This window comes from Mesoplodon bidens (genome assembly GCF_964165515.1).
Source record: "Mesoplodon bidens genome assembly, chromosome: 3".
In the NCBI taxonomy this organism is placed as follows: Eukaryota; Metazoa; Chordata; class Mammalia; order Artiodactyla; family Ziphiidae; genus Mesoplodon; species Mesoplodon bidens.
The window spans coordinates 153,141,692-153,380,389 of NC_138178.1; the positions used below are offsets into that span (position 1 = coordinate 153,141,692).

Sequence of the window (238,698 nt, forward strand, 5' to 3'; positions counted from 1 at the left end):
TTGGCTTATTTTTAGAGCAAAAATGTCATAGTGGAGTTAAATCTGATTCCTTGACCTTGTCTGAATTTGTGCAAGCAATGGGATTACAGGATTATGCTCCAGAAATAACCACCCCTGAAGAGGATGCAGCATTATATTCCACTGAACCATAGGGCAAGCCGTTTCACTTAGCTTGAAAATCTAATTAAATTATGTGGGGGAAGAAGTGTGGTATTTCTGCATTTTCTTTTTCTCTTCATTCAGGATCAGAGTTAGAACTGCTGGCTCCATTCCTAGTTCTGCCACTGACTCACAGCGCCTTCCCTTTATTTGTGTGTCAATTTAGTCCCTTGTTGAAACAAAGATAGCAATATTTCTCTTTCTGGGTAATTGTAAGAATTCCTGATAAATTCTAGTACTTCATCTGGTAGTAGGAACATGATGGAGAGACAGACTAAAAGTAAAGTCACCTGCCAACCCAGATAATCCTCTTCATAAGTGCAGACAAGGAGACAGTTTTATTATTGAATCAGCATAAAATCAGACTGTGATGCACATTACAGGCAGGCCACTAAAGAGATTGCCAAGACAAGGAAATCTCACCCTTCTATATAGCCAGGCAGATATAATCCATTATTTACATGTTAACTGTCTGTATCCAAAGGAAAAATAAAAGTTCTCATATCTTTTTGACAAACTGAAAGTTACTACCTGGAGCCAAGCACTTAGGCTAAACCCCCAGAGTCAGGGAGACAAAGTGCCATCCTTCTAAATGCTCACATTTCAAAGTGGTGGCTCCAAGGGCCCCCTCCCCCAAAAGACAGTCCTGGGATGTAAAACTGGCAGAAAGTTTATTCACCTTTTTAGAAGATTAGCATACAAGAAACAAAATTGAGTTATTTGTAGTGAGGTGGATGGACCTAGAGTCTGTCATACAGAGTGAAGTAAGTCAGAAAGAAAAACAAATACCGTATGCTAACACATATATATGGAATCTAAGGGGGAAAAAAAAGGTCATGAAGAACCTAGGGGTAAGACGGGAATAAAGACACAGACCTACTAGAGCATGGACTTGAGGATATGGGGAGGGGGAAGCATAAGCTGTGACAAAGTGAGAGAGTGGCATGGACATATATACACTACCAAACATAAAATAGATAGCTAGTGGGAAGCAGCCGCATAGCACAGGGAGATCAGCTAGGTGGTTTGTGACCACCTATAGGGGTGGGATAGGGAGGGTGGGAGGGAGGGAGATGCAAGAGGGAAGAGATATGGGAACATATGTATAACTGATTCACTTTGATATAAAGCAGAAACTAACACACCATTGTAAAGCAATTATACTCCAATAAAGATGTTAAAAAAATAAAAAAAATAAAAGGAAATGTGTTATGAAAAAGGAGGGGGGAAGTTCTCATTCCTTTTTGGCATCAGAGAACAAAATTTTAAAAATATTTTTTTAGATTTGTATTTACCTGTTAAAACAACATGGCTTATAGAAGTATATCATTGACCATGGACTAGGGTCTGGGGTTTGTTTACAAGGCGTTTTATGTGGTAACTCCAGACTTTTATAAAATATAATGCAGGCCAGAGTCTACCTGTGACTGGACTGTTCAAAAGAAATTAAAAATACTTCTTGTTGCTTGAATGACTCCGATTCCACTCTAGTTTTATAGACTAACTTCTCTTTCTCTTCCCAGCCACACTTCTTAATCCTAAGAACCACTGTAGGGCTACCATAATCCAGAAGGGCAATGATGTACCCTATCCAGTTCCTTACATCTGAATGAATACTCAAAGGAATCCATTTCTTTTCCTACTGAGAGAAAGAACAGTGCCTCAAATTAGCATTCATCTCACGTGTTAATGTTTGATGATGAACCTAATTTTTTCCCAAGTGGACTAGCAAAATTTTATCTTATACCATTTAACACCATACCATTGAGTCTGCTTGGCTCACAAGCATGCAAAAAAGTAAAATGTAAGTGATTAACCTAAGACCATGGTGGTTTACATGTAGAGTGAATGATTTTGTTCCAAAGCACTTTAGCATTTGGCAAACAATAGTTCTGTTCAGTGACAGAGCATAGTCAGCGCCATGCTTTCTCAACTTTATGGTTACTGCTTTGTTTTCTACTCTATTATAATTGACATAAAGTAATTGCAAAACATAAAGGAAATAAATTTGAACTATAGGAATAAAATCTATATTTTGCAGAATTATTTTTAGCCATTTAATATAAATGCCGGCTTTTTTTTGGGGGGGGGGTGCTGTGTTGGGTCTTCGTTGCTGCACATGGGCTTTCTCTTGTTGCAGCGAGTGGAGGCTACTCTTCCTTGCAGTACGTGGGCTTCTCATTGTGGTGGCTTCTCTTCTTGCAGAGCATGGGCTCTAGGCATGCAGTCTCCAGTAGTTGTAATGCCAGCTATTTTTTAAAATGGTCTTATGGTTTAAAATAGTTTAAAGGGGAACAGCTTTAAATAAGATAGTACCAGAACAGTCATATTTAGCTGAAATAAGCCTAAAATGAGTCATAATTCAATTAAGATTGTTTACCACACATTTTATTTTTCTACTCAAAGTGTGGGACAATCAAGGTGTATCATTTGTCAGTTACATACTGCTACAGGGAAAGAATGTAACTACATAGTGTAGCTACATATTGTAGGAAAAGAATGCTACAGAAGAAGTATGTAACCATTTAATAATGACAATATAACTTCTTGAATTTAGCTTTTAGACAAGAGATAATTTGAATTAACTGAATTGATAATTAGCTGCTGGGGAAGCAGCTTACTTAAGTGTGTCAGGATATGTGGTTTCATTCAGTTGCTTCCAAAAGCCAGACACACCCAAATATACTGATGTAAAGAACCTCTTGTTTTATTCTAGATTTTAAAGAGCCATCAGTACAATTTTCTAACTCCTTACTGCCTAACATATGGCAAACACCATACAGTCACATGACTTCCACTGTCAATTATGATAATCAGGGCATTACCACTGTAGAGGGAGAAAAAAATCCGGATTCCTGAGGTCTCTTCTCTTATTGGGATGAGAAACCCGTGGAAACCTCTGGCTCTTGTTCTTTGGTTAGGGTGATGCCAAATGAATCACAGTATAGATGGGTAAGGTTGTCCTGAAAAGTAGTGCTGTGTGAGAGATACTGGCTAAAGGGAGTTTCCTTGAGTTGCACAGCAGTCAGATCAAACCAGGGGAAAGGCCTGGGGTAGGGAAACAAATAGTGTTACTTTTTTTATGTCTGTTTAATACATCTGATTTTGCTGTTAAACATTTCCTTTAAAGAAAGTTCTCCTCCACTTGGAAATAGGTACTTCATTTTCTATATCAAACTAATTAAAATTCTTAGTTAAATTAAAAATTCATCTGAGTCTATTCAACACGTGGATTTAATTGTACTTATGAGTTTTCACACTTAGAATTCTCTAAGTGCATTTGGGGAGGAATTCATAATTAGAGAATGATTATGACAAATCAACATCCTTTTCAGTATATTTTCCTTGAATTTAGAAAGAAAATACATAAGAGGATCATGGACATTAGGAATGGAAGAGACCTCATTTCTTTTACAATATCCTCTTCAAAAAAAAAAAGATACCCTCTTCAACTGTATAGGGAAAGAAGTAGGAGTTAACATGCAAATAAAAATGGGGCAATGTTAAGTATTAGTCTATAGTGGAATTCAACTTAAAAAGCATTAAGACATAGGGTTTTATAGTATTAAAAAAATCAGGAGTAAGGCAAGGATATCTGCTCTCACCACACTTATTCCACATACCACTAGAAGTTGTAGCCAGTGCAATAACGCAAGAAAAGGAAATAAAAGGCACACAGATTGGAAAGGGAGAACTGAAACTGTTGCTATATATAGATAACATGATTGTCCATGTAGAAAATCCAAAGGAATCTAAAAAAAAAATCTCCTAGAACTAATAAACTAATTCAGCAAGGTCACAGGATATAAAATAAACATAAAATAAATTTTATTTATATATATTAGCAATGAACACTTGGGCAAAAAAAAAACCCTAAAAATGCAGTTCCTTTCACACACACAAAATAGAATACTTAGGTGTAAATCTAACAAAACATGTACAGGACTTGTATATTGAAAACTACGAAATGCTGATGAAATAAAGAAGATATAAATGGAGAGATATACTGTGTACATGGATGGGAAAATTTAACATTATAAAGATGTCAACTCTCCACAAATTGATCTATAGATGTAATAGTAAAACAAAAATTAGTGACAACACCAAATGCTGGTGAGGATGCAGAGAAACTGAATCATACATTGCTAATGATGTAAAAGGATATAATGACTTTGAAAAACAGTTTGGCAGTGTCTTAAAAAAATAAACATGCAACCAGTCATTGCACCCCTGAGCATTTGTCCCAGAGAAATTAAAACTTATGTTTACACAAAAACCTGTACATGAATGTTCAAAGCATCTTTATTCATAATAGCCAAAAACTGGAAACATCCTAGATGTCCTTCAACAGGTGAATGATTAAACAAACTATGGTACATACATGCCATGAAAACATAACTGCCATGAAAACTACTCAGCAATAAAAAAGGAATAAATTATTGATATACACAGCAACTTGGATGAATCTCCAGAGAATTATGCTAAATGAAAAAGGCCAATCCCCAAAGGTTGCATAATATATGATTCCTTTTATATAATATTATTGAAGTGACAAAATCATAGAAGTGGAGAACAGCTCAATGGTTGCCAAGTGGGGGAGGAAGGATCAAGATGAAGGATCCCTAGTTATAGAATTGTTCTGTATCTTGACTGTATCAGTGTCAATATCCTGGTCATGGTATTGTACTATAGTTTTACAATATCTGTGTATAGATATTGTACTATGGTTTGTTCCATTGGGGGAAACTGGATAAATGGGTACATGGGGTTTCTTTGTATTATTTCTTAATAACTGCATGTGAATCAAAATTATCTAAAAAGTTATTTTAAAAGGGAGGGATAGAATTAAAAAGTATAATCTACCAAGAAGATGTAAAAAGTACAGTAAAAGTAAAAGTACAGTAAAAAGAACTTAAGTTCATCAGATAATATGGCTTCAAACTTTATAAAACAAAGATTAGAAATATAAAGAGAATTTGAGAAACTACAATCATAGTAGAAATATTAATATGCCATGCCTCCCATTCTAACAGGTCATCTGATGAAAAAGACCATAGAGCAGCACTTTTCCAACTTTAATGGACATATCACTTGGGAGCTTGTAAAAAGGCAGATTCTGATTCCATACATCTGGGGTGGGGACCCATAATCTGCATTTCTAATCAAACTCCCAGATGATGGCATGGTTATCAGGCAGTTTGAGTGGCAAGGATATGCTGAAGAGGGGAAAAATAAAGTGAAAAAATATATTCTGAATGATAAGACCACCCCTCTCCCTACACACATGCAATTTTCTTTCCCCAAGTTGGGTCCCAAAGACTTAAAGATACCAGTATTCAGGGTTTCCCAAGGAAAAAGCTGATCAAACTACTCTGTAGTAAAGACCACAGTAGAAAACACCGAGTTTCCAAGCAACTTTTTAGTAACCAGGATCTTAAATATGAGCAGACAGGACTTCCTTGGTGGCACAGTGGTTAAGAATCTGCCTGCCAGTGCAGGGGACATGGGTTTGAGCCCTTATCTGGGGAGATCCCACATGCCACAGAGCAACTAAGCCCGTGCACCACAACTACTGAGCCTGTGCTCTAAAGCCCATGAGCCACAGCTACTAAACCCATGTACCTAGAGCCTGTGCTCCTCAACAAGAGAAGCCATTGCAATGAGAAGCCCTGCACCGCAACAGAGAGTAGCCCCCACTCGCCACAACTAGAGAAAGCCTGTGCACAGCAAAGAAGGCTCAACGCAACCAAAATAAATAAATAAATTTATTTTTAAAAAAATATGAGGGCTTCCCTGGTGGCGCAGTGGTTGAGAGTCCGCCTGCCGATGCAGGGGACACGGGTTCGTGCCCCGGTCTGGGAAGATCCCACATGCCGCAGAGCGGCTAGGCCCGTGAGCCATGGCTGCTGAGCCTGCGCGTCCGGAGCCTGTGCTCTGCAGGGGGAGAGGCCACAACAGTGAGAGGCCCGCCTACCGCAAAAAAAAAAAAAAAAAAAAAAAAAAAATATGAGCAGACAATCAAGGTTCTCCATATACTTGAAGAAAGCCTCTAAAATGAATGATAGAGACCAAAATAAATGGTCAAAAAAATCCTGAAGGAAAGACTCCGCAGAGAAGAAAAAACTCTTATCATTTACATTCTCAAAGGGATAAGAGATGGTATTGCATAGGGAAATGACAACAGGATGCTACATAAAAAAGGAATATTTAGAGACTAAAAAAATCTTTGAAAGTCAAAATATAGCAAAATGAAAATATGTTCTAAATATAATAGTAAAAACAGGATAGTTAAGGAAATCTCTCAGAAAGCAGAACAAAAAGGCAAAGATAATGAAAATAGGAGAGCTAAAGAAAATCAGAAGATCAGCCCAGGAGGTCCAACATTTGGCTAATAAAATATTCAGAAGAGAGAACAGAGAAAACAGAGGGAAGGGGAGGAAATTATCAAAGACATAATAGGAGAAAATTAGAGAACTTGACATGCAGATTGAGAAGGACCATTGAATGTTCTGTTTCTTTTATGGGTGGCAATTACATGGATATTTGCTTTACAATAATTCATTAAACTGTATAGTTATGAATTTATGGAATAGGTACTTTCCTGTGTACATATTTTACAATCTTTTTTTTTAAGTTAATGGAAAAAAGGGAGAGGCCCAACAACTGCCCAACACAGTGCATTAAAATACACCCACATCATGATGCATAATAAAATTTCAGGATGCTGAAGTCAACAGATACTATAAGCTTCCAGAGAGAAAAGGAACAGATTTCAGACCAAGCATGAATTGAAGAATTAGAAGGGCACTGTACCTCTCAACAGCAATTTAAAAGCTGAAAGATGATGGAGCAATGCCTTCAAAATTCTGAGGGAAAATTGTCTCTACCCTAGATTCTTTCTTTTTTTTTAAAAAAATCCTTTTTAGGGGCTTCCCTGGTGGAGCAGTGGTTGAGAGTCCGCCTGCCGATGCAGGGGACACGGGTTCGTGCCCTGGTCTGGGAAGATCCCACATGCCGCGGAGCGGCTGGGCCTGTGAGCCATGGCCGTTGAGCCTGCGCGTCCAGAGCCTGTGCTCCGCAACGGGAGAGGCCACGACAGTGAGAGGCCCACATACCGAAAAAAATAAATTAAAAAAAAAATCCTTTTTGTTGCAATGGTGAATTGTTTCATTAATTACTCTTTCTGATCTTTCATTGTTCATGTATAGGAATGCAAGGGATTTCTGTGCATTTATTTTGTATCCTGCAACTTTACCAAATTCATTGATTAGCTCTAGTAGTTTTCTGGTGGCATCTTTAGGATTCTCTATGTATAGTATCATGTCATCTACAAACAGTGACAGTTTTACTTCTTCTTTTCCAATTTGTATTCCTTTTATTTCTTTTTCTTCTGATTACCATGGCTAGGACTTCCAAAACTATGTTGAATAATAGTGGCAAGAGTGGACATCCTTGTTGCTTTGTATTTCTGTGTTGTCCATCGTAACTTCTCCTTTTTCATTGCTAATTTTATTGTTATGAGTCCTCTCCCTCTTCTTTTGATGAGTCTGGCTAAAGGTTTATCAATTTTATCTTCTCAAAGAACCAGCTTTCTGTTTTATTGATATTTGTTATTGTTTTCTTTGTTTCTATTTCATTTATTTCTGCTCTGATCTTTATGATTTCTTTCCTTCTACTAACTTTGGGTTTTTTCTTCTTTCTCTAGTTCCTTTAGGTGTAAGGTTAGATTGTTTATTTCAGATTTTTCATGTTTCTTGAGGTAGGCTAGTATTGCTATAAACTTCCCTCTTAGAACTGCTTTTGCTGCATCCCGTAGGTTTTGGATCATCATGTTTTCATTGTCATTTGTCTCTAGGTATTTTCTGATTTCCTATTTGATTTCTTCAGTGATCTCTTGGTTATTTAGTAACGTATTGTTTAGCCTTGATGTGTTTGTGTTTTTTACGTTTTTTTCCCTGTAATGGATTTCTAATCTCATAGCATTGTGGTGGGAAAAGATGCTTGATATGATTTCAGTTTTCTTAAATTTACTGAGGCTTGATTTGTGACCCAAGATGTGATCTATCCTGGAGAATGCTCTGTGTGCACTTGAGAAGAAAGTGTAATCTGTTGTTTTTGGATGGAATGTCCTATAAATATCAAGTCTATCTGGTCTATTGTGTCATTTAAAGCTTGTGTTTCCTTATTAATTTTCTGTTTGGATGATCTGTCCATTGGTGTAAGTGAGGTGTTAAAGTCCCCCACTATTATTGTGCTATTGTTGATTTCCACTTTTATAGATGTTAGCATTTGCCTTATGTATTGAGGTGCTCCTATGTTGGGTGCATATATATTTATAATTGTTATATCTTCTTCTCAGATTGATCCCTTGATCATTATGCAGTGTCCTTCCTTGTATCTTGTAACATTCTTTATTTTAAAGTCTATTTTATCTGATGAGTATTGCTACTCCAGCTTACTTTTTTTTTTTTTTTTTTTTGCGGTACACGGGCCTCGCACTGTTGTGGGCTCCCCTGTTGCGGAGCACAGGCTCCAGATGCGCAGGCTCAGTGGCCATGGCTCACGGGCCCAGCCGCTCCGTGGCATGTGGGATCTTCCCGGACCGGGGCACGAACCCGTGTCCCCTGCATCGGCAGGTGGACTCTCAACCACTGAGCCACCAGGGAAGCCCCCAGCTTTCTTTTGATTTCCATTTGCATGGAATATCTTTTTCCATCCCCTCACTTTCAGTCTGTATGTGTCTCTAGGTCTGAAGTGGGTCTCTTGTAGACAGCATATAGATGGGTCTTGTTTTTGTATCCATTCAGCAAGCCTGTGTCTTTTGGTTGGAGCATTTAATCCATTCACTTTAAGGTAATTACCGATATGTATGTTCCTATTACCATTTTCTTAATTGTTATGGGTTTGTTTTTGTAGGTCCTTTTCTTCCCTTGTGTTTCCCACTTAGAGAAGTTCCTTTAGCATTTGTTGTAGAGCTGGTTTGGTGGTGCTGAATTCTCTTAGCTTTTGCTTGTCTGTAAAGCTTTTGATTTCTCCTTCGAATCTGAATGAGATCCTTGCTGGGTACAGTAATCTTGTTTGTAGTTTCTTCCCTTTCATCACTTTAAATATATCGTACCACTCCCTTCTGGCTTGTAGAGTTCCTACTGAGAAATCAGCTGTTAACCTTATGGGAGGAGTTCCCTTGTATGTTATTTGTCATTTTTCCCTGTTGCTTTCAAAATTTTTTCTTTGTGTTTAATTTTTGTCAATTTGATTACTATGTGTCTCGGCACGTTTCTCCTTGGGTTTATCCTGCCTGGGACTCTCTGCGCTTTCTGAACTTGGGTGGCTATTTCCTTTCCCATGTTAGGGAAGTTTTCAACTATAATCTCTTCAAAGATTTTCTCGGGTCCTTTCTTTCTCTCTTCTCCTTCTGGGATCCCTATAATGCAAATGTTGTTGCGTTTAATGTTGTCCCAGAGGTCTATTAGGCTGTCTTCATTTCTTTTCATTCTTTTTTCTTTATTCTGTTCCGCAGCAGTGAATTCCACCATTCTGTCTTCCAGGTCACTTATCCATTCTTCTACCTCAGTTATTCTGCTATTGATTCCTTCTAGTGTAGTTTTCATTTCAGTTATTGTATTGTTCATCTCTGTTTGTTTGTTCTTTAATCATTCTAGGTCTTTGTTAAACATTTCTTGCATCTTCTCGATCTTTGACTCCATTCTTTTTCCGAAGTCCTGGATCATCTTCACTATCATTATTCTGAATACTTTTTCTGGAAGGTTGCCTATCTCCACTTTATTTAGTTGTTTTTCTGGGGTTTTATCTTGTTCCTTCATCTGGTACATAGTCCTCTGCCTTTTCATTTTGTCTATCTTTCTGTGAATGTGGTTTTCTTTCCACAGGCTGAAGGATTGTAGTTCTTGCTTCTGCTCTAACCTAGATTCTATACCTGGCTATGTTCTCAATAAAATATTAGGTTAGAATAAAAACATTTTCAGACATAGTTCCTAAAAATTACTTCCTATGCAGGCTTTTCTAAGGAATCTGCTGGAGAAGGACAGATTCCACCATAATGAAGAAGGAAATGAAGCCAGAGGAAGAGGGGTCCAGGAAAAGAGATCCAACATTAAGAGAGAGGCGAAGAGAATCCCAGGATAAGGGAGAAGGAAAATTCCCAAACTGACAGTGTACCACAGGTCATTGGTGATTAATTAGAACACAAAAGATAAGAGGGGGGTAAGATCAAGGATTACTTCCAGGTTCTGGCCTGAACAACTCTGCGAAGGAGCATGTAATGGCAACCTAAGTCCCCAAAGTGGAAAAGATCACCCAGGAACAAAGTGTAGAATGAAAAGAAAAGAAGGCCTAGGACAGAGCCTTGAAAACTCCCAGATTTAAGGATGGGGCAGAAGAGGAGCTGGCAAAGGAAGGATCGGAGGGACAGGAGGAAAATGAAGAGAATGTGAGGGTGTCATGAAAGCTAAGAGAAAAGATTGTTTCAAGAAGGCAGGCATGTTCAATAGCCAAGGAAGAAAAGGATTTAAAAGTGTCCAGTGAATTTAGTGACATGGAAGTCACTGGTAACAAGGGCAACCGTTTGTCCCTATTAGATTATTAAAGATTAAAAAGAATGATCTAATAGTTATCAAGCTATAGTGAAATGGCACTCTCATACACTATTGGTAGAAACATAAGTATCACTTTTTTGATAAGCAATTTAGGAATACCTATCAAACATAAACTATATATAACCTCTGACCCAGAAATTTTACTGGTAGAAGTGTGCAAAGTTTAAGGATGAAATGTTCAAAGCAGCCCTTTGTGCAAAATGTGGGGCAGAGGGAACTACACTGCCATCAAGAGGAAATAGGATGAATAAATGTAGCTAAAGAAATGTATCCAATGGATGCCTGCACAGTGCTCATAAATGAAATAGTTATGATTGTACTAACATAGAATGGTACCTATGATGTAGTAAGTATAATCCCCATGTTTCTAAAATGTATATATAGATACAGATATGCATATACATTATAATGACAATATAAATATACGTTTGTAAATGCATAGGTAGAAAGACAAAAATACAAAAACCATCAGAGGTAAAGTCTATGAAAAGGGATTTGGGGGGCAAAGGAGGGCTCTCACTTTTCCACTAGTTGGATTTTTTTTATAAGAATGTATTCATTTTATACATTTCTAAAGATAACATGAAAGGAAAAAGATAAAAAGCATCTGCTAAGAAAACAGTGTGGGAGAAGTTAGAATGGCCACTCATCTAATACTTTACCTTTTCCGAGACAGGTTCTTGGCATAGGCTTTGCTGACAAAATCTTGTGCTTGAAATTTTTGGAAAGACACTGTGTCTTTCTCACAGGCTTCAAAGTGCTTGGAGAGGAACAGTTCATTCAGAAGCTGCAGCACTTGTGAGTGGGGCATGTCCTTTGCTGTGCAGACATTTATGGCTGCATAGAACACTCCCTCCAACCACTTGATATTGAGGATTATTCCCCCTAAACATCAGTGAGAAAGGAAATACCAGTTAACACCACCAAAAAGGTTTGCAGGGAACCTAGGACAAACCCCAGATGGTGAACAGCCACCTTCTGTCCAAGACAGTTTGGTTATATGAACCTCAAGATAAGCGCTCTTCCTTTCCAGGCCAAGAGCCCTGTGTGTGCCCTTTGTAACACATCGCGTGTTGACCCTACCAGAGGAAGATATGTTAATGTAGGCATTGCTGATGACAAATGCATCTCTAGAAACCTCTAGAATGGTCCTTGCCAATAAGGCAAACTACAAGGTTACAGTAAGGAAAAGCCATTTAGTCCCAGACACTGCATCCTCTGGTTTAAATAGGCTCTCTCCTCTGGTTGTTTCCAATTCATCCTTAAAGGGTCCGATTAATCACACTTCTTAGCTTTCCCTAAAAAGGCTACTTTTTGCCACCAAAGCTGTTCCCATGTAAAACCTAAATAGCTGAGAATGTATCTAGCTTGTACTTACACACACACACACACACACACACACACACACACCCTCAGCACACATGCATGCACACACGCACACACACACACACTCAGGGATTTAATAAGATAGCAACAGGCCAAGAGGAAGGTAATTTTTTAAAGTGCCAAAAATATCGTGAGCCATTACCAGCAGGACTGTAGGGACAGGTAGCCTGAAGAATCACAGGGTCTTGGAGAGCAGCTGAGATTTCCTTATTGGCCCCCCAGATGCTGGCAAGATCTTCAACACACTGATACTGAGGCCGCAAGACATCGGTGTGGTTCAGTAGGAGTTTCAACCTGAAAGTAAAGCCACCAATGCAGGAAGTGCAGGGCCTGGACTGGAATAAAGCACCACGTGACCCACTGAGTTTACATCCAGCCCCAACAACGTAGTCCCCTGCACAGCACTGCTCACAGGCAAATGCAGGTGTGGGTTGGCACTGGGGCACAACATCTTAGATGGATTGTTCACCCATCCACTTAACACTTATTCAGTGTCACCACGAGCCAGGCACTGAGCTAGACACTCGAGGTACAAAAATAATATCTGACACATGCTCCAGATCAATTTTCATGCTGTTGAGTGGTGTACAAGGGGAACACTAATCAGCTTCAAGTAGTTGGAAGTAATGCTCTACTGCAGTTCTAAACATTTGCACATCAAAGAAAAGGTCCCACCCACAAGTGCTGGAAAAGCAGGGAAGACACAATTTCAAAGGCTGGCTGGTCCTTCTGCCAATGAAGCTGCTTCCACCTTATAACTGGGAATGAGCAACTCCAAGAGGTAGGGGCCAGGGTGGAGATGAGGAGACACAGCAGTCCTGCCAATCCTGTGCTCACCCTAACAAGATACCTGGGTAGTGGGACGGCAGCTACAAAGCTGTACACAATGCAGGCTTTTCCAAGGCTGGTTTGAATTTCTACACAGATATTAGACAGCTGAGATGGCAGGCAGCAGAGGAATATCACGTTGGCCCACTCCACCAGAGAAGAGTTATGGTAAAAGCACTGGATTCCCAGTTTCTTGAATTCATCTGGGAGGGAATAAAGGAAGTCAGAAAGATCACAGTACAAAGAACTTTGAACTCAACATCAACTGTGGGGAGAGGATGACAATTAGTTTATCTCAAGTCTTGTCACCACATTAATCAGAAGAGATTCTCTCATGCCTTCTAAAAGCCACGCAGCAAAGCCCTGACCCCATGACTATGGCAGCAGGTGCCACTGCAGCAGTGCTTGAGATTGTCAGATAATTCATCCTTATCTTATGTTTTAGACCAAATGCTAGAATTTTTCAGAGTTTCTTCTTTTAGGAAGAAAAAAAGTCTGAATGAAGCCTTCTCCAATTTACAGAATTCATCGTGTACCAGATAATGTACAAAGTACATATATTATCTAAGGGAATCTCATAAGGACCTTATGAGACAGAGGCTAGTATTATTCCTATATTATAGATGTGGAAACTGAGGCTTCAAGAATTCTGTGACTGGGCCGAAGTTAAACAGCTTAACTGGCTTGAAATGGTGGGAAAGACTGAGAGAGTGGAAGAGTATAGGTCAGAGGATGGGAGGAATTTGGAAAAATATGCTTACAGTTTCAGTAAAGTATACACAATTTAATGTCAATAAGATATTTATAAATGTAGAAAGAAATGTGATAACTCATGTAGTTGCTAAAAATACTTCTTGGTAGTTAATCATTTAATTGTACTTATTGTGATCTGGATCCTCAAAAGTAAAAATGTGAACTCACATATGGTAGTGTTTTAAGTGTTATCAGAGGACAGGATGTTAGACATTGCAGAGGTCAGTTCTTCTCTTAACCACCACAAGTATGTGATAAAGTTGATGCTGAGGTTATCTGGGTACTCAGGTACTTCCAGGTAGGAAGATACACAGGACAAAGAAGAACTTTAGAAAACATGCACATCCACTCTTCTTCTATATGTGGTTCTCAAAAGTGCACAGAAGCTGATGCTGAGCATTTTGAATTCTTGCTTCCTTAATACAACATACAGTGATATTCTATAACTGTAATTTTATTATTAATAAACATATTGCTTCCCAGAAGGATATATGCATTTTATTGAAATGTCATATATACTGGTCCTGTTGATGAGATTTAAGAAATCTGCCTTGAGGGGTTAAGATTTTTTTAGTTTCCTTAATATAGAAGGAACATTTACAAATCAAGAAAAATCATACAGGCATCCCAACAGAAAAATTGAAAAAAGAACTCAAAAATGATGAAATAGCAATAAGCCTATAAAAAATTTTACTTCTTCTAGTGGTCAGTGAAAGACATATTAAAATAAGAAAAATTGTAAAGCCATATTAAAATGGTGATTAAAAAGAAAAGATTCCCAGAATTGACAAGTGTGTAGTAAAATGGGTATTCTTACACACTGTTGATGAAAGTTTATACCTGAACAACATCCTTTGTAGGTCAGTTTGAAAAAATATATTAGAAGTTTCTTTAAAAATTAAATATACCTACCATATGACCCAGCCACCCCATTCCCAAGTGTTTACTCAAGAAAAATTAAAGCATTTCTCCACACCAATATTTGTACACAAATGTTCATAATAGCTTTATTTGTAATAGCCCCAAACTGGAAACAACCTGAATGTCCATCAACAGAGGAGTGAATATATGAACTATGGAATATCCATGCAATAAAACACTACTCAGAAATAAAAAGAATATCAATACATGAAACAACATGGATATATCTCAAAATAATTATGCAGAGTGAAAGAATTCAGACCATTGCAGGGAGGGATAAATTAGGAATTTGGGAGTAATATATATACACTACTATATATAAAATAAACAATAAGGACCTACTGCATAGCACAGGGAACTATACTCAATATTTTGAAAAAACCTATATGGGAAAAGAATCTGAAAAGGAATATATGTATATAGAATATATTCTGTATAATATATTCTATAACTGAATCACTTTGCTGTACATTTGAAACTAACACAACATTATAAATCAACTATACTTCAATTAAAAAATTAATTATAAAAAGAATTCAGACCAAAGAAAAAGTACAAACTGTATGACTCCATTTATACAAAATTCTACAAAATGCAAACTAATCGGTAGTGACAGAAATCAGATCAGTGGGGATTTCCCTGGTGGTGCAGTGGTTGGGAGTCCACCTGCCAATGCAGGGGACACGGGTTTGAGCCCTAGTCTGGGAAGATCCCACATGCTGTGGAGCAACTAAGCCCATGCGCCACAACTACTGAGCCTGTACTCTAGAGCCTGCAAGCCGTAATTACTGAAGCCTGCACGCCTAGAGCCTGTGCTCCGCAACAAGAGAAGCCAATGCAATGAGAAGCCCGCGCACCACAACGAAGAGTAGCCCCCACTCCCTGCAACTAGGGAAAGCCCGTGTGCAGCAACGAAGACCCAACGCAGCTAAAAATAAAATAAATAAACAATTAATTAAAAAAAAAAGAAAGCAGATCAGTGGTTTCCTGAGTGGGTTCTGCAGGGAGGTAGAGAGATTCATTACCTTGATTACGTTGATGGTTTCACAGGAGCATACATGTGTCACAAAACATAAAACTGTACACTTTTACTTTTTAAATTTATTTTAAAAATATTTATTTACTTACTTACTTAGGCTGCGCTGGGTCCTTAGTTGCGGCACGCAGGATCTTTCAGTTGCGGCATGCAGGCTTCTTAGTTGCAGCACACGGACTTCTTAATTGTGGCATGCATGTGGGATGTAGTTCCCAGACCAGGGATTGAACCCAGGACCCCTGCATTGGGAGCTAAATCTTACCCACTGGACCACCACGGAAGTCCCTGTACACTATTTTTTTAAATTATTTATTTATTTATTTATTTTACTATTATTTTTTTTTTTGGCTGCATTGGGTCTTAGTTGCAGCATGTGGGATCTTGGTTGAGGCATGCAGGATCTTTTTCTCGTTGCCGTGTGCGGGCTCTTCATTGCGGTGCTCGGGCTTCTCTCTTGTTGTGGCTGTGGATTTTCTCTCTCTAGTTGTGGCACGCGGACTCCAGAGCATATGGGGTCTGTACTTTGCGGCTTGCGAGCTCTCTTGTTGAGGCGCGTGAGCTCAGCAGCTGTGGCACCCGGGCTTAGTTGCCCCACAGCATGTGGGATCTTAGTTCCCTGACCAGGGATTGAACCCGCGTCCCCTGCTTTGGAAGGCGGATTCTTTACCACTGGACCACCGGGGAAGTCCCCGTGTACACTTTTAAAATGTGCAGTTTAGGACTTCCCCAGTGGTCCAGTGGTTAAGACTCCACACTTCAATGCAAGGGGCACGGGTTCGATCCCTGGTTGGGGAACTAAGATCCCACATGCCTTGTAGCCTGGCCAAGAAATTTTTTTTTAATGCGCAGTTTATTATATACAAAGTATATCTTAATAAAGCTGTACCTGTACTTTGACCTAGTTAATTTTGTTTTTTAAATTATGTACAAGGAAGTCCTACTAAATAAGGCATAGTTATATAAATTATCATACAGTCATACTTAGGAATACTATACAACCTTAAAATCATGAGTTTGAAGACTGTCAAATAATATGAGAATAGGCTCATTATACATTAAGTGAAAAAAGCAGGATACAAAAAGCTTTGTAGAGTGTTAATTACTGATATAATCTGATATAATGAGAGGAAAAAATGGGAAAGAAATGATAACCCTGCTAGGAGAATTATAGGTGGTTATTATTTACTTCCCTATAGAGTAGTTTTCTAAATTTTCTATAACATTCATATATTACTTTACATTAAAAAAATTTTAAGTATAATTTACATACAATGCGACACACAGATCTGAAGTAAATAGTTTGATCAACTTTGACAAATTCATCACCTATGTAACTCACACCTCTCTCAAGATACAGAATATTTCCAACTCCCCAGAAAGTTCCCTTGGGCCTCTTCTCAGTCTCCCCAGAAGCAACCACTGTTCTGATTTCTATCACCATAAGTTAATAAATGGAATCATTATAAAACTTTCAAAAAATTTTTCAGTAAATGTTATTTTAAAAAAATAAGGCCAAATATTTGGAACTGGTAAACACCACTCAGACCCTAACTGGTCCAGTTAGAAAATCTGAATTCCGTTTGGAAAGCTTCTCTATATCAAAGACCCAGAAAGATATCTCGCCACCAAGGGCACAGGGAGGAGAGACGGATATAAATATTTAGGTGGAGAAGAAAGTTGCTTTAAGGAGCAAGTTAAAAAACCATCTTTCTGGGCTTCCCTGGTGGCGCAGTGGTTGAGAGTCCGCCTGCCGATGCAGGGGACATGGGTTTGTGCCCCGGTCCGGGAAGATCCCACATGCCGCGGAGTGGCTGGGCCCATGAGCCGTGGCCGCTGAGCCTGCGCATCTGGAGCCTGTGGTCCGCAACGGGAGAGGCCACAACAGTGAGAGGCCCGCGTACCGCAAAACAAAACAAAACAAAACAAAACAAAAAAAACCCCATCTTTCTGGCTTTTCTCAGGGCCAGCAAGCTGAGAACTCGGCATGCTATATGCGAGGATTCCTCTTTTGAGGGACCCTTTCAAAATGGCCTCGTCACCACCTAGAGAGCATACCCAAGCCCCCCTTCTACCGTGCAGTGCTCCTCACCCAGGGTCTCTGGCCTCCGAGTGGAGATCCTCAGGCTGTCAGGTGGGATGGGGACAAGCTGAAGCAGTGTATGAGCCAGCTGCTTCCCAAGGTGGCCACCTCCAATGATGCCCACCTTTAACGCATCGTCATCAGGAGTGTCTTCACGCAATCCAGTCAAGCGACATCTAGAAGTTTGCTTCTCCTGTAATGATTTTCTGGAGAACGATTCTCTGGAGAATGAACACAGACACACACCCAAGTAAACACAGACCCTTAGTCCTTCTTGACTGTCAACCTCTGACGTTCTCTGGTTTGACTTCCTCACATGCAGCCTGCTGTGACACCTTAAGTACTTCAGAGAGAAGAATTCCAATTATGTCCCACTGATCCAGCTTCACTGATGGAATGAAATGTTCCTCCTGAGTGAATTTTCCAAGAAGTAAAGCATACCTCTTTCAAAGGATCAGAACTTGTTTAAAACATTCTTAAGTGAACATTTTTGGGGTTATATGTATCGTGCATTTCCCTGCCTTCTTAAACACAAGGTCTGACTACTTAACCATTTCTTTGACTCAGGACCATCACTGTGAACAGCCTAATTACAATTACACCTTATCCTGGAACATGGGGAGCCAGTTCCTTCATTGTTTCCTGTGCAGACAGCTGTCAATTTCCATCTCCATCAGGATGAGTGCACCCCTCTCCTACTATACACCTCCTCTTTCTAGTTTGCTATTTCAGTTCTGCACAAACCCAGGAAACCATGTAACTTAGCTTTTTTCCAAACGTAATGATTTATAAAAGTAAATGGTTTATAAGGGAAAACAGACCTAAGAAACTGAGGATTAAGGATCTGAGGCCACTCTTTCTGGAGGTTCACTTGACCCAAGATGAACAAAGTCTGACCTCTGAATAGATAAGGCATTTTTTATGTTGTTATATGGCAATCTTACATTTGTTCTGTATTTCTGTGAAAATTGGAGTCTTAAAGCTCTGGAGTTTCGGTGTAAGCATCACAAGCCCCATTCTATTTAAGGCTTCTCTTTTGGTTAAAAGGAGAGCATTTTCTCTCTGTGCCTGATCCTTCCAAATAGAAGATGCCTCCTGGCAGTTTCCCATATTGGTTTCTCATCACTCATCTTGGAGGCAGCCAATAGGTTTACGCATCCTTATCAGTCAGCCAGTCAGCAAACTTCTTGAGTAGTCTGCCTCCTCGGGTATGTGCTGTATCTATAACATGTTTAATTCAGATCTGGTCCCACCATCTAGGAATTAATCTAATTTTAGAGAAAAGTAAACTGAGAAGCAGACTGAGGGGTTGGGGGGTGGGGACAAATGCTCCAGGAGTGACCTAGAATTACAGAATCCAGGAGCCTAGTCCTAGGTACTTGGCTCTCACACACCTCCTATTTAAGCGTCAGAAGACAGGACTGGACTGAGAGCTTCTTTGAAAATCAGTATTCCTGGTTTCAGGCAAGTCATCTGGCCGTAAGGACCCCCAAATTTCCAGGAAGCTTTCTTGTGAGGAAGCATTCCACTGTTAGCTCAGCCCCAAAAGAAAAAAATGACCCCATTTTCAGCCAATAGCCATGGAATGGCTAGTGATTAGTAGCTGTGGCAGACAAGCTGGTCATCCTGATGAGGGAGTGAATGATAGGATGGATGGATGAACGAATGAATGAATGGATTATTTAATGTCTACTCACCGAAAGGAAATCACCACTAATCTGTGCTTTATTACATAAACACAGCCAAGGGAGCCTGGTGTGCGTTTCCCTGGTGCTTTCAGACCAGCAGTACTCGAGTGTGGGCTGGAAAAGGTAGGAGGACACTCCCCCTGCCAAAGTTATTCTCCAATATAAAAAGTTTAAGTCATCTGGATTCTCTGCAGTGAGACTCTTCTCCATCTGCCTGACCTTGGAGACCCAGCTTACCTCAAATTATGGAGTAGCTTGCAGAAGAAGGTTGCGTGGGCACAGGCCTTGGTCATCAGCCCATGAGAACGGCCCAGCAAATACAGCCAGCTGTGGTCTTCCTCTTGAATCCCATACTCAAACTGCAGTGTCTCAAGGTCCTCTAGCATGTCCATCTCCAAACCAGCATTTCCTGCAACAACAGACACCAATCAACTCAGCTCCTTGTCCGGGAAGAAGAAGGAGTCTACGCAGGAGGGTGTGTGTGCCCAAGTCTCAGGGTCTCCTGACGGTGGCTTCAGCACCTCTCCTCCCGGTTATGAACTGGCAGCTCTCATCCGCTTCTCTGAGTGTGAGTCCTGGAGAATTCCTAAGCACTGACTACCCGTGAGTCAGGAATACTGAATTCATGAAAAACCTGGACAAAATCCATATAGGTTCCAGGCACAGTTTTCAGCAGATGCATTTACATTAACAATGTGTTTCACAGGCACTCTTCTCCCTTCCATTCTCTCCTAGGTTTTAGAAATAGGACTGAACACTTAGACCACACTTCACAGAAATTCTCCCCTTTCACTAAACTCTGTGTTCCCCACAGGGTGGAAAAGAACCCAAACTAAATATCACGGTCCTTCGTCTAAGGCCGGGACATCTAGATTTTAGAAAATGAAGCCAGAGAGGTATAAGCCCAGCCACATGTATCTCTCACCAACCAAACGGAGGAGAAGATAGTTCTGCTCCTCAGTGGTTCTGGTCCTGGAGGGTAAGAACTACATTTTCAGGGAGAATTACCCAAGAACGTTGTCATTATGACTCCTTAGCTACCAGATTACTTCAGTCTTGGAGCCTTAAAGGGGCCAGCCCCACTTAGAGGTTTTCCAGACCTGCAACATGAGGGCAAGAATTCCTTCACTACTTCTTGGAGTACTACACCAGGGCAGTATGGGATCCCCCTTTTCCCAACAGAAGTTTCTAGACTTCTAGGTTTGTTGGTTTTTTTTTTTTTGCAGACTGCAATATCATACAGATCTTAGCACTACTCATCGAGTTATTTTTCAAACCCCTTCTTTTTGTGTTCAAAAAATTAATGAATAAATAAAATAAACAAAATAGATAAATTCTAGGGATCTAATGTACATCATGGTGACTATAGGTAAGAATACTGTATTGTCTACTTGAAATTTGCCAAGAGTAGATCTTAAGTGTTCTCACCACACACACAAAAAAGGTAACTGTGAGGTGATGGACACGTTAATTAACGTGACTGTGGTACTAGTTTCACAGTGTATATCAAATCATTATATTGTTATCACTTAAACATATACAAGGGCTTCCCTGGTGGCGCAGTGGTTGAGAGTCCGCCTGCCGATGCAGGGGACACGGGTTCGTGCCCCGGTCTGGGAAGATCCCACATGCCGCAGAGCGGCTAGGCCCGTGGGCCATGGCTGCTGAGCCTGCGCGTCCGGAGCCTGTGCTCTGCAAGGGGAGAGGCCACAACAGTGAGAGGCCCGTCTACCGCAAAAAAAAAAAAAACAAAAAACAAAAAAACAGTATTTATTTGTCAATTATACCTCAATAAAGCTGGGGAAAATAATATTCAAAACTCTATTTTATAGCAATCTATTTTATAGCAATGGCAAAATTGAGATCAGAATTCAAAACTGTTCCTCTCTAACCTTTTTAAATTAAAAAAATTTTTTTATTGAGGTGAAATTCACAAAACAGTCATTAAAAAGTGAACAATTCAGCATATTCAGTGTTGTTCACCCACTACCTCTAGTTCCAAAACATTTCCAACTCCCACCAAAGGAAACGCTATACCCAATAAGCAGTTACTCCCCATTTCTTCCCCACCCTCCCACTCAGCCCCTGGCAACCACATATCTATTTTTTTATCTCTGTGGAATTACCTTTTCTGGCTATTTCACATGAATGGAATCATACAAAACGTGACCTTTAGTATCTGGCTTCTCTAATCCTTTTTGTAGGAGAGCCGTTAGGTCAATCGCTTTAAAAGCAAAGTCTCCAGCACTTGAAGTGAAGAGCAGACAAGTTTTCAAGTCTAAGAAACCCTTCCTTAGACCGTAACAGTGGGTAGCCCATCTGACTGTTGCAGGTGATGTTTCCTGATCCGAAGGAAAGAGACGCTCAAAACCTTACAGCTCAGCATGACAGCGCAGCACACGTTAACTTGTATAAGCGTGGATTCTAGACCCATCCTTTACTTACGCATTCTCAAAAATGGGGATCTGCTGCTTGTGGCTTTGTAACACATCGAGTTGGCTAGGCTGAACTACATTTTCCAGCATTCCCTTCCCTGTCTGTTTCCAGTTAGGGTGTGCCACCACAGGAGAGGCTTCTGTGCGGATCTGGAGGTGGAAGTGCAGCAGCCGCAGCCGTTTGTGCTTGCGGGGCTGGGCGGGCACTTTTGCTGTCTGCGGGCGGCGCTGTTACTGTGGGGCAGCAGTTGGGCCCGCAACTGCTATACCTTCCCTGGGATCCTCCTGCAGCTTCTCAGACTCCTGGGCCAGGTGTGTGTTCAGCTGTGTGACAAAGGCCACCAGTGAGCTTCCCCTGCAGGTCATCCACTTCCTCAGGTTGGAGGCGGTGAGAACTGGTGGGGGTTCCAGTCCATCCTCATGGGCTCCAGCTCATCCTTGCTCCCCCTCCCCTCACTTTTTATCCATCTTCCCTTCCCCACTGCCTGCCCCCCCCACTACAAGGTCAAAGCCCTGTATTGAATCCCACATGTAGATCAGACAGGTGGACAGACTGGGAGACTATATACTCCTAGTGGCTCTGCTTCTCTAAATGAACCCTCATACACTAGTTAGGTCACCACTGTTTATTTGAAGATCAGACAATAACTTCAGCACAATTTAGCGAATTAAACTCCTCTTTCTTCAATAGCAAGAGGGTTGATCCGGAAAGGAACCAAATATGAGGTTACCTGGAATTGCAAAGGCCATTGCAAAGTACAGGAGCAAAAGATGGAATCTGATCCCCTTAGAGCAGGCTTTCTCCGCACTACTAACATTTGGGGCCGGATAAGTCTTTGTTGTAGGGAGCTGCCTGTGCATTGTAGGATCGTTAGGAGCATCCCAGGCCTCTATCCACTAGATGCCAGGAGCTCCATCCAGTTGTGGCAACAAAAAGTGTCTCCAGGCTTCCCTGGTGGCGCAGCGGTTAAGAATCTGCCTGCCAGTGCAGGGGACACGGGCTCGAGTTCTGGTCTAGGAAGATCCCACATGCCGCGGAGCAACTAAGCCCGTGTGCCACAACTATTGAAGCCCACGCACCTAGCCCGTGCTCCGCAACGAAGACAAGCCACTGCAACGAGAAGCCCGCGCACCGCAACAAAGAGTAACCCCTGCTCGCCGCAACTAGAGAAAACCCGCGCACAGCAACGAAGACCCAACACAGCCAATAAATAAATAGATAGATAAATAATAAATTCTTAAAAAAAAAAAGCATGTCCAGATATTGACACGTCTCCTGGGGGGCAAAATTGCCTCCAGATGAGAACCACATTGCCTTAAAGCCTGCTGTGTGCCTCTGTACGAGCGTCTTCTCTTTCCCCTACCACTTCACCCACTCCACACAGCCACGTGAGCACAGAATCCTACAAGATCTGAGAGAATCGTGCCCTCCCCTCACAGATTAAGACAGTGAGTCCAGAGAGAAGGGGACTCGCCCAGCACCACACAGCTTGTCAGCGGTAGAGCTGGGACGAGAGGCCAGGTCTTTAGCCAGGGGGCAGTGCTCCCTCTGTTAACCACACGGCCCTGCTTTGCCGTAAGCACTGTTACTCCACAACCTGAAGTGTTGACAGGCTGCTGAATGCTGTCACCAAGGCAGATTTGTAGTGGTCCCAAGAGACGGGGCAAATGCTTCACTGTTCTGTACAAAATAACTGGGAGGGAAAGAGAAGGCACCAAGAAAGAAGCAGCTTTATTAGGAGTCTAGGCATGTCTGGGAAACCCAGTTCAGTCACAGAGAAGAAAGGCTAATATTGGTACAGGAACACAGGAAACTGGCATTACAGAATATCCTCTCGAAAACCAACCAAGAAACTAAAACCTCCACCTTAATGCCTAACAGAAAAGCTGCTAAGTTTAGCCCTGGTGAAACTTGGGGAAGGTCCTAGTGAAATAATGAGATTTGTGCAGAAAAGGAGAGCTTGCTCCAGCAATGCTGAATCTGAGCTCCATATAAGGTTAGGGGTCTGGGTGGGAGGGAAAGGTAAGGGGGATGCTCTCATCTCTCACACAAGGCCACCTCGGGGTGCAAGTGAGAGAGGAACCACAGTTTTTGTACAAAGGGAAGACCATGGCAGCAGAGGGACGCTGGCAATCTCTGTCATGAGGCGGAGGACTCTGTACAGTGTGAGGGCGCCTCCAACAGGTCCTGGCAACACTGGCAGCGCTTCCTGAGGCCTCTTGGGAGACAGCCATTCTGGTTCTGTCCTGACTTCCTTCAGAGCAAAACTGCCAATGTCCAGCACCAAGTCCAGGGTCATAATTAGCTGAGGGGAATGGAGTGGCCACCCTATGATACCTGTACCTCTCAGTCGAGGAGACTTCCTTTCTGGAGCAGTTTCCGCAGACCGAGAGAGATCTTGCCCAATATGGGCCCAGTCTAGAAATTATTCCCACCTTCACATGAGCACCAGGTGGAGAGAGTCTCTCATGAGGCAAAGCTTTAGATCTTGCCCCTCAGATGACGGCCCCTGGACAAAAGATCGGTCTGAAGCTGTCGGTGCCCAGGTGCTAGTCTCTGTCCCACGGGTAGCAGGCACTGCCTGCTGACGATGGGCCCAAGCGATGTGATGCTTAACTCTCCCAAGAAGAGCGCTCTCTACTTTCACAGGCAGGAAAGGAAGAAATGAGGCAGGTTTCAAGGGAGCTGATACCACTTAATTCTTCCATCGAATTTGCTGTGAAAAAAACAAACAACGATCAGTTTTTCACTGATCCTTACAGATAGGCAGAGGGAATTCGATAAAACAAGGCCCACAGCTAGGTAATGTAAGGAAAAGAAGGATGGAGGGGGGAGGCTGAGAAAAAAAAATTTTTAATGTGGGTGGGGGGGAGTTCATTTATTTAGAGATGGATTAAATTCCTATTCTGTATCTTACAAGCCTGATTTAGGGCATTTATTCTGGTTATGCCTGCCTGAGGACAAAGATTCACTAGCTGTAGCTTGTGCAAGGTTCCAAAATATCTAACAGGGACCTAAGCTCCACGTTAACAGTAAGCTCAGCAATTTTCTGCTATGAGAGATGAGTCAGCTGTGTTCCCCAAATAGCTAAAATCTATTTCACCCACTTCTTTCTCCCAACAGGAAAGTCACATCCAGCCCCAGGAAACTATGCAGTTTGGATATTCTGAATGTGTAACGTTTCTTTCTGGACTCCCAGTAGTTAGTCCTTCCTGCCTGCTAGGTTTAACAATGATCAGAGGGCTACAATTGTCAGCCAAGGTCCCCACATCACCCTTATGTCATCCCACATCTCAGGAGTGACTTCTGCTGTTCTAACCAGTGCTTTTGACCTGTAGGCCCATAGGAGACCCTTATCAAGAGATCCACAGGCTTGGCTGACAGCAATCCCATCCAGGCCGTGGGAATATAAACTCAGTGCTACTGTATGAACTGTCTACTGACACTGCTGGAGGTGTAAGCTGCAGCTGCTCACCGAGCTGCTGAGAATGGCGTCAATCTTCTCCTCCTCGGCAGATCCTTTATCCACCTTGCTTCTGTACGCCAGCAACTGCTGACGATCCTTCAGGTCCCGGCAAGTCTATCACCAAAACAGACAACAATAGAAACCACCAATCAGCCTTCTCCAGAAGGGCCTTTCTCCTTTTGTCACTCCCGTTTTGAGCTAAGGTTCAAGGAGAAGCCAGGAAGCTACAGTGGGATGACCGTGGGGTCAAGCACCCACTGAACTTCATGCTGAAGAGAAGTCTACAGAGGTTACGTGGCTTGATTCAGTTCTATGAATTCTCCGAGTGCAACGAATTTATAAAAGCAGAGAGAAACCAGTCAGAGGGCTGGGAAAATCATACAGGAGTGCGGGTCTCCAAACTAATTCTTGCCAGACCACTTTATCCACTGAGTTGAAACTGAGAGATGAACCTCAGGATCTAGGACTTGAGACTATAATCTCCCACTTTCCACTGAGGTCTAACTCAGGGTTTTCATTTCTTACGGACTCACATCAATGACGACATCATGACACTTGAACTTGGTGGCTAAGTTCAACTTTGTGTCCACATCTTCCACCAGATTGACATACTCCTGTAATATCTGTGAAAAGAAGTACTTCTGATTAATGATTCCCAGATGTATTAAACCCAGAGCTCTGAAAGGTAGAAAAATATCCTGAAGAAGGAAAAGAGTCAGTATCTGCAGTCTACAATTCCCATCATCAACCACAGGACTAGTTTTGCAGAGGGAAACGAGGTAGACTCTCTGCAGCACCTCCATGCTCCCCCAGGAAAGAAGGGCCCATTCCTCCTTATCCCGGAGCTAGATCCCCATGCCAGCAACAGGTGTGCCCTAGACCTGACCCCGTGCTGTGCCCCCTTGCTCCTTGATGTCCTTTCTCATTAAGTTCTCTTTTTGCGTCATTTGAATAGTATGTCAGTACTCCACCCGGGCTAAACACAGTAGATGTTCCTCAGAGAGGGTAGACTGGGATTACTTCTTAAGGGCAGAGGAGAACTTCCTTCCCCGGCCTTTTCTATGTCAAGGTGCAGTACAGCCATTATGCTGCCTTAAAGATAAGACCAGAGCAGGTCAAGTCTCCCATCGCTGAGCACTAGAGGCTGAAAGTTAGGTTTCCTAGAAGATCCTGTACCCTCTAAGAGCCATTACCTGGACAGGGGCACTGTTCTTGTGCAAAATTTCCACAACCCGATGGAAGCCAATGGGTGCTCTCTTCTTGGTATAGCCCAGCCAGTTCTGAAAAAGGAAGATGGGGCAGCCGTGGGTAGGCCAGACATCTGAGCTAATCTCCCTACGTTTTATGGTCAGACTAGAATAACATGGTGATGAGGAGTGGATGAATGGGAGGGGAGGGAGAGAGAAATGAAGAGAGATGAGGGTTTCAAACAAGTCAAGGAACTCAGGAGGGTGGAAAAGAGTCAGAGGTATGAAATAAGTTCTTAGATCTATAGGCACTAATGCAAAAAAATGTCTGTGAAATATGGCTAAATAAAAGAAGCAATTTACTTAACAATCCTTGCAGTATGAACTTATCTGGGTAGACTGATCCTACCCTTTACAGCTTTATATTCATCTAAATGTTTACTTGTCAGTTCATGAGGAAAGGTCTGGAAAGCCACCCGTCAAGCTTTTCACAGTGCTTTGCCCTGAGAAAGGAACCGGTGGACAGTGAAAGAGGAACTTCACTCTTTACCCTCTACACTGTCATATTGTGTTTGATTTTGACACAGGCATATATTGCTTTGGTAGTTAATGTAGCCAGTTAAACAAAAAACTGTCAAACCCATAATGGAAAAATGGATATTTAAACATAAAACTAAGAGAGACATGACAACCAAATGTAATGTAAGATCCTTGACTGGATCCTGACAGCAAACAAAAACAAACAAAAAACAGCTCTAAAGAGCTAATTTATGTGTATGATAATATTCTTATATTAATGTTACGTTTCTTGAGAATGATAATATTGTGGTTACAAATGAGATAAATGCCTAAGTAATTAAAGGAAAAGTATCCTATCTGCAACTTACTTTCAAATGTTTCAGCAAACGAAAAAAGCATATGGCAAAAGTGTTAACAAATTAGTGAAGCAGCTGAAGACTGTTAACTATTCTTTCAGCTTTTCTTTAGGTTTGAAACTTTGGAAAATAAAAATCTGAAGGAAAAATGTCTACCAGTAACTAGAACTTGAGACTCCCAGGAGGCATGGGATGACAAGATGGTATCTCCAAGGCATCAGCGGCATGGAACAGTCCCAGGGCACCCACCTTTGTGGTAAAGAGGGCATCGACATCATGCCAGGCCCGAAGCTTGGCGCGAGCAGCCAGGGCTGTCAGCACATACTGTTTTTCTGGGATCTAGAAAGCAGAGGCCAGGGGAAATTAAAGAGAAGTAGAAATGCATCAGGGGAGGTGCTTGAGAATTCTGGAAAGATAGGCAAAAATACTCCCTGGTGTTGATTCTGCCTCTTAAAATCCACAAATCTCTCAGGTTTCCAAGACCCAGCACTGCTGCAGGCCATTCAGTTAAAGCCTTCCCTCACTTCCCACAAACTTACTCCATTTTCCCCTTAACCTTGAACGTTAAGGGACTTACTACTGTGCAGGGATAGAAAGCAACATCCACTCCATGCAGTTACTCTGATACTACTTTTACCAAACACTGACTAATTTATATCTACCTTAAATGTCTTCTTCAAGTTGACCGGACTGCTGAATGTGCCCTAGGATGAAAGTGAAGAAGGAATTTTAGTGGTATTTCTCAAATACTACCAATCTCCCCTTTTCTTTTCCACTACATAGACAGTCTACATTTCACTTTGTAACCATTCAAACCCAGAAATTAATTTAAGAGAAAAGCTCCATCAGGTCTAATTGGATATCACCATAACCCAGCTTAAGAGGACTGGATTAATAGGTATGGTGTATTTCCCAACTTTATGCTAATCCTATGATCATTATGATCATGCCCACCTATGGTCATTAAATTTACACCTCTTCAAAAAAAATTTTTTAAGTACCCACAAGTAACTATCCCCCACTGCTCTTCTCTATACTGTGCGAATCCATTTGAAACTATGGACCTTTGAACAGAGACTGCTATGGGAGCAGCACTGCTGCATGCCAGCTCACTGGAAGCCATGCAAACCCTTACAGACCTCTTTTCTCCTCTTGGTTCACCCCTGCTGAGAGCCAGGAAGGCTTCCCAGATGGATTGCCGAGAATTATGCGCACCCATTGTAAATAGGATATGCTGAAGTACTGGCTTTGAAATATGCTCGTCTTGTGCAGTGAGGATGTGTGGGGCCTTTCTTTCACGTTCTGCCTGTACCTCAGCCTCTGTGTAGTGGTAGAAGCAGGAGTAGAAAAGCGTCGTCACTAACGGCATGTTGAGGATAGAAGCTTTGCGGGGGTGCTTCCGGAAGATTTCAGTCTGTCCTGCTGATTCTAGATGTCGATCATTTGCCTGTGGTGGCGTGAGCCAAGTGAAAAAAAGAACAATGTCCATGGAGTAGAGGCAGGAGAGAAGCCTTTACTATTACAGCAGTTGTGCTTCCTACCCTAGGAAAGAGGCAAAGAAGAGAAAACGAAAAGAAATTGCCTAGGATAGCCCAGAGGAGCTTAAAATCCAGAAAATGATGACAGGTCCAAGTTGGATGGAGGAAGACCAGAGAAATAGTGATGAAATGGAGTTCTGGGATAAAGAGGAAATACTTCCAGGTTAATAGCAAGTGAGAAGAAAAAGGATGCCTGAAGACAATGGACAGAGGCTACCACGTAGAGAGAAAGAATGAAAGGCTCTTAGAAAATGTAACAGGAAATGACCTATGTGGGCAGAGCAGAAGTCTCCTAGCTGCTGAATGGCAGTGAGCTTTGGCACTGAAGCAGAAAGTGTAGAGATGAGGAGTCTAACCTCGATAATGATCTGACGTTCCAGGAGCGTGTAATGGTCTTGTATGTGTGCAGAATCTTCTGCTGAAAACGGCAAACTGGGAGAGGGCCAGAAGGTTAGTACCTCATTCTCTACTCAAACAGAAAACAAACCCAACTAAACCAAATCACCACTGTAAGCATAAAAAACTCATGGGGCTTCATAAATCTAATCTCAGTTCACCTTTAGAGCATCCCTGAAAGGCAGAGAGAGAGAAAGCAGAAAACAGAGGAGACCGTTGGCTGGGATTTTATATTTAAGGTTTTGTCAATTTGAGAGGGAGCCTGAAAGTCCACGAAATATACACAGTCACTGGTGATTCTGCTGAGGAATGAATTAGAATCCCCTCATTGTGGGAGTTGGAATGCTTGATGAACAAGTCACTTAGCTAGTGAGTGAGCCTAGCCAGCTGCCTGTCATCCACATCCCCATGAAGCACAGCGGTTCCTGTCATTGCTTAATGTCAATGCTTAACTCTCCTTAAGGGGCACTTACATCTGTTAGCAATTTTTTTTTTTGAGCAATTTTTATTGGGGTATAGTTGCTTTACCATGTTGTGTTAGTTTCTGCTGTACAGCAAAGTGAATCATGTTAGCCATTTTTTAATGCAGAGTAATAAGGTAAAATCAAGTTACACAGCACGGCAGTATGTTTGTAGATTAGTAAAGATGTCAGAGCTCTACATAATGTCAAGGGTCCCATCTTCAGCACTACATTATATTTTTACACGTGAAGAAGTTGAGGGACAAACAGTGTCTTGCCTAAAAGCTATATGGTAAGTCAATGAGTAAGGCCAGGAATAGAAGCCAGATTTTAAACTCCCAGTTCCCAGACCTTCCTTCAGAAAGTGCTGCCTTATTCCCCTACTCCACTCACTCCAGGAAGAATTCTGAAATTCAGCTACACTCTCCCAGATAAGTGTGATCCCCAGCCAGTTTTTGGAAGAGATAAAGAAGACAGCAAAAGGTTCCAGTTACTTCACTATTCTAACTTCTCTTTGTTTACGAGAGGCCATACGACGTATCACCTCAGTAGCTGATAAAGTTAAAATTACGGATTACATTGAAATAAACAAATTTCTAAATGTGAAACCTGGAAATCATGTCACATGAGGAATGACTAAAACAACTGTGACCACTGAACCTCAAGCAAGGTCTACTAGGTAGACTCCACACCTGTCTTGACAGATACAGGGAAGCAAGTTTTAGCTCAATATAAGGAAGCACTTTCCAATAATGAAGGCTGTCTGACAATAAAATAAGCTACCTCCCTGAGAACTGTGTGCCCCATCACTGGAAGAATAATATGTGGGGCTGGTTTTTACAGGGATTTATATTCTGAATGAAAGCTGGACTCAATCAGTAGTTCTTGGACTGTGGAGTTTCAAGGACCAGTAACACTGAAAATAATATATAAGGTAAAATGTTGCCAACTTTTTCTTTTAATACATAAGGTCACACAAAAAAAATTATAACCCATTTTTCTACCAAAAAGGGGGTGGAGGAAGAGGGGGAAAAAAAATCCCAGAATAAAAGGCAGTCTTTCAAATTAAATAAATATAGCTTTAGGAGAAAACTCTCTACATTGTCCTTATTATTCTCAACTTACCACCTATCAGAGAAAACTCTGTGGGGACTAGTGTTTGGAACCACTGAATGAGATGATCATTAACGATGCTTGTATGACCCATTGTTAGCCTTTCCCTGCAACCATCTATCCATTCTACCCTTTTTTAGTCTCTTCATTGCTCTGTATAAGAGTATTTATAGCTAAAAACATTTCTCCCCCACTTACCCAATGCAGGTCTTAAGAAATTCTTTTCGTTTCTCGGGGTCCTGAATGTTCAAATGCTCTCGATAATGGGTTAGCTACAAAATAGAGAGAGAGGCTTTGAGCTATTTCTTTTCCTCAGAAGGGCAAGGTAGCTCTGTAAGTAGATTTCCCATGCTTAAAAACTAAATTCTCATTACCAGAGATTCCTTTGTGAATAGATGAGGGGGCAGGGGGTGGGGAGGAGGGCAAAGAATGATTCAAAATTATTATCTCTAACTGCATTATCCAATATGTTAGCCACTAGCCACTAGTTTCAAGAAAAAGTTGTTCTTAGGAAATCTTCATATTCTACAGGGATAAACTAAAAGCAGACTATCAGCTTTGCCAATTCCAAAGTTTACAAGGTTGAAAAACTCCAAATTGATATACAACAGCATGCATGATAAATCACCTTCAATTCAAACATAATACAGAATATGAAGAAAATATGAAAGTTTTAGATAAAAATAAGTTATGCAAAACATTTATTTTCACTGATTAATCAAACTTCAAAATAACAAACTTTATAAGAATGCTATTTGAAGAAAATTCCTTATAGTTTAGAACCTACAGAAATTAAAAATGTAAACAAAAAGTTTTTCAAAATGATTACTACAGATTCCTAATCATTTTGAGTAGATTTAGATAAAGGGTTTTTGAGATTTTCCCATGCCTTGAATATTAAGTACAAGTTCCTTTTACAAAATGTTACTGAAAAACATTTTCCTGACTTATATTCTGTTGCGTAAAGAAGGTTAAAAATATATTACCACCAATGTGTGGTTCAGCGACTAAAAGGACAATCCCGACATTGACAGCACTGAGAAATTCTTAACCCTGCACTGTAATGTTCAACTTTTTAAATGATCACTGAAGTCTGAATAATACAATTACATTTTTGGTAAAATTTCAGATTTATTCTTGTGTTCCAGGAGTTTCTTCTCTAATGGTGAAAATCTGCCCCAAATCAATTTTAACACTTAGTCATTGAGGCTTCAGCCAAAATATGTATTGGCTGCACCACCAGCAGCCTGACCTATCTTCCTTCATGACCTGTATCTGGTTTCTTATCCCTCTTTGCTTTCAGTATTATCTTTAGTATTAGAAGCCAAAACCCCAAAGCTCCAACAAACCAAGAATTGAAAACAACTAGAAATTAAGAGACAAATTCCAAATTGACCAGGCCAGTTTTCATTCAGCTATTAAAAAAAAATTATTCATAAGCCCAATCAAAACAGCATATAAAAAGAAACAAAATGGTACATCATTTGGATTGTTTTTAGGCTTCCCAGATGCCTTTCTCTCCTGGATATAATCAGTACCAAAGGAAAGAAAATATTCAATCAGTCTGGGATCTTGGAGGCTGGGTTTTGGCTTAGACTTCTGTTAAAGAGGCCCCCAACTGAAACAAAGGCCACACTTACCGCAAGCTCTTCTGTTCTATCTAGGAACCTGGGAAGAAGCAGAAGGCAGCAGGGCATTTTTATTTATTGATGTGTGGCAGTATAACCTCACAAAATAGGATGACTGCTCTAAAAGAAACACAATTCAAACTCATTTGCCTCTAGACATAAGATAAGCCCTTCTCTTCTTAAACTCTCTACTAATCAGCAACCCCTTGAGAACACATGGTGGATCAGGTATCATCGTTCCCCCATCTACCTAGCTGAGCAAAGAGCAGGGACAAGAAGACACTGCAGGGCACTAACAACTGTAATGTTAACAGATCTGACAGAAAGGCTCAGAGCCTCCGCAAAACCTTAGCCCACAGCAGTCTTCTGGTTTTGTTTTTTTTTTTTAAATACAGCTGAAGAGTTTTTTTTTTTTTTAATAAATGTATTTATTTATTTCTGGCTGCGTTGGGTCTTCGTTGCTGCACGCGGGCTTTCTCTGGTTGTGGCGAGCGGGGGCTACTCTTCATTGCGGTGCACAGGCTTCTCATTGTGGTGGCTTCTCTTGTTGCGGAGCACGGGCTCTAGGCACGCAGGCTTCAGTAGCTGTGGCTTGCAGGCTCCGTAGTTGTGGCTCACGGGATCTAGAGCGCAGGCTCAGTAGTTGTGGCGCACGGGCTTAGTTGCTCCACGGCATATGGGATCTTCCTGGACCAGGGCTCGAACCCGTGTTCACTGCATTGGCAGGCAGATTCTTAACCACTGCGCCACCAGGGAAGCCCTGGGTTTTTTTGTGTTTTTTTGTGTTTGTTTTTTTTTTTTGCGGTACGCGGGCCTCTCACTGTTGTGGCCTCTCCCGTTGCGGAGCACAGGCTCCGGACGCGCAGGCTCAGCGGCCATGGCTCACGGGCCCAGCCGCTCAGCAGCATGTGAGATCCTCCCGGACCGGGGCACGAACCCGCATCCCCTACATCAGCAGGCGGACTCTCAACCACTGCACCACCAGGAAAGCCCCCTGTTTTTTTTTTTTAAAGATGAAAACACTCTTCTCTGTCAGTACAATCTTGGAAACAGTTTGTCTATACTGCCCTCTGTTGTTTTCAGGTACAGCACACAATGTGTTTGGTCTCTCCCCAAAGGTGATAAGGCCTTGGAGAACAAGGACTTGTCTTCTGATTCCTTCTTACCCTGAATGGACCACTATAATTAACATCACTAATTTGGCATAGAGGTGATACTTAATAAAGCCTTGTTGATTAGGAGGGAAAGAAGGAAGGAAAGAAGGAAGGAGGGAGGGAGGAAAGGGTTGGGGGAACAACCTGTCTTGATGAACATGTCTTCTGCAAATTCCTGGCTAACCATCTGTAACCTTGACCCTGCCCAGGTGACCTGCTTTCCCCACCTTAGTCTTCAGGGCAGCTCATCACTGTGCTGAAGCCATGGGGTAAATGAAGTTACCTTGGGCCACATGGCAGCCTAAACAGAGGTTCCAACCCCTTCCCTGATACTGAAGAAAGGACATAAAATAGTCCCTACCAGTTGAAATGAGACAGGGAAGAAACACATGACCGAAGACAGCCGCCCCCAGTAGATATGCCTACCTCTTGCCTCTCTACCTATCAGAATCCTACCTAGTCTCACAGGCCCAACTCAATTCCTAATCACTTCCGTGAGGCTCTCCACAGATATCCTGATTGAAAATTATATTTGCTTCTTCTGCTCTTCCACTGTACTTCTCACTGGCATCACTGGGGACCAAGTAATAAAAGATACCTTTATTCTAGGTCTTTTGTAAGAAAATACTTAATACTACAGACTACGCGTTATGCTGAGTGCTTTACACACACGAACTCTTTTCATCTTCATAATGACCTGTGGGGTGGGTATCATCATCTCCATTTTACAGATGTGAAAACTGATGCTTGGAGAGGTTGAGTAACTTGCTCAAGGTCACGCTATGAACTAAGTGGTGGAGACAATATTCAACGCAGGTGCTTGACTCCAGGGCCTGGTTCTTAACCACCTGTTGCACGGTCACTTTATCACAGGTTGTGGTACATTATTAGTTATCCCATCACGTTTCTTTTTTCTTTCTTTTTTTTTTTTTGGCCGTGCTGTGCGGCTTGCAGGATTTTAATTCCCTAACCCGGACTGAACCCTGGCCAGGGCAGTGAAAGTGCCAAGTCCTAACCACTGGATCGCCAAGGAATTCTCCCATCACGTCTCAATATCCTGTCTGATAAGCATTTCCATAAAAGAGGGGCAGTGTCTTCTCTTTCTTTGTATTATCGCCCAGAGTGCTTTGAACAAAGTACTGAACGAACTTTATCAGTTCTTACCTCAAGAGGTCCAAAAGCAGCTTTTGATCCCCTATCTCCTTAAGGAAGTGAATGAGATGTCTCAGGGCAACCTGCCGCACCTCCAGCTCTCGGAAGAGGATCTCTAGCAGGCAGGAAGGAGTTAAATGGGGAAAGATTAAAGCCTATTACTCAATAGGAAATTGCTCTCCCTACTCACACATTCCAAACATGATCTCCTCAAAATCCGTCAGAAGCTAGGAATGGTTTTCTATGGTGCCCATCCCTATGGCTCAACCCACCAGCAACACATACTCCATGGTCCAGGGCGATGCTTAGCCTTTGTGTTAACTACCAGTTCTCACCAACCCAAACATCAGGCACTGAGCATGGACTTTCACGTCCTCAAACCCACACAGACATCTGTCTGTCCAATAAATGGAGGGGCTTTGTGGTTACTGTAGTTATCACCGTAAAGGAAGAACGACTGCCCTCAGGGTTGTGATGTGTATTCAGAAGTCTCAGGCCACCCCAGCTGTCCCTAAAGTAGACTTGATGCTGGTAAACTGTGGTATGAAAGCCACAATGCCATTCTCCCTTCAAATGTAGTAGACACCTTACTGAGTGAAGATTTCCCTCAAACCACGCTCACCTGTGCTCAATGTCCTCTTCAGGAAGATCAGAACCTAGAGGAACAAGAGAACCAAGAATGAATTATCCTGTGTAACCTTCCAAACACAAGGCCCTGCCTGAGCACCTGGTGTCTAGGAATGAGGCCAGCAACTCATCAGGAATCTCTGCCGGTCTATACAACAGGTTTCTCCGTGTGATAGGAGGACAGGTGATGGACCCAAGGAATGAGCCACGTCTTGGGAGTCCAGCCCCTACTGGTGAGAGGCACCTCCCTCCCTGTGTGAGAAGCTGCTCTCACATCTCTCCTCCGACGCCAAGTGGCCAACCTACTGCTTCTGGGTCATAACCAAGAGTGCCACACACAATGCATATCCTGCCAGCTAAGCCTCAGAACACATACTTCTGAGAATCTTCCACTTCAAGAGGAAACCCAGGGTCTCTACTTGACATTACCAACAAGGACCCACCGTATAGCACAGAAAACTAGACCCAATAGAATCTGAAAAAGAATAGCTACATATATAACTGAATCACTCCACTGTACACCCGAAACTAACACAGCACTGTAAATCAACTCTACTTCAAAGAAATAGATTTAAAAAAAAATCTATCCTGATTAGACTTGCAGAAACTAATGAAAACAATACTTAAACAACAAACAAAACCCACAACTCACCGCAGTAATGACGTTTCCATCATGCATGCTTACTGCTTCTTCTAGGAGTTGTAGCTTGTCCTGTAAGGAGCGGAATCTTTCCAGGGAGCAGACCTGGCAGAGTAAGAACAGAATTGGTGTGCAGGGAAGAAGACAATTTCCTATATTCTTTTGTCACTGGATACTGAAGAATGGGCAAGAATAAACTAAAATGTCCCCAAGGAGAGCTCCTTTGTTTTTACACAACAGCCCCCAGCACTCTATGAGCCAAGAGGTTCCCATCACACCCTCCCTAGTTCAGCCTTATGCCCTAGAAGATGCTGATGTCCTGATGAACTCTGGCCAAAGTCAACAAGGAGAGAGCTCACTTGTTCTCTTTTCCTCTTTTTCTTTAAATCTGGTTTTTCGGTTTGTTTGTTTGGTTGTTTTTTTTCAAACCCTGTGTCAAGGGTCGCCTTTCAGTAGGTCGCAGCGAGGGAGCTGCTCTGCTACGAATGACATGCTGACCCAGAAGCAGGTCGTCTACGAATAGTTTAGGACCAGGTTCCCCAGGAACGTGTGTTGTGTGATGGGCAAGGCGGTGGCCGCCTTTCCAGAAGCACCCCATGTCCTAGGACGAAGGGCTCTCTGCACCGGCCCCCGGCCCCGAAGTGCCGCAGGGTATGCCACGCTACCGGGGACAGTGGGAGACCAGCTATCTGAGGCCAACTTGTTCTCTTTTTAATGAGGCATAATTTACATAGCATAAAATCTACCCTATTTAAGTGTACAGTTCAGTGAGTTTGGCAAGTAAATAATTCCACGTAACTACTACCACAATCAAGATACAGAACATTTCCATCACCCCAGAAAGTTCCCTTGTCCGCTCTGATGTCAATACCCTTCTCCCATCACTACCCCACAACAACCACTGATCTGTTTTGTCACTAAAATTTTGCCTTTTCTAGACTTTCAGAAAATCAGAATCATACAATATGTACTCCTTTGTACCTGGCTTTTCACTCAATATAATGTTTCTGAGATGGACCTATATCTTGTGGTATTAGTAGTTTGCTCCTATTTACTGGTGAGTAGTTTTCCATTGTATGGGCATACCACAATTTTTTAATCCACTTACTTACTGATGGATATTTGAGTTATTTCCACTTTAGGGGCTGTAACAAATAAAGTTACTATGAACATCTGTGTACAAGTCTTTGTATGAACATATTTTCATTCCTCCTGGACTGTAAATGTCTAGTAGTGAAACTAAATGTGTTTAATTTTGTAAGAAACTGTCAGACTACTTTCCAAAGTAGTTTTACTATTCTACCTTCCTGCTTGCACTGTATGAGAGTTCCAGCTGCTCCGCATCCTCCCAATGCGTGGCAAGATCAGTATTTTTAAATTTAGCCATTATAGCGGTTGTATAGTGATATCTCAGTTTTAATTCATGTTTTCTTGATAACTGATAATGTTGAGCATCTTTTCAAGTGCTTATTGGCCATTCATGTATCTTTTTTGTGATATAACTAGTCAAATCTTGAGCCAATTTTTATTTATTTATTTTAAAAGATTTATTTATTTATTATTTATTTATTTGATTTATTTTTGGCTGCGTCAGGTCTTAGTTGTGGCACACGGGATCTTGGTTGAGGTATGCAGGATCTTTCGTTGCCACGTGGGCTCTTCGTTGCGGTGCGTGGGCTTCTCTCTAGTTGTGGCATGTGGGTTTTCTCTCTCTAGTTGTGGTGTGCAGGCTCCAGGGTGTGTGGGCTCTGTAGTTGTGGCACACGAGTTCCAGAGTGTGTGGGCTCTGTAGTTTGCAGAACACAGGCTCTCTAGTTGAGGCACACGAGCTCAGTAGTTGTGCCTCGTGGGCTTAGTTGACCCATGGCATGTGGGATCTTAGTTCCCTGACCAGGGATCAAACCTGCGTCCCCTGCATAGTAAGGCAGATTCTTTGCCACTGGACCACCAGTGAAGTCCCCTTGAGCCAATTTTTAAATTGGATTGTTTGGGACTTCCCTAGTGGCATAGCAGTTAAGAATCTGCCTGCCAACGCAGAGGACATGGGTTTGATCCCTGGTCCAGGAAGATCCCACATGCTGCGGAACAACTAAGCCCGTGTGCCACAACTACTGAAGCCTGTGCACCTAGAGCCCGCCTGCTACAACTGCTGAAGCCCACGCACCTAGAGCCTGTGCTCCACAACAAGGGAAGCCACCACAATGAGAAGCCAGCGCACTGCAACGAAGAGTAGCCCACGTTTGCCGCAACTAGAGGAAGCCTGTGCACAGAGACAAAGACCCAACGCAGCCAAAAAGATTTTTAGAAGTTTAAGAAAAAATAAATTGGATTGTATGTCTTCTTATTACTGAAGATAATTCATTATTTTTATATACATATTCTGGATAAAATCCTTTATGACACATGTATTTTGCAAATATTTTCTCCCAGCTATGGTCTTTTTGTGGTTTCTTTCGTTTGTTTGTTTGTTTGAATTTATTTTATTTAATTTATTTTAGGCTGCATTGGGTCTTCGTTGCTGCGTGAGGGCTTTCTCTAACTGCATCAAGTGGGGGCTACTCTTCGTTGAGGTGTGCAGGCTTCTCATTGCGGTGGTTTCTCTCGATGTGGAGCACGGGCTCTAGGCACGCAGGCTTCAGTAGTTGTGGCTTGCGGGCTCTAGAGTGCAGGCTCAGTAGTTGTGGCACATGGGCTTAGTTGCTCCATGGCATGTGGGATCTTCCCGGACCAGGGCTCGAACCCATGTCCCCTGCATTGGCAGGCGGATTCTTAACCACTGCACCACCAGGGAAGCCCATCTTTTTGTGTTTTTAACAGTGTTTTTTTGTTTTGTTTTGTTTTTGTTTTGTTTTGTCTTTTGCGGTACGCGGGCCTCTCACCACTGCGGCCTCTCCCCCTGCGGAGCACAGGCTCCGGACTCACAGGCCCAGCGGCCATGGCTCACGGGCCCAGCCGCTCCGCAGCACGTGGCATCCTCCCGGACCGGGGCATGAACCCGTGTCCCCTGCATCGGCAGGCGGACTCCCAACCACTGCGCCACCAGGGAAGCCCTAACAGTGTTTTAAAAGAACAAAAGTTCTTAATTTTGGTGAAGTCCATCTTTTCAATTTTTCCCTTTGTTTGATGGTTTATGTGTGCTTAGGTAATAAGTCTTTGCCTAACCCAAGGTCACAAAGATTTTCACCTATATTGTCTTCTAGTTTTATAGTTTTAGCACTTATTCTACATTTAGGTTTATGATCCATTTTGATCCATTAATTATTATGATGTCAATTCTCCCAAAATTGGTATATAGATTCAATGCAATCCCAATCAAAATCCCAGCAGCTCTTTTGTAGACACTAACAAGCTGATAGTAAAATTTATATGGAAATACAAAGAATCTAGAATATCTGAAATAATTTTGGAAGAGAAGAATAAAGCTGAATAACTTATATTACCTGATTTCAAGATTTACTACAAAGCTACAATAATCAAGGCCTTGGTAATGGCATAAGGATAGACAAATAAATCAATCAACTAGAAGAGAGTCCAAAAAGAGACCTACATATATATGGTCAATGCATTTTTGACAAGGGCACCAAAGTAATTCAATGCAGAAAGAATAGTCTTTTCAACAAATACTGCTGGAACAAACGGAGAACCACATGGGAAAAAATGAATGTCAATTTTTACCTCACACCATATACAAAAGTTAACTCACAATGGATCAGACCTAAACATAAAAGATTGTTCTCACTCTTAAAGGCACTACTTTTCACTCTCATCCATCACTCTTTTCCCCCTTCCCCATCAAAGCAACACTAAACCCTGGAGAATCAGAAATTTTGCAGCTGACTTGTCATCTTAGTGGATTGATTTTCCTCCTGAAAACCACTTCATTTAACAAATATAACTGAAGAGAAAGGTCAAGCTGCCCAGCTTCCAAAAAAATCTCACAAGAATTCTCTCCCCAGTGGCCTTACCTTGCCCTTCCGAAGGCGTCGCACTGTGTCACTGGGGCTCCAATCATTGCTGTAATCCTGAAATATTAGCAACGCGTGAATCCCAGGAAGTTAAGGGATCAGAATTATAAGTGTGCCCGCTCCTCATCTCAAACTCATAATCTTAGTCCCTAAAGGGAATATATTTTGTGGAAGGAAATGGATGAAAAAACAAGAACTGGCATGGTCTTGTTCTGAGTTTCTTAAGGAACTAGAACAGAGACAATACAGGCAGGAGGAGTTGGATCATACAGGGAATGGATCAACTAACAAAACCAGCAACGCTATGCCTAAGTGGTTCAGGATTTCAACCCCTAAATGCAGTTTTGGGACTCTAATTAGTGGCTTTGCCAACAGAGGGAAAGAGAGAAACATGTTCCTTTTTTGAACCTTATGATATCATTTCTTCCTTTTGAATCGATTTGCTTTTTTATGTGCTTCATGGGAATATGAGTTCCACCAAGCTTCCAGACCACAGTGATGATCAAAAGTACAACCTAAAAAAAGGCAGCATAATGGGTAAGGAAAGTGTGCCAGGACTGAATCAGAAAATAGAGGTTCTGAGTCCAAGTTCTACCATTTAACTAGCTGTGAGACTCCAGGCAAGTTCTAATGTTTAAAAATCCAGTTTTCTTACCTATAAAAGGGGTTTAAAATCATACCTGCTCAAAGATTTGAGAAAATCAAGCAAGATAACATACATCAAAGTATGTCAAACTGTGTAAAGATATAACACAGTGTAGGATATAACTCACCCTATACTCCCCCTTGGGTCTCCCTAGCTCTGGAGCATAGCTCTTGGCAGGTGTGTCCGACAGAGCTGAAAAAGAACAGGCAACTGATTCAGAAGGGCACCGTCTCCTGCCATTCCCTTCCTCTACTGCTTCCTTCTCAGGAACATTTTTTTTTCATTTGGCCCCCAAGGCATCATTATGGCCCAAAGTAGATCCCATTCCTCCCCCAAAGACAGCAACCCTAGAAGTTACCCTTTGCTCCTATAACCAGAATGGTCTTGACCTCCTTGCTCAGCATCAGAAAATCTTTCTAATAATGATGATGGAGTCAGAAGAAATGTCATCATCTAATTATCACTTGTCCCCATGACTCCCCAGGTTGTACCCCAGATCAGTAACATCTCCCACAGTGATCAAGAGGGTCAATGCCTACCATCAGAGAGGGACTGGAAACTTCCAGGTCTAGTTCTCCCTAAAGGTAAAGTACACATAAGGTCAACAGTTCAAGTCAGAGCCATTCAGACTTGGTTAAGGATTCAGTGCACATAGAACTTTTTTATGCAATATGAGAACTTAAGGCTTAAAAAAGTTTTTATTCAACTTCAGAAATTTGAGGTGCTACAAAAAAAAAGGCACTGAGGAACAGTTTTTAAAATTGTGGTTCAAATATACATAACATAAACTTTACCATTTTTAAGTACACAGTTCAGTGGTACTGAGTACATCCACACTGTACAATCATCACTACTATCCATCTCCAGAAACTTCTCATCATCCCAAACTGAGACTCTGTACCCATTAAACACGAACTCCCATTCCTCCTCACTCTCATCCCCTGGTAACCACTATTCTACTTTCTATCTCTATGAATCTGACTATTCTAGGTATCTCATAGAAATGGAATCATACAGTATATGTCGTTGTATGTCTGGCTTAATTCACTTAGCATAATGTCCTCAAGGTTCATCCATGTTGTAGCATGTATGAGAATTCTTATCCTTTTTAATGCTGCATAATATTCCACTGCATATACATGCCACATTTTGCTTATTCATTCTTCAGTCAATGGACATTTGGGTTGTTTCCATATTGTGGCTATTATGAATAATGGTATTATGAACACTGGTGTATAAATACGTGTTCAAGTCCCTGCTTTGAACTCTTTTTGGTATATACCTATAAGTGGACTGCTGGACCATATGATTGTTCTATGTTGAATTTTTTGAGGAACTACCAAACTGTCTTCCACAGTGGTTGTACCATTTTATACTCCCACCAGCAGTGCACAAGGATTTCCAACAGAAACGCACAGGGGTAGGAAGGAATTTTGACCTAGGCAAATTTCTTCAACTGAATCTGTCTCAGGGTTAATGTCAGTTTTCTTCATCATGTTCTAGAAACCCAGTCCAAGCCCTGTGAATTCCCCTCATCTCTGCCCTTCCTGATCCCCAACTGCCAGCTCTAAAGACTTTTTTTTTTTTTTTTTTGCGATACGCGGGCCTCTCACTGTTGTGGCCTCTCCCGTTGCGGAGCACAGGATCCAGATGCGCAGGCTCAGCGGCCATGGCTCACGGGCCCAGCCACTCCGCGGCACGTGGGAATCTTCCCGGACTGGGGCATGAACCCGTGTCCCCTGCATCGGCAGGCGGACTCAACCACTGCGCCACCAGGGAAGCCCTCTAAAGATTTTTTGTCCCTCAATAATCTTTTTCTTACAGAGTAAATGAAAATTATAGCCTCAGTGGTTTTTAAAAAAAAAAGAAAAGGACTCCCTGTCCCTTTAACCATCACTCTTTACCTCTAAAAAAGCTGCTCAGGGAGTAGGTAGAAGCAGGTTTGGGTAGCTGTGTGTAGGAGGAGAAGCTGTTTCGGTTCTTTAGCTGTTCACGCTCATGGTTTGACCCACTACTACTAGCAGTCTCTTTGATGGACCATGAGATACCTGCAAGATAATAAGATCTAGATCAGTAATTCTCATCCAAAATAATGCCTTGGCATCCAGCATTCCAATAAACTCTAAAAGCTTTTCATTAGAGGCTCTGGTCCCTTGTCAACATGAACTTAAAAAATTGGGAATCAAATAGACCAATCAACAGAAAAAAAGGGGCAAAGGAACTGAATAAATGGATCACAGAAGAGGAAATACAAGTGGCTATTAAACATGTGAAAAGATGCTCAACCTCACTCTTAGTAAGAGAATGACACAACATAAAAGTACACTGAGATACCACTGGCCCCCTATAAGATTGGCAAAGACCCAGAAGTTTGGTAATACCCTGTGTTGCCAAGGCTGTGGTGGAGAAAGGAATACTCTGACACTGCTGGTGTGAGTGCAAACTGGTGCAACCCCTGTGGAAGGCAACTTGGCAATATCTAACCAACACAGATGCAAATACTCTCTGCCAGTAATTCCACTCTAGGAATTGATCTTTCGGATACTCTTATCTGGGCAAAATACAAGGTTATTGACTGCAATATAAACAACAAAAGATTGGAAACAATCTAAAGTTCATCAACAGTGGACTGGTTAAATAAATTATGAGAACGCCATACAATGTATACTATGCTGCTATTTTTAAAAAGGGAGAGGCAGAATGACAAAGCTCTTTATGTCCTGTTATGGAAAGATCTTCAAGCTATACTGTCAAGTGAAAAGAGCAGGGTATAATGTATGCTACCACTGGTGTAAAAAAGGGAGTAAAAATATATATTCCTATATGTATTTCCAAATGCAAAAAGAATCTTTAGATGAATACACAGAAAGCAAACAACAGCAGTTGTATTTTGGGTGGCCAGGGCCTGAGAACTGTGCAGATGCATGACAGTGGGGGAGGGAAACTTTTCACTGTGTGCCTTAAATACTTATTACTTTTAAAATCATGTGACAGTATCTCCCAGTTTAAAAAAAAAACCTTGGACGTCCCTGGTGGCGCAGTGGTTGAGAATCTGCCTGCCAATGCAGGGGACACGGGTTTGAGCCCTGGTCTGGGAAGATCCCACAGGCCGCAGAGCAACTAGGCCCGTGAGCCACAACTACTGAGCCTGCGCGTATGGAGCCTGTGCTCCGCAACAAGAGAGGCCGCAATAGTGAGAGGCCCACGCACCGTGATGAAGGGTGGCCCCCACTTGCCGCAACTAGAGAAAGTCCTCGCACAGAAACGAAGACCCAACACAGCCAAAAAAAAAAATAATTAATTAAAAAAACATCCCCCCAATGAATTAGCAGAGTTAAAAAAAAAAAAAACTTAAAAAATACACTTAAAAGTCAGATGAAGGGACTTCCCTGGTGGTGCAGTGGTAAAGAATCTGCCTGCCGGGCTTCCCTGGTGGTGCAGTGGTTGAGAGTCTGCCTGCCGATGCAGGGGACGCGGGTTTGTGCCCCGGTCTGGGAAGACCCCACATGCCGCGGAGCAGCTGGCCCCATGAGCCATGGCCACTGAGCCTGCGCGTCTGGAGCCTGTGCTCCACAACGGGAGAGGCCACAACAGTGAGAGGCCCACGTACCGCAAAAAAAAAAAAAAAAAAAGAAAAAAAAAAGGAAAAGAATCTGCCTGCCAATGCCAGGGACATGGGTTTGAGCCCTGGTCCGGGAAGATCCCACATGCCGTGAAGCAACTAAGCCTGCGCTCCACAACTACTCAGCCCGCACTTTTAGAGCCTGTGCACCACAACTACTGAGCCTGTGCTGTAGAGCCCGCGAGCCTAGAGCTCGGCAACAAGAAGCCCAAGCACGGCAGTGAGAAGCCCGAGCACCGCCTGCCAGCAGCAACGAAGGCCCAAGGCGGCATGCATAAATAAATAAATAAATAAATAAATGGGGAAAAAAAAAAGTCAGATGGACTCTGCAAAGGTGTTAAGTGGTATTATAGAACAGCTAGGCAGTGAGACTTGGTGGCTAAGGAAATCAGTCCTGCTAGCCAGTTATGAGCATTTCAGTCAGCAGTTCCCAAATATGACTGCATATCAGAAGCATTTGTAGTGCTTATTATCAATTGAGACCCCACCCTACCCCCCAACCACCCCCATTCCTAAGACCTACTGAAGTGGTGCCTCTGGAGTGAAGCCTAGAAATCTAATTTTAACAAGCAGCCCAAGTAAGTCTGAAATAGCCAGCCAAGCATTAGCCCTAGGGTAGCAGGCCTAGATAGCCGTATGGAAACTACTGCTGTATTTCCCCAGTATCTTCTCCTGGGTTAAATTTCCAGATGTATGCTCATCTGAAAATAGTTTAGCCTCATTCCCTTTCCTGACAAGTATTGAGGAGACTTTACTAGTGGTAAGAACCCTGAATAATTAATCCTTCCTAGGGCCTCTTCTACTTACTTCCCACAGGTTCCCCGCTCCAGCTGACTCTCTCCAGGTCATCGTCATCATCATCATCCACGAAGTCTCGAAGGCTATTCACCGCCCGCTTGGATTCCTTTAACTGCAGACAGACATAAGGCAGGGCACTCAGGCAGTCACCACTTCTCACCTCTCTCTCTGACAGCCAAGAAGGCTGAGGAACTGGGACTTGAAGATGGCCAACATTTTCACCCTCTGCAACTGAAAGCCTAGCCTGCTAGACATTTCCCAAGAAAACAATTTGCTTTTTAGCCAACACTGGAGTCCAGTGGCAAAAGGTTAGGAGGAATCAAAACCGCTTTTGAATTCTAATCACACTCCTGGTATTGACTTGCTTTGTAGTGAGGTTATCCATTTCTCCAAAAATGAATCTGCTTCCCCGTTTGTAAAATAGACACAATAAAGACAAACTTCCAATCCAGTTCATCCTTCAAAAATAATAAATTGGGCTTCCCTGTGGCGCAGTGGTTGAGAGTCCGCCTGCCGATGCAGGGGATGCAGGTTTGTGCCCCGGTCCGGGAAGATCCCACATGCCGTGGAGCGGCTGGGCCTGTGAGCCATGGCCGGGCCTGTGCGTCCAGAGCCTGTGCTCCGCAACGGGAGAGGCCACAACAGTGAGAGGCCCACGTACCACAAAAAAATAAATAAATAAAATAATAATAATAATAATAAATTATATCACATGATAAAAGACTTAGGGTTCTTGGAAAAAAAACCTCAAAGAAATGAATCATCTTAAGAATGTAAAGGAAAAAGGGCAGAGAGTTGGTTTTTACAATCCCCCTCTTTTCTCAGGGTTCTTTTCCATGAAGATTTTTCTAAAGATCTGACTGAAAACACTTCTGAGCCTCATGGAGACAGGTTACTGAGGATGCAAGGGGAAGGGTACACAGTGGAAGAGGGTGAGACCTTCAGCAATTGTTCACGGAAACCTACCTGTGACAGCTCATCATCTTCGTCATCAAAGGTGAAAGCCTTGAACTTGGAGCTATTCCAATACTCCTCCTCATCACCCTTTGTCCGATTCATCTGGAGTGAGAGGAAGATAGATATATGTCCCTTTCTGGAGTCCCCTCAAAAGAGCTCCAAAAGCTTTAAGTTCCTAGACTACAAACTCCCCACAGTAATCAGGGATGTATGAAAGTGTCTGGTAAAGCAAATACTGAACATGCCATATAAAATCAGATCCTTGGGTCTCCAATCAAATCATACTTTTGATCCTCTGATTACCCACAAGTAGTCATTCATTCCTAGAGCAGCTACTTTCTTCATGGCACTTTCTCAGGTGTTGTAAGGAATATTTAAAGTGCAAAAAATAGTCCCCCTCTGAAGGATCCTACAACAGAACTCGGGTATTCAGCATAAGTTATGTATAAAGGTAATAGTACAAAGCAGACAAGTGTTAAAAGAATGCATCACGAACTTTGCTGAATATACAATATCAATCAAAGCATGAATAAAACAGATAATAACTGCATTCATGTACTCAACATATATCTATTGAGTGCCATCTCTGAGGCACTGTTCTAGGCTCTGGGAATACTACAGTGAATAAAACTGACATATATCTTGCTCTCATGTGTGCTTGTTAAATGCCTGAAGGCAAGCAAGCAATTAAAGGAAGCTAAATTATCCCCCTTGTATCTTCAAATCATGATTAATTTATTAACAAGTATTGTCCAAAATGTGGGAAATGAGGGCATGGCCAAAAAAGTATATAAAGAATCAGTCAAAACACGACAAGTCCCTCTCATAACTACTCTAAAATTAGATTTCACCCCGAAAAAAAAGTTTTGCCTTAGAATTACAGACTAAACTATCAATGCCAACTGGATTAGAGTGAAAACTGATGTAAGCCAAGAACCAGGTACGGAACCTTCCACAGCACCCAAAATAACTCCAAAGGCTACAAAGTGTCAAATTCTAAAATATCAATTTGCTTTTTCTTTCATCTCAGTAGCACCTTTCTCAATAGAAGGTTAAGAAACACTCATCATGGCAGCCCCATTGAGGCTCCCAATGGTCCTTAACACACTGTGTTTTCAGGGGATCTAGGGATGGCAAAGGTAGGAAGAGAATTTTTTACTATCTGATCCTTTCCCATTGCAGATATCACTAATTGATTTCTACTGAACCCAAATATGGCTTAAAAATCTTTTTGTATATTTAATCCAGGGAGTCAAAACCAAATAAAAAAGCTAGCAGAAACAATAAAATCATCACTTATATTGGAAGAAGCATAGGCTTTGTAGTCAGGCAGACTTGAATTCAAATGTCGCTTCTCCAATTCTGAGCAAACTGGGTAAATACTGTTATTTACTCCTAAGCCTTGGAGAAAGTGATATCCTACCTCACAGGGTTGCAGTGAAGAATAGGAGTCAAGAAACAGCTAACAAAGTGCCGAGTATAAAGTAAATACTAAATGTTAGTTGTTTATAGTATAGGATATCTTCTGCCATCTTTCTATCTCGGCCATCTGCAAAATTTGGGCATAACAACAGAAACCTACCTTTTAAGACTGGTGTGAGGCTTAAACCAGTTAAAACAATACATGTAAAGCACATGTGCTGACAGAAAATTAATGTTCAGTATTAATTTTTATTATTAATAAATCACTATCTTAGAAAAAGCTAGAAGAATATTTCAAAGCATTCCTGAAGCTTAAAAATTTTGATACAAAAATTCTGAGTAGCCATCACAAACACTGAAGGTGTGCATACTGCAGGTAAATGCCTCTGGTACAGATGCCGGTTTATAAAGCACTTTGTAATCCTCAGAACAACCCTGTAACACAGGCTTGGCAGATTCCATTTCACTGATGAGGGAAATGAGACAAAAAAGGATTAATTATCAAAGTATTAAGCTAAAGCTAGCTGCTCCTAGCTAATCCAGGTTTTCTGTCTCCTGGGTCATTTCCACTCTGATTTGCATGGTCCTTTTATCACTCTAGGGAAAACGAGGGCAGGTCATTACTACAGTAAGTAAATAAATGTAAATATCTACGGATAGGCATAGAATGTGTCTAACAAACCCAAAAATCCACCAGAGGATTTCTGGAATCTTCTTTAACCATGCAACAGCAGTGGACACCTGACACTAATCTGTACTTCTAGCGCCAAGTCAGAACACAGATTTACTTAGCAAGTAAAAAGATAATGATTTAATGGTTCTAGAATTTATAAAGCAACCAGGTACAATTTTAAGAGGGACTGAGAAAGCTGCTTCAACATGATTTAAAATATTTCAAAGGCTTGTCCTTGTCACTTGTTTACTGAGATCCCATCATATAGGGTAGTAGATCCGAGGGAAGAACAGGACACGACAAAGAAAGGAAAACGATTCAACCAAAAATATCTATAACCAACACGCTCCCGGCCTTAGGACACCCCAGAAACCAGCTACTGAGAAGTTACATTCGGATTCATTTATCAGTTTTAGAGCCAGGTTAAGAACTGAGACGAGGAAATGTGGGTTAAACTAGGAAGACTCTACGGGCGAACGTCCAGGAAACACGGATCAACCGCAGTGGCCAGAGCCCAGAACCCTGGTACAGTAAATGCTCGTTCAAAATCAGTTGTCCGGGCTTACTCGCGACCCCAACCCCGAGTGGACAGCGGCTCCCAGCCCACGGGTCGCCGGGACTGGAGTAACAGAGTCAGGCCTGGGTGGTCTAGGGACGCCTCAGAGAACAGGGTGAAAGGATATGGATGCGGAGAGGCTTGACTTGGCCAGATATGTGGCCCAAGGGCTTTGGGACACCCTCACCTCTTCCACACCGAGCCCTCCCTGTCAGGTCAGCGTCAGAGTCCTCAGCCGTTGCACCGGCCTTTCTAGACAGGTTATGCGGCATAGAAAAGAGGCGGAAAGGGATAGTCCCGGGGAGAGGCGGTCGGCTGTGGAGACGAGGACCGTGGGGTCAAAAAAGAGGCCGCAGGGCATGCTGGAAGTTGTAGTTCATTCCGCCTCTGTCATCGGGCGCTGTCTGGACGGGCCACAGGGCCCTATTGACTACAACTCCCAGAATCCGCAGCGTACCGTGCTTAAGTCTTTTCCACTACATTGTCCGCGGTTATCCTGCGGGTCAGTCAACAAGACTACGACTCCCATGAGGCTTAGCATGGCCGATTAAGGGTTCAGGGAAACAATGAGAAGTGTCCTTTGTGTCTCCACGGGTGAGGAATGACCGTGTGAGCGGTTGCATTTCGTGTCTTTTAGGCGATAACCCGAAGGAGTTTGAAGGATCTCTAGAACAGACAGAAGTTAAGGTCCGGCGAGGCGGAACGGAAGCACCTGGTGGGAGGGAGGAGGAGCCGGAAGTTAAGGCGGGGAGGGGGCGGGGGCGGGGAGGTGGAGGGAAAAGCAAGCCAGGAGGTTCTGCGGCCGTTTCTAGTAGTTTCCAGGCGCTGCCGGGCGGCTCGGTCCGGGCGGTCCTGAGGCTGTGGCTGTGGCTGCTCGGGAGCTGGTGGCGGCGCGACCGGAGAGCCGATGGCCAAGTGGGGTGAGGGCGACCCACGCTGGATCGTGGAGGAGCGGGCGGACGCCACCAACGTCAACAACTGGCATTGGTGAGGGCCAGCGGGCCAGGCCGCGGGAGCGCTCCGGCCGCCAGGGCTGCAGGGTCCCCGGAACCTCGGCCGGGACAAAGCTGGGGCCAAGGCAGCCCTTCCTGCCCGGAGATGGGCGTGGGTCCTTCCTGTTGCAGGGGTCCGTAGTCCCAGGTCCCTCCACCCTCCGGCCTCCGTTTCATTGGCGGGGGAGGCGGCGGGACGACATGGAGGGCTGCGCCCCAGACGAGGGGGTTCAGATATGAGAACAGAACCCCTTGGCTGCTGCATTCAGCCTGAGCGGGGAGATGATTCCCACTCGTGGCCGCAGGAGTCAGTGAGACCCAAACCGCCGTGGATTGTGTTGGGAGACTGCAGTGTTCGTCTCGGGAGGGTTGGAACTCCTCTATTCCGGCTTACGGGTGGAATTAAAAGTCAGCCATAGGGCACTGCTGCCTCGCTCTAGAAGGCTGAGGTTTAGAACGTGTCCTGCCGGTGCCCAGAGCTCAGTGGTGCTGAAGGCGCCGTGGCCTCTCACCCGGAACTATTAAGTTAGTTGTATTGTAGCTCCAGGGACTGCGCTTGGTTGCCGGGCAATCATGGTTTATAACCCAACCACTCTGAAAAGCCTGCTCTCCTTCATGAAATCCTCTACAAGTAATGTCTTATCTTTTTGAGTCCGGTGAACTTTGTTCATACTGTCTTTACTGTCTTTTTACTTTGTTGCAGCTCTTTTTACTGTTGTTTTCTCTACTAGTTAGAAAGTGGGGAGGTAGATAGTTTTTCTTCTCTATATCTCAGCCTGCCTCCTTTCCTCTTAACACAGAGTGTTTGACTTAATTTTTGTTTGTTTTGAAGTGCTGGACTTATATTGTTTTCATGGCCATTTAGAGGGCATAGAATGTGTAGAGCCTTTATAGCATAGCCTGAATTTGACAGGTCAAAACACTGTGCTAATGAGATCAAGATTATTGGTTTATTCGTTACTGGACCTTTTAGCTCAATACTGCATTCTGTGGCCCCGTTGTGTGCTCCTGACTTCAGCAAGATGTGCACAGTTTTCCACTTGGTCAGACGGGGGCGCCACGTTAAAGTGTCTAATGCTGACCCCAGCACCATCATGCTGAGAAAGGAAAGCAGAATTTTCCATTTAGTTTGAAACCATTCTATTACAGCAACTGTCCTTATTGACAGTATGGGACTCCTGGTCTTCCGTTTAGGAGTCCCATACTGTCAATAAGGGGTAACACGTTTGTGGACATACTGGAGTGGGGCTGAGGGTCTTGTGTTCTTTTCCAGCCTCCTTTAGCCTTGGATGCTCTTGCATAGAGCAAGCAGTTGTACCCTTCATTTGGCTGCTGGTCCATAGCTTTGTTTCTGTTTTGCAGGACAGAGAGAGATGCTTCAAATTGGTCCACAGATAAGCTGAAAACACTGTTCCTGGCAGTACGTGTGCAAAATGAGGAAGGCAAGTGCGAGGTGACTGAAGTGAATAAGCTTGACGGAGAGGCATCTATTAACAATCGCAAAGGCAAACTTATCTTCTTTTATGAGTGGAGCATCAAACTAAACTGGACAGGTAAGTCTATGCTTGGCTTTTAGGACAGAGGTTAACCGCATTTTGATTGACCTGTTCAGGAGCCGGGGAGGACAGTTTTTGAGAGGTTATGAACTTTTTTCAAGGGAGATAGTGCTGTTTTGGAGTCCTATTGAAAAGAGTATTGGATGCTGAAATTCTTCTGCCACTGTGGGACACTATAAATGGGTTTCCTCTCTCTGGGTCTCACAGGTCCCCACTGATGAAGCAGCTGGGCTGCTGAATCTTTGGACCTGGTCTGTGTTGGGACATATAATGTGACATTTCTCAGACTAGCTATTTCTGCCTCTTGGATGATTTTAAAGTGGGGAGGGGGAGTTTTTTGGTTTTCTTTCTTTTTTTTAACTCTCTCCAGTGTGACCCTAACAGTTCAGAGTGCTGTGGTAATGAAGCTTGCATGTGATTATAACTTGGGTCAGTTTTATTCTCTAGCTTAATGTCCCTTTTGTGAAGATATTAACATAGAATTGGGCCCATGTTAGATGGTCCTGACTGTTGGGAGGCTGAATTTTAAAAGACAGTAAAGTTAAAAGGGTACATGTATGGAGCAAAGCATGAAATAAATTTTTGTTTCAATAAACATTTCTCAAGTGAATGTTAATAAAGAGGGGAAATGTATTTATCGTCTGTTTTTTTGTTTTTCAAACTACTAAAGCACAGCAGTCTGGAAGGAACCTTAGGTATCATCTTGCCCAGTCTCCTTTTTATAGATAGAGAAACTGAGGCCTAGAGAAGTAAAGATAAATAAGTGTTTTGTGAGTTAACTTTGAAATACAGTTAGTTCTGCTATAACGTGGCACGTGTGTTTCTAAAAATCACCACACTATGCAGAATCTCGCAACAAAAACCACAGGGCTTGTAGGGAAGATGGGCTTAGGGACGTGACACTATACTCAAAAGTTTTATCAGTGATTTTTTTTAAATTTAGGAATGTAAAAATTGATGGCACAGTTTACACTGTGTTAACTGTTAAATCATAAGAAATACATAAATAACATAAATATGATGCTTTACCTTGACAAAGACCTGAAGTTTGCTTGTGAAAGTGGGCGTCAGAAGCCTTGAGGCATGTGGGTTATTGTGAGGTGGTGGAAGGGGCGTCACCTGAAATCAGAAGGAGCATTATAACACCACTAGTGGATGGCGCGGCTCCTAAACGCACACGGTGAACTGAAGTCACCAGCAGACAGATGTTTGGGATGTGTATTTCGCGTATTCCTATACAGCTCCATTCAGCCGGGTTTGGGTTTCTTTGGGTTCACCTAGTGTTTCTCAAGGATGAAATCACATATAAGCAAACATGAAATTCATGTTATGATCAAATCGTCCCTTAATATATCAATAGTATTGGAACACAATTGTATTTTCAAGACAAGCGTTCTAGCAGAGCTGTCTGTATTGACTGTCAACCAAGTCCTCCTTAGCAGAGTTCATGCTGGTGCCAAATTCACATAGTTCTTGGTCCCACACTGTAATAGCACAGCCTCAAGAAATCTGATGGGGAAAGACATTTCAGGGTTGGGGGCAGTGGCTGCACCTGGCATGGCATTCTCTCAGAATAAAGGAGGTCAGTTCAGTTGTCCAAAAGAAGTGTAAGCAGAATAGTAGTTAGCACTCCAGAGCAGAAGAGGAGGAGAGGAGAGAAGGAGACTGATAACATTGCATTACTTTTGACAGGTACCTCTAAGTCTGGGGTGCAGTACAAGGGCCATGTGGAGATCCCCAATTTGTCTGACGAAAATAGCGTGGATGAAGTGGAGGTTTGTGCTTTCTATTTCCTCATCTGTCTGAGTCTTCCACATCCGCTTATTCTCAGATGAGAAAAATGACCTGTCATTCAAGATTACAGGCCAGGCTTGGCCCCAGCATTCAGAACCCCAGTCTGCAGATGATTTTCTAGGTCTTTGGTGCCATCAGGAGCTCCCAGAACAACTTGTGCTTATTTAATTACTTTGCTTTAGTGAGTAGTGTGGGTTCTAACATTAGCCACCTTTGTCTTGGCAGAGAGACCTCGAGAAGGAACACTCATGGGGATTGTACAAAAACCTCAACCCTCATTTCCTTTGGAAATGTTAGCAGTTATCTGATTGCTCAGCACCGACATTCCACAATGTGGGTGCCTCTCAAGTTATTTACCACCTACTTCTGATCTTTCACTCAGATTAGTGTGAGCCTTGCCAAGGATGAGCCTGACACAAATCTCGTGGCCTTAATGAAGGAAGAAGGGGTGAAACTTCTGAGAGAAGCAATGGGACTTTACATCAGCACCCTCAAAACAGGTATCCCTTGAGTCGTTACGAGTGCCTTGAGAAGATAGCTTTCCACCCGTCAGATGCTAATTAAGGGGATTGACAGGTCTTTCTTTGGCAAATGGATAAAAATTTGGGGGGGAGGAGGCTTATTTCATCTTAAAATCAGTCTGTAAGCTTTAAGTAAGGGAAAGATCTAGAGATATGTTGTCTGATTTGTTGGCTGTTGAGCACTTGAACGTGGCTAGTCCAAATTGAGATGTGCTGTGAGTACAAAAAACGCAATGGATTCTGAAGACTTAGTATTTTTAAAAAAAGTAAAATGTCTCAATAATTTTTTGATACTGATAACATATTGAAATGGTAGTTAGGATATATTAGGTTAAGAGTATTGTTAAAATTAATTTCACCTGTTTGTTGTAACGCTTTAGTGTGGCTACTAGAAAATATAATTCACATTTGAGGTTGAGATTGTATTTCTGTTAGACTTGCTGATCGAAAGACTTGGCAGCCCCAGACGCACCACGTGAGCATAGTCCTGCACTATTTTTGATGCGCATTCTCCAGGGACATTTAGAGGGTTATTTGAATAGTAGTCAGCTCAGCTGTCCCCTAGAATTCTAGTTCTGCTGGTGTGTTCTGATCACCAGAGTGATCAGAGTACATATGATCAGAGTACATATGGCGTCAGAGTACATATGATGATCATCAGAGGGAACCATTATAGAGGTGGAAACCTTTGTTGGTGGGAACCAGTTCTCTGATGGCATAACTAGTTGTGGCTGTCCTACAGAGGTAAGGCAGAGTAGAGAAAGGGGACTAAATATGCAGCTGTGGGTATCTTGGCACACTCTTGAAGTCTTTGGAACTGCCACTGCATTCATTGGCTGCCATCCACAGTAGACCTCACATACAGTTAACAAGTCGTGATGCTTCTAATTGAGTCAGGGGTTTAAAACAATGCCAGTGAACATACTGTGTTCTGTAGCATACACTCAGATACCTGTCTGGCATAGATCAAAGTTAAAGACGCTAAAGTGGATTACTCTTCCCTCCCTTGTCGTGACCTCCATCTGAGTTAAGATGGCCATGTTTGTCAAACTACAATGAAACCCTGAGTCTCAGCTACTAAGAAATAACTTCCAAGAGCTGGGATTTTATCTTTTCAGAGTTCACGCAGGGTATGATCTTGCCTACAATGAATGGAGAGTCAGTAGACCCAGCCGGGCAGCCAGCACTGAAAACTGAGGAGCACAAGGTAACCGGTGTCCCCATGTGCTGGGGCGGGAGGCCATCTGGAAAGGGAGTTAAGGCACTGCCTCCTTCATAAGTCTCTATCTCAGCTCTTTCTCTCCCACCCTAACCTCTGAGCCAGAGCTGGTGCTTTGTAGAGAGTCCACAGAGTGTAGTTGTCTGTCTCCCCATCTTTAACCTGGTGGTCATTCATTTATAACAGACCCCTTAGAGCAAATGGAAGCCATCAGGGACTTCAGAGTCCGACTGTTGTGTTTAACCCGTGAGGAGGTTATGAATGCAGGGTGGTCTTCACCTCTATGCATCTTAAGTATTATGTCTACATTTCATACTTTGATACTAAAGGTGTCATCAAGGTATCAGGGGTTACTTAGATCACTAACTTCACCTAACAGGAAACTGATGGATTTCACTCCATTTGCAGGGTGAGCAAATATTTTTTCTGGAGATGGAACTTGTGTGGTTTGGGTTCAGCACTTGGTTTTCAGCCCTGTTGCCCTTTTGTCAGCACACTGAAGGATATTCTGGGGGTGCTGCTTCCAGCTATTTAAGCATAGAAATTCTGCTTGAGAATCACGTGGGGCTCTTCAGAAATAACCTTATGATTTGGTGTGCCCTTCAGCAGTGGGCTTTTAAATGAGTGTCACTCTTCTTTCACCTAGAGTGGCATTGAGGATTTTCTGGGAAAGTTCCCCTTCTGACTGAAATGCTCGTGCACATAAATTTCCTCTAACTCCCCGGAATAACTAGCCTTGGAGGTGAAAAAGTTTGTGAGAATGAATAGCATTCATTGTAATGGTTTCACCATTACTCTAAACTGACAATTTCACTGCCACTTCCACAGGCTAAGTCGGCTCCTTCAAAAACCCAGGCAAGACCTGTTGGTGTCAAAATCCCCACTTGTAAGATCACCCTTAGAGAAACCTTCCTGACATCACCAGAGGAGCTCTATAGAGTTTTTACCACCCAGGAGGTAAGTATAGTCTTATCCTTCTAGCTCCTGGCATCTGCCGTCCCGAGTGACTGGAGTTGTGGGCACATCCCCGCATTGTGCGGAGGAAGTGCTGAGTGGAACCATGAAGCTTTCCTTGTACACTCAGAGGCAAAGGGAAAACACTTTTGTTCAACCCACTCATCAAAGTGGATTCGTCTTCTTTTTTCTCTTTTATGCTAGTTTTGGGTCATGTAAGTGGGAACCACTGGAATCATTCTCGTTAGAAAAATAAATGGATTTGAAATAATGGCATCCTAGGTTCAGAAAGGGTTACTTGAGTCGAAGCCTGGTCTCTAGTGGAACAGAAAAGAGCCTAAACCTGGTTCTTGGGCAGAGTAGTATCTTTGGAAGTGAGAGCTGAGGCATGCAGGTGTCAGCTGGCATTTCTCCTGGGTCCCACTGAGAGCCACGCATCTTCTTAACCTCCTTTTTCTCTGCAGCTTGTTCAGGCCTTTACCCATGCTCCTGCAATGTTAGAAGCAGACAAAGGTGGCAAGTTTCACCTGGTAGATGGCAATGTCTCTGGAGAATTCACTGATCTGGTGAGTACGTGCTTGCCAGGATATAGCTTTTGTCTGGTCAGAAGAATAACATTTCCCCCTTTTTCAGCTCTGTAGATAAAATTTAAGGCTGTAATCTCTTTGGTTAGTAAAACCGCATTTTGTTTTTCAAAAGAATGCTACGATTGAATTCTCTTGCTCTCATATAAATTTTTCTTTAGTGGGGTAAAATTGCTTCTTCCTGGAAAAATCAAACATGGAGGAGAGGTTAGATGCATTTGTGGCTTACGGCTTTCCGTTTGCAGCACTGAAATTTCACGTGGGCACAGGTGACTGGACCCAACTTAGGAGTAAGAGGAGAGGCTGTGGCTGATGTCAGTGCAGGAGCTACCAACTCTGGTCCACTTTGTCCTCATCAGTAGTACAGCTGCAGATGATGGGCCCATATGAAAGGCAGATGGGTGATGCTTGCTAGGATTGGGTACGTTGCAGTCTATAGTATAGGCTGACCTCTTTGATTATTTTAGATCCCTGAGAAACATATTGTGATGAAGTGGAGGTTTAAATCTTGGCCAGAAGGTAAGTAAGCGTATGTATTTATTGCCATTGCCCCCAGAACTTGTTCTTTTCCCCTTAGCCTCAGACCCACATGGAAACCCTGGATCTGAAACCTCCTTCCCCTTTGCCTTTCCCCAGGGCACTTTGCCACCATCACCTTGACCTTCATTGACAAGAATGGAGAGACTGAGCTGTGTATGGAAGGCCGAGGCGTCCCTGCCCCTGAGGAGGAGAGGACACGGCAGGGCTGGCAGCGGTACTACTTTGAGGGCATCAAACAGACCTTTGGCTACGGCGCACGCTTATTTTAGGACCAGCAGCAGAGGGTACAGCCTGCCGAACACTTCAGTCCAGCCCTCTCCTGACTGGGGCTTGTGACTTACAGGATTGCACCATCCCAACCACTAACTTGGGGCCGGGGCCCCTTCCCTTCATGTATACCTTGGGTTTGTGCATGTTTTCTGCTGGGTGGGAACAGAGGGTGATTTCTCTTTTATGTGTACATACGCTAAATAAACGTAATTTAAAAATCGTGCATGTCTGGAACCTGTGTTGACGGGGTGGCTGGTATTGAGTTCCCTTGAAGGTTTTGAACAAAAAAAAAAACAACCGAGGGGTTTTATCTCCATTCTGCGTAAATGTACGTAATTAAGAGGCCTGAAAAGAGCCTACTTCTCACCAGCAAGCATTCCTGAGCTCATGTCCTTTCATACTGCAGACTGGCAAAAAGGGTCTCTTCCCCTCACTGAGGGAAACGTGGGGTGGAGTTTCCCTGGGGTGAACGGTACCAAGAAACTTTATCGCTGGTCCAGGTGGCATCCTGGGCTTCCCACTCTCCATGGCCTCTTATTCTCTTCCAAGAAGAGGTGATCAACCAGGTGCTGGTTTGAGGTGTGGAAAGAGATTCCCCGCCCTGTGACCAAGGGGAACTGTGGGCTTTGGGTTTCTGTTCACTGAGCTTCTGTTTATTGAGTGGTTACTGTGTACCAGGCACTGTACTAAGCAGTTCCCTTACAGTAGCTTATTTAGCGCCCATAATTTAGCCCCTATGAAACAGATACTACCATCATTTCTGTTTTACAAGAACCTAGTCCTTGGATTTCTTAACGCATATCCCAGACCCTACAACAGATAATTTAGCAGAGTTGGAATTTGGAACAAGGACCATAACGGCAGAGCCAGTGCTCAAGTCCAAACCACTGTCTACTGCCTTGTTGCGTTCATCCCTGAAAAGAAGCAGCTGCATTTCTAGCATGTTAGGCATCCTTCCTGGAATCGGAAATTCCAGGCCTGTTGTTACTCCCAGAAAGAGGAAGAAACGAATATAGAGTATTTTTAAAGACCTGGTTCCATTAAGCAAGTTTACTGAGCACTGACGAAGGGGTTCCAGTGGGGTCCAGATTGCCACGTTGCAGGAAGAGGTAAACTGTACCTTCACAGGGAGGGTCATTTTCCTCGACAAGCCCCGCCCTGGTGACCTCAGTGTGAGTCAGCACCTTCTAATCCAGACACTACCTCCTGCAGTTACAGCTATTTCCTTCATCTGTCCTTGCCTGTTTTATTAGGTGGCAGTGAGGTCTGCAGGCTAATCCAACCAACGTGACTTGGCCAAAATGCAATTAAAGTAGGAAATCAGTACTGATCTGGATAATTTAGATCCCCAATATCCCCCCTTGGCTTGAATTAATCGACAAGTGCTGGGCTGAACTAATTTGCACCTAGTTCGGCATTATATCTGCTTCCTGGGGGTTCGAACAGATACTTTTTGATAAAGTACCTGTGCTCTAGCTTGAATCAAATCAAGGACCCCTTGGGACTTCCCTGGCAGTCCAGTGGTTAAGACTCCGTGCTCCCAATGCAGGGGGCACGGGTTCTATCCCTGGTCAGGGAACTAAGATCCCACGTGCTGCACGGCATGGCCAAAATCAACAAAAACAAACAGCAAATCAAGGACCCCTTCTAACAGAGACCAGTGACGAAAAAGGACCCCTTTCACACCTGGCGGGAGAGTTACCAATTCCAGAATACCTAGGAAAAATCTGAAGTGAAGTTTACAAGTGTCTTAGTAATAACCAAAGCACCAGGCAAAGTTCCTGTTATATGACAGCTCGGTAACATTCATATCCCCAGTACTGATGGCTGTTCCAATTTTCACCACTTCCATTTCACTGAAAACATTTTGGTTAGCCATCGGAGCCTAAAAAGCAGAATGACAGAGCTAAAAACAGAACTTTGGACTTGGGTTTGAATTGTAAATGTGTCACTTCCTAACAAATTGGGCAAATTTCCTCATCTGTAAAAGGGGTAGTATAATAGGTACCTATAAGAGCATTAGAGATGGATGTAGAAGCTCTGGCCCCTGGTGGCATGTTACTTGTTGACTTCTGGGCTCCCAAGCCTGCACATTTTCCCTTGAGAAGGAACTGATCTTTTGAAAATCTAGTTAATTGGCCAAATTGCAAATCCTAGGCCAAGGGTTCTCCTCAACTAAGAACCACCTGAGGGGAGCCTGTCAAACGCAGGAAAGTGGACGCCACCCCTAGGTACTCTTAGTGGGTGTGGGGTGTGGCCTGTGAGCTTACATTTTAATATCCCAGGGGTGGATTTTGAGAAGCACTTCAACATGTTAAGAAAATCTAATTGTAGTAGAGGAGCCAAAGAAGCACATCTGGGTCCTTTTTGTGAGCACTGAGACAAAGGATCTGAAACATCCTGTCTTCCACGAGACGAGGGAGGCCAGCAGGATCTGGCAGGTTTGTACTGTTGGTTGTTTTAAACCCTAGTAAGAATTCAATGTGACCAGTCTTTTTTTTTTTTTTTTTTTTTTTTTGGCTGCGTTGGGTCTTCGTTGCTGTGTGCCGGCTCTCTCTAGTTGCGACAAGTAGCGACTACTACTCATTGCGGTGCGTGGGCTTCTCATTGTGGTGGCTTGTTGCAGAGCACAGGCTCCAGGTGAGCGGGCTTCAGTAGTTGTGGCACACGGGCTCAGTAGTTGTGGCTCGTGGGCTCTAGAGTGCAGGCTCAGTAGTTGTGGCACACGGGCTTAGCTGCTCCACGGCATGTGGGATCTTCCCGGACCAGGGCTTGAACCCGTGTCCCCCGCATTGGCAGGCGGATTCTTAACCACTGGGCCACCAGGGAAGCTCTCAATGTGACCAGTCTTGCCTAGCCTAGAACCTTTTACGAGGTAACCCAGAGGAGGAAAAATGGGGCAAAAACAAACATCCAGGTGGCCGGGGCAGCTAAGTTAGAAACAGCTGTGGTGTTCGTGTTGGATGCGTAGCCACGGATGGCTCCTGGTGTCTGGGATGGGAAGAATAGCCAGGTGAGCCAGGACGGCCTACACTGGACCAGAGCGGGGGAGGGCCCTCTCTGATTTCATGGGCCTCTCCTGGCTCTGATACCAGTGGCTCCTGAAATCCTCCCTTTAACAGGGTCAGTGACCCATCTGTGACTCTTTCTGCTCACACACAGGTGTTCCCTAAGCCGGCAACCACCTGCACAGCATCTCTTTCTCCTTTGTACAGTTTGAATAAACACCATTTTATAGCTGATCAACGCCCCAGCCCCTTCAAGGCTCCTTTCCAGCCCCCTTTTCTTTAGTTTCTCTCACCTGTGGCCTGACATGGTAGCAATTTAGCATGTCACTTGGATTAAGAATGGGGCTGGTTAAGTTCAGTTTGGGTAACAGACAAAGCATTAGGTATAGATTAAATTTAGACAGTGTGTTTAAGTGTCAAGGTAAATTATATTAGAAAGGAGGGGAATTAGCCGTTTCCTGTGAAAACAGACTCTGGGATATCTCTATCTTGTTATTTATTTTTTTAAAGTTTCAGCTAAAACATAATTAAAACATTCCTGTGCTAATCGTATCGAATTCCCCAGACAAGAGACAGGGAAGGGAACTTGGCTCCCACCTAGTGACCCGAGATCCTGGCCTCTCTGACCCTGTAATATTCTAATTGCACCAGAGTGCTGTTACACGGTGATCCTGGACCAGACTAATAAACCTCCCTCTAGGTGTCATGTAATTGGAAATATCTGGCTCTCTGAGTTTCTCCAGGTAGTGGCTCTCAACACACCTTGTCTCATTCTGCTTCCTGATGTGACTCCCCCAAATGCCAGAAGTGACAGTGGAGTGTGTGGTAAGGGTACCAACTAAGATAGGGCTCTCTCATAGGTGTAGTTCTTGGGACAACTCTGCATCGGATCCCCTTGCAGCAAGTTGCTTGGGGAAGTGGGGTCACTTCCTCTGGTGTAAATGCAATTGATCTATCTGGCCAAAGGACTTGGAGTGAATGTGCCCCTAAGGTCCTGCTAGCTCTTCCCTGCCTCCCAGGTAACCCTTTACGAGTTTGAGTAAAGATAACCGAGTAAAGATAACCTAACTGATGTTTAGTCTAAACTAAAATCTGCACCCTGGAGCTCTGCCTGCCCAGCAGGGTTAGGTAATCACAAACGCAGTCCAGGGGAGCTTGGCTTGGACAGTAAGCAAGGGCCCCCTACACCTCTCTGCTCTGCTGGGGCTCCAAATTCTTCATCAGACAGAATTTGAAAATAAAGTGCTTTATTGCTGAGGTTCCCAGAGAGTTGCACGGCAGCTGCCTAGGGGCTAGGACTGAAGTTCCCTACTTTTGGAGGCTTTTATGAAAAGAGACAGTTGGGATATCAGCATTTCAACCCCACAGAAGGCAAGAAAGTGTGGTTGCAGAGGGGAGGGGAGATGGGGTGAGGGGAGGCAGGGAAGAGGCACGAGGTGTGCTGGGAGAGCTGATCATATGCATCTCTTCCCAACTCTGAGCTCAGCGTATTCAGCGACATCACCTTGGGAGCCTGAAGTGGGCCACAGTGGGAACGTTTACACCACAGAAATTGCCCAAATGCTACAAATTGGGGCTGTTCCCCTGCCACCCACCCCGGGAGAGCTGATTTACCAGCCCACCCTGCACATGACCCATCCTTCTGGGCTGGTTCTGAACCCATCCCAAGCCTGGCTGCTGTGCTCATTCAGGGCGCTGTGATCTCCCAGCCCCACACATTCCTACAACCTGGACAGAACAGAGGTGATCTGGACAAAGAAAGGGACCAGAATTCATTGATCCGTTCCGCACCTGGATCCTGCCTTGTCTTGGCTGCCACGGCCTGTCTATCCACTTACGGTCCCACTGATGGCCTTCAGCTCTAGACTAAAGTGGTGTCCAACGAAAGACCACTTGGGGCTGAGGTTAACCCTCCCAGCGGGGGTGGGCAAGCGGGCCACGTGTGACCGCTCAGCGCTAAGGAGGGCTGCTGGCCCAGGGCTGGCTGGCCGCTGGCCCGCGGGCCGGGATGACGAGACTCACCGCAGGCCCCGGGAATCAGGGTGTGTGGAGAGCCAGGCGCACACCTGAGCACAGAGGGAGAGGGAGGACAATGGGCGTCCAGGCTGCGACAGCGCCTCCCAGCGGGCAAGAGGTAAGGCCGCCACAGATGCGCATCGGAGGCAGCCCTGGGGGCCTTGGGAGCTGAGCTCCCTCCTCTCACCCTGGGCCTTATACACGCTTCAACCTTCTCCCCACCCCCACACCGACACCTGGGGTGCTGACCTCCCCACCTCAGGTTCAAAGGCAGAGGGCTCGAGGCACCAGACTGGCCTCACCGGGTCTGGGCCAGGCAGGGTGAGCGGCCTGCGAGGGAAGTTCTCCAGCACAGCAGCCCTCATTAGAACTCCTTGGCCTCCTGCAACTGCGCCAGGTATTCCTCCTCGGGGGGGTTGTCCGTGCAGGCCCGGCCATTGTTCGGGGGCCGCACGGCGTGGTAGCGGCTCCAGTCCCCCTTACACAGGATCCAGGGCAGCGTGTCCACCTTGAAGTGCAGCTCGGGCGAGAAGTCGGTGCTGACGAGGTCGGGCGCGCCGGCGCCCTTGCCTCGGGTCAGCAGACGGCTGCCCGCGTCGTAGCAGCAGTGCTGGGCGGCCAGCGTGCTGCTCTCCCCGGACAGCAGAGAGCGCAGGCAGAAGCGGGCCGTGGGCTGGTACACGTCCAGGCGCTCGCGTGGGCCGCTGGCGTCCCTCCACCGGAAGCTGCGGCCCTGGTGCTCGTCCTGCAGGCTCACGGCGCTGGACACGGCCTCCAGCGGGTACGCACACGGGCAGCTGGGCAGGTCCCGCAGCACCTGGCTCAGGTACTTGGCTAGGAAGTCACTCTTGCAGTTCAGCCACTTCTCACAGCTGTCCACATCTGCAGAGGGCAGGGGAGTGTGGGAAGGGGACTGGTCAGCCCCTGGGGTGGGGGGGACTGGTCAAGGGCCAATGCACGGAGGGGGAAGGCCTAGGCCCCAGCTGGTGCAAAGCTGTGGCTTGGTAGGGCCGTAGGGGCAGGAGGGGAAGGACCCACACCAGAGCGGGGGGCAGTCTGGCCTGGCCGCCGCTGTTGACAGATAAGGGCAACCACACACCACCCAGGCAAGCTGAAGCAACAGGCCGTGGCCGAATGGAGGTCGGCCAAGGGGCTGGAGGAGGGGCCTACAGGCCCTCTGCGGAGCTAGGCCTTGTCCCTTTAGATGCTGGATGGCGGGAAAGATCCTGGGATCGTGGGGAATGAGCTGGGGTGGGTGGGGACAGGGACAGAAGTTTTAGCCTCCTGGTAAGAAAATGTTTCACTGTTTTCACCACTGGCCCATTCTTGTTCTTAACTTTGCCTTTCTCAGGCTCACTCTGTCTTTCTGGGCCCCCTGTGACCCCTCTGTCTATGCTGCCCTCCCCCCCTCTCCCTACCTTGGAAAATGTGGCCTCTGACCCTGGCCACCCAGAACGAACTGCTCCTCCCTCTTTGCTGCAGACCCTTGGGCCCACTTGGCAGTGCTGTACCTAAGTTGGTTGTGTGTGTCTTTCCCCCGAAGACCTGAGCCCCTTGAGGGCAGGGACTGGGCTTGGTCTTCTGGGAATCCCCTGCCCCACACAGGGCCAGGTGCACCCTCCCGGCTCAGTGAGCTTCTGCGGCGTTGAGCACAGGACCCATCTGCAAGGGGGCTGTCGGCAGCTGCCTGCCTCCTTGTGGGGTGCAAGAGACACAGATGTGGAGTGTGCTGGGGAAAGCGCGGCCCGCTCCAAGCTGCCGGAAGGAGCAGTCCTGGAGCTCTAGACCTTGACCTGTTTTTGAGGGCAACTGCTCCCCAGACAGAGCCTGCCAGGAGTCTCCAAGAGTGACCAGGGAGTGGAAGCCAGAATGTCCCCATCCTATCCTGCTGCCAGGGAGCATACGCCCCACTAGATGATCTCCAAGCTCTGGGCTCCCCTCAAGACCTTCTTCCCACCAGGAATATCAGGCTGGGAAAGGCCAATGGGTCTGGCTAGGGGGCTTGGAAATGTTACGGTCCCCTTGTTGGGGAGGCTAACCTTCCACCTGGAAGATGTACTCTCTGCCTCAGTGGCTGGAGGCAAGATTCCTGCCCGTATGGCGAGGCTCCACCCTCCCGAGAGAGGTCTCCCCCAAACCCCCAAGGGCAGGGCCTAGCTCCCCACTGACCTGGGCTGAGCATGTCCGTAGCATTGTGGGCCAGGGGCCGCCACCCCTCACTGGGGAAGCCCAAGGGGTCCTTGTCCTCAGCGCCTTTGGGAAGAGAGGAGGCCAGGCTGGTGGTGCCGCAGGGCACCTCTGTGCTCCCGATGGGAGCCCAGCCCTCACTAGGCTCTCGGTGCCTGCGGCATCTGGGACAGGCCTGGCACGGGGCAGGACCACCGTGTGTGTGAGCTTCCTGCCTCCCCTCTCCCAAGCCCACCCTATACAAGGCTTACACGCCCACATTCCCAGGGGACCAAGTCCAGCGTGTAAGCCGCTCCGTCTGCAGGAGATGGGGCTCGTCTCACCAGGACAGGGGGGCAGGTCGCAGGCACGGGACTCGGTGGCAGTGCAGGCGTAGCCACAGGGCCGAGTCCTCTGCTGGCTGTCGCTGCTGCAGCTCCCACTGCAGGGAGACCAGGGGCTCCATTCCTCTTGAAGCTCAGAGTCTGCGTCAAGGCAGGGAGCCAGGGGTGAGGTAGCAGAGCCCACGGGGTGCCTTGATGCGAATTAGCAGAAGGCACGAGGATACAGCCCGGGCCAGGACGCCCCGAGCGGACGGAGCATGGGCTGAATTTCAGCCCCACTCGTCTGCTCATCTGGGTACCCCTGTGCAGTGAACACCCGGGCAAGTGCAGGAAGTGTCACAACTCCCAGCCACCCACTCTGTGCCCACACGGCAACGAAGAGGTAAAGCCACCTGGAGGCCACCTGACCACTGCTGAGGGGACCTTGGGCAAGTCCCCCGACATCTCTGAGCTACAATTTTTATGTCACTCAAAACCAAGGGTGGAGAGGACTGGGGCTGGCGGCGAGAACTCAGCCTGAAGGGGGCTAATGCGCCACAGCTAGCCAGGAGGGAGTCCGGGAAAACTCTGGAGCTGCCGAAGAGGCAAGAGACTTTTTCTTCCCTTTTTGTTTCCTGGTGCGCGAGGAGAGGGGATTAAGAGCGCTGCTTAAAGGGGCTCCACAGACGGGCGCGAGTCACGACTGAAAGCGCGGAGCCCAGTGACGGGCGTGGGACGCTGGGGCTGCTGCTGCCGCCGCCAAGAGGCCTGTGTGCGAGCGCAGGTCACTGTCCACGCCCCCCTTCCGGGGAGCCTGTGCAGCCCGTCAGTTCCGGGGTCCCGGGATCCAGGGGCGGCTCCCCTGGGAGAACGCACGGCGCGCCTCGGGCTGGTGCAACGTCACGCCGGCCTCTGACGCCGCACGCTCGCCCCGCACTCCGTGCCCCTCCCTCCCCCCCGGCCTGAGTGAGCCAGAGTCCCAGAAGCGGCTGCTACTTTAACCCTGTCCTGTCTGAGCGAAGAACAGACGCCCTCCGGCGACCTACACGCAGAGGCGGGGCCAAATCCAAAGCTGAGACCCTGGAGCTGTGAGAACAAAGAAGAGAAAGGGAAATCTCTCCCAGCAGCCTCAGAAGTAGAGGATTAAAGCTCCACAATCAACTTGATGTACCCTGCATCTGTGGAATACATGAATAGACAACGAATCAGCCCAAATTGAGGAGCCAGGAGTCAGTGCTGTGCCTCTGAGGTGGGAGAGCCAACTTCAGGACACTGGTCCACAAGAGATCTCCCAGCTCCACATAATATCAAACGGCGAAAATCTTCCAGAGATCGCCATCTCAACACCAGCACCCAGCTTCACTCAACGGCCAGCAAGCTACAGTGCTGGACACCCTATGCCAAACAACTAGCAAGACAGGAACACAACGCCACCCATTAGCAGAGAGGCTGCCTAAAATCATAAGAAGTCCACAGACATCCCAAAACACACCACCAGACGTGGACCTGCCCACCAGAAAGACAAGATCCAGCCTCATCCACCAGAACACAGGCACTAGTCCCCTCCACCAGGAAGCCTACACAACCCACTAAACCAACCTTAGCCACTGGGGACAGTCACCAAAAACAATGGGAACTACGAACCTGCAGCCTGCAAAAAGGAGACCCCAAACACAGTAACATAAGCAAAATGAGAAGACAGAAAAACACACAGCAGGAGAAGGAGCAAGATAAAAACCCACCAGACCTAACAAATGAAGAGGTAATAGGCAGTCTACCTGAAAAAGAATTCAGAATAATGATAGTAAAGATGATCCAAAATCTTGGAAATAGAATAGACAAAATGCAAGAAACAGTTAACAAGGTCGTAGAAGAACTAAAGATGAATCAAGCAATGATTAAAAACACAATAAGTGAAACGAAAAATACTCTAGATGCAATCAATAGCAGAATAACTGAGGCAGAAGAATGGATAAGTGACGTGGAAGATAAAATAGTGCAAATAACTACTGCAGAGCAGAAGAAAGAAAAAAGAATGAAAAGAACTGAGGACAGTCTCAGAGACCTCTGGGACAACATTAAATGCACCAACATTCGAATTATAGGGGTTCCAGAAGAAGAAGAGAAAAAGAAAGGGAATGAGAAAATATTTGAAGAGATTATAGTTGAAAACTTCCCTAATATGGGAAAGGAAATAGTCAAGTCCAGGAGGCACAGAGAGTCCCATACAGGATAAATCCAAGGAGAAATACGCCAAGACACATATTAATCAAACTGTCAAAAATTAAATACAAAGAAAACATACTAAAAGCAGCATGGGAAAAACAACAAAAAGCACACAAGGGAATCCCCATAAGGTTAACAGCTGACCTTTCAGCAGAAAGTCTGCAAGCCAGAAGGGACTGGCAGGACATAATTAAAGTGATGAAGGAGGAAAAACCTGCAACCAAGATTACTCTACCCAGCAAGGATCTCATTCATATTTGATGGAGAAATTAAAACCTTTACAGACAAGCAAAAGCTGAGAGAGTTCAGCACCACCAAACCAGCTTTACAACAAATGCTAAAGGAACTTCTCTAGGCAAGAAACACAACAGAAGGAAAATACCTTCATTAACGAACCCAAAACAATTAATAAAATGGGAATAGGAACATACATATCGATAATTACCTTAAATGTAAATGGACTAAATGCTCCCACCAAAAGATACAGATTGGCTGAATGGATACAAAAACAAGACCCATATATATGCTGTCTACAAGAGACCCACTTCAGACCTAGAGACACATACAGACTGAAAGTAAGGGGATGGAAAAAGATATTCCATGCAAATGGAAACCAAAAGAAAGCTGGAGTAGCAATTCTCATATCAGACAAAATAGACTTTAAAATAAAGACTACTAGAAGAGACAAAGAAGGACACTACCTAATGATCAAGGGATTGATCCAAGAAGAAGATATAACAATTGTAAATATTTATGCACCCAACATAGGAGCACCTCAATACATAAGGCAAATACTAACAGCCATAAAAGGGGAAATCGACAGTAACACAATCATAGTAGGGGACTTTAACACCCCACTTTCACCAATGGACAGATCATCCAAAATGAAAATAAATAAGGAAACACAAGGTTTAAATGATACATTAAACAAGATGGACTTAATTGATATTTATAGGACATTCTATCCAAAAACAACAGAATACACATTTTTCTCAAGTGCTCATGGAACATTCTCCAGGATAGATCATATCTTGGGTCACAAATCAAGCCTTGGTAAATTTAAGAAAATGGAAATTGTATCAAGTATCTTTTCCGACCACAATGCTATGAGACTAGATATCAATTACAGGAAAAGATCTGTAAAAAATACAAACACATGGAGGCTAAACAATACACTACTTAATAACGAAGTGAACACTGAAGAAATCAAAGAGGAAATTAAAAATACCTAGAAACAAATGACAGTGGAGACACGATGACCCAAAACCTATGGGATGCAGCAAAAGCAGTTCTAAGAGGGAAGTTTATAGCAATACAATCCCACCTTAAGAAACAGGAAACATCTCGAATAAACAACCTAACCTTGCACCTAAAGCAATTAGAGAAAGAAGAACAAAAACATCCCAAAGTTAGCAGAAGGAAAGAAATCATAAAAATCAGATCAGAAATAAATGAAAAAGAAATGAAGGAAACAATAGCAAAGATCTATAAAACTAAAAGCTGGTTCTTTGAGAAGATAAACAAAATTGATAAACCATTAGCCAGACTCATCAAGAAAAAAAGGGAGAAGACTCAAATCAATAGAATTAGAAATGAAAAAGGAGAAGTAACAACTGACACTGCAGAAATACAAAAGATCATGAGAGATTACTACAAGCAACTCTATGCCAATAAAATGGACAACCTGGAAGAAATGGACAAATTCTTAGAAATGCACAACCTGCCAAGACTGAATCAGGAAGAAATAGAAAATATGAACAGAGCAATCACAAGCACTGAAATTGAAACTGTGATAAAAAAAATCTTCCAACAAACAAAAGCCCAGGACCAGATGGCTTCACAGGCGAATTCTATCAAGCATTTAGAGAAGAGCTAACACCTATCCTTCTCAAACTCTTCCAAAATATAGCAGAGGGAGGAACACTCCCAAACTCATTCTACGAGGCCACCATCACCTTGATACCAAAGCCAGACAAGGATGTCACAAAGAAAGAAAATTACAGGCCAATATCACTGATGAACATAGATGCAAAAATCCCCAACAAAATACTAGCAAACAGAATCCAACAGCACATTAAAAGGATCATACACCATGATCAAGTGGGGTTTATTCCAGGAATGCAAGGATTCTTCAATATATGCAAATCAATCAACGTGACACACCATATTAACAAATTGAAGGAGAAAAACCATATGATAATCTCAATAGATGCAGAGAAAGCTTTCGACAAAATTCAACACCCATTTATGATAAAAACCCTGCAGAAAGTAGGCATAGAGGGAACTTTCCTCAACATCATAAAGGCCATATATGACAAACCCACAGCCAGCATCATCCTCAATGGTGAAAAACTGAAACCATTTCCACTAAGATCAGGAACAAGACAAGGTTGCCCACTCTCACCACTCTTATTCAACATAGTTTTGGAAGTTTTAGCCACAGCAATCAGAGAAGAAAAGGAAATAAAAGGAATCCAAATCGGAAAAGAAGAAGTAAAGCTGTCACTGTTTGCAGATGACATGATACTATATACATAGAGAATCCTAAAGATGCTACCAGAAAACTACTAGACCTAATCAGTGAATTTGGTAAAGTAGCAGGATACAAAATTAATGCACAGAAATCTCTGGCATTCCTATATACTAATGATGAAAAATCTGAAAGTGAAATCAAGGAAACACTCCCATTTACCATTGCAACAAAAAGAATAAAATATCTAGGAATAAACCTACCTAAGGAGACAAAAGACCTGTATGCAGAAAATTATAAGACACTGATGAAAGAAATTAAAGATGATACAAATAGATGGAGACATGTACCATGTTCTTGGATTGGACTCTACTACCCAAAGCAACCTACAGATTCAATGCAATCCCTATCAAACTACCACTGGCATCTTTCACAGAACTAGAACAAACAATTTCACAATTTGTATGGAAACACAAAAGACCCTGAATAGCCAAAGCAATCTTGAGAACGAAAAATGGAGCTGGAGGAATCAGGCTCCCTGACTTCAGACTATACTACAAAGCTACAGTAATCAAGACAGTATGGTACTGGCACAAAAACAGAAAGATCAATGGAACAGGATAGAAAGCCCAGAGATAAACCCACGCACATATGGTCACCTTATCTTTGATAAAGGAGGCAGGAATGTACAGTGGAGAAAGGACAGTCTCTTCAATAAGTGGTGCTGGGAAAACTGGACAGGGACATGTAAAAGTATGAGATTAGATCACTCCCTAACACCATACACAAAAATAAGCTCAAAATGGATTAAAGACCTAAATGTAAGGCCAGACACTATCAAACTCTTAGAGGAAAACATAGGCAGAGCACTCTATGACATAAATCACAGCAAGATCCTTTTTGACCCACCTCCTAGAGAAATGGAAATAAAAACAAAAATAAACAAATGGGACCTAATGAAACTTCAAAGCTTTTGCACAGCAAAGGAAACCATAAACAAGACCAAAAGACAACCCTCAGAATGGGAGAAAATATTTGCAAATGAAGCAACTGACAAAGGATTAATCTCCAAAATTTATAAGCAGCTCATGAAGCTCAATAACAACAAAAAAAACAACCCAATCCAAAAATGGGCAGAAGACCTAAATAGACATTTCTCCAAAGAAGATATACAGACTGCCAACAAACACATGAAAGGATGCTCAACATCTTTACTCATTAGAGAAATGCAAATCAAAACTACAATGAGATATCATCTCACACCAGTCAGAATGGCCATCATCAAAAAATCTAGAAACAATAAATGCTGGAGAGGGTGTGGAAAAAAGGGAAAACTCTTGCACTGCTGGTGGGAATGTGAATTGGTGTAGCCACTATGGAGAACAGTATGGAGGTTCCTTAAAAAACTAAAACTAGAACTACCATATGACCCAGCAATCCCACTACTGGGCATACACCCTGAGAAAACCATAATTCAAAAAGAGTCATGTACCAAAATGTTCATAGCAGCCCTATCTACAATAGCCCAGAGATGGAAACAACCTAAGTGTCCATCATCGGATGAATGGATAAAGAAGATGTGACACATATATACAATGGAATATTACTCAGCCATAAAAAGAAACGAAATTGAGCTATTTGTAATGAGGTGGATGGACCTAGAGTCTGTCATACAGAGTGAAGTAAGTCAGAAAGAGAAAGACAAATACTGTATGCTGACACATATATATGGAATTTAAGAAAAAAAATGTCATGAAGAACATAGGGGTAAGACAGGAATAAAGACACAGACCTACTAGAGAATGGACTTGAGGATATGGGGAGGGGGAAGGGTAAGCTGTGACAAAGTGAAAGAGCGGCATGGACATATATACACTACCAAACATAAGGTAGATAGCTAGTGGGAAGCAGCCACATAGCACAGGGAGATCAGCTCGGTGGTTTGTGACCGCCTGGAGGGGTGGGATAGGGAGGGTGGGAGGGAGACGCAAAAGGGAGGGGATATGGGAACATATGTATATGTATAACTGATTAAATTTGTTATAAAGCAGAAACTAACACACCATTGTTAAGAAATTATACTCCAATAAAGATGTAAAAAAAAAAAAAAAACCAAGGGTGACAATACTTCCCTTGCAATGGGGGTATTAAAGAATGTCCCTGCTCCCCACGTCCTGGTCTGAGGGACCCAAAATGCACCACGACAGCACCCACAGGCCTTTGGCTGTGCGGGCCTGAGACCCAGGGCTCTCTGTGGAACCCCCAAAGTACTGACACACACACCCAGCTCTCTCCTCACTTCCCAGGCAGGCCTGAGCAGGCTGGTACCAAGTGTTTAAGTAAAATCAATGGAAGAAAAGCTGAAAGTCATGAAAATTCTGCCTGTTAGCTTACATGACTTTGGTGAAATGGAAGAAGCCTGCTACAAGTTAGTCTGAACCATCGAAGAGACACCAGGGCTCTGGGGAGAAGTGCTATAACTAACTGTGTGTGAAACATGTCTGTACCCAGGGAAAACTGAAACTGCAATATGCAAAAAAAAATGCCTGTCATGGGGCGGGGGGCAGGCTTTAGGTGATATTTTCTGAATAGTCTACGTTGTTATGTTGCTTTCTAAAAAAAAAGTAATAGCCAATACTTTGTTTACTATGTACTGGCACTTTAAAAGTACTAACTCACGGGCTTCCCTGGTGGCGCAGTGGTTGAGAATCTGCCTGCTAATGCAGGGGACATGGGTTCGAGCCCTGGTCTGGGAAGATCCCACATGCCACAGAGCAACTAGGCCCGTGAGCCACAACTACTGAGCCTGTGCGTCTGGAGCCTGTGCTCCGCAACAAGAGAGGCCGCCATAGTGAAATGCCCGCGCACCGCGATGAAGAGTGGCCCCCGCTTGCCACAACTAGAGAAAGACCTCGCACAGAAACGAAGACCCAACACAGCAAAAATAAATTAATTAATTAATAAACTCCTACCCCCAACATCTTCCTAAAAAAAAAAAAGTACTAACTCACTTACTACTCTCTACACCCAATTCTACGCAGTCAGTGTTGTGCCCATGTCCATTTTAGAGAAGAAGGAACTGAGGTCCAGAGAGGTTAACTTGCCCAAGGTCACTCAGCTGGGAAGCAGCAGACCCAGGGTTCAAGCTCACACAGTCTGAAGGTGAGGTCAGCTGTGAGTGGTGGGATTTATAATATTTCTTAATTCGTTGGAAACAGATATGAATATATATATTATTAACAAATGTCTGTTCTGCTTAGGGGATCTCAGGGCTATTGTGAGGGTCAAATGTTTAAAAAACAAACAAACAAACTTTGCAAGCTATGGGTAATGCTTGGCTGATGATGATGTCTTCACAGGCCTAAGCTCCAGGCCTCTCCAGCTGCCCCTGCCCAGGAAGCTCTCACCCCCATTTCCACTCAGGACCTCCAGGGCCAGGGATGTCAAGATGGGGGAGCTTACCGTAGCTTTCAGGCTCCCGGAAGGCCCGGTCCCCCGGGGACAACCAGCCCTGCTCCCAGCCTCCTGCGGCCCCACTGAACCCATGCTCCTGGTCATCATCATTGTCTTCCTCATCGTTGTCCTCTTGGTCCTCACTCTCACTGTACTCTGGAGGGTAATCCTCCTCTTCCTCTTCCTCCTCTTCCCCTGGGGCTCTGCCCTTGAGACTAGGCCTCCCTTCCTCGCCCTCCAAGTAGCCCCAGAATAGGGGCCAGAAGAGTTCCTTGGCAGGCAGCCAGCTGGGGGCACCCTGGGACCAGCGATTGTTAGGCTCAGCCAGCAGGTCCATCTCCACCTCAGTCTGGGGGTCCTCCACCACTTCGATGGTCACCTGCAGAGGTACAGACACACCCGGCCTATAAGGGAGGGCTCAGAGCCAGACTCCAAAGGCTGGGGAGATGACAAGCCTGGGGGCGGGGGCAGGGGGAGAGGCCCAACCTTTTCTCCAAACCAGCCCATTCTTTTGGTCCACCTTCTTGGTCTCCCCGGGCACATAGGGTCACAGTCTAAGACCTGGCTGTGCATCAGAATCTGCTGGAGATTCCTGAGCCCCTGACCCCACCCGAGACACGCATTTAACTGGTGTGAGGTAGGGCCAGGCATAGTGGTCCTAACATGTGTCAGGGTGGAGACCCACTCATTTAAGAAAAGCTGGGTTTGAATTCTGGCTCCACCAGCCCACAGGCTGCCCAACTGCTGAGGCCACTGACGGCCCTGAATCTCCATTTCCTCATTCTAGGGCCGGAAAATGAGGCCAAATGACAGCAGATCCCCACAACAGTCCTGGGGAGGGCTCTCGCCCACTACATTGTGGACAGGAAATAAATAACGTGAAACCATTTATGTGAAAGTGAACTTTAAAAACATCACTTTTGGCTCTTACAAAGTGATAGGAGGTCACAGAACAAAATTTGGGGAAAAGAACAAGCAAAATATAAAGAAGAAAATGGAAATCACCCATATTCCATCTCTGACAGATTACATTTTGGTGATTAACCTTCCAAGTTTAGATATATAGACACACACACACATACTCACACACACACTTTTAAACAACTTTAGAATGTTGTGTGTTCTATATTTTTGTGATCTTTTTCTCTTTTGGTGAAAGTGTTTTGTAAGCTATAGATGGTACACAAAATGCAGGAATTCTTGTCATTAGGGGTTTGGGACTGACAGTGGAGTGTGTAAACTGGATTCCACCAACCCCTCTAGTTTTCTCTCCCATAAAGCCCCTCTGGTGGGCAGGCCGCCGCCCCCCCAGCCCACCCCGTGCTTTGTCAGGAGCCTGCAGTGAGGGCTGGGCCTGGGGGATGATCAGACCTTCAGCCTTTCTACTAGACCTCTCCCCGTATTCCAGGAATCTCCTGCAGCTCACAAAACGGTCTCTGCTCGTTTGGTCCTCATGACAGCCCTGCCAGGTTGGTGCTGTTTGCCCCTTGCTATGGTCTAAGAAACGGAGGCTCAGAGAGCCACAGTACTTGCTCACGGTCTGGAGCTAGAAAGGGGGGAGCACTTCCACTTCCCACTGCTCCACAGGCAGGGCGGAGGCTGTCACCTTCTCCAACCTGCACAGGACCCCTGCCCTCCAAGCAATACCGGATGGGACGCCTGACCTCAGAGCGGAGCTCTTCAGCCCAGCTTCTCTCCAGGTGTCCACTGGGCCCATGGCCCCCCTGGAGCTCTCACCTGGATATTGGGGTTTGGGGCACTCAAGTCTGTGTTGGCCAATCCCGGCAGCTTCTGCAGCTCCAGCAGCAAGGGAGCGTCCTCCAGGGTCCCGGGCAAGGAGGTCTTGTCCAAGGTCAGGGCCGCTGGCTCAGTGAGAGCCCAGCGTCTGTGTCGGCGCAGCCCTGCCTGGAGGCGGGCTCTGGAGAGCAAAGTGGTCTCCTCTTCTTCTCTAGGAGAGCTGGGGTCTGGGGAGGCCGAGACCTGAGGGAGAGATGGGAGGGAGGGGTGCCTGAGGTCAGCGCCCATGCGAACCCGGAAAAGGCTGGTGGGGGGCGGGAGCAGGGGGAGATTCGGGAGCCCAGGGGGCAGACCAGGTCACAAACTTGCCTTGAGACTGTTCATCCAAACGTGTCTGCTTTAACACCTCAGAGGGTGGACTGCGTCCACAAAGCGCTCAGGCAAATGATGCCAGCATGAGGCATGAGAAGGAGGGTTCAAATCAGGTTTCTACACATGGAAGAAACACAATCCAATCTGCTCATTTCACAGATGAACAAACTGAGGCCCAGAGGGGAAGTGAGGTGTTTAAGGCAGTGGTTCCAAAGTGCAGTTTGCAGACAGTTGCCTCAGAATCCCCCAGGGCCCTTGTCAGAGAACAGACACCCAGGCCCTCCCACGTGAGGGCAGGAAGGCTCAGGAGGGCCGACAGGGGCGTGGGCAGCAGGCCCAGGCCCTTCCCCTCAGCACACTCCCCTGCCACCTGGCCTTCCCAAGCCATCCGTGCGGGGGCTGTATTTCTTGGCATCCCTGACCATAGCAACCTTCCTCCGCCTGCTCACCTGGGGCCTGGCCCCTTTTCCTATTCCAGGCGGCTTGTGTGGCCGTCTGTCTGCCAGTTAATTCCGTCTACCAGCCAGTGCCATGAGGTCCACACTGGGACTGTCCTTGATGCAGCTCAAATAGTAAGTAAAAGCAGATCCTGGCTGTCTCTGACTCTTGCTCTGGCCTTCCCTGCTCAGACAGTGGAGCACTGGGTCAGCACCTACCTCCAGGCTGCAGCCATTGCCCAGGTCTCTACACCAGGGCAGAAAGAGCCCTGTCCAGAGCTGCCTTGTGAGCCTCAGGGGCCAGATGCCTGTGGACCCTGCCTCACCCAGGCCACAGCCTTGAGCCCACCTCCCGCCTCATACCTCGGGCAGTGCGGTACGGCTGAAAAACATGGGTCTGGAGAGTCAGATCAGCTTGGGTTCAAATCCCAGCTCTCCTTCTTACTTGCTCATTCAATTTGATGATTTCCCATCAACAAAATGAGAATAAGAATTCCTACCTGGAAGGACTGTCAGAATTTTATTTATCAAACACTCCACAACATCCACTGTGTGCCAGGCACTATTCTAAACACTTAAATCACTCGTTTAATCCTCCCAACAACCCTCAGAGGTAAGGGCTAGCTGTCATCTCCATTTTGATCATGAAAACTAAGGCACAGAAAAGGCAAGTAACTTGCCTGAGGTCACACAGACATTTACTGTTAGAAGCAGGATTTGAACCAGGCAGCCAGAGCTCACACTCTTAACCATCACGCTCCAACACTGCAGGTGAGAGCGCTGAGGGTCTACTTCACAAATCAGGGGCTGAATCAGTCTTGTTTCTCATGTCTCTCCCCTTTGACCCCCTCCTTCTGTGGTCCCCAGAGGCCTGGCTCTAAGGCTCCTGCACTGGGACTTCCCTGGTGGTCCAGTGGTTAAGACTCCATGCTTCCACGGCAGGGAACACGGGTTTGATCCCTGGTCAAGGAACTAAGATCCCGCATGCCATGTGGCGCAGCCAAAAAAACAAAAAACAGAACCAAAACAAACAAGGCTCCTGCACTAAACACCTGGTCCCAGGGCAGCCGTGGGCCCACCTCAACCGGGGCCCAGAGTCTCTCGATGAATGAAAGTGTTCTGGTCCAGATAGCCAGGACGGATGAGCAGAAGATGGATAGATGAGTAGTGGAACAACCCAACCCCTTCTCTGGCCAATCCTGGAGGCCTGGAGCATCCCCAGGTGCCTCCTTCCTAGCAGTTCCCACCCATAATTCCACGGAAGCCCTAACTGTCCCCGCGACTTTGCTCAGCAGTTCCTCTGTCTGCAGCCTCTGGGCACAGAAACAGGCGGACTTGGGACAGCAGCAGTTCAGGGTCTGCAGCCTTCCTACCTGATTTAGATGCCCCAGCCTCCTGGGCACAAACACCAGGATTCATCTGCGGACATCTGGCAATGACATTTGTAGTTGTCACAGCTGGGGCGGGGAAGGGGGTGCTACTGGCATCTAGTGGGTAGAAACCAGAAATCTTACAATGCATACATAGCACAACCTCACAGCAAGGATTACCCAGCCCAGAATGTCAACAGTGCTGCAGTTAAGAAACCCTGCTCTAGGGTCAGGCTGCCTGGGTCTGAATGCCAGTGGTGACCTGGCTTCTGACCTGTGGGACCCTGGCAGGCGACATGACCTCTGTGAGCGTCCTCATCTGTAAAATGGAAATGGTGATGGGACAGAGCTGGTACCGAGCAGGGATTCAAAGTGTCCGTTTCCAGCCCTCCCCACCCTGGTGCCCAATCGGACCAGACGATGAGCAGAGACCCTAGAAAGCCCTGGCTCAACATCACAGCCACACACACCACCCTTCCTCTCTTGGAGCCTCCTGCCCTGTGTGTCAGCCCCTGGGGAACTCCCCGGAGCGGACGGGGACATCTGATCTTAGTTTGGGTTCCCTGAGAAGCCGACCCTGAGACAAAGATCCAAGGGCAAGTGGTTCCTTTGGAAGGTGATCCCTGGAGACACCAGCAGGCAGTGAGGGAGCAAGTCAGGGAAGGGAGGCAGCTAATAAAGAACGCTCCATGAAGCCAGGGACCACGGTGCACAACTGGAGTGCATCCCACTGGGCGCCTCAGTTATGTCATCAGTCATCGGTTGAGGGAGGCTGGGTGGGGGAGAGGATGGGCACTCCAGGCGCTTCGGGCTGGCCGTGCACAGCTCAGAGCAGGCCCTGGTGCCAGGAAAAGCCCTCAGGCAACTGGAAGTGAGGCCTGCAGGGATGTGGGCAGAGCATTCAGAGCCCTGACGTGTAAGCACTGTCTGAGCGCATCTTCCGTACCGCGCCTGGACCAGGCCCTTTACATACCTTCTGACACTCCAGCTAGGGTGTAAGCTCCGTGCAGGTAGAAATGTTTGTCTGCTTTGTTCACGCTGTATACAGGCACTCAGTAAATCATTTCTGAGTAACTGAGTGAATGCCAGCAATGATGAGGGGTGAGTGTGACTATCTCTGTGTTAACGATGAGGCTGTGGAGGCTCAGAGAGGGTAAGGGATTTCCATAAGGTCTCACAGGTTACACTATGGGAGCTTAGGTTCAGACTCAGCTCTGCCGGATCTCAACGCCCAGGCATCGGTGCACACGCGCCTGCGCAGACAGACACTCAGGCCAATTACCCCTCAAGCGCAACCCCCTCTGCATTCAAAAAGCGCTTCGGCTTTCATCTTCTTGTCTGGCCCCTGAAGGTGGTGGTAACGAGTGCAGCCTGGAGGCCACATCACCTGGGATCAAACCCCAACTTGGACACCTACTGGCTGTATGACCGTGGGCAGGTTACTTAATCTGCCTTAGTTTCTCCTGTAAATTAGGGAAAGGGCCGGCCATCCCTGTCTCATAGGGCTGCTGAGTTAGAACGATGCCTGGCACATGCAGTGAGTGTTACCTAGAGGCGGTGATAGACAGTTCTCAGAGAGAGGGCGGGCAGCACCCCTCTCACCAGCCTGGTGTCGGTTCTTTACACTATATTTGGTCTGAAGACCGCCCCCCTCCACTACTGATGCACATCTCTGGGCGGTGTATTTCCATGACATTCTGAAGCAAATTCTGAGGCTCCGGCCTGTTTAAGAACACCTGCCCTATCCCACGGGACCACCTCCCACACCTTTTATGCTTAAATGTGGAGTTTCACACGTGTACATATACACAGCCCCATTCTTTTGGAGATGGTGTCAGTACCCAGATAAACATGAGATATATAGATATACAAAAAGATATGTCCCCACCATTCATTCTCTCTCTCCCTCTCTCTCTCTCTCTCTCTCTCTCTCTCTCTCTCTCTCTCTCTCACACGCACACACACACACACACACACACACACACACACACGGGCCCACGCATATGCTCCCAGGCTTGGCAGGGCAGCCCTGACCCACGTGTTTCCAGTTAACATAAGAGCCCCCCTACCCACAAACCCTTACTGCATTGCTTGAACATTGCCTGCTAACCTGCTTCAGCTCCCCTCACAGTCCCCCCACTCTCCCTTCTCCCCTCTGCCTCCTCTCAGGGGTCAGAAACTTGTTCCGGATAATGAAATCCAGTTGCCAGGTGCAGTCCAGCATCTCTCCTCCCCGCAACCACTGGCTGAGGCCCAGGTGCATCCCTACAGAGCCCGGGCTGCACACACAGTCACCACGGCTTCCCAGAGGTGCTGGAGCCCCATCATTCAAAGGCAGTTGCTTCTCCAGACAGGCCAGAGGACCACCGGCAGAGGAATGGGGTTGGATGTCACCCTCCTCACTGGTGTGGCGCTGTTCTAACCCAGCCCACCCTGGTCTGGGAGGGAGACCTACCTCAGAGCACACCCTCCAAGCACCAGGGCTGGCTTCATGCTCTGTGACCTGTGCACCTGTACAGCACGCTGCACCGGGTTTACTGCTCTGCTGTTGCCATCTTGAAATGCTTAGAGACCCCACATTTTCATTCTGTACTGGGCCCCATGAGCTATGAAGCCAGTGCTGTCGAGCACCCTGCAGGTACTGACCCAATGAATCCTCACAGCCACGAGGTACCAGCATCACCCTCACTTCCTAGAGGAGGCAGCCAAGGATCCGAGAGGTGAAGGAACTTGCTCAGGGTTACACAGGGGGCTGGCAGACCAGGTTTTGAGGCAGATGATCTGGCTAGAGAGTCTGTGCTCTTAACCCTTGTGCTTTGCCGGCTCCAGGCACGGGCAGCACCTTCTGGTTCATTGCCTGCCACTGTGGGGTGCGGAATGTGTCGAATGAACAAAACACTAGGACAGGATGTTCTGCTTTTCATATCCATCCTTCCCGTTGATCCTCATAACAACCAAGTGAGGTGAGAAGGGCAGGGACGATTAGGAGACTGAGATCCAGTGAGGCTGGGACTTGCCTGGGACCACTGAGCAGCCAAGCCTCCAGGCCTCAGTTCCTGACCTTCCTTCTCTCCCTCAACCACCTTTCCAGTGGTTCCGACCTCTCAGAGCGAGAAGAATGGTCTGGAGGGAGAACAAAGTTCACAGTCAAGGGGCGGGAAGGTGCCCAGCTGCAGGAGGTGGCGGGGGGCAAGGCCACAGGCTCGCATCACACAGACCTGGGTTCCAGTTCCCCTTCTGTCAGTTGCTCACTGATTAGGCCAGAAAGACCCCAACCAAAGAAGGCCAATCTTCAGAAAAATACCTGCTTCTCGGTGCCACCCACCTGGCAGAGGAGACCTTTCAACCCACCATGCCCCTCCTGCAGTCCAGGCCCTGCTGCCCGGTAACTGGCTGGATGATGCACCAGGACTGAAGTGCTGCCTAAGTACCCCTGCCACGTGCATGACGCTGCCCCGGGTTGGGGAGCTCCTTCCTCTGTGTTTAGTCCTTCATCTCAGCCCGCACCCTCACAAAGTACTTCCTCCCATGGCAGCTGAATCCCTGCTGCCGCGGCATGAAACGTGCCCAGCTCTGCCCCGTGGGGGAATCCTTCCTGCGGGACAGTCCTTGAAGCCGAGGAGCTGCCCTCTATCAATTCTTCTCTCTTGCCTAGTTCTAACCTCCATTACCCTCTTGTGGCTGCAAGTCCCCAGCTCCCCTCCGACCTGCCCCAGGGTCTTCCCTTGCTGGCCTAGGAGGTGGTGGGTGCCAGGGTTAGGTGCCCAGGGGCTGGAGAATTAAGCAAAGCTGGGTTTGGATCCTGGCTTAGTTATTGGACCCACTGTTAGTTTCCTTGTCCTTCAAATGAGGACAACAAGACTAGGAACACAAAATGCCCTGTAGCTGTTTGGGTGGTGTTCTGATCCCGACTAGAATAGAAGATACCCAAGGCAGAGCTGTATCATTCTTTGCTTGTCCAGCACCCAACAAATTGCGTGGCCCCAGCCCCTTGTAACGACGAGGCCACCCACGTGGACAGTGCTTTCTCACCCCGCATGCCACCCAACGAAATGGGTTCTCATTCCCACTCGACTGTGGCTCAGCAACAGGCCTGCCCAGAGAGAGGATGGCGTAGTTTGTTCACAATAGTAATGATTTCAACACTTCAGATGAGCAGGCTGGAGCATGACACGCAAAGGTCTCAGTGTAGCTCTGGAAAGACAGACCTGGCTCCCAATCCCAGTGAGGCTTACCATCTCTGTGCCTCGATTTTTTTCATCTGGAAAATGGGAATGATGCCCATGTCAGACATTTGACAATGAAATAACATCACGTTAAGTACTTTGTACTGAGTCTGCCAGGCCCAAGGGATGCTTACTGCCCTGCAGCCATCCTACACCTTTGGATCCAGGGGGGGTTTATGTTCTTCAGCTCCTTCACAAAGCCCTCTGGGCTGGTCAGCGATGTCTGACGCATCACCAAAGCCCTAGAATAGCAGTGTGCACTCTCTCAACATGATTCCTCAGCTCACACCTTTGATGTGTGACTGCTTTAGCACACATCATTCACACTTGGGAAACAATGTTTGAGCTGGATGGGACCATGGAGATGACTTAGCCCCTCATTTCAAATGTCAGGAAATTGTCCAAGGGGAGTCACACACACATGAGTTAATAACCAGCTGGGACCAGAACCCCAGGCCTCGGGCTCCAAGCTCTGTTTTTCCTCCATGCCAGTAATTTGTTTGAAAATGTTTTTGAGGGCTCTGCCAGGCTCTATACCAGGGCTGGGGATGTGACTTTGGCGCTGAAATAACTCATCCTCTGGGCTGGTCTTGGGGGAAGATCTGGCAAACATACTAAAAATAATTACAATCAAAGGGGTAAGTAAAAAAGTATTTATGCCAATTCAGTTAATTTTATTTCCATTGTCATCTCCACTGAGGAAGTGGACTGGCCAGAGGCTGTTCAGTTCCTCTGGATTTGTGTTCAGCTGTGGCTCCCAACAACGGGCAGGAAGAGGGGGTATCCCGCAGGAAATAATGTCTGGCTCTGTTGGGCAGTGGGTGCTACAGGCATCTAGTGGGTAGAGGGCAGAGATGCTGCTAAACATCCTACAATGCTACGACTCACAACAAAGAAGTGTATAACCCCAAGATGATGGTAGTGTGGAGGTTGAGAACCCCTGGTCTACAGGATGTACTCTCAACAGGGGCAAAAATTAGATCTGGGAGGAGGAGGCCAAAAAATCTAAGTATTATTGCAATACAATGGTTTGTAACACTCCAAAGGGCCTTAGTGCATGAATAGAGAGCATATCTGTGGTATTAAAATTTCATGGGGGAGGCACTTAGAACAAATAGAGTCTAAAAATCTCCTTAGGAGGGAGAGCAGTCATGAAAAAAAGATGGACAAACAAGGGTCCACAGAGACACCCCCCACCTAAAATGCAGGGGACGTGCTTTCTTCGCGTTGCCTCTGGAGGGCCTCAGCAGCCTGGGCACTGACAGGGCCCCAAGCTCGGGCTCTGGCTCACTTCACTGCTCTCCTGAACCCGCCTCGGGCCCTGAGTGTCCTCATCTGGAAAATGAGAAGAGCCACTCCGGCCTCCCCCTAGAATTGCTCCGTGAACTGAGAGGCCAGGACCCCCTGCCACACAGGCCTGCTCCTGAGAACCCTGCAACAAGTCTGGCGGGCTTTGTCCCCATGGGGATGAGTCCGCTGTGGTCCAGGAGGGAACGGCTGGACCGTTGACCCCTGGCGACGGGAGACGCGGGTTTTGACAGACGGTGATTTCTCTTCGTGTCTAAACTACTCTTGGTCTCACTCCTCTGTCTTGGCAAAAGCCCACTCACAGCCCCTCCCCACCCCCAGAAAGCGCTCCTCTACCTCTTACCGACCTCTTCTGCTTGTTCAAGTCCCTAATGATATAAAGGTCCCACCCAGAAAGTTGGAGGCCCCCACTTACTACCTCACCTTCTCTCAATTCACACCCCAAAGGACCCAAATCCTTTGAAGATTTGATCGAAGAGGCTGCACCAGGGGCTCACTTGACCGCTGGAACCTCAGCAACACCCGCCCGCCACTCCGCAAAGCGCTGCGGTCCTCGAGCATCCTCCGGACTCCTCTCGGAGCGCGCACCTGAACCGCATGGCTGCAGGAGAGGTTCGCTCAGGGCGAGGCAGCCGCGGGGACGCGGCGGGCGGATGGGAAAGGAAGCCGGGCGGCTGCAGGGTATCTCCGCATCTCACTCAGCACAGAAGTAACGTTTCTCCCCAGGGTGACCTGCTTCACAGCCCGGGGGTGTTTCCCGCAGGTCCGGCGCACCTGGCCACTGCTCGACGCCCGCCGACGTCCGGGCCGGTCCCGCCCCTCGCACTCGGAGGCCGCCACTCGCGTCCCGGTCCTGCTCCCCGCGCGGCCAGAGCTGGGGGCCGGGGGAGCAGGGACCCAGCGCGCCGCAGCCCGCGCCCCGCCGCTCACCTCCGCCAGCCTCACGTGGCTCCAGCCGGGGCCCCGCGGCTTCCGCAGGGGGAGCCCTCGCACCGCGGCCAGCAGCGCGGTCAGCAGTACCACGCAAAGGGGGAGCGCCGCGCGGCCGGGGAGTCGAGGCATCCTCTCCCTGCCGAGGCTGCTCCGCCCGGCGCCTTCGCGCCTCCCGGGCCGCTCCGGCGAGTCTGTTGACGCCGGGCCTCGCCTCCTCCGGGGGCGGGAGTGCTGGGACGGCGGCGCAGGCCCGGCAGCGCCAGCGCTCAGGGCTCGGGAGGGGAGCTCCGGCGGCCGCGGGGGCGCGCGGGGCGGGGGCGCGCGGCTCTCCTCTCTCTCTCTCTCTCCTCTGTCTCTCTCTTCTCTGTCTCTCTCTGCTCTGTCTTCTCCTCTCTCTTTTCTCTCTCTGTCTTCTCTCTCCTCTCTTCTCTCTTTTCTCTGTCTTCTCTCTCCTCTCTCTCTTCTCTCTCTCCTCTCTCTTCTCCTCTCCTCTCTCTTCTCTCTCTCTCCCTCTCTCTCTCCCTGGCCCGGCGTGGGCGCCCCGGCTGCTCTCGGGTCGGCGCTCGGGATGTCCCCCGCCCTCCCCGGAGGGGTGGCCCCTCGCGCTCCCGGACAAGTCTTGGCCCAGCGGGCGGCTCCCTTTGATCTGGCCGCCTCCCCGCCCTGAGTGCCCGCCGCTGTCGCCGGCGCAGCCCCAAGCGAATTCCTGTTCGGGGAAAGTCGCAGCCCGCCTGCCGGCGCTCTCCAGTCCAGCTATGCGACTCCTGCGGGGTCCTGAGGGCGACGCCGGGGCTGACCGACCGCCAGAGCCTCGCGGGCGAGGGACGTGCCGCAGCCCAACGCGGGAGCCTTCAGCTCTTGGGCAAATGTGCACCAAGGTAGGTTGGCTTGGGGAGGAAGGCCTGGAAGTAACTCCCCCAAGGCTCTTCCAGCTCCCCTGCTGGAGGTGGAGACTCGAAAAAACACCTGCCACTCTGCACCCAATTTCCCCCGGGTGTTCAGCACTTGAAGAGCCAGGAGAGAGATGAGACTCAGATGTGAGGATAAAGTCCCAGAAGGACAGCAGCTGGCCGCATTTGAAGGAGTGGTCAGCAGATCCTGCCCTGCCACTGGGTGTCACCTAGTTTCATCCTGGGTAAAACAGTGGGGCCACCCACTCCCTCCAGAGGGACACTTGTGCAGGGATCCTCCCGTGTAGGGCGTGCGGTCATGAAATAAAACCTCAGCTTATGATAATGATCAGGAACTATGAGTGGCAGTGACGATTTTCATGGCCGGGGGCTGTTAGGGACTGTGAGCTCCGTGACACAGGGCAGGTGGGGTGGGGTTTGGACAGGTAGGTGAGGAGCAGTCAGAGGCATTATTAGGAAGATGCCTACCCAGGGGCCATATGGAGGAACACAAAGGCTGCCTGGCTTCTGGGCAGGGACAGCAGATCCCTGGAGGTGCTGGGAAGGATGCCAGCAACCTGGCCATAGGGTAAAATTTGGGATCTGGGTTTAGCCTTAGAAACTCTTAGGAGACTGGGCACATTTCTGAGAAACCATTCCTATCCCTAAGCACTGCCCAGGACTCTGCAGTTTTTTTGGTTTTTTAATAAATTTATTTTTGGCTGCATTGGGTCTTTGTTGCTGTGTGCGGGCTTTTCTCTCGTTGCGTCGAGAGGGGGCTACTCTTTGTTGCGGTGCGTGGGCTTCTCATTGTGGTGGCTTCTCTTGTTGTGGAGCACAGGCTCTAGGCGCATGGTCTTCAGTAGTTCTGGCATGGGGCTCCCCCTCGCCAGCTCTAGAGCGCAGGCTCAGTAGTCGTGGCGCACGGGCTTAGTTGCTCCGCGGCATGTGTAATCTTCCCGGACCAGGGCTCGAACCCGTGTCCCCTGAACTGGCGGGTGGATTCTTAACCGCTGCGCCACCAGCAAAGTCCCAAATGGGTATTTATTTTTTCAATGCTTACAACTTTTCACTGGTTTTCCCCGGTGTGTAAGATAAAGTCACCCGGTGCAGCAGCCTCTACCACCTCCTGGTGAGCCCCACTTCACCACTCTTGCGAGCATCAACCACACTCTTAATTTCAGATCCTCCAATCCTTAGAAAAGTTTCCTCTATCACCTCTGTCTAAACCAGACACTGGTTCCAATCTTATCAGGCTCTTTACCTTTCCTTCATGGCACTTCGCAGTTTCTAACATGACATATATGGTTCATGTGCCTATTTGTTTACAAAAGTAGGAACCATAACTTTTTGTTTGTTGCTGTTATTGGTAATGCTCAGTGCAGTGCCTGGCATGGAAACAGCACTCAGTATTTATTGGTTTAATGAATAGAGGCAGATACAGCTTTCAGAGTATTTTATTGGAGCAAAACAACATATTTCATGGGATGATTCTTAAGTCATCTCAAGTAGTTCCCCTTCAGCTCTTAACAGGCACTCTCAAAATGGATACACCTCCCCCAACCCATCATTTATAGCTTGACAGTCATCCAACAACAACAGCAACGGAAAATCATCTGGGAAAAAAGGGAGACCAGGGAGGGGTGTGGGCAAGGGAGAGAGTGACATTTTAACACAATACTAAATTTTAAAAGGTTTTATTTATATTTCCCCTTCTCTTTCTCAGATTATATGAGCATTACAGGTCTGGAGAAGGGTTATCACAGCACCTCTCGCAAATTCCAGTTTACAGGAATGAAAAAATATGGGCCAACAAAATAAGATCTCGGCTCTCCATAAGCTATTTCTCTTATTCTTATTTTATCTCTTTCCCCCTTCTTAATGTTAGCTACCTTTATCAAGAGAGGGATCATCAAGACTATTGGCATGCTGGCTGACATGGTGATCTCACTAGTATCCTGTGAAGAACCATCAAGGATGCTTTTTATCATTCCAACCATTAACACCACTGAGGTCACAAGACCTACCATCAAGGGTGAAGACAAGTCACCATTCCCCCCTAGTCAGTGATATGTCCCACACTTCCTTCGAAGGCCTGGGCCAAATGACAAAGCTTTGCACAAGAAACTCGGGAACTGTGTTGGAAAAAGCAGACACTGAGTGGGCTTAAGGCTCCTTGTGTATGGAAGGATCCACTGTCCATGCAGACAGCAACAAGGCAGGACACTTGGCACATCAGGGCACTGCTCTAATTTTTACCTTTCATTCATTCAACCTCCCCATAACTGCTCCAAAAGAACAGAGCTTTGGGTGTGCTTCATTAAAAACACAGTAAAGGCAGTTTAAGAGCCACTGAATTCTTTATGGTCAGTTTAATAAACTCATCATACCACAAAAAATCACAGTTTATAAGGCCATTTATCACGTGTACTACACAGTAAACGAGACCTCGCCCACAGCTCCCCGAAGTCAGTCCCAAGGATGACTGGGAACGTGATACCTCAGACTCAGCAGAGACATTAGAATAAACATTTCCAATAAGGGCTCGAGCTAGCCCCTTCGGTTTCCTCCCTAGAAAAGGCTCAGTCTATAGCAAAAGGTGCTTAGAAAACAGAAGTCACTAGAAATGACAAAAGGGGCAACAGCATTTTCTACACATTAAAAGCAAAGGGATCACTGGCTAGTCCTGGCATTTCCTCTGTATGATAAGGGAGGAAGCCAGCCTTCTAACCCAGCTATCTGGGCACATGGCAAGTGGCTAGGAGCCTGAACACTGCATTTCATGTGGATAAAGCTGAAGAGAGAATGGACAAGCTTTTCTTTACGAGGAAGGTGTTTTAATTAACTGGCTTAACGGATTAAGCAAACAGCTGCTCAACAGCCAAGAAGAATCCTTTGATTTTCCTAACTCCCCCTTCATAACTCCTTTGGGCTAAGATGATTTTACCTGTGTGAAGTACTCAACAGTTCTTGACCTTCATGAAAGTGGACAGAGGAAAACCGCAACTTTCCCATTTTTTCTAACCACATGGGTTATAGCAAGTACAGATTAAAACCTATGCTGGCTTACCTAGAACACCAGGAAAGACACCCTGGGAGTTAGGGCACAGCAATTCTTTATACAAGAGAACCAGGAGGGACCTCCCTGGCGGTTCAGTGGTTAAGACGCCGCGCTTCCACTGCAGGGGGCGCGGGTTTGACCCGTGGTCGGGGAACTAGGAGCCTGCATGCCACATGGCACAGCCAAAAAAAAAAAAAAAAAAGAGAGAGAGAGAGAACCAGGAGACAGTCAATTGTATTTAATCTTTTCTAGGTGGTTTTGCCACAAATTCATACAAAACAAGAACCCAAATTCTCTCTCTTCACTGCCTATGACATGACTAGAAGTTCTGTGCTGCTGGCCAATCCAGTATGACAAGGGGCCAGAGATCCTCATCAATTTGGAAAGAGGCACATGGGGGAAGAAATAGGGGCTTGGCCTCTGAAAGGGCATCAGGCAAACACGCAGCCCTTAGTAGTTGTGTCCGGTTATTTCTGTTCACCTTCCATGACTACATGAGGAAGAGGGGTGTCTGACCATCTGAAATCCTCACCTTATCACGAAAGTTTAAGACAGTGACGAGAAGTTCTTCAAACAAGCAAACAGTACTCTGGGCTCTGGAGACCAGAATGTTTTTTTAAAGGGAAAAAATGTTCCAAAGCAAAGCGAAAAGTTTAGTGCTTCAAAGACCCTGCCCCTGAACATTCTCTTTCAGTACTCTAGAACGTACGCCATATTCTACAGTAAGGCTTTTAAAATAAAGGTGGGAGGAGAATCTGCCACTGCCACTTGATCCATTCTTTGGGTGTGATTTTGATGTCCCCTAGTTATAAACTTCCTGGTTTCTGATGTGATCTGCAGAAAAAGGTGGTATAAAACCTGAAATGGATGAAGACAAAGCTAAATAAAAAGAGGGGTGAGAAAAAGTAATAAGGATTAGTCACACCTCTATCGACTAACTCTGATGATCAGCCTTGGTGGTAATGGTTAGCTGATGCCTGTTTGAACCCCATCAGATTCTTGAAGTAGGCTGTGTTAAACCTTGTACTAAACAATACTTATTTGTCCCAGATTTCTACTCATTCCCAGTGACAGTATTTAATACACTTGTGTTTCCCCAAGTGCTTGGTTAAGTAATGATATTTGTGATATGACTGGATCCTAGATTTATATTACAGTTTCAAGAAGAGACAACCAGTGTGTGTAATGTTTTGTCCACTAGAAAGCAGAGGTCCTAGAGAGATCAGAGGAGTTTTCTCGCTTCAAAATAAATCTGTAACTTAACTGCATTTATCCTGAAATAACTGCATAGCAAAGTGATATATATATATATATTTAAATGCCCATATTAACTGACATTTTAAGTTGCAGTGACTACATGCAAGCCAAAATAAAAGACTGGCCATTAAGTTCATTGCTTTAAGTTTGTGACTTCTGCAAACCCTACATCACTAAATAGTAACTGCAGTGCAAAAGCTCTCTGGTTCTAATGGGGTTCTAAGGTGAGGACCTAGATGTGCAGGAAAGGTTAGTAATGTATTTTATTTTACAGGACTAATTACTTAGTTACCACAATCTTTTTTACTTAAACTTGTACATGCTAAATGCAGTCCCTGCATCTCTACTTAGTTCTTTTCACTTTTTTCTATTCTTTAAAAAATTAAAATAAAACCTTGGAATATTTCAAGGGCTTAAGGCTCTCAGATGCTGAGAGTGACCAAAGATAACTTAAGACATGAAAACAAAACTTCACAAACAATAGCATTGCTTACATCCTCCACTACATGTATCTGCACAAAAATACCACAGCTGATGACAAGATGCCCAGGAGAATTTGGACTGAAAATTTTTACCAATAAAAGGAGTGATTTCAAAAACAGAGATGTACAAAACTACTTTCACACAATGTTTTTCCATTCTGTTCCCAGTCCTTCCCCTATAATACTTGATGGCTACTAAAAGACAAGTTGATCTTGGGTATAAAAAAAGTCAAAAGTTCTCTTCACTTAAGCTTTGGTCAACAGAAGAAAGTAAGAACTTTAACATGGTGATTTTCAGATTTGCTCTTTGGTCAAGCAGTATAAAGCTCGCTGAAAGCAATCCCCTTACTTGGTATGAAAACTGTCAAAATAGAGGATCCCAGGTTAGCAAAAAATAAGTGTTCAGAATTTCTCAGGGAAAAAATAAGGGGTAATGGAAGGAGATGGAGCCCCTAAAAGCCCCAGATGCCGGGTTAGAACTGCATTAGGACATCAAGAATAAAAGAGAAATATCACTCAGAGTAATATTTAAATGGGTCATCTTCTAAAAAGGGTAAGTTAATAAACTTTAATCCTTAAATTAGGAACATGACAAATGATTTCTGAGCGGAGATTTACCAACATTCTCCTTTATCAGTTGAAACCCTAATATGGACCCAAACCCAGGCAGAGGCTGTCATAATTTTGAAAAGTAGAAAGCAGTCAGAAGGAAACCACAGACATTCTACAAGGAGCAATCACCCCTTTCCCCACCACCCCTGCCCTCACCCACGCAGGAGGGCGTATCCCTCTGCGGAGCAGCTTTGTACACAGAAGAGTGCGGTGTGAGTCGGCTTCGGCACCGAGGTCTGACCAGGGAGGGGATGTGGGTGCTTTTAAAACCATTTAAACAGGGGGTGGGAGTGTTAGATTCCAGCTTGGGAAGAACCCAGAAACTGGACATGCCCTCAGATGGTGGCCATTACGAAGAAACATTTGATGATGAAAGAAGATATCATCTGGTGACCAGAACAAAATGGAATAAGACCAAGCCTTGGAGGCTCCTGGCCAGGGAGGGATATACAATGACAGGGAGTTTCAGCAATGTTAGTGTTTACTACGTTTCTTAAATGGCTAAACTTAAGACACATTAAAATGCTTTGGTTGATTATGTGACTGGTTAAACAAGGATTCCAAGGCTGGCAACCTCTGAGACCTGGACTGGAAGTAAGTGGAAGGCACTTGCTCCCCAGGAAGGAGGCCAGGTGAGTTCTCGAGGCTGTAGTGCCAGGGCCAGCAGGAGCTCTGGATGGGCCCACGTCTGTGAGGCGGCTGGGAGAGGAAAATGGCCTGCGTGGTTAGCCAGAGACAGGGTAGGGTCAGTGTGATTTCACAAGTAGAATAGTTATAAAATAAAATATTTTTTTAATGGACAAAAAAGCAAAGTGAGTCACCTCTTTTTTTAAAGGTGATGTAGCAAAGGAAGGATGTGAAGCAGTTTTTCACTATTTACAAAATATCATTTAGAGTGGAGGTGGCCACTGTCAGTAGTTGAGGAAATCTCTTGCACAAGAAGTGTGGTTCCTGCAACTGGACTGGAAAGGCCACACACTCCCCTGGGTGAGGGAGAGTTCCTTTAGGGGAGCACCAAAAGGCTCAGTCTTCTGTTTCTTCATATGTAGTCTCGTCAAAGGGCCTGTCCAATAGAGGTACTGACCGATGACGGGAATACTTCAGGTGCAATAGGTCCCCGACTTCATCTATCTCCTTTAAAGCCTAAAATATACAAGACAGAGCAGAGGTTAGTCAGAGCCAGGAGGAGGAAGACACACTTGGTGCTTTATTTTTCTAAAAACAGTCATGGCGAGATTATCCTGTGGTGGGACCATGTCCAATGCATTTACTCTGAGCAGACTAGAGTCTAGCAATGGAAAGAGCTGCTTTTTGAGCAAGGACATCAGGAGGAACACGGAGAACAGGTTGTGAAGAGCAGGGATGCAGAATAAAGGGTATAATTCATCAAAATAGGACATGCTTGGACTTCCCTGGTGACGCAGTGGTTAAGAATCCGCCTGCCAATGCAGGGGACACAGGTTCAAGCCCTGGTCTGGGAAGATCCCACATGCCGCAGAGCAACTAAGCCCGTGTGCCACAACTACTGAGCCTGTGCTCTAGAGCCCAAGAGCCACAAGTACTGAGCTCGTGCGACACAACTACTGAAGCCCGCATGCCTAGAGCTGGTGCTCCACAACAAGGGAAGCCACCACAATGAGAAGCCCACGCACCGCAACAAAGAGTAGCCCCCGCCTGCCGCAACTAGAGAAAGCCCGCGCGCAGCAACGAAGACCCAACGCAACCATAAATAAATAAATAATAAATAAATAAATATTTTTTAAAAAGAGAGCATTTCAATATTTTTTAAAAATATATGACATGCTTGGAAGAAGAAGGAATATGTATCCTGAATTTGCCAGGCTGGCTATAATTTGTCATTTCTCCTTTTACCCACCAGTACTTGCTCTTTCTGTTATCACACTACCAAAAAAGTGACGAGAAGTCTGCATTGGGATGCTTCCTAGATCCAAGATGAAGAGAGTCCCCAAAGTGGGCTGCTGTGCAGACTTAGTAAGAAAAAGTGGAAGCCAGCAAGGAAAGAAACAGAGCCAGCATTTAAACTCAGGTTTGATTTTAAACCCCCAGAACCTACCATTGAGAGATTAGCTTGTCTTTCCATCAAAACTCTATCGCAGTATAACTTTCTTTTCTATAAAACTTGCTCTTTTATTTTTTAAATATGTTTCTTATAAAAATTAAAACACTAAGGCAAGTGATGAAAAGTCTCTTCCTGATTGCAATACTAGCCCTACCTGGTAATCTGTGTATGGTTTATTTGTTTTTTTTTTTTGTTTTTTTTTTATTTATTTTTATTTTTGGCTGTGTTGGGTCTTCGTTTCTGTGCAAGGACTTTCTCTAGTTGTGGCAAGTGGGGGCCACTCTTCATCATGGTGCGCGGGCCTCTCACTGTCGTGGCCTCTCTTGTTGCGGAGCACAGGCTCCAGACGCGCAGGCTCAGTAGTTGTGGCTCACGGGCCCAGTTGCTCCGTGGCATGTGGGATCTTCCCAGACCAGGGCTCGAACCCGTGCCCCCTGCATTGGCAGGCAGATTCTCAACCACTGCGCCACCAGGGAAGCCCGGTTTATTTGTTTTTTGTTTGTTTGTTTTTTTGTTTTTTGTTTTTTTTTTTTTTTGCGGTACGTGGGCCTTTCACCGCTGCGGCCTCTCCCGCTGTGGCCTCTCCCGCTGTGGAGCACAGGCTCTGGATGCGCAGGCTCAGGGGCCATGGCTCATGGGCCCAGCTGCTCCGCGGCACGTGGGATCCTCCCGGACCGGGGCACGAACGCTCGCCCCCTGCATTGGCAGGCGGACTCTCAACCACTGCGCCACCAGGGAAGCCCTGTGTATGGCTTCTTATATGTACTTAAAAACAAACAAACAAACAAAACCCAACTCCTGGTTGAAGTATGCATACATACAGCAAAGTACACAAATCATAGTTCACACAGTTAACTTTCCAAAAAGCAGCACACAGAGAGTCAGAATAGAGAATGACAATATAAGAAAGGGGTATGTCTTCAGAATTTCTTAGAAAATATTTAATGGAAGGACAAGGAAATTCCAAGCCCCAGATACCTCTCAGAGAAATCCATGGAAGATAGCAAAAATTTTGGAATCCTAGATCCTAAGGCTTTCTAATAAAAGCACCTGGCTCAGGTCACAGAATGCATTTTCAGATCATGGCAGCTCTCCAGCCCTGTTATTCACTCCCCAAGCACATGTGGATGTTGCCTAGTGGGTCTAATAGGCCTCAGCTCTGGAGACAATGGCTCTATCTAGGACACCATCTCATTAGACTAAGAAGGGGTAATGTGGGCAGTAGAAGCCCTATTGCCTAAGTGTGACTCTCCAAATTTCCATCACATCATATAAATCTTCTGTGTACTCTCATGGCTGTAATTCCATATGAAAATGTACATCTTCTAGTTCAGAAAAGGGAATCAGTTGATTATCAGTAAATAGACACATATACCTGTTGCTAAATTTAACTTTTAAACAATCAGTGTTTGTAGAGAGGAAAAAGAAACACCAATAAATAGTATTCCTTATTTATTCTAGCATAAGAAAACAATACTCTTCACTCCAAATGTGAAAACTATAAAAAGCAAATAAGAGCTGGACTTCAATATGCTATCAGAACAGTGGTGCCTTTGAGAAGAGGTTTAATTAAAAGTTCCGTATGGAAACAAGTTAAGATTGAATTTCAGCTGAGCAAACCCATTACCTGTTTATTCCCCTGACCTCTGATACAGGATTTATTAATTTAAAACAATACATGACGTACTAAGATCACAAAGCAAAGGATATTCAGAAGAACATGATATTTTCCATCAATTAAAAAAGAAAATGAATAGAGACAGAAAAAAAGCCACAGTAGCCCAAAGGGATCTAGATAACAAGATTATGACTGATACCATACCAAATATCTCAGATGAATGGGTTTTATTTATATAAAAGGTAAAATTATGCGACTTCCCTGGTAGTCCAGTGGTTAAGACTCTGTGCTTCCAATGCAGGGTGCCCAAGTTCAATCCCTGGACGGGGAACTAGATCCCACATGCCACACCTAAAAGAGCCCACATGCTGCAGCTAAACATCCCGTACGCCGCAACAAAGATGCTGTGTGCCGCAACTAAAGACTCGGTGCAGCCAAATAAATATTAAAAAGGAAAAAAAAGAGATAAAATTGTAACTAGAAACTGCTGGTCACGGTGTGGGGTTACCTGGTTAGATTAGGAATAATGAAGCATTACAAGTACCAACTGTTGACAAATAGTCTACACTTACACTGAACCTCCAGATCACAGGGTAAGATGGGTTCTTAGGGAAAAAACATGTTAATTTAGGGTTGAGTATGGCCCTTGAATAAGAGAATATTCTAGGATAGTTGTGCATCCCTGAGCTAATAAGCTTGCTCTTCTTCTTTTAAAAAAATAATAGCTTTATTGAGATACAATTCACATGCCAAAAAATTCACCTTTTTAAAAGTTTACAATTCACTGCTTCTGAGTATATTCACAGAGCTGTACAACTTTCATCACTATCTAATTTTAAAGCATTATCACCTCAAAAAATAAACCCCATACTCATATCCTCATTCCTCCTTTCCCAGCAACCAGCAATCTCTTTTCTGACCCAATGAATTTGTTTATTTCAGACATTTCATATAAATGTGGTCTTCTGTGTCTTCTTTCACTTAGCATAATGTTTTCAAGGCTCATCCATGTTGTAAGGGTACGAATTCATTCATTTGCATGTGGTTATCCAGCTGTCCAGAACCACTGGTTGAAGAGACTATACTTTCCCCATTAACTAGTCTTAGCCCCTTGTTGAAAATCAATTAGCCATAGATGTTTGGGTTTATTTCTTGACTCTTAATTCTATTCCATTGGTCTATAAGTCTATCTTTATGCTAGTACTCTGCTGTTTCAATTACTGTAGCTTTTTTTTTTTTGCGGTACGCGGGCCTCTCACTGTTGTGGCCTCTCCCGTTGCGGAGCACAGGCTCCGGACGCACAGGCTCAGCGGCCATGGCTCACGGGCCTAGCTGCTCCGTGGCATGTGGGATCTTCCCAGACCGGGGCATGAACCCGTGTCCCCTGCATCGGCAGGTGGACTCTCAACCGCTGCGCCACCAGGGAAGCCCCCCAATTACTGTAGCTTTGAAGTAAGTTTTAAAATCAGGAAATTTGAGTCCCCCAACTTCTATTTTCTTTTTCAACATTGTTTTGGCTATCTGGGGCCCCCTATAATTCCATATGAATTTGATGATCAGCTTTTCTACTTCTGCAAAAAAAAAAAAGCCATTGTAATTTGATAGGGATTGCAATGGATCTACAGATCTTGCTGTACTCCATATTAACAATATTAAATCTTCCAGCCCATGAACATAGGGTATCTTTCCATTTATTTAAATCTTCTTTCATTTCTTTCAGCAATGTTTCATAGCAATATGCAAGTCTTTCACTTCCCCTGGTTAAATTTATTCCTAGGTAGTATATTCTTTTGAATGCTCTCGTAAATGAAATATTAATTACCTTTTCATGGGTTCATTGCCGGTGTATAGAAATACACTAATTTTTGTGTCTTTTACTCTGCAATTTTGCTGAATATATTTATTAGCTCTAGCAGATTAGTTTTTTGTGTGTGAATTGTATAGCATTTTCTATATACAGAATCATGTCATGGGGCCCATTAATAAATGAAAGTTCATTTTTATCTCATAATGTTCATGTTTACTTCCATAAAAAAATCATAAGAAAAAATGACTTCAACAAATCTGTGGTTTCAAAAAATGCACTTTATGCTTAAAAAAAACCTAATTGGAAGGCAAAGTCAAATAATCCTGCAAGTGGATCTTATGAGAAAAATATTAGCACTCTAAACTGGTAAACACGTTTGTTGGCAACAAAAATCTAACAAGATATACTGGTTACATCTAAATTATTTCTCTCTTTTTTAAAAAAATTATTTATTTATTTGGCTGGGCCAGGTCTTTAGTTGTGGCATGCAGGATCTTCATTGCAGCATGTGGGCTCTTAGTTGTGGCATGCTGGATCTAGTTCCCTGACCAGGGATTGAACCCGGGCCCCCTGCATTGGGAGTGTGGAGTCTTCACTGCTGGACCACCAGGGAAGTCCCTAAATAATTTCTTGAATGTGTACAGTTATCAGGAGTAAAAACTGTTAGAAAACACAGTGAATTACTATAGCCATTGCATTTAATGACACAGATATTTTTTAAAAGGTGTGCTGAAACTCCTAAACACCCAAATAAAGTAGAGTGGAAGAAAAGTTGATATTGCTGGGTTAAAAAATAATCAATGAAGAAATTCACCAGTAAGATTTTTGAGTAAAGGGAAAATCTATTGGAAAAAATCCGAAAGGTATAACCAAAATAAAAAAGAAGAAAACAAAGATACAGTATCAATAAACTGAATTCAATTTCAGTGTCAGAAGATTAAGAATATACTCATACTGGTAGAAGTTTTGCTATGAAGAAATAGGGAAGAAAAATCAAAATCTTTAGCAGTTAAGAATATTAAAATGTCAATTAAACTTTTAAAAACATGTATTCATAATATTCTTTAAGATTAGCAGCTCTCCAATGAATTAATATTCTGACATTTCTATCAACTAATTTTATGCAAATATGTTCTAGAGCTCTATAAACTCTCAGAAAGTAATACTTATGTAATGTAAAGTCTGAAATCTTGAAGATGTTGGAGACAAGATGGTGGAATAGAAGGACTTGAGTTCACCCCCTCTCACAAAAACACCAAAATCACAAGTGACTGCTGAACAATCATTGACAAAAAACACTGGAACCTGCTAAAAAAGATATTCTACATCCAAAGACAAAGAAAAGGCCACAGTGAGATGGTAGGATGGGCACATTCACTATATAATCAAATCCCATACCCACCGGGTGGGTGACCCACAAACTGGAAAATAATTACATGGTAGAGGTTCTCCCACAGGAATGAGAGTTCTGAGCCCCACATCAGGCATCCCGGCCTGAGGGTCTGGCATCGGAAGGAGGAGCCCCCAGAGCATTTGGCTTTGAAGGCCAGTGGGGCTTGATTGCAGGAACTCCACAGGACTGAGGGAAACAGAAACTCCACTCTTGGAAGGCACACACAAGGTCTCATGAGAACCAGGACCCAGGGGAAAAAGCAGTGACTACATAGGAGCCAGGGCCAGACCTACATGCTGGTCTCAGAGAGTCGCTTGGGGAGGTGGGGGGGCGGATGTGGCACACTGTGGGGAGAAGGACACTGGTGGTGGAAGTACTGGGGAGTACTCATTGGCATGAGCTCTCTGGGAGTCTGCCATTTTGACACCTAGACCTGGCCCTACCCAACAGCCTGTAGGCTCCAGTGCTGGGATGCCTCAGACCAAACAACCAATATAGCGAGAACACAGCCCCAACCATCAGCAGACAGGCTGCCTAAAGTCTTCCTGGGCCCACAGCCGCCTCTAAACACACCCCTTGACATGGCCCTGTCCACCAGAGGGACAAGACCCAGCTCTACCCACCAGTGGGCAGGCACCAGTCCCTCCCACCAGGAGGCCTGCACAAGCCTCTAGACCAGCCTCACCCACCAGGGGGCCGACACCAGAAGGATGAGGAACTACAACCCTGCAGCCTGTGGAATGGAGACTGCAAACACAGAAAGTTAGACAAAATGAGACGGCAGAGGAATATGTTCCACAGAAGGAACAAGATAAAAACCCCAGAAGAACAACTAAGTCAAGTGGAGATAGGCAATCTACCTGAAAAAGAATGGAGGCACAGACTGAGAAGGTACAAGCAATGTATTACAAAGAGCTAGAAGATATAAAGAACAAACAAACATAGTTGAACAAAACAATAACTGAAATGAAAAATACACTAGGAGGAATCTATAACAGAATGAGGCAGAAGAATGGATAAGTGAGCTGGAAGACAGAATGGTGGAAATCACTGCAGCAGAACAGAATAAAGAAAAAAGAATGAAAAGAAATAAGGACAGTTTCAGAGACCTCTGGAACAACATTAAACACACCAACATTCGCATTACAGGGATCCCAGACAGAGAAGAGAGAGAGATAGGGCCTAAGAAAATACGTGAAGAGATAATAGCTAAAAACTTCCCTAACACGGGGAAAAAACAGTCACCCAACTCCAGGAAGTGCAGAGTCCCATACAGCATAAAACCAAGGAGGAACATGCTGAGACACATATTAGTCAAACTGACAAAAATTAAAGGCAAAGAGAAAATATTAAAAGCAACAAGGGAAAAGCAACAAATAACATACAAGGGAATCTCCATAAGGTTATAAGCTGATTTTTTCACCAGAAACTCTGCAGGGTAGAAGGAAGTGGCACAATGTATTTAAAGTAATGAAAGGGAAAAACCTACAACCAAGAATACTCTACACAGCTAGGCTCTCATTCAGATTTGATGGAGAAATCAAAAGCTTTACAGATAAGCAAAAGCTGACAGAATTCAGCACCACCAAACCAGGTTTTCAACAATTGCGTACGGAACTTCTCTAGGTTGAAAAGAAAAGGCCACAATTAGAAACAAGAAAATTACAAATGGGAAAGCTCACTGGTAAAGGCAAACATACAGTAAAGGTAGGAAATCATCCACACACAAATATGATATCAAAACCAACAATCGTGAGGAGAGTACAAATGCAGGATATTGGCAATGCATTTGAAATTGAGACCAGCAACTTAAAACAATCTTGCATATAGACAGACTGCTATATCAAAACCTCATGGTAACTGCAAATCAAAAATCTACAATAGGGGCTTCCCTGGTGGCACAGTGGTTGAGAATCTGCCTGCCAATGCAGGGGACACGGGTTCGAGCCCTGCTCTGGGAAGATCCCACATGCCGCGGAGCAGCTGGGCCCGTGAGCCACAACTACTGAGCCTGCGCGTCTGGAGCCTGTGCTCTGCAAGAAGAGAGGCCGCGACAGTGAGAGGCCCGCGCACCGCGATGAAGAGTGGCCCCCGCTTGCCACAACTAGAGAAAGCCCTCGCACAGAAATGAAGACCCAACACAGCCTAAAATAAATAAATAAATAAATAAATTTATTAAAAAAAAAAAAAAAAAAAATCTACAATAGGTACACACAAACAAAAAAGAAAGGAATCCAAACACAACACTAAAGATAGTCATCAAATAACAAGAGAACAGAAGAGGAAGGGAAGAAAAAAGACCTATGAAAACAAATCCAAAACAATTAACATAATGGTAATAAAAACATACATATAGATAATTACCTTAAATGTACATGGATTAAATGTTCCAACCAAAAGACACAGACTGGATGAATGGATACAAAAACAATACTCGTATACATGTTGTCTACAAGAGACCCACTTCAGATCTAGGGATGTATACAGAGTGAAAGTGAGGGGATGGAAAAAGATATTCCATACAAATGGAATTCAAAAGAAAGTTGGAGTAGCAATACTCATATCAGACAAAATAGACTTTAAAATAAAGACTGTTACAAGAGACAAAGAAGGACACTACATAATAATCAAGGGATCAAAGAAGATATAACAATTAGAAATATATATGCACCCAACATAGGTGCACCCCAGTATATAAGGCAAATGTTAACAGCCATAAAAGGGGAAGTCAACAATAACAAGATAATAGTGGGGGAACTTTAACACCCCACTTACATCAATGAACAGATCATCCAGACAAAAAATCAATAAGGAAACACAGGCCTTAAATGCACTGGATTTGATGGCCTTAATTGATATTTATAGAGCATTCCACCTGAAAGCAGCAGAATACACATTCTTTTCAGGTGCACATGGAACATTTCTCCAGGATAGATCACATGTTGGATCAGCCTCAAAAGCAAGCCTCAGTAAATTTAAGAAAACTGAAATCAAAGTATCTTTTCCGACCACAATGCTATGCGATTAGAAGTCAATTACAAGAAAAAAAAAACTGTAAAAAACACAAAAAAATTGGAGGCTAAACTATATGCTACTAAACAAGCAATGGATCACTGAAAAAATCAAAGAGGAAATCAAAAAATACTTAGAGACAAATGAAAACATGATGATCCAAAACCTATGGGACACAGCAAAAGCAGTTCTAAGAGGGAACTGTATAGCAATACAAGCTTACCTCAGAAAATAAGAAAAATCCCAAAGAAACAACCTAACCTAACACCTAAAGCAACTAGAGAAAGAACAAACAAAACCCTAAGTTAGTAGAAGAAATCATAAAGATCAGAGCAGAAATAAATGAAATACAGACAAAAAAAATAGAAAAGATCAATGAAACTAAAAGCTGGTTCTTTGAAAAGATAAACAAAATTGATAAACCTTTAGACAGACTCATCAAGAAGAAAGGGAGAGGGCTCAAATCAATAAAATTAGAAATGAGAAGGGAGAAGTTACAACTCACACCACAGAAATACAAAGGACCCTAAGAGACTACTACAAGCAACTATATGCCAATAAAATGACAACCTAAGATAAATGGACAAATTCCTAGAAAGGTACAGTCTCCCGAGACGGATTCAGGAAGAAACAGAAAATATGAACCGACCAATCACAAGTACTGAAATTGAAACTGTGGTTAAAAAACTCCCAACGGGGACTTCTCTGGTGGTCCAGTGTTGAGACTCCGCACTTCCAATGCAGGGGGTGTGGGTTCGATCCCTGGTCGGGGAACTAGGATCTCACATGCCATGCAGCGTGGCCAAAAAATAAATAAAAATAAATAAAAATACTTTGTGTGTGTGTCTGTGTCTGTGTGTGTATAAAAACTCCCAACAAACAGAAGTTCAAGACCAGATGGCTTTGCAGGTGAATTCTATCAAACATTTAGAGAAGAGTTAACACCTATCCTTCTGAAACTATTCCCCAAAACTGCAAAGTAAGGAACACTCCCTAACCCATTCTATAAGGCCACTATCACCCTGATACCAAAACTACACAACAATACCACAATGGAAGAACATTACAGGCCAGTAACACTGATGAACATGGTCGCAAAAATCCTCAACAAAATACTAGCAAACCGAATCAATGATGCATTAAAAGGATCATATACCATGACCAAGTGAGATTTATCCCAGGGATACAACAATTTTTCAATGTCCGCACATCAATCAGTGTGATACACCACATTAACAAACTGAAGAATAAAAACTATATGATCATCTCAATAGATGCAGAATTTTGACAAAATTCAACACCCATTTATGATAAAAGCTCTCCAGAAAGTGAGCACAGAGAGAACCTACTTCTGGGAGTTGCCTGGTGGCCTAGTGGTTAGGATTCAGTGCTGTCACTGCAGTGGCCTGGGCTTGATCCCTGGTTGGGGGACTGAGATCCCATGAGCCACACAGTGCAGCCAAAGGAAGAGGGAACCTACCTCAACACAGTAAAGCCCATATATGACAAACCCACAGCTAACACCATACTCAATGGTGAAAAGTTGCAAGCATTTCCTCTAAGATCAGTAAAAAGACAATGATGTCCACTCTTGCCCCTTTTATTCAACATAGTTTTGGAAGTCCTAGACACAGAAACCAGAGAAGAAAATGAAATAAAAGGAATACAAGTTGGAAAAGAAGTAAAACTGTCACTGTTTGCAGATGACATGATACTATACATAGAAAATCCTAAAGATGTTACCAGAAAACTACTAGAGCTCATCAATGTATTTGGTAAGTTGCAGGATACAAAGTTAATACACAGAAATCTCTTGCATTCCTATACACTAACACCAAAAGATCAGAAAGAGAAATTAAGGAAACAATCCCATTTGCCGTCACATCAAAAAGAATAAAATACCTAGGAATAAACCTACCTACGGAGGCAGAAGACCTGTACTCTGAAAACTATGTGACGCTGATGAAAGAAATCAAAGATGACACAGACAGATGGAAAGATAAACCCATGTTCTTGGATTGGAAGAATCAATATTGTCAAAATGACTATACTACCCAAGGCAATCTACAGATTCAATGCAATCCCTATCAAATCACCAAGAGCATTTTTTGCAGATCTAGAACAAAAAATCTTAAAATTTGTATGGAGACATAAAAGACTCTGAATAGGCAAAGCAATCCTGAGAAAGAAAAATGGACCTGGAGGAATCAGGCTATACTGACTTCAGACTACACGATAAAAGCTACAGTAATCAAAACAGCATGGTATGGGCACAAAGACAGACTTATAGATCAACGGAACAGGATAGAAAGCCCAGAAATAAACCCACGAACCTATGGTCAATTAATCTGTGACAAAGGAGGCAAGGATATACAATGGAGAAAAGACAATCTCTTCAATAAGTGGTGCTGGGAAAACTGGACAGTTACATGTAAAAGAATGAAATCAGAACATTCTCTAACACCATATACAAAAAAACCCTCAAAATGGATTAAAGACCTAAATGTAAGGCCAGATACTATAAAATTCTTAGAGGAAAACATAGGCAGAACACTCTTTGACATAAATTGCAGCAATATTTTTTTGGATCCACCTCCTAGAGTAATGAAAATAAAAACAAAAATAAACAAATGGGATCTAATTAAACTTAAAAGCTTCTGCACAGCAAAGGAAACCATGATCAAACAAAGAGACAGGACTTCCCTGGTGGCACAGTGGTTAAGAATCCACTTGCGAATGCAGGGGACACGGGTTCGATCTCTGGTCTGGGAAGATCCCACATGTGGCGGAGCAACTAAGCCCATGCGCCACAACTACTGAGCCTGCGCTCTAGAACCTGTGAGTCACAACTACCAAGCCCGTGTGCCACAACTACTGAAGCCCATGTGACTTAGAGCCCATGTACTGCAACTACTGAGCCCACGCGCTACAACTACTGAAGCCCGCATGCCTAGAGCCCATGCACTGCAACAAGAGAAGCCACCGCAATGAGAAGCCCATGCACCGCCATGAAGAGTAGACCCCGCTCGCCGCTAAGTAGAGAAAGGCCATGTGCAGCAACAAAGACCCAACGCAGCCAAATAAATAAATAAATAAACAAAGAGCCCAGAGAATGGGAGAAAATATTTGCAAGTGATGCGACTGACAAGGGATTAATTTCCAAAATATACGAATGGCTCGTGCAGCTCAATATCACAAAAACAACCCAATCAAAAAATAGGCAAAGATCTACACAGACAACTCCCCAAAGAAGACAGAGAGAGGGCCAAAAAGCATATGAAAAGATGCTTAACATCACTAATTATTAGAGAAAAGCAAATCAAAACTACAGTGAGGTATCACCTCACACCGGTCAGAATGGCCATCATCAAAAAGTCTACTAACGGGGCTTCCTTGGTGGCGCAGTGGTTAAGAATCCACCTGCCAACGCAAAGGACAAGGTTCGAGCCCTGGTCTGGGAAGATCCCACATGCCACAGAGCAACTAAGCCCATGCGCCACAACTACTGAGCCTGTGCTCTAGAGCCTGTGAGCCACAACTACTGAGCCTGCGTGCCACAACTACTGAAGCCCACGCACCTAGAGCCTGTGCTCCACAATGAAAGAAGCCACCGCAACGAGAAGCCCACGCACTGCAATGAAGAGTAGCCCCTGCTCACCGCAACTAGAGAAAGCCCAGGTGCATCAATGAAGACCCAATGCAGCCAAAAATAAATTAAAAAAAAAAAAAAGACAGTGGGCCAGACTTGACTAGACATCATGGTACTCTTCACCACTGCACACACTTCAAAAAAAAAAAAGTCTACAAAGTCTACAAACAATAAATGCTAGAGAGGGTGTGGAGAAAAGAACCCTCCTACACTCTTGGTGGGAATGTAAGTTGGTGCAGCCACTGTGGAAAACGGTATGGAGGCTCCTCAGAAAACTAAAACTAGAACTACCATATGATCCAGCAGTCCCACTCCTGGGTATATATCCAGACAAAACTAAAATTAAAGAAGATGCATGCACCCCTATGTTCCTAGCAGCACTATTTACAATAGCCAAGACATGGAAACAACCTAAATGTCCATCAACAGAGGAATGGATAAAGAAGATGTGGTAATAATATATACAATGGAACATCACTCAGCCATAAAAAAGAATGAAATGCTGCCATCTGCAGCAACATGGATGGACCTAGTGATTATCATACTAAGTGAAGTCAGACAGAGAAAGAGAAATATCATATGATAACATTTATATGTGGAAGCTAAAGAAATGATACAAATGAACTTATTTACAAAACAGGAATAGACTCACAGACTTAGAGAACGAACTTATGATTACCAAAGGGGAAAGGTGGGGGTGTGGGATAAATTAGGAGTTTGGGATGAACATATACACACGACTATATATAAAATAGATAACAGGGACCTACTGTATAGCTCAGGGAACTCTACTCACTCCTCTGTAATAACCTATATGGGAAAAGAATCTGAAAAAGAATAGATATATGTATATGTATAAACGGAATCACTGTTGTACACTTGAAACTAACACAACATTGTAAATCAACTATACTCCAATATAAAATAAAAATTTAAAAAAAATCAAGATACTGGTGAGTAGATACCTAAATCAATGAAAGAGAACAGACTTTTCAGAAATGAATTTACACAATATATTCAACTGATTTTTGACAAAGTTGTTAAGGAAAACACATGGAGGAATGATAGCCTTTTTTCAAAAAATGATGCTGAATATGAATAATAGCCTAAAAGACCTCTAAAAACTTGATAATATGAAAATAAAAGATAAACAATGAAACTTGGACATAAACTTGTACAGATACTTTATCACAGAAGATACACAGATGGCAACTGAGCACATTAAAAATAAAGGTTCAACAACATTTGTGATTAGGGAAGTACAATCTAAAGTCATCATGTTATCCAATATACATATTAGAGGGACTAGAATTTAAAAGTATAATGGACGCAGCTTCGATCCCTGGTCCAGGTACTAAGATCCCACATGCTGCAGAGCAACTAAGCTCAGATGCCACAACTAGAGAGAAGCCTGTGCACTGCAGCGGAGGATCCCGCATGCCGTAACGAAGATCCCGCGTGCCGCAACTAAGACCTGACGTGGCTAAAAATAAAATAAATATTTTTTAAAAATTAAAAAGCCAATCCTAATTCAGAGAGAAATAAGAAAAACATTAGAAATATTGATATTGATATGAAGGTGTGTTTTTCTAAAATATGTGGGATTCCACTGACGTGGTGTTCGTTGGAAAATCCATATCCAAATCAAAAAGTTAGAAAATAATAGCAAAATAAACCAACAGAAGGATAAGAAAAAATTCGAAAGGGAAAAATACACTAGAGATTCTAAAAAAGAAAAATTAAATAAAAAATGCTAAAAAAAAGTCTGAAGTCTCAGGTGTGAAATAAGAGCGTATTAAGAGAATATCAAGAGATGAGAACATATTAAGAGATCATAAATGATTACATTCAGTAATAATTATGAGCTCCTACTATGTGCCTGGCACTGTGGTAGGTCCTGGGGATACAGAATGAGAAAAATAGACTTAGTCCCTCCTAAAGATTTATCTAATGGTAAAGATTGCCATTAAATAATTACAGGTGTAAAGACTTTCCTAGGGGAGAGTCCTAGGATTTCCAGAAATATCTAGCCAAGAGGGTTTGGGAAAACCCTTGAGCAAGTTTCTTTTAAGTGGAGATGTGAAGAATGAGTAGCAGTCAGCCAGGCAAAGGGGAGAGAAAGGTCAAGAGAGAAAGTGCCACAGACAGAACACCGCACAAGAAAGCTCAGAGGAGAAACAGCTAGAGTAGAAAGAGAATGTAGAGCTGTAGAGATCATAATGAGAGAGAGTGGAACAAGATGAAGCCAGAAAACTCCCTAGAGCCCTGATCATGCAGGGTCTGGTGGGTGATGCTAACAGTTTTGTAATTTTTTGTAAATAGCAATGCATTAAAGCAGCATTGTGCACTCCCTCCTCTACTTCACCAGTAAATACCTCAGGTGCTCAAAGAACATCAGGACCAACAGATGATTAATTTCATCTGATATACAGGCCTTCTTAGTATAAGGTATATTTATATCAAAGTGAAAATGTCTACTTACAGTATCAAGCATTTCTTTGGTATGAGCTGCTGACAGGCAAAACCTGGCTCTGGACTCAATGATTGGGGTGGCAGGAAATCCTACCACAACTACACCGATATTCCGCTTTAGCATCTCCCGTCCAAAGGCGCTGCAGAGGGAAAACAAGAAAAGAAACCAGGAAGAATAATAAAGCACACAGTACAAAGGCCCGAATGATGTAAACTCTTGGGTGATACAGGCACTAGACAGTTCTATTAGGAATTTCTTCTAACTTCTATGAAAGTTAAAATTGACAGTTTACAAAGACTTCTTTTATTCAGTCCTAACGTGGTTTTCTCCCAAATGGTTTCCTTCAGAAAGGTGAAAGAATATCGTTGGCACAGACCAACTTTTTTTTTTTTTTTTTTTTTTTTTTTTTTTCTTTTTGTGGTATGCGGGCCTCTCACTGTTGTGGCCTCTCCCGTTGCGGAGCACAGGCTCCGGACGCGCAGGCCCAGCGGCCACGGCTCACGGGCCCAGCCGCTCCGCGGCATATGGGATCCTCCCAGACCGGGGCACGAACCCGTATCCCCTGCATCGGCAGGCGGACTCTCAACCACTGCGCCACCAGGGAGGCCCCAGACCAACTTTTAATAGGGCTTGCCTAAAGTAATTTGCAACTGTAGCCTTAAGGTGTCACTGACATGTAACAGTGGTTCAGAGGTTTCAAAATGAACTTGAGTTTAAAACCTGGTCCTTGAAATGTTAGGCTTGGCAGTTTAAAAAATTCTTAAGATTAAGGATGCAAAGGATCTGGACATCTTTCTGCTGGCAGAAAGGCCAAGCACTAGCCTTCCAGACCAGGCATTTTTTGGATAGACTTAAGTGTTGAGTTGCCTCTGTAATTCAGGGTTTCCTTTGGTGTTTGTGAGGCCAGCTCATCCCCAGCCTTCAGATGACCACCCAGACCACACAGTTCTTGTTTAACCCCCTATCCCAAGCCAAACTTGTGGCATGTGACCTTACTCTACATCTGTATCTTGCCTAATTAACACAATTCTAACTTTCATGTAAATTTTGTTATTTACTAAATTATGTTATTCTTTGTCCTTTTCTCTTGTTGACCTACCTTATTCCTTTTTGACTTTTCCCTTAGCTGTTTAAAGCATTTGTTTGAGAATAAAAAATTCCACTCACTTTAGTAGTAGCACCAGCTTTCCCCACTCCTAGTAATAGTACATCCTCTTCAATGTATTTCCTTTGTGTCAGGCCAAGTCCTGCATCTTTAGCACATGCTCCCCAACTGTCTAGTGCTTTATTCCAATTCTGCCTTACTCTCTCTAAATCTTAATTATAATGTACATAGTCAGTTCCACCTGTATAGAATAAATTAGACACAGTCCTCTCTAAAGAAAGGGTTCTAGACTAAGTCAATCCTCCAGAACAGGTAACTTTTTGAGTTTATTTATGATGATAATTCCATTTAAAGAAGAATGAGGGAAATCCTACACCTCTGCTTCGGTGTAGGATGCCCTCATTTCCTCCATCTCCTCTGAAGGCAATAATGCCAACTGCCCATATGACTTCCTACTGGAAACTAAACTCCTCTTTTTCCCTCAATGAGCACCCTTTCCCAATATCCTCCCTTCACTAACTTTGGAATCACCATACTTCCAGGTTCCTGATTTAATTCTCCCTCCTATATTCACTTTAATCAACATTTATTGAGTGCCAGGGGCTGTGGTGGGCTCTGGGGATTCAAAGATGAATAAAAATATTTGCTCCTTTAATGAGTTCCATTAAACCTGAGAAATGATCCTTACTCAATTTTATATTTACAATCCAGTCAAAACTCACAAATCTGAAAAGATGTGCCTTTTTTACTGAACCTATAAAAGCAGATGACTCCTTTATTTTATTTTTAAAATTAATTAATTTATTTATTTATTTATTTATTTTTTATGGCTGTGTTGGGACTTTGTTGCTGCGCACGGGCTTTCTCTAGTTGCGGCAAGCGGGGGCTACTCTTCGTTGCGGTGCGCGGGCTCAGTACGTGGGCTTCAGTAGTTGTGGCACACGGGCTCAGCAGCTGTGGCTCGTGGGCTCTAGAGCGCAGGCTCAGTAGTTGTGGCGCACGGGCTTAGTTGCTCCGTGGCATGTGGGATATTCCTGGACCAGGGCTCGAACCCGTGTCCTGCATTGGCAGGCAGATTCTTAACCACTGCACCACCAGGGAAGTCTGACTCCTTTATTTTATATCTTTGGTGCAATTTTGCACATAATTATTTTGCAAATAATTAGATTTGTCCACTTCATATCTGCTTTTCATATATATTTTGGTTTCGGTATACATCTGTACTTCTCAAATACATTGAAAGCTATTCCAGGGCAAAGATTTCCATTATACACGCCTTGCACAAGCCAGAGAGGCTGGTGTAAAGTCCACACCTGACCTCATGGCTCACTGTTCCCCCTTGGGCACTGCACTTCAGCTCCACTCACCTCCTGCTAGTCTTCCATCAGCTAGGTATGTTCCTGCATTGTGGCCTTTGCACAGAAGCTTCTTCCTCCAAGTGGCTAACCTGCTCAGCTAGTTCAAGCTCAGATGTCATCTTCCCTTACCCCTGAGGCTCTCCAGGGTGACCATCCCATCTAATACTGTAATCTGCCCACCCACAGTGCACTCTCAAACCCCATATCCTGCTCTGTTTTTTCCTATAGCCCTTAACACCTTCTGACATATTACATAATTTCCTTATTTATTACGTTTGTCTGACTCTTGCCCCAGTAGAGCATAAACTCCACAAGGACATGGATTTTTCTGTGTTTTGTTCACTGATCTATCTCAATCCCCCAGAAGAGTGCATTAAACTCAAATGTTTGTTTAAGGAAAGACTAACAAGTTAACATATTTTACAAATTGGAATCCACTTGTTTAATCTACAGCAGATCTAGCAAACAAAGATTAACATAATGAGGCCAAGACAATTTTACCTAACAAAATATATAAGCCTGGTCTCACATCATGGTAAACTTTAAGTCTAATAAGAGGGCAATCTGTAATCTGCAAAAAGGTACCCAATTTTGGCTGGCATGTAGAGCATCAGAGGCACCACTGGAGAATCTTCATTTCCATAGATGATGAAGCCCATATTTTTCAGACGTCTCCTGAAATATCTGACGTTTTCAGCTAACTGCTGTATACACTCTTTGCCTGGAAAATAATGGGGAGGGAAACAAAATAATACTAAGAAAGAAGAAGTGGAAAAAGACAGCAATCTCCTCCATCTCTATTCTATCAATCAATTCTACGTTTTGTTTCTTCCCTTCCCATATAAAATATTTTTGCACAGTAAACTGTATGGAATATAAGTAGAAACAAATATATCTTGTGTTTGTATTCTGTCATAGTAGTGTTGATAGCAGATTTTATAGTAATGTACAAAATGAAGTTTAATGACCAGTATTTCCAAGGCACATTAGCATCTCTAAACATTTTCATTGATACCACCTCATTTAACACTCTACCACCCCTTTACAGTAGGTTGGATAATTATTATTTTCATTTTATATATTAGGAGACTCACAAAGGTTGTGACTGGCCTACAGTTACACAATAATGAGTGGCAAAGTTGACTAGAAGCTAGGCCTCTCAACTTCAATATTCATTCCAAAAACTGTGCTGCAAATAATTTTACACATAAGACCAGAGACAGAACCATCCAGAACCCCATATTTTCCTCTTAAGAGTTTATGTTACCATTTCCCTAAAACGTCTACCAGACAGCAATAGCATACACATATAATAATGTAAAAATCATATTTTTAATACTACTTTGTTCATCTTCCCTAAAACACAAATGGATTAAGACATGAATTTCTCTAACTGCTGACTGACTAAATATTTGGCCTGGTTTTGACTTTATGGTAGGTCAATCTATGAACAGATGTCCAAAAACAATCATTCTGTTACAGACAGCAAGACATAAATTCAAAAGATCAGCTTGCAAAGGGCTAAGAACTATTTTATGGTTTTCTAAATCACAAATACTCACAAATAAGAAAAGGTTGCAGTCATTTTCACATATATTAGAAAGCCAGCAAATTCATATTTTAAAAAATACAACCATATAGCTCAAAGGTAAGTTAATCAATTGCAAATACAGATGACTAACAAATGTCCTTAGAATCAAAACACTAACATATCCATCATTGATGGGAAACTACTCTACATAAGTTTGCTATAAATAACCCCAAATTAATACTCTATATGTAAATAATTTCAAGTTGACCAGAGAAGCACATACAAGCTTAGATTAGTTTAGTGTGAACACTGAAGAACATCACTTAAGTTATGACATACATCTTACACATATTAAAGCAGACATTAAGGTATGTTAAGTGTATGTTGACAACTGATGAGCCACGTACTCTAATTTTCCCCTAGAAATACCAACACATGCTTACTCTACATTTAGAATAAGAGACTTCCACTTCCAGCCATGATAAAGTATAGGAACCAGATTTTCTTTCCTGTTTGTAAACAACAGAAAGCTGGACAGAGTATATTACAAAATGGTTTTCAGACATTGGGCCCCAGGCAGTGGAGGACTGTGCTGCTGGAGAGAAGGGAAAACAGAAGTGAATCTCTGGATTGTCCCCATACCACCTGGAGACAGGTCCCGGACTGCTCCAGGAGTGGGGACCTAGTCTTGTCAGTCGAAGACATTGGATTTTGGAGTTGGGGAGGCTAAGGTGGCTAGAATTTACTGGACACACAACAGGGGAGGAGGAAGGTGCACAGAGAGACCTTTGGGGGTCTACAGAAGAGCATTCGGCAAAGTGCTGATCTGAACACGTATGACAAGAAACTATGAGGGGCTGGAGAAAGCTCCAACAGAAAGCAGCAGACTGAACAATTCCCAGCACTCATACAGTTGGGAATAGCTTCTATTTTCACCAACCAAAATGGAAAAACCTCAGAATCACACTAGTAGTGGAGCTAAATTAGCCCTAGACTAAAAGTTGCTCTGGCCCACCCTAACACCCCTTAAAAGCAAGTCTTAAAAGGATCCAATTGATTCCAAGAACAAAGTCCAACATTATTACCTAAATGAATACAAAATGCAGCCCCTGGTAATGTAAAATTCACAATGTGTGACGTATAATAAAAAATTCTAGGCATTCAAAGAAACAGGAAAATATGACCCACCAACTAGGAGAAAGGTCTATCAATAGAAACAGACCAGAAATGACAGAATATTAGCAGACAAGGATACAAGAATGCTATTATAAATATACTCCATACATTCAGAAAAGTAGAGGAAACATGAGGAAGAGAGAAAGAAAATACATAAAAAGGGAACAACTGATACAAGCAAAAATGATGAATCTCAAAAGGATTATGTTAAATGAAATAAGTCAGACACAAAAGACTATACTGTTGTGAATTTATTTATAGGAAATTCTTAAAAAGACATAATTACAATGATAGAAAACAGATTAGTGGTTGCCAGGGAATGGAGAGAGGACTGACAGCAGAGCGGTATGAAGGGGACTTTTCAGGGGTGACAAAAACATTTTATTCTTCAGTTATGGTATGGTTACATGACTGTATACATTTGTCAAAACTCATGGAATTACACACTTAAAATTGGTGAATTTTATTGTATATAAATGATATTAAAGATTTTTAGAAACTGAGTGACACGTCTGCTAATTTAGTGTACATTAATTTTTCCTGCACCACTTATTATTTTACAACTTGTTACCTTTTTCTTTTTTTGTTTTGTTTTGTTTTGTTTTTGCGGTATGCGGGCCTCTCACTGTTGTGGCCTCTCCCGTTGTGGATCACAGGCTCCGGACGCGCAGGCTCAGTGGCCATGGCTCACGGGCCCAGCTGCTCCGCAGCATGTGGGATCTTCCCAGACCGGGGCGCGAACCCGTGTCCCCTGCATCGGCAGGAGAACTCTCAACCACTGCGCCACCAGCGAAGCCCTGTCTTATCACAAAGTAACTACCTTTTGTTAAAATATTTTTTTCTTATTCCAAGATTACCAAGAAAAATTATCAAGGAAAAGAAGAAATGCTAAGAGATTTAGACCTTACCTTTTCCACCTATGGCTATATCATTCTAAGCAAGTTCTCTGTAACACAAGCAAGTGGAAATCTCAGTCTCACCATTCATTGTCATCTGTTCCTTGACAAGAAGAGTCCCAAAAGAAAACCCATCTAAAATAACATTCTTAGGCAAAACTGGAAGATACTGAGAACAGGCATTTAAGATTCCCAACTTATATATCCTTATTATTGCTGAATAGTATTCCTTACCAAAGATATACCACAATTTGTTTACCCATTTATGTGTTAATGGGCATTAGAGTTGAGATTACCAACTTTCATTTTGGCAGTTATAAAGTTCAGATTTAAAAGAATTCTCTCCGAGGGACTTCCCTGGCAGTCCAGTGGTTAAGACCCTGTGCTGTCAATGCAGGGGGCACAGGTTTGATCCCTGGTCAGAGAACTAAGATCCCACATGCCACGTGGTGCAGCCAAAAAATTAAAAAAAAAAAAAGAATTCTCTCCTAAATAGAGGATGTGGATAAAAGGGACCCTTGTACACTGCTGGTGGGAATGTAAATTGGTGCAGACACTATGGAAAACAGTATGGAGGTTCCTTAAAAAACTATTGATAAAAATAGAACTACCATATAATCCAGCAATTCCACCTCTGGGTATATATCTGGAAAAAAAGAAAACACTCATTCTAAAAGATATATGCATCCCAATGTTCACAGCAGCACTATTTACAGTAGCCAAGACATGAAAGCAACCCAAGTGTCCATCAACAGATGACTGGATTAAGAAGATATGGAATATATATACAATGGAATATTACTCAGCCATAAGAAAGAATGAAATAATGCCATTTGCAGCAACAGGGATGGACCTAGAGAATATTATGCTTATTTAAATAGGTCAGACGGACAAAGACAAATACTATATGGTACCACTTATATGGGCATATATCTGGAAAAGACGAAAACTCTAATTCTAAAAGATACATGCACCCCAGTATTCACAGCACTATTTACAACAGCCAAGACATTGAAGCAACCTAAATGTCCATCGACAGATGAATGGACAAAGATGAGTGTGTGCACGTGTGTGTGTGTATACACACACACACAGTGGAATATTACTCAGCCATTAAAAAAAGAACTAATGCCATTTGCAGCACCATTGATGGAGATTATCATACTAAGTTCAGACAGAGAAAGACAAATATCATATGATATCACTTATATGTGGAATCTAAAAAAATGATACAAATGAACTTATCTACAAAACAGAAATAGACTTACAGACTTAGAAAACAAACTTATGGTTACCGAAGGAGAGAGGGAAGGGGGGAGGGACAAATTAAAAGTATGGGATTAACAGATATAAACTACTATACATAAAATAGATAAGCAAAAGAATTTACGGTATAGCACAGGGAATTATACCCATTATCTTATAATAACCTATAATGGAATATAATCTGCAAAAATAATGAATCACTGTGCTATACTCCTGAAACTAACACAATATTGTAAATCAACTATACTTCAATAAAAAAAATTCTCTCCTAAATATTTATTTAAGCATCCTAGTCATGCCCAAATAAGGGAAGAATTACTATAATTAGCAACTAACAGCTCAGTTTCATTTGATTCTAACTGCTTTAGGTGGATATGGTAAAAGACTTTAGGTGGATATGGTAAAAGACTGACACTTAATCCACATATAATTTATAGTTGGCCCTCCATAGCTGAGGTCTGCAGATTCAACCAACCAGGGACCACGTAGTACTGCAGCATTTACTGTTGAAAAATATCTACATGTAAGTGGACCTGGGCAGTTTAAACCTCTGTTGTTCACAGGTAAACTGTATTTATACTTTATACACAAAGAAACAGGCCCATAAATGTTAAACTACTTTCTCTAAGGCCTTTCATTCAGTAGGAAGAAGATCAAGGTTCTGACTCCCATTTAGCCCTTTTTCTTCTACACCACAGCAAGAAATTACGTACTTTTCAAACTTTAAAGTGTTTAACCCTTTATTGGGTAACAATATCTGTGTTTTACTTTTTAAACGCACTTACTAGCAAATGAATAGGATAGGGATGAATGGGTGAAGGAGCCTAAGACACAGGGCAAGTGGAAAGTAGTTCTTCCAATAAACCCATCTGGAATAGCAAACTGCAATCATCACTGGTGAGGAAGGAATAAAGACTGAGGGGAAGAATCAAGACCAGTGCTGGAGAAAGAAGCAAACTAAATTAGAAATAGTGGTCATAGTGAATCCCAGAAATTAAGTGGTCTGTTTATCCAACAAAACTACTAGGCTGAACCATGAAACTGCCAATATTTGACTATTTTTGACCTTAAAAAGGCGATTTCTTCTGATTCAACCTAATAATTTCAAAGATAATAATAGGACAAGCAGCCAAGTTAAGTTACTTATAAATTAGTAAGCTTTTGCAGTTATACATATTGGGGAAGTTGTTGTCCCTTATTCCCGAGGTGACACTGAATTTTAAAGGCAACACTGTTACCCATTTTGAATTAAATATCATATAAAATACCAGTTAATATTAATACAAGAAGCATGGTACTTAAGTCTAATCTGCTAGCTCAGTTCTAAAGAGTTTTCTTACTGCAGAGCTGCAGCAAGTATCTGGTCTAACACAAATTTAAAAACAAAGAAAGGTTAGCCTTGTTAAAAATAAAAGATACTGGGCTTTCCTGGTGGCGCAGTGGTTAAGAATCTGCCTGCCAATGCAGGGGACACAGGTTCGAGCCCTAGCCCGGGAAGATCCCACATGCCGCGGAGCAACTAAGCCCGTGCACCAGAATTACTGCGCTCTAGAGCCCGCGAGCCACAACTACTGAAGCCTGAGTGCCTAGAGCCCGTGCTCCACAATAAGAGAAGCCACAACAATGAGAAGTCTGCACGCCACAACGAAGAGTAGCCCCCACTCGCCGCAACTAGAGAAAGCCCGCGCACAGCAACGAAGACCCAGTGCAGCCAAAAAAAAATATATATATATATTAAAAAAAAAAGATACTAACTCTTAAACGGTCTTTATCCTTGCCTCAGAGAGAACACAGATGGTAATATAAGAGGTCAGCATTCTTCTCTACTTTTCAAACATAAATCTTTAGTTTTAAGGGTGATAAAAAGCATAAAAGCAATTTAGAGAAAACCTCTGTACTGATTCTCTTGAAGTTCACAAGTAAACCTTACTGTGTTGGCTGTCCTTTTGGAATTCCTTAATACAATTTGTTAGAATGAAGCCATTTTTAGAATCTCTTCAATTAAAACCTACAGCCTGGCATGAAAGAGAGAAAAGTAAACACATATGTGTAGTTAATGTCCCAGAAAATGTAGCAGATAACTTTAACTGGTCATTTTTAAGTCCTCAACTTCTTGTAATAAATTTTATGCTAAGGAGGGAAGTAATGAATATGATGGATCAATAGGTTGTGATGGCATCATTATTTCTTTTAAGGAAATAGAAAGCCTAAAAAGGATGGAAGATGGAGGTAGAAGGGACAGCACAATTATCTGTGTAATGATAACCATTATATATTGATAACTTTAAATCACTTTTACAATACAGAATTACATAGAGAGTTATATTTATTAACCACTGGTAAACAGATTTGCAGTTGTACTAACTGCATTCCAGTCATTTTCAAAAGAAATATTTTTACCAAGTCTTAATCCAGATTTCTCAGGGTTCTCAGGCTTGTAATCTTAGGGTTTGAAGGAACTACTCCGTTATTACTCAAATAAACTTCTGTAAGCCCTCCCAGACAGTTATTAATCAGAACAGATGGTGTTCTATGAGATAAAAATTTTCTGAAGTCTCAGGGCAAGTTAAAAAAAAAAGATAAGATCTATGCACAAAACAAGAAATACAAAAGGCAGCAGATATTTTGTCTTAAATGTCATTAGTGCGAACTACTCAGAACTCAGGCTTCAAAAAATATAGCAAGTACTCACCTGTTTACATAGCAATATAACTTTCAATTTAGCTGATGAGCTTTTATATAACTTATAATCAGCAAAATGAGTTTGAGTCTGAAACTTCAAAAAAAACATTTCCGGTGTTAACCGAAATCTTTCAAAATAAAGGACACAAATATGAATGATGTTCAGTCAGAGTTGATCCCCTAACTCACATTATACTCCATTACACAGCTCCTAATCTTCTTAGATTTCCTGGATATGCTGATATAATCTGCCTTCCTGGGAAAAATAAAATAAAGTTACTGCTATTCTAATTTATACTATCAAAGACATTACATTATGGATATTTCACATAATATCTCTTTAATATTTTATGTCTAAGAATTGAACTTAACTATCAATCTTTCAGTTTACTCATCTGTCCAAAGTCTTATTTTTACTATCTGGAAGGTTACTTTTTCTAATATTTTACTTTGGTTGGACTATACTGCAGAGTGAAAAGGAACATGTTTCACTCCTGTGGCTTTTCTCTTGAAAAGCATCTTCTTTAAAAAATAGAATAAACTCAGACATCCTCAGTGTTAACTCTGCCTATGTTAAACACGTGTCTCCATTGTTATCTAAAACTGGAGCTTATATCTTGAAGACTTCTTATACAAGTCTTTATAGTATCAGGTAACTCAAATCGCATGCAAACTATGTTTTCAAAGGCTATTTCCAAAGTAATTTTGGAAGCTTCTAGTACTGACTCCCTTTAAAGCAAAGAAACTATGTAACATAGTAAGCACAGTGCCAGGCTCAATAAATGCTTCTTCATTTTCCTTTTGCCAGTAAAGCAATTTCTAACCAGGGGAAAATTATATTTAGCTTCAGTTATTATATCTCTAAATATTACCAAGTCAACTACTAACCAGCCTTACTTCCTGATAAAATACTACTTTATAGTCTTCCATAAGTGAATGGACGAACGTGTTGATTTATGTTAATTTAAACGAACTTGGCATTCTCTTGCACTAGTGGTGCTATATCTAAATCCAATATTAGGACAACAGCTCCATCTCCTTCTCAGCTGGAAGTACTCTGGGCTTACGCAAAGGAGGAGTTAGGTGTGCCTTAACTACTGCCGTTATAGCAGCTCCAAGAACTGTAAATAGTTGGCATGGCAGAAAATCTCAGATGCAATCACAATGACACTTTCAAAAGAGACAAGTAAACCTGGGCTATGAAGAAGAATTCAAATTCCTTTCTTGCTCAACACTTAAACCACAACATCTTTCATACACCACATCCCTAACTTCTGAGAAGAACAGACTATTAGTAGACATTCTCACCTCTCCCTTTTGGAAACAGAGGCAACTCTAAGAATTATTTTGCAGCTGAGGAAACTAAACTAACACCCGAAGAGGTTATGTAATTCCAAGTGGAAGAACCAGGATTTGTACTCTTTTGATTCTTCTGGTTTCAGACTGTTGTCTTAACCACTACTCATTGATCCACTTTGGCTTCTATATTAAGTAGAACTGACTAAAAGGAAATATTAGGAACAAAACGCCTAGGAATAAACCTACCTAAGGAGGCAGAAGACCTGTACTCCAAAAACTGTAAGACACTGATGAAATAAACTGAAGATGACACAGACAGATGGAAAGATACACCATGTTCTTGGATTGGAAAAATCAATATTGTCAAAATGACTATACTACCCAAGGCAATCTACAGATTCAATGAAATCACTATCAAACTACCAAGGGCACTCTTTGCAGATCTAGAACAAAAAAAATATTAAAATTTGTACGGAGACACAAAAGACCCTGAATAGCCAAAGCAATCTTGAGAAAGGTAAATGGACCTGGAGGAATCAGGCTCTCTGACTTCAGACTATACTATAAAGCTACAGTAATCAAAACAGTATGGTACTGGCACAAAGACAGACTTACAGAACAATGAAACAGGATAGAAGCCCCAGAAATAAACCCATGCACCTATGCTCAATTAATCTACAACAAAGGAGAAAAGACAAGCTCTTCAATAAGTGGTGCTGGGAAAACTGGACAGCTACATGTAAAAGAATGAAATTAGAACATTCTCTAATACCATACACAAAAATAAACTAAAATGGATTAAACACCTAAAATAAATGTAAAACCAGATACTATAAAACTCTTAGAGTAAAACATAGGCAGAACAGTCTTTGACATAAATCACAGCAATATCTTTTTAGATCCACCACTTAGACTAATGAAAATAAAAACAAAAATAAACAAATGGGACCTAAATAAACTCAAAAGCTTGTACACTTGAAACACTATGTATAACTGCATCACTTTGCTGTATACCTGAAACTAACACAACATTGTAAATCAACTATACTCCAATATAAAATAAAAATTAATTATCTGGCTCTGCTCTCAGGAAAAGATGTGGTGCCCAGAGACTTCCTTTCATCCTGCATTCTTCTTCCCAATTTCCACTGTAAGATTTCTGTCATCCCCCATCTTCCAAAAGGGGCATCCTACAAAATTTTGGTCAACCATTGCCAGTGTTTCTCAATAAGACTGCTATTGGCACTTGGGACATAACAATTCTTCATTGTTAAGGCTGTCCAGTGCCCTGTAGAACATTTAGAATCACTGGCCTCTCGGCAATAAATGTCAATAGCATCTCTCCATAGCCCAGTCAGTGACAATCAAAAATGCCCCAAGACTTTTCCAAATGTGCCTTAGGAAGGCAGCACTGTTGCTGGTTGGTTGAGAACTCCTATTGGTCCTGTTATTTCTTTATAGGAACCATGGATTTCTTTTCTTTTGTATCCTTAAACCTGAGTTGGAGATGCATTAGCTATATGATCTTGGGCATGTTTTTACGTCCCTTAGATTCAATTACCACATTTACTCTAGAGGAAGATTAAACGTGGGGCAATTTGATATATTTAGAGTACAAAACCACACATAGGAAAACCTAATATAAAAATACAAGCTAACTGATTAACAGTATATTAAAAGTAACATATACTTATGGTTAAGTAGGGCCTCTATTCAGTAGGCCCTTTCTTTATATATGTTTGGATTCCTTTCTGGAATTTTACTTCTGTTTCATTCACTGGACTGTTACAAATTATTATAGCTTACATATAATATATAATTGCATGTATAATTTATGTATTTATATATAAGGTATATATAATTACTTGTATTTATAAACTACACATATAGCTTATACATAATAAAATTTACTCCCCTGTTCCTCTACTCTTTGGAGTTTTTCACCTCAATTATTATTATTAATTGAGATATAATTCACATCCTTTAAAATTCATCCTTCTAAAATGTACAATTCAGTAGTTTTTATCTATTCTGGACATTTCTTATAAATGGAATCATATAATATGTGACCTTTTGTACTGGCCTCTTTCACCTAACATAACGTTTTCAAGTTTCATTCATGTTGTAGCATGTATCAGTACTTCATTCCTTTTTATGGCCAAATAATATTCTTTGTACAAATATACCACATTTTGTTTATCTATTCATGAGCTGATGCACATTTGGGTTGTTTTTGATTTTTGGTTATCATGGATAATGCTGCTATAAACATTCCCGTGCCAGTTGTCATATGGACATACGTGTTCAATTCTGTTGGGTATATACCTAACAACAGAATTTCTGGGTCATATGGTAACTATATATTTAACTTTTTGAGGAACTGGAAACTGTTTTCCAAAATGGCTGGGTTATCTTACATTCCTGTCAGTAATATGGGAGTATTCCATTTTATTAGATCCTCACCAACAATGTTATTATCTTTTTTATTTTAGCCATCCTAGTGGGTGTAAAGTGGGATTTTGTGGTTTTCATTTGCATTTTCTTAATGACTAATAGGTTGACCATCTTCTGTGCTTTTTGGCCATCTGTGTATCTTCTTTGGAGAAGTGTCTATGAGAATTCTTTGCCCATTTTTATTTTATTTTATTATTTTTTTAAATGATTGCTTTAATTAATTAATTTATTTATTTTTGGCCATGTTGGGTCTTCGTTGCTGCACGCAGGCTTTCTCTAGTTGCAGTGAGTGGGGGCTACTCTTCGCTGTGGTGTGCAGGCTTCTCATTGCAGTGGCTTCTCTTGTTGCGGTGCATGGGCTCTAGGAGTGCTGGCTTCAGCAGATGTGGCTCACGGGCTCTAGAGCACAGGCTCAGTGGTTGTGGCATACGGGCTTAGCTGCTCCATGGCATGTGGGATCTTCCTGGCCCAGGGTTCAAACCCATGTTCCCTGCATTGGCAGGCGGATTCTTAACCACTGTGCCACCAGGGAAGTCCCGCCCATTTTTAAATTGAGTTGTTTAATTTGACATGTAAAAGTTCTTTATATATTCTGGACACTAGACCCTTATTAGATATATGGTTTGCAAAATTTCCTCCCACTCTGAGGGCTATCTTTTCACTATCTTGCTGGAGTGTCCCTTAAAGAACAAAACCTTTTAATTTTGATTCAGTCCAATTTATCTATTTTTTTCTTTGGTTGCTTGTTCTCTTGGGTGCCATAACTAAGAAACCACTGCCTTATCCACAGTCATGAAAATTTTACATTTTTGTTTTCTTCTAAGAGTTTTATAAATTTAGGGACTTCCTGGCAGTCCAGTGGTTAAGACTCTGTGCTTCCAGTTCAGGGGACACGGGTTTGATCCCTGGCTGGGGAACTAAGATCCCACATGCCACACAGCATGCCCCCCCCACAAAAAAAAAGAGTTTTATAAATTTAGCTCTTACATTTAAGCCTGTGATCCATTTTGGGTTATTTTTGTATATGGTGTGAGGTACGGGTCCAACATCATTCCTTTGCATGTGGATATCCAGTTGTCCGAGAATCATTTTTTTAAAAAGACTATTCTTTCCCCAATGAATTGTCCTGAATACCAACTAAGCATAAATAGAAAAGTTTACTTCTGGATTCTCAGTTCTATTTCACGGTTTATATATCTATACTTATGCCAGGATGACAACTGTCTTGTCACTACAGCTTTGGGACATGTGGGTCCTTCAATTTTGTTTTTTTTCCAAGACTATTTGGCTATTCTGGGTCTCTTGCTTTTCCATATGATTTTTAGGATTAGCTTGCCTATTTCTAAAAACAGGCAGCTGGGACTTTGATAGGTATGTTGTTGAATCTACATACTTGAGGAGTATCACTACCTTAACCATAGTAAGTCTTCCAACCCATGAGCACAGATATCCTGCCATTTATTTAGGTCTTCGTCCTGTTCATTTTTGTATATTTTTTTTCTTGGGTGGAATTACATAAATATTCTCAAAATACTAAGTTGGGTTGGGAAGATAGGGCAAAAGGAGGAAATGAATAAACACATTAAATATAAAACGATATGTTCCTAACTTGGAGTAAGAATAAATAATGTTTCTCTTTTTTCTACTTCCATTTCTAATTTCCCCTAATGGAAATGGAATGTGTTTTTAAAGTAGTTGAAAGGTTACAAGTGTTGGCAAAAATATGGAACAATACATTGCCAGTGAGAAACTATAAACTGGTACTTTGTTAAAAATGGCAATATATGCTCAACCTAAAGATATGCCTACTCTATGACCCAGCAATTTCATTCCTAAGTACATATACCCAACAGAATTATGTATCAAATGGCATGGGTAAGAATGTCACTCTTAATAACAGCCCAAATCAGGAAATAACCCAATTTCCGTCAGCAGAATGAAAAAACTGTGATATATGCAAACAACGGGATACTGGACAGCAATGAAAATGAATTATTGTTTCACCAAAATATATGAATGAATCTCAAAGACATATGATGAATAAAATACACTAAATTCAAAAGAGTGATTGTATGTACTGTATTGTAGGTAAGATTCCATTTACATGAAGTTCAAGAATAGGAAAAACTAATATATAGTGACAGAAGTCAAAATAATGGTTATCTTTGGCAAGGAGGAATGAATTGGGAAGAGGTACAAGATAACCTGGGATACTGAAAATGTTCTACAACATGATCTGGGTAGTGATTAGACAAGTGTGCATTATTCACTAAACTGTATGTCTAAGATTTCTGCACTTCACTGTATCCATATTAATACTTCAAAAAAAATAAAAATAAATTTTAATTACTTGGGAAATAAACTGGAAAGAAAACTGGAATGAGGTTAAATGTCTGATCTCTCTTTTTATAATCTTAAGTATATCTAAGTACTATTTAATAATCACCATTTTACTTAAAAAACAAAACCAAAACAGAACCATCTAGACATTACAGGGGTGGGCTCAAGCATTTTCCCCTTAGCCCTTGTTGTTCAAGACAAATCTAAAAGAAACCCAAACATTTTAGTGCTGGGTGTTCCAGGAATTTGTAAGACAGGGGAAGTGTTATGAAAACAGCACTTTGGAGTTAAAGCCCTTGCCCTGAGGCAGGAAATGAAAGCATAAAGGGATTGGCCCTCCCTTTCTTTCTTTTTAAAAAAAATTATATGGGGACTTCCCTGGTGGCACAGTGGTTAAGAATCTGCCTGCCAATGCAGGGGACACGGGTTCAATCCCTGGTCCGGGGAGATCCCACATGCTGTGGAGCACCTAAGCCTGTGCACCACAACTACTGAGCCTGCACTCTAGAGCCCGTGAGCCACAATTACTGAGCCTGTGTGCCGCAACTACTGAAGCCCAGGGGCCTAGAGCCCCTGCTCCACAAGAGAAGCCACCACAGTGAGAAGCCTGCGCACCACAACAAAGAGTAGCCCCGCTCACCGCAACTAGAGAAAGCCCACGTGCAGCAACGAAGACTCAATGCAGCCAAAAATAAATACATAAGTAAATTTTTAAAAAAATCATATGAATGAATGCACAAATCAGACAATACTGGCCAAAAAATATTTATTTTTCATCTGTGCATCTACTTTCATTCCCATAAAGTTATTTTTTCCTAGGATGTTTTAGTATTAGTTTTTCTTATACATACTTTGTCAACAGAGAGAGGCTGATAAAAGGGTGGCACCAAGTATTACTAACACATCTGGTTCAGACTGCCTACTGTAAGGCTGCCCTTTAGGAGAGCTATGGGACATCTGCATATCCTTTAATAGGGGGAATTGCTAGGATTCCTGACTCCAATTAGTCAGGAAATCAGAGTTCCAAAAATAACTTTTACTTCTTCCAAGAAAGGGCAAGTGGGTTGGCAAGTGAACACTTAGATTTGACACCAACACTAATAAGAATTATTCTGTAATCTCTGAAATTTTGGGGAGCCCAGTGGAAACCAACTGAATTTTGAATCCCTATTATAACGGCTACCTATTTTTATAAAAATAAATATGCACATCTATAAAACTCAACCGAACATGTAAATTTGTTCCGCATCTTATTACTTACTCCATATAAATGATGAACTCTTTCATCACATTCAATATTGTCAATTAAAACAAAAGTGCTCATATTTGAGAAAGATGATCAATTTATATTGGTAAGTCTATCAAGTAAGAGTTTAAAAAAAACCCTGCATGTACAGCAGTTATGTATATGCTTCAGGATTTCTTAGAGAAACTTACATTAAAGAAGCTGAATTTAGGGGTTACTAACATTTTTTAAGCCTCAGGGCAGCCTAACTTTAAGATATAAAACTATTTTTTAAAAAACAGAAATCTTGTACATAAAAATAATTAAATAATAAAGATTTCGTTTATTTCAGTTTACATTTACTAGAGATACAGGAGATAAAAAAGTGGTATGATAGCCATTACACCAAAGGCAAAAATCTCACCAGGAAGACTATACAGAAAGGGGAGAATATATTACATGCTGGGTAAGCACACATTAGACAAATCTATCCTTAGCACCCATCTCTTATGTGCCAGACCCTGCTCTAGGTCCTGGGTAGACTGTATCAAATAAAAGACACAAAAACCCCTGCCTGCTATGAGCTTACATTCCAGTATGGGGGACAGAAAACAAAAAAGATGAACGCCTCACTCAAGCACTCATTCTGCTCAAGTGCTGCCTCCATAAAGAGTCAAGACCCAAAAGCAAAGCACACCTGCATTTCCAAGGACCAAGTAAGCGAGTCTGGTTGGAGCTGAACGAGCCAAGCGGGGAAGAGTGGGACCAGAGGAGGTCAACAAAGGGCCAAATCATAAATTTATTTATTTTACTTATTTATTTTTGGCTGCACTGGGTCTTTGCAGCTGCATGGTCTTCCTCTAGTTGTGGCGAGCGGGGTCTACTCATCCTTGCGGTGCGCTGGCTTCTCACTGTGGTGGCTTCTCTTATTGCAGAGCATGTGCTCTAGGCACGTGGGCTTCAGTAGCTATGGCATGTGGGCTCAGTACTTGTGGCTCACGGGCTCCAGGGCACAGGCTCAGTAGTTGTGGCACACAGGCTTCGTTGCTCCGCGGCATGTGGGATCTTTCTGGACCAGGGCTCGAACCCGTGTCCCCTGCATTGGTAGGCGGATTCTTAACCACTGCACCACCAGGGAAGTCCAGAGGGCCAAATAAGAAGGGCCTCATAGGTCTTCATGTTAAGACTCTGACTTTAAGAAGCAGGAGAAGCCCTCTGAGAGAGTTCTTAAACAAGACTAGCATGACCTCCTATGATTCAACAGGATCACCCTGAGTGATATATTTAGAAGAGAGTCAAAGACAGAAGCAGACAGAGCACTGGAGAGATGACTGTGGTGTGGACTAGGGTGACAGCAATAGGTATAAAAAGTGGAGGGAGGATATATTTTGAAGGTAGACTAAAGTGTTACCAATGCTTAAAGCACATAGAAAATGCTAAATAAACATTTAATGAAAGAATGAATCTTGAAAGGTGGGAGAAACCAATGTGAACTAGAGTACTCAAGAAAGGTATCAGTCATAAAATTTTACTGGTACTCTGCATGGATAGCTCCTATTCCTAATTTTCAGCATTGTTTATTTATCTGAATCCTTCTAAACCATTTTTCGCTCGAATGATCCCTCTACTATAACTGGTTATTAAATCCAGGTGAAAGTAGACAGGAGTCTAAGTCAAATAAATAACAGTGGGGATTACAGTGAAGTAGAGAGGTTCAAAGACATTAAGGAGGCATAATCCACAGGCTCTGGTGATTAAATATATGGAATAAAGAAGGAGAGAAAATATAATAACGATTTCTTCTTCGGACAATTTCATGAATAAAGATGCCATTATCTGAAATAGGGAACACACAAAAAAAAGCAGGTTTGAGGGGAAACAAACGGAAAAGGCTAAAAACTTTAGAGAAACAAAACAATTTTGGGGAACAAGTATTTTTGGAGTCTAAAGGTTTAAAATTAAGTACATCAAGACTACTGCTTCCAGGGATTTCCCTGGTGGTCCAGTGGTTAAGAATCCATTTTCTAATGCAGGGGATGCAGGTTCAAGCCCTGGTCGGGGAACTAAGATCCCACATGCCGTGGGGCAACTAAGCCCGAGCGCCTCAACTACTAAGCATGCAGCCACAGCTAGGGAGACTGGATGCTGCAACTACAGAGCTCACGCACTCTGGAGCCCACGTGCCACAACTAGAGAGGGAAAAACCTGTGTACCAAACTAGGGAGAAGCCTGAGCGCCACAATGAAGAGCCCACACGCCACAACAAAGATCCTGCGTGCCGCAATTAAGGCCCAACACAGCCGAAAATAAAATAAATACCTAAAATTGGTTAGAATGTCATGTATATTTTACCACAATATCATTCACTAGAGGTGAAGTCCTTTTTTTTAAATTTTTTAAGTTTAATTTTATATATTTTTTATACAGCAGGTCATTATTAGTCATCAATTTTATACACATCAGTGTATACATGTCAATCCCAATCGCCCAATTCATCACACCACCACACCCTCCCCCCGACTTTCTCCCCATGGTGTCCATACGTTTGTTCTCTACATCTGCGTCTCAGTTTCTGCCCTGCAAACCAGTTCATCTGTACCATTTTTCTAGGTTCCACATATATGCATTACTATACGATATTTGTTTTTCTCTTTGTGACTTACTTCACTCTATATGACAGTCTCTAGATCCATCCACGTCTCTACAAATGACCCAATTTCGTTCCTTTCTATGGCTGAGTAATATTCCATTCTATATATATGTACCACATCTTCTTTATCCATTCGTCTGTCAATGGGCATTTAGGTTGCTTCCATGACCTGGCTATTGTAAACAGTGCTGCAGTGAACAGTGGAGTGCATGTCTTCTTGAATTATGGTTTTCTCTGGGTATATTCCCAGTAGTGGGATTGCTGGATCATATGGTAATTCTATTTTTCATTTTTTAAGGAACCTCGATACTGTTCTCCATAGTGGCTGTATCAATTTACATTCCCACCAACAGTGCAAGAGGGCTCCCTTTTCTCCACACCCTCTCCAGCATTCGTTGTTTGTAGATTTTCTGATGATGCCCATTCTAACTGGTGTGAGGTGATACCTCATTGTAGTTTTGATTTGCATTTCTCTAATAATTAGTGATGTTGAGCAGCTTTTCATGTACTTCTTGGCCATCTGTATGTCTTCTTTGGAGAAATGGCTATTTAGGTCTTCTGCCCATTTTTGGATTGGGTTGTTTGTTTAAATATTGAGCTGCATGAGCTGTTTATATATTTTGGAGATTAATCCTTTGTCCATTGATTCGTTTGCAAATCTTTTCTCCCATTCTGAAGGTTGTCTTTTCGTCTTGTTTATGGTTTCCTTTGCTATGCAAAAGCTTTGAAGTTTCATTAGGTCCCATTTGTTTGTTCTTGTTTTTATTTCCATTACTCTAGGAGGTGGATCAAAAAAGATTTTGCTGTGATTGATGTCAAAGTGTGTTCTTTCTATGTTTTCCTCTAAGAGTTTTATAGTGTCTGGTCTTACATTTAGGTCTCTAATCCATTTTGAGTTTATTTTTGTGTATGGTATAAGGAAGTGTTCTAGTTTCATTATTTTACATGTAGCTGTCCAGTTTTCCCAGCACCACTTATTGAAGAGACTGTCTTTTCTCCATTGTATATCCTTGCCTCCTTTGTCACAGATTAGATGACCATAGGTGTGTGGGTTTATCTCTGGGCTTTCTATCTTGTTCCATTGATCTATGGTTCTGTTTTTGTGCCAATACCATATTGTCTTGCTTACTGTAGCTTTGTAGTATAGTCTGAAGTCAGGGAGTCTGATTCCTCCAGCTCCGTTTTTTTTCCCTCAAGACTGCTTTGGCTATTTGGGGTCTTAAGTGTCTCCATACAAATTTTAAGATTTTTTGTTCTAGTTCTGTAAAAAATGCCCTTGGTGATTTGATAGGGATAGCATTGAATCTATAGATTGCTTTGGGTAGTATAGTCTTTTTTACATATTGATTCCTCCAATCCAAGAACATGGTATATCTCTCCATCTGTTGGTATCATCTTTTAATTTCTTTCATCAGTGTCTTATAGTTTTCTGCATACAGGTCTTTTGTCTCCCTAAGTAGGTTAATTCCTAGGTGTTTTATTCTTTTTGTTGCAATGGTAAATGAGAGTGTTCCCTTAATTTCTCTTTCAGTATTTCATCATTAGTGTACAGGAATGCAAGAGATTTCTGTGCATTAATTTTGTATCCTGCAACTTTACCAAATTCATTGATTGGCTCTAGTAGTTTTCTAGTAGCATCTTTAAGATTCTCTATGTATAGTATCATGTCATCTGCAAACAGTGACAGTTTTACTTCTTTTCCAATTTGTATACTTTTATTTCTTTTTCTTCTCTGATTGCCATGGCTAGGACTTCCAAAACTGTTGAATAATACTGGTGAGAGTGGACATCCTTGTCTTGTTCCTGATCTTAGAGGAAATGCTTTCAGTTTTTCACCACTGAGAATGATGTTTGCTGTGGGTTTGTCATATATGGCCTTTATTATGTTGAGGTAGGTTGCCTCTATGCCCACTTTCTGGAGAGTTTTTATCATAAGTGGGTGCTGAATTTTGTCAAAAGCTTTTTCTGCATCTATTGAGATGATCATATGGTTTTTATTCTTCAACTTGTTAATATGATTTATCACATTGATTGATTTACATATACTGAAGAATCCTTGCATCCCTGGGATAAATCCCACTTGATCATGGTGTATGATCCTTTGAATGTGCTGTTAGATTCTGTTTGCTAGTATTTTGTTGAGGATTTTTGCATCTATATTCATCAGTGATATTGGTCTGTAATTTTCTTCCTTTATAGTATCTTTGTCTGGTTTTGGTATCAGGGTGATGGTGACCTCATAGAATGAGTTTGGGAGTGTTCCTTCCTCTGCCATTTTTTGGAAGAGTTTGAGAAAGATGGGTGTTAGCTCTTCTCTAAATGTTTGGTAGAATTCACCTGTGAAGCCATCTGGTTCTGGACTTTTGTTTGTTGTAAGATTTTTAATCACAGTTCCAATTTCATTACTTGTGATTGGTCTGTTCATATTTTCTATTTCTTCCTGGTTCAGTCTTGGAAGGTTATACCTTTCTAAGAATTTGTCCATTTCTTCCAGGTTGTCCATTTTATTGGCTAACAGTTGCTTGTAGTAGTCTCTTAATGATGCTTTCTGTTTCTGTGGTGTCCGTTGTAACTTCTCCTTTTTCATTTCTAATTTTATTGATTTGAGCCCTCTCCCTCTTTTTCTTGATGGGTCTGGCTAATGGTTTATCAATTTTGTTTATCTTCTCAAAGAACCAGCTTGTAGTTTTATTGATCTTTGCTATTGTTTTCTTTGTTTCTATTTCTGCTCTGATCTTTATGATTTCTTTCCTTCTGCTAACTTTGGGTATTGTTTGTTCTTCTTTCTCTAGTTCCTTTAGGTGTAAGGTTAGATTGTTTGAGATTTTTCTTGTTTCTTGAGGTAGGCCTGTATAGCTATAAACGTCCCTGTTAGAACTGCTTTTGCTGCATCCCATAGGTTTTGGATCGTCGTGTTTTCATTGTCATTTGTCTCCAGGTATTTTCTGATTTCCTCTTTGATTTCTTCAGTGATCTCTTGGTTATTTAGTAACATATTGTCTAGCCTCCATGTGTTTGTGTTTTTTACGTTTCTTTTGCCCTGTAATGGATTTCTAATCTCATAGCATTATGGTCAGAAAAGATGCTTGATATGATTTCAACTTTTCTTAAATTTACTGTGGCTTGATTTGTGACCCAAGATGTGATCTATCCTGGAGAATGTTCCATGAGCACTTGAGAAGAAAGTGTAATCTGCAGTTTGTGGATGGAATGTCCTATAAATATCTATTAAATCTATCTGGTCTATTATGTCATTTAAAGCTTGTGTTTCCTTATTAATTTTCATTTCGGATGATCTGTCCATTGGTGTAAGTGAGGTGTTCAAGTCCCCCACTATTATTGTGTTACTATCGATTTCCTCTTTTATAGCTGTTAGCAGTTGCCTTATGTATTGAGGTGCTCCTATGTTGGGTGCATATATATTCATAATTGTTATATCTTCTTCTTGGATTGATCCCTTGATCATTACGTAGTGTCCTTCCTTGTCTCTTGTAACATTCTTTATTTTCAAGTCTATTTTATCTGATATGAGTATTGCTATTCCAGCTTTCTTTTGATTTCCATTTGCATGGAATATCTTTTTCCATCCCCTCACTTTCAGTCTGTATGTGTCTCTAGGTCTGAAGTGGGTCTCTTGTAGACAGCATATAGATGGGTCTTGTTTTTGTATCCATTCAGCAAGCCTGTGTCTTTTGGTTGGAGCATTTAATCCATTCACGTTTAAGGTAATTATCAATATGTATGTTCCTATGACCATTTTCTTAATTGTTTTGGGTTTGTTTTTGTAGGTCCTTTTCTTCTCTTTTGTGTTTCCCATTAAGAGAAGTTCCTTTAGCATTTGTTGTAGAGCTGGTTTGGTGGTACTGAATTCTCTTAGCTTTTGCTTGTCTGTAAGGCTTTTGATTTCTCCATTGAATCTGAATGAGATCCTTGCTGGGTAGAGTAATCTTGGTTCTAAGTTCTTCCCTTTCACCACTTTAATTATATCATGCCACTACCTTCTGGCTTCTAGAGTTTCTGCTGAGAAATCAGCTGTTAACATTATGGGAGTTCCCTTGTATGTTATTTGTCATTTTACCCTTGCTGCTTTCAATAATTTTTCTTTGACTTTAATTCTTGCCAATTTGATTACTATGTGTCTCCACGTGTTTCTCCTTGGGTTTATCCTGTATGGGACTCTTTGCGCTTCCTGGACTTGGGTGGCTATTTCCTTTCCCATGTTAGGGAAATTTTTGACTATAATCTCTTCAAAGATTTTCTCGTGTCCTTTCTCTCTCTCTTCTCCTCTGGGACCCCTATAATGCGAATGTTGTTGCGTTTAATGTTGTCCCAGACGTCTCTTAGGCTGTCTTCATTTATTTTCATTCTTTTTTCTTTATTCTGTTCCACAGCAGTGAATTCCACCATTCTGTCTTCCAGGTCACTTATCCGTCCTTCTGCCTCAGTTATTCTGCTATTGATTCCTTCTAGTGTAGTTTTCATTTCAGTTATTGTATTGTTCATCTTTTTTTGTTTGTTCTTTAATTCTTCTAGGTCTTTGTTGAACATTTCTTGCATCTTCTCGATCTCTGCCTCCATTCTTTTCCCGAGGTCCTGGATCATCTTCACTATCATTATTCTGAATTCTTTTTCTGGAAGGTTGCCTATCTCCACTTCATTTAGTTGTTTTTCTGGGCTTTTATCTTGTTCCTTCATCTGGTACATAGTCCTCTGCCTTTTCATTGTCTGTCTTTCTGTGAATGTGGTTTTTGTTCCACAGGCTGCAGGACTGTATTTCTTCTTGCTTCTGCGCTAAAGTCCATTTTTTGATACAATTCACCCATTTGAAGTATACAATTTAACGTTTTTTAGTGTACTTGGAGAGTTTGCAACCATTACAATAATTAATTTTAGAATATTTTCATCACCCCCAAAAGAAACCAGCACCCATTAGCAGTCAGTCATTCCCTATTTCACCTATATCTTTCCAGCCTGTATGTCATATTTAAGGAATACTTAAATACAACTTATATACAACTCTGCTAATGAAAACTCTTCTAGACAATTTGTCTGCAGTTCAGATGAAAATCATGCAAATCAGTAAATACAAGCAACTTGTTTTTTCATTTTCAGTTTGTTTTTGTTATTTTCTACCAGTGTTTATGTATCTCTAATCTTTAAAAACTCCAAAAGAACCAAGAATACTATAAAAGATGAAGGGCAGAAATTTAAAAATTAAATTATGAGAAAATTCCTGGCACGTTTTAAGACACGCCTCTACTTTGTACCTCATTAATTTGCTCTTGTTTACAAGTTCCTGTTTCTGTTCATACACCTTTCATGTGTGGTCTTGTGTCCCCAGAAAAAACTGCAAAGTCTGAGGGTAAATACTATGCTTTTTATCCCTAGTACCTCCCCCAAGAATACACAGCAGACATTCAGGATGAATTTTCTGAGATGTGTTCAAACTAATCTGAATTCCTCAGCAGAATTATCTATATTCAATTACATTAAGGCAAATGAAAATTAAATTTTTGGGAATTCCCTGGCCGTCCAGTGGTTAGGACTTTGCATTTTCACTGCGAAGGGCACGGGTTCAATCCCTGGTCAGGGAAATAAGATCCTGCAAGCCATGTGGCGTGGCAAAAAAGAAGCAAACAAAAATTAAATTAAATGTCTAGTACACAGAAAGCATTCTGGCACTAAACACTCTGTTCAAATCCTGGCCTCACTACCTAGTAACTCTGTGACTTTAGATAAGCAATTTACCTCTCAGTTGCCTCATTTTATAAAAGGAGAATTATGTGTAATACTTTTTCTGAGAATTTAATGAAAAGCACTTAGAATAGTGCTCAGTACATAGTAAACATAATACATGTTCACTATTATATATTTCCCTCCTTGTAGTTTCCGCAAATCTTCTTGGTAACTTGAAACTTTAAAGTTTCAAGTTAAATGATGGGAATTCACTGAATGTCTATGTCATTTCCAAGTAAGATAAAATATTGAAACATGAATTGCTAAACAAATTTAAGTTTACCTACATTTGACCTCTTATTACAGAGACTAAATATGTTTGGGTCTATTAGTAAATACGTGTATCTTGTGCCTCACTGCAAGTCTGTACTATGAAGCAGCATATGTTTCTAGAAATTATAAAAAGTATTTTATAAGTTTGCCCATCTACAGAATGCTAATGTAAAAGGCAGTTCATAATTGTTTAATTTTTAGTTTTTACTAGAAATTAAGGTTTCAAAGGGTTAAAAATTCTAATTAATATATGTTATTAAAACAACTAGGGACTTCCCTGGTGGCGCAGTGGTTAAATGGTTAAGAATATGCCTCCCAATGCAGGGGACACAGGTCCGAGCCCTGGTCCGGGAAGATCCCACATGCTGCGGAGCAAGTAAGCCCATGCGCCACAACTACTGAGCCTGCACTCTACAGCCCACGAGCCACAATTACTGAGCGTGTGTGCCTAGAGCCCATGCTCCGCAACAAGAGAAGCCACTGCAATGAGAAGCCTGCGCACCGCAACGAAGAGTAAGCTGGTGCAAAATTAAAATTTGGTTCCTCCTTATGTTAAAAGGACAAGCTTTTTTTCCCCATTCATCTGCTCTTGATAGTAAAATTATAAAAGACAGATCTTATGTTTTGTCAAAATAATCACTTACGTTCTATGTTGTCTTTATCAGATCTTTTGATTATTTAAGTAAACCTAGTCCTCTCAATATTAAAAGAGCTAAGTTTTGCACAGTACTAAACATATAACCTTCAATAATTGCCTGTGAGGGCTTCCCTGGTGGTGCAGTGGTTGAGAGTCCGCCTGCCGATGCAGGGGACATGGGTTTGTGCCCCGGTCCGGGAAGATCCCACATGCCGCAGAGTGGCTGGGCCCGTGAGCCATGGCCGCTAAGCCTGCATGTCCGGAGCCTGTGCTCCACAGTGGGAGAGGCCACAACAGTGAGAGGCCCGCATACCGCAAAAATAATAATAATAATAATAATAATAATAATAATAATAATAATGGCCTGTGAAACCTTTGTCACTTTGATTAAATGGATAACTAAGCATTGTTCCACAGTGACCTATATCCTATTTGACGAAGTATTTTTAAAACTTTTGATATTTTTGACAAATTTCAAAAATAAAATTTTAAATAAAGTCTTTTTTGACTTAGAACTAACTTTGAAATATTATTTCAAGGCCCCTGAAATATCTCAAAGATTGGCTCTCTCCTTATAAAAAGGGATATGTTAAGCTAACTAGGCTTATTTCATATATTAAATTTCATGGGAAGCATTTCCAAATAAGTAATACTGAAACTTCTTTATTGTATGTCTGTATAGATATATGTTATAAGTATTTCAGAAACTATGTGAAATTCCTAGAAATCTGGTATGTCCTGGAATAATGTTATCAGTCATAATTCTAGTTATCTTAAAATGTTGTATGTCACAGAAATAACCTAATTTCCTTGTCAACTGCACTGTAATCAGATCTCTAACCATGCCGTGGTAAGAATTTATAGAATTCTAGCTTAGAAATTGATGACTTCATAAAACTGTTAACAAAAGATCAAAACCATGAATTAATTCCATGGGACTAAATGAACTGATGAAGATGATTATAATTTTTATGACTTTCTGTTTTAAATATTGTGAGTTCTTTTATGCTTTGTCAGAGTCCCCATTTATGTTGGATCACAAGCTGACAGACCTCTCACAATGTGACTTCCTTATCTTTTGTTATTCGTAGGCACCATTAAACACTGTGTGGCAGGGGAAGTATCCTAGCAGAACTCATCTGCTTTTTGTTCTTGCCAAAATTATGGTGTAAATTCTAACAACCCTAGAATGAAACTGTCCTCCAAAACTGCTAAATAGGCAATTAATATCCTCATTTTCTTCCCTCCCATAAATGACTACTAGTCAAAGCTCTTCTAATTCTGTGGTGTTATTTATGTGCCACTGCTAAAAGTAACACGAATAAAATTATTTGTATATATGTATATTATTTGTATATATGTGTATATATGTGCATGCAAAAGAAATCTGTAGACTATATGCCAAATAACTGACACTGGTTATTCCTGTTTATTTTCTGTGACATATATTTGGGTTTTTGAAAATGAGCATGTATTACTTCTATAAACAAAACAAGAATGAATGAATAGGTAAATACATTTAAATGTAGTATTAAAGGGTTAGGACTCAGCACTTTCACTGTCGTGGGCCCGGGTTCAATCCCTGGTTGGGGAACTAAGATCCTGCAAGCTGCACGGTGCAGCCAAATAAAAAAAAAGGAGTATTAAAATTCTGTATTTGTATCCTTAACAGGCTGATCCCCGAACTGCATATATTCATACAGCAAGAGGACTCAAACAAAATAAAACTATATATAAAAAGAATTCCAAAATCAGAACTTAAATCAGAACATAAAAACACATCTTCATATTTGTACAGATAAACATAAACTCTATATCCATCAGTTTTACTTGTTGGTCTCTTACTTTCATTAATTAGAATCATATAACAAAGTTCCCAAATTAATTCTTTTGTTCTTCTTGGCTGTTACTGATGATCTACTTTCTAGCAAATTGCCAAGGGTATAAACATCATGTATGGAACCAACTAAAAATCAATTAATGAATAGAAACTAAAATATAAAGTTAACTGAACTTAATATTGTAAAACTGTCAACATTCCAAGGGAATCAGAGTTTAGAACTCAAAGTTGGGTCTTCACTGCCAAGCCCAATATGGAGGGAAAAAAGTTGATAGGCTTAGACAGAGTTTATTCACTCATTTACTTCTCCTGAAGCTGAAAAACATTAGAGGCAAATTTCAGTATCCAAAAAAAAGTGGGCTAATCAACTGCGGATATGGTGATGGCTTTTTAAAAAAAATATTTATTTATTTTTATTTATTTATTTACTTGGTTGCACCAGATCTTAGTTGCAGCAGGCAGGCTCCTTAGTTGCAGCCAGCGGGCTCCTTAGTTGCGGCTCAAGGGCTCCTTAGTTACGGCTTGCCAGCTCCTTAGTTGTGGCATGTGAACTCTTAGCTGCGGCATGCATGTGGGATCTAGTTCCCTGACCAGGGATTGAACCCAGGCCCCCTGCATTGGGAGTGCAGTGTCTTAACCACTGCACCACCAGGGAAGTCCCCGTGATGGCTGATTTTATGTAACACCCTGACTAGGCTTCATGGGCCCCAGATATTTAGTCAAACATTACTCTGTATGTGTCTGTGGGGGTGTTTCGAATGAGAGTAACATTTAAATTGGCTGACTGCCCTATGTGGGTGAGCCACATCCAATCAGCTGAAAGCCGAAATAGTACAAAAAGGCCCCCCCCAGGTAAGAAGGAATTCCTCCTGCATGACTGTTAAGGTGGGACATTTTTTTTTTTTCCTCCTGCCTTCATACTTGAACTGAAGCGTCAGCTCCTCCTGGATCTTGAGACTGATGGTATCTGGACTAGATCATTTGGGTCTCCAGTTTGCCTGCTGTAGATCTTGAATCTTGTCAGTCTCTAAAAACTGCATGAGCTGATTCCCTATAACATCTTTCTCTCCCTCTTTCCCTCTACCTCCCTGTAAAAATACTCCACAAGGAAAGTCCAGCAAATGCTTTATGATGATGATTTTAGCACTGATGCCTTAGAAAGCGTAGAACCCTCTCCAAGAGACAGCAATCTATTCATTTGACCAAGTTATTCCAGGTCCAATGGGACTTAGATGATACTTAACAGAAAATTTTCTTGAATAATGGCCATACTTTTACTTAGAAGTTAAGAACAATTTCTAACGGCTGTTAGAGCCACTTACCTTCTACTCTCTTTTCTACTTCTCTCTGCAAATGGCCACAATCCCCGGTACTATCATTTGAAGTATAAGCATAGAATTGGAAAGAATACTAACCCATATAATTACTGTACTTCACTTAAATGGTTTTGGTTATAAAGAAGAGATAAGAACCACTCCCCGCATCAAATATAAAAATGACCAAGTACTTCTTTTATCCTTTATCAACTGCAAAAATAAACAGCTCTCTAGGACCCTGGAACACAGCACCCTGTCACTGACGGGGTGTTGTTCAGGAAAAACTGAATGGGAGACATTACTCAAAATCACATATAGCAGCAAATATCTTAGAATAAAAAGTCTTGTAGCCATGCTCTCTATACATCCCCACAAGAGCAGGCAGGCTTCCTAAATAATTAAAAACTGAACAAGTAGGAGGCATAGCGGAAGTCCCTCCAGCCACAGTGTTGTGTTGTGGGGAAGAGACAGATTTGTAAATCCTAGAGCAAGGTTCTGCCTACCCGAGGCCACTGCTGGGTGGAGACCCTGGGGGAAGCCACTGTCACCATGTCTGACCAGGAGGCAAAACCTTCAACTGAGGACTTGGGGGATAAGAAGGAAGGAGAGAACACTAAACTCAAAGTCATCAGACAGGATAACAGTGAGATTCACTTCAAGGTGAAAATGATGACGCATCACAAGAAACTCAAAGAATCATACTGTCAAAGACAGTGAGTTCCCATGAATTCACTCAGGTTTCTCTTTAAAGGTCAAAGAATTGCTGATAATCACACTCCGAAAGAACTGGGAATGGAGGAAGAAGATGTGATTGAAGTTTATCAGAAACAAATGGGGGCATTCAATGGTTTAGATATTTTTATTTTTTATTCTTCTCCCTTAATCCTTTTTTATTTTTAAAAATAGTTCTTTTGTAATGTAGCGTTCAAAACAGAATTGAAAACTGGCGCCCCATCTCTTTAAAACATCTGGTAATTTGAATTCTAGTGCCCATTATTCATTATTGTTTGTTTTCACTTTGCTGATTTTTGGTGCTCAAACCTCAGCCCCCTTCATATTGCCCTCTCCTTTTTAAAAATTACATGTGTGCACAGAGAGGCCGCCTTTTCCAGGACTGTGCATTTGCACGCTTGTGATAAATAACAGTGACTAATGCGAGTGTTCATAATGACTTTCCAGTTGGCCCTGAAGTTCTAGCACGTGATTGCTTCACTCCTGGACTGTGACTGTCAGTGGGAGATGTAAGTTTTTCAGAGAACTGAACTGTGGGAAAATGCCCTTTCCTTAACTTAAAGCTACTTTAAAAATCTGAGGGTCTGGACCAAAAGAACAGGAATACCAGGTTGGAGTCAAGATGACAGAGGTGGTGAGAATGATGACTAACTCCAAAGATGGCTTCACTGCAGAGAAAGCATTTTAAGATGAAAGAAAAACCTTGTTTGAAGATCCCAGAAAAGTTCTACTTTTCATTAGCAGTTAAAGTTATTCATGCAGAATTGTATACAACAGAACACTGCTCTTTTTGGTACTTTTTGGCCTGGGATATGGGTTTTAAATGGACACCGTCTGTACCAGCTTCATTAAAATAAACAAAATATTTGTTTTAAAAAAACTGAGTAAGTAAAGGTAACAATGGGGGGAAAAACCTTTTCTACAAGTAGTAGCAAATATTTGGTACTTGTTAAAATTTTGATAATTTTTCCTTATTTTATGAATCTTACAAATGTATAGATACTGAAGTTGATTTTCATGCCAACAGAAATATATTGATAATTAACAAGGTTAAACCATGAAGGAACTTCTACTTCATGATATATATATTTTTCACATTTAGATGATACCGTAGTTTGTGAGCTGGGCAGAAGAGGGATTAATCCTTAACTAGGTCCTAAAGTTTTCTTCGTTAAAGAATCAGTCTCTTCTTCATTCGTCTTTCTAAATCATCAATGGTCACTCTCTTTGAACAGCTCTAAAGTGAGGGGGCAAAGCAGCAGACAACGCTCTCAACTCTCATCACAGCACTTTCTAGATCAATAAATTATGTACTTGTCACAAGTATCCAGTCAGGATGCATCATGAAGAGCAGCAACTCATGGCCTCCTGGAAAGGAGCAAGAGAGACAAAAGAATGCCAGCAAACACACAAATCAACGGACATTTATGGTCATCCTTAGTTCCTTTACTTCTACATGAACACCTGCAGAGATATAGATGAAAATTAACATCATTATATCTAAAAATATCTTAAAATACCAAAAGGGACTGGAGAAGGAAGTAGTGGTGGAAGAGAGAATAGAGCATAGGATGTAAAGAAAAACATCAGTGAAGCTATTTTTAAAACCACACTAAGCTGGAACTTGAATTTGTCTATTCATGTTTTTCACATGATCTCAGACAAAGAAGAATAAAGTATCCTATTTAAAAATGTTACCTTGGGACTTCCCTGGTGGCGCAGTGGTTAAGAATCCACCTGCCGGGGCTTCCCTAGTGGCGCAGTGGTTAAGAGTCCGCCTGCCGATGCAGGGGACACGGGTTCGTGCCCCGGTCCGGGAAGATCCCACATGCCGTGGAGCGGCTGGGCCCGTGAGCCATGGCCGCTGAGCCTGTGCGTCCAGAACCTGTGCTCCGCAACGGGAGAGGGCACAACAGTGAGAGGCCTGCGTACTGCAAAAAAAAAAAAAAAAAAAAAAAAGAATCCACCTGCCAATGCAAGGGATACGGGTTTGAGCTCTGGTCCGGGAAGATCCCACATGCCGCAGAGCAACTAAGCCTGTGCGTCACAACTACTGAGCCTGTGCTCTAGAGCCTGCAAGCCACAACTACTGAGCCCACGTGCCACAACTACTGAAGCCCGCACACCTAGAGCCCATGCTCCGCAACAAGAGAAGCCACCACAATGAGAAGCCCGCCCACTGCAACAAAGAGTAGCTCCCGCTAGCCGCAACTAGAGAAAGCCCGTGAGCAGTAACGAGGACCCAATGCAGCCAAAAATAAATAAATAAATTTATTTATTAAATAAATAAAATAAAAATTAAAATGTTACCTAAAACAAAAGTAAAAGAAATATTAGCTAAAAGGCAGGGCAGACTGACTTTAATAACACTTAAGTCCCAATTAAATGGCACTAGAAAATCTTCCCATTAGGCTCTTAAGAGTTCCAGGGAACAGGAAAATAAGTGTACCTTTCTGCTCCAGTGAACAGTCTTGTAAAAGGGATATTTATAAGGGACTTTCAGGAAGCAAGAGTTCAGTAGCTTTGGAACACGGAAGCAAAATGAGTGGGAACTAGGTTTACCATCTTCTAGACACAGCCCCTGTTTTGCTAGACTGTCAACAAATATCAAAGTGCTCAGCTTGGGCAATTGTTAAGTTAATGAACATCAAAGGAGACAGCCCGCCCCTCCCTACCCTAGGGATACTGTTCTAACGCAGCCCTTTGGTTCTTTATGTCCCTACAAGAATGCATACAAGTATTTGAATCTACTCTCCCCTATTACTACCGCTATTTCTCTCCTCAGCAACTAGAGCAGCACGTTAACACCAAGCACTGCACAGTGAATGCCTATCACAAGCACTTGTTTATCACCCTCTCCCTAGTAGTAGTTTAATCCTTTAATTAGTTTTAATGCCCAAAACTAGGATTTCCTGAGGACTGTCACAGGATGTGCAACAAGCAGCAGGGGCCAAGGCTTTAAGTTGTTGATTCAATATAATCAAGAATTTTTTAAAATGGTTGCTAACGCAGAGCCAGAAACAGGGCCCTAAATAAAAGGAAGAAAAGAGGCCAAGTGCCTCTGAAAAATTAAGGAACTGAGTTTTAAAGGGTGCCAGCTCACAATTAGGGCAGAAAGGCTTAATTTGTCCAAAGACTGTCCTACTGTCCTCCTTTGGTACTGGAACATATCACAAGCTACTTTTAGACAGAAATGAAGGGATGAGGAAATATGTGTACTGTGGTCAAGCACCCATGGACAGATGAAGAGGGTTAGCAAATACAGCAATCACTGGTGAAGGCAAGGCTTGGAATTAAACTAGTTTCAGAGGTAGAAGGCAAGGCAGAAAGTAAGAATTTCACAAAACTGATTAGTATTGAACATTTAAAAAAAGAGTATATAGTGAGCAAGGCCTTTTGTAGGTTACGTACAAAATTTGAGAATCTGAATTAATAGGCTATAAAAAATACAAGTAGCATTAAAAAAAAAGTAAAACAAAATAATTCCAACCATCCTTAAGAGGCCGGAACATAGGGCTCTGAATCCTTAGTTGTCTCTTTTCCCTCCCCTAATTTGTTCTAACTTCACCTATGCCACTGATTCATTCAGCAAGGATCATCAGCTCTTTAGAAGGAAGCATCAATGCATTTAGATTTCCAAAAACAATGAAAATTGGCAACTTAACATCACCACCAAACTCCTGTTCCACAAGCCAATATTTCCCTTATTTTTCTTTTAAAAGAAACAGATCAAATATCTTGTCTTCCAATTTCCTTTCTTTTCCCCAATTACCTACCATCAATCAGTAGAGTTGCTTTTGGTTCTCATTGATGTAAACGAGCTCAAGAAAAAAAAGAGAGAGAATCCTCCAATCTCTTAAAAGTTAGTTTGCATTAATTGAGATTTTCTTTAAAATGCATAGTCTAAGGCCTTGTCCAGCAAGACTCATGGTCTGGTGAAACACACTCGAATCCTCATTTTTAACAAGCTCTGTAACTGTGGTGGCTCAACCCTGGCTGCACATTAGAATCATCTGGGGTGCTTTTAAATAACATCCTGCAGGAGCCTCACCCCCACATAGTCATGGGTCTGCAAAGGGGCGTGACACTGGCATTATTACTAATTTTTAAGCTTTCCTGTGTGTGACCAAGGTTAGGAACCACCATACTAAAAAACTTTGACGCAGGTGATCCATGGACAAAGTTTGAGAACGGGGGCTTAAAAGAGTACACCTTAATGAGATCCTTCTGAAACTCATTCCACTGTCAATGCAGATAGCAGGCAGATACAAGTATTTAGATAATTTATTTTTTCTAAACCACAGGTGACAATTAAAAAAAAATCAATTGCTCTTCAAAAAGCTCTCAAATCTTAAGGAAAGCCTTAAGGAGGGTATCTGTTCTTAACTGAGAAGAGTCCATCTATCTTGTCACTTATTTATACATATTAAGTATTCCTGTGGCAATAAACTGCAATAAAGTTGATGAAAATCTAGGATCAAGATAGAGCCCTCAAAAATAATTCTGGGGGAGGGACTTCCCTGGCGGTCCAGAGGTTAAGACTCTGTGCTTCCACCGCAGGGGTCACAGGTTTGATCCCTGGTCAGGGAACTAAGACCCCACGTGCTGCACAGTGCAGCCAAAATGAAAGAAAAGAAAAGAAAAATAAAAAAGTAATTTTTGGGGAAAAAAGCAATTCCAACTGTGTTAATATTAAGAAAGGGACTTCCCTGGTGGCACAATGGTTAAGACTCTGTGCTCCCAATGCCTGGAGCCCGGGTTCGATCCCTGGTCAGGGAACTAGATCCCACATGCAGGCCACAACGAAGAGTTCGCATGCTGCAACTAAGGAGCCCGCCTGCTGCAACTAAGACCTGGCACAACCAAATAAATAAATAAAATAAATACTAAAAAAGAAAAGATTGATAAAGTTATTCCTCTTCAACAAACAAAACAGAGACTGGGCTATAAAGTTGACAAATTATAAGTGATGAGAAGAAATGGTCATTCATCTTAGCCAAACAGTAACTGAACAAATCAAATCATGGAAAAAAATCTTTAAAATTAATTTTATTATGAAATAAAACTAAGGTAGTTCACCCACTTCAATCTTAAAAAAAAATAATGTGATTCACAGTAGTTTAATTAAGAGTTTAGTTCCCTTATATCATCTTACCACATCTTCTCCAATATGAGGGACATCGGCTTCGGGGCTCCTTTCCTGTCCAAGGGGAACATCCTCAAACTCCTTATTTATGTTGTGCATTAATAACAACATTCTACTAAATGAACAAGTCTACATTTGTTCAAAGGTTAGCTTCCAGCCTGCTGCCTGTGCGCATCTTAACAGCCAGCTTAAAAAAACTCTGAAACAAGACGCAAAAGGAGAGACCACTCTTGTGGCAAGAAATTTTTATTAGCACTTGGATTTGGAAGAAAGAAATGGGAGTGGAAGAAGTAATAGGACAGACCGTGCTACAAAAGCTCTTGAGTATTCAGGATAGATTTCTGAAGCAGAGAGGGAAGTTAAAGGGGTTACTGATCCATGGAGAGGAAAGAGGCAGGCTTTCATTTGTAGGGGCGATTACTCACAACTAAATTTAGCTGTTTTTTTGAAAATTCGCAGACAAGAAATCAGAAAATTAAAAATAGATTATGAAGTGGATGGAGTTCAGGAAAGCCACATTCTACTTGAAGACAAAATATTGAGAAAACTTATCTTGTGTGAGCTCAATTTTCTCTACCTGTAAAGTGGTTATACTGCTTGCTGATTTCAGAAGGTTTTAGCCATTCGTTAAAAAGCCCTTTTTGCTAGATAATAAAGAGGCTACTTTACAGAAAGAAAATCTTTTTCTTTGATTGCTGGTAATTTACTAAAGTGATATATATTCCATAGGAAAAATCCACTTAGATAGAAAAATTAGTAAGAAACATAAAATCAATAAGATCTGAATTTGCTTCAAATAATTAGCTGGATTTAAGGAAGTTTAAGGGGGTTTTTTGGGGGTGGGGGTGAGGGAGGAGGAGAAGGAAGAAGGGAAACCAAGAAAAGGGGAAGCTGAACAAAAGAAGAATTTATTTGTGGCTCTGAAACCAGTCCTTTCTGGAATCTTATCCCTACCACTAGACTAAAAGCATTTTCAAAGGCAAGGATCATGTATTATTGTTCAACTTGGTACCCCTCAACAGCATATCCACCACAGGATACAGAGCAAGTGCTTGAGAAATGTTTGATAAATGAAGAATTAAATATTTCTCAACAGTGTTCTAGGCAGTAAGTTACAAGAAAGGAGGGATCTAATCTACTCTCCAGCATTAGATATACTGCTAAACTGTACTGAGGCTAAGAATTAAACTGTGTTCTCTAGAAAACTTGATTTTTACTTAGATGAATCTCTAATAGTGAAATAAACAAATTACATAAAAGCAGATACATAATAATAAAGAAAAAAGTGGAACCCAAATATTCCTAGGCTCACAAAGCATAGGGATTGGAAAAGAAGGGTACCTAGGTTCAACCAAATGAAAAGCCCGCCTGCCAAAGGTAACAAGCGGATGTCAGCACCCCCTCTCCAAAGCTGGAAATTCTCTTTATGACCACTCCTACCACCACCCTGTCTCAAGACTGCTTTCTTTAACAGTTCTGCCCCCTCAGCATGGGGATCCTGGAATGCTTTAAAAAAAAAAAAAAAAAAAAAGCTTTAAAAAAAAGGATGGGCAGAGAATCTGAATAGAAATTTTTTTAAAAAGCTTCTCAGTTCTAATTAGCTTTTGACAGTTCCTGGGACTCTCAAGGTGATCATTTAACACCTCATTAACAAGTCTATTATAGGAATGAATTCAAATGAGCCAAACCGAAGTTTAATTAAACCTCGATCTGCCCAAGGTATTCTTTTTCTTCCTCCTATGCCAACAGCCACCAGAATGAGCTCTCAGTTCCCTTCAATACTAAGAAGTACAAAAAGTGCAGTTTTCTGCAAAGAAAGTTATTTCTGTCATCATATTAAAATTTATCTAGTACAATATACATATCTAGTTTGTTTGTTCCACAATTTGGCCATTCTGGCTTAACATTCAAGTAAACAAGCAATGTACTTTAAGAACCCATCCATTTTCTAATATTTCTTGATCATGTGTGTGTTCATTCATTCACCAAATTTATCAAAAGGCTACTAGATTTCAGACACTAAGCTAGGTGCTGTGCTTGTTATTAACTACACCTTTGGACAGAAATAAAATACATCAAAACACAACTCTGGAAAATGGAAAAGTGCAATTTTAGTTCCTTTGGTCAGACATTTTGCCTTGATTCATAAATAGATCTTACAGCTAAATTTCTATTATTGGACGTGGATTAGTGACGTGTGCAGTAAAATCTAGAATTTCAAATGTCTTGTGTAATTTGTCAGAATTTCCTAGGTCTCCTTTTTTTTCTACTCACCAGCCTGTTCTAACTCAGTATGTCTACTCAAGGTACAAACACAATTCCTAACCACTGTTATCTTAGGTAAGACAGCTCTTAGGTGGTTCCTAGGCAAGACGGCTCTCAGTATCTACCCATCACTCTAGTCACATGGCCCTCTCTTCTTTGAGAAAAGGATAGGAATTGGAGGAGAAATGTGGAAAAGACTGGGAGAAAGAAGAAAAAGAGTGCTTACAAAGTAGGGTAGGGAAAGGATCTCAACTGCCCCTGCATGCTGCAGCTTTTCTGAAGGCTCTACACTCTGATCACCAAAGAATAACAAGTCTTCCCACAAAAAAGATGAAAACATTTATCAATAATCAACCACAGACTATTTGTGTGTATGTTTAAGACTTACTTTCAAACTTATCTTAGGCAGGATTTACTTTCATGTAAGTTATTAATGTACTCTGGAGTCTAAAACAAAAAAAGTTTTAAATATAAAAGTAACATATTCGGGCTTCCCTGGTGGCGCAGTGGTTGAGAGTCCGCCTGCCGATGCAGGGGACGCGGGTTCGTGTCCCGGTCCGGGAAGATCCCACATGCCGCGGAGCGGCTGGGCCCGTGAGCCATGGCCGCTGAGCCTGCACGTCCGGAGCCTGTGCTCCGCAAAGGGAGAGGCCACAACAGTGAGAGGCCCATGTACCACAAAAAAAAATAAAATAAAATAAAAAATAACATATTCAATCTGGTAAAATAAAATTCTAACAGTACAGAAAATTATTTTTTTTTAAAAATAGAAGTTTCCCTCCTCCACCCAGCCACCTCCATTCCCACTCCCAGCAAGAAGTTCCAGGCTCTGTCTCTGGCTCTCTTCGTGGCTAGTGCCAAAATGCTGAATAATAAACTTACACCTCTGCTGCCTCTTCCGTCAACCCTGGATGGTGCTTAGATAAGGCATCTGTACTCCTACTTTCCATGTTTCCTCCACTAATCACCACCACTTTTTGTAATGTTACTATTTTAAAATTCTTCTAGTGGCTAGTTATCTTTATAAATTTAAAGGCTATTTCTTTCTTTTTTCTTTTTTTTTGGCCGCGCTGTGTGGCTTACAGAATCTTAGTTCCCCGACCAGGGACTGAACCCAGGTCACAGAAGTGAGAGCACTGAGTCCTAACCACTGGACTGCCAGGGAGTGCCCTAAAGACTATTTTGTAATTTCAAAATGTGTTGTTTATAAACTTAAGACAGTATCTACTGACTCTGAAGGGAAAAAATAAAGTATGAATACTAATAAGGTACACAGGACTCAAACTTAATTCATTCAGGACAAAACCAAAAATTATTAGACATGCTGAATGTGGCAATAATAAACTTCATATACTCATTGGAATTATGCTATTATTAGCCAATTAGCGACATGTTAAAGAGAAAATAATCAAAATTCAGTAACATAAAATACTTAAGATATACAGTCAAAATTACAATAAAGGGGGGGCAATAGAGGGGTGAGGGGTGGGAGGCACAAACTACTGGGTGTAAGATAGGCTCAAGAATGTAGGGTACAACACAGGGAATACAGCCAACATTTAGTAATAACTGTAAATGGAAAGTAACCTTTAAAAATTGTTTAAAAAATTAAAGATTTTTTAAATTAAAAAGAATCTTATTTACATTTAAAAAATTGCAATGAAAAGGCTTAGAGAATTGCAATGAAAAGGCTTAGAGATTTCATTATATATTTAGTATTTTAGGACTGGGACAACAATTGTAACATCTATCATGTAAGTCTATTGATTGACTTACACACTTTGAAGAAAACATTGTGTTCAAACATTAAGCACTGGCTCTGTGAGACAAAATTATAAATGTGAGATATAAAGTTGTGAAACATGGCTTTTGGAAGGAAAAAAATGAATCAGCACAAAGGTGTCATAAAAGACAGCATTTCAGTTTGTTGTGAAGAATGAACAGAATTTTGATGACAGGAGGATGAGCATTCTGTCAGAGGCACCAAATTGGTTTAAATGAGGGTACAGGAAAAGATGGTTAAGCTAAAATCAAACTATAGAGGATCTCAAACATCATGTAAAGAATTGAACTTTATTCTGTAGGCAACTAGGAGTTACTAAAGACTGTTATTCTATATTTCGGCATCTTTAGGCAGACAACAACAGAAGCTGTATGTTAGGAAGATTAATAAGTGGTACAGGAAAGACTGGAGCAAGGAAAAGGCAGTTATGAGTGGTGCAGCTGTTTAAGGAACAGGGAGTCAGGGCCTGAAATAGTCACATGGCAGTGGGAATAAGCAGAAGTGACAGGCAGAATCAACAGATTTTGACTTAGACATGGGGAAACATGGCTACAATTTCAGGCCTACATAACCTGAAGACAGTTATATATTTAGTTGAGAAGATGAAGAGAGGATACAGTGAGAAAAAGCAGCATAACTTCTGTGCTGTTCCTGTTAAACATATGTAGGCTGAATCTTAATCACGAGGAAACACTAGATGAACCCAAATTGAGGGATATTCTGTATAATAACTGGCCTGTAATTGTTAAAAGTGTCAACATCATGGAAGTCAAAGAAAGACCGAGGAACTGTGACTGAAGAAGAGTAAAGAGACGTGACAACTAAGTACAAAAGGTGACTCTAAACCACATCCACAGCCTCAGGATGCTGGTCTGAGGAAGAGACAGTAATAATGTATCATTATCAGTTACTGAAATAATTAATAACATGTTCATGTTAGTTAATTAAGTAACATATTAGTGTAAATTTCTTGCTGTGGTCGGTTGTACTATGGTTCTGTAGGAAAATGCCTTTGTAGGAAGTACACACTAAAGCATTTGGGATGATGGGGCTTCAGATCAGCAACTAACTCTCAACTGGTTCAGAAGAAAAGTTTTTTGGGGGCTGTACTTCCAACTTTTATGTAAGCTTGTGATTGTTTTACAGATAAGAAAAAGATTATTTAAAAACATTATGATGAGGGGACTTGCCTGGTGGTCCAGTGGTAAAGAATCCACCTTCCAATGCAGGGGATGTGGGTTCGATCCCTGGTTGGGGAACTAAGATCCCACATGCCTCGGGTCAACTATGCCCGCATGCCACAACTAGGGAGTGTGCTCGGCACAAACTACAGAGCCCATGTGCTCTGGAGCTCACGTGCCACAACTAGAGAGAAGCCCATGTGCCGCAACGAAGAGCCCACGAGCTGCAGTGAAAGATCCTGCATGCCACAACTAAGACCCGACACAGCCAAAAATATAAATAAATAAGTAAATAAAATATAAAAAAAAATTATGATGAGAAACATCAACTCTGCCATATGACTACAGGTCTACTTCACAGAATTTAGGGACAAACATTTTAAATTATTGTGACTTTTTTTTCATAATTTTTAGTTCTCTTCCCCAGCCCCCAGTTCCTTAAAGCCAATAGGGAAAAGCAAGAACACCAAGGAAGATTAGAATGCTCCTGTTTTTCCCTACAATGTCCATTTGTTTCCAGAAGTTGCAGGAAGTTTCAAAAAATGAAATAATATATACATTTAAAAATAAAAGACACAGGAAAGATGATCGTTGTACAGCAACAAGAGATGTGCACTACATATCCACAAGGGTCCATATTGGGCCAAGAAAGAAGAAAAGAAATACTTTTGCAGACATAATATATGAGCTCCTTAAGTTCCTAAATCAGTCTCAAAAATGAAATTGTGCCTCAAATTCATGATCATATATAAAATGCTAACAGCTCCAATAACAGAGTAGCTTAGAGAAGATATATAAATTCATGATCTTAAAACACACACACACACACACACACACACACACACATCTTTCACACACTGTATGTTCAGAAAAGTGAATCTGAATCTCAAAGGGGTATGGGTGTGGTAATGAGATTAGAACCCATAGATGGTAGTGAAACTGGCCCAGGGAAAAAAGCAAACCAAAAAATACTGTGCTGTTCAAGATGGCGGACTAGAAGGCCGTGTGCTCACTCCCTCTTGCGAGAGCACAGGAATCACAACTAACTGCTGAACAATCGCTGACAGGAAGACACTAGAACTCAACAAAAAAGATACCCCACATCCAAAGACAAAGGAGAAGCCACAATGAGACAGAAGGAGGGACATAATCATAATAAAATCAAATCCTATAACTGCTGGGTGGGTGACTCACAAACTGGAAAACACTTATACCACAGCAGTCCACCCACTGGAGTGAAGGTTCTGAGCTCCACATCAGGCTTCCCAACCTGGGGTCCAGCAACAGGAGGAGGAATTCCTGGAGAATCAGATTCTGAAGGCTAGAGGGGTTTGACTGCAGCACGTCAACAGGACTGGGGGAAACAGAGACTCCACTCCTGGAGGGCGCACACCAAGTAGTGTGCGCGTCGGGACCCAGGGGAAGGAGCGGTGACCCCATAGGAGACTGGACCAGACCTGCCTGCTACTGTTGGAGGGTCTCCTGCAGAGGCGGGGGGTGGCTGTGGCTCATCACGGGGACAAGGACACTGGCAGCAGAAGTTTGGGGAAGTACTCCTTGGCGTGAGCCCTCCTAGCGTCTGCCATCAGCCCCACCAAAGAGCCGGGTAGGCTCCAGTGCTGGGTCGCCTCAGGCCAAACAACCAACAGGGAGGGAATGCAGAGCCACCCGTCAACAGACAAGCGGATTAAAGTTTTACTGAGCTCTGCCCACCAGAGCAACACCCAGCTCTACCCACCACCAGTCCCTCCCATCAGGAAACTTGCACAAGCCTCTTAGATAGCCTCATCCACCAGAGGGCAGACAGTAGAAGCAAGTAGAACTACAGTTCTGCAGCCCATGGAACCAAAACCACATTCACAGAAAGACAGACAAAATGAAAAGGCAGAGGACTGTGTACCAGATGAAGGAACAAGATAAAACCCCAGAAAAACAACTAAATGAAGTGGAGATAGGCAACCTTCCAGAAAAAGAATTCAGAATGATGATAGTGAAGATGATCCAGGACCTCGGAAAAAGAATGGAGGCAAAGATCGAGAAGATGCAAGAAATGTTTAACAAAGACCTAGAAGAATTAAAGAACAAATACATAGAAGAATTAAAGGACAAACAAACAGAGATGAACAATACAATAACTGAAATGAAAATTACACTAGAAGGAATCAATAGCAGAATAACTGAGGCAGAAGAACAGATAAGTGACCTGGAAGACAGAATGGTGGAATTCACTGCCATGGAACAGAATAAAGAAAAAAGAATGAGGGCTTCCCTGGTGGCGCAGTGGTTGAGAGTCCGCCTGCCAATGCAGGGGACACAGGTTCGTACCCCGGTCCAGGAAGATCCCACATGCCACGGAGTGGCTGGGCCCGTGAGCCATGGCCACTGAGCCTGAGCGTCTGGAGCCTGTGCTCCGCAATGGGAGAGGCCACAACAGTGAGAGGCCCGCATACCGCAAAAAAAAAAAAAAGAAAAAAGAAAAAAAAGAATGAAAAGAATGAAGACAGCCTAAGAGACCTCTGGGACAACATTAAAGGCAACAACATTCGCATTATAGGGGTTTTAGGAGGAGGAGAAAGAGAGAGAAAGGACCCGAGAATATATCTGAAGAGATTATAGTCAAAAGCTTCCCTAACGTGGGAAAGGAAATAGCCACCCAAGTCCAAGAAGCACAGAGAGTCCCAGGCAGAATAAACCCAAGGAGAAACATGCCGAGACACACAGTAATCAATTTGACAAAAATTAAAGACAAAGAAAAATTACTGAAAGCAACAAGGGTAAAATGACAAATAACATACAAGGGAGCTCCCATAAGGTTAACAGCTGATTTCTCAGCAGAAACTCTACAAGCCAGAAGGGAGTGACATGATATATTTAAAGTGATGGAAGGGAAGAACCTACAACCAAGATTACTTTACCCGGCAAGTATCTCATTCAGATTCAACAGAGAAATCAAAAGCTTTACAGACAAGCAAAAGCTAAGAGAATTCAGGGCTTCCCTGGTGGCGCAGTGGTTGAGAGTCCGCCTGCCAATGCAGGGGACACAGGTTTGTGCCCCGGTCCAGGAAGATCCCACATGCCACGGAGCAGCTGGGCCAGTGAGCCGTGGCTGCTGAGCCTGTGCGTCCGGAGCCTGTGCTCCGCAACGGGAGAGGCTGCAACAGTGAGAGACCCACGTACCACAAAAAAAAAAAAAAAAAATGATGTCACAAAAATAAGCATTGCTTTAACCCACTCAAATCTAAAAGAAATCAGGCCAAATTTAAATAGGATCAGGTAGCAGGCTTTATGAGAAATGGTTAGATTTTTATTATCCTCTATTCTGGGAGAGAAACAACATAACCAGCAGAAGTCTGTCACGCTAATTAAAAGTTTTAGGGACTAACTTTAAAATATATTATTTAAAGGCTGGTAGTGGCAAGTTTTAAAAATGGTCACAAATTCTTTGACCTGCCTCCCATTTGCGGTGGAGTCTGATTCCCTATGCCCTGCAATCTGGGCTGGCCTTGGTGACTTGCTTGCTAACAACAGATCACAGAAGGTCATGGGGTTTCAGCAGGTTCTTTGGGAATGCTTGCTCTCTGCAGGGTCCTATCTGGATACCTGGTCACCATGCTGTGAGGAGCCCACGCCACATGGAAAGGACACGTGAAGGTGCTCTGGTCAACAGTCTCAGCTGAGCCCAGCCTTCAAGTCACTCCAGCCCAGGTGATGTGTAAGTGAAGCAGCCTCCAAGATGATCCCAGCCCCCAGCCATCAGAGTCTTCCCCAGCTGCCTGGGTCTTCCAAGTTCAAGCCCCAGACATTGTGGAGCAAAGACAAGCTATCCCTGCTGTGCCCTGACCGAATTCCTGACCTGCAGAATCTGTGAGCATAATAAGATGGCTGTTGTTTCACACCACTAAGCTTAGGGGGTGGTTAGAGAGGCAATAGATAAACTGGAAAATGAGTGCTAACCCAAAGTCTATATCTAATTACCATATTTCATTTTCTGTCTGCCAGTAGAGCCTGGATTTCATTATTTAGCACAGATAAGTCATTTATCCAGAGGTCACGCATCACATGGATCCATGCTGTAGGACAGGGCAAAGAAATTACCTAAGGTAACTTTGAGAGCTGTTACCATTCGTTTTTCAGTCACCTAAATCTGTGTGCTGCATCAACAAGGCTGATGCACCTATGTCAAATAACTAGCTAAGTGCTAGCTATGTACATATATATACATATCTGAGCATAGATACACATACATTTACATATATGAGCATATATGTACACTCAGGTCAAAGCATACTATTTCTAGTAATACCTTATATGAGAGAGAGAAGATAACATTGTAGCTTTGTTAGCAGGGAGCTTCTCACAAGGCTCCACGTGGTGTTCATGACATTAAATGAATTATATTCTTCCCCAAGGAATCAATTTATGAAACTGAAAATGATCAACACTTCCAAGAGATAGCAAGGATGCATGTACCACAGATCAGAAAAAATATTAAGGGAAAATTCTGATTTAAGAAAACAGGCTTAAATCAATGAAAATGAGACATACTACTTTTTTCTTGTTTTTCAATGCAAACCAGATCAATCTTACCACTAAATATTATACAGCTGAAGACCAGAGAGCTCAAGGCTGATAACGTGAAATATTTCACTAGAGCAAACGTGATTTTAGAAGCATTAAAAAAGCAAAAAGCAAATGTATGTCTCATACTCACAATGGAGATTCTTCTCAAAGTGAAAAAACAAAACAAAAAAACCCAATTGCTCCCCCCTTATTATAACTTTTCTGTAGTCAACACTGCCCTCTAGTGATATAAAAGCCAAAGATCAGAAAGCGAACATCACTGTTGGTTCAGCTGAGTGTGTTTCAGTCAGAGAATCTAGTTTGGACTACAAATCCCACCAAAGACAGAATAAATAGATTCAGGATGACCTTTATTATATACTGTATGTTAAATGAGAAACTCTTTTAAAAGGCGTTAAATCAAGGACACTAATTCATGGAAACAGCAGCTTTTAAATACTATGGGAACAAAACATCACTGCACAGTGAATTACATCTTCATATAAAATTATGCCATTCAAGGGCCTCCCTGGTGGCGCAGTGGTTGAGAGTCCGCCTGCTGATGCAGGGGATATGGGTTCGTGCCCCGGTCCGGGAGGATCCCATATGCCGCGGAGCGGCTGGGCCCGTGAGCCATGGCCGCTGAGCCTGCGCATCCGGAGCCTGTACTCCGCAACGGGAGAGGCCACAACAGTGAGAGGCCCGCATACCGCAAAAAAAAAAAAAAAAATTATGCCATTCAAGAAAGACCCTGAAGACTTATAACCTAAGATATGAGAATATGTAGGATAGTGAGACTAAAGCCTCACCATCTGTAGACAAGAAAATTCAACAGGAAACGAGCCAGGCTAGTTCTCATGGTGTGTATAAACACACTGAAAAGTGTCTCTAGAAACCAAGACCTCACATACCTGCCAGCTCTGCCCATTAGTATACTTGACTCCTCCTTTTAGGAAAAAAGCTCAAGAAAAAGAGTACTTTTGGTTGCTAAGTATTTACTGAGCCCAGGAAATTTTCCAAGAAAAGAAAGACTTACCAAGGGTGGTGCCATCCTGCCCCATGATGCACTTCATGGAAGTGATGATCTGCTCCACGACAGGTGGTGACAGTGACGTGGCGTACACTGCACTATGAGAGTGTGTCCGCAGATAGTCGATCAGCTCCTGGGGAGTTCACAGAAGCAAGTCATTAGAGGCAGTGCGTGGATTCACTGGCAATGTCACTGCCTTCCTCCCAGGTGACAGAAGCCTCCTCCCTTCAATAGCACTGGAATAGGGACATCTATCTGAGACACGAGATCAACCAATACGGTCAAAGCACACTGTCAGCAACAACTGGGTCAGACACGTGGCAACATCCTTAGGCTTTGTTTTGTTTTGTTTTTTTGGCTGGGCTGCGCAGCTGGTGGGATCTTAGTTCCCAGACCAGGGATTGAACCTGCGCCCTCAGCAGTGAAAGCGAGGAGTCCTGACCACGGGACCACCAGGGAATTCTCTGTTTCATTTTTTAAACATGCCACAACATGAAAGGAAGAAGAACTAGGTTTAAAGAAGACCTCTAAACTTAGAGAACATATCATTGGATGTTATAAACAGCTCTGCAATACTAAATTAAACAAGAAAGCATTTGGATTGCTGTCTAGATACAACTTACTTCCAAGTATTACAGAGAATACCATTTGCATCTTACCCCATGCCTGCAAAGCCCATCCTTACATTCCCGAATAAGTGACAGGTCTCTAATATCAATTTTAAAGACACTAAATGTCCTCTCCAGATAAACAGAGATTTATAAAATGATATAAATGTGGCAAAAGTTAAACAGAAATTCATTGGGTCTTTCATGAGGACACTAAAGCCATCTCACTGAATAAAAAAAAAACTTGTCAGTCACAAAAATTTCAAAACAATCAGTTGTATATCTCTAGTCTCTGAAACCTTTTAACTTCACTAAGTCTTTATATAAAATGTGCACACAAAGAAGCTTATGTTCCAGAACCAAAACAGGAGACACAAAATGCAGCCAGAAAACAGTGCAGATACTAAAAATTGTACAAAACCAAAAAAAAAAAAATACACTGTACCTCAATGATCTCCCAGAGTATTATTTTTCTATCCTTTTGTTTAGTAACAAATCTTACCAAAAACCAATCAATTCTCAAAAGTGAGCCTGGTCCTTTTAAAAATTGAAGTAAATGTCTATTGAACTTGACTAAAACCACTGATAATGGGGTTTCTCTAAAAGACAATGAATTATTAAGAGAAAGGCCATGCTTTAAGACTCCCAGCATCAAATTTTAAAGAGGAATTTTAAAGAGGAATTTTAAAGAGGAATTTAAGGACATTTATTTAAGGACATTTAAGCACCTACCATGTACTATGTACAAATACTTGACATACATTGTTTTTTTTCCTAATACTGGAGAGTTTTTTAAAATAACAGTTTTATTGATATACAATTCACATACCATAGTATTCACTTTTTCAAACTGTATAATTCAGTGGCTTTCAGTATATTCACAGAGCTGTGCAACTTTCACACTATCTAATTTTAGAACATTTTCATTACCTCAAAAAGAAACCTCATACCCATTAGCAGTCACTTTCCACTTCCCCCATCTCCTGAGCCCCTGGCAACCACTAATCTATTTCTGTCTCTATGATTTGCCTATTCTGGATATAACATATTAAAAAAATACTTTAGCCTTTTGAGACTGACTTCTCTAATTTAACATAAGGCTTTCAAGGTTATTTCTACGTTATAGCATGGACATATATTATTTTTTAAACCCTAACTACAATCTTATAAGCCAGGCACATTTATCTCTGTTTTCCTGATAAGGAAATCGAAAGGTTAAATACTTTGCCCAAGGTCTCATGAAGTTTGGGAAATACTCAAACCCAGGGCTCTGTCTCCACGGTTGAACCATTTCCACCATGCTACACTGATTCTCAAATACCCCAAAGTTCATTATGTAATTTTTGAATTGGAAAATACAATGCCTTGTTAGTACACCAGAGCTAGCAAAGTCATCTTTTTTCTTCCTGTCTTGCTGCTCACCCAAGATGCATCTGAATCCAAGGGCAGGGGAAGAAACTGGTCTTCTATCCCCCACCGGTTCCCATGACATCCCCACTACGTTTGACACAGTGAGCACAACTCAAACCCAATAGAAGACCATGGCAAACAGGCAGCACCACTGTGTGTTCTTTCATACAAGAGGGTATTCTGTACTCAGACCAGGATGTAGTTTAGAACGAATAAGAAAACAACAAACAATGAACAGAACCAGCTTATCAGAGTCACTCACCAGGCAGCTGAAGTGTGAAGTGTGCTGGCATTATACGCCTAAATCACAAACAAATTTAGGATCTCCACATCCAAGTTTGGGACTCTATCTGATAAATGTGAGTAACCAAATCGAAATCTAGTAGCCAGTACCTTTATGAACCTTAACTGCTTGATTCTCAGGGCCCATTTACCTTCTTGCCTCCGATGTATCCTCCAGAAGCACCGAAGCTCTTTGTGAATGTTCCCATCATAATGTCCACATCCTCAGGATCCAGGCCAAAGTAATCCACCACACCTCGTCCTGTAGGGCCCAGAGCCCCAATGCTGTGAGCTTCATCTAGATACAAGTATGCCTTGTATTTCTTCTTAAGGGCAATCACTTCAGGAAGGCGAACAATAGATCCCTCCATGCTGGCAAAACAGGGTAAAAAATACACACACTGAGACTTAACTCTTAAAAATTAGGAGTTGGACACTTTAGTATTATTAATTTTTTAAGTTTACTGCCTTTTTAAATGGTCTGACAACTCTGCCTGTGGTTTTTTTTTTTTTTTTAGCAGTTTTAACAATTCTTTATTTCCTTGGGTTCATACTAACTCAGGTGAACTTCCAGACAACTTTAGAATAAAAAAATTTTCCCCATATATATTACACTTGTGGTCCATAATCTTCTCATTCAGTCTCAACAATACCATTGGAACCAAGTTGCAATCTATATTATTAGTCTTCTACATAAAACATGTAACAGTTCTTAACTTACTTTTCCAGTATATTTTATAAGGCAGTTCTGTTATTAACTCACTACTCCCTTCCAGCACTTATTAAAGTCTTTGTTCATTAAGAGACTGCAATGGTTTTTTATCCCCCAAAGGAAAAAGAAAGGATTAATATTTATTGAACATCAACAAGGTGCCGAGTTCATTACACTAGTTTTCCATATTCAGAGTTACAACAAGATTTGGGAACAAGAAAAAATAAGATTACCCTCCGAAGGCTAAACTACAAAGCAGCACATGGTGAAGGAAATTAGCCAGCCTTAAAAGAAGCATGCCTGTGGTTTTAAACTGGCAAAGATAGACAATGCCATGGCTAGGCAGATATCTAAAGGAAAGGAGACTAGATCTTTTAAAACAAACACCAGAATACAAGTGATCTTAATTCACCACAGAGGGATAGAGGTCACAGTAGATTCTTCTAAAGTTTGTAATTATAGGCAACATTAGACTCTGCATCACATTGCATGTGTAATTAAAATTACATGAAAAGAATAAAAACCATTAGGAGATGAGAGAATAAATGCAAGGGCTGCAAATAGGTAAGCAAAATAAAATATTTCTTAAAATTAAATGGTGTGTAATTTGTTTTGACATATCAGGAAACATATTCCAATTCTTGCCCCTATATATATAAACCCCCTCTACAAACAGTGGAAAAATAAAGGAGCCAAATAGAAAGGAGATCTGGAGGTCATACAGCATGATAGAAAGAATAAAGAAGAGCCAGGTATTTTAAGAAGTCAGAAACCCTGTCTCCTTAGTTTCCAGAGGGGTCTAGATTAGTGTCCCCTTCAGCTTAAAACTTCTATGACTCCATGGGGCAAATCAGACATAAGAATAATAAAGCAGGATTACCTATATATTCCCTCCACAAGGATTAGAATTTTCTTCCAGGGCCTTCGTGTCCGAGGTTGACCATAAACAATGGCATCTTTCAACAACTTCTCTAGGCTTTGCATATCTATGGCACACAAAAAATAATTTCAGCACAAAGTATCTTCCTCATTGCTAACTTTATTCCTAAAGTGCAAATATACACTTCTTATTCAGGAAGTGTGTCTCAGATAGCAAAGGACATTAACATAATTAGAACTGGGCAGAAAAAGATAGGGCTAAATGGGTAAGCTACTGCTGGCTTGAATTAAAATCTCATCTAGAATGTAACAAGTGTTCCAAACCACAGAAACTCGACTAAATGAGTGTGGCACAGTTGATTCAGTTGGTTAGCATGCTTATGAAATGACCAGTGTTGCACGTGAAATACCTTGCCATTCAGTTAGCTTTTTTTTTTAATCTTTATTGGAGTATAATTTCTTTACAACGGTGTGTTAGTTTCTGCTTTATAACAAAGTGAATCAGTTATACATATACATATATCCCCATATCTCTTCCCTCTTGCATCTCCCTCCCTCCCACCCTCCCTATCCCACCCCTCTAGGTGGTCACAAACCACCGAGCTCATCTCCCTGTGCTATGCGGCTGCTTCCCACTAGCTATCTACCTTACGTTTGGTAGTGTATATATGTCCATGCCACTCTCTCGCTTTGTCACAGCTTACCCTTCCCCCTCCCCATATCCTCAAGTCCATTCTCTAGTAGGTCTGTGTCTTTATTCCTGTCTTACCCCTAGGTTCTTCATAACATCAGTTAGCTTTTTTTGTATTTATAGAATCAACTGTATCTTTAATCCTAGTGAGTCATTCAGAAGTAAATGCATAAAAAAGGCTGAGCAAGAAAGTGTGAATGAACTACTAGAAATACATACACCTCCTAAGAAGCAAAATGTGGGAGAAAAACTTCAAAGTGTACAGCCCATTTCCTTTCACCTAGGATATGTTCAATAAAAGCCTGCTAAATAGCTTTATCTTGGTAGTGGGTTGAATACACACCAGTCTGGGCAAGCATGAATCTATGTGTTAGCAAGCTTGGCCATCAGTTGAGATTGTTCCATGTCTGACTTGACCAGTTGCCTGTCCACAACCAAGTTCTTCTGGCTCTGTTGGTCATTAAGGTGGTTAACAGGCCCAGGAACACTTGGCTAGTACTACCATTAATGAGGAGCCTAATTTTCCTGTTAAAGACGAATGCTTTGAAGACCACTGCTACTACCGCTACAGACAGCATACTTAAAACACCTGCCCTGGGGCTTCCCTGGTGGCGCAGTGGTTGAGAATCTGCCTGCCAATGCAGGGGACACGGGTTCGAGCCCTGGTCTGGGAGGATCCCACATGCCGCAGAGCAACTAGGCCCGTGAGCCACAACTACTGAGCCTGCGCGTCTGGAGCCTGTGCTCCGCAACAAGAGAGGCCGCGACAGTGAGAGGCCCGCGCACCGCGATGAAGAGTGGCCCCCACTTGCCACAACTAGAGAAAGCCCTCGCACAGAAACGAAGACCCAACACAGCAAAAAAAAAAAAAAAAAAAAAAAAATCTGCCCTGAAACAATGCCCCTACGAACACCCCGCCCAAAATCTATGCAACATTAAGTCTAGGGTGTGGTTACCAGGGGTGGGAGGCATCCCATCATAAATCTGATTTTATATACTTTACTGTTCATCACTGAAGGAAGGGGTTACAAACTTACATGAATTTGCTCTCTTCATACAAGAAGAGAGCAAATGGGTAGAAAAGAGAAATAAGATAATAAAAACACACACTACAAACGCAAAATGGCCAAAAGCTGTGACTGTGTTTACACCTTTGGTTATTCATAACAAAACAATCTATCTGCTATCTAACCTAGAGATAGGAGATGCTCCCACAAAGTAAAAAGTCTCATCTGAAGCCACTAGTCTTTCTGCAGAGGGCGACGTGTGGCAAACAGCAGGAGACAAGTAAAAATGGACTCATTGTTTCAGTTTCCTCTGTTTATATACAGAAGGGAAGGGAAAAATAAACACTGATTCAAAATTTTAGATGAAAGGAAATATCTATGGAATGCTTGACCATATTATCTACTCAGGAAAAAAAAATTCAATACCTCTCTCATAGTATACTCTCCAAATCCCATGTAAGTTAAAGATTTAGATAAAAATGGGGAAGGCCATTACACAAAATCCAAACAAAAGTCTTAAGACAATAAATGTGACAACATAAACATTTTAATAAGTCTGCACAGCAAGACACTAAAAACAAAGTTAAAAATAAAAAATATTGCAACATAAAGGGCTCTTATAATCAGTAAAAAGAGAAACAGTTTGGGGCTTCCCTGGTGGCACAGTGGTTGAGAGTCCACCTGCCGATGCAGGGGACACGGGTTCGTGCCCCGGTCCAGGAGGATCCCACATGCCGCGGAGCGGCTGGGCCCATGAGCCATGGCCGCTGAGCCTGCGCGTCCAGAGCCTGTGCTCCGCAAGGGGAGAGGCCGCAACAGTGAGAGGCCCGCGTACCGCAAAAAAAAAAGTTGCTCAACACTTAATAATCAAAGCAATAAAAATTAATGTTATTGGACTTATTAGATTAGAAAAGATTTTAAATGATGCATAATGGCTTATGTTGGCCTGTGAGTAGAAATAGTCACTGTTTTTGAGTTGAGTTGTTGTGTAAAAATTTGTACCATATTTGGAGGCAATCTGGAAAAGCACAGCAAATTTATACCATTTTAACCATGCATTCTAAAGACTGCTGGGAATTTATCCTAAGGTACTAATCAGACCAGTGAGCAAAAATGTGAATGTTAAGTAGTACTGTTTCTAGCAGAAAAATTCAGAAACAACCTGGATGTTCAAACTGAGGGATGGACTGAATGAGGGCACTGCCTGCCACCCTGGCATTACAGGAGGAGGACAGTCACATGTACTGCCAAACTTCCCGATGTGTTGCAAGAAAACAGCAAGTCACACAACAGTGTTTAATAAATCCCATTTACATAAAACAAAATACTGTATATATCTTTCTCACTGTAAGATATTTTATAGACAAAAGGAAGAAAGTTATTACTATCCATAAACCTTCCATCCAGAGGCACAGACCTAACATCTGAGCGTATATTCTTTTAGACTTTTGCCTATACATGTACAGAGTTTGGTAAACGATGATACTGAACAGTTTGGTAATCTTTCCTCTCCACATGAGGGTTTTAACTTGGAAAGTTATGCATTTTTATTGTGATTATTTTAATAATGCACAAAGATATTTCCATTTAGGGAGAAAGGTCTGGCTTAGTGCCACTCTTCTCCGTGCTTATACAGCACCTGTTCATATCTGCATTTCAGTATTCGTCTGTTGTATTCTAACTACTGGTTTCTCTATAGTCTCTTTAGCAACCAGTCAGAGATCCTTGAGATCAGGGAGCTTGCTTTATTCACCTTAATACCCCTAATGTTATGGCAAGACATACCACAGGCATCCAGCAAATGCATACTAAACAAGTGACTTGTAAACAAGGAAGATGAAAAAGTTCAAAGTAAAAAAAAAAGAACAATGTTTTTACTTTGTACCAAAAGGCTTCCTTTAGCCTTTATTTATTTATTTATTTATTTATTTATTTTTGCGTTACGCGGGCCTCTCTCTGTTGTGGCCTCTCCCGTTGCGGAGCACAGGCTCCGGACACGCAGGCTCAGCAGCCATGGCTCACGGGTCCAGCCACTTCGCGGCCTGTGGGATCTTCCTGGATCAGGGCACGAACCCGTGGTCCCCTGCATCGGCAGGCGGACTCTCTACCACTGCGCCACAAGGGAAGCCCTAGCCTTTATTTTTATTCCAACTTTTAAAAGACTGGACCAGAAAGACATTTTAAATGTTGCTACTTCAGTTTCACTTATATTTCCTATTAATGTAATTAATGTTACCACTGCCACTAACCCAAAGAATATTACACACTAAAGCCAGCAGTAAATTCCATAACGAACTCACTGTTGTGTTTGAAGACTCGAATGGTTGCTCCCGAGAGTCTGGCTCCTAGAACCAGTGATGCATGGTTCAGTTCATCACTCAGAATCAGGCAACCCTGCAAAACCACAAGCACAGGAAGGTAAGAAGCTAGGGGGAAAGGTTTAGTTAGACAAACTACAAAATGCTAAAATCATTAATAATTATATCTTATTAAGGAAAGCCTGCACAATGGCAAAGTTATCAATTTGCTCTGAAATCTTTGTTTATATTATTATATTAATATTATATATGATATTGATATTATATATATTTATTAGTTTATTATATTATAATAAAATATTATATAAATCATTATTACTGTTTACATGCTATAACTTTTTCCATCCTTTTACTTTTAACCTGTGTCTTCAATTTTTTTGTGTGTTGTTTTGTTTTTTAATTTGGGCCATGTCGTGTAGCTTGCAGTATCTTAGTTACCCAAATAGGGATTGAACCTGGGCTCACAGCAGTGAAAGCACTGAGTCCTAATCACTGGACCAGGGAATTCCCTGTGTCTTTAAATTTAAAGTAGGTCTCTGGTGGAAGCCTATTTAATTTTATCTGGTCTGACAATGTCTATCTTCTAATTGGAATATATAAACCATTCATATTTAATATGATATCAATATAGATTCTGTTTAAATCTCTTCTCTTGCTTTTTGTTTTCTATTTGTCCCATCTATTCCTTGAGGAACCATATATGTATGTTAACCTAGTCCAAGTACCTCATTTCACAAAGGAAAATTTGAGGCTAAGAAAGGTTGTGACATGCTCATGGTCACACAGCTAAATCTGACCATATAACTAACCAAAAATATCTCAGGTCTTCTGCTCATTAATACACTGATTTTTCAATATACCATGCCTAGATATCAATGTTAAAATGAGATGTGTAGGGCCAGCCCGTGAGGGCCCTTTCAAGTTGATAGTGCCAATCTGTTAAAATGTGATTTACAAGGTCTCTTATCTTTTATCTCTTCTACTGTCCCCTCACAAACTCTACCCACAGAAAATAAAATACATACATATATATTACTTTTAACTTATTATTGACCTATATTATTACTTTTAACCTATATTATTACCTATATTATACATATATATTATATATATATATACACACACATAACTGGCCCATATATCTCTGAACAACATGCATTACAGTAAGAACAAGTTATCAGGGACCTATATATTTTCATATTTTTCTATTAGAAAAAACCACCTGATAAATAATTTCCAAACTAAGCATCCTTTCTTCCATAATTTTAGTCTTTTATGAGAATTTATTTATGAGAATCCCTTTAAAACTGTATGAAACGAAGAAGGCAAGAGTCATCTCCTGGAAGGAGAAAAGATCATGGGTTCCAGAGAAAAAGCTTCAACTGATAAAAGTCTCCATGGGATACACGTACACACAAATTATATAAAATTTTATGATAGAGATATCTTTGGGTAAACTATGTGTAAAGTTTACAATAGCTTCTGGCTTGCCTGAATGCCTTACAAAACAAAAGAAGATATATACGAGGCAGTTTTCATAAATGACAGACTAAATCTTACTTTGCTAACAAGAGCAGGAATGTTCATTGAGTTTGTTGCAAATCCCATGCCATATGTCATAGCAGCTTCCACTCCCAAGAAACTTGCCACAAGCTTCTCTAGTTCTTCATGCTTGTCCAGGTTTCCTGTGCGAAGAAGTTAATGAAGTCGATACCACCAAACCCCAAATTTAAGAATTACTCATTACTTCATAAAAAGAAATCATAGTCTATGTGTTATAACCTTTTCAGACTAAGGTCTATGAAGGAGTCAGTATTATGAAGAGTAAAGGCTCATAAAGAATACAATAGTTGAATAAAATCAGATGCAGCACCTGTGGTGGCATTTCTATAAAAAGGGTTGCCAACAATTTCTCCCATTCCTGTTCACACATGCTGGTTCCAAGTCTATGCCTTAAGGGGACTGGCAGCATCTGCTTTTATACATTTGAAGTCAGCTGCCATGTAAAATAGTCTAACTAGCTTGTTGTAAAGACAGATCATGTGGACAGGGAGGGGCTCTGGAGGATGAGGGACTATGGAAGGAAGGGGCAGGGCTCACCACTCAGCTGAGGTGCCAGACATGTAAGTGACACTATCTTGGATACTCTATCGTCAGTCATAATGCTCCACCCAACTCCACATGGAGCCGAGATAAAATGTCAAGTCCTTTCCAAATTACAGAATCACAAGCAAATAAGTACATGTTTCTGTTTTAAGCCACTAAGTTTTGGAATGATCTGTTATGTAGCAAAAGCCAAGTTAAAAAACACCTTCCCTCACTTTGTATTATGATTTTACTTCAAATGCTCAAATTTTACATCAAGTGCTCAAATCCTTAAGAACCAAACAACACTGATTAATGATAATGGCTACATGCAGAGAGAGAAGAAGCAGAGAAAGAAGACTGCTGAACTTGGATACTATGTGTCCTTAAAGCTTAAGCAAGTCATTTATCCTCTCTGGGCCTGTTTCTTATCTGTTAAATACCAATAATAATATTTGCTCTATCTACCCCATGACATTGTTGTAAAGATCAGAAGGGATAAGATATTCAAGAAATTTATACAACATAAAGCGCCGTAAAGACATAAGGTGGGCTTCCCTGGTGGCGCAATGGTTAAGAATCTGCCTGCCAATGCAGGGGACACGGGTTCAAGCCCTGGCCCGGGAAGATCCCACATGCTACGGAGAAACTAAGCCCGTGCGCCACAACTACTGAGCCTGCGCTCTAGAGCCCATGAGCCACAACTACTGAAGCCCACGCACCTAGAGCCTGTGCTCCGCCACGAGAAGCCACTGCAGTGAGAAGCCCACGCACCGCGGCCAAGAGTAGCCCCCGCTCACCACAACTAGAGCAAGCTCGCGCACAGCAACAAAGACCCAATGCATCCAAAAATAAATAAATAAAATTTAAAAAGTATCCTTTAAAAAAAGATGTAAGAGGCTTCCCTGGTGGCGCAGTGGTTGGGAGTCCACCTGCCGATGCAGGGGACACGGGTTCGTGCCCCGGTCCGGGAGGATCCCACATGCCACGGAGCGGCTGGGCCCGTGAGCCACGGCCGCTGGGCCTGCGCGTCCGGGGCCTGTGCTCCACAGCGGGAGAGGCCACAGCGGTGAGAGGCCCATGTACCACAAAAAAAATAAAAATAAAAATAAAAATAAAAAAAGATGTAAGGTATGATTACTCTATGTCATCACTGCACAATGCTCCCTTAACCACATCACTGGGGATAGACCCACGTGAAGTAAGAATAAATTGTTGTTTTAATCTACTAAGTTTTGGGGTGATTCACAGTAATAAACATCCAGAAAGTTGCCTTATAACTTTTATGGTTATCAGTTCTCTTGAACAAAATGGAAAAATTAGGAATCCTCCTTTGAACTTAAATAAATTAAATCTCTTTGTAGAAATCTGTTCACTTTCACATTTTATAGACTTGTAATAATAATAAAAGAGCTAATGTTTATTGAGGGTTTACCATGTTACAAGCACTTTACATGAATTAGCTTATTTAATTCTTGAAACACCCCTATAGTGTAGGAATTATTATTAGCCCCAATTTACCAGTATGGAAGCAGAGTAACGTTCATATGCCCATGAGCTCAGTACTAGTAAGTAGTACTCTCAACCACTATCATTGACAAAAGCCAATAAAGTCAACATTAAAGTTATAAATGAAACAAATACTTAATGGAAACTTTCTAGAGATATTCTGTAAGTATAACATAATGGAAAAGATAAATATATCTCAAAACACACTGAAAGCATTAAACTCATCCATCACTTCAGAAAAATAAAGCATTCTTTTTAGCTGATCTAAACTACATGGGAAAGCATGTATTTGGATGCTCTATACAGTATTCTAGCTCTATCTCAGTATTATTCCCTCCTGAGTAAAAAGGTTAAGAATAAGAACATCAGCTGGCCAAACAGAGCTACACTTACCAATTTCCTGCCGAGTGCTGCACACGCCAACTCCATATTCCTCTAGGACTTTGGCAGCTGCCTCTTGACATGGTCCAGTATTCCGTGCAAACCCAAGATAGTTGTAGGAACCCATGTTTATAACATCTTTAATTACATTCCCTGTGTACCTGTATTTCAATAGCATAAAAGTTCATGAAACTCAAAAGCAAATCAAATACATGTGATAATAAACTTACTGATAATACAAAAGGAAGCACCCTCTATAGGAAGTAGAGAGAATATGGTCTAGATGAAAAGCAACTCAAACTCACTACCAATTAGGAAGACGGAAGTTAAAACAAAATACCAGTTTTTACTTATCAATAGGGATGTTTAAAAACTGACCATATCATGGGAATTCCCTGGCAGTCCAATGGTTAGAACTCGGCGCTTTCACTTCTGTGGCCCTGGTTCAATCCCTGGTCAGGGAACTAAGATCCTGCAAGCCATGAGGCAAAGCCAAAAAAAAAATTTTTTTTTAATTTTTTAAAATAAATACATAAAAATAAAAACTGACTACATCCAGTGTTGGCCAGGACACTCTCATACGCTGTAGGTAAGAATATCAGTCAGTACCTTTCTTTGGAGGGCAGTTTGACAGTACTTCTCTATTAAAAGATATACATATCTTTGACTCATCAATTCCTACACACATATAAAAGGATATATGCTTAAGGATCCTTTAAGAGTCACTACACAATTGATCTACGGTGTCCCTTTCTCAGGCACACAGACCAGTGACTTTCCACATGGTGGAAGCTCAGTCAGCCTGGGACCCCAAGTGAGGACAACATGGTTCAGAGGCTCCACCGATCTAAGACGGACATGAAGTAGGGACAAGAAATGAACTGCTTCTGTCTTAATGCTGAGGTTTTGGGGGTTTTTAACACAGGATGACGTAGCCCAGTCTACTCTACATTAGATGTATCTATACCGTAGAACACTAAGCAGCCACTACAAATAGTGAGCTTGCTGTGAACGTACACAAGAAGGATGCTGTTACCAGTATGTCAGCAAGTAAAAAAAGCGAGATATAAAATAATTTCTATAGTATGATCCCATTTTTGTAAATCAAAAACGACCTGTGTGCAACCCCAGTAATACACTATACATATATATATACATGCAATAGAAAACATATGGAGGAATAATATACAATAAACTGATAACAATGGTCACCTCTGGGAAATGAGGATTTGTGGGGAAGTGGATTTGCAAAAGGATAGTGGTTAGCTGTCATAGGGGACCTTCCGTTTATTTGTATTATTTGTCTTTTTAAAAAAACGATAACCATACAACCATGTAATGCCTGTACAATATAAACAAAACAAAATCTTACGAATATAAAAGGTTTTCTAAACAATGCAATCCATTTAAGTAAAAACACTCCTTGAATCATTTGAGAAATCAAACTATCCATAAATAAATTCAGATAACTGATTCTGGTAAATGGCATAACAGAAAGGATGGTTTTTCTTTGTGTTAGTTTTCTTAATAAGTCAAATTTTGTTTTCAACTATAATCCAACACAGTGACGAATGTAGTAGCAAAATGCATTTAAAAAATCTCAGGACTCCCCTGGTGGCACAGTGGTTAAGAATCCGCCTGCCAATTCAGGGGACACGGGTTCAAGCCTGGTCCGGGAAGATCCCACACGACGCGGAGCAACTAAGCCCATGCGCCACAACTACTGAGCCTGCACTCTAGAGCCTGTGAGCCACAACTACTGAACCCTCACGCCTCAACTACTGAAGCCACCTAGAGCCTATGCTCCACAACAAGAGAAGCCACCACAGTGAGAAGCCTGCACACTGCAACAAAGAGTAGCCCCCGCTCACCACAACCAGAGAAAGCCCGTGTGCAACAACGAAGACCCAACACAGCCAAAATTAAATAAGTACATAAATTTATTTTTTTTTAATCTCAGTAACAATGAACAATATGAAAGGAAACTAATCATGCTGTATTGTACTCTCAGCTTCCACTCCTATTTTGACAGAATATTCAAATTGCAATACAATATCCTCTGAAGTGAAGAAATTCTTTTTTTGTTGTCAAGAAACAATTTCCCAACCGAGACTCACTTGAACGACCAGTTGTAATCATGAGACTGTCTCTCCATGATGTCCACCCTGGCCCCAGGCACACTGCAGATGGGCCGATTCCAGTTGTCTCTAATCCTCATGTAGAGGTTCCTTGTATAGAAGTTTTCGAAATCCTGATACAATGACACAAAGTCCTGCCAAAAAATGGTGAAAATACGATAAATTAAACTGAGTTCCTTTGAAAAGTTTTACAACCTCCCTTTTCGTAATGCAAGAGCACTTTAGACTAAGACGTCAATTATACAGAATTAACTGATATGGAAAACATTGGAAAGGCATCAATTCCTTATGTTATTTTAAAACAACTCAATCAGGTAAAAGTCACTTAGCTTTGACCATTGAGCTATAAGAAATGGTTGCAAGTAACTATCTGACTGCTCGAAAGTAGAGCCAAAGAATTTAACTTAGTAAAGCAGGCCTCATAAAAATAAAACCTGGTTTGTACAATTCTGTCTTAAATGGTTTTCCTTCCTCAAAACCTTAAAAACATGGCTCTTCTGCCCCGCCCCCACCAGTAATATATTAGGGGAAATGCCATAAAAACCCCTATAATTCCAGTTTCAACCAAGAAAAATAATTCCAAAATTAAGATTTCATTCTCTGCATATTTTCAAGGATCAAAATGAAACAAATCCAAAGAAAAATTATAAACAAGAAACACTAAAAAGTAGGTTACAGAAAGACACCTACTTGAGGTTTCTTTCCTTGGATGGGCGTTTTTAAAAAATCTCAAAATGGGACTTCCCTGGTGGTGCAGTGGTTAAGAATCCTCCTGCCAATGCAGGGGACACGGGTTCGATCCCTGGCCCGGGAAGATCCCACATACCGCGGAGCAACTAAGTCCATGCGCCACAACTACTGAGCCTGCGCTCTAGAGCCCATGAAACACAACTACTGAAGCCCACACACCTAGAGCTTGTGCTCCGCAACAAGAGAAGCCACCACAATGAGAAGCCCGTGCACCGCACAGAAGAGTAGCCCCCAATTGCCTGAACTAGAAAAAGTCCGCGCGCAGCAACGAAGACCCAGTGCAGCCAAAAAATAATTAAAAAAAAAAATCTCAAAATGAATTTTCATGATCAGGGATTTAAAGTTCTCCTTTCCTCCCTGAAATTAAGTTATGCTAAAATTTAAGTCTGTAAAAATTAAGTCACACTGAAGCTTTAATTAATGCATAATGTTCTGCTCAGAACACAGTGACCAGACCACATGAGGTCTACTTGAAGGTAAAGAGTAAACCAAACAAAAAGAAAACTGTACAGCTTTATGATAGCCAGCAAATCACTAAGCTTCTAGCCCTCAGATCTGGCTTGGTGCCAATCTAAATTCATCTTTTAAATAAGCTACTCAAAAACATTAAAAGTTTAAGCCTTATTCTGTAAAAGATTTTCATTGCTAAAGAAGGGTCTACATAAAACTTTAAAATTAACAACCTTCTACGACATTGGACTCTAAAAGTGCCTACTAAATAAGCCTCACAGTAGATAAAAATCTCCTTAAATAAAGCTAAGCAGAGTCACAAAGAACTCAGGAATTTGTGGCAGCTGATACCATCTCTCCTGCAATTGGTTCTAACATTTACATTTCCTTAAAAGAAAATATCCATAAATAATGTGTTTGTCACAATTGGAAATTTATTACTTAAATACTATGTCCCGTTTGATAGTCTTTTCTTTCAACATACTGGATCAATTAAAACTGGAACAGAGACACCCAAATTCTAATTAAGGACTTTCCTTTAACTATTATTCACCATGCATTTATTTCACAAAGGAAAAAACAAAAAACCAGTCTCCAGTCCTTTTCAATGGGTAAACGGTACTAGCTCTTCTTGATCTCATTTCTTTACAACTTCCTAAAACTGCACATCAATGTTAAAGGTATTAACTCAAATACTTGAGAGAAATACTCCATCATGGACAAATTTTTATTAGCGACAAAAAGCAGTATTTTTTGCTTTTAGTATATAAATATCAGAAAAAACTTAAGCGTCTGGTCCTATCTACCAGAAGGGTTACTAAACCCCAAAGAGAAAAGGGCTGCAGACCAGAATGAGGTGAGCTTTGGGTAACCTGTGACAGAGCTGTGTGAGGTTAGGAGGGCAGGGACGGGCTCTGATCTGAACAGAGAGACCGCCAAGATCAGGGAGCTCTGGCTCTCCTCACAAGGAGAGAACGACTAAGTCCCCGAGAAGGGAACAGGCTTGCACAGTGAGGAAGCTGTCACAGTGAGGGATGTTAGAGACCCAAAGCAGGTGAGACAGATGGTAGAAGACAGGGACTTGTGGCCAGGGTAGCAGCTTTGACTGCAGTTAGAAGGTTCGGTAGAGATCTGAAGGGATGCTAACCAAACTTGCTGCAGCCTTGCGATGAAGTAAGAAAGGGGATGGAAGGGGACCACGATTTGAGGTTCTAGTTCTAGGCAGTAAGAACGTCTGTTTCTAAAAACATGTACACTTTACACTTTAAATATTTTAGGACTAGGGGTAAACTAGAGGACTTATCTTTTCATTCATTCTTTCAAATCTTTTATGGGACACTCAATATATGTTTGATTCATTACTAGACTTGGGATACATTAAGGACAGGACAGTTCTCTCTGCAAACAATGATACCCCACACCCCATCCTGCTCCACATCCCCCTCCCCCTCCTCTTCCTCCTCAGTTTAGTCACTGTGAAATGACTTTAGTCAGGGCCAACCTAATACTCATTTGTTCAGGCACTGAACCAACATTTACTGAGCAGTACTTTCCAGGCACTAAGCAAGGCACTGGGGATAAAAATGAGTAAGACACAACCTCTACACACTGAAGGATCTCTTAATGTAGTGGAGGGGCACACAGATAAAGTTACAACACAATATAACAAGTACTGTAGAGGGAGGCTGGCCCAGAGACAGCCTAACTGGTAGGTGAGTGGCACTGATAGAGTCAAGTTCAAACAGCCTTACGGATACCCTCCTCATGGACACCTCCTGAAGATCTTTACAAACCCCATACACCAGCACATATCCATGATAAGCAGAAATGAAACCTAGCTGAGACCACCTTGGATTGTTGGGCTTCAGGTACTCACAAGTTAAGTGACTTCTACTACTGGCCTGAAAGGCAAAATTGAAATTCAGGGATCTGTTAATTAGGGATCAGTGAAGACCTTGCCAAAAGTAGTCTGGGGTCATCTTCATTACCCAATAAATATCCTTTATTATTTAAGCCTATTTGAGGTTAAGTCTTGTAGAAAACATCCTATATATTGTTTAAAATAAATAGGCACCTATTCTACTGTCTATACAGGCCTTAAGATCACAGGGTAATCTATTAATATATAACCAGTGGGATCTGCAGCACCCCAAAACCCAACACTTTAATATTAATCTGCAGGAAAGCTATGACTGTTCATACCAAGTGGGATAAAAAAGAGCTGTAAAGAGCAACACATCTGTTCAGGTCAGGTTTTGCCACCAAATGTGTTAAAAAAAACTTTTGGTTTTCAGATATTTTAGAGTTTTGATCGTAGATATGGGACTGTGAACCTTCTGGAAAAATATAGGATGATCCTGACAAGTGAAATTGTGCCCCAAAGAGTTAACAGAAGTTGATAACTAAGAAAAGTCTTGAACTTGTCTTACAGAACAACAGATAAGGGAACAGCTTGTTAAAAACCCTTTGCTCGTAAACTGCTTTCATTGATCGAGTTCGCCTTAGTTTTTTTTTCTTTCTCTTTTTTTGCCTCTTTTATAACTGCAGGCCTTCCCAGCTTTCACACAGCCCCAGTTGTTTTAAAGGAACTTGGAGTCTGCTCCCGCCCAGTGTAAGCTGGCTGGGGGCTGCTTGGGACCACTGACCCTAAAACTGGGGCTGCACAGATGTTCAGTAAATGGCCTTTTAACATCAGAGGGCCAGAAAACTCCACCCTCAGATCAAGCTAAGCGACTCTAGTTTGAATATGAAGACGCATGTAACCCAAATGTGCCTGTGCAGAACAAGGATTACCTCACCTTTTCGCTGCCTTTAATCACCTTTCTCTATGCCTAAGACCACGCTTGCTTATCCCATAAATACCCCGACTTCCTTGCCTTCAGGGAGGTGGCCCTGAGACTTGTTCTTCCATCTCCTCGCTTGGCTGCCTTATGAATAAACTCTTGGCTGTAAACCAACCCGAGTCTCAGTGTTTGGCTTGTGGCATCTTGGGCAAACAGACCTGGTTCAGTAACACAAGTATTATTCTGGTATTTACATATTAAGCACCATATTAACCTCTGCACATAAGTGAGTTCTGAAAGCTAATTTCAAAAAAAAATCACAGGGGAAAAAGGTTGGGTGCTACCACTTTCAGAAGTTGACTTTATAAAAATTGGCCATGTTCGTTAAGACAATTCAGGCCAACACAGATGCATGCCCAGATACTTTTATATGATGAGGATAAAGATGATGAATAATCACATCAATAGAAACAGGAGTTCCCAATTACTGAGTACTTATGATATGTGTTGCCAAGTGCTTCACATATATTTTCTCTTAAGTATCCCTGAACTCTCTTACAGAAGCTATTACTCCCATTTTCAGAAAGGCAAAATGGCTTTCCCACCTAGAGACCTGGCCAGAAGCAATGCCAGGAACTGATCCAGGTCTTTTAATTCCAGAGTCTATGCTCCTAACCCTAGCCACAATGCCTCCCATTCTGTGCTGCTACTAAGTCAATCTGAAATAACTTTCTACGGCATTCAAAGCACGTTAAGACCACTGGACTATTGGCCTTCCCACCCCTTTCCTATGGTCAGCCTACAGCCAGCATGTGTGTATGTGCAAGCACACACAGAAGCACACATTCACACACACACACATTCAGTAATAATGTACAATAAAACTCTTTTAAAAGGTTTATTTTGGATATAGCTTTTCAGTGAGAAATCCCAAGAGGAAATAGCTGACTGCTCTATACAATGGAATATGATTCAGCAATTAAAAAAATGAATTACCGAAATATACCACAACATGGATGAACCTCAAAAACATTCCAAGTGACAGAAGCCAGACACAAAAGATCACACATTGTATGATCCCATTTATATGAAATGTCTAGAGACAGAAAGTAGATTAGTGGTTGCCTAGCGTGGGGTGCAGGAGGAAGGGGTGATTGTTAATGGGTATGGGGTTTCTTCTTCAGATAATGAAAACGTTATAAAATTAGCTTATGGTGTTGGCTGTACATTTTCTGTAAATAGTAATAAAAATCATTCAGCTGTACATTTTAAACAGGTGAACTTTATGGTACATAAATTATATCTCAATAAAGCTATTTAAAAAAAAATTAAGTAGGGAATTCCTTGGCAGTCCAGGGGTTAGGACTCTGTGCTTCCACTGCAGGGGGCATGGATTAGACCCCTGGTCGGGGAACTAAGATCCTGCAAGTGGCACGGTGCGGCCCACAAAAAAGGTGACTGCTTGACTGCTGTCCTGGGCTCCACACTTACCACAAAACTATGGAAAGCAGAGCTCTTTTTAAACCCACAGAACTAAAAAAGACAAACCAATTGATAATCCCCAGCTTAATATATCAAGCAACCATACTCATTGTTTCCAAAGATACTGCTAAAGTGACAATTATCAGAATATTCTTAGTAAGCTACTTTTTGAAGGAGGTCAAGAATAAATCCTTCCAGGAATTCGAATTAATGTATTTTAATTCTTTTGTATCTTGAAAATTAAAATATATCAGGATATAGACATATAATGTCCCTTCCCAGTATCCTATCCCTCCCATTTCTGAATATATGATCATGAACTGTAGAGGCAAATGTTAAAGTTTAGTAAGTGTGTGGTAACTACCTACCACAATCTACTCCTTAGATTTCTAGGTATTTCCTGTCTAGATACTAGAACATTTTAATTAATTCAAGCTTTTACTATACCTATCACATACATGTTTCTGAACTACTAGCCTCACCTCACACAAAAAAGAAACCAGACTGAGAGAAAACATTTTTACCCCAAACACCACCAATAACAGAAGATCAAGCAGTAAAGAATTCCAATAATTTTAGCAATTTATATAAAATAGAACACATTTATGCTAACTCATCTTTATTAGCATGACCATGTGGTTCCTTTCTACCCAAAGCAACATATGAAGAAGAACTTGCATAAATAGTTTAAACAGGCTCTCTTTTGTAATGGAATGAGGGAGAAAATAAGGATGTGGTTATGAACACTACTCACGCAGAGAAACGAGAAAGCAGCAACATTATATTTGCATTTTATGATCCTAAGCAAGCACTTTCCCTCACCTCTTCCCAGTGTAACACTTAAAAACTGGCCTATGCCTCTCACTACATCTAAACCAGCATCAGAAAACAAACACGATCTGCCGTAACGCTAAATGAGCCTTTCTTCCCTTCTAATAGCTGAATTTTTATAAGAAAATGGCAGAATTCAGCTGTTTTAGCTGCTAATATTATCTACTGCGAAAATCCTACTAAAATGCATTTGAATAAACTAGTACAGTCCTCCCCTAAACAAACTCTAGAGGCAAATGTCCCCCTCCATCCTACATATTTCCTCCTATTACTTCTTTCAAGAATTATTTCCTGGGGACTTCTCTGGTGGCACAGTGGTTAAGAATCCACCTGCCGATGCAGGGGACACAGGTTCGAGCCCTAGTCCGGGAAGATCCCACATGCCACGGAGCAACTAAGCCCGTGCACCACAACTACTGAGCCTGTGCTCTAGAGCCCAAGAGCCACAACTACTGAGCCCGTGTGTCACGACTACTGAAGCCCGTGGGCCTGGAGCCCGTGCTCCACAACAAGAGAAGCCACTGCAATGAGAAGCCCGCGCACCACAACAAAGAGTAGCTCCCACTCGCCGCAACTAGAGAAAGCCCGCACGCAGCAACAAAGACCCAACACAGCCAAAAATTAAAATTAATTAATTTTTTTAAACAAGAATTATTTCCTGATTAACTCTATGCTACTCAGTTTACTTTTTTGTTCTACATCTGCATACAATTCAAGTACTATTTACCTGCATAGTGCTTTGCAAAGGCCCATAATTTTGAAGTTTCTTTGCTCCTTCAACAAAATTAGAAACTACTTAAGAAGAAAATCCACGTGTTCCAATTCTTTTTTTTTTAATTTATTTTATTTAAGTAATTTATTTTTGGCTGTGCTGGGTCTTCGTTACTGCATGCTGTCTTTTCTCTAGTAGTGGCGAGCGGGGCTACTCTTCGTTGCAGAGCATGGGCTCCAGGCGCATGGGCTTCAGTAGTTGTGGCACATAGGCTCAGTAGTTGTGGCCCGCGGGCTCTAGAGCGCAGGCTCAGTAGTTGTGGCGCATGGGCTTAGTTGCTCCACAGCATGTGGGATCTTCCCGGACCAGGGATCAAACACGTGTTCCCTGCATTGGCAGGCGGATTCTTCTTCTTCTTTTTTTTTTCTTTAAAATAGATCTTCATTGGAGCATAATTGTTTCACAATACTGTGCTAGCCTCTGTTGCACAACAAAGCGAATCAGCCACGTGCATACACACATCCCCACATCACCTCCCTCCTGAGCCTCCCTCCCATTCTCCCTATCCCACCCCTCTAGGTCATCTCAAAGCACTGCGCCGATCTCCTCGTGCTATGCTGCTGCTTCCCACCAGCCAACTATTTTACATTCCGTAGTGTATGTATGTCAATGCTACTCTCACTTTGCCCCAGCTTTGCCCTCCCACCCCATGTCCTCAAGTCCATTTTCTATGTCTACATCTTTATTCCTGCCCTGCAACTAGGTTCATCAGTACATTTTTAAAAATATATTCCATATGTATGTGTTAGCATATGGTATTTCTTTTTCTCTTTCTGACTTACTTCACTCTGTATGACAGACTCTTGGTCTACCCACTTCACTACAAATAACTCAATTTCGTTTCTTTTTATGGCTGAGTAATATTCCATTGTATGTATGTGCCATCTTTACCCATTCACTTAGTGGGCGGATTCATAACCACTGTGCCACCAGGGAAGACCCCTCCAATTCTTTTACATAAAGTTAAGTACACACAGGCAGCCCCAATACTTAAACAGTCAATTTACCCTCTGGAGACATGAAAAAGTTGCAAAGATTATGTCCTCATTCACAAAATAATTCAGATGCATCTCCATCGGTTCACTCATTCGTTCATCACACTTGGAGACAGCATCAGCTATGCAAACTCTCCAGTCACTCCCCTGCTCAAAAACGCCCATGACTCCTCACTGCCTACCAAACATTCAAAACACAATTTCTCATACATTCACTTTCCAGGTTCTCCCAAACATTCCTCATGCCTTTGTGTACACTTCTATCCCCTCAGCAGGAACACTGTCTACGCCACAGTCAGCATTCCCCCCACCCCCATCTCTACATGTCAATTATTAGGTCTCTACGGTGTTTAGACACTATGAGAGGTCCCTGTATATACTTCTAGTTTGAATATGTGAATAAAACTTTAGCCCCCATCAGTCACAACCACCATCACCTCAGTCTAGCAGGAAGATATTGGTTTGTACACAAGTCATTGTAATACTGTACAACACAGTAAGTACACAGTAAGCTAATAACCTATAGTAAGTTGGCCATACCTAGGGGATGTAAAAAAATCAACATATTGTGGATGCACCCTACCAGAAAATCTATTTGGGATGTACAGGGGTAGAAAAAAGTGAATCAAAGAAATTTAGCTTGTTTTCAATGATGAAAATTAGTTTCACCTACTGGACCGAGTTCTGAACGTAGGGCTTTGCTTGCATTAGATATTCAAAATATACCTTTTTTTTTTTAATACAGCAGGTTCTTATTAGTTATCCAAAAAATACCTTCTTAATGAAATGAACTTGTAGGCATTTCAGGGCAATGAGAAAGAGGGCCAACTTGTGGTACCAGGGCTGGGAAGGGTGCAGAATGGCTGAGATGAGAGAAGAACACCTGGATCCTCAGTTCTCCCAGTTTCAGGATCCTCAATCTTTATGCTGATTGGTTCTGGCTTCCTAGTAGCTGATGAGGTCCTTTCCTTTCCCATGTTTCTTGGTGTTTTCTCCCCCTTCCCATGTCTCCATCATCCATTCCCAGTGTTTACTGGCTCCCCTCTCAGTGTTGACCTTAGTGCCACCGCATCTGCCTCTCTCCTCTAATGTCCCATGAAAGTGAGATGTATGATAGACAAAAAATTTCTAACTTCTGAATCCCTTCTCTAATCTACTGCATTCCCTGGGCTAGAGGACAACTCTCTCCATACTTCACATGCCAAGAACAAACAAGTTTGTTTTTCATAAAATCAGGCATTTTTCACTCTAATTCTATTTATTTTTTTAATGAAAAAAAACTTTATTATGGGATAAAGAAAATCTTTTATCATTTTAAATAATAAAATTTAAAACATTAAAAAAAATGCCCATAAAGAAATATTTTGGTTTGGGAAAGAACATAGTGTTCCTTAGTCCAAGACAAATTAGGTTGTTTTACTTTCTTTAATCTTATTGGAGTACAGTTGACTTACAACTATTTTTTTTTAAGAGTAGATAATACATGTATACTGTACAAAACTCTGGAGGCACAAAGGAGTATGCAGAGAAAAGTGAAGTGAGGTGAATGCCATCCTCCTCCCCAGAGACAATCAGTATCACCTGTTTACTATTACTAAAACAAGATAGTTTCCCACAGAAACAGAGTAGCTCAGCCAAATTCTGCTTCAGGGCTTGTTTTGTTGTGGAGAAGAGGTGATCTGTGAACCAGACATGTATGTGTAATGTGCCTATGTGAAAACACAACATGAGTTCTAAAGAACACAATCTTTCCAGAAGACTGTAGACACAACTTGGGATACAGTATGGTACTGTGAACAGAAAGGACGTGGCTTCTGGCTCTTCACAGAACTGTGTCCACATACCAGCTCTGACTTTAGGCATCTTGGGAAATGTTACTCAACCTGTGAACTTTAGCTTTCTTGTCCATAAAATGAGAATTGATTCTTGTGATCATTAAATTAAAACATGTTAAATGCTTTGATTTCTCCATGCCTTTACCCTTGTTTTTAGCTTCCCTTGTGGAATGTTTTCATTTAACTGCATCTAGAATATTTTTTATTTTAATGTATACCCAAATATCTAAAGAAAAAAATGAGTGAAAACAGCAACATGAGGCTTGCATTTACAGAATCAAAGACTAACAATTACCTTTTGTTCTTCTCTTTCTGTTGCATGGTGACACTTTTCAATTCTCCAATGCCTTAAGAAATCTCGAAGATATCCAAAGAGAGTGAGGACACCGTACCCCACATAAGTAAGCACAGCAACCAGCATTGGCGTCTCTTCAAAACCTTCATTAAATGGTTTTTTATATAGTCCTCCATTTTGTGTAACATGATGTATCTAAAAGGGAGGTTAAAAATGTTTCTTTCAGTCATGGTAAGAAAAAGAGTGCTACTTAAAATCTGAGTCCTTACAGATTTGCATACCTTCAGAATTCTCTAAGTAATTGTCACCCCCCCACCACCACTACCAAACATCTGCTAAGTTCTAAGCGGGGCCTAATTTTTTTCTGTGGAAATAAGTTTTAAGTTATACATACTTCAGATGAACAGCAAAGAAAAACAAGGGGAGAAGGACTGTGTAAGAACAACGTTTAACGCTGATTTCTATCACTTGATTTTATGAAAGAGATCCTAAAATGCTATGGTTAGAGAATGCATAATTTTCTTTGTCTTAATGAAGAAAATAAAAAATATAAATCAACAAAGAGAAAGCCTATCCTGAAAATAGTATATTAGCTTACAAATAATCGAAAGTAAATTCAGTTTTAGAATAAAATAAAATATTTGTAAATGTTTTACTGCTAAATATTCTTAAAGTCACCGAGCCACAGCATTTCAAATAATTATTAGCAATAGGCCTCTATGGAAACACATAGTTTATACTAGCCTTTGTTGTCAGTGGTAACACAAATAAATTATTCACAAAAATAAAATGCTTACATTAAGTGATCCAGCATTGTATAACGCAGGAAGAAAGTGGAATCCAACACAAGGGGGAAAACTGTTATAGAGTGATCACTAAACAGTCCTGAAATCATTCTGTCCACCTTCATCTTGACCTAGTGACCTTTTCCAAACATAAGATTATCCCTAGTTTCCTCTTAAGGAATATCCAATTTTTTTTTTTTTGCGGTATGTGGGCCTCTCACTATTGTGGCCTCTCCCGTTGCGGAGCACAGGCTCCGGACGCGCAGGCTCAGCAGCCATGTCTCACGGACCCAGCCGCTCCGCGGCATGTGGGATCTTCCCGGACTGGGGCACGAACCTGTGTCCCCTGCATCAGCAGGCGGACTCTCAACCACTGCACCACCAGGGAAGCCCAGGGATATCCAAATTTTAACACACAAACACCAAGGTACTGTACTTTGATCTCATAGCTGAAAGCTGTTTACTCTTTGGTCAATTTTAATGGCAATGTTGTTTTACAGAAAAATTCCACTAAAGTAGTTTGTGTGTCAACTTTAATCTTAACTCTGAAACAACTGATTGCTGTGAGGATGGTCAATCACGATTTACCAGGAACATATTTTCTACTGAGCACTGTACTAGAGTTAAGAAGAATTCCAAAGGAATAAAAAATTCTTTCTTGGCCTCTCAGGCAACCTGATCGAAGAGCTAAATATTAGTTTGGGAAAGCTACTAGAATGCTACAAGTTAGGACAGTTTGGAAACAAATTACTGTATTTGACAAAGGAAAGACATTTGGATAGGCATGATACATGAAATCTGTTGGTAATGATTCAATTTGATGGCCTAAAGAACCTCTGAAAACTATTCATAAAACTGGCTTAGGTCTTCATCAATCTCTTCCCCAGTGGTGGAATTTTGTGCTAACATTTACTGCTTAAACTTTCATGCAGGAGCAAAGTTGTAATGTGTTTAGAACAGAATAGCTAAAAATGAACCAATATCTGAAGATAGAAAATTGTTTAAAAATTAGTAATAACATGTAAGCAAGCAATTAAGCTGGAAAAAGCAAAATCAAGAGCACTTAAAACGCAAGAAAAATAATATTCTGATTATCTTGTTTTTTAATAAATTTATTTATCTTATTTATTTATTTTTGGCTGCATTGGGTCTTCCCTGCGGTGTGTGGCCTTCTCATTGCGGTGGCTTCTCTTGCTGCCGAGCGTGGGCTCTAAGCATGCGGGCTTCAGTAGCTGTGGCACGTGGGCTCAGTAGTTGTGGCTCACAGGTTCTAGAGTGCAGGCTCAGTAGTTGTGCCGCGTGGGCTTAGCTGCTCTGTGGCATGTGGGATTTTCCCGGACCAGGGCTCAAACCCGTGTCCCCTGCACTGGCAGGCGGATTCTTAACCACTGCGCCTCCAGGGAAGCCCCTGATTATCTTTTTAAAAAACTATATCTAAAAATATTTTGCCATAAGAACACACCAGTACCCAACTCACTGTAACTCTGAAATTGTTTACACTATTTTCTCTCAACTGAACATACTAGTAAAAAGTAAGGCAATTTTCAGAGCTCCTAAGTCTCTAAAAAATGTGTGGCAGATTTATATGCCAGGAATGCTGTGGGTGGATCTCTTTAAAAAGAGATCCACCTTTATTTCAGAGACACCCAAACCAGCAAGACCAAGTAAATTTATACAGTTGGTTGGACTGAGCAGGAAGGAGAAAGTTAAATCATTAGTTTGCTTTTAAATATTGTGTGATTCTATCATAGCCTCATTTAATAAAATTAAATGCATTTTAAGGAACTGAGATTCAACTATGAAGTAACTTTTACAATGTGGCCTCAAAGCACAGTTCACTATGATCATTCACAGAGTCAGAATGAACAGACCAACTGACATGCACACTTCTGATAGGTGAAAAAGTCTTAGAACTCAGAGAAAAGAAAATTACTTGATCTTCAAATGCAGATGCTAAATGCTATCTCTGACATGATTCAAATAAAAATAATGGTATTACCATCTTATGCACGTATAATATGCTACAAGGGAAAGCACCAGGCTTATTTTGTTCACTGCACAACTAGCACTCAGGATAGTATTTATTAAGTGCTAACAAATAATAAGTACTCAATGTTTCCTTTTGGGAATTCCCTGGCAGTCCAGTGGTTAGACACCGAGCTTTCACTGCCAAGGGCATGGGTTTGATCCCTGGTTGGGGAACTAAGATCCTGCAAGCTGCGTGGAGTCGCCAAAAAACAAAACAAAACAAAAAAAAAAAACCAAAGAAAAAATATAACGTTTCCTTTTATTACTATTAGTATTACAGAAAGTGGCACCTTATAGGAGCTCAACATGTATTTGTAAATGAAAATACACATTATGCTCTTTGCTCTGTCATAGAAGGGGTTAACTTATGATGATTACACAATTAATATTAGAACATTTCTAGAACCCATATCTGACACCCTCTAGTCTCAGCTGGACTGGAGATCAAGTTCACTCTAAACAAACACAGGCTATAAACCCTTACAGAATATTTCATATTCCGGATTCACCATGCAAGAGGGCTCTTAAGAGGCCTTTCAGTCACTCTAACTTGAGAATTACACTGTCGACAAGGCAATCAAGAAAACATATTGGCATATCACTCCCTCCAGGTCAAAAAATTTCACATTAAGCAGACAAGAGTGTGACACTCTGTATTATTATTCAAGGGAAGTTTAAGAACGCCAATGAATACCAAGACACATTTGCTTGAACAGTAATATTTTTTCCAGAAAATGAAGAAGGAAAAAAAAAAGGCAAAGGAAGAAATTTTTTTAAAGTCAAGACTAAGCACACACCATAAAACATGACTTTTTGGAGGGCCATGGGCAGAATGTTAGAGGCTGAGTGTTTGTGTCTCTGCCCCTGTTCATATGTTAAAGCCCTAAACCCCCAGTGTGAAGGTATTTGAAGATTGGGCCTTTGGGAGATAATTATGTTTAGGGCATGAGGGTGGGACCCTCTCGATGTGATTAGTGCTCTAATAAGAAGAGATGGCAGAGATCTCCACTGAGGAAAGGCCATGTGAGCATACTATGAGAAAGTGGCTGTCTGCAAGCCAGGAAGAGGGTCCTCGCAAAGAACTGAACCTGCCAGCACCTCTGATCTTGGACTTACCAGCCTCCAGAATCGTAAGAAATAAATATCTGTTGTTTAAGCCACCCCATCTATGGTATTTTGTTATAGCAGCCTGAACTAAGACAGAGGTAAAGAGACATAATGCACATAACCTACTCTCAATTGGTTCAGGAAAAAATAAGTGTGTGTGTGTGTGTGTGTGTGTGTAGAGAGAGAATGATGGAGAATTTCTTCATGAACCATTTGTGAGTCAGTTGCAGTTATACTGTACCTTTATCTTTTAATACTTCAGTGCATATTTCTAAAAACAAAGATATTCTTTTACATTACTATAGGACAATTTTCAAAATCAGGAAATTGCTAGAATACTGATACGTACTTTATTTAGATTCCGCTAATCGTCCTAAGAGTGTCCTTTGTAGCAAAAGAAAGTCCTGGATAATGTATTGTATTCTCTCTTTAGTTTCAGAAAAGAAAAAAAAAGAGGGCTTTCATTACACTGTAAAACGACTTAGAATGAATAATCCTGAGCAGAGGTTTCAAGAATCCCATGAAAGGACACAAAGTAACTATGCAATTTTGGGGAAGTAATTATTGGAAAGCAGAAGCTTACATTTCTGACATAGATACAAAATCACATAAGCATGATTTTTTAAAGCAAATAAACACATTCCCGCTTAATGTGACAGCAGGATGACAGAACCTGCCTATCACAACAGAACCTGCCCACCTGGTAGATAGCCTGGGACATTATTTAAAAAAGTAATGTCCAATATGAACCACCCATTATGCATCAGCAATCAAAGGACTGTTATGTCTTTTCCTTTAAATGAACCCTATTCATTTCCAGTGATACACTGTGTTGTTCCTTAAAATAAGTGCTGCTGAAATGGTTCTTTACTGGAATTTTACTGAAAATATACTAGCCTCTCATTACTGCCTACCACACACACTAGAGAAAATAGTTTGGAGTTTTATGCCCATCACACAAGCTTTGCCACACTCTGAACATATATTTCGAGAAGCATCTTCTTTTTCTTGGCAGGCAAATTTTGAAAAGTAGGGAGTCCACATTTTATCTTGCAATCAGGGTAAGTTCCCGAATTTCTGTTGGTAAGTAACTCATATGGAATGGACTAAGGAGTGCTTCCAAAGCCAGCTGTGAAACAAACCTATATTTTGACATTACCATATTCCTACTGAAAACTCAAAAATGCAGACCTCCAAGTATACATGCACTGCAGGATTTCAGTCAGTGTCATCCTGTGCACTCTGGGCAGTGATGTTCTGCACAGGAGTTATTATTTTCACTTGCCACTCACAGGTCTGTAGCACTTCCCTATCTCTAGATAAGCATCAAGGTATGACAGACGGATGTAATAGGAGATTTGCGTACCAGTGCAGCTCTGCCACAAATTCCGCATCTTCTTCTGAGCTCTATTCCACCTCTAACATGTTCTAAGCCTGTTAACACCGTGCCCTGCACTCTGGCTTTGTAGTTGACACGAACTGGAAAGGCAACCCAGTTTGCATCAGTCTCACTTCTCTGGGAATACTCCCTTATATCAGGGGTGGGTCCCTGGTGGTCACATCTGTGCAATATGACCGATTTCCTGGGTCCTAACTGACTGGCACAGCAGTAGGCGCCTATGCCAAAATGAACCCAACAACCCTCTCTCGTGGGGATTTAAAATTTCAGTGGGGAAGGAGTCTGAAGGACACTGGACTGCCAACGTCCTGGAGAAACGGTCCATAAACTCCTGTTGCCAAGGTGTCAAGCGCTGTGTTATTTCCTGCCATTTTACCTTTTCTGAGTTGTTCATCAATTCCTCCCTACTTTTTCCTTTTCTTTTGTTGTATACCTATCATCCTTGCAACAAATCACCTTTTTGTTTAGCTAGAGTCAGTTGCTATCAACTGAAAGAAATTTAACAGATACAGACTCTATGTTAAAATTCTTAGAACTTATTTTCTGCACTTACTGAACAGGTTTTTATATGTTGGCATAGCCTGCAAACTTTTACGTCTTTAGCAAATTTTAAAAAATGGTTCCCCACTTTTGTCAATTTTGTGCATTTGGAATATTGTTGACTGTCTTATCTAGGATAAGGGATACCTGGTTCAAAATCCTAAGTACTTACTTCCCTATATTAAGGGACATCAGATTCTAATTGCCCACTATAACTAACCTCTTCCCAGGTTCTCAATAATACCCATGAAGATAAAGCCAAAAGAGAAAAAAAGTCAGAACTAGTATTTTTTTTAAAAGGGCAATAAAAGGCCTCAAATCAAAATTCAGACAGTATCTGTCTGCTAAGTTCATCTAACTACAGAGAACACGCTCATAACCGTTAAACAAGACTAACTTTTCACAGTAGAAAAATCACAAACTAAAGGGCAAGTAATAGACTATTTAATACAAGATTTTTTTTTTTTTTTTTTTTTGCGGTACGCGGGCCTCTCACTGTTGTGGCCTCTCCCATTGCGGAGCACAGGCTCCGGACGCACAGGCTCAGCGGCCATGGCTCACGGGCCCAGCCGCTCCGCGGCATGTGGGATCTTCCCGGACCGGGGCACGAACCCGTGTCCCCTGCATCAGCAGGCAGACCCTCAACCACTGCACCACCAGGGAAGCCTTAATACAAGATTTTAAGGGAACTGGAAGTGGAGCCTGGGAGCCTTGACATTAGGAATGAAGTCGAACCTGGATCTGGAGCCGGGTGAAACCAAGTCAGTCAGCCCCACCTGTGCTGCCATTTGGGGAGCCTCAGCCTGTCCACCCAGGGTGTCATCAATCTGGCTGTGGTGGGCAACCAGGACCCACAGCCCCACCCCCTGTGGAGCCTCCAGTGGCCCAGTGCCAGGCTATGGGCAAACCCCTCCCCCAGGTGTTTCAAGAATCCCACCTTCTCCAGGGCCACCTCCAGCCTCAACGGCACAGGGCCCTTGTGGCCAGACAGCATATGGCCAGTTTGGCCAAGGAGAGGTACAGAATGGGCCAAGCTCCACTGTTCAGATGCAGAGGCTCCCTGGGTCTCAGCCATTTGGGTTAGTCCCACTGGCTCCCGTGGTCAGCCAGCCAGCTGTGCTTCAGCCCTATGGCCCTCCCCTGACAAGTACACAGGTGACTGCTCAGCTGGCCAGAATGCAGATCAGTGATGCTGTGGCCCCAGCACCTCCCACTCCGGGTCTAGGCTATGGTCCACCAACATCACTTGCCTCAGCCTCAGGAAGTTTCCCTAACACCAGTCTGCATGGCTCCTACCCTCAGGGCCAGGCTCCTCCCCTTAGCCAGGCCCAGGGTCATCCTGGGGCCCAGCCTTCCCAGCAATCTGTCCCACCACAGGCCTCCAGCTTCATACCCTCAGCTTCAGGGGGTCCTTGAATGCCTTCGATGACTGGTCCACTCCTGCCTGGACAGAGTTTTGGGGGGCCCCCAGGGAGCGAGCCCAACCATGTGTCCTCACCTCCTCAAGCTCTGCCCTCTGGTACCCAAATGACTGGGCTCCCAGGACCACCAACACCTATGCACTCCTCCCAGCAGCCAGGCTACCAGCTGCAACAAAATGGTTCCTTTGGACCAGCCCAGGGCCCTCAGCTCAATTATGGAAGTCCTTACCCAGGAGCAGACACTTGGGGCAGCCAGCCAGGGACACCTCAACTATTGCCTCCTAAGCGCCTGTACCCTGATGCCACCCCAAGCCCTATTCAGGTTATTGAGGATGACAGGAACAACCAGGGTTCAGAGCCACTGGTTACTGGTGTATGGGGCCAGGTGCCACCCTTAGTCAACACCAACTTCCTGGTGAAAGATCAAGGGAATCCAAGTCCCCAATATATCTGATGCACATCCTATAATATCCCTTGCACATCTGACGTGTCTAGAAGGCTCAGGAGCCCCTGGCAGCTGTCATCAAGCTGCTGGCAAGCCTGCCCCCAGAGGAGGCTTCACCATATATCGCTGACCACGGGGAACCTGGCCCTTCGCGCTGCAGTCGCTGCAAAGCATATGTGTGCCCCTTCATGCAGTTCATTGAGGGAGGGAGGCGTTTCCAGTGCTGCTTTTGCAGCTGTATCAATGATGTTCCCTCCCCGCCCCGTATTTTCAACATCCAGATCATACTGGCAAATGTGTGGATGCTTATGACCGTCCTGAGCTATCCCTGGGCTCTTGTGAATTCTTGGCCACTGTAGATTACTGCAAGAACGGTAAGTTCCCCAGCCCTCCTGCCTTATCTTCGTGATGGATGTCTCCTACAATGGCATCAGGAGTGGTCTTGTTAGGCTCCTCTGTGAGGAGCTCAAGTCACTGTTAGACTTTCTGCCTCGGGAGGGCAGGGCAGAAAAGTCAGCAATCCACGTTGGCTTTGTCACCTATAGTAAGGTACTCTGCTTCTACAATGTGAAGAGCTCACTGGCCCAGCCACAGGTGATGGTTGTATCTGATGTGGGCGACATGTTTGTGCCACTGCTGGATGGCTTCCTGGTCAACGTCAATGAGTCTCGGGCAGTCATCACCGGCTTACTGGATCAGATTCCAGAAACATTTGCAGACACAAGGGAGACGGAGACAGTATTTGCTCCTGTTATCCAGGCTGGCGTGGAGGCTCTGAAGGCTGCTGAGTGTGCAGGGAAGCTATTTCTGTTCCACACCTCCCTGCCCATCGCAGAGGTGCCAGGGAAACTGAAGAACAGAGACGACAGGAAGTTGATCAACACAGACAAGGAGGAGACTCTGTTACAGCCTCAGACAGGTGCCCATCAGACACTGGCCAAAGAGTGTGTGGCCCAAGGCTGCTGTGTAGACCTCTTCCTCTTCCCCAGCCAGTACGTGGAAGTGGCCATGCTCTCTGTTATACCCCAGCTAAGTGGTGGCTCTGTCTATAAATATGCTTGCTTTCAGGTGGAGAATGACCAGGAATGGTTCCTTAGTGACCTGGGTCAGAATGTACACAAGGTCACTGGCTTTGATGCTGTAAAGAGGGTCCCGACAAGCACTGGTGTCCGTGCTGTAGATTTCTTTGGGGCTTTCTACATGAGCAACACAAAAGATGTGGAGCTGGCTGGGCTGGATGGGGACGAGATGGTGACTGTGGAGTTCAAGCATGACGATCGGCTCAGTGAAGAGAGTGGAGCCCTCCTGCAGTGTGCCCTGCTCTACACCAGCTGCGCAGGGCAGCGATGGCTCCGCATCCACAACCTGGCCCTCAACTGCTGCATCCAGCTGGCTGATCTGTACTGAAACTGTGAGACTGACGTGCTCATCAACTACTTGGCCAAGTTTGCATACCGGGACCTCCTGAACAGCCCTGTGAATATTATTTGTGACACTCCCATCACTCAGTGTGCTCAGATCTTGGCCTGTTACAGAAAGAACTGTGCCAGCCCCTGCTCTGTGGGACAGGTGATCCTTCTTGAGTACATGAAGCTACTCCCAGTTTACCTGAACCCTTTGTTGAAGAGTGACGTCCTGCAGCCTGGAGCTGAAGTCACTACTGATGACCGTGCCTGTATCCAACAGCTAGTTACCTCCACGGACATGGCTGAGACCAACGTCTTCTTCTATCCTCAGCTCCTACCATTAACCAAGTCTCCCCATTGAGAATACCACTGAACCACAGGCAGTTCGAGCATCTGAAGAGCATCTTAACAATGGGGATATATATTGGGTTGGCCAAAAAGTTCGTTCGTTTTCCATAACATCTTATGGAAAAACCTGAACGAACTTTCTGGCCAACCCAATATCTGCTGGAGAATGGGCTCAACCTCTTCCTCTGCGTGGGAACAAGCGTCCAGCAGGGTGTTGCCCAGGGCCTCTTCGGCGTCTCCTCCTTCAGTCAGATCACCAGTGGCTGGAGCGTTCTGCCAGTTCTGGATAATCTGCTGTCCAAGAAGGTGCGAGGCCTCATGAATAGTTTGAGAGCACAGAGATGACGGTACCTGAAGCTTATCATGGTGAAATAAGAGGACAAGCTGGAGATGCTGTTCAAACACTTCCCAGTGGAAGACAAGAGCCTGAGCGGGGGAGAATCCGACGTGGACCCTGTCTGTCATATGCACAAGGAGATTTGGCAGCTACCAAGCTATAGCAAGTGGGTAAACAGCATAGGGTCCAGGCCAGCTTCCAGAAAGTACCCCAGGACAGCAGAGAAATTGGGACAGTTCCATATCTTATAAGTCATGTAAGCTGACCTCAGTCTCTCTGGAGGAAGGGGGAGGTATAAGGAGACACTTTTTTCTGGGCTCAAGTACCCTACCACTCTGTCATGTCCTGCTGCTGGAAGGTGCCCCTATCCCCTCACTTTACCCTCCTTTTCCTACTAATCCTGTTGTAATGAATGTAGTTTCTCAGTTCATTGTATATGATTTGGTGTTGGAGGATTTGGAGCCACCCAGACCCTCGCAATATTAGGTGTCCCTTTGGACCAGCCTCCAAGAAGAGAAGGGCAGGCGGGAAGGAGTAGGGGTCCCAGGGGGAGGGGCTGCTAATTCATCTCAGTGTAATCAACAACTTCCTCGATTAGGGATAAACATACATACAGGTGCACAAGGGTCGGGTATAGACCATACACAGTAGAGAGAAAAGGGCTCAGTCTTCTAGGGCCTGGAAGTCAATAGCCAACTCAAGAGTCACTAAGGGTGGTTGACTAGCTTTCTTGCTCTGCTTCCACTCTTCTTTCTCTCTCCTGCAATGATTGGTGATCGCTTGGTGGACAGAGGAACATTATCAGAGATGAATGAGCTTGGGAAAAGGGTTGTAAAGTGTATTAACACCTGGGAGAGGTATCAGCCTCCTTTCCAGCTGGAGAGGCCCCAACACTGGATGGTTCTGTAGGGAGCCTGGCCATCAACTTGCAGTACCTCACAGAGCCAGCCCGCATCCCACTCTGAGCTCCTGCTGGCAACACTGCTCTCCAAGCTGGGGGTTGCTGGGGAGAGAGGCAGAGGTGGCTAGTCTCTCCTGCCAGGACACCACTCAGGCTTTCGTACTGACAGAGTGGCTGACGGTTATCTCCCAACCTGACCTGGCTGCGGCAGGACAAGGGCTAGGCTCAATGGTGGCCAGGCTTGCCTGCTCCCAGCCTGGGATACCCCTGCTCTGGACTTCTCATTTCTCTTCATTAGTTTATTTTTCAATGTACCTTTTTTTTTTTTTTTTTGCGGTACACGGGCCTCTCACTGTTGTGGCCTCTCCCGTTGCGGAGCACAGGCTCCGGACGCACAGGCCCAGCGGCCATGGCTCACGGGCCCAGCCGCTCCGCAGCAATGTGGGATCTTCCCAGACCGGGGCACGAACCCGTGTCCCCTGCATTGGCAGGCGGACTCTCAGCCACTGCGCCACCCCCTTCAATGCACCTTTAATTTGCAAAGAAATAAACTAAGATGTAGGGAATTCCCTGGTGGTCCAGTGGTTGGGACTCCACACTTTCACTGCCGTGGGCCTGGGTTCAATCCCTGGTCGGGGAACTAAGATCCTGGAAGCCATACAAAGCAGCCAAAAAAATAAAATAAAATGTAAAAAAATTTTTAGGAAAATTGACTGTTCCGGAAGAAAAAAAACCAAGCCCCTAGTTAGAGCTTTTCCTCATATCGTACTGTGGAAGAGACAGCTAACTCGCCCCTTGTATATATTCTCTATAAGTTCCCATTAGTAACAGACTCTCTCAGTTTTTTTTAGCTGGGTACAAGGCTACCCAGCTACAGTCCACATTCCCAATCTCTCTTGCAGCAAAAGGGAACCGTGTGAGGAATTTGGGCCAGTAGGAAGTGAACAGAAATGATGAGTACCAGGGCTGGATTACATCCTTTAAAACAGCAACTGCTTTCCCTCACTTCTCTTTCCTTCTGCCTGTGGCCCAGAACATAGATGTGGTTGAAGATGCTAACTGAAGACGACATCCTCAAAGACTGCAAGACAACAAAGAAGATACCTCATAACCTACCTGCCCAGGACTACCTGTCTATCTCCAGACTTCACAAAGAGAAATCATTTCCATCTTGTTTATTTAAATGTCACATTTATAGCAACAAAAACAAAAAAATCAGAAAACAATATTGAGGCTTTTGCTTCCAAGTTGGAGGTTAATATGTAGAGGCAAGCCATCACTTTTCACAGAAAAACTACATAAAACTAAACAGATTACTCCAAACAAGAAGTCGTTTTAAAGACAATGAAGAACTGTTTTCCATGCAAAGAGGACAAGATGACCTAAAATTCCAAAGAGGGAAAAGCCTTTCCTTAGTGAGCTGAAATTGCTAGTCATTTTCTCTCCTCGTGGTATTTGCAGAGTTTGAACAGGAACTGATCATAACTGGACTTGCCAGAGGCAGAGAAACTCTACCAAGAGAAAGAAAAACCAACAGACTCTATAACAGCTATATAGGTTAGTATGAAGAGTCCCAGATAAGTGACCAGTTTTCTGCATAGGACGTTTACTAAGTGCTGGAGAAGCTGGGGAGATGGACTAGAAAGGTGACTTGAAATCAACCACAGTCTTACAATGCTTAAGAGGTAAAGTCATACCAGAGGGAGGGGCCTACAACAAACACACAATGGATCTTATCCTTGAGACGCTGTACTCACTAGAGTGAACTGAATCTACCTAAAAACTCAGCCCAGGACTTCCCTGGTGATGCAGTGGTTAGGAATCCGCCTGCCAATGCAGGGGACACGGGTTCGATTCCTGGTCCGGGAAGATCACACATACCACGGAGCAATTAAGCCCGTGCGCCACAACTACTGAGCCTGCACTCTAGAGCCCGCGAGGCACAACTACTGAGCCCATGTGCCACAACGACTGAAGCCCGCGCGCCTAGAGCCCGTGCTCCGCAACAAGAGAAGCCACTGCAATGAGAAGCCCCCGCACCGCAATGAAGAGTAGCCCCCACTCGCCGCAACTAGAAAAAGCCCGCGCACAGCAACAAAGACACAACGCAGCCAAAAATAAACAAATAAATTTATTTAAAAAAACCCAAAAAACTCAGCCCAGCCCACCCAGCTCAATCCCTGGTTAGATGGAGGTGCTCAGGCCCTTGCCATATCTAAGACAGCAAAAGGCAAAAACAACATTGACTTTAGTCTCTGCAGGTGTTTTGTTTTGTTTTTTTTAATGCGGTACGCGGGCCTCTCACTGCTGTGGCCTCTCCTGTTGCAGAGCACAGGCTCCGGACGTGCAGGCTCAGCGGCCATGGCTCACGGGCCCAGCCGCTCCGCGGCACGTGGGATCCTCCCGGACCGGGGCACGAACCCGCATCCCCAGCAATGGCAGGCGGACTCTCAACCACTGCGCCACCAGGGAAGCCCTCTGAAGGTTTTTTATTCACAGTGTTCAGCAATCAATCAAAAAATCCTGCTTTCCCAGGAGGCTGGGAGAGAAAACAGGAGTATGACTGAAAAAGAGAAGGCACGGTATACAGTAGTCTACAGTCACCTTATATTTCAGTACTGCTAGTCTTGGGAAATCTCTCACCCCTTGATCCCTCCCTTTAATTTCATGTCCCCAGAAGTGTAGATTCCTGTTAAAGTTTTTTTTAACATTTCTAAAACTGCAAAAATAATTTTCAGACATCAAAGACTCCCCTAGGAACCCAGAGCCCCTTTCTACCAGAGAGCTCAAAATCATCATAATCATCTCATTCTTTTCACTCCTTCAACAAATATTTCATTTCTATCTATATGTCAAGATCCGTACAAGGTATTTGACCATACAAATAAGAGATAGTCCTTTTTCAAGTCTTCAAGAATTCTGCATTTTTAAGAGAAAAAGCATGCAAAGATCAACATTCTTTTCACTCATTCAACAAATATTTCATTTCCATCTACATGTCAAGATCCATACAAGGTATGTGACCATACAAATAAGAGATAGTCCTTTTTCAAGTCTTCAAGAATTCTGCATTTTTAAGAGAAAAAGCATGCAAAGATCAACATTCTTTTCACTCATTCAACAAATATTTCATTTCCATCTACATGTCAAGATCCATACAAGGTATGTGACCATACAAATAAGAGACAGTCCTTTTTCAAGTCTTTAAGAATTATGCTTTTTTTTTTTTTAAGGAAGAGACTGCCCTTAAATATAAATGTTTATTTATTTTTACTTGTTGACAAGTTTGCTTTATGTATTTATTTATTTATGGTTGTGTTGAGTCTTCGTTCTGTGCGAGGGCTTTCTCTAGTTGTGGCAAGCGGGGTCCACTCTTCATCGCGGTGCACAGGCCTCTCACTATCGCGGCCTCTCTTGTTGCGGAGCACAGGCTCCAGATGCGTAGGCTCAGTTATTGTGGCTCACGGGCCCAGTTGCTCCGCGGCATGTGGAATCTCCCCAGACCAGGGCTCGAACCCGTGTCCCCTGCATTGGCAGGCAGATTCTCAACCACTGCGCCACCAGGGAAGCCCGAATTATGCATTTTTTAAGAGAAAAAGCATGCAAATATCAACATGATTGTTGAGATAAAAGAATAAAGAAACTGTTTTAAGGGATACTGTCTAAAGGGATTTATATATAAATGCAGAGGACGAAAAATGCACACAGAGTGAGAAGCATTTCTATTACAAGCAATTCTCAAGTTGTCTCACTTTTCTTCTTCACATTACTGATGACAAAACCAAGGAAAATTTAAGCTATTTGTCCAGTCACAGGAAAGTTAGATTCAAAGTCAGGACGAGAATCTAAGTCTCTACATTTTCCATCTGTTACCATTTCTTAGTCATATTCCTGAGATTTTCTATGAATCAAATTTTCTTTTAATTATTTCAGAGATAATACAACTTAATCTGATTGTTTTAAAATTATCAGTGGCTTAAAATTAGAATTTAACTTTAAACTCAACCTTCATGCTCATTTTTGCTATTTCGTATAATTAGCTATTTTTGCTATTCGTATTATCAGCTATACATGGATTGAGATAAATGGTTATAAGAGTTTCGTTTCCCCTGCTAAAAAAATGTCTGTTTTTAGGAAACCAGAATTAACACTAATTAACTTAGCTGCCCTGGAAATAACCTGCTTCCTTTGCCTACATACAAAGCCACAATTGTACAGGAGGCGATAAAGATATTATCCTTTAGCATGTACAGCACAGGTCTCCAACAGATACTTCTATCACAGTCTTCTGTCCATTTTAACACTGGGTTGTCTTTTTCTGTTTTGGCCGTGCTGCATGGCGGCTTGTGGGACCTTAGTTCCCCGACCAGGCATTGAACTGAGGCCACGGAAGTGAAAGCGCCAAGTCCTAACCACTGGATCCACAGGGAACTTCCTTGGGTTGTCTTTTTATTGTTGAGTTATAAGAGTGCTTTATACATTCGAGATAACAAGTCTCTTATCTGCTATATGATTTTCAAATATTTTCTCTCATTCTGTGGATTGTCATTTCACTTTCTTCATGGTATCCTTTGAAATACAAGCTTGTAATTTTGATCTAGTACAATTTATCTACTTTTTCTTTGGTTGCTTATACTTTTGGAGTCATACCCAAAAAACCACTGCCTGATCAAAGTCTACAGAGGTTTATACCTACGTTTTTTCCTAAGAATTTTATAGCTGTAACTCTTATATTTAGGTCTTTGATCCATTTCGAGTAATTTTTCTGTACATGGTATAAGGCAGGGATCCAAGCTAGTCCTTTTACATGTGGACGTCCAGTTCCCCCCACACCATTTTTTTAAAAAGGTCATTCTTTCCCCCCCTTGAATTATCTACTCTTGTAAAAAAAAAATCAACTGACCATAAATGTAAGGGTTTATTTCTGGACTCTCAATTATATTCCACTGATCTCCAACTTTGTTCTTCTTTTTCAAGACTTGGTCTATTCTGGGTCCCTTACATTTTCATATGAATTTTAGGATCAGCTTGTAAATATCACCAAAAAAACCAGGTGGGATTTCAATGAGTTGCACTGAATTTGCAGATCAATCTTAATATTAAGCCTTTCAATCCCTGAACATCGGATGTCTTTGCATTTATTTAAATCTTTTTTGATTTCTTTCAAAATGTTTTGTAGTTTTCAGTGTACAAGTCTTGCACTTTTTCTGTTGCATTTTTTCTAATCATTTAATTCTTTTTGATGCTACTGTGTGCAAAAGTTGTGCTTTGATGACACCAGGGTAATCACTCTATATGCTAAGGTCATAAACATTTTCTTTTATATGCTAGAGCTTTATATTTTTTGATGTTCACATATGAATATCTAACAACCTAGGATTGATTTTACAGAGTGGTGTGAAGTTGGGATCTATTTTTTTTTCCATACTACTTGTCTCAGCACCACTTAATAAAAAGGCAATCCATTCCCCACTGATTTGAAATGCCACCACCCTTATCTATCAAATTCCATATTCATAGTGTACTCTTTCTGGATTTTCTATTCTGCTCCATTTATATACCATCTGATCAAAATCTACTGCCTAAATAACTGTAGTTTTATGGCAAGTCTTATCATCTAATAAAGATGACTACTCCCACCTAATTTTTCTTCAAAACTGCCTTGGCTCTTCTTGGCCCTTTGCTTTTGCACATGCTTTTTAGAATCAATTTGTCAAGAAAGAATAAGAGAGAGGGAGGGAGAAAAAGAGAAGAAAAAAACACTTGGAGGGTAGGATTTTAACTGGAACTGCATTGTCTTAAAGATCAATTTGAGGAAACTGACACTTGTAACACATTTTCACCTGTGAATTTTAGGAACCCAAGCTGACTCTGTAACATATTTTGAGATAGTGGTTTTATTCATTTAAAGATACAGTTTGGATCACTTAAGTGGTGGTTCACTGCATTTTAGAAATCAGAAAAAAAAACTGTAATCTTTAAACCTCCTTTAATTTATTTTACAAAATGATATTCTGATTTTATACACATGCACGCACACACACACACAAACACACACATCTTCTGGGTGAGCAATCTCATTTCTAGGCATTTATCCTAACAAAAAAACCCAAAAGTGTTAAGAGAAGTACAAAGGGCTCATATATCAGAAATACTGAGAAAAGTCTAAACGTCATGCATGAGGATTGGTTAAATAAATTATGCTATGTATCTGTACTATGGAATTTATGCACCCTTTAAAAGAATGATGTTTGTGGGGGAGGGGCTATACAGGGGTAAGGGGAAGAAGGGTTATTATGGGATTACATGAAATCATGTGTGTGAAACATTTTTTCTTTTTTTGGCCATGCCACACAGTTTGCAGGATCTTAGCTCCCGGACCAAAAATTGAACCCGCGCCCTTGGCAGTGAAAGCACGGAGTCTTAGCCATTGGACTGCCAGGGAATTCCCCTGTGTGAAACTTCTGAAAATTGTAAAGCACTACAGAATTTACAGAATCTTTCATTCAACTAAAAAAATAATAATAATACATTGTAGGGACTTCCCTGGTGGTCCAGTGGTTAAAAATCCACCTTCAAGTGCAAGGGACGCGGGTCCGATCCCTGGTCGGGGAACTAAGATCCCACATGCCGCAGGGCAACTAAGCCCATGCCACAACTACTGAGCTTGCGTCCTGCAACTAGAGAGCCCGCACACTCTGGAGCCCGTGCACCACAACTAGAGAGAAGCCTGCGCTGCAACGAAGGATCCCTCATGCCGCAACGAAGACCCCGCATGCCGCAACGAAGACCCAACAAAGCCAAATAAATAGGTAAATAATATTTTTAAAAATACATTGTAAAAAAATGATGTTTGTCTCTACTGACTGATGATAGATTATATTCATGACACTAAGAGAAAAAAACTGTAAAATAGATGTAGTACAATCTCTTGTATGTAAAATTGTAACCCACTCCCTCTCACATTATATATATATATATATATAAACACACACATACACACATTTATATGTATATATATATACACACACACATATATAAATATATGGCAGGATATATATCAAAATGTTACAGTATTTATCTCCAGGTTATAGAATTTCAGGAGATAAAGCTGACCCTTGAACAATGCTGCAGTTAATCCCAGTATAATTTATAGTTGGCTCTCCGTATCCAAGGTTCCTCCACATCCACAGATTCAACCAACCACAGACTGTGCAGTACTGTAGCATTTACTATTGAATAATATCTGCATAGAAGTGAACTGGTGCAGTACAGACCTGAGTTGCTCACGGGTCAACTGAATTTATTTTCTTCATATTTTAATGTGTTGGTTTAATGTTCTGCAAGTATGGTATTTTTCCAACTCCTATATTTTCATATCAAATAGTATGTAAAGTATGTTGACTTTACAAGAGAAACACTACATCTGTTCATTTTAAATCTTATTGAAAATATGCAAATTTTCAAGAAATACTTGTTTTTAAAACTAAAAAATTTAGAACTTTCAAGTATATAAACTCTTGTAAAGAGTGTAACACAGGTGCTAGTCTACTTAAGGGCAAACTCTCCCCACTGAAATTTTAAATCCCCACGAGAGAGGGTTGTTGGGTTCATTTTGGCATAGGTACCTACCGCTGTGCCAGTCAGTTATGACCCAGGAAATCGGTCATATTGCACAGATGTGACCACCAGGGACCCACCCCTGGTATAAGGGAGTATTCCCAGAGAAGGGAGACTGATGCAAACTGGGTTGCCTTTCCAGTTCGTGTCAACTACAAAGCCAGAGTGCAGGGCACGGTGTTAACAGGCCTAGAACATGTTAGAGGTGGAACAGAGCTCAGAAGAAGATGCGGAATTTGTGGCAGAGCTGCACTGGTACGCAAATCTCCTATTACATCCGTCTGTCATACCTTGATGCTTATCTAGAGATAGGGAAGTGCTACAGACCTGTGAGTGGCAAGTGAAAATAATAACTCCTGTGCAGAACATCACTGCCCAGGGTGCACAGGATGACACTGACTGAAATCCTGCAGTGCATGTATACTTGGAGGTCTGCGTTTTTGAGTTTTCAGTAGGAATATGGTAATGTCAAAATATAGGTTTGTTTCACAGCTGGCTTTGGAAGCACTCCTTAGTCCATTCCATATGAGATACTTACCCACAAAAATTCGGGAACTTACCCTGATTGCAAGAAAAAATGTGGACTCCCTACTTTTCAAAATTTGCCTGCCAAGAAAAAGAAGACGCTTCTGGAGAGAGATATGTTCAGAGTGTGGCACAGCTTGTGTGATGGGCGTAAAGCTCCAAACTATTTTCTCTCGTATGGGTAGCAGGCAGTAGTGAGAGGCTAGTACATTTCAGCAAAATTCCAAGAAAAGATCAGCCTCTATAATCAACTCTCAAGAGATGAAATCTGTTGTCACCCTAATATCTAATTTAAACTCCTCAAAAACTACCAGTAAGTTCTGAATTGCCAAATCCAGTGACATGACAGAGTAGGACAAAGAATACAACCCAGAGGCTCTATGAACTTCCTAACTGGGCTAGTTATTAAAATGATTGGGAATTCAGCCTTATTTGTAAAATGGAGATAATATTCGCCTACCAAGGGCCCTGTGAAGGTCAGATAGGTTAAAAGGCTGGGAGAGGCCCTGGGCACAGTAAATGATACCTATTACTAGTATGATTCTTGGCTTCTGACCACCAAGATGTTGCTTACCACTGCTTAAAGAAACACCCTCGGGCTTCCCTGGTGGCGTAGCGGTTAAGAATCTGCCTGCTGGGCTTCCCTGGTGGCGCAGTGGTTGAGAATCTGCCTGCCAATGCAGGGCACACGGGTTCGAGCCCTGGTCTGGGAAGATCCCACATGCCGCAGAGCAAATGGGCCCCGTGAGCCACAGTTACTGAGCCTGCGCATCTGGGGCCTGTGCTCCGCAACGAGAGGCCGCAACAGTGAGAGGCCCGCGCACCGCGATGAAGAGTGGCCCCGCTCGCCGCAACTAGAGAAAGTCCTCGCACAGAAATGAAGACCCAACACAGCCAAAATAAATAAATAAATAAATTTATAAAAAAAAAAAAAAAAAAAGAATCTGCCTGCCAATGCAAGGGATACGGACGGGTTCGAGCCCTGGTCCGGGAAGACCCCACATACTGCGGAGCAGCTAAGCCTGTGCGCCACAACTACTGAGCCTGTGTGCCACAACTACTGTGCACAGCAATGAAGACCCAACACAGCCAAAAATAAATAATAAATAAATAATTAAATACATAATTTCTCTAAAAAAAAAAGAAACACCCTCCATCTCCTTGGGCTTTCACACACCACTTGCCAACACTTGTTCTTTCTCAATCAACCTTCTGCAGCAGTGGTGTGTGTCTGTGCTTTGCCTTCTCGCAAGAACATCGATTCCCCAATATTACATCCTTCGTGTCTCCTCTTCTTGCTTAATGCCCTCTTCTATCTACCTTACCAATTCCCATGGCTTTAACTACCACCCATTCATTCCTTCAACTAAGATTTCCTGAGCTCCTATTGCATACCAGGCACAATTCAAAGAGTAAAACCTCAGATGTTTGCTGAAGGGGCTTACTTATTAGGCAGCAAGAGGCTTATTTAGAATAATTCAAAACCACCACATTTGACAGGTCAGTACTTTATCTGTACGGTAGTTTCTAAAGCTTTCCAAGTCATAAAAGTTGTTGAATATTTTCCCCGACCTCAATATGTATTATTTGGAGTTAGGCTGGATCACACCCATAGTCTCAGTATAACTGCATATTTCACGGTACTTAGAAATCATCAGAAAGCTGGGACTTCCCTGGTGGTCCACTGGTTAAGAATCTGACTTCCAATGCAGGGGACGCGGGTTCGATCCCTGGCCGGGGAACTAAGATCCCACACGCAGTGGGGCAACTAAACCCGCACACCGCATCTACTGAGCCTGCCCACCACAACTAGAGAGAAGCCCCTGCGCCGCAACGAAGAGCCCTTGCGCAGCAATGAAAGATCCCGCGTGCTGCAACTAAGACCTGGTGTAGCCAAATAAATAAATAACTATTTTTAAAAATAATAATAATAAAAATAAATAAAAATGAGCCATCAACACAAGGGTTATCTCAATCCTTTAGGGTCTTACAGTACACATGTATTTTTTCTACAATCAGAAGCAAAAATTATTTTAAAACAAAAGGAAAAATTGCCACCTTAACCTTCACAATGGGTTTTGAAGGTAGTCTTAAAGACAACAAATGTTAAGATAAATTTTTTGGGCTTAAATTAGTCAAGAGCAAAAGGCTTACTTGCTTAATGGGTTTAATGGGTCACAAATTACAAATTATATTATAGAAGCCTTCTTAGAAGCTATTCAGAAGGCAACTGGCTTTTGAGGCCACAAACCATGTATTTAACCAAATAAGGCACACCCACTCAGAATGCAAACACAGCCTCTACCCATCCTCTCAATTGCCTGTTCTGCCAATAAACACTGCTTCTTTCTTTCAAAAATGGAATCTGATTGAATCTCAACCAATTAACTACTCGTTCAGAACACTATGAAGTTTCTGGGGCACCTAGTCCAACCTTAAAAAGTGGGCAAGTCTGCATTCCCTGAATGTCCAAGTTCTAAAATACTATATTAAGAATACAGTGATTTATATATTAAACACGGGTCTCATTTCCCAAGAATTTTTATTAAAGAGAATTCCTGAGTACCTCAAATGACTCTGGAATCTTTCACATCCAACTAGTAAGACTTGAAATGTTCTTCCCCTTGGAACAAAAAGCATTTGAAACAAAAATCTAGTCCCACAAGCTGTAAACAGTTAACAACATTATTTTTGCAAAGCTTTGAGGTCTTTGGATGTCTCATCAGGCCCTGAAAAACTTGAACAGGTATACTGGCCATTCTAGCTACTCCTCCAGTTCCTGTGGCATAACTAACTTCTCCTTTTCCCAGGTAATGTTTCCTCTCAGTGGAAACAAAAGCCTAGTAGCTACTTAGTAAACCACCTCTCATTAGTTATTCATTTGCCTTCTTCTAAGTATAAGAAGCAAAACCTTATAAAAAAAAAAAAAAAAAAAAAAAAAAAGGGGCTTCCCAGGTGGCGCAGTGGTTAAGAACCCGCCTGCCAGTGCAGGGACAGGGGTTCGAGCCTTGGTCCAGGAAGATCCCACATGCCACGGAGCAACTAAGCCCGTGCGCCACAACTACCGAGCCTGCACTCTGGAGCCCGCGTGCCACAACTACTGAAGCCCGTGTGCCTAGAGCCTGTGCTCGGCAACAAGAGAAGCCACCGCAATAAGAAGCCCATGCACCGCAACAAAGAGTAGCCCCTGCTCACCACAACCAGAGAAAGCCCACGTGCGGCAATGAAGACCCAAAGCAGCCAAAAATAAATAAATAAAATAAATAAATTTATAAAAAAAAAAAAAAAAAAAAAAAAAAAAAAAAAGAAGCAAAACCAGCACTTTGTTCTTTCTACTTTTCTTATCATTTAAATAAGAACATAACTTGTGCCCTAATTCCTCCTTAAGAATCTTATTTATTCTGGCAGCTAGAAGGCTATCATCCTTCTAATGTCTCATTAAAACTATTCCTGGGCTTCCCTGGTGGCGCAGTGGTTGAGAGTCCGCCTGCCGATGCAGGGGACACGGGTTCGTGCCCCGGTCCGGGAGGATCCCACATGCCGCGGAGCGGCTGGGCCCGTGAGCCATGGCCGCTGAGCCTGCACGTCCGGAGCCTGTGCTCCGCCACGGGAGAGGCCACAACAGTGAGAGGCCCGCATACCGCAAAAAAAAAAAAACCCACTATTCCTAAAGGGAAGAATCTTAGGTCCAAACTCTCTCAAAGGCAGATAATTTTTTTCTTCCATATTTGTTAGCTAAGTAAGGAAGGTTAAATGTGTGAACAAATCTCAAAAGTTCTTTAAAGAAATGGAAGACCAAAAGAAAGTAATGTTAACAAGGGGCTTTAAAAGTAGGAACCAACTGTATTATATTTCAGGTGCAACCAAAATATGGCATTTATTTAATCAAATGTTAAATCCACAGTAATAAACTCTTGGTAATTAAGATCACTGAATACTCCAAATCGCTGCTGAGAAAATTTCCTGCAAAGCCTCTAGAGGTCTTTAAAAATAGGACAGAATCATCTATCCAGATTAGTTTTAATAAAGTCCTACAAATAGAAAAGGGAATGAATTACATAAACCCCTAAAGGTTCCTTCCAGCTCTAATTCTGCCAAAGCTTCCAATTCTCTTTCTAAGTTTCCTTAATACTAATTGCTACCTGTTACCTCAAAAAAGGCTGACCCGCTTCTCTCACTCCTCTGAATGGCAGGGAGGAAAAATTACGGTTTCTCTTCCTTGTGAAAACTCTATCTACCGTCATCATTAAAAAACAGTAATGTCTACACCCATAAGGATGGCTACCGTAAAGAAAAAACCTAATTCTCCTACGATGTCTCTCCTTTACTCTCACACTACCTTGCCGCTAACACTTCTGACCAGATGTTTGGGGGGTGGGGGGTACACACCACTAAGCAATACTGTGACATCAGCTGGGTGTCCTACATTGTTTTTTCCTTTTTTTAAAAATTGAAGTATATAGTTAATTTACAACATGGTGTTAGTTTCAAGTGTAGGTGTCCTACAATTTAACTTACTTCTATCACCATCTACCTGGAGATAGCGGCAGATCCCACAGGTAAGGGCTCAGTCCCACAAGACTGCCTCCACCTCAACTTCAGATGCCAATCTCAATTTCAGGTTGTCACCTGTGCTTCTGACCAACCAGAGGTTCCTGGGACTCTCTCTTCGTAGAGCAGCTCACAGAACTCAGGGAAATTGTTTATTTACTGTTTACCAGTTTATTATAAAGGATCCAGATGAACACCCAGATGGAAGAGATATGTAGGGCAGGGAAAGTAGGGAGGGTCACAGAGCTTCCAGCTGTGCCACTCTCCCAGCATCTCCATGTAAGTCAGCAGCCCAGAAGCTCTCTAAACCCAGTACTTTGGGGACTTTTATGGAGGCTTCATCATGCAGGCATGATTGATCATTAACTCCATTTCCAGCCTCTCTCCCCTCTCTGGAGAATTGTGGGCTGGGGCTGAGAATTCCAAGCTTCTATTCATGGCTTGGTCTTTCTGGTGACCCCATCCAGGAGCCCACAAAGAGTCAGCTCATTAAAACTAAAGATGTTTCTATTGTCAAGGAAATGTCAAGGGATGTAGGAGCTCTGTGTCAGAAACTGGAGGTCAAAGACGAAACATTAGGACAAAAGATGCTCCTAGTGCTCTTATCACTTAGGAAACTACACAGGTTTTAGGAGCTCTATGCCAGCAGCAAAGGAAGTTATATACATATATTTTTTGTCCCTATAATCTCACAGCTACTATCAAAAAAAAAACAGAACAATTGTTGGTGAGACTGTGGAGAAATTGGAACCCTTGTGCACTACTGATGGAAATGTAAAATGGTGCGGCCACTGTGTAAACAGTACGGTGTTACCTCAAAAAATTAAAAATACAATTACCACATGATCCAGCAGTTCCACTGCTAGGTATATACCCAAAAGAATTCATGGTCTGGGCTCCCCTGGTGGCGCAGTGGTTGAGAGTCCACCTGCCGATGCAGGGGACATGGGTTCGTGCCCCGGTCTGGGAGGATCCCACATGCCGCGGAGCGGCTGGGCCCGTGAGCCATGGCCGCTGAGCCTGCGCGTCCGGAGCCTGTGCTCCGCAACGGGAGAGGCCACAACAGTGAGAGGCCCGCGTGCCGCAAAAATAAAAAAAAAAAAAAGAATTCATGGTCTAAGAGATATTTGTACATGTATGTTGATAGTGTCATTATTCACAACAACTGAAACATGGAAGCAACCTGAGTGTACACTGACACATGAATGGCTAAGCAAAATGTGGTATATACATACAATGGAATATTATTCAGCCTTAAAAAGGAAGTAAATTCTGATACATGCTACAACATGCATGAACCATGAGGATGTTATGATAAAGGAAATAAAGTCAGTCACAAAAAGACAAATACTTTTACTTATACGAGGTACTTATGGTAGTCAAACTCCTAGAGACAGATAGCAGAATGGTGGTTGCCAGGGACTGGGAGGAGGGGAGAATGCAGAGATACTGTTTAACGGGTACAGAGTTTCAGTTTTACGTGATGAAAAGAGTTATGGAGATGGATGGTGGTGACGGCTGCATAACATTAGGAATGTATTTAATTCCCCTGAATTGTACACTTAAAAATGGTTAAGATGGTAAATTTTATGTTATGTGTATTTTACCACACACACACACAAAATTTGGAAAAAAAAACTACCCAGAAAACAAAACCAAACAGTAACATCTGATTGTTTCATAACGTCCTTTCTACCACAGGAGCAATTTACTCAAACTCCAAACCCAAATCCAACAAAGAGGCAAGCATATACAGACTCCTGAGAGGGTAGAGGGATCTTAGAAGTTTCTAACTTCTCTTCTGTTCGTTAAAAGACAAATGGTGGAATATGTGCGGAAATGAACTTATATCCTGGGTTTAAAAACCCTGTTACAGGGCTTCCCTGGTGGCACAGTGGTTAAGAATCTGCCTGCCAGTTCAGGGGACATGGGTCCGGGAAGATCCCACATGCCACGGAGCAACTAAGCCCATGCGCCACAACTACTGAGACTGTGCTCTAGAGCCCACAAGCCACAACTACTGCGTCCACGTGCCACAACTACTGAAGCCCGCGCGCCTAGAGCCCGTGCTCCACAACAAGAGAAGCCACCGCAATGAGAAGCCTGCGCACCGCAACGAAGAGTAGCCCCAACTAGAGACATCTTGTGTGCAGCAACCAAGGCCCAACGCAGCCAAAAATAAATAAGTTTATCTTTTTTTAAAAAACCCTGTTACACTCTAGTTTAGTGAAGGCAAGACATACACACCTGCGCACTTGACACCTTATGTGTATTTTTACGCATAATTGGCAGCACTTCCCCCAGAAACTGGGGAAAATACACAGGGCTCGGAGCATTAGCACATCACGTTAATCGAAACAAAACCAACTGTACAAACTACTGTAAAGATACTCTTGCTCTCAAGAAGTTTCTTTTGCTTAAGGAAAAAGAAACGGGGAAGTAAAACACCCCACAGACAACAGTCCTCCTATGAGTGTAAAAGCAACATACCTAAAGTCTTTGTTTTAAAAAGACTCCTGAGAAATTGTCTTCTAGAAGGGATACCGCAGCCCCAAACATTCTTTAGGGCATTCCACCAGACCATTCTTCCAAATGCCACCATTGTGCCTTGAGGGAAAAGTTTCACTGAAGTATATGAGAAAAAGACAGGCAGCTTTTCCAGTTACACAGATTTTTAAATTTCATGTGAGCAACGTGATTATTTCTTCATCTTATCGGTCAGCAATCTCTGAAGAAATGTCATGCCCACCGATGCTAAACTGTTCAGGATTATGGGAGGGAGAAATCTGATTTACTACTAACTCAGAACATAAGTGTGTTAAGTGAAAAGAGCACTTAAACACAAAGCACCTCTATCGTGTGGACACCCTGCTCTTGATTTCCTTCTCCCTCTTAAAAATCACAACGCACTCATTGGCCTGCAATGTATTTTCTAACTCCCACCATTAGGTTTCCCTTTTACAATTTATACCACAACAATTTTGTCTTATGAGCCATTTACACTGCTGGGAAAACAACTTTTTCCATGGCTTACAATGAGCTGATTCTTATCACTTCCTGTCTCACACAATTATTTCTTCAAAAATGAAAACAAATTTTTTGAATCTGTATATTATGTTGCCTTACACCTTACAACTTCAGGGGAGGTCAAGTCTCTTTTACGTATTTCCCCCCAACTCTTGTGGTCTTAATATCTCAACCTGACCAGGAGAAATGCTTTATTTTCTGTTTCACACCAAACAGTAACAGGCCTATCTCTCCTATCTACTGACTGGGGGAGAAGGCTGCCAGATATTTATGGTAATGCCAAATTACAACAGTCACATTTCCTGCCGTGGGGAACGGACTATTTGTGGAAAAAAAATGATTTCCTTAATTTCTTAAAGAGATTTATAAGTACCAAAGTCAACTGCAGACATCTCAACACTCTCTTCCACCAACACTGATCTTGCATCTTTTAAACCAACTCATCGTTAAAAATACATTTCAGCAGACTAGCTGTCAGTCCAGAGAACGTGAAGCTTGATAACAATTACTGCCTTGAATTCAGAACTTTTCAAAATAGTTCAGAACTGCCTGGACTGAGTTGGTGATTCAGCCTTGGTGAATTAGTACAGACTCATCACAAGTCACCACCAGGCTAAACCATCCCCTTGTGAGATAGCACTCTTGCTCAAGGGGTCAGCAGGACCACCTAACTCAACCTGGAGCCCGAGATGGGGTCTCACCTCGGGCCAAGACCATAACGCTTTTGAGGCTCTGGACCGGGTTCACTGCCAGACTTGTGGTCCAAGGCCTTACTTGTAGACGGGGGTAGGTACGGGGTAGGAAAAGACTGGGTGTGTTTCCGCCTGGTACCACCTCCTAACTTGCTTTGCCTCCTGAGGATCCTCAATGTGGTTTTCCCTGGAGGGCTTCAGAGCTCTAGGAGGAAGCAACCACCCGAAGGCCATAGGAGGGAGCCTCGGGGGAATCCTCCTGGGGTCCGAGGGGGCACTCCCTGCCTCTCCTGGGGGGCAGCCCCACTTCTGGCGGGATCGGGTAGAGGAAGTAGAGCCCAACCTCCGGCGGGAGGAGAGGAAGACCTCAGGCGCGGAGAGACGGGCGAGCCCCAGCGCCGCCCTTGAGCCTGCCGGCCGGGGGCAGGCCCAGTCAGTGCCCGGACACTGCCGCCAGCACACCTGAGCCGCGCCCGGCCCCGCAGACAGTCACCGCGACCCCGCCCGGCCCCGCCGCCCCTCCGCAAGGGCGCCAGCCCGCGGGGTCCCGGCCCACCGCCCCCAGCCCGGCCCGGCCGCCTGGTCCCACAGTACCTGGCTGGCAGCGGCTGCGGCAGTAGCGGCGCTGCTCCTCACGTACCCGTTGCGCACCTCCCCGTTCGCCACGCAGTCTTTCGCCCGCAGCGGGCGACGGCAGCAGCACCCTCCGGGCTCCGTCCGCATCGTCCCGGCAGCACTAGGCGCAAGGCAGAATCCGTAAGCGGCGACCGAGGCGGCAGCAGCTCCAAGTCCCGCTCCGCACCCCTCCAACCTCCCCGAAACCGGAAATGGCTGCACGCCGCCGCCAATTCCCTGCCGGGCCGTCACATGAGGGCGGGACCCACTCCCCCCCAGAAGCAGCGGCTCGCCGTAGGCTGGGCCCGGGAGCTGGAGACCAGGCGGGGCGCGCAGGAGTGTCGTGAGCCTGAGGACTGCTGACCAATCTGGAGGAGGAGGAGGCGGACCCCAGGCGCTTACCTGGCCAATCACGGAATGAAATAAAACGGCTCGCGGGTGTCAAGGGGGTTTTCTGAAGCGACCTTTGGACCTGGGACCTGGTCTCTAGAGCGGGTTCCCTCTTCTGGACAGGTGGCACCCTCTCTGCCCTTGCCTCCCGGGAAGTTCTCGGGTTTGAATCCCAGCCCTTAATTTAATTAGCTAATTCTTCTGTGGGTTTTTATAGTACGCCTTTTTCGACATTCCCTCCCCATTCTTCAATATGTATCATACATTAACACATTTTAAGTAATGATTCGGGTGTCTCTTTGCCCTTCACATCTGTCCCTATCAGGGTTTTCTGTACAACTTCCTTTTAAGAACACTTCCTTGAAAGTCAAGAAACCTGGTCTTGTTCCAGTTCTGCCAGTAACCAGAAGCTAAACCTTGAGTGTTTAACCACTTTAGGAGCCAAATTCTTTAAAATGGAGTTAATACTTCCTGCTTCATAGACTCATTGCAGGAATTACATTAATAAGCCATTTTGCACTTATCACAATACCTGACTCATATTAGAAGCATAATGTATACATATTATTTTTCATCTCTTTAGCTCTATATTCCCATAGTTATTAGAAAGAGAGGAAATGGATCTACATTGTAGCAAGAAACTTTTGGTTACCCATAAAGAATTTAGTGTCATGTTTAAGAGTATGGACTCTGGAGTCAGTCTGGGTTTGAATACTGGTTGTGCCACTTACTACCTGAGTGACCTCTATATGTCTTTAGCTGTTCAGGGGTGATAATAATAAAGGTCCTGAGGATTTAATGAGTTATTACATGTAATGTATTTTGTACAGGACCTGGCAATTAGTATACATTACAGAGTGCTGGTTATTATTAATTGTTGAATGCGTCCATGCCCCTGCATTCTTCCCCCACCCCCTAGGAGCTTTAGAAAGGGGGTTGACAGGATATCCATTTTCCATGATTTAGAAGCTGAATCTAACAGCAGGTAGGCAGCACAGATATACTCTTAGAGTCAACAAACACTATGATCCCGAAGAGCGCAGTTTTGCAATAGATATATGACGCTAAAAAAGAAGCATATGGTTTGCCTCTCACATCCTATGAGAGAAAAGATGTACATATATAAAGTAAACAATAAGGAAGATCAGCTCGGTGCTTTGTGACCACCTAGAGGGGTGGGATAGGGAGGGTGGGAGGGAGACCCAAGAGGGAGGAGATACGGGGAGGTATGTATATGTATAGCTGATTCGCTTTGTTATAAAGCAGAAACTAACACACCATTGTAAAGCAATTATATTCCAATAAAAATGTTTAAATAAATAAATAAACAACGATAAAAGGCCGATCAAAGGCTGGAGTGATTAGGCAACAAGAGTTCTGATGAGGAAGGCTGGTTGACAGTGACAAGTCTAGACTTTCTATACAGGAAGTTTTCAGGGCAGGAATCTGGTTGGAAGCAGGGGTAACGGATTTAACTGGGGCTTAGACAGTGGCCTGAATGAAGCTAGAGAAGGCCTAGGAGGAAGATGTGGAATGAGCTTGATCTTGAAGGATGAGCAGTATTTGGAGAGCTGGAAATGAGAAGGAAGGGGCGGGTGATCCTGGGAGAGGGAACCTTTGGAAGCTTAGGTATAGAGGCTGGAAACAGCAATGCCTTACTAGAGAGTAAGAGTTAAGGAGCCTGGCTAGATTAAGGAATCCTGCTAGGCAATCCCTCCCTCCAAAGGGTAGGACACCAGGGCCTTTTCTTGTTCTGCCACTTACTCACCATGTGTGGTCTTGTACATGTCATGCAACATCAACCTTGGCTTCCTCACCCATCTTACGAAGTTAATACCTATACTACTTACAAAGTTTTTGTGAACATGAATGATATAATACATAAATGATCTGATGATCTGGCACACCACTGCTAAATCACAAAAGGAGTGCCTCAGAAAGCAGTAGGAAACACCCCAGACTCCATGTACACAGGAAAACAACTCCTTCCAGAGGCATAAGCTGCCTTATCATCATTTTACTGAGTTCATGTGCAAAGTTCTGTGCAAGGCACCAGGCTTACAGTTCTTCTCTTCCTCCAAGATTGCTCAAACCTCTTCAGCTGTGAAACCTTCCTTGAACTCCAACCTCTAGGGAAAATCAGTCACTTTCTTCTCTGTGAACTTTATACACACCTGTGTAGGCATATGTCACATTGCTTTGGGATTTTTTATTTTGAGAGGGAGGTTACACAATGATTCGAAGCAAGAGCTCTGTAGTCAGACAGGATTGGAGCCCCATCTCCAGCACTTAGAAGTTTTGTGACTTTGGCAAAGCTGCCTAACCTCTCGGTGACTCAGTTCCTTCATCTGTAAATTGGGACATATCTCATAGAATTATGAGAATTAAATAAGAAAAGCATTTAGTTCCAGGGCCTGTCACATAATATTCAATAAGTGCTGGTGATGATTAGCTCATTAGAATAAATGAACTATTTGTTAAATGAATGAATGATTGAAGACAGTAATACCCCAACTAGACAGAGAACAGGCTCCGTGAATTCAGGGGATTGTCTAATTCCTCTTGGTGTTCTCAGCACCTACCATAGTGCCTGAAACATAGTAAGTGCCCAATAAATGTTTGATCAGTGAATAAATGGATGAATGAATGAAAATCCGGCCCTGCCTCCAAGGAGCCTTCTATCACATGGAGACTGTGAATTGAATGAACGTTGTTTTGATTGCAGATAAGCCAATATTGGAAAACTTAATCAAGGAAGTTATATTTTATACACTACCAAATGTAAAATAGATAGCTAGTGGGAAGCAGCAGCATAGCACAGGGAGATCAGCTCAGTGTTTTGTGACCAACTAGAGGGGTGGGATAGGGAAGGTTGGAGGGAGATGCAAGAGGGAGGAGATACGGGGATATATGTATATGTGTAGCTGATTCACTTTGTTTTAAAGCAGAAACTAACACACCATTGTAAAGCAATTATATTCCAATAAATATGTTATAAAAAAAGAGAGAGTTATATATATTTATTGGCACTCTCCTCAAGATAGGTAAGTGTTGGGACCCAGAAAAGAATCCCAAACCTCAGCAAGAGAAAAGTATAGACCTTCCCCCTAGAACCAACTCACTTGTGAGGCTTAGCTGTCAGCCAGCTACAACTTTCACATTCCCTAGGTAATGCTTATAAACTCCCAGGAAACAGAAATCTGATTGGCCCAGTTTAAGGTGAGATATCTAATGCTTGACCAATCAATGATGGTCAAAGCCCAAGGTCAAGCTGCTGGAGGTGAGGAATCAGTTACAGAGAAGGAGGATTCACTGTGGAGAAGGAAGGAACAACCCTATCATTGTCCACTACAAGGAATGGAATGGAAAGGACAAATAACAATTGCTTGGAATCAGTATTAAAGGAGGAGTCTTCCAGTATAGTATTTTTTTAAAGGGCCATGCAGGACTGCAGCCTAGGAAGAGAAATAAAGTGAGAGAAAACTATACAGCTGGAGGAGCAGCTGGCCTGCACTGTCAAATAGGGGTCTTGGTTGCATGCAGCACAAGTTAATGCTGCCTGACTTGCACCAATGGGAATTCATTGGAAGGTTATTAGCAGCTCAGAGACCTGGCTGAAGGCTGGGGGTCCAGGCTTAGAAAAACTCAGGAGTGAGGGGAGGTCCAGAGGGCTAGGCGGCAAGGACCTTAGCAAGGGTTTGTGGCAGAAACTGGTGAGCGCACCACCAGCAAAATAAATGAGCTCTAACCAGCCCTTCCATCCTTGAGTCACTTGCCCAAGAGTCAGTCATGGGAGAGAGTATCTGATCGGCTGACTTTAGGTCACATTGGTCCATGGGGGTGGGTGGCAAACAAAGAAAAGGGTGTGATACCTTCATCTTTCATGGTGGAAGGTGCCTAACAGGATCCACCTCTCCAAAAGAGGACACAAAATGAGCAGAGGACTTTCCCAAAAGGAAACTGAGGACCTCATAGAAAAAGGGAACAAACACTGGGCAGGCGAAAATGACCAATGTCCAATAGTAGTTAAAATGACAATAGAATCATAAGGTAGAAAGGGCCCTCCAGAAGAAATCTGCTTTGGTACAAAACCCAGGGCTGGACAACTCAGAGCTGAGTCGATCTGATCCTGACTCTGAGAGCATCACTTGGTCTTCCCTTTCCAAACCTTTCATGCTTCATTCAATCAGTTATCTCTTTTGGACTTCCCTGGTGGAGCAGTGGTTAAGAATCTGCCGGCCAATGCAGAGGACACGGGTTTGAGCCCTGGTCCAGGAACATCCCACATGCCGCGGAGCAACTAAGCCCATGCACCACAACTACTGAGCCTGCACTCTAGAGCCCGTGAGCCACAACTACTGAGGCCCATGTGCCTAGAGCCCGTGCTCCACAAGAGAAGCCACCGCAATGAGAAGCCCAGGCACCGCGACAAAGAGTAGCCCCCGCTCACCACAACTAGAGAAAGCCCGCGTGCAGCAATGAAGACCCAACGCAGCCAAAAATTAATTAATTAACTAATTAATTTTAAAAAATCAGTTATCTCTTTGGCCAATCATTCAACAAATACTTTTTTCTGGGCATCATTCTAGGTATTGCACATACAATAATAGGCAGATAGAAACATGGTCTCTGCTCTTGTGGAGCTTGCAATCTTTTTTTTTTTAAGATTTATTTATTATTTATTTATTTTATTTATTTTTGGCTGCATTGGGTCTTAGTTGCAGCACGTGGGATCTTTCGTTATGTCGTGCAGGCTCTTCGTTGTAGTGCGCGGGCTACTCTCTAGTTGTGGCGTGTGGGTTTTCTCTTCTCTAGTTGTGGTGTGCAGGTTCCAGGGCACATGGGCTCTGTAGTTTGTGGCACACGGGCTCTCTTGTTGAGGCACGCAAGCTCAGAAGTTGTGTCACGCAGGCTTACTTGCCCTGCAGCCTGTGGGAATCTTAGTTCCCTGACCAGGGATCGAACCCACATCCCCTGCATTGCAAGATGGATTCTTTGCCACTGGACCACCAGGGAAGTCCCTGAATTTACAGTCTTGATTTACAAGAAATGGGTCTGTTAGTTCCCTTTTTATTACTCTTAAGCTAATACAATGAATTTAGAGTTACTTCTTCTCTTCTAGAGTTTCTGGCCCTATTTTTGCTGGAATATCTTGAATAACGTTTTCGGATCATTTTCAGTGACAGTGTTTGCATTCACGAAACTTAGTAGGCCCTGAGACAAGAGTTTAGAATTGCATTGTTGTGAGGCCTGAGCTGTTTAAAGGAATGATTGCAAAAGCAAAGCTTTAAGAGGAATGACGTTTCCTGATTGGTTGGGGGTGCTTGCTGAGCATCCAGTAGAGTGATTTTAATCTGTGTCTAACAAGGCATCTGCAATCAGAGCTCAGAGATGAGACAGATGAACACTCCAAGAATAGGCAGCTGGAGCCTGTCTCTCAGTGGTAGAGCTCTGCCTGGTGTTTCCTTTGTCCTACTCAACCACCACTCGCACTGCCACCCTGGACTTCCTGTGGGCACTCACTCCACTGATGATTGTAATCATCTGAGGCTCTGCTTCAGGAAGTGGACTTTTGCGTCTAGCTCCAGGAAGGAGGAGAAGGGGGTGGTGTTGCAGATAACGGTTATGATGGTGGTGGTATTAGTCAAGACTCTGCTTTGCAAGTTTTGAAATTGAGTTCAAACTGGATTAAGCATAGAGGAGGTTCGGCTCACATAACCAAAAAGACTAGAGGTGGATCTGACTGGATCCAGGTGATCAGGAATCAGAAACAGATTCCTTGGTTTAGCGTCCCTCTGAGTTGGCTTCATTCCCAGATAGATTCACCAAGTGATGTTAAAGATGGTTCACGGCTGGCAAGCTTGCCTTCCAGCAGCTTTAAAATCTCAGCTGAGAGAGAATGCCTCTTTTCTGGGGTCCCAGTGAGAGTCCTAGCTAAGCTCCCATTGGCCCAGCTCAGGTCACATGTCTCAGGTGGATGCTGAATTGTTTGGCCAGGCCTGAATCTTGTGCCCACCCACTCCTCCAATTCTGAGCCATAGGCTCTGAGGATGGGAGATCAGTGGTTTCCCAAATGGAAGAGATGGGTGCTGTTACCAGAAAAAGGGGTGTTGGGCAGGCATAAACCACAGATGTCCATTATACTGCTCATGCTGAATATGATGATGACAAGAAGCAGGGGAAAGGAATGCCTAGGAGATTCTCAACACTTTTAGAAGATGTTTTAAGAAATACTGGTTCTAGATGCTCCCTCTTCCCAAATCTAACTTCTGAAATTTACCCCAAATTTAGGTTTAGTTAAACTGATTAAAGTGATTAATATCTTACCATCTTCATCAAACTGTCATCTCAAAGCAATTAATAAACATCCTCTGTGTATGTAGCTGTATAAGAAAAATAGATATATCATCTCTACAGACAGAATTTACTCCTTAAGAGAGCATTAACTGTGACAAAGGACTCAGAGACAACCATACCAGCTCTGAATGTTATGCATTGTCAATTTTAAATGACGTAAATTAAATTGTACTAAATGTAAAGTATACCTCAATAAAAAAAATAGTTAAAAGAAAAACGACATAAATAAGAAGGGTCATTCGTCCTGAGGCAAGGTGGCATATGTATTCTATGGAGTGATGAAGTTTACATATTTAAGCAGAATTTGTTTATGGTGAAGCAGCCATTTCTTTTCCACCTCATTATAGAACTCTTCAAAGATTTTGCTGTCTTCCCCATCATTCTCTTTATATTCACTTGACAGTGCTACATAATTCTTGTACAAAATAACTTCCTTTAAAATGGCCTTTTGGGGTTCTTCCCCCATCCTCAATATTTCCTAACTTTTTTGCACTTTTTTTCCTATCTTTTACTACCCCCCAAACCAATTCTGGTACCTGCTGTCTGGGAGAGTCATTTCAACTTGTATCTAGAAGAGGGCTATTCTGTTGTTTATGCTCTCAGGGTATCTCCAAAGTCACACAACAAGTTCTCTCAGTAGATGTCCTGAAAAGCACAGGAATTAGAACAAGTTCTGGGGATGCAACAGAGGTGCTCAAGCAGTTGACAGGGAAAAGGAACTTTCTTGTACCTACTTTAAGATACTGATACTCTAACATTTCAAAATACAGTATATTTCTGTTTTATATCAATAACACCTTTTAAGACATAAATGACAACTATAGAGTCACCTTCTATTTCAATCCAAACCTGCCTTTCCCCATGCTGACCATGCCATGCTAATCTGCCAGTCTATATCTCACATTTCAACTGGTTGCTTCTCCATCATCTATTCCATTCTTCCTTCACTGGTCAATAGTCATATATTTAGAGTTAACTATTGCCCGGAGCCTTGCCACAGTGATTGGTTCAGGGACAGACACAGGAATTTAGTTGATTCAGTCACGGTAAGACTGGAGATTTGGGTTCAGTGCTTGGAGGGAGGAAATCTACCTGCTCTTCCAGAAGGTGTGCTGTATGAATGTGAAGCCTACAGCTGCTGTAGCCATTTGGCTACCACAAAGAAAGCCCAAGTAAGAGTGACGCAACAGCAGGAAGTGAGCAAAGTCGAAATGGATCAAAGAACTAAAGGTAAGAGCTAAAAACTATAAAATCCTTAGAAGAAAATAATGGTATAAATCTTCATGACCATGGATTTAGAAATGGTTTTACATATGATACCAAAAGCATAAGCAACCAAAGAAAAAATAGCAAGATTGGATTTCATCAAAATTAAGAATTTTTAGTATTCAAAGGACACCATTAAGAAAGTGAAAAAACAACATACAGAATGGGAACAAATAGGGACTTCCCTGGTGGCAAGTGGTTAAGAATCCGCCTGCCAATGCAGGGGACACGGGTTCGAGCCCTGGTCCGGGAAGATCCCACATGTTATGAAGCAACTGAGCCCGTACACCACAACTACTGAGCCTGCGCTCTAGGGCCTGCAAGCCGCAACTACTGAGGCCCTTGTGCCTAAGAGTCTGTGCTCCACAACAAGAGAAGCCACTGAAATGAGAATACTGCGCACTGCAAAGAAGAGTAGCTCCTGCTCACCGCAACTAGAGAAAGCCTGCGTGCAGCAACAAAGACCCAATGCAGCCAAAAATAAATAAATAAATAAATTTATTTTTAAAAAAAAGAATGGGAAAAAAAATTTGCAAATCATTCATCTGGTAAGAGACCTGTATCCAGAGCATATAGAGAACTCTTATAGTTTAATAATAAAAAGACAAATAACTTGATTTTAAATGGGCAAAGGATTTGAATAAACATTTCTCCAAAGAGGGAATGCAAATGTCTAATAAGCAAATGAAAACATGCTCAACATCATTAGTCATTTGGGAAATGTAAATCAAAACCACAACTTCATAACCACTAGGATAGCTAAAACTAAAAGCCAGACAATAGCAAATGTTAATGAGGATGTGGAGGAACTGGAACCCTCATACATTGCTGGTGGGAATGTAAAATGGTTCAGCAGCTTTGTAAAACAGTTTGGCAGGTCCTCAAAATGTTAAACATAGGGTTAGCATATGACCCTGCAATTCCACTCCTAGATACCTACACAGGAAAAATGAAAACATATGTCAACACTAAAACTTGTATACAAATCTTCGTAGCAGCATCATTCACAGTATCTAAAATGTAGAAACAACTCAAGTGTACATCAGCTGTTGAATAGATAAACAAAGGGTCATATATCCATACAATGGAATATTTTTAGCAATAAAAAAGAAGTGAGGTACTGATACATGTTACAACATACATGAAACTTGAAAACGTTATGCTAAGTGAAAGAAGCCAGACCAAAAAAACTATATATTGGTCCAGAACAGGCAAACCAGAGACAGAAAATAAATTAGTGATTGTCTTGGGCTGGGGTGTGGTGGGGTATACGTGGGGGTAGAATAAGCAGAGGGCAGAGGGATTGGGAACGACTGCTAATGGGCACAGGTTTTGGGGGTGGGGCCATGAAAATAGTCAGAATTAGATTATGGTGATGGTGGTGCAACTCTATAAATAGACTAAAAACCACTCACTGCATTGTATACTATAGGTGTTGAAGTTTAATATATATAAATCACATCACGATAAAGCTGTGAAAAACAAAACTTAAGATACATTACTAAACAAAACGAAACAAAAAAACAACCAACTCTCACCAGGATACTGTCGTCTTCATTGATAGGAAAGGGTCTGTGTTTTATAAACTCTGTAATTTCAGCAGCACCTACCTCAGTACCTGGCCCATGGAGTACTTGATAATAATTGAATAAAAGGAAGGGACGGAGGGAGGGAGGGGAGAAGGGGGGAGGAAGGGGAGGGGAGGGGAGGGGAGGAAGGAATGGATGGGTACGACTGTGATATTCCTTCAAAAACTATTCACTTTCTATAGTGTGCCGAGAGCTCACATACATTATCACTGGCCCCACCCTGCATATGAGGAAACTGAGTCTCCTAGAACAAGGGTCCCCAACTCCTCGGCCTGTTAGGAACCCGGCCGCACAGCAGGAGGTTAGCAGAGGGCGAGCAAGCGAAGCTTTATCTGCCCCTCCCCATCGCTCCCCACCGCTCGCATTACTGCCTGAACCACCACCCCACTCCCCTTGCCCCACCCCCATCCATGGAAAAATTGTCTTCCATGAAACCGGTCCCTGGTGCCAAAAAGGTTGGGGACCGCTGCCCTAGAGGATCAGTAACAGACTCAAATCCATATACTAGCAGTGAACAGCAGAGGGAAAATGAGAACCCAAGGCTGTATACACCAAAGCCAATAGCCTGTATATTAATTTCTATAATTCTGGTGGTGAGGCTTAAGAACAGATTTCAAAATATAGGGGTGAATCTCAGCTATCTTGATATGAGTAAGAGAACTGTAGATGCATGTGCATCAGGGCATTGATTGGGGGCGCTGGGAAGGGAAGGAAAGGGATAAGTGCTGAAAATCCATGTTGTGTCATTGGGGTTCAAAGGGGCCCAGTAAATAATACCCTTAACTTCACCAAAGTTCTGAACCAACTGAGAAGTAAGACAAAAGGGTCAGCAGATGCAGAGTTAAAGCGTTGGGTTAAATTCATGGGCCTGGGGCACAGGGCCCTGTACTTGGTTTAATGTTCTGCCGTCACCATCTTGAAATTTTCAGTGACTCATTTTGTACTGGGTCCCCCAAATTACGTAGCTTACAAAAATGTCACCTGACAAAATGTCACCTTTACTACTGTTATAAGGGATCTGTGGCTTCTGTGTGAGTGACAACTTCTCACCTCCAATCTTGACCTTGGGCAGCCCACCTAAGGGAAAGTTTGAGTCTGCAACACATATGCATGTTTCTGTCTCCCAATGGTCCTGGTGGAGAGAGAAAGAAAGAAACCAGATCCTCCTAGCCAGGACTGTCAGTAGAGCATCCCCACCCAGGGGAGAACATACCCCACACAAACCAGGTACCCCATTCCACCTCCCTGGGGAAGGAGGGGCAGGAGGTAAGTCAGAGAAATGGGGAAAGAGGCTTTCTCTTTTTACAGGAGTCTTAGTTAAGATTCTTTTAGTTACAAGTAACAGATAGAGTTAAATTAGCCTAAATGGAACAGGAAGTTTGAGGAAGGTGTGGCAGACACTGTTTGTTTTATATGCAACACCAACCCCCCCCTCCCCCCTTACCTTCTTCCTTGCTGATTTTATTCAGGTACAGGAAGGAAATTCCTTGATTTCACAGCAGATGTCCTGCCAACCCCATGAATCATAATTGGTCTAAGCTAATCACGGAAAGCTAATTCCCCTTTGCCACTCACTTTTCCAGCCTCCCTTGCAGGTAGAGTAGATATTCAACACTGTTCTAGCCAATATAAGAGGAAGTCTTCTGCGGATCCTCTGAGAAAGAGGTATTTCTCTTTATTAACAAAAATTGAGCCCCTTCCTCTCTCCTCTCGTCTTTCTTACTTGATGCAATGATGTGAAAACATGATGTCTAGAGCCATGGCAGCGATATTGAGACCATGAGGCAACAACAAGCACAAGAATGGAAATTCATCATGCTGAGTAGCATAGCCAAGAGGTGGAAAGAACCTGGGTCCTTAATGACATAGCTGAACTGAACACACCCCAACTATGCCTGCCTCCAGACTTTTGAAACGAAAAAAAATGTCCTAATGGTTCAAGCAACTGTCATTTAGGTCGGAGGTCCCCAACCTTTTTGGCACCGGGGACCGGTTTCGTGGAAGACAGTTCTTACACAGACAGCAGCGGGTGGGGTGGTGGTTCAGGCGGTGATGTGAGCAACGGGGAGCGATTGGGGAGCGACTGGGGAGCAGCAGATGAAGCTTCGCTCGCTGGCTCACCTGCCGCTCACCTCCTGCTGCGCAGCCCGGTTGGGGACCCCTGATTTAGCTTATCTCTTACTTGCGGTAAAATACACCCTATCTCACACAGGCTTATGTATCACGTTCATTGCGAATCTCAAGGAACCCAAGGGCAGCTGCTCTCGAAGGTCAGGAAGCAGGAGCAAGAAAGCTGTCATATCCTTAGGGAGTTACTCTTCTGGCCTCATCTCTGCTTCTGAGAATGTGTGTCCTTCTTTCTTCTCTACAGACCAGTTTTCACTGATTCAACCTTCACATGGCAAAGCCTTCCCTGTCTGCATTTCCTGCACCTAAGAGACCAGCTCAGGTTGCCACTGGAGTCTCCAGCTCAATTCCAAGGTCTGGAAGAGAGAATAGGCTTGACCCAGCTGTGAGTCCCGTACCTCCCTGGCCCAGTTAATACCATGGAGGCAAGGTCATGTGCTCAAACTCAAACATGGCTGCCAAGGGCTCACCCGGAAGTGTGGTGTGTGTGAAGTTCTCAAAGAAGGGAGAGACAGGGGTTAAAAGATGCCCCTAAGTGTCTACCATATTGGGTGAGGAAGAAAGGAAGAGAGATAAAAATCATGTTAAGTACTTCAGGGAGTGGGTGAGAAGGGGCCAATCAGCCTGAGAGAAACAGATTCCAACAGCAGGTGAAATGCTGAGAGGTAAAAGCTATCCCTGGGCATTGCTGAAAATTCCTCAGAAAAGAAGTCAAAATTCGATCTCGTAAGGACTTTTCTTGAATGAGGAGTGAGGAAAAGAGGTGGGTAAAGAAATAAGAAGGAAAGAAAGGACTGGCCCTAGAGGAGAAAAAGAGTTGCCACTGAGAAAATAGAGGGTAGGATTAGGCGTCCCTTTAACCTCTCAGCCCAGGCCCACCCCAGAAGAGTGAAAGCCAGGACTTGAGGCTATTTCAGGCCGAAGTCCCACAGAGAACGTGCACTGTGTGCATTTGTGTGCATTCCCTAGCAATAGCTGGCAGCAACGTTTCTCTCTTGAAAAGGTCACTGAAACAGATTGGGGTTAGCCTTAATACTGTTTCTCTACAGAGATCAGAACACGTGCGTGGAGGCCAGAACGCCGCCCTACGGGTCGCCAGGTTTTCACGTGGCCCGAACTGATAAGTGCAGTAGTGGGGCGGCGGCTGTGAGAGGGGCAGTGAGCAGTTCCGAGAAGCGCGAGGGAGGGGGGCTGGGGGCGTGCGGGCAGGAGGGTGTGACTTCCAAGCTCTTTCCACTCCTGTGCGCTGGGAACGGCAGGGGCGGAAAGGATGCGCTGGCGCAGGCGCTAGCCCGGGAAACTGAAGCCTGTGTTTAGCGAAAGCACCGGAAGGAAGTCGGGGAGGTAAGATAGCAGGGGGTCGGATTGACAGTTGGACAATTCTGGGAACACAGAAGCTGGGGTCGATTTCCATCCAACTGTCCCTCCCTCCTTCCCTGCATTCGTACGTGGTCCATCCGCACAGCACTAGCCATCACCCCACCCCACCCCCGCCCCTTCTTTCATCACTCCGCTCCTTCGGGAGAAATCAAGTCTGTTTTGTTCACTTAAGAACCTCCAGGGTGTGCGCTGCACATTGGAGATGCTCCACAAATGTTTCTTTAATGAGTGAATGGAGCTTTGTGCGTAGAACAAATATATAAACAAGACATAAACAAACATACCGATCGTCTGGTAAGGGAGTACTCAGGGAGGAAAGTAAACTTTTACGTCATTTCGTCTCTTTGAAATGTTGGATTTGTTTTGTGCTGGTAAAGAATGAGGAGGCAGGGAAAAGATTTGGAACCCCTGGATCAATTAGTAATTTCCCAAATTAATTCGTTCGCGGGGAACTTTTGTTGAAATGACATTGTTACCTGGAAACCTAAACAATTTAAAAAAGACTGAAAACAGGAACAGCAAAACCAGCAGCTGCTCTCCTGCCCCATCCTCACGGAACAGCTGGTTTTAATAAACGCTCATTTACTTCTACTCCGGGGTTACTGGGAAAGAACTGAAGCCCAGATGGATGTGAACTAAAATTATTATGGTATGGGACTTCCCTGGCGGTCCAGTGGTTAAGACTCTGGGCTTCCACTGCAGGGGAATGCAGGTTCGATCCCTGATCGGGGAGCTAAGATCCTGCATGCTGGGCAGCAGGGCCAAAAAGAAAAAAAAAATATTGTGGCAATCATTTAACAATATATGTTATGTCAAATCATTATGCTGTACACCTTAAACTTATACAGTATTGTATGTCAATTATATCTCAATAAAACTGAAGAATAATTTAATTTAAAAAAAAACCCTGAAGCTCAGAGAGACTAAGTGACTTACCCAGTGTCACACAGCAAAGAAGGAAAGAAAGAGGGCAACAACTAAAAAAGCACAGGAACTGGAGTAAAAGCCATCAGAAAACTATGGCCTGCAGGCCATATTCTGCCTGCTACCTGTTTTTGTACAGCCTGAGAGCTAAGAATATTTTTTATATTTTAGGTAGCTAAAAATCAAAAGAAGAATAATATTTTGTGACAGGTAAAAATGATATGAAAGTCAAATATCAGTGTCTATAAATACAGTTTGATTAGTACACAGCCATGCCCATTCACTTACTGCTCCTTTCACACTAAAAAGGTGGAACTGAGTAGTTAGCATGCAAACTGTAAGTGGCCTGAAAACAAACCTTGAAATATTTACTATCTGGCCCTTTACAGAAAACATTTGCTGACTCCAGGTCGGGAATTCTCAGCAGTTCCTTAGGTTTTCGATGGCTTTGGAAGGCCTCAGATGCTGGGGAATGGCTGGGGTATGTGAAGGGTGAGGGGTGAGGGGAGAGAGGACTGCAGATATTGGGGTGCTTTTTTTTGGCTGCGTTGGGTCTTGGTTGCTGCACGCGGGCTTTCTCTACTTGCGGAGATCAGGGGCTACTCTTTGTTGCGGTGCTCAGGCTTCTCACTGAGGTGACTTCTCTTGTTGCAGGGCACGGGCTCTAGGTGCGTGGGCTTCAGCCGTCGTGGCTCGCGGGCTCTAGAGTGCAGGCTCAGTAGCTGTGGCGCACGGGCTTAGCTGCTCAGCGGCATGTGGGATCTTCCCGGACCAGGGCTCGAACCCATGTCCCCTGCATTGGCAGGCAGATTCTTAACCACTGCACCACCAGGGAAGTCCAATATTGGGGTCCTTTGGTTAAAGGCCCGGGAACCAAGGGTGAGTTCAGGGCCAGGTGTAGGTAGTACAGAAAAAAGGCAGGCCTAATGTAAGGTGTTCTGTGGTCATTAGGAAATCAGGGCCAACCTGACTTTCTGAGACTCTCCCATAATGTGTTCTGGACACTGATTATAAACAAGGGGATTATAAACAAGTTTCTAGGATGCTGCACAAGAGGCTCCCAGCACTGTTAGGAGACTGACTACACGTCGCGAATCCTAAGAACGCTCTGGTAATGATGGTCGATGATGTCAGCTTCTCACCAGGCCCTGTCTCTCCTCCTATTATATTAGCTAACACTTACTGAACACTTTCTCTGTGTCAGGTGCTATGCTAAGTACCTTTCAAGCATTATTTCCTCTGTGGGCTAGACTTTAATATTTTTATCCCCATTTTGCAGATGAAGAAACTGAAGCTTAGTGAGACTAATGTTACACTTTGGCGACTGAACAAGGAAGTGGGTGGGGTCAGGATTCAAACTCAGGTCAGCCTAATTTGCTAGTGTCTTTCTTAAGCAGCACACTGTGTTGTCAGTGAAGGAAGCTGGATATATCTTAGTCCATGCAATGTCTTTGAGAATGATAGAGTGAATCATTCAGGGTCTGATCAGGAAACGGGAAACCACTGGGGCATTTGAAAGAGAGGGAGTTTAATGCAGAGAATTGGTGATAGAAAAGCTGAGAAGCCCGAAGGAGACAGTGAGACAACCCAGAAATTAGCAATGCCAGGCAGCTACCAGAGCTCCTCAGCTGCAAGGGTGTCTTCGTCTGTTCAAGCTGCTATAACAAAATACCACAGACTGAGTGGCTTACACAACAGAACTTTATTTCTAACAATTCTAGAGGCTGGGAAGTCCAAGATCAAGGTGCCAGCAAGGTAGAATTCATTCTGAGGCCTCTTTTCTAGGCGGCTACCGACTCACTGTGTTGTGTGTGATGGGGGAGAGAAGGGGTGGGAGGGAGGCAGAGAGAGAGAGAGCTCTCTGGTGTCTTTCTTAAAAGGATCAGTATTCCATCCTGATGACCTCATTTAATGGTAATCACCTCCATAAAAGACCTATCTCCAGTACAGTCATGTTGAGGGTTAGGGCTTCAACATATTTGAATCTGGGGCGACACAACCGTTCAGTCTGTAAGGAAGGGTAAAAAAGGAAGGTGGTGTTATGGAGACCAGGGATAGGGTCAATTGGTTTAAGTCATAACTGTGGAGGGCCTGCCCAGCAGGAGGTAGAGGCACCGAAAAGATTCAGCAGCTGCTGGGGCTTCCCTGGTGGTCCAGTGGTAAAGAGTCTGTCTTGCAGTGCAGGGGATGCACATTCGATCCCTGGTCAGGCAACTAAGATCCCACCTGCTGCAGAGCAGCTAAGCCCACGTGCTGCAACTACTGAGCTCACGCGCCTCAACTAGAGCCTGCGTGCCACAAGCCACAGAGCCCACGTGCTCTGGAACCTGCGTGCCACAACTACAGAGCCCATGTGCCCTGGAGCCTGCGTGCCACAACTACAGAGCCCATGCGCCCTGGAGCCTGCGTGCCACAACTAGAGAAGAGAAAACCCACACGCCACAACTAGAGAGAAGCCCACGTGCCACAACGAAAGATCCTGTGTGCCTCAACGAAGATCCCGTGTGCTGCAACTAAGACCCAATGCAGCCAAAAATAAATTAAATAAATAAATAAATAAATCTTTAAAAAAAAAAGATTCAGCAGCTGCTAAAGATGCTGTTCAAGGCAATGAGAAAAGGGGAAAATACTCTGGCCTTTCCCTTTCTCCCACCTCCTAATTTCCTGTCTTCTATTGGCTAGGCCCAGCAGGAAGCCAGCTGACTCAGGAAGTCTGGGAAATGCAGTCTACAGGAGCCAGTCCTGCTTTGACACAGAGTAGGGGGTAAATAGATCTGGGGCTTGGACTGGCCCAAAGAGCTTCATAGAGATTCTCCTGCTCTGTGCTTGACAAACATAGCTTAGGTTGTCATTACTCAAGAGCCGTGGTGAGTTGCCTACCAAGAACTCATGATGAATTTAAGCATAAATTCAACATACGTGTGATGAAAACACTCCTAAAATATGTGGGGTTTTTTTAAAGGTGCCAAACGACATACACACACACATATATTTATGTATAAATATATACCGTGATCCTGTCTGTGTATGTCTTACAGTAATTAACACTATAGCTGTTGTAGTAAACAACCCCAAAGTCTCCATAGCTTTACAGAATAGCAGTCTAACGTGGGTTAGAGGTTCTTCCAAGTGGCTCCCCTTCCAGCGATGACTTATGATGGGATCCTCCTATCATGTAACTGTGCCCCCTTTAGAGTCCTTCATTTCCATGCAAACATAGAGAGCCATACATACAGCAGAAGGGCTGTGCAGAAAAGTGGGCAGGTCCCTTTAGGGGATCCTTCTGGAAGTAGTATATATCACTTCTGCCTGCCTTCCACTGGCCCGAGCTGTCACAGAGTTCCAACTTAATTGCAAAAGAGGCTGAGAAATGTAGTCTTTCTGCAGGCCCAGGAAGAAGAAAAGGGCTTGATGAGCCACTGTGTTGTTGTTTTTTTTTTTTTGCGGTACGCGGGCCTCTCACTGCTGCGGCCTCTCCCGTTGCAGAGCACAGGCCCCGGACGCGCAGGCCCAGCGGCCATGGCTCACGGGCCCAGCCGCTCCCCAGCACGTGGGATCCTCCCGGACCGGGGCACGAACCCACGTTCCCCGCATAGGCAGGCGGACTCTCAACCACTGCGCCACCAGGGAAGCCCCCGAGCCACTGTGTTTTTTAAAAAATAAGCAAACATATGCTTGTGTGTGCATAAAAGTGTTTCTGGAAGGATATACATAAGCAGGACCAGCTACATAATTTGGGGGCCCAGTGCAAAATGAAAATGCTAGGTCCTTGTTCAAAAGTGATTAAGAATTTCAGATGGTAATGGCAGAACATTAAACCAAGTGCAGAGTGCTGAGCATGGGGGTCTGGGTGACTGCAGAGGTAGTACACCCATGAAGCTGGCCCTGATAAGAAACTCCTAATGGGATTACTTCTGTAGAGTGGTACTGGGAATTGGGGCAGGGAGGGAGAATTTGCTTATTATTTTATACTCTGGCAATTTTTTCCAGGTACATGTATTACAGCAATAATTTTAAAATATTTCACTCATAATGGATTTGAGCTGAGACATACACAGCCACCTTAAAAAGGCAAAATGCCTTCCAGGTTAGCAGAACTTGACACAGTAGCTTGATTGAAGCCATTGGCTTATCTCAAGAAAGAATATGTCTGTTGGAAAGGGGTTTGTTCAGCAATGGGTGCTTAAAAAAGGATATGCAAAAAAGCAAACATTGACAGTGCCCCATCTAAGCTTTGTCCTGGGAGGGTGATACATGTGTATCTGATATGTGTATCTATATATCTGTAATTTTATGTATCATATAAAGGGAGCATTTTATGAGTATATAATTATTTTATGAGTTTAAATTTACGGCATTTACGGGACTTCCCTGGTAGCACAGTGGTTAAGAATCCGCCTGCCAGTGGGTTTCCCTGGTGGCGCAGTGGTTGAGAGTCCGCCTGCCGATGCGGGGGACGCGGGTTTGTGACCCCGTCCGGGAGGATCCCACGTGCCGCGGAGTGTCTGGGCCCGTGAGTCATGGCCGCTGGGCCTGCGCGTCCGGGGCCTGTGCTCCGCAATGGGAGAGGCCGCAGCAGTGAGAGGCCCGCGTACCGCAAAAAAAAAAAAAGAATCCGCCTGCCAATGCAGGGGACACGGGTTCGAGCCCTGGTCCGGGAAGATCCCACATGCCATGGAGCAACTAAGCCTGTGCACCACAACTACTGAGCCTGCGCTCTAGAGCCCGCATGCCACAACTACTGAAGCCCGCGATGAGACAACTACTGAAGCCCATGCACCTAGAGCCCATGCGCCACAACCACTGAAGCCCGTGCACCTAGAGCCCGTGCTCCGCAACAAGAGAAGCCACTGCAATGAGAAGCCTGTGCACAGCAACAAAGAGTAGCCCCTGGTCGCTGCAACTAGAGAAAGCCCGTGTGCATCAACGAAGACCCAACACAGCCAAAAATAAGTAAATAAATAAAGAAATAAATTTATGGTGTTTACTTCTCAATGAATGAGAAAATATAAATCATTCTGATACACAGAAAAATATTTGCAATCTGTTGTGTTCTCAGAGGCATCAGAGTTAGTATTTTTGCTTTGTTTGCCCATGTCTTGGTCAGGATAAGTTAGATTATGCTGCCGTAACAAACGATCCCAACATCTCAGTGGCATGTAACAAAGGTTTATTTCTCATTCAGGCTCTATATCCAGCAGGGAGCAGACTCTGCTCCATGTTGCCTTCACCCCAGATCCTGGTTCTCCTCATTGTGGTCCAGAGAAGAGAGAACGATGAACATCTGTTAGCTCTTAGAGCTCTGGCTCTGAAGTGACACATATCTCTTCCACTTACATTTTATTGTCCCAAACAAATCACACGGTCAAGCCTGATGTCAACAAGGCAAGGACATATAATCTCATCCAAGGAAGAAGCAGTGAATACTCTTAAGCAACAGTACAGTCTACCACAGCAAGATACTACAGAAACTGGATTCATTAGAAATGATAAGAGCTCACCTGACAATCTCAAGGATTCTAATTAAATGAATCCCCAAGCTTGAAGTAAAAATGAGAAAGTTTATTTCAAAGATGAATCACTAGACACTAAGCTTATTCTTATCATAAATACAGAAGTCAGATAAGAAGCACCCATCTTAGAACAAACATTAAACTCTCTATATTATGTTACTATCACCATGTGATGTGTTAAGTATTCATGTTTTATTGCCCGACTGATTCCTACCCTGTGATAAGAGCAAGTCTGTAGGAGATAAACCTGACCTTTGCTCAGTATTCAATTGAGTGCACAGGGCATGTGCTCCTGTGGTGCACCCACCTGGATAATTTCCCATGAGCATACATGCCCAGGCCTAGTATTTTCAATAAAAACCAACACAGAACTACAGTCTTCTCCGTCAGTGTCCCATTTACAAGGTGTTCAAGTATATTCATAGACGTGCCAGGAAAACCCATCCCAAGGACTGCTCCAAGGTCTAGCTGCACTAGTTACCATGCTGTGGTATCCAAATAAAGAAATAGGGCTTGGAAATTCAAATACCTGAAAAGGTCAGGCGATAACTTTAGTGATAAAAAGGATGACAAAGAGCCCTTGACCTTCAAACTCATTGTCAGCAGGCTAGGGGGAAGGGAGGAGACTGACAAAGGGAAGAATCTGAGCTTCTAGAAAAAGCAGGTGCTACTCAGCTCCAACCAGTGGTTGCTATGTAGAAAAAAAAGAAACACACCTTTTTTTCCTTAAGTTGCAAATGAAATTTATGTGTGAAACCTGCTGATTTAAAATGTTGTCACTAATTCAAATTGTTGAATAACTGTGTGAGCCAATCTAAACACTGTTGTAGGCTAAGCTTCGAGCTATCAACCTGCCATCTCTGAAGTAGGTAAACCAGGATAGAGATTTGGAGGAGGGAGGAGAAATCTGGAGAGAAATAGAGGAGGACTCCCGAAGGAGGGAAGGTGGAACGGAGCAGACCAGGAGGAGGAAAGGGATGGGACAGTCCCTAGAGGGAGAGGGACCCGGAAAAAAAGACAGAGATGATGACACAGAATATTTAGAAAGCTTCATGATGTGTAAACTCTTCACTCTTCTTTTCATAAAACCTTCAGGAAAATAAGACTTTCAGCACTGGCGCTTTGGGAGTCATATCTGTCCTTTCTTTGTACAGGGGTCCCTCGGTTCCAGGACACCTGCGGATACCTAAATCCGAGGATGCTCAAGTCCTCTATGTAAGATGGCTAGTACAGTGGGCGCTTCGTATGTGGGATGCAGACCCTGAACATCGCTGTGTTGAGACTGGCTGCAAAGAGGCCCAGTTACATTTGAGTTGTGTTTGAGTCTCCACATAATGCCCCTTGTTCTGAGTCCAGATCGCAATCCAGTTTCCCAGATGGGAGGAGAGGCCGGGGAGGTGGGAAATTCAGAGCTTGTGTCTCAGAGGCAGGAAGAACTGGGTTTGAATTGTGGGATCACCACTTATTTGCTCTAAACATTTCTGAACCCCAGTGCAAAGTGGGGATAAAAATAATAACCACTGTATAGTGTTGTAGAGAGACTTACTTATGAAGATAAAATGCTCAGCACAATACCTAGCACACAGTATGCACTCAACAGAGTAACTGTAATTGTTATCGTTACTATTTATATATTATTATTTCCCTTTGTAGTCATAAGCCCATAGGGTGAGAACTTGCTGGTCAGTAAACACAAGTAGCCTATCAATCCGTTTACAAGTTTTACTTCTTATTAAAAAATGATTAAACTGCTCTCCTGGTTTTATACATCGGTCTGTCGGGGTTTGGTGGTGTGAATAAGCCATTGGGGCATGAGTCCTGCTTTACACAGTCCGGCATTTTTCCTTTTGCTGAGAAATTTACCCTTAGTGCCTCCCACTCTGGAGGGATTATTCCCACAGTCTGTGGGCTTCTCTGGGCGGGAACCAGGTATTAGCTTCACAGTCCACGCTTGTGGAAGGGATGAAAGCCTGCTGTCTGCTGAAGTGGCTTCGTCTCCCTCTCTCCCTCAGCACTGTGCCATGGTCTGCTCAGTTGTAAAGGGAAGAGAGCAAATTACCCAAGAGAGCAGTGTTTCATTACTATGGAGGGAAATACCATGTCACTTGGCTCCCTTAGTTTTGGTGATATGAGTAGGTAGGAACTTTGCTCTGAGCAAATAGTATAAGATGACGTTCCTACGGCTTTAGTAAAGGCCACTTTATACATAGACCTTGTATGACCAATTGGTAGAAGGACCTCAGGAATCTTCTGGAACCAAAGGTTCCAATATTCCCTATCCTTGTTCTTAGTCCTCCCCCATGGAAGTTTGAGAATTCTGTTCAGGTGAATCTGGTTGGTTTTTGACCTGGATCTTGTAGCAGCATGATTGTTTCAACCCAAGACTGCTGGAATAAAATTACCATGAGGTAGGTCTTCATTTACAATTCAGACTAATATGGAATCACACACACACACACATCTGGAATGCTATAAACCAAACAAAACAGTGATTATCTTGTTCAGGTGGGATGGCTGGCAACTTTCACTTTCTGCTTTAAACATCTGTATGCTTGCATTTTTCACAAGACTGTATTACTTTCATAATCAGGAAGAAAAAAAATGATCCTGTATTTCCATTTTGAAGAAAAAAAGGAAGAAATGAGAGCAGCCTAGTCACTTGAGTATTTCGGGTGGACAAAAATGTGTTCATTTAATGCTTGTTGCCTAAATTAGAGGACAGAGAGCAGAGAAGGCAGGCAGTGGGGAGAAAGGAAGGAGGGAGCAGGGATGACACACGCTGGTCCCGCTAGGGGAAGGGGGACAGCAGGGACTGTGGGCAGCCCTCCGGGGCACAGAGAGTCCTGTGGGAGCAGCTGGCTGTGTCAGCACAAACCCTGACATTTCGCCAATTTGGGTTACTAGTTTAGAGATGGGGAATCAGGGATCAGTTGTTTTGGCAAACAGCTCAAAGTTACACCCTGTTTCTTATTCTTAATCTTTACACTGAAAACTATGCCCACGGGTCTGCCCTTCCTTATTAAGAATGTGTGACCGGCTCTGAGTCTGGAACAAGATGGGAGATTTAGAATCAAGATTCAGAACCAGGAACTCCCCTGGTGGCACAGTGGTTAAGAATCTGCCTGCTAGTGCAGGGGACACGGGTTCAAGCCCTGGTCCGGGAAGATCCCACATGCCGCGGAGCAACTAAGCCCATGCGCCACAACTACTGAGCCTGCACTCTAGAGCCCATGAGCCACAACTACTGAGCCCACGTGCCACAACTACTGAAGCCCGCACGCCTAGAGACCGTGCTCCGCAACAAGAGAAGCCACTGCAATGAGACACCCGAGCACTGCAACAAAGAGTAGCCCCTGCTCGCCGCAACTAGAGAAAGCCTGAGCACAGCAACAAAGACCCAAGGCAGCCAAAAATAAATAAAATAAATAAATAAATAAATAAATTTAGAAAAGATTCAGAACCAAAGGACCTGAGAAGTGTGGCAGGCAAAGCCAACCCTTCCTGTCTGCCATTAGTTCAGGAACTAGACTGAGGGCTTTCCAGGCACCAGTCACAGGGGTGGCCGTGTCCCATGCTTAAGATCCAGAGACAGGAGAACAGGCTTCTCTCAGGCTCTTAGGCAGGAAACAAGGACATGTGTCCAAGAGCTGTGGTCGAGGACGTGGCTTGGAGTGCACGAAAGTGTTGTGGCTGCGCTGCTCTCACTTGCTGTCCATGTGTCCTTGGGAATGTGACTTAACCCCTCTCCTGTCAGTTTCCTGGTCTGTAAAATGGGGATGATCATAGCGCCTGGCTTTGGGGTTATAGTGAGGATTAAAGGACATAATGCCTCTAGAGCCCTCAGCCCTGGGACTGGCATTACTGCTCAGTCAGCATTAGCTATTGTTCTATAGAAAAGTGCTCAGAGGGACCCCCTGAGGGGTCGTGAATTCTCCCCCAGGGAGCCACAAAGAAGAGTGAAGTGGGTCTCTATGGAGGAGTAAGAGTTTGTTTGATGGGCAGTTTATTGCCAGAAGAAGAACAGAGGTGTGCAAAGAGCAAGCCCTCTGACCTGACCTAAGCACAGGTGTGTGTGCCATGTGGGAGGCAGAGGTGGCGGGGGTGGAGGTGTGTGCGCGCATGCATGCGCGTGCGTGTACGTGCATGTGTGTGTGGTGGTGGGGGGGCAGAGGCGGGTCCTGGAAATGCATGCTCGCTTAACATTGAGAAGGACCTTGTCAACCAGGCTAAGAGACTTGGGCTTTTTTTTTTTTTTTAATAAATTTATTTATTTATTTTTGGCTGCACTGGGTCTTCGTTGCTGCGCGCGGGTTTTTCTCTAGTTGCGGAGAGCGGGGGCTACTCTTCGTTGTGGTGCGTGGGCCTCTCATTGTCGTGGCTTCTCTTGTTGCGGAGCACGGGCTTTAGGCGCATGGGCTTCATTAGTTGTGGCACGTGGGCTCAATAGTTGTGGCTCGCGGGATTAGTTGCTCCGCGGCATGTGGGATCTTCCTGGACCAGGGCTCGAACCCGTGTCCCCTGCATTGGCAGGCGGATTCTTAACTGCTGTGCCACCAGGGAAGCCCGAGGCTTGGGCTTTATTTTTCACTTGAAGCCCACGGAGGGATGTGTGGGGAGCTTGAGAAAGTTTGCTTGTATTTGAGGTTTCTAAGCAAAGAACAATAGGATCAGACATGGGTTTTGGAAAGTAGGTTCTGGAAGAGGTGTCCATTCAGGAGAGTGGCCAAGAGCCTCTAGCTGTTGTCCCCAGACTGGTCACTAGAGGGAGGCCTGGGCTCAGAAGTGGCGCCTCACTGCCTGTTGTGGACAGTCTGCTGGTCCCTGGCCTAAAAGGGATGCTACGGAGGCAGTCAAATCCTGACTCACATCAGCCCTTCGGCTGAGGCAGGCTTGCTAGATTATGGACAAGCGCACTGGCAAGTTAGGAAGAAAAGGAACGCCCCTGGTATGCTGTGGGCACCTTGACCTCCATGCATCTATACAACCGGCCTCTCATCCCCCTCCCAGCCCATCTTCCTTCTCTTCCTGTCCCTGCCTCGCCTCCACACCATGTGTGAGGACACCCCGGCCTGCATGGCCAAGCTTTGTCCACACTCCAGCAAGTAACCTGAGGGCCCAGGGGTGCATACACTGGTGGGAAAATGAACCTGAGGATGAGGCCTGCAAAGGCCCAGGGAGCAGGCTTGGGCCATTTGGGAAGAGACTTTTGGGATTCTGGGTGCTCAGAGCACAGTCTAGAAAGAGGTTAAGAGCTCTGGGTAGGCACCTCTGTTGGGCCTTGGGGAGAGGATTGTGGCCAAAGCAGGGAGCAAAGGATGTGTCCTGTTTCACCCAGATCCTGAGTGAAGGATTTTGTGTTATTTCTGTCTTTCCACGTGATATCCAGCTTGAAGCCCAGAAGCTAGTGGGCAGTCAAAGCTGTTTGAACAAATTGCTTCTCCTTCTCCAGCTCTTGACTGGCCTCTTGTGTGAGAGAGCAGAGTCACTTTTCTTTTGTCGAGGACTCCGTGGTTTTAAGCAAGATCTCGAGTTCTTTGACACTCTTCTGGAGAAATGGAGCTCCAATCCCCTTCTGGGCTGGACTCTTTTCTGAAGAATACAGAGAAAGTGATGGTGTTCGACTTTGGAAACTAGGTTATAAAGGCACTGTGACCTCCTCCTCTGTGTCAGTTCGATCACTGCTCTGGTGAAGCCCTCAGCTGTGTCAAGGGGGCCCTCAGGCAGTCCCGTGGAGAGGCTGCGTAGGGTGGAGCTGAGGCCTCCTGCCAACAGCCGTGCTGGAAGCTGATGCTCTAGCTCTGAACAAGCTTCAGACGAAGGCAGCCCAGACCTGCAGCCTCGTGGCCATTCAGCTAAGGTGCCCCTGGGACACGGTGTGAGCTAATACACATTTGTCATTGTAAGTCGCTAAGTCTGGTGGTAGTTCGTTATGCAGCAACGGATAACTACTGCAGGCTTCAAGGGGTTCCCCAAAGTTAGCATTCTTATTTCCTGCCTGGGTTTTGCATAAGTTAAGACATAAAACAAATGAAATGTGCAAGATGAAATATCACCTTTATTGGTAGTAAGAGACCAGTCTTTAGCCAACCGAGTCTGCTAATACTGAGACCCAGAATTTAAGCAGACGTACCCACCCAATCCCCACACTGAGTGGAGACAGTCCTTCCCCTCGCAGAGGGGTCCTGCCCTGTAAGAGTAAAAGCAAGAAGGTGGGAAGAATGTTTACTCAACAGGTGGGCTCACACCCAAGAGAGACAAGATGTGGGCTGAGTCAAGGATGCCCAAGTATTCTTTCCAAAATTAACAGGCAGTCACTACTCACTCTTCACCACTCACTCACCAGGGCAGGAGGAGCAGTGGGGCAGAGAGAGTTCCAGAAGTTCCACTAATTAAGCTTCCTTCACCGGGAGGAAATGTCAGGAGTGAGGAAGAAGTTCCCTCCCTCATATCCTTCCCTTCTATCTGTCTGTGGTCCTATCCCATGCACGTGACCTGTGACCTCTTTCTTCCCTCTAGGGTTAGCACCCCTGGCATCTTTCTAATAGTGTTATTCTTTTTTTTTTCTTTTTGCGGTATGCAGGCCTCTCACTGTTGTGACCTCTCCCTCCCGTTGTGGAGCACGGGCTCCGGACACGCAGGCTCAGCAGCCATGGCTCACAGGCCCAGCCGCTCCGCGGCATGTGGGATCCTCCTGGACCGGGGCACGAACCCATGTCCCCTGCATCGGCAGGCGGACTCTCAACCACTGAGCCACCAGGGAAGCCCCTAGTAGTGTTACTCTTATGCCTGTTGTGTCCTGGGAACTTGATGCTTTGCACAGTGCTCTGCATATAACAGGCCCTCACTCAGGACATACTGGGAATCACAATGCTTCAAACTTGCCATTTTGAGACTGAGGCTTTCTATTTTCTCTTTAGCTTGCCCTCTTGTTCCTAGCCTTGGGGGCACTGTTTTATTAAATCATCAGTGCCGATGGACCAAACCATCTTTGCAGGAATATTGTATAAGTGTGAACTCATCAGTCTTCTTCTTCTTTTTTTTTTTTTTTACAAAGACCTCATCAAGGAGAATCATTACATTTTATGGGTGAAAATGTGGTTCTGAAAATTACTTAATGATCAGCAAGCGGTGGCAGAGATCCAGAAGAGAACAGAAAATCCTGTCATCCATGTTGATAGCTCAGTAATAAAATGCACATCTATTTCACGTATACAGCTATTTCAAAGTCTGATTACATTTATTTCCTATCATTGGTAATCTAGTGAAATAGCTATACTTTCTTTGCTCTTTCTGTAAATTTATTTACCTGTTCCTTACTAATGAACATTTAGGTTATTTCCGATTGTTCACCGCCACAAATATCATTGCTACGAACATCCTCGTGCTTTCAGGTCTCCCTGCCCTGATCCATCCTGTCCACTGCTGCCTGAGTTAAGGGAGGGGCAGGAACAGAACCTCAGTAGGTGCTTAGGGGCCTCTGGGTAAATACCTGCAAGGTTTTGGCCTAACCCCTTTCCTCTCTAGAAAACAAAGAAGCATTTGTGCGCCGGGCCACCTCTGTTCCTCTCTCTCTCTCTTATCTTCTTGGGCATCATGAAAGGGTTGGAGATGACGCACAAAGATTTATAAAGGAAGATGGAGATACGGCTCTGTGTTAGGAATGCAGGAAAGCATATGGACCCTGGCAGGCTTCCATGTGGACCTGTACCGGGGTCTGCACTCATGTAGCCCTTTAAATTCCCCGGAGGGCTCTGTGCTGTCTGGGGGTGCTTTTGGAGTCCACATGATTGGCCGAGGTGTTGCAGGAAAGGGTATGAGCTTGGGTGTCTATGATGGGGAGGCAGGCGCAGGAATGGGCTTTGCTTCTGCAGAGGCATTTCTGCCAGAGGTGTGTGTGTGTGTGTGTGCATCGCGGGGGCTGCTGCCAGGGAGCTACATGTGCCTGAGTGTGGATGTGACCAAACTCAGGGATATGCTGCTGTTAAATGAAGCGAGGCATTGCCATGGCAACACAGCTCTCTGTTCCCAGCCAGATGCCAAGCCCTTAAATTATATTTTTCTGGCTGAAAGTGCCTCAATCACCTCTGGTCTCCCAAGCAATGGGGGTGTGGGGGCAGCAGATGCCTCACCCTCATCTCCAACCTTTTCACAAAGCCCAAGAGGTGATAAGCAGGGGAGGTGTCATGGGGGCACTGATGAATCTTGTCTGGGGAAGGACCTAGGAGTAGCCTCTGGTGAAGGGGCTTGGGGACAGCCACGGATAGGCCCCCCTTCTATTATCTCTGGGTCCCGTGATCTGGGGTTAACATTCTCCAGCACTTCATTCTAGAAGAAAATGTGTACAATGAATGTCAGTAGAGATGCCAATCATTTCTTCCGCTAATCATTTCCTTTCCTTCCACCCATTATCCTTCCTTTGATTTTGATGAGCAAAGTATCCCTGTGTCCCTGGCCACAGCTGACCGGACAGGGGGAACATGAAGAATACCAAGCAGATGCTCCTCCAGCAGTCTGGATGGGGGTTAATTATTTACTTGCAAACAGCCTGCAAGGTTTAAGGTGCAACTTGGGGGCAGCTTTGTGTAAGTAAAGTCAGCAAAGAGGGTCTGCCGTCCCAGGAAGCAGACACAGGTAGAGGGAAGCAAAGACCAGAGAGGGTGGTGGAGGGAGGGAAATGTGGCAGTTCCTCTGGTCCAGGGGTCTTTCCTGCTTCTGGTTCTCAGGGAGGCTCTGTGCATTTCCTGCCCTCAGATGCTTTTTGTAATTTGGTAAGTTTGTGTCTTGCAGTGGAATGGTCCCTGATTAAGGCATGAGGAGCACTTGGATAGGGTTTGGTTGATGATGCTGGAAGTGCCTTTCCAGCCACATCCCCACTCAGGATAAGCAGTAAACTCCTCAAAAAAGGTTGCCTGGAAAATTTTCAATTGTCCAACAGTGTTTTACTGAGCAGCTATGTACCAAGCCGTATTCTAGATGTTCGGGAAGTATCAGTGAACGAAACAGAAGAGAGCCTGCCCTCAGGGAGCTTGCTCTTTGGAGGACGCGGATAATAGAGTGAGCAAAGGACAGGACAGCAGACACTGCTAAGGGCAAATGAATCACACACAGAACCACCAACTATTAAGGTTTGAAAAAGTCCTCCAAAGTTTCCAGATGCTTTTTGTCCCACAAGACCAAAGAAACAAGAGAGGTAATAAATGGCCTTTAGCCACACAGGAGGGTAGTGAAGCTACGTCCAGCTCATTCTTTGCCAGCTTTTATCTTCCTTCCTGTAGGAAGCCCTTCCCTTCCAGCTCTCTGTTATATGCCCCCCCGCCCCCCGTTGCACCTTGCACTTGGCTCATCACAGCACTTTTTTTTTTTTTTTTGCGGTACGCGGGCCTCTCACCGCTGTGGCCTCTCCCCTTGCGGAGCACAGGCTCCGGATGCGCAGGCTCAGCGGCCATGGCTCACGGGCCCAGCCGCTCCGCGGCACGTGGGATCTTCCCGGACCGGGGCACGAACCCGTGTCCCGAGTCGGCAGGCGGACTCTCAACCACTGCGCCACCAGGGAAGCCCATCACAGCATATTTTATTGCCTGTTTACAGAGGTATTTTTCCCACTTACTGTAGGACCTGAGGGCAGGAACAATGCCCATCACATTCACATAACACAGTGACTCACACTGCATAGATACTTAATAAAGTTGCTGGATTAATAAATAACAAGGGCTGCTGCCTGCCTGACAGACAGCAGCAACACTGATGTTTCTTCAACTCCTGTAGGCAATTCTTCTACCATGTGACCCCTCCAAAGGCAGGAGTAGTTGGATAATGACACAGACATGGCATGGTTGTCTTCAGAGATAGGAGAAGACTCTTCCATGGCCAGAACCCAGGCAAGGTGGTATGTTGACTCTTTTACAGCTGTTGAGATCGGAGCCTTTGTGTTGAGCACCTCTTAAAAACGAAGGCAAAACGCTTAGGGCCTCTATATGGTGGCTCTCAGGAAGTGCTTGATTCCTGTTGATGGGGGCAAATGGGAGCAGCCGGCCATCAGTTGGGCACATTTCCAGGCCTAATCTCACTTTAGAGACAGGACAGTTAACATCTAACAAAAGGGAACACACACTGAACCCAGGAAAGGTACACGTGCACGAACACCCACCAGTGTGCCCGAACAGCAGATTTTACCTCTCCTCCCTCTTTCCCTCACCTAATAAATAATAAATAATAAATCTTAGGGCCCTGTGGACTTCAATGCTATCTAGCCAGCCATGTCCCTAGAATACAGTAATCTTTTTCAGGGGAGGACTGTGGCCCTCGCCAACTGGTTCAACCTTAAGGCTGTTTACTGCCCTAGCAACCAAAGCCCACGCTGGTGTTTCCATGGCGGAAGTAGAACAAGGTTTCCAGGCGCGGCAAGCTACCTGAGCTTAGGACAGACACAGACGTGATGGAGGTTGATTCTCTTGCCTGGATGGATAGGATCATACATTCCCTCGTCAGCCCATGGAGAATCCTAACCCAGAAACCAGAACTAAAGCCTTTGTGGGAGCAGCTGAAACTGGTTGCTTTCTGCATCATTTAACACAGTACCCGATCTTATTTATAATAGGAAACTTCCAGAGAGTTTGGAGATTTATTTCCTCCATTTTTCATTACTGCATATAATTCTTTATAGGGTTTGCTATGCATAATTTTAAAAAATTATGAGTAATACATAAATATGTTCTTATAAAGAAATCAGACCACGCAAAAGCATATAGAGTAAAAAGTCCCTTCTACCACCTCCCAACCCCTCTCCTTCCCACTGTTATGTCTGGATGTATCTTTTCCCCCATCTTTACACACCTGTACGTGCATATACAGATAATAGTCTTGTTTAGTTTTTACATTTTAATTCATACACTGTACATAGAATTTTGCTATTTCATGTTTTTCAATAACCAATGTGTCTTGGAGCACTTTTTTTTTTTTGGCCACACTGTGCGGCGTGCGGGATCTTAGTTCCTGGACCAGAGCCCCCTGCAGTGGAAGCGTGGAGTCTTAACCACTGGACTGCCAGCCAAGTCCCTTGGAGCACTTTTCATGTCAGTACATTATTGTGAAGGGCTCCATAGTATTAATATTCCATAGTGTGTATGAACCATAATTCAAATAACTCTTTCCCTACTGATTAACATTTGGGTTGTTTCTTGTTTTCCACTATTTTGAACACTGTAATGAACATCTTTTTACACATATCACTGTGTCCCTGATAGGCATTTCTATAGGGAAGATACATAGAAGTAGAATTGCTGGGTCAAAATTTAGCTAAACACTGATAATATAACAGCTTTATCAATGTAAATTTCATTTTCACACATCCCACCAACACTGGGCATCCATTCATTCAACAAATATATAGTGAGAAACTACGATGTGCCAGGCACTGTTCTAGAAAACTAGGGCACACCTCTGCCTCAGGGCACTTAAGAGTCTAGTGGTGGGAAACAATATTGTTTCCTTATTTCTTAAAAATAAGGAAAAAAGAAATTACTATTAAAAAGAAATTATTATTTCCTTATTTCCTATAATGAAGTTTTATGTCATAAATGCTATGGAAAATAGTGTGGTAAAGAAAAGGAGGAATGGCAGTGCGGTTGAGATTTTGAATAGGATACTGAAGGCAGGACTCACCCCGGTGATTCTGAGCCTTTCTTGAAGGAAGTGAGTACAAATCTCAGAGAAGAGAGTGTTCTAGGCAAAGGCAAGTCCAGCTCAAAGGTCAGGTATGTGCTTGGTCTGTTCAGAGGGGCAGCAAGGAGGCCAGTGTGGCTTGAACAGAGTGGGCAGGAGGACCAAGAGAAAATGGGGGGCCAGAATGGGGAGGGACTGGTAGTCAACTAAAAGGGCTTTGGCTTTTACTCAGCGCAACAAGTGACATTAGAAAGTTTTGAGCACCAGAGTGACATGAGCTGCCTTAGGTGTTAACAGCCTCTCTCTGGCCATAGTTAAGAATAAACTATGAATAAACTATAGGAGTAGAAGGTGGGGACAAGCATGGAAGAAGTCAGAAGGCTACTGCAATAATAATCCAGTTGACGGATGATAGTGCCTTGGGTCAGGGCGCTACAGGTAAAAAGAAGGGATTAGACTCTGGATACTCTGAGAGCAGAGCCATATTTACCATTAAGAAATAGGGTGGAAGTAAAAAGAACAGTCAAGAGGTTAAAATCTCCTTAAATTTTCCAAATAGATGGGTACAAACATCTCATTTACTTACATCTCATTGCTTTAATTTGCATTTCCCTAACCCCTCCTTACCCTCCTCTTTCTCTTGGTTAACACTTGATTTCCTTACCAACAATCCTGCTTACTGGGTAGCCTTGCTGTTTAGCCAAACTCTGAGATTAATTTCTCATTTCAGAAGAACAGCATTGCAGAGCTGGTAGGCAACACAGGATTACTTGGTCAAACCTCCTTAAAGGTGAGAAAACTGGGTTGCTCAGAAAGGTTAACTGAAGCTCAGTGGAGTGACTTATTCAAGGTCACCCAGCTAAGTGTTGGAGCTTTATTAAAATTTAGCTTTCCTGATAACCACTCTATTTCACTTTCCATCGTCTATACCATCTTCTTAGAAATCTGTTTTTCCAATAAAACTAATTGAGAACCAACAAACTCATTTCCATGAGGGCTCAAATTTGGATAGGATAGTTGATCAAAAGGATTGTCAATAAAAATTTACTATGCAGGCTAGGAAACTAGATTTGCATTGCTTTTTCCCTGTAATCTTGGAAGCAGAAAACAGGTGAGGTGTCTTTCCTGCCTATCTCTGCCAGCCCCATTCACACTGAGATCAATAATCATTCCTCGGGCCCCTTTCCGCCTCATTACCATTCTAATTTGCCTTAGTATAATCTACCTAGGGTATTAGGGTTTTATTTTTTTCCCCTACTCTAATAAACCAACCTTTTAGATTAAGGGAAAACAGAAAAGGGGTAAGACCAGCTTATCTTAGTAAAAAAGGAATTGGGAAAATTAGAACGTGGCAAGCCAAGTCTTGCTGAGTTTGTCCTGTTCAGCACATCTCTGTCTCACTGCGGGCCTGGGATGCTTTAGGAAAAATCTGATGTAGGGTGCTGGAAACAGGCAAGAGGCTCTACTGAAATAATAAGCAAGCAGTAGTGAGAAGATCCATCTTAGCCAGATGAAAGGGCCTCAGACTGGAATGGAGCTGATGAGGGCAGTTAAAAAGGTGAGTGGACGCTCTACAAAGCTGCTGCTGCTGAGTGCAGTGTGTGCCTTACTTGCCCCTTCCAAAAAAGCATCACAAAGGCCTTCTTCAAAAGAGCAATTTGTGCTGGCGATAGAAAATTTGGGAGATATAAGATTATAACCCTCCAGCCTTTTCTGTGCATACAAATTGTGCGTACAAAAAAGCACTGGTAAAATGCTTGTGCATTCTGTTGTTAAGCTGTTTTTCTCAGTTAACATATTGAGCTTTCTTCTGATTACTGAATATGTCTCTAAAACGTGATTGATAGTGGTTATATAGTATCTTATTACATAAAATAGTTTCCTCCAACAAGCTCTTCTTGTTAGACAATGTTGATGTTCCTAGATTTGCATTCTAATATATTTCAAGTAGAGGCAGAATTACAAGGTAAAGGACTATTATTTTTTAATTGGAAAAAAAATTCAAGCATGTATTCTTTATTTAAAAAATGACTCAGGGACTTTCCTGGTGGTGCAGTGGTTAAGAATCCGCCTGCCAATGCAGGTGACACGGGTTTGAGCCCTGGTCCAAGAAGATCCCACATGCTGCGGAGCAACTAAGCCCATGCGCCACAACTACTGAGCCTGCGCTCTAGAGCCCGGGAGCCACAGCTACTGAACCCCGCGTGCTACAACTACTGAAGCCCGCGCGCCTAGTGCCCGTGCTCCGCAACAAGAGAAGCCACCGCAACGAGAAGCCTGCGCATCACAACAAAGAGTAGCCCCCACTCGCCACAACCAGAGAAAGCCTGCAAGCAGCAACGAAGCCAACGCAGCCATAAATAAATAAATAAATAAATAAATAAATACAAATTTTTAAAAAGACAAAAAAATTTCAATGTAAAAAAAGTAGAAATACAGAAAAGCACAAATAGAAGAAACATCAACTATAATCCCACTATCATTCACACTTTGGTATATCTATCCTTCCAGTTTAAAAAATATATTTAAACAATCTATACAGAATTAGGTTACTATGCATGGTTTCATAACTGGATTTTCTCATTAAACACAAGTATTTCCTCATATCTTTACTTGTCCTTCCAAAACATGAATTTTAATGGCTATAGTTTTCCTCTGTATGGTTATGTCATTTCCACTAGGATATAAGCACCACAAAAGCAGGTACTTTGTGCAAATCAAAGAACAGTGCTCAGTAACCATTTACTGAACATATACATGAATTTAATCAACCAACTCCTTGTTGCTGGATATTGAGCTTATTTCAAACTGACTATTACATTCTTATACAAAAATCTTGCAGACAGCTCTAATTACTTCCTTAGACTCAACCAGAAGTGAAATTTATTGGGTCAAATGGTACACATTTTAGAACATAATTAGGATGACCATATAATTTATCATCAAACCAGAACCCTTCTGAGAGGAAAACGGAACATCATTCAGGACTGCCCTGGCCCAACTGGGATGTACAACAGAATTATAGGTTACATGATGCCAAACTGAGCCTTAGAGGTTATAGCAAGTTACACTGCCACTTGCAGAGCATGAGTGCCAGTTTCCCCAGACCTAACATTTGTGACTCCACTCTTGATACCATATACATCCTAGAACAAAGTATCTACCCTGGCATTTTTGATATAAAATAATAAAGAAAACAAAATATCTTCCCCTTGACGTCTTCTCTTGGTTTCAGGTTCCTTTCTAGGGGTCTGGTTTCCTTTCTAGGTGTTGGCAAACGTTTGCTGTAGAGCCTGGATCATATCTTTTAGACTTTGCTGCAATTATTCAACTCTGTCATTTTAGCATGAAAGCAACCACAGATAATCCAGAAATGAATTAGTGTGGCTGTGTTCCAATAAAACTATTTATGGACACAGAAATTTGAATTTCATATAATTTTCATGTGTCACTAATATTATT

The 238,698-nt window shown here is 42.9% G+C and overlaps 5 protein-coding genes and 1 pseudogene across 10 annotated transcripts; 2 read left to right on the forward strand and 4 right to left on the reverse strand.

Moving 5' to 3' along the window:
• Positions 1-2,794: 2,794 nt before the first annotated feature.
• On the reverse strand, positions 2,795-20,593 carry NOXRED1 (NADP dependent oxidoreductase domain containing 1). 3 transcript variants are annotated; one of them, XM_081230300.1, is made up of 7 exons: positions 20,397-20,593; positions 19,705-19,876; positions 17,789-18,000; positions 13,012-13,192; positions 12,304-12,455; positions 11,438-11,660; positions 2,795-3,207 (listed from the first exon to the last, which is right to left on the reverse strand). In XM_081230300.1, the coding sequence occupies exons 2-7, from the start codon at positions 19,857-19,859 to the stop codon at positions 3,030-3,032; spliced, it is 1,101 nt and encodes a 366-aa protein (XP_081086426.1). In that variant the 5' UTR covers positions 19,860-19,876; positions 20,397-20,593; the 3' UTR covers positions 2,795-3,029. The 3 variants fall into 3 exon arrangements, with proteins under 3 accessions (XP_081086426.1, XP_081086425.1, XP_081086424.1); XM_081230299.1 differs by having other exon boundaries at positions 20,393-20,593; XM_081230298.1 differs by lacking the exon at positions 20,397-20,593 and having other exon boundaries at positions 19,705-20,013.
• Positions 20,594-23,615: 3,022 nt separating this feature from the next.
• Positions 23,616-49,082, reverse strand: VIPAS39 (VPS33B interacting protein, apical-basolateral polarity regulator, spe-39 homolog). Of its 2 annotated transcripts, XM_081230305.1 has the most exons (20): positions 48,967-49,082; positions 46,138-46,230; positions 45,181-45,283; positions 42,656-42,799; positions 41,291-41,329; positions 40,879-40,943; positions 40,106-40,162; positions 36,153-36,245; positions 35,496-35,529; positions 34,886-34,988; positions 32,580-32,607; positions 31,138-31,211; positions 29,326-29,401; positions 28,744-28,878; positions 28,094-28,135; positions 27,681-27,770; positions 26,563-26,649; positions 25,903-25,992; positions 25,379-25,483; positions 23,616-24,619 (listed from the first exon to the last, which is right to left on the reverse strand). In XM_081230305.1, the coding sequence occupies exons 2-20, from the start codon at positions 46,228-46,230 to the stop codon at positions 24,599-24,601; spliced, it is 1,479 nt and encodes a 492-aa protein (XP_081086431.1). In that variant the 5' UTR covers positions 48,967-49,082; the 3' UTR covers positions 23,616-24,598. The 2 variants fall into 2 exon arrangements, with proteins under 2 accessions (XP_081086431.1, XP_081086432.1); XM_081230306.1 differs by lacking the exon at positions 41,291-41,329.
• Positions 49,083-49,535: 453 nt separating this feature from the next.
• Positions 49,536-57,429, forward strand: AHSA1 (activator of HSP90 ATPase activity 1). The gene is made up of 9 exons (XM_081227560.1): positions 49,536-49,766; positions 51,134-51,324; positions 53,020-53,102; positions 53,504-53,621; positions 54,761-54,849; positions 55,690-55,818; positions 56,280-56,381; positions 56,867-56,918; positions 57,036-57,429. Exons 1-9 carry the CDS (start codon positions 49,687-49,689, stop codon positions 57,206-57,208), a joined length of 1,017 nt encoding a protein of 338 aa, XP_081083686.1. The 5' UTR covers positions 49,536-49,686; the 3' UTR covers positions 57,209-57,429.
• Positions 57,430-62,253: 4,824 nt separating this feature from the next.
• Positions 62,254-83,722, reverse strand: ISM2 (isthmin 2). Of its 2 annotated transcripts, XM_081228376.1 has the most exons (6): positions 83,252-83,722; positions 74,609-74,851; positions 72,881-73,250; positions 64,744-64,884; positions 64,403-64,486; positions 62,254-63,115 (listed from the first exon to the last, which is right to left on the reverse strand). In XM_081228376.1, the coding sequence occupies exons 1-6, from the start codon at positions 83,381-83,383 to the stop codon at positions 62,598-62,600; spliced, it is 1,488 nt and encodes a 495-aa protein (XP_081084502.1). In that variant the 5' UTR covers positions 83,384-83,722; the 3' UTR covers positions 62,254-62,597. The 2 variants fall into 2 exon arrangements, with proteins under 2 accessions (XP_081084502.1, XP_081084503.1); XM_081228377.1 differs by lacking the exon at positions 64,744-64,884.
• A 6,606-nt stretch (positions 83,723-90,328) lies between these two features.
• SPTLC2 (serine palmitoyltransferase long chain base subunit 2) lies at positions 90,329-204,266 on the reverse strand. The gene is made up of 12 exons (XM_081227255.1): positions 204,009-204,266; positions 176,283-176,477; positions 166,069-166,223; positions 163,964-164,112; positions 161,537-161,661; positions 159,959-160,052; positions 155,962-156,067; positions 154,522-154,741; positions 152,076-152,202; positions 108,637-108,772; positions 105,598-105,727; positions 90,329-90,699 (listed from the first exon to the last, which is right to left on the reverse strand). The coding sequence occupies exons 1-12, from the start codon at positions 204,135-204,137 to the stop codon at positions 90,580-90,582; spliced, it is 1,686 nt and encodes a 561-aa protein (XP_081083381.1). The 5' UTR covers positions 204,138-204,266; the 3' UTR covers positions 90,329-90,579.
• LOC308614981 (protein transport protein Sec24C-like) lies at positions 180,088-187,917 on the forward strand (annotated as a pseudogene). Its single transcript has 3 exons — positions 180,088-180,225; positions 182,908-185,841; positions 185,927-187,917. The product of its transcript is annotated as a protein transport protein Sec24C-like (transcript).
• Positions 204,267-238,698: the final 34,432 nt, after the last annotated feature.

Coding starts and splice junctions, on each gene's coding strand:
- NOXRED1 (XM_081230300.1), bottom strand. CDS start 19,859: ATGGACATGCTAGAGGACCTTGAGACACTGCAGTTTGAGTATGGGATT. Junction 18,001..19,704: donor AAGCTACTCCATAATTTGAG/GTAAGCTGGGTC, acceptor TTCATTCTCCAG/AGAATCGTTCTCCAGAAAAT. Junction 12,456..13,011: donor GCTGCCGTCCCACTACCCAG/GTATCTTGTTAG, acceptor CTTTACTTTCAG/GTTGAAACTCCTACTGAACC.
- VIPAS39 (XM_081230305.1), bottom strand. CDS start 46,230: ATGAATCGGACAAAGGGTGATGAGGAGGAGTATTGGAATAGCTCCAAG. Junction 29,402..31,137: donor TTTCTTAAGACCTGCATTGG/GTAAGTGGGGGA, acceptor GCCCTCTCCCAG/TTTGCCGTTTTCAGCAGAAG. Junction 26,650..27,680: donor ATGCCCTCTTTACCACAAAG/GTGGGTGCCCTG, acceptor TTCCTTTTTCAG/AACTGGCTGGGCTATACCAA.
- AHSA1 (XM_081227560.1), top strand. CDS start 49,687: ATGGCCAAGTGGGGTGAGGGCGACCCACGCTGGATCGTGGAGGAGCGG. Junction 49,767..51,133: donor AACGTCAACAACTGGCATTG/GTGAGGGCCAGC, acceptor TCTGTTTTGCAG/GACAGAGAGAGATGCTTCAA. Junction 55,819..56,279: donor GAGTTTTTACCACCCAGGAG/GTAAGTATAGTC, acceptor TTTTCTCTGCAG/CTTGTTCAGGCCTTTACCCA.
- ISM2 (XM_081228376.1), bottom strand. CDS start 83,383: ATGCCTCGACTCCCCGGCCGCGCGGCGCTCCCCCTTTGCGTGGTACTG. Junction 74,852..83,251: donor GCCACGTGAGGCTGGCGGAG/GTGAGCGGCGGG, acceptor TCTCTCCCTCAG/GTCTCGGCCTCCCCAGACCC. Junction 64,487..64,743: donor CGACCTGCCCCCCTGTCCTG/GTGAGACGAGCC, acceptor CTCTTCCCAAAG/GCGCTGAGGACAAGGACCCC.
- SPTLC2 (XM_081227255.1), bottom strand. CDS start 204,137: ATGCGGACGGAGCCCGGAGGGTGCTGCTGCCGTCGCCCGCTGCGGGCG. Junction 154,742..155,961: donor CTTGTGGAGGGAATATATAG/GTAATCCTGCTT, acceptor CTGTTTTGCCAG/CATGGAGGGATCTATTGTTC. Junction 105,728..108,636: donor TACATGCCAGCCAAAATTGG/GTACCTTTTTGC, acceptor TTCCCTCTGCAG/CGCCTTTGGACGGGAGATGC.